At 43.7% G+C, this 288,358-nt stretch overlaps 1 protein-coding gene across 2 annotated transcripts; it reads right to left on the bottom strand.

Annotated features, from left to right (window-relative positions):
- Nucleotides 1–48,111: 48,111 nt before the first annotated feature.
- ADCY8 (adenylate cyclase 8) lies at nucleotides 48,112–274,584 on the bottom strand. Of its 2 annotated transcripts, XM_005899997.2 has the most exons (18): nucleotides 273,622–274,584; nucleotides 230,483–230,632; nucleotides 205,582–205,712; nucleotides 192,060–192,171; nucleotides 179,807–179,934; nucleotides 160,138–160,296; nucleotides 155,580–155,850; nucleotides 135,494–135,691; nucleotides 118,663–118,763; nucleotides 101,441–101,642; nucleotides 99,309–99,398; nucleotides 86,047–86,219; nucleotides 75,728–75,806; nucleotides 67,677–67,835; nucleotides 55,873–56,019; nucleotides 52,330–52,422; nucleotides 50,632–50,746; nucleotides 48,112–48,657 (listed from the first exon to the last, which is right to left on the bottom strand). In XM_005899997.2, exons 1-18 carry the CDS (start codon nucleotides 274,582–274,584, stop codon nucleotides 48,170–48,172), a joined length of 3,759 nt encoding a protein of 1,252 aa, XP_005900059.2. In that variant the 3' UTR covers nucleotides 48,112–48,169. The 2 variants fall into 2 exon arrangements, with proteins under 2 accessions (XP_005900059.2, XP_070238876.1); XM_070382775.1 differs by lacking the exon at nucleotides 99,309–99,398 and having other exon boundaries at nucleotides 48,114–48,657; nucleotides 273,622–274,173.
- Between the last annotated feature and the right edge of the window lie 13,774 nt (nucleotides 274,585–288,358).

The following is a 288,358-nucleotide window of genomic DNA, read 5'->3' as shown; positions in this document are numbered from 1 at the left end:
CTGGAGAAGGAAATGGCAACCCACTCCAGTGTTATTGCCTGGAGAATCCCAGGGATGGGGAAGCCTGGTGGGCTGCTGTCTATGGGGTCGCACAGAGTCAGACACGACTGAAGTGACTTAGCAGCAGCAGCAGCAGCAGGGAAAATATAAGGTGTTGTTAAATATGTAAGTCCCTATTAATAAGGGTGTTAAATATTTAAGCATTATTAGAGGTAAAGAGGGTCATTGCATGTGATATCAATTTAAATAGTGTGCTCTATTCTTTACCCTCCCCATTGTCTTCCCATCAAAGGAGTCCTTACCCCTTGAATCAGTTAGTTTGTGATATTCTTTGACCATGAGAATGTTCTGGAAGTGACACTATGCCACCTTTGAGCACTGTCTTAAGCGGCCTTATGTGATTCTGGAAACCTGACAGCGCTCCATGATCAGAGAGGATTAACCTACGATGGTGAGAGGCCTGTGCCAGTTACTCCTGTTGTCACTGCTGGCAGCCACACAGCAGCTGGGTGTGTGCCTGAGTCTATCTCAGAGCAACCATCTCCAGTCAACCCACCATTCAGCCGAGATGCATGAGCTCACCCATTTGAGATTAGCAGAGCCTGACCCAGACCAACAAAACTGCCCAGTTGACCCATATCTTGTGAGCAATGATAAATAGTTATTCTTTTAAGCTATTGAGTTTCTCACTAGTTTGTTAAATAGCAAATGGATATATTGGGCTTCCCTGGTGGCTCAGGGGTACAGGATCTGCCCCCAATGCTGGAGATGTGGGTTTAATCCCTGGGTTGGGGAGATCCCCTGGTGAAGGAAATGGCAGCCCACTTCAGTATTCTTGCTGGGAAAATCCCTTGGACACAGGAGTCTGGTGGGCTACAGTCCATGGGGTCACAAAAGAGTTGGGCATGATTGAGCGATGAAGCATACATGCAATGGATATATTATATATAATGATAGACTTAGTATGCAAAACACACATATACGCACATTCTGTGGGTCGAGAGGAAATGGGCAACACAGTAGAAACATACATATAGTTGATGCAAGGCATTCCAAAATTTATATTCACATGTAAATTAAGACAAGATGCTCAGCCTTACCAGTAAACCACAGAGATGCAAATGAAATAACAAAATAAGATATCATTTTACACCCCTAAGCTTGGCAGAATTAAAAAATTCTGAAAACACCAAGTGTTCCCAAATGTAGGAGGAAGCAAAAACTTTCATATACTGTTGAGGGGGTTATATGTGGCCACCTTGGAAAAGAGGTTGGCAGCATCTAGAAAAATGGAACATGTGCAGACCCTAAAGAATGTGTTTTGCACATCCAGTTATAAGTATATCTCCTAATGAAATGTTCACAGGTGTTTCCAAGGGAAGGCTATATAAGGGTAGTCATCAAAGTAAAGTTTTTAAGAGCATAAATTTAGAACAATCTAGTAATACTTGCCCATCAATGGAAAAATGAATATAATCACTCACAGCAGTTAGAAAAAATAAAATAGATCTGTTTGTTCCAATATGAATAAAAAATAAAATTTTCAATGTTGAGTACAATAAGAAAGTTGCAGAGGAATTAGTATAATGCATCATTTACGCAAATTAGAAAAACAAGTTATTTTATATTGTTAATTCATCTTATAACAAATATGTCTATACAGACTGGGAAGTTCCATGTAAAATTCATAACTCAGGGTGCATTTGGGGAAGGAAGATAAATTAGAATAGGGAGGATGACATAGGGGTTTCAAATTTGTTTGTACATTTTTATGTATTTTTTTCCTACAAAAGTAACTAAAACTGGAAGGAAGTGTGATATCATTGGTTAATTTTGGATGCTTATTATAGTATTTATTATATTTTTATGTATTTTCAACATATTAACTTACAAAAAGAAATCCTTGCCTCACCCCCACCTGCCATATGCCTCACCACTAGTATTATTTGGTCTTAACCACTGAAATCATTGCATTTCTTGGAGAAAAACATAAACTGGGTGTGTTCATGAACCATGAATAAGCCACTGTATATTCATGTCTTTAAAATTATCCTGTGGGCTAATATTGTCCAACGGTCTTATCCTGACCAAAGAAGCCGCAAGTAGGCAATTAAAGGATGTTTTAACAAGTAAATAGGTGCTATCTGGGCAAAAGAAAAAACTTCAAATTAGAGTGATAATGATATACATTAGATCTGAAGAAGGGTGAAGCCATAGCTGCAGTTTTCTTGATCTGCTGAGGAGAAATGTCTCCCCTGGCAGTGGGATCAAGCAAGTCAGACTAGAAGCTCTCCACTCTGCCTCTCCAAGTGCCAGGCAGAGGGAGGACTTTCAGAACAAGGAAGCCCTATGGTAGCAGTCAGGGTTCAAGTGCACCCTACGTAGTCACTCCTGCTGCTGCTGCTGCTAAGTCACTTCAGTCGTGTCCGACTCTGTGCGACCCCATAGATGGCAGCCCACCAGGCTCCCCTGTCTCTGGGATTCTCCAGGCAAGAACACTGGAGTGGGTTGCCATTGCCTTCTCCAATGTATGAAAGTGAAAAGTGAAAGTGAAGTTGCTCAATCGTGTCCAACTCTTAGCAACCCCATGGACTGCAGCCTACTAGGCTCCTCCGCCCATGGGATTTGTAGTCACTCCAGTGATTTTGATTAAAAGGGGTTGGATGCAGGGAATTATTGGTTACAGAATTGTCATTGGTGCTGGAGAAGCCAGCTCTTGGCTGGGTATCCAGAGCCACTCCCAGAAAAGTTCTGCAGAAGTGGCCAAATGAGAGAGCCATTATATCCAACTCCATCTGTAACCTGGGTGTCTTATTGGCTCCCCCAAAAGCAGAGCTGAAAAGAGTTCACTTGGAAGGTTATCCCAGAAAGCCAGGATGAGGGATAGAGGATAGGGAAATAGGGAAGGAAAGAGAATCAGTAGCATGTGAAATGATGGGCAGATTGTCACCATGGGCAACTGGGTATTCCTCTGGGGATTCTGGAAGGAACTGGTAGAATGCACCTCAGTAGGATCCCTCCAGAGACAAGAAACCGGAGCATTCATACATGGCACCTGTTCCCTATTGCTTGAGGGTAGGACCCAGGACTGTTAACCTCTTAGAAATTGTGGGTTGCATTTCTAAAGGCTGAACAACCTTCCCATGACTTTGGAGAAAGCCCTGATGCAGAGAAACAGAGAGATGCCCTTGGGGTGCTTGAGATGGGCTGTGGGCAGCTTGCACAGAACCATCTATCACAGCTGGTCTAAGGGACAAGCATGGGGCCCAAACAGTGTCTGCTACTTCGGGAAATATGCTACTTTGGCAGTTCTTCCCAACAGTTGGTTTGATACTCACAGTACTGTGGTCTTGATCTGGCAATCAGTAAGATGCTGCGGCTACTGTTGACTCAGAGCTCTGCCATCCCCTCTAGATCAACTTCAGCAAAATGACAGCTTGTCCCCCACTCCTTTCTGGTTAACTCAGTTATAAACTCATGTCCTGTGTGAGCAAAACCAGTAGGGGAGCTCTGAATTGCATCCAGAGTTCTAGCTGCAAGGGAGTCTGGGAAACATGATTGTCAGCTCTTCAGCCTCTGTTATCAACAGGATATAACTTGGAAAGTGAGATGTTGAGCCAGCTAGAGTTACTGTATCTGATCAAATGAAACTTCCCTTCTAGTCACCTTGCTTGGTGATTTTGTTCAGGCAGTTTCTTCCCTTGAAGCTGTCCTTGCCCACTCTCAGATGCTTCTCCTCTGCATTCAGCTCAGTGGAAGAGGGAGAAAGTACCAACTTTCAGGGACGACATCAGTGACCTATTCATCACTCTCAGAGCCCCTCAATTTACCCTCTCAGCTCTTACCCCAGTTGCAATTGTACAATTATTTAAAAATACTGATTTAATATCTTGTCTCTGCTATACCAGAGGTATATGAGGGCAGGAACCACATCCCTGCTTGTTTACTGTTGCTCCCAGCACCAAGTATATTCATGCTAGATATATAGGGATTGGATATATATTATTTGAATTTGTTGTTATTGTTGCTCAATTGTGTCTGACTCTTTGCATATATGAATGGAAAAAATGAGTATTAGGGGTTATGCTTCCTTTATCTGTACATGGATGCTTCATTCGTGTATAAGGAATAAAACAACCTACATTCAACACTGCTTTTGAAAATAAGGACAGGAAGGGAAGGGTCTGGTTTAAAGTGACTAAATTATTCCACTGAGGGAATGTGATATTTTTGGCTCCTGCTGTTAACTGAGGGCTGCTATTTCCAGTCCTGGACTGGAACAGACATTAGTGAGCCAGGCAGGCGGTCACAGGCAGCATTTGAAAAGAAAAGGCAGCATGATAATTTCCCATTCTGATCAGTCTGGGGACTCTAAAAGCAATACATTTTGTGATACAAAAAAATTTTCAGGAAAGAAGGAATCTTCTTGCCTGTGAGATCTTACTGAAGGAAAATTTCAGAATAACTGGATTTAAAGGAAAAAAATGTGACCTTTGAAATTGGGATGTTTGTATGTTAGACTGTGGGATCCACTCTCGTTTTGACTTAGCTGACTTTCCAAATAGCTGCAAGCCTTCTTAAATATTGAAGTGGGGCCACTGTTATGTAATACTAGCCAACATTAATTGAGCTATTTCATGTTTCAGGAAATATTTTAGATATAGTCTCTCTTCTAATCCTTGAAATAAAGCTATGTGATAGGAATTATTATTGTCCTCATTTTATAGAGAAGAATACTGAATCTTGGAAAGGTTAATATGCTGCACAAGTTCACATAGTTAACAAGTGAGGATGTCTAACTCCAGGCCTGACTGACTCCAGAGCACATGCTCTTAACTACTGCTTGTGGGGAATAGAGCCTCAGGATGCAGAGACATCCGAGCTGGGTACACACTTAGGGCCTTCCCAGTCTGTATAGTCAAAGCTATGGTTCCAGTAGTCATGTATGGATGTGAAAATTGGACCATAAAAAAGACTGAGCACTGAAGAATTGATGCTTTCAAATTTTGGTGCCGGAGAAGACTCTGGAGAGTCCCTTGAACTGCAATGAGATCAAACCATTCAGTCCTAAAGGAAATCAACCCTGAGTATTTATTGGAAGAGCTGTTGCTGAACCTTCAATACTTTAGTCACCTGATGAGAAGAGCCAACTCATTGGACAAGACCCTGATGTTGGGAAAGATTGATGGCAAAAGGAGAAGGAGGCTGCAGAGGTTGAGGTGGTTAGATAGCATCATCAACTCAATGGACATGAATTTGAGCAAACTCCAGGAGATAGTGAAGGACAGGGGAATCTGGCATGTTGCAGTCCATGGGATCACAAAGAGTTGGACAAGACTTAGCAACTGAACAACAACAACTTTCCTTACTGGCTGTGTGGCTAAAAATGACTGAGCCTCAGTTCCCTTAGCAGTAGAAAGTAGATAATGCCTTCTTTGCAAGGTGGTCTTGAGAACTGGAGACCATGAATGAAGGGGTTTAATACATAGCTTTGCCTCTTTGTGACGCCACTAGTTTAGACAGCGGAAGTGCCTGGAATCTGTGGGGGCAGGGGGAGGGGAGTTGTTGAAGAGGTTTTAGGCAGACAACCTCCACCTGTCTGCTGCTTCTCAATAGGAAGGCTGTGAGCATCTTACCTTTGTCATAAACTTTCTTCTCCAAAATGTGCAAAGAGGAGGTCGTGACCTTGGAGCATGGTGCTGATTTCAACGTGCTGCCTGAGCCTTCATGAAAGGTGCTACACTCAAAAGTATTTTTATCTCATACCCATGAAACCCTCACCATGGTTAAGATAATGAGCATATTTATCACCCCCAAAACTTTCCATGCAGCTCTCTGTAATCCCTCCTTCCAGCGCCTCCCTCTTGTCCCCAGGTAGCCACTAATATCCTTTTGGTCACTACAGATTAGTTTCTATGTTCTAGAATTTTATATGGATGGAATAATATTTCCCCCTTTTTTTTTTTGATTTAACGTAAATGATTTTGAGATTCATCTATGTCACGGCTTGTATTAGTAGTTTATTCCCTGAAGTGCTGATTACTATTTCTTTGTATGGATGTACCAAAGAGTTTTAATCCATTAACCTATTAATGGATTAATGAACCTTTGGGTTGTCTCCAATTTTTTTGTTTTCTATTACAAGTAAATCTGCCTAGAACACTGTGCACATCTTTTTATGGACATGCCTTCATTTCTTTTGGGTAAATAACTAGATGATCATATGGTAGGTACAGATTTAACTTTTTAAGAAACTGTCAAGATGTTTTCATCAGGAGTGTTTTAATGCTGTTCTCAATAAGTTTTGTACATTCCTTTTTAAGTTGATTCTCAAGTATATATTCTTCTTTGTTGCTTTTACAAAAAAATATGGGATTTTCTCTACCATTTTACATTGTAACTGGTTATTGACTATTCACATGAAGACTATTAATTTCTGTACATTTCTTTTATAACCTCCTACATTATTGTATTCTTGTTTGAGTTTATTTTTTATTTATTTTTAATTGGATGATAATTGCTTGACAATATTGTGTTGGTTTCTGCCATACATCAACATGAATCAGTCAGAGGCATACATTTATCCCCTCTCTCTTGAACCTCTCTCCCACCTCCCATCCCATCTTTAGGTAGTCACAGCACACCGGGTTTGATCTCCCTCCATCACACAGCAGAACCTTACAGTTTTATTTTTTATTTTAATTATTTTTTTATTGAATGATAATTGCTTTACAGAATATTATTGTTTTCTGTCACACCTCGACATGAATCAGCCATAGGTATACGTATATCCCCTCCCTTTGAACCTCCCTCCCATCTCCTACCCCATCCCACTCCTCTAGATTGGTACAGAGGCCCTGTTTGAGTTTCCTGAGCCATACAGCCAATTCCCATTGGCTATCTATTTTACATATGGTAATGTAAGTTTCCATGTGACTCTTTCCATACATCTCACCCTCGCCTCCCCTCTCCCCATGTCTGTAAGTCTACTCTCTATGTTTGTTTCTCCATTGCTACCCTGTAAATAAGTTCTTCAGCACCATTTTTCTAGATTCCATATATATGCATTAGAATATAATATTTATCTTTCTCTTTCTGACTCACTTCACTCTGTATAATAGGTTCTAGGTTCATCCACCACATCAGAACTCACTCAAAAGCATTCCTTTTTATGGCTGAGTAATATTCCATTGTGAATATGTACCACAACTTCTTTATCCATTCATCTGTCAGTGAACATCTAGGTTGCTTCCATGTTCTAGATATTATAAATAGTGCTGTATTGAACAATGGAATACATGCGTCTTTTTCAATTTTGACTTCCTCAGGGTATATGCCTAGGAGTGGGATTGCTGGGTCATATGGTGGTTTTATTCCTAGTTTTTAAAGGAATCTCCATACTGTTCTCCATAGTGGCTGTATCAATTTACATTCCCACCAACAGTGCAAGAGTGTTCCCTTTTCTCCACATCCTCTCCAGCATTTATTGTTTAGAATTTTTGATGATGGCCATTCTGACCGTTGTGAGGTGATATCTCATTGTAGTTTTGATTTGCATTTCTCTAATAACTATGAGTGATGTTGAGCATCTTTTCATGTGTTTGTTAGCCATTTGTATGTCTTCTTCGGAGAAATGTCTGTTTAGGTCTTTTTCCCACTTTTTGACTGAGTTGTTTGTTTTTTGACATTGAATTGTATGACCCGCTTGATTATTTTGGAAATTAATCAGTTGTCAGTTGTTTCATTTGCTATTATTTTCTCCCATCTGAGGGTTGTCTTTTCACCTTGCTTATAGACTCCTTTGCTGTGCAAAAACTTTTATGTTTAATCAGGTCCCACTTGTTTACTTTTGTTTTTATTTCCATTACTTTAGAAGGTGGATCATAGAGAATCTTGCTTTGATTCATGTCATTCAGTGTTCTGCCTATGTTTTCCACGGAGAGTTTTATGGTTTCTGGTCTTACATTTAGAACTTTAATCCATTTAGAGTTTGTCTTTGTGTATAGTGTTAGAAAGTGTTCTAATTTTATTCTTTTACATGTAGCTGTCCAGTTTTCCTAGCACCACTTATTGAAGAGGCCGTCTTTGCCCTTTTGTATATTCTTGCCTTCTTTGTTGAAAATAAGGTACTCATAGGTGCATGGATTTCTTTCTGGGCTTTCTATCTTGTTCCATTGGTCTATAGTTCTGGTTTTGTGCCAGTACCATACTGTCTTGATGACTGTAGCTTTGTAGTATAATCTGAAGTCAGGAAGGTTGATTCCTCCAGCTCCATTCTTTTTTCTCAAGATTGCTTTGGCTATTTGGGGTCTTTTTTGTTTCCATATGAATTGTGAAATTTTCTTTTCTAGTTTTGTGAAAAATGTCATTGGTAATTTGATAGGGATCACTTTGAATCTGTAGATTGCATTTGGTCGTATAGTCATTTTCACAATATTGATTCTTCCTACCTAGGAACATGGAATATCTCTCCATCTGTTTATGTTGTCTTTGATTTCTTTCATTAGTGTCTTATAATTTTCTGTGTACAGTTCTTTTGTCTCCTTAGGTAAATTTATTCCTAGATATTTAATTCTTTTTGTTGCAGTGGTGAGTGGGATTTATTCTTTAATGCAAATGATTTCTGTGTATTGATTTTGTATCCTGCAACTTTGATAAATTCACTGATTAGCTCTAGCAATTTTCTGATACTATCTTTAGGGTTTTCTACGTACAGTATCATGTCATCTGCAAACAGTGAAAGCTTTACTTATTTTCCAATCTGGATTCCTTTTATTTCTTTTTCTTCTCTGATTGCTGTAACTAAGACTTCCAGAACTCTGTTGAATAATAGTGGTGAAAGTGGACACCCTTGTCTTGTTCCTGATTTTAGGTGGAATGCGTTCAGGTTTTCACCAGTGGTAGTGTTTGCTGTGGAGAAGGCAAAGGCACCCCACTCTGGTACTCTTGCCTAGGAAATCTCATGGACAGAGGAGCCTGGTGGGCTGCAGTCCATGGGTCGTGAAGAGTCGGACATGACTGAGCAACTTCACTTTCACTCTTCACCCTCGTGCACTGGAGAAGGCAAACTACTCCAGCATTCTTGCCTGGAGAATCCCAGGGACGGGGGAGCCTGATGGGCTGCCGTCTATGGGGTCACACAGAGTCGGACACGACTGATGTGGTGTAGCAGCAGCAGCAGTGTTTGCTGTAGGCTTATCATATATGGCCTTTACTATGTTGAGGTATGTTCCTTCGATGCCCATTTTTTTTTAAAAGAGTTTTAATCATAAATGGATGCTAAATTTTGTCAAAGGCTTTTTCTGCATCTAATGAGATGATCATATGGTTTTTATCTTTCAATTTATTAATATGGTATATCACACTGGTAGATTTGTGTATATTGAATCCTTGCATTCCTGGAATAAACCCAGCTTGATCATGGTGTATGAGCTTTTTAATGTGTTGCTGAATTCTGTTTACTAAAATTTTGTTGAGTATTTTTACATCTATGTTCATTAGTGATATTGGCCTTTAGTTTTCTTTTTTTGTGTTGTCTTTGTCTGGTTTTGGTATGGGGGTGATGGTGGCCTCATAGAATGAGTTTGGAAGTGTTCCTTCCTCTGCAATTTTTTGAAAGAGTTTTAGAAGGATATGCATTAACTCTTCTCTAAATGTTTGATAGAATTCTCCTGTGAAGCCATCTGGTCCTGGGCTTTTGTTTTTGGGTAGATTTTTGATCACAGCTTCAATTTCATTGCTTGTAACTGGATTGTTCATAATTTCTATTTCTTCTTGGCTCAGTCTTGGAAAATTGAACTTTTCTAAGAATCTGTCCATTTCTTCCAGGTTATCCGTTTTATTGTCATATAGTTGTTCATAATAGTCTCTTATAATCCTTTCTATTTCCGCATTGTCTGTTGTAACCTCTCGTTTTTTATTTCTAATTTTGTTGATTTGATTCTTCTCTCTTTTTTTCTTGATGAGTCTGGCTGAAGGCTTGTCAATTTTGTTTATCTTCTCAAAGAACCAGCTTTTAGTTTTATTATTTTTTACTGTGGTTTCTTTCATTTATTTCTGCTTGGTATTTTATAATTTTTTTCCTTCCACTAATTTTGTTTGTTTGTTTGATTTTCTTTTTCCAGTTGTTTTAGGTGTAAAGTGAGGTTACCTATGTGATGTTTTTCCTTGTTTCCTGAGGCAGGATTGTATTGCTATAAATTTCCCTCTTAGAACTGCTTTTGCTGCATCCCATAGGTTTTGGGTTGTTGTGTGTGTTTCTAGAAATTTTTTGATTTCCTTTTTGATTTCTTCCATAACCTGTTGGTTATTTAGAAATGTGTTGTTTAATCTCCATGTGTTTGTGTTTCTTACAGTTTTTTTTTCTTGTAATTCATATCTAGTTTCAAAGCATTGTTGTCAGAGAAGATGCTTGATATTATTGCAATTTTCTTAAATTTACTGAGGTTTGATTTGAAGTGACCCAAGATGTGGTCTATCCTGGAGAATGTTCCATGTGCACTTGAGAAGAAGGTGTATTCTTCTGCATTTGGATGGGATGTCCTGAAGATATCAATGAGATCCATCTCATCTAATGTATCATTTAAGACTTGTGTTTCCTTTTTAATTTTCTGTTTTGGTAATCTGTCCATTGGTGTGAGTGGAGTGTTAAAGTTTCCTACTATTATTGTGTTACTGTCGATTTCTCCTTTTATGTCTGTTTGTGTTTGTCTTACCTATTGAGGTGCTCCTATGTGGGTTGCATAGATATTTGCAATTGCTATGTCTTCCTCTTGGATTGATCCCTTGATCATTATGTAGTATCTTTCCTTATCTCTTGTAATCTTCTTTATTTTAAAGTCTATTTTGTTCGATATGAGGATTGCTACTCCACCTTTCTTTTGCTTCCCATTTCTATGGAATATATTTTTACATTCTCTCACTTCCAGTCTATATGTGTCTCTAGGTTTGAAGTGGGTTTCTTGTAGACAGCATATATATGGGTCTTGTTTTTGATCCATTCAGCCAGTCTGTGTCTTTTTGTTGGAGCATTTAATCCATTTACATTTAAAGTAATTATTGATATATATGTTCCTATTGCCATTTTTTAAGTTGTTTGGTGTTGATTTTGTAGATCTTTTTTCTTCTTTTGTATTTCTTGACTATATAAGTCCCTTTAACATTTGTTGTAAAGTTGGTTTGGTGGTACTGAATTCTCTTAACTTTTGCTTGTCTGAAAGCTTTTTATTTCTCCATCAGTTTTGAAAGAGATCCTTGCCGGGTACTGTAATCTTGGTTGTAGATTTTTCCTTTTTAGTACTTTAAATATATCCTGCCATTCCCTTCTGGTCTGCAGAGTTTCTGCTGAAAGATGAGCTGTTGAGCATGTGGGGTTTCCCTTGTATGTTACTTGTTTCTTCTCCCTTGCTGCTTTCAATATTTTTTATTTGTGTTTAGTCTTTATTAGTTTGATTAGTATGTTTCTTGGTGTGTTTCTCTTTGGGTTTATCCTGTATGGGACTGTTTGTGCCTCTTGGACTTGATTGACTATTTCCTTTTCCATGTTGGGGAAATTTTCAACTATAATCTCTTCAAAAAATTTCTCATACCCTTTCTTTTTCTCTTCTGGGACCCCTATAATTTGAATGTTGGTGTGTTTGATATTGTCCCAGTGGTCTCTGAGTTTATCACCAGTTCTTTTCATTCTTTTTACTTTATTCTGCTCTTCAGAAGTTATTTCCATCATTTTATCTTCCAGCTCACTGATTCATCCTTCTGCTTCAGATATTCTGCTATTAATTCCTTCTAGAGTATTTTTAATTTCAGTAATTGTGTTGTTTGTCTCTGTATGTTTATTCTTTAATTCTTCTAGGTCTTTGTTGATTGATTCTTGCAGTTTCTCCATTTTATTTTCAAGGTTGTTGATCATCTTTACTATCATTATTCTGAATTCTTTTTCAGGTAGTTTGCCTACTTCCTATTCATTTATTTGGACTTCCGTGTTTCTAGTTTGTTCCTTCATTTGTGTAGTATTTCTCTGCCTTTTTATTATTATTTTTTTAACTTATTGTGTTTGAGGTCTCCTTTTCCCAGGCTTCAAGGTTGAATTCTTTGTTCCTTTTGGTTTCTGCCCTCCTAAGTGTGGTCCAATGGTTTGTGTAAGCTATGTACAGGGTGAGATTGGTGCTGAGTTTTTGTTTGTTTGTTTTTCCTCTGATGGGCAAGGCTGAGTGAGGTGGTAATCCTGTCTGCTGATGATTGGGTTTGTACTTTTGTTTTGTTTGTTGTTTAGATGAGGTGTCCTGCACAGGGTGCTGCTGGTGGTTGGGTGATGTGGGGTCTTGTATTCAAGTGGTTTCCTTTGTGTGAGTTCCCACTATTTGATCCTCCCTAGGGTTAGTTCTCTGGTAGTGTAGGGTCTTGGAGTCAGTGCTCCCCCTCCAAAGGCTCCAGGCTTGATCTCTGGTCAGGAATGAAGATTCCCCAAGTGGTTTGTTATGGCATTACCTGAGATTAAAACAAATATCCAAAAATGAGAAACCAAAGATGACCCCAGACAAATGGCAGTTACAACATCAGGCAAATAATAATTAAAATAATGGAATATACACACATACATATATACCCATGAGCAAAAACAGTACAACAAAAATAAAGTACAGTAGATTGACCCAGTGAACAAAGGAAATCAAAAAGTATATTTACCAGTTAAGAACAAAATTAACTAAAGCACAAACTGGAAAACAAAACTAAAGCAAGGTGCCAAGTGGGGAATAAAGCAATGAAAGTAAAACTTACAAAATGTTGAGAGAAAAGGAAAGAAAGAAAGAATAGATATGCAAAGTTAAATAGAGGTAGATGAAGAAGATCTACATACATTAAAATTTAACTGCAAGGGGAAAAGAACAGTTCATTTCAGTCACTCAGTCATGTCCAACTCTTTGCAACCCCATGGACTGCAGCACGCCAGGCTTCCCTGTCCATCACCAACTCCCGGAGTTTACTCAAACTCATGTCCATTGAGTCAGTGATGCCATCCAACAATCTCACCCACTGTCATCCCCCTCTCCTCCTGCCTTCAATCTTTCCCAGCATCAGGGTCTTTTCCAATGAGTCAGTTCTTTGTATCAGGTGGCCAAAGTATTGGAGTTTCAGCTTCAGCATCAGTCCTTCCAATGAATATTCAGGACTGATTTCCTTTAGGATGGACTGGTTTAATCTCCTTGCAGTCCAAGGGACTCTCAAGAGTCTTCTCCAACAGCACAGTTCAAAACATCAATTCTTCAGTGTTCAGCTTTATAGTCCAAGTCTCACATCCATACATCACTACTGGAAAAACCATAGCTTTGACTAGATGGACTTTTGTTGGCAAAGTAATGTCTCTGCTTTTTAGTATGCTGTCTAGGCTGGTCATAGCTTTTCTTCCAAGGAGCAAGTGTCTTTTAAGTTCATGGCTGCAGTCACCATCTGCAGTAATTTTGGAGCATCCCCCAAATAAAGTCTGTCAGTTTTCATTATTTCCCCATCTATTTGCTATGAAGTGATGGAACCAGATGCCATGATCTTTGTTTTCCAAATGTTGGGTTTGAAGCCAACTTTTTCATTCTCTTTCACTTTCAAGAGGCTCTTTAGTTCTTCACTTTCTGGCGTAAGAGTGGTGTCATCTGCATTTATGAAGTTATTGATATTTCTCCCGGGAATTTTTATTCCAGCTTGTGCGTCATCCAGCCCAGCATTTCACATTATGGACTCTGCATATAAGTTAAATATGCTGGGTGACAATATACAACCTTGACATGCTCCTTTCCTGATTTAGAACAGTCTGTTGTTCCATGTCCATTTCTAACTGTTGCTTCTTGATCTGTATAGAGATTTCTCAGGAGGCATGTCAGGTGGTCTGGTATTCCCATCTCTTGAAGAATTTTCCAGAATTTGTTGTGATCCACACAGTCAAAGGCTTTGACATAATCAATAAAGCAGAAGTAGATGTTTTTCTGGAACTCTTGCTTTTTTCATGATCCAGTGGATGTTGGCAACTTCATTTCTGGTTCCTCTGCATTTTCTAAAACCAGCTTGAACATCTGGAAGTTCACGGTTCATGTATTGCTGAAGCCTGGCTTGCAGAATTTTGAGCATTACTTTACTAGCATGTGAGATGAGTGCAATCTGAGTGCAATGACAGTAGGGATGAGTGCAAGAACAGTAGGAAAGGCAAATAGAGGAATAAATGTAGAGAAATATGATAGGTTTTTAAAAATTAAAACTATAAAAAGGAGAAAAGAAAAAAAAAAACAGAAAAAGAAAAAAGGAAAACTCTACAGAACTGCAAAGGCCCAACATAGAGGCAGAAGTTTATAACAACAATAAAAAGTGTGACTGAATATACACATATACACCCATAAGCAAAATCAAAACAGTCAAACAAAAATAGCATACGATAGACTGACCCAGCAAACAAAGGTAACCCAAAATTATATATACCAGAAGAAAACTAACTAAAACACAAACTGTGTTTTAGTTTGTGTTTTAGTTAGGCAATCAAAACAGTTAGGAAATCAAAATTAAAGCAAGGTGCCAATTGGGGAATAAAGCAATGAAAATAAAACTAACAAATATGTTCAGAGGAAAGGAAAGAAAGAGAAAAAGAAAGAATCAATATGCAAATTTAAATAGAGGTAGATAAAGAAGATTTATATACATTAAAAATTAACTGCAAGGGGAGAAGAACAGTAGGAGAAGCAAACAAAGGAATAAATGTAGAAAAAATAATAATAGGTTTAAAAAATTAAATTAAAAAGAAAACCAAAAACAAAAAGGAAAACACAGAACAGCAAAAGCTCAACGTAGAGGCGGAGGTTTATAACAACAATAAAAAAATGTGACTGAGGAAAAAAAAGGCTCAAAAGCTTAATTAGATTTCATAGTGCCAATAAAATCAACAATTACAACAGAGGGGAGGAAAAAGGAAAAAAAAAATCCTAAAGAATCTACAGAACAGGTCAAAACATAAGAATAGTAAATGTTTTTCTTGAGTCACTGCTGTCAGAGTCCTTGCCCTCACTGGGAGTCACTGTCCACCTCCCTAGGATGCCCTCCCACACTGTGCTGATCTCTGGACCTGCTGTGGGGGCAGCTCAGATTCTAACCTGGTCCTCCTCCTGTGTGTTCCTGCCTCCAATGTCCACAGCTATCAGAACTAGTGAGTCTTCTTTTGTGGGAGCTCTCAATGACCTTGTATATATTCCATAGACACAAAGTCTGCCTAGTTGATTGTGTGGCTTTAATCTGTGGTTTGTACAGCTGGTGGGAAGGTTTTGGGTTTTCTTCCTTAGCCACACTGCCCCTGGGTTTCAACTGTGGCTCTATTTCCACCTCTGCATGTGGGTCGTCCACTGGGGTTTGCTCCTGAGGCTGCCCTGGAGGACTTGGGTTTGCCCCTGTGAGGACCAGGTGTGGAGGTGGTGCAGCTGCTTGGGTCGCAGGGTTTCTGGCAGCACCAGGTACTCAGGGGAGTTGGCAGCTAGGGCAGCAGGAAATATAGTGCTCTAGAAGGGTATGGCAACCCATATTGGCCAATATGCTCCAGTATTCTTGGCTGGAGAAACCCCTCCCTGACAGAGATGCCTGGCAGGCCACAGTCCACAGGGTCGCAAATAGTCGGACACTACTGAAGTGACCCTGTGTGCAAAGATGCAAGCCTTTTTTGCCTGTGGCAGCTCTGCCCCAGTGAGAGTTGAGCAAGAAGGTGGTGCAGCTGCTTGGCTTGCAGGGAACCTGGCGGTGCCAAGTGTGCAGGGACTCGGACTGCCCCTGCCACAGGAGTTATGGCCCTATCAGGTCTTTTTTCCAGCCTCTTGTAGCTGGCGATCAGAAGGCCTCTTTGGCCAGTTTTTCAATAGTTCTGCCCATTCAGGCACTTAGAGGGCTCGATTGCCTGGGAGCCTTCTCTTTGTTCAGTGAGTCAGGCACTTAAAGGGGCACCCTGGGTGGGGTCCTGCTCTGTAGTTCAGTGTGTCAGGCATTTGATGGGCCAGCCTCTCAATTGTTCAGCTGCAGATGCTGGCAGTGTGGGGAGAGAGAGAGCCCCTATGCGTGACTCAGCAGTATCGCCTTGCTTCCATGGCTGCCCAGCTTTCCTCCACAGGCATTTCCAACCACAGTCTCCTCCCTCACATCCCCTCAATCCATCTCACCACAGTTAACAGCAGCCCTTGCTCTGGGATTGCTCCACAATCCCCAAACTCCAGCTCCCAGCCGTTGCACCTTCCAGGGGACTTGTGTCCCTGTCCAGGGTATGTATGGCTGTGGCAAGGACTGTCTGATTTTCATTCCATTTAGACTGCCACAGATCAGCGGTTTCATTCTCAGCCTTAAATGTTTCTCCTCTGACTCAGACAGTTGCCCCGATGTGGGGATCAGACCCCTGCTTCAGTTCCCCGACCGGCCGAGGGCAGGTCTAGTCCTACTAACACTCCTGTTTTTCCCCCTGGTTCCTTCCTCCTACTGAGTTTTGCGTGATTCTGTATCTTCTCTCCCTCTGGTCAGGTACTCCTGTCTGCTCTTGGCTGGTGTTCTGCATACACTTCTGTGCCTGAAGGTGTGTTCCTGATGTGTCCCATGGAGAGAGATGTACTCCACGTCCACCACTCCTCCACCATCTTGTTCTCGAGTTTATTTTTTAATTGGTTTATATTACTTGAAAATAGAGGCAATTTATTCTTTATAACTTTGCATAGCTTTAGTTGATTTTTCTTATCAAATTGCATTGGCTATTACTTCCAGCACAATGTTGAAAGTAGAGGAGACAGTGAACCTGTTTTCCTTGTTCTTGATCTTAGTGGAAAAGTCCCTAGTGTCTTCCTACTAAGGAAGATGTTGTTAAGAAAGTATTCAGCAGTTCTTATTTTCTTAAATGGTCAAGTTGGAAATGCATATTGAATTTTGATACTTTTCAGCATCTCTGGAGATAATCACATTTTTCCTTTGATCTATTAATTTTTTGGACTATATTAATATAATTCCTATGATGAAATCAGCTGCATTCCTGGCATAAATGCCATTTGGTCATTTGCCTTCATTTATGAAGAATTTTTTTTTTTTTTGGAGAGGAAATGGGACTGGATATGAGCTTTTTGATTGGTTGTTATTTTATTTCAGCACTTTAGAAATATTATTCCATTGACTGCATCTATAATTTCTGTTGAAAAGTCAGTTAGCAAACATTGCTATTCCTTTGAGTGTAAGGCATCTTCTTTATCTTGATGCTTTTAAGATTTTTCTCTTTTCCTTTGATCTTGAGCAGTTTTACTACAATATGCCTAGATGTTGCTTTATTCTGCAACTTGGTATCTTCCAATAGTTTTAGGAATTGAAAGTACCTCTTCAAATATTTGTTTTGCTTTTTCTCTCCCTCCTCTCATTTTTGGGATTTGGTTACACAATATATGAGATGTTTCAATATGTCCCAAATGTCTCATGATTTTTTCTGTATTTTCCACCATCATTTTTTCATGTGTGTTTAGTTTAAATACTTTTAGTGACTCTAAGTCACAAATCTGTACTTTAGCTGTTTCTAATCTGCTATTAAAGCCACTTACTGTATTCTTACTTTTATTTAACTCTTTGAAAAATTTCTAGAATTGCTGTTTGATGGTTTTAAAAAGGGATTTCAATTTTCTGATGATCTCTTCTACCTTTCCATCTACTCCCTAGAATCAGTTCAGTTCCGTTTAGTCATTCAGTTGTGTCCGACTCTTGGCAGCCCCATGGACTGCAGCATGCCAGGCTTCCCTGTCCATCACCAACTTCTGGAGCCTGCTTAAACTCCCTAGAAAAGATAACTTTAATCTTGATGATAGTCAAGTGTATACCTGACAACCTAAATATGTGGGTAATCTGGAGATTCACTTATGTCATTTTTTTCGGGCTCTTGGCATTTGTTCATTTTTTTCTCTTTTCTGGCATACCAATACATTTATGATTGAATATCAGATATTGCATATGAAAATGTAGAGGCTCTTGGTGAAGTGGTCCTTCTCCAGATAGGACTGAATTTTCTTTTGGTAGATGAGAATGACCACATTATCCTATTCTGTGTGAGACTGAGTTTTGGGCTGTTAGGGATGATCTATTTTGGATTTGTTCTTTAATTTTAATTGAAATAGAATTGACACACAATATTATGTTAGTTTCAGGTGTATGACATAATGATTTTACATTTACATAATTATGAAATGATCATGGGAGTTCAGTAAACCATACAAAGTTATTACAATATTATTGACCATATGTCTTATGCTGTATGTTATATACCTGTGACTTTATTATATAATTAGATGTTCATAGCTCTTAATTTGCAGCATGTATTTCACCAAACCCAACCCCCTCCCTCTGGCAACCACCCATTTATTCTCTGTACCTATGAGTCTGTTTTTGGTTTATTTTTTAGATCCCCACATATAAGTGAGATTATGCATTGTTTTCTCTGACTTATTTCACTTAGCATAATACCCTCTAGATCCATCCATGTTGTTAGCAATAGGAAGATTTTTAAATGGCTGAGTAATATTCCATTTGAATGTATATACTAGAGTCTTCCCTGGTGGTCCAGTGGTTAAGAATCTGCCTTCTAACGCAGAGGATGCCAATTCCATCCCTTGTCTGGGAACTAAGCTACCACATGCCATGGGGCAACTAAGCCCACAAGCTGCAACTAAGACCCAATGCCTTTAAGAAGGATAAAGTTGGATAAAGAAGGATGAAGTTGGATAAAGAAGATATATGCTACATCTTCTTATCCATCTGTCTATTGATGGACACTTAAGTTGCTTCTGATTCTTGGCTCTTGTAAATAATGCTGCAGTGAACATTGGAGTACATATATCTTTTTGAATTTGTGTTTTTGTTTTCTTTGGGTAAATACCCAGCAGGGAAATTGCTGGATCATATGGCAGTTCTATTTCTAAAATTTTTAGGAATCTCCGTACCATTTACTGTAATGTCTGCACCAAGTTACTATCATTGTAAACTTTACTATGCATTGTAAACTCTAAAGTTCTCTCTATTAATTATTGCTACTGTTAGGCAGTGAATACAAAAGATGTGGCACAGGAGGACTTCCTTTTCTCCATCAACAACTTATCTCTTGTCTTCTTGAAGTCAGCCATTCTGACAGGTGCGAGGTGATATCTCCTTGTGTTTTGATTTGCATTTCTCTGACAATGAGTGATGTTGAGCATCTTGTTATGTGAATTGCTTTGTTTTCATGGGAGTCACTTTGACTTTTGGATCTATTGCCTTGTAAACTCTAAAGTTCTCTTACTAATTACTGCTACTGTTAGGCAGTGAATACAAAAGATGCCACACAGTCAAAACTACTGGCTCTTGGTGCCTTTGAACTCCCCGCATCATTGCTCTACGAAGCCCTGTTCATAGCACCTGTCATAACACTTCACACACAGCAGATGCTCAGAAACGCTTGGTTAACCAATCCAAGAGGCTGCCGTTAGACACCTTTATTCTGCAGATGGAAGGGAGGTTCAGAAGTTCTTTTTCAGTCATCTTGGGGTGTCACTTTTTTTTCTTTTTCTGAAATTCTCTCACATCTGGAAACATCTATCAGAGCACTGGGACAGGCCTTTTGATTTTTAATTGCATGTGTCTAAGCAGAGAGGTAAGGAGGGGGAAGAAATGGAAGAAGCTATTGTATGGTCAAAGCAGTGTATTTGTAGGCCTGAAAACTGGATTCTCTCAGTTCATCCAGGTGGAACTGGTCACAGGGCTGCCCCATGCCTGAACTGCCAGGAGTTTGACAAATGGACCAACGTGCCAAATTAATAATTTCCTCCATGACATTTATATGACTTGAGCTCTGGAACAAAGAGCATGCACAGAGCACTTCCTCCTGGGAGAAATGTCACCTCAAGAGACTAAACCACAGATAAGAAGGGTGTGTAGGGAGCACGGAACTGCACATAGAGAGGTTCTTTATCAAGGCTGTGTGTACTGGGGCACTGGAAAATGTGTGTCCCTTCCTGATTTAGGGATATTAAATTTGTTTTTATTGAGTATAACTGCTTTACAATGTTGTATTAGTTTCTGGTGTACAACAAACTGAATCAGCTTTATGTATCCATGTATCTCCTCCCTCTTGGGCCCTGCTTCCCACCCTCCCTCCCTCCCACCCCTCTAGGTCATCACAGAGCACTGAGCTGAACTCCCTGTGCTGTGCAGCAGCTCCCCACTGGCTGTCTATGTCACACCCTCTAGAGTATATGTGTCAGTGCTGCTCTCCCAGTTTCTCCCACCCTCCCTCCCCCAACACGGTGTCCACAAGTCCGTTCTCTGCATCTGCACCACTGCTCTTCCCCTGCAAACACCAATCTCAATGGCCGTCATCAGAAAATCTACAAACAATGAATGCCGGAGAGAGTGTGGAGAAATGGGAATCCTCTTGCACTGTTAGTGGGAATGCAAACGGATACAGACACTATGGAGAACAGTATGGAGGCTCCTTAAAAAGCTAAAAATAGAGCTACCATATCACCCAGCAATCCCACTGCTGGGCATATACTCTGAGAAAACCATAATGCAAAAAGATATGTGTACCCCAACGTTCACCGCAGCACTGTTTATGATAACCAGGCCATGGAAGCAGCCTGAATGTCCACTGATAGATGGATAAAGAAGACGTGGTACACATATACAGTGCAATACTACTCAGCCATAAAAGGAACAAAACCGGTCATTTGTAGTTATGCGGATGGACCTAAGATCTGTCATATAGAGTGTAGTAAGTCAGAGAAAAACAAATATCGTATATTAACACTTCCCTGGTGGCTCAGATGGTAAAGCATCTGTCTACAATGCGGGAGACCCGGGTTTGATCCCTGGGTTGGGAAGATCCCCTGGAGAAGGAACTGGCAACCCACTCCAGTACTATTGCCTGGAAAATCCCATGGACAGAGGAGCCTGGTAGGCTACAGTCCATGGGGTCGCAAAGAGTTGGACACGACTGAGCAACTCCACTTTCCACTTTCCATGGCATCTAGGGATACTTTTTTTCATTTGTTCATTTATTTATTCATTTTATGTCTCTTGAGCCTGCCCTGTGTTAGGCACTGGGATGGTCTCCCATCCTCCGGCAGGCTGGCCTGGGCTTGCTCACATAGCAGGGAGAGCAATGCTGTGCAAGGGCTCTTGGGGGTCTGGACTTGGGACTGATGGCCCATTGCTCCCACCACATTCCATTGGCCCAAGCGTCACGAGGCTGGTCCAGGTAAAAAGTGCAATGAAACAGACCCCCTTTCCTTTGATGGAAAGAGCCTTAAAGTGGTGCCGGAAAGTGCCCAGATCCAGGGAGGAGTGAAGAATGGTGGTGGCTATTTTTGCCATCAGCTGCAATGACTCACGCAGACGTGTGTGGTTGAATTGGCTGGCTATGTAGGGAACCTGGGGCAGGAAGAAAAGTTAGATAATTGAAAAAAAAATTCAGGTTATACAACACCTCATTAAATGAGGGTTAATTTGCTGAAAGTGGTATCACGTTTCTCCTGCAGTGAACATTTCTCTCTAAATCCCTGGGACTGAGCTCAGCTCGATGCTCTGTGATGACCTAGAGGGGTGGGATGGGGGAGGTGGGAAGGAGGTCCAAGAGGGAGGGGATGTATGTACAAAGACTGCTGATTCATGTTGTCGTACAGCAGAAACCAACACAACATTGTAAAACAATTATCCTCGAATTTAAAAAAATCTCTGGGACCAGAGAAGGGTGGTGGGAGACGTGCAGCCAGGTTTCACCCACGCAAGCTGGCGTGATGGTCTTTACAGGACGCCTGTGATGAGGGTGTGAGCCTCCAGGACACAGGTGCTCATCGAAGCCTGGGGACTAGCGCAGGCTGTCAGGAGATGAGAATTTTTTTTTTTAAGTAGTCAGAAAGTTAGGACAGCAGAGCAAGAGAGGACCCAGAGATTCAAACTCAGGGTTGGAAGATAGATTACAAGGTAAGATGACATTTGAATAGATGGAAGCTTGGATTCTTGTAAATACCAAGCAACTACCATACTATTTATGCTGTATGTGGTTTGTGCCATTTTGCTGTGCTGGGGACACCTGCTAAGGTTCCAATGGGATCCTAGATAATAGCTTGGTATCTCACGACTTTTAAAAAGCATGCGTGCTTAGTCGTGTCTGACTCTTTGCCACCCAAGGACTGTAGCCCACCAGGCTCCTCTAGGCAAGAATACTAGAGTGGATAGCCATTTCTTTCTCCAAGGGATCTTCCTGACCCAGGGGCTGAACCTGGGTTTCGTGCAGGCAGATTCTTTACCATTTGAGCTTCCAGGGGAATCCCATTTTAAAAGGCACATTAAGTTCTCAATAGAATGTCTGCCCCATAGAAGGGTCTCAACAAATGATTGCCATTATACTGTTATTACTGTTTTTAGTGTAGCTACAGTTTTGCAGATTGGAGGTCTGGGGGTCTCATCCCTCTCTGTACCGAGATGCTCCATCCCTATGAGTTCTATTGTCAGTCAGGTGAGTGGGAACCCAGCTTGAGGAAACAGCTGGGAGGGGGTGGAACAGAGGGGGCGCGGTGAGAGCACAATCTGTATCCTTTCTAAAAACGGCTCTCATGGGAGAAAATTACTAATCACTGCCATTCTTCTGCATCTGGTGTTAATTCTTCCAGGTAAAGGACACTATAAATGGAGTGTTAAGTTCTTAATTTAGAGTGTTTCGGTGGGGAGTAGGGGGGTTTGCAGTTATTCATTTTATTAGTCACTGTTCAAGGCTTTGAAAAGAGCAGAAGTTTTGATGTTGAAGGAAATATCTCACTTGCATCATGGGACTTTTCTTTTGAATACCCTGGCGCTGGATTTGGAAACAGGTGGGTCGTCGCGGGTGTCATAGGTGTTTGGTGTGCTCTTGTAGGGGAGAGGATTGAAAGTCAGTAACAAAGAAGAACTTCATATCGCACAGACTATCGCAGTAGCCTTCTGATCGGCCTCCTGTTTCCACTTTATTCTCCTCCAACCCTTTTTCTATATGGTAGCCAAAGTGGTTTTCTTAAAATCAGATGTTGAAGGACCTACTGTATAGCACAGGGAACTCTGCTTAATGTTAGGTGGCAGCATGGATGGGAGTGGGGTTTGGGGAGAATGGTTACGTGTATATGTGTGGCTGAGTCCCTTTTGCTGTTCACCTGAGACTATCACAACATTGTTAATCAGCTATATGCCAATATGGGCTTCCCAGGTGGCACAGTGATGAAGAATCCACCTGCCGACGGAGGAGACTTGGGTTCGATCACTGGGTCAGGAAGACCCCATGGAGAAGGGAATGGTAACCCACTCCAATATTCTTGCCTGGAGAGCTCTATGGACAGAGGAGCCTGGTGGGCTACAGTCCATGGGGATGCAAAGAGTCGGACACGACTGAGCCACTAACAACCTGACCCTGATGTGCACGTATGGCTGGCTCACTTTGCTGTGCAATAGACACTAACACAACATTGTAAAGCAACTCTAATCCAACAAAAAGGTTTTTAGGAAGAAGTTACTGCTTTTAAAATGGTGACTAGGGAAAACCTCTGTAAGATGATTGAAGCTGAGACCAAAGGATAAGAAATAGCCAGTTATGAGAGGGGGCATTGCTGGTGCAGAAGCAAGCTAGAAGGAGACCAATATGACTGGAGCTTAGTCAACAAAAAGGAGACAAGAGATGATTTGAAGATGTGAGTTCAAGACTATGGTCTGAAATCCTAAGCAAGGAAGGGGATTTTACCCAGGGTAATGGAAATCTGCTTTTGATGATCTCCTCTTTTTTGATTGCCTTCCCATTTAGATCACCACAGAGCATTGAGTAGAGTTCTCTGTGCTATACAGTAGGATATCTACTAGTTATCTATTTTATACATAGCATCAATAGTGTATGTACGTCAATTCAAATCTCCCAATTCATCCCACCCCACTTTCCCCTTTGGTACCCATAAAAAGCAGAATCTTCTTAAGACAACAAAACATTTGATGTATGGCAGAAACCAACACCATCAGATCAGATCAGATCAGTCTCTCAGTCGTGTCCAACTCTTTGCGACCCCATGAATCGCAGCATGCCAGGCCTCCCTGTCCATCACCAACTCCCGGAGTTCACTCAGACTCACATCCATCGAGTCCGTGATGCCATCCAGCCATCTCATTCTCTGTTGTCCCCTTCTCCTCCTGCCCCCAATCCCTCCCCAACATCAGAGTCTTTTCCAATGAGTCAACTCTTCGCATGAGGTGGCCAAAGTACAGGAGTTTCAGCTTTATCATCATTCCTTCCAAAGAAATCCCAGGGCTGATCTCCTTCAGAATGGACTGGTTGGATCTCCTTGCAGTCCAAGGGACTCTCAAGAGTCTTCTCCAACACCACAGTTCAAAAGCATCAATTCTTCGCTCAGCCTTCTTCACAGTCCAACTCTCACATCCATACATGAGCACAGGAGAAACCATAGCCTTGATTAGATGAACCTTTGTTGGCAAAGTAATGTCTCTGCTTTTGAATATGCTACCTAGGTTGGTCATAACTTTCCTTCCAAGGAGTAAGTGTCTTTTAATTTCATGGCTACAGTCACCATCTGTAGTGATTTTGGAGCCCAAAAAATAAAGTCTGCCACTGTTTCCACTGTTTCCCCATCTATTTCCCATGAAGTGATGGGACTGGATGCCATGATCTTCGTTTTCTGAATGTTGAGCTTTAAGCCAACTTTTTCACTCTCCACTTTCACTTTCATCAAGAGGCTTTTGAGTTCCTCTTCACTTTCTGCCATAAGGGTGGTGTCATCTGCATATCTGAGGTGATTGATACTTCTCCCGGCAATCTTGATTCCAGCTTGTGTTTCTTCCAGTCCAGCGTTTCTCATGATGTACTCTGCATATAAGTTAAATAAACAGGGTGACAATATACAGCCTTGACGAACTCCTTTTCCTATTTGGAACCAGTCTGTTGTTCCATGTCCAGTTCTAACTGTTGCTTCCTGACCTGCATACAAATTTCTCAAGAGGCAGATCAGGTGGTCTGGTGTTCCCATCTCTTGAAGAATTTTCCACAGTTTATTGTGATCCACACAGTCGAAGGCTTTGGCATAGTCAATAAAGCAGAAATAAATGTTTTTCTGGAACTCTCTTGCTTTTTCTATGATCCAGCGGATGTTGGCAATTTGATCTCTGGTTCCTCTGCCCTTTCTAAAACCAGCTTGAACATCAGGAAGTTCACGGTTCACATATTGCTGAAGACTGGCTTGGAGAATTTTGAGCATTACTTTACTAGCATGTGAGATGAGTGCAATTGTGCGGTAGTTTGAGCATTCTTTGACATTGCCTTTCTTTGGGATTGGAATGAAAACTGACCTTTTCCAGTCCTGTGGCCACTGCTGAGTTTTCTGAATTTGCTGACATATTGAGTGCAGCACTTTCACAGAGTCATCTTTCAGGATTTGGAATAGCTCAACTGAAATTCCATCACCTCCACTAGCTTTGTTCGTAGTGATGCTTTCTAAGGCCTACTTGACTTCACATTCCAGGATGTCTGGCTCTAGGTGAGTGATCACACCATTGTGATTATCTGGGTCGTGAAGATCTTTTTTGTATAGTTCTTCTGTGTATTCTTGCCACCTCTTCCTAATATCTTCTGCTTCTGTTAGGTCCATACCGTTTCACCAGCCAGTAGTTTCTTTCTCATAAATAGACAGTAGTGATGTTAGTCAATAATGTTTTCTTTGTTAAATTGCATAGTGCCTCTCTATACCACTGTCTTGCGGCCAGAACTTCCTGTCATGAGCATGAACTTCCTACCAGACCCACTAGTCACACGGCTGAGTAAGACCAGGAAAAATCATCACAAAGTGAGAGAGTCCGGGGGGGCAGAAGTATGTTACATAAAGTATGTGTGATCCACCCCTGATGCTGTAAAGTAGGACCCTGGTCCATGTGGATGCTATGCAGGATATTATGTTAGTGAATCAATTACTTTGTAAGCTCTCAGATGCTGTCCTACATCTTATGGGTGAGAAAGACACAGATCCAGAGAGATGGGATTCTAAGCATCAGCATTGTACTCGGCAAAAAGTAAGCACTTAGTAAATCTTAGCTACACGAATACTTTCTCCATCACAGGTAAGTATCACAGGTAATGCCTCTGCCCTGGAATTGGTAGAATGGATTGAATCTTTCTGTCCTCCCTGTCAGATGCCTGTTAAATTTTTCTGCTGAGATTTTCAAGCAGATAACGTAATGGTGGAGTTGATGGTTTAAATTGCCCACTGTATTTCCGGCATAAGAAGCAGAGTGTTCCTGCATAGAAGAAGCCTGCGATATGAATCTGTTTTCTTTTGTCTGGTCCAGAGTGCTATTGGTGGACTGCAGCCTGGATGTGGTTGATCAAACATGGAATGATATAAAGATAAAATCTTGTAAAGGAGATTTATGGTTGTTAAATTAATTGAAATACTTCAGGATCCACAAATTCTTATTCAGAGTCCCAACTATTTGGAAAATATATGAAGATTAATGAAAAAAATTCTGGAATATTTTCTTTGTTTGACTTTGAACGTGGTTGAGAAGAGTCCATGACTTGAGGGGCTGACCCAGAGTCTCTATTTGTGTACCTGTTGGACAGACTTGTAGCTTTGTTTTTGGTTCCATGGAGTGAAGACTGTTGATCATGTCTAAGAATATACAAAGCTAGACCAATGCTTTGTTAGTTCTGCATTTGAGAATTGTGAGAAATAAAGAAATAATTTGTCTGCTGTTATTTTAACAGCACCCTGTTCTCCATTCTCTTCCTTTTCTTGACCTTAGGCTATTTTTTTTTTTTAATTGTCAGAATCAGCACTCAGGTTAGACTGTTGTTATTTTAACCCAACCCATAGAATCAGGGGATGTGCAGACTGGAGGAGAGGATCCAGGCCAACACTTCTAATTTTTCAGCTAGGGAAATTGAGGCTCAGAGCAGTTACATGGGGACCCAAACCTTACGAGAGAAGTTAGCAAAGGAATTGGGATTCAAAATAGGACTCTGGTCTCATCTTGTCATGTACCTCTTGCTGCATCAATGAAATGGACCTACTAGCTACTGTTCCTGCTATCCTGGAAAAAGAGAAGTGAAGGCTAGCAGAGACTAGAGGAGAAGAAGAGGTGATGAGGAACTTCTCCCCAACGTGTCCTTGCACACGACTTTGTGGTTGATGTGCTGAAGCTTCATTTTTGATGCACAAGCCATTGGGCCATCTCAGAGTGATGGTCTGCTATTGTTGTTTAGCCGCTAAGTTGACTCTCTGCGGCCCCATGGACTGTAGCTCATCAGGCTCCTCTGTCCATGGGATTCTCCAGGTGAGAATACTGGAGTGGGTTGCCATTTCTGTCTCCAGGGGATCTTCTCCAGGATATCCCTGACTCACGTCTCCTGCACTGCAGGCAGATTCTTTACCACTGAGCCAGTGGGGAAGCCCGATGATCTCTTGGCATGTCCTAATAAAGATCTTTTGATGAGAACCAAGATAACAGTCTTAATAACTGTAGCTAATATTTATGGAATACTGATGATGAGCTGGCTATCTGTAAACTGTACCTCTGAGTTCTTTGTGACAGCCATAGGAGATGAGCACTGTGATAATTCCATGGACAGGTAAGAAACCAGGGAGAGGTGGATAAATCGAGATCACTCAGAGGGTGAATAAGGAAGCTGCAATGTGAGTTCTGCTCTGTTCTCACTGGGGTTTTACCAAGGGTTCAACATCATTACTTGCACCCAATCAGGAGCTAAAAAAACCTGTAAGGGACGATGGGCACATGTTGGGTCCCCAGTGCCCTGTGTAACAGTAGCCACCCCAGACTCAAATGTGAACAGAGCATACACCCCAGTATGCAGTATGGAGGTGAGGGGTACTTTATCTGCTCTGCCCTCTCCTGCTTTCTATTTTTGAAAATGAAAAAATATGCACTTTTAAAGCAATCTTGAGAAATAAGAATGGAACTGGAGGAATCAACCTGCCTGACTTCAGGCTTTACTACAAAGCCACAGTCATCAAGACAGTATGGTACTGGCACAAAGACAGAAATATAGATCAATGGAACAAAATAGAAAGCCCAGAGATAAATCCACACACCTTATCTTTGACAAAGGAGGCAAGAATATACAATGGAGAGAAGACAATCTCTTTAACAAGTGGTGCTGGGAAAACTGGTCAACCACTTGTAAAAGAATGAAACTAGAACATTTTCTAACACCATACACAAAAATAAACTCAAAATGGATTAAAGATCTAAATGTAAGACCAGAAACTATAAAACTCCTAGAGGAGAACATAGGCAAAACACTCTCTGACATACATCACAGCAGGATCCTCTATGACCACCTCCCAGAATATTGGAAATAAAAGCAAAAATAAACAAATGGGACCTAATTAAACTTAAAAGCTTCTGCACAACAAAGGAAACTATAATCAAGGTGAAAAGACAGCCTTCAGAATGGGAGAAAATAATAGCAGTTGAAGCAACTGACAAACAACTAATCTCAAAAATATGCAAGCAACTCCTACAGCTCAATTCCAGAAAAATAAATGACCCAATCAAAAAATGGGCCAAAGAACTAAATAGACATTTCTCCAAAGAAGACATACAGATGGCTAACAAACACATGAAAAGATGCTCAACATCACTCATTATCAGAGAAATGCAAATCAAAACCACTATGAGGTACCATTTCACGCCAGTCAGAATGGCTGCGATCCAAAAGTCTACAAGCAATAAATGCTGGAGAGGGTGTGGAGAAAAGGGAACCCTCTCACACTGTTGGTGGGAATGCAAACTAGTACAGCCACTATGAAGAACAGTGTGGAGATTCCTTAAAAAACTGGAAATAGAACTGCCTTATGACCCAGCAATCTCACTGCTGGGCATATACACTGAGGAAACCAGAAGGGAAAGAGACACGTGTACCCCAGTGTTCATTGCAGCACTGTTTATAATAGCCAGGACATGGAAGCAACCTAGATGTCCATCAGCAGATGAATGGATAAGAAAGCTGTGGTACATATACACAATGGAGTATTACTCAGCCATTAAAAAGAATACATTTGAATCAGTTCTAATGAAGTGGATGAAACTGGAGCCTATTATACAGAGTGAAGTAAGTCAGAAAGAAAAACACCAATACAGTATACTAGCGCATATATATGGAATTTAGAAAGATGGTAATGATAACCCTGTAAGCGAGACAGCAAAAGAGACACTGATGTATAGAACAGTCTTTTGGACTCTGTGGGAGAGGGAGAGGGTGGGATGATTTGGGAGAATGGCATTGAAACATGTATAATATCATGTATGAAACGAGATGCCAGTCCAGGTTCGATGCACGATACTGGTTGCTTGGGGCTGGTACACTGGGACGACCCAGAGGGATGGTACGGGGAGGGAGGAGGGAGGAGGGTTCAGGATGGGGAACATGTGTATACCTGTGGCGGATTCATGTTGATATATAGCAAAACCAATACAATATGGTAAAGTTAAAAAATAAAAAAAAAGAATAACTAAATGCAATGTGCAATAATTGATTCACTGAATGATTCAACAACAACAGAAGCAAAAAGAAAACTATGGTTTTAAGACATTATTAAGATAATCAGGGAGAGCTAAATATGGAATGTATATTAGCTAACACTGTATCTTTGGTAAAATCCTCAACAGGTTAATTGCTTTGTGATCATGTCCCCAACCTTGGGAGTTAGAAAAACTTAGGGGTAAAGGGCCATAATATCAAATTTGATCAAGTGCTATATTAATTGGTAAACCTAGAGGAAGGATATACAGGGGTTCATTGTATTATTATTTCAATTTTTCTGTATAATTGAATTTGCTATAATGAAAAGTTGAAAAGATCCCACTCTTCAGTTATCACAGAAGTAAAACATTTTTATTGTGTAAAATTAAAAATTTAATGAAGAAAAAATGAGGAATATAAATATATAATCCTATCAGCCAAAGTGCTGGTTTTCAAAAATGTAAACTTCTGTCCTTAGGTAGAAATGGATATTACATTGTCATCCTGTAATACTCACTTTCTGTATATATGCATATGTGACTCAAATAAAAGTTTCATAAAATTACAATTGTCTTTGCTATATTCACTGCCTTTTATACTTCCATTTAGTTTCTAAAAAAAAAAAAAATGCTTATCTGGGACTTAGTGGTCTGATGGTTAGAAATCCAGCTGCCAGTGTAGAGGTCATGGGTTCGATCCCTGGTCTGGAAAGATTCCACTTGCCACGGAACAACTAAGCCCGTGCTCCATGGCTGCCGAGTCTGAGCTCTAGAGCCCGGGCGCCACGACTGCTGAGTCTGAGCTCTAGAGCCCGGGTGCCACAACTGCAAGTCTGAGCTCTAGAGCCCGGGTGCCACAACTGCCGAGTCTGAGCTCTAGAGCCCGGGCGCCATGGCTGCCAAGTCTGAGCTCTAGAGCCCGGGCGCCACGGCTGCTGAGTCTGAGCTCTAGAGCCCGGGCGCCACGGCTGCTGAGCCCACACGTGGCAACTACTGGAGCCTGTGCTCCGCAGAAAGAGAAGCCACCGCGACGAGGAGCCGGCACACTGCAACTAGAGAGGAGCTGGCCCTCGCTCACGGCAACTAGAGAAAGCCCACGCTCAGCAACAAAGACCCACCACAGCCAAATAAAACAATAAATAAATTTTTAAAAATTCTTATTTGGTTTACAAACTCAGCAGTCACCAGTTGTTTAAAACACATGACCTAGAATAGGTTGTCTAGAGTAAAATTAGTTTATAGGAGTGCTGGACCCAGGGTTCTATTATCCGAGGGCTTCCTGGGCATCCCAGGACAGCACAGGACAGGAAAGCAGTCTGCTTTTCAGAATCTTGGGGTTATTTTCTTGACCTCATGATGCCCTGAGGCAGTGCATCTCCAGGGGGGCTTGCTGCCCTCCAGTGTGCCAACCTTCAGAAAATCTCACAGAAACAAGGTCTCCTCCAGATGGCAACCTGTTCCCTTCCCTTCCTGCCAACATCGCCTGAACAGTCCATATCTCCTCTGTAGGGGACAACCAGGAGACAAGCCAGCACAATCCACTCTTCAGTTCAGGGCTATTTGACGCCAAGGATCTCATTTGGTGATGTGCACAGGACTTGGACTGTCAGAACTTGAAAGCTGGACTGGGCTATTTCTCATTTTATAGTACCCTGGTGCGCTCATAGCTATTAAACATCTTTAAAATATCCAGCATCAAAAGAAGTTGTAGAACATCAAGATTATGTAAATGTGTGTGTGTGCTAAGTCGCTTCAGTCATGTCCAGCTCTGTGTGACCCTATGGACTAAAGCCTGCCAGGATCCTCTGTCCACTGGATTCTCCAGGTGAGAATACTGGAGCGGGTTGCCATTTCCTCCTTCAGGGGATCTTCCCAACCAAAGGATCGATCGAACCTGTGTCTCTTACATCTCCTGCATTGTCAGGTGGCTTCTTTACCACTAGCGTCACCTGGGAAGCCAAAATTATATAAATGCTATATGGCAAATGGCAACCCACGCCAGTACTCTTGCCTGGAAAAATCCCATGGACGGAGAAGCCTGGTAGGCTACAGTCCATGGGATGGCAAAGAGTCCGACAGGACTGAGGGACTTCACTTTCTTTCACATGGCAAATACCAGGAAGATGACTAATCCCAGTGCTGAATATCTAACAGTAGCCCAAGCATGGAGGAAGCTTCCTTCCTTCCTTTCCCTCTTTTTCTCTCTCCCTCCCTTCCTTCCTTCCTTCCTTTTTCTCTTTCTTTCTTTCCCTTCCCCCTCCCCCTTTCTTTCTTTCCTCCTTAAAATAGCTTTGCGTCTTCTACTTCTTTCACTGTGAGAGCTGACCCACTGTATTATGATTACTTGCCTTCTCTTCTAATGTGTTCTTGCCTGGAGAATCCCAGGGATGGGGGAGCTTGGTGGGCTGCCGTCTCTGGGGTCGCACAGAGTCAGACACAACTGATGCGACTTAGCAGTAGCAGCAGCAGCAGCTTCTAATGTGTAGGTTTGGAGAGAGTAAAGACTGTATGAATTTTTCCCCTTGCTGTGTTCTTTTTAAAAAAATAAATGCTAGTATTTTATAATTATTTATTTCTCACTGTGCTGGGTCTTTGTTGCTGCGTGAGGGCTTTTGTCTAATCACAGAGAGCAGGGGCTACACTCGGGTTGCAGTGCGTGGGCTTCTCAGGGCTGGGGCTTCTCTTGAGCACAGGCTCTAGGGCTCATGGGCTTCAGTGGCTCTGAGTACTGGCCCATGGGCTCAGTACTTGTGGCTCCCGGGCTCTAGAGCACAGGCTCAATAGCTGTGGTGGACGGGCTTTCTGACTCCATGGCATGCGGGATCTTCCCTGGCCAGAGACTAAACTCGTGTCCCTGGCATTGGCCCATCTGGGTGGGAAAACCATTAAAGCATGATCACCCAAGTAAATGTATTATGAACAGCTGTAATGACAGCTATGAAGGAAAACCCTGTCACTCTTCTGCTTCACAAACACCTGCATTTAGGTGACATCATGACTTCTCAGATATGACTTGTTGGGAAACCAAAGCTCTCGGGGTGCCTCCGTGGGTGAATGTCAGAGGATGCCTGTCAGGGATAAGATGGAAGCTGTGGAGAGAGTTAGGCTCGTTCTACTTATTAGGCTGAGCTCCTCCTTCATATCTGGAGTAAGCCTGAACTGGAATAATACCATCCGTCTAATACAGCTTCTTTTTAAAAATTTTGACTCTGTGTTCACCATGGATTTCTTTTTGCATCAACTTTTATTTCTATTTATTTATTTCTGGTCACACCCTGCGGCGTGTGGGATCTTGGTTCCCAGCCAGGGATTGACCTCTTGCCCCCTGCACCAGAAGCGCAGAGTCTTAACCATTGACCTGCCAGGGGACTCCTTAACAATTGTTGAGAGGAATAAATTAGACCATTCAAGGACGTGTAGGCAGGGGACAACTTAGACAACAGCGTGTGTGCTAGGCTCCTCTGTCCATGGGATTTTTCAGGCAAGAATACTGGAGTGGGTTGCCATTTCCTCTTCCAGGGGATCTTCCCCACCCAGGGATTGAACCTATGTCCCTCATGTTTCGTGCATTGGCAGGTGGGTGCTTTACCACTAGCGCCACCTGGGAAGCCCTAGAGGACAGCAGTGGCATGGAATTTCTCAGCAGCGCCCCAGTGATCAGACTCCTCCTACAGTCAATAAACCAGGTGGACTAATCAGAGGTGTGATGGGCCCGGAGCCAAGGGAGGAAAAGCCATGGAGACGCTTCAGGCCGTGATAGGGTGGGCTACGTGCAGCAAGAGCCTCCATAGGACTTTGCACCCAGTAGGAGGTGAGGACGGAGTCAGCCTACAGAGAGCCGGTGAATGTCGCGCCCCGTTCTTACGGCTGTTATTCCCACGTGTGACCACAAGATGGCAGCAAAGACGAGCGGGTCCCTGTAACGAGGCGGTCGGGGTTCTCAAGGCTCCTACCCACTTAATTCCAGACACCTGGTGTCCCTGCATTAGGACACGGAGGACGCTCACTGCTTCCTGAGTTTCCCGGACCTGTGGGCCGTGCAGATTCTAACTGTTTATCCTCTTTGAAGTGGCCTGCTGCTGCTCAGATGTTAAGGGACAGCACATTCTGTAGGATGCTTTCTGACTGTGGTCTGGCAGAGCTGTGAAAACACCCACAAAGAAGGGCATTGGATTGGATTTCGAGTCTTAAATGGTCCCCACTGGGGCATTGGGGGTGGGGTTGAGGAGTCAGGTGGGGTGTGACCAGATCAGATTCCTGATGTCTTAAGGTATCATCATCACCTACTGATACAACAGTGGGTTAGGAATCTTGACACTGTCATCTCACTTTGAGACCAGTGTTATGATTATGGCTGCTCATGTTTCAGGTCAAATATTTCCTTCTCTGAGATGTTCCCCCCCTTTGAAAGTAGCCCCCCCCCTTTCTTTTTCTTTTTTTAGGTTTATTAATGACTGCAATCAGAGAAGGCAATGGCACCCCACTCCCGTACTCTTGCCTGGAGAATCCCATGGACAGAGGAGCCCGGTAGGCTGCAGTCCATGGGGTCGCTAAGAGTCAGACGCAACTGAGCGACTTCACTTTCACTTTTCACTTTCGTGCATTGGAGAAGGAAATGGCAGCCCACTCCAGTATTCTTGCCTGGAGAATCCCATGGACAGGGAAGCCTGGTAGGCTGCCGTCTATGGGGTCGCACAGAGTCGGACACAACTGAAGCGACTTAGCAGCAGCAGCAGCAATGACTGCAATGCAGGAGACCCAGGATTCGATTCCTGGGTCGGGAAAATCCCCTGGAAAAGGAAATGGCAACCCACTCCAGTATTCTTGCCTGAAGAATTCCATGGACAGGGGAGCCTTGTGGGCTACAGTCCACGGGGTTGCAGAGAGTTGGACACTACTGAAAGACTAACACACACGCACAATGTTCTTTTTTAAAATTAACTTTTAGTACAGTATAGTTGCTTTACAATGTTGTGTTAGTTTTTCCTGAACAACGAAGTGAATCAGCTATACATATACATATGTGTGTGTGAGCTCGGACACAACTGAGTGACTCTTTGCGACCCCTTGGACTGTAGCCCACCAGGCTCCTCTGTCCATGGAATTTTCCAGGCAAGAATACTGGAGTGGGTCGCCATTTCCCCCTCCAGGGGATCTTTTGACCCAGGGATGGAACTAGTTTCCTGCATCTCCTGCATTGCAGGCAGACTCTTTACCTCTGCACCACCTGGGCGCCCATATGTAGACATATATCCCCTCTTTTTTTGGATTCCCTTCCTACTTAGGTTACCATACGGCACTGAGTTCCCTGAGCTTTACAGTAGGTTCTCATTAGGTGTCCATTTTAAACATCATGTCAATAGTGGGTACACGTTAATCCCAATCTCCCAATTCGTCCCAGCCCCTGCTTTCTATCACACTTCTTCAAAGCACTTCCTGCCATCAGAATTAATTTCATGTCTCTATTTGTAAGTTGTTTTTGTGTGTCTGTGGTTCTCCGCTCACCAGGGCATTTTAGGACAGTGTTGGTGGTGATGTCAGAAGTGGAGCCCTGCCTGGCATACAGGTGAACGCTCAGACAAGAACTGATGAACTTGAAACAAATCGTGTCTCTCCCCCCCTCCACACCCTGCCCATGTAGCTGTCCCTCTCCCTTGTGACATTCTGAACTTTTCCTGTGATGCATGGATCACACATTTATTTGGGGGCTTGTCTCCTGTTCTGCTCCTCAGGGGTCTTCCAGGTTGGGGACAGAAGGCCCGTATTCATGATGATCCCGTGTTCATTACCCTGTCCCAGGCACTTGAAGCGATCGAAAACATCTGGGCGCTGAACCGCAAGGAGATGCTAAGACATGTAATAAAGTTTGGGTCTGGGATGAGCCCAGCTTTCTTTTTCTGTTCGGGGCTGTTTCCACCTCCAGCAAAGATCTGGGAACCAGAAGAGCACCTGCCCACCCATCTTCATGGGAAACTTTGAACAAGCCTGTCCTCATGCCAGCGCTAAGGGGGTTGGGCATAGTTAGTGATGGTTTTCTCCCCAGGATCTCCTTGAATTGATGTGCCAGCCTTGTGAGGGAGAGATGGGGAGTCCCTTTCTCTGTGTGTGTGGGAAACGAGGGCCTGGAGAGATGAGGTGACTCTCCCAGGCATTGTAGCTTAGAAGAGGTGGAAGCAGCCTTTGAACTTGGAACTTGACTGCCTCTGAATGCAGATGTGACCTGACAGGAGATAAACAGAAGAATTTTGATTTTGGCTGCTCATTCTCCCTACTGAATCCCTTAACCTTGCCTCAATCCTCTGCAATCGGCTCCCAGAGAAGAGTCAAATCTTCTTGTCTTGCAGGTATTTGCATAGAGATCCCTGTGGTCCCTGTAATTGGTGGTTGGACACGTACATGAAAGAGCCCTCCTGGGCTGCCTGCTCCCTCTCCACCCACCTGCTTGTTCTGGGCTCTGCAGAAGAGCTGGCCAGCCTTCTGCAGGACTGGATGCTGCTGTAAATGCTGTCAAAAGGCGAGGGTTCTGCCCCAGGCTTTCCTGTTCCCTGCTGATTCCCAGCCTCCACCCCTCCAGGAGTGTCGCCTTGGGTGGCAAAGCCCGGCCTCCCTTCCTGTCCTGGATTTGAGGCTGATGGCATTTCCTCTGCCGGCTTTGGAGGTGTGCCCACAGCCCCCATGCTGCTCTCTGCAGTCTGCCTGCCTGCCCTGCCCTCCCTGCAACCAACAGAGAAAATAAATGAAAATGAGGTGAGTGGAGAGTAAATCTAATGAGCAGGAGAAAAGACTGGAATCCGAGACTGAGGCTTGAGCTAAATGAGGCCTCAATGTGGGATCTTTAAGCCACAGAGGAATTCAACAGACTGAGTAAAGCAAAGGGTAACAGACCAGGGGTCATCTTGGAAATCCGAGATTTTCTCTGAAGTGGGTGTTGGTTCTCGGTTCTAAAGGAGTGAACCTGTGGGCCTCCTGGGCATAGAAGCTTTTCTGTGCCCCACCTCCTTCCTTGATTACAGGAAACAGGCTTCATTCGGGGTCCACGACCTTCCTTGAATTCCAAGGAGCAGGTTCAAACAGTTGCCAATTAGGGAAGGGAAGGGATGCGGAGGGGCTTTCTTGGTAGCTCAGCTGGCAAAGAATCTGCCTGCAATGCGGGAGACCCCGGTTCGATTCCTGAGTCGGGAAGTTCTCCTGGAGAAGGGATAGGCTAACCACACCAGTATTCATGTGCTTTCCTGGTGGCTCAGATGGTAAAGAACTCACCTGCAATGCAGAAGACCTGGATTCGATCCCTGGATTGGGAAGATCCCCTGGAGGACCACTCCAGCATTCTTGCCTAGAGAATTCCATGCTGAGAGGAACCTGGTGGGCCCCAGTCCATGGGGTCCCAAAGAGTCAGACACGACTGAGCGACTAAGCATTAAGCACAGGGGATGCAGAGACCAGGGAGGAGCAGTTAAGGAACAGTAGTGCAGCCCTGGGCAGGGTCCTGGCTCCCCCTCAGGGGATACACACAACAATATCTTTGAGCTGTTTGCCCACACTGAAGCCCTCTCCAGGTGGGAGAAGTTCACAGTATGCTGCCCACAAATATGTAGATCCCAGATGGGTTGGAACCAGAGGGTTGATGATGCTGGCTCCTACTTACCTCCCCACCAGCCGATCAGAAATATGTCCATCAGCTGATCATGCTACCTTTGAACCATTGCTATAAAACTCCTGACTACCCGCTGCAGGTTGGGACACATTGTTTTGAGGGCATTAACCCACTGTGGTTCCCTTTGCTGGGCAAACAATAAAGCTATTCTTTTTGATTTTACCAAAAACTCAGTCTCTAAGATTTAATTCTGTGTCAAGTTGCAGAGGTGGGATTAGGCTTTGGAAGGACACTCACTGAGGACTCTAAGCCTAGGGTGGAGTGGTTATCTATACTCTTTCACAGCCCTCCCACCTTGTTGACCAGGATGTCCTCTTGGAAGACTTTTTGGGTTCATCTGTCGTCTGTACCCTTGGAAGACTGTGGTGGATGGCGTGGAGCACTCTGCCCCTCCTCCCTGTCCTCCTGCAGAGGATGAGGAGGAAATAGGTAAAGAGATGGGAAAAGAGGGGTTAGGGACCGAGTCTGGGAGGGCTTTCTGGAGAGTCTGGGCTATATCTTCTGAGCAGGCAGACCTGCTCATGAGATCTTGCTCATGTACAGCTTCCTTCTTGTGTTCCTTTATGGGTTCATTCATTTATTCATTCAACAAATGAACTGTACAAAAAAGATCTTCATGACCTAGATAATCACAATGGTGTGATCACTCACCTAGAGCCAGACATCCTGGAATGGAAAGTCAAGTAGGCCTTAGGAAGCATCACTATGAACAAAGCTGGTGGAGGCGATGGAATTCCAGTGGAGCTATTTCAAATCCTAAAAGATGATGCTGTGAAAGTGCTGCACTCAACATGCCAGCAAATTTGGAAAACTCAACAGTGGCCACAGGACTGGAAAAGGTCAGTTTTCATTCCAATTCCTAAGAAAGACAATGCCAAAGAACATTCAGACTACCACACAATTGCACTCATCTCACACATAGCAAAGTAATGCTCAAAGTTCTCCAAGACAGCCTTCAACAATACGTGAAACGTGAACTTCCAGATGTTCAAACTAGATTTAGAAAAGGTAGAGGAACCAGAGAACAAATTGCCAACATCCGTTGGACCATAGAAAAAGCAAGAGTTCCATAAAAACATCTATTTCTGCTTTATTGACTATGCCAAAGCCTTTGACTGTGTGGATCACAATAAACTGTGGAAAATTCTGAAAGAGATGGGAATACGAGACCGCCTGACCTGCCTCTTGAGAAACCTGTATGCAGCTCAAGAAGCAACAGTTAGAACTGGACATGGAACAACAGTCTGGTTCCAAATAGGAAAAGGAGTACGTCAAGGCTGTATATTGTCACCCTGCTTATTTAGCTTATATGCAGAGTACATCATGAGAAACGCTGGGCTGGAGGAAGCACAAGCTGGAATCAAGACTGCGGGAGAAATATCAATCACCTCAGATATGCAGATGACACCATCTTTATGGCAGAAAATGAAGAGGAACTAAAGAGCCTCTTGATGAAAGTGAAAGAGGAGAGTGAAAAAGTTGGCTTAAAGCTCAACATTCAGAAAACGAAGATCATGGCATCCGATCCAATCACTTCATGGGAAATAGATGGGGAAACAGTGGAAACAGTGGCAGACTTTATTTTTTGGGCTCCAAAATCACTACAGATGGTGACTGCAGCCATGAAATTAAAAGACGTTTACTCCTTGGAAGGAAAGTTATGACCAACCTAGATAGCATATTCAAAAGCAGACACATTACTTTGCCAACAAAGGTTCGTCTAGTCAAGGCTATGGTTTTTCCTGTGGTCATGTATGGATGTGAGAGTTGGACTGTGAAGAAGGCTGAGCGCTGAAGAATTGATGCTTTTGAACTGTGGTGTTGGATAAGACTCTTGAGAGTCTCTTGGACTGCAAGGAGATCCAACCAGTCCATTCTGAAGGAGATCAGCCCTGGGATTTCTTTGGAGGGAATGATGCTGAAGCTGAAACTCCAGTACTTTGGCCACCTCATGTGAAGAGTTGACTCATTGGAAAAGACTCTGATGCTGGGAGGGATTGGGGGCAGGAGGAGAAGGGGACGACAGAGGATGAGATGGCTGGATCGCACCACTGACTTGATGGACGTGAGTCTGAGTGAACTCTGGGAGTTTGTGATGGACAGGGAGGCCTGGCATGCTGCGATTCATGGGGTCGCAAAGAGTCGGACACGACTGAGAGACTGAACTGAAAATCACTGCAGATGGTGACTGTGGCCATGAAATTAAAAGACGCTTACTCCTTGGGAGAAAAGTTACGACCAACCTAGACAGCATATTAAAAAGCAGAGACATTACTTTGCCAACAAAGGTCCATCTCCATCTAGTCAAGGCTATGATTTTTCCAGTTGTCATGTATGGGTGTGAGAGTTGGACTATAAAGAAAGCTGAGTGCTGAAGAATTGATGCTTTTGAACTGTGGTGTTGGAGAAGACTCTTGAGAGTCCCTTGGTCTGCAAGGTGGTCCAACCAATTCATCCTAAAGGAAATCAGTTCTGAATGTTCATTGGAAGGACTGATGTTGAAGCTGAAACTCCAATACTTTGGCTACCTGGTGTGAAGAGCTGACTCATTTGAAAAGACCCTGATGCTGGGAAAGATTGAGGGCAGGAGGAGAAGGCGACGACAGAGGATGAGATGGTCGGATGGCATCATCGACTCGATGGACATGGGTTTGGGTGGACTCTGGGAGTTGGTGATGGACAGGGAGGCCTGGCGTGCTGCAGTCCATGGGGTCACAAAGAGTCCGATATGACTGAGTGACTGAACTGACTGACTGATGCTAGTCATGACATCACCTACAGTGTTAGAAGCTAGAATGAAACATGGTCCTGATCACTTTCTTTCACTGAAGCCTTTCCTCTATGAGGCCTGGATGCCACTGTCCTTGAAGCTGGCCAATAGCAATCTTTTTGGAGGTTGGATTCTCTGGAAGAGACACAAAATCCTTCTCCTGAAACAAGAGGGGCTCAGAGCATTGCATTTTAAAACTGTTAATGTGAACTATGATCTCATCTGTAATTAGCAGATGGGGAAGTCACAGATAATTAGTAGTTTATTATAAAGTATGGTAAAGTGTGAGAGCACACTCCTGGGGGTGCAAGGGAAGCAGGGTGCCAAGACACAGTGCGCAGTGGGGGAGCTGGGGGGACACGCTGACCTGCTGGCTGTCGACTGTCAACGTGGCCTCACTGTCACCCTGTCCTAACTTAGCTCCCCTCTGGATCACAGAGGAGGGAAGAACTGCACCCTAGGATTCCCTCCCCTGTGGGGTTCTGGGCTATCATTTTCCAAGGTACAGGGGGTTGGAGGGATTTTATTTCTATTCAAGGAAAAATCTAGGACCTGAGGTGGAGGTAGCTAGAGCGCAGTTTCGTTTGGGCAGCATAATGATAAATTTGCAATCCAGTTCTCCTGGCTCCAAAGTCTACACAGTTAATCTTGATGACAGGGCCTCATTGGATCCCAAGCAAGTGGGCTTCAAGTCAGAGAGCTATCATGGGAGGAGAAACCAGTCTATTCTCTGCAGGGTCTTAAGCAAGGTTCACGGTGTGGTTCATGTATGCCTGGGTGATATGTGTGGGCTTGTGATAAGAGCTGGAGCTCAGGAGGAAGAGGGAGAAGGGGAAGGGTGGATGGAGAAACAGCTTGATGTACTTCCAGCCAAACCGGATATAAGGAGTTGCCCTCAGCCTGGCTGGGACCACAGCAAGGCAGAGGAAGAGAAGATGGGCTTCTTTACAGAGGGTTAGACTTGAAGCTCGTGGGACAGCCAGGGTTTTGCCGTGGAACCTGTTAGATATTTGATTTCCCAGTTCAGAAGAGAGATCTGGGCTTACCCTTAGAATCATCTGCAGAGATGGTGGCTGGTGTCATGGGAAGAAGTCTGAAGGATTGTGCTGAGGAGGAAGGCAGCTTAGGAGGGAGGAGTCGGAAAGCTGCAGCAAGACGGGTCTTGCTCAGTCGGGAAGTAGCTACGAAGAGCAGTGGAAGGGAGCATCCTATGAAGGAGGCAGTGGAGGGCTGGATCTACTCCAGGAAGAATCCGCGTCATGATTGCATCTTTGTTTGGATCTTTCCTCTGCCTTCCAACTTGTACGTCTGGCAGGATCAGTGGCAGGATCTGCTTGGCAAAGAACTCAGAAAATGTTAATTCTCATGACCATTATGGTCATGATAATATCAAGATGGGGGTTAGTGTATTCTGAAAAGACTATGTGTGAAATTATTATTTCCAAACTGAAATTGATTGCATTTGAGTCACACTGTTTTATAAAAGTTGAAGACATTTGTATAATATTGCTTATACGGAATCTACAAAAATGGTACAGATGAACTTATTTTCAAAGCAGAAATAGAGACACAGACACAGAGAACAGATGTACGGATACTGAGGGGAGGGGGCGGGGCGGTGGGATGAACTGGGAGACCGGGTTGACGTCCACGCACTACGTGCTGCGCTTGTCGCTCAGTCGTGTCCGAGTCTTCGTGGCCCCATGGACTGTGCCCGCCAGGCTCCTCTGTCCACGGGAATTCTCCAGGCGAGAAGACTGGAGTGGGTTGCCATGCCCTCCTCCAGGCATATATACACTACTCTGTATGAAATAGATAATTAATGGGAACTTACTGTGTAGTACAGGGAACTCTACTCAGTGCTCTGTGTTGACCTAAGTGGGAAGCCAATCCAAAAAAAAGAGGGGATATCTGTGTATGTGTGGCTGATTCACTTTGCTCTACAGCAGAAATTAACACAACTTTGTAAAGCAACTATACTCCATTAAAAATTAATTAAAGAAAAACAGTAAAGACAAATGCACAGAGGCAACTCAGAAGGTTAGGGTGCTCACTCCAAGAGTGGGGATATTACTTTCCCAGGGTGGTAGGGCAGGAGGGTGGCTGACGTACAATTAATAATTCAAGGAGGCACAAGGTGTCATCCTGCAGGGCACCCTGCCCCTTGTAACTCATCAATAAAACATTGGGCTCAGTGCTGTGGAGCCCACAGCTAGTCTGAGAGCAACATTCTCACTTGGAAAGGCTGGTTGGCATGGGAGCCAGAGAGTCAGAGAAGCTCATGGGTCTGGAATAAAAATGTCACAAAAGGAAGTGAATTTCCAACACTCCTTCCTTTACTACATCCAAAAGAACAGCCCTGAAATCAGGTCAGCAGTGGTTATTATGGCCCTGGGAACATTCTACGCATGAGGTGGGGGACTCCTGCATGCTGTCTGGCTGGCCCCCCTCTTCAAGACAGCTGCTTCCATCCCGGGAGTGGTCCAGCCCCTCTGACTCAGGGTTGAATCTCCAAGGAGCCAGTGAGACCTTTTGAAGCCCTTTAGATAAGCCCACGTGCTTTACTTTTTCTTAATTATCATTTTTCACTATTAAAGGAATACCTACTCGTTAAAGAAAAATTTGTAAATATAGATGATGGTGTCAAGACAAGAAAAAATGGCAAACATCCACTATTTCAATAAAATCATGTGTGTTTAATAATAATGTCAAAAATGGTGCAGCAGAGGGCCGAGGCAATGAGTGTCTAGGGACGTTTTCATCTATTATCTTCATGGCAGCCTCACCTGCTGGCCTGGGTGACAATGCTGTAACTCCACTCCAAAACCCAATAAGATCGAGACTGAAGTTTGTTTTATAAGGAATTTGGGGGCTTCACATGAACTGAGTCCTATTTATAGTCTTTAGTTAAGCTGCTTGGTGTGAATACTCATGTATTAATACAACATTATGGTTTTAATTACCGAGCACTGTCTCAGACCCCTCTGGGGATATTTTTTAGTATGTGGTGTTGTTTACCATATTTCTCAAATCTGCAAATTTCAAAATTCCAAATCATAATGGCATCCTTTATGATCCCCCTGTGACAGCTGAAGAACTTTAGGTGCAGAGTTTATGCCACTTGATAGTCACTCAGTCGTGTCTGACTCTTTTGTGACCCCATGGACTGTAGCCCACCAGGCTCCTCTGTCCATGGGATTTCCTAGGCAAGAATACTGGAGTGGGTTGCCATTTCCTTCTCCAGGGAATCTTCCTGACCCAGGGATCAAGGCAGGTCTCCTGCATTGCAGCTGGATTCTTTACTGTCTAAGTCACAGGGAAACCCTATGCCACAGGCCTGACATCAAACAGCTGAGAAGAGGTAGAGAAAGGATTTGAACCCAGGTCTGCACACCTCAAGAAACTATGTACCTCCCAACCCTTCCCACATCAGAACACGCACGAAGAAGGATAATGGTTGTTCCACCCAGGGCAACAGAGGATGAGGGTGCTCGGAACCAGGACAAGTGGTCCAGGCTGTCCTGACGTCAGCCGCTTCAGAGTCCTGCCCTCCTAACCCCTTTACTCAGCCTGCCACCCCCTGGTGGGGAGTCCACCTGGACTTTAACTTTCATTTATAGAGTATGATTGATCCATCACAGGGCTGGGCAGTGGTGCTTCAGTGCAGAACTCTAGAATCTGACTGCCTGGGTTTGAATCCCAGCACCTCCATTTTCTGGTTGTAAGACCTTTTCTGGAGAAGGAAATGGCAACCCACTCCAGTGTTCTTGCCTGGGAAATCACATGGACAGAGGAGCCTGGTGGGCTACAGTCCCTGGGATTGGACCCGACTTAGTGGCTAAATGACAGCGACAACAGAGATCTTTCCAGGGTGAGTTGCTCAAGTTCTCTGTGCCTTAGTCCCTTCATCTGTAGAATGGGGACGACAACATTGTACTTACTTCCAGCCGAGAGTGACAACACTCACGTGGTCCCCAAGGCAGGAGGAAAGCAGTGGAGCTGCTGGGGGCGACCCTGAACTCAGGATGATCCTCTTAACTTTGGGGGATGGGGGGTTGGGAGGTAGCAGGTCCTCAGATCCAGCCCTTGGTAGGTAGGTAGATGCCTTGCCTGTTCTCTAAGAGAGGCTGTACTTGTCTTGCGGGAAAATGTGCGTTACCTACACAGCCTGATCAACAGAAGGTGGGGGTCAGCACCCAGAAGATGTCATCCTCAGGTCAAGAATACAGAGCTGTTGAGAAAGCTTCTCTTAGGCCTGAACACACGTAAGCTAAGCCAGTATCCTGTTCTGTGTTTCTTATTGCATTTCACTGTTTGGGGCACTATACTCTCTGCCAGAGTTGATACTTGACATTTCTTAAGATCAAACCTAAAATGTCACAAGTAGAGTTCAGAAAAGAAAAGGTGAGTCTGGAGTCCCTGGATGGAATACGATGCCAGGATTATTTCTGGGTTATGCCAGGTTTCTGGAAATCACTTGACATTTGAAGTTCTTTGAACGAATGAGCTGAGTGGACTAAAAAGTAGGTAAACAGAAAATATATCTGACTTCAGGAAGACCGTCACTTCACTTATCCAAGGCCCAAGACGAGGTGCGCTTATCGGCTATCCAACCACGGGCCGGTAGCCTGGTTATGTCTCTTGCCCTTTGCCCTTCATATGCAAACTCTTTATGCCCCGTGGGGTCATGAAACAGACTGGCCTCGGGGGCAAGCACTGAGTGATTTGGGGCTGGGCATTTTGGAGCAGAGATGGGACCTTCTCTTTGTGGGGTTCTTGATGATCTGATGGTGATTCTCAGCACTGCCTTACCCCCTTGCTCCTCTGCTTGATGGAACCCAGAATGAAGCCACACCTCCCAGACTCAGGATGGGATCTCCATCGCCTCTATCTCCCCGCCCCGAATCTCAATATCCCTGAGTCAGGGATGGATTCTAGGTGAAGCCTCACAGTGGCAGCCTCACTCTTATGCCCAGATGGGCGGCATCCATTGACCTGTGTTTGGCCCCATGCTTTCTCCTTTAGGGTCTGCCCAGCTATAACACCTGGGACCACATCATGCTTCTAGTCCAGGCACCTTGTCGAGTCCTAGCTCTGAGTTTAGGGACAACCTCTGTTCCTGGGGCAGGATCCAGCTCACCAGGGCTTGTCTGCTCACTGAAGCCTCTGCTGAACTGTCCCCAGGTTCCGGAAGGGCCCTATGTTGTGGATTAGCCCAAAGCCGGATGCCGCACGTCAGGTTTCTCTGCTGGATGCTGTGCTTTCTCAGCCAGACTCTCCACCGAGGCTGGCCTCTTGCTGTGATGTTTGCTGGGTCCCCAACCTACCTGAACTCAGCTCCCCACCTCTATCCTGCGGCTCTAGGCCTTGGTATGCCCTGAGCTTTCCCTTGTTTAAATCTCCCCAGCAGGTTGGACTGAATAAACCTCAAGGCTTTCTCTGGCTTTCTCTGAGTCTGCAAAGAAAATAATAAGCCCTGATGTTGGTCAAGGGCTTTGCTCGCAAAGGCTTTCTCACCAGACACCCTCTGCATGTCCCACTGGGGCCTCCTATACTTCTTTGATATGTGCAAAATTTCTGAGAATGAAAAACTTTCTGAACTTGGCTCCAAGGTCAAAGTCCACCTGAACCTCAACTCCTTCTCTGTACTTTGTGCTTCTCACGAGTTTGAGCAAACTCTGGGAGATAGTGATGGGCCGGGAAGCCTGACGTGCTGCAGTCCATGGGGTCGCAAAGAGTCGGACATGACTTAGCGGGTGAACAACAGCAGAGAGTGTAGTTTCTCTTCTGTCATGGGGGTCTCAGCCGAGGTAACGGGCAGGTGGGTATTTCTTTGAGAGTGTATCTACGGTAGATTCGTTTCCGATGGTAACTTTTTTTTTCAACGAGCTATAGTTAAGAGTAAAGAGTTAGATAATGATTTGAATTTACTGCTTTTCCTTTCATTACTTAAACCTTGTCCTCCCCTCCAGCATGAAAGTTACCAGAAGAGCTTCATGTTTGCACACATGGGCTTAGACAGGTATGGAATCTTTTTTTTTTTTTAAGATTTTTTTTGGAAGTGTACTATTTTTAGATCCTTTGTTGAATTTATTACAATATTGCTTCTGTTTTATATTTTGGTTTTCTGGCCGTGAGGCATATGGGATCCTAGCTTCCTCCCAGACCAGGGATCGAACACCCACCCCCTGTACTGGAAGGCAAAGTCTTAACCACTGGACCACCAGGGAAGTCCCCAGGTATAGATTCTTATGGAAGAGACAGTATTTCTCGTTACATTTCAGCTTTCTCTTAAAAGTGGTGAACACAGGAAGAATCCATCTCCTCACCTCCCTTGCCCTGAGGTGGGGCCAGTGACTGCATTCTGGTTGACAATAGAAAAATATAATAATATGGGTGACTCCCAGGCCTGGTACCCAAGGCCTTTTGAGTGACCTCCCTTTCTTTCCCTCTCTTCCCTATAGCTGGCTGGATAGAGAGGATCAGGCAAAGGACTCCAAGTGGAAGGAGACTAAGGTCCTGAGACCATTACCAGGAAGGCCCCTGCCACACATCGAATAGGACATAAATGAAATCTAAATCTCTCATTTCATTTTAGCTGCCAAGAGTGGGAGTTATTTGTTAATAGCACTTAGCTATTATTGACCAATACGGTTCCGAGCCTAGTTCTACACCTAACTATAAGATCCTGGGCAATTCCTTTACTTTTTCTGAGCTTTCTCATCTGTATGAAGCTTTGCTGGCAGCCTCTGCAGTCAGCAGAGCAGAGCTTAGCATGCCGTCTTCCCAGGAAGCAGTGCACCTGCCTGAACCTGCTCACCCACCTGCTGCCTGCTCATTATGCTTCCATCCGATCCAGCGGTCTTGATCCCACCTCAGGGCATTTGCACTCGCTGTTCCTTCTGCTTGGGTCACTTTTCTCCCAGGTTCTATGGCTTTCCTCCTTCTCATCATTTAGGGCTAATCCTCAGCAGCATATCCTCAGAGATGCCTTCCCTGGTGCCTTCAGTTCAAAGAACATGCTTGACCTCCAATTTTTTTTTTTTTTGGCCACAGCATGTGGGATCTTAGTTCCCTGACCAGGGATCAGACCTGTGTCCCCTGCATTGGAAAAGCAGTGTCTTAACCACTGGACTGCCAGGGAAGTCCATGATCTTCAATTCTTTATCACAATTGTCCTACATAATTTTTTTCTCATTGCCTCTACCCCTCTCTGAAAGCAGTGTTTCATGCTTAGTCATATCTGATTCTTCTCAACCCCAGGGACTGTAGCCCACTAGGCTCCTCTGTCCATGGGTTTCTCCAGGCAAGAATACTGGAGTGGGCTGCCATTTCCTACTCCAGAGGATCTTCCCAACCCAGAGATCAAACTTGGCATCTCTTGCGTTTCCTGCATTGGCAGGTGGGTTCTTTACCACTAGTGCCACCAGGAGGGCTTCCCTGATAGTTCAGTTGGTAAAGAATCTGCCTGCAATGCAGGAGGTCCTGGTTCGATTCCTTTGTTGGGAAGATCCACTGGAGAAGAGATAGGCTGCCCACTCCAGTATTCTTGGGCTTCCCTGGTAGCTCAGCTGGTAAAGAATCTGCCTACAATGCAGGAGACTTGGGTTTGATCCCTGGATTGGGAAGATCCCCTGGGGAAGGGAAAGGCTACCCACTCCAGTATTCTGGCCTGGAGAATTCCATGGACTGTACAGTCCATGGCATCACGAGAGTCCGACATGACTGAGCAGCTTTCACTTTCACCTCACTTTCACTTTTCAGTGCCACCAGGGAAGCCCCTAAATACTCTGAAAGCAGAGTATTATGTATTGGTTTATAGGAATATTATCCATTAAAATTATCATGTACCAGGCACTATGACAGGCGCTGTATAAGCAGCAGCTCTTTATGCGGATCCCACTGTACTGAGTCTCTGTTTACAGGTCTCTCTTTTCACAGTCCATTGTGAGCCTCTGAAGGTCAAGGACAAGGTCTTACTTATATTCACTTTCCAATAAACCATGTACGTAAGAGACGATGAAGAAATGTCTGTGACGGCAGAGAAACTCAGATCGTGTCCTCGATCTAGAGCATCCAGAGACCAACAAAACCATCCTTGTTCTAAAAAAAATTAAACCTTTTTATTAGTATATTTATTTTATATATAAAAGAAATACAAAAAAAGAAACACAAAGAAAATGCGTTTATGGCAACTCGGACTTGTCGGCGCCTTCGGCTGGGGCTCCCGGCTCGGGCCCGCTGGGTGTCAGCAAAGTCCGCCGGTTGTAGTGGCCCTTGATAATGCCCGTGTTGTTGTTCTCGTTCAGCAGCTGCTTCTGCCTCTGCCTGTTGAGAGACTGGACGAGGCCCAGGACGACCGCGGCCAAGGAGTACTGCCCGGGCAGTCTCCTGGGGGGCAGGATGAAGGGGTTGGGCTGGACTCTTCCCAGGAGAAAGTACGTTTTGATTTTCCCTTCCTGTTCGCTGATGCCCTTCACATAGATCTCCCCTCGGTAGTCAAAGGCAAAGCCCTGGTCCTTCAGGATGAGGTAGGTCTCCTCCGGGACCTGGATCCTGCCGCTGACCCCTGTGCTGTCCATCCGACTCGCCAGGTTCACGGTTTTGCCCCAAATGTCGTACTGTGGTTTCTTAGCGCCGATGACACCGGCTACCACTGAGCCGTGGCTGATGCCTGTGAGGGAAGCAAAGGAGCAAGAGATGAGAGAAGAGGGAAGTCTCGGAGGGAGCTGCCTCCGCCCGGGAGCGTGTGTGTGCATGTGTGTGCTCAGCCATGTCCGACCCTGCGACCCCATGGACTGTAGCCCACCAGGCTCCTCTGTCCATGGGATACTCCAGGCAAGAATACTGGAGTGGGTTGCCATGCCCTCCTCAAGGGGATCTTCCTGACCCAGGATCAAACCCACATCTTCTGTGGCTCCTTCATTGGGAGGCAGAGAGTCTACCACTGGGCCACCTATTTTTATCTCATCTTACTACTATGAGGTAACAATATAAAACCCAGTTTATACAGGATAAAGCTGACTCTCAGAGAGTTTTGTTTTTGTTTTCTAATTTTGGGACACACCTCGAGGCATTTGGAATCTTAGTTCCCTGACAGGGGATTGAACCTGTGCCCCCTGCAGTGGAAGTATGGAGTCTTATCCACTGGACCGCCAGAGCAGGGCAGTCTCAGAGGATTAAAAAGACTTGCCCAAGTCATAGAGCTGGTTACAGCAGACCCGAAACACAAACTGAGGTGCCCAATCCCATTGGGAACATAATTTTCCAAATTCCAAACTATGCCTCCAGGGTAAAGTACAGGTTGGCCTTAATCTCAGCAACATCTGAAATTACAGAGCCTTTGCTCAGGGTTATAGTTCTTTTTATTTCTGGTTCGATCATGTATTCAGTGATTTCAGAAAGGACATGTAGGGCCCTTGAAAGATGTGGAAACAAGCCCTGAACATCCCATCCATCGATCAAAACATAAAATATCACTGCTTTATTCCAGTGAACAAAGGGAGTCCTTGGATCTGACAAGTCAGGCATGGCTATTACTCGACCTTTTATACTTGAAAGCTACTAAAGCAGAACCAAGAAAGTAAAATGGCACACCAGCCAGAGGGTATCTCAGACACGAGGACTACAAGAACATTTGTTTTTAGATTGCACACTGGCCCCCAGAAGGTCACTGATCTCAGTAAGGAAATCCTGGAGCGGCTGCTGGAGGACCATTTGGCTGTGCGATTTGAGGCTAGCTGATCCCCTTCTCTGGGCCTGAGTTTACCCATCTATACAGTGTGAATGGGACTAAGCAGGGGCTTTCAGATTGGGCTTCCCAGGTGGCTCAGATAGTAAATCTGCCTGCAATGCAGGAGACCCAGGTTCGATCCCTGGGTTGGGAAGATCATCTGGAGAAGGGCATGGCAACCCACTCCAGTATTCTTGCCTGGAGAATCCCATGGACAGAGGAGCCTGGTGGGCTACAGTCCATGGGGCGCAAAGAGTCGGACACGACTGAGAGACTAACATGTTCACTTTTAGGCTGTGCTTTAGGAGCACCTGCCCACTCCCTGCTGCCCCCCAGGCTTAGTAGAGATGCTGAAAAAATTAACAAGTTATACAAATTGTAAATGACTATTATCACATCACTGTGAGTATTGTGTTGTTGTTTTGCACAAGGGTGTCCCAAAGCCCAAAAGATGCTGGGCTGTGTGGCTGAGTGAAGAACTCTAATGCTATCTGCCTGTCCCTGGCTCAGTTCAGCATCTGACATCCTCAGGAACAGAATCCTGGCTTTTGGCTCAAGGCAAATACCCAGAAGAACCACAGGGCAACACGTTGACCCCTAGCATCAGGTGAGACAGAGGGAAATGATTGACAGTCAGCTTTCTCTCTACCCAAGGCCTTGCATGGGTGGGATTCCAGATAAGCTGGAGGAAGGAGGAGCTGTGGTCTATCAAATTCTTGGTATTTCTGCACACAGGCCAGAATCCTTCCCCTGCTTCCAGCATCTTGAGCAAGAAGAAGCCCAGATGGGCCTGTCCTTGGCCAGGTCACACTGGTTCTGCTGTATTCTTGCGGGAAAAATTGCCTCTGGCTTGGTGCCCAGGGCATAGGAGGGCTCAATGGAGTGAGGCCAGCCAGCCTTCCAGCTGCTACTCACCAATCCGGAGCTCGAAATTGTTGAAGGAATGCTTGTTGATCTCCTGGATGCTTTCAGTCAGGGCGAGGGAGAAGTCGGCCAGGGCGCACAAATGCCCCCACTTATCCTCGCATTGCTGCAGCAAACGCGAGAGAAGACGTCACTGAAGGGGCAAACAGGATCATTTCTGCTGCAGGGGTCTGGTCTGTGTCCTAACCTAACTCCACCCACACCCCCCTTCAAGGGAAGTACAGGTTGTGAGCTGCGCAGCCATCAGTGTCCAGAATCACAGGGTGCCAGGAGATTTGCTCCAGAGAGTGTCGTATGTGTGACTCTCAGATTCCATTCCCTACCCTTACCCTTGTCTGTTCAGGCTGATGCTGCTCACAGGTGTGTGTGTGTGTGTGTGTGTGTGTACCCGCCTATGTTCATATGTATGATATTTCCAATCTAGGAGCCGTGTTTCTCTCCTTTAAGCACTCACATAGACATTTGCTTTCTGAGCCTCAGTTTCCTCTTCTATAGAGTGGGGATAAACAAGTTGGCCTGCTCACCTCCTGGGGACCGAATGACAGTGTATATGTGAAAGAAATTCTGTGTCTCTCTACAGCAGAGGTTTGCAATCAGTAAAGAGCCAGATAGAAAGTATTTTAGGTTTTGTGGGCCATGTGGTCTTTGTCATGACTACCCAACACTGCCATTTTGGCCAGAAAGGAGCCACAGACAAAATAGAAATGAATGCGTGTGGCTGTGTTCCAATAAAACTTTATCTATGAACACAGGTGGTGGGCTGGATTTGGCCTGGAGGATGTCTCTGGGGATCCCTGCAGTAGACTGAGGCACACACGTACCCAGTGACCATCAAGGGTTTCTTCTCAGGTAGTCTTGCAACACTTCTAGGTTTTTAGTTGGAAAGTGAGCAAATAAGGATGATAAGGGATGAGGATTCCTGTCCCTGGTAGTTCACGTCCATATCCAGAAAGCATTTACTGAGGACCTACCAGGGGCAGGGCTTTGTGCGGGGAGCATGACTCTATCCCAGGTAAATTCATCCACTGACCTTGGGGGGTAGATGTTGGTTTTCCCACTTGACACTAGTGCCTGGCACACAATCACCTCTCAAAAGAGTGAAACTATTAATACTGGAGCCTGGGAGCCACGACTACTGAGCCCACGTGCCCTCGAGCCCGAGCTCCACAAGAAGAAAAGCCACCGTAATGAGAAGCCCCCACCCACACAAGGAGAGAAAGCCCGCGTGCTGCAGCGAAGACCCAGTGCAGCCAAAAAACAAATTCCTAAAAAATGTTTTAAAGTCTGACTTGCAATTTTTAAACACTGGAGCTATTATTATCATTACTTTTGGAGGAGAAAACAAAAATTAGAGCAAGAAAACAGGCTAGGATCAGGGGTTTAGCAACACCTGCAACTGAGTCATAATCGGTATTTCTTGGTCCTGATTTTGCACATCAAGTGAACAGTGAGTCTCAGAGTGAAGCCTAAAGGCTTCTCAACCATAAAGAAGCATTGTTTCACCCGGTGGATCCTGCTTACATGGGGAACAAATACATCACACACCTGGAAGGTCCACTTATCAGAGTTTCTCCCTACCAGTCACCAAGTCTCCTGGCGCTGACAGCCCACCACTCTCCCACCTTCAGTGACATGACCACAGTGAGGTCCCTGCCGGAGGGTGTGGTCGAGTCCAGAGCATTCCTTTACCTGCTTTTCAGGTGACAGGCCTGACACGGCCATGTAGGTACTACCAATGGTCTTAATCTTTTCAATGTCTTGAAACCGGTCTTCACCGAGCAGCTGAAACAGACCCAGACAACAGTGTCAGTCCTGGTCCCCGTGCTTCCAGCAGCCTGGGGCTCCTGGAAACAGACCCCTGGCGCACCGTGGGGACCACCTCGGGCTGGGTTAGCATCCTTGGGGTAACCACTTTCCTCTCTCGGAGTCAAACATCCAGGCCATCAACATATGTTTATTGATCACATGCTAAGTGTTAGGTGCCCAGACGGGTGTGACCAGATACTCTAAGGACTAGATCAGTTCCAATGAGTCTCTGAAAGAAACAAATCTATCTTATTAGATTTAAGAATAAAGGGCAAATATTCCAAAATTGATCAACACCTCCTTTTGGCTTTACTGTCAGCATGTATTTAAAATCTTAGCACTTCCTGTCGGCACCTGGTCTAAGGCACCATTAGTCTGTACCTGGTTTGTTACTGCTGTTTAGTTGCCAAGTCATATGCGACCCCAGGGACTGTAGCCCATCAGGCTCCTCTGTCCATGGGATTCTCCAGGCAAGGATACTGGAGTGGGTTGCCATGCCCTCCTCCAGGGGATCTTCCTGACCCAGGGATCAAACCCGTGTCTCCTGCACTGCAGGTGGATTCTTTACCACTGAGCCACCAGGGAAACCCTTATACTTGGTTACTGTATTGCAGTAACTTCACTTCTTGAGCTAAAGTTAAGTCACTATTCTGAGATCCTGCAAACTGTGCCCAGGGCAGAAAGTAGCTGGAGCGGTGTCTGTTCTCAGCCCCGTTTAATGTCTGACGTTTATCCTCAGATGCCACTGAGCAGGCTTGGTCTCTTAGCAGCCTTTTGACTATTAATATTTTAGCTCGGAGATTTTGGCATGTTTTTGGTTGCCCACCTCCCTCCCTCTGCCTCCTTACAATTGCATTTCCCCAGATTCCTGCAGGAGCGGGAGCTTCCTTCCTCTCTTCTCTTAGGAACTACTTGCATGCATGCCTGCTAAGTTGCTTCAGTCGTGTCCAACTCTTTGTGACCCAATGTACTGTAACCCGCCAGGTTCCTCTCTCCCTGGGATTCTCCAGGCAAGAATACTGGAGTGGGTTGCCATACCCTCCTCCAGGGGATCTTCCTGATCCAGGGATTGAACCCGTGTCTCTTATGTCTCCTGCATTGGTAGGCGGGTTCTTTACCACTAGAGCCACCTGAGAAACCCTCGGAACCATTTGGCTTAAGGCCAATTTCTGGTCCAGGCGTCCCCTCTTCAGAAGTTGATTAGGAGGCTTCGCTGCTTCATTTTCATTTCATATCCACTATGCAGCTAAGAGTATCGGGAGCCACAATGGGGTTCCTTATCAGTGCCTTTATCAGTTCTCTGTGAGGAGCACCGAGCTGTGAGGAACTCTTCGCCTTTGATGAGGCAGAGGCTGGGGATGAGAAGTCCTGCCATTGGGTTATCACAAACCCAGTCCTGGAGCGTGTGCTCCAGGTAACATTCCGCATTCCTCTGAGCCAGGTTCCTGTGGCAATTACATCAGCAAGAAGAGCAACCCAGTTACTGAAGGGTTATCTGGCTGGAGCTCAATCAAGGCAGAATCTAGAGGGTCTCTTTGGACCCAAGAAAGAAGGCAATCTGACTTGCACTGTTGGTAATAATGGTAAAATATTATCTTTAGTTTTAGGATCCTCAAGGTTCACATTTCTCTCTAGGAGATGAGGCTGGTCTCTCCAATGTGTATCTTCACTGCTTTCTATATCCTTTAGATAACAATATATTATCTTCTTCATCCAAGCAGAGTCTATATGCAATCTGACAAATCTCCAAACTTTCCAATTACTGTTATAAACACCATGTACTTTGTCCACCTATCTACTGCACTTCATTTTTGTTGCCTTGCAGAAGTTCATTATATATTTGTCACATTAATAATTTCTTGTTATAGCATATAGGCTATAACACAAATAAATAAGTTATTCCGTGAAAAAAAAATTCCAGATGATCCAAGGACCCATGCAAGGAAGGCTGATGGTGCCTGATGGTTGGCAAGCCAGGGAGTCTTATTTTTCCTTCCTGTTGACTACATTCTCTTCTTTCTTCCTTCTCCTCTGTGGCTTCTCTTCTTCCTCACCTTTCCCCCTCTTCTTTTTCTTCCACTCTCTCATCTCAGCTTCTCCTCTTTCTTCTCTTTCACCTTCTCTTCAAATCTCCTTCTTCCTCCTGCTGCTCCTGAGCTAAAACCCCTTAGAAGGACCAATTCCTTCTCTTAGTCTTTCCAGCTTTCCTCCTCAATCCTCCATCTCTACCAACAGAGATGCTGTCTTCCACCTCTGTTTATTGGGAAGACCGGCAAAGAGGAGCCACCAAGGGATTTTAGACTTCAAAGGAACGTGATGAAATACTCTTGCTTTTGGTGGTTGCTGATAGTCAGATGCATCTGTGTGAATGATAAGGTGACTGTAGTCATTCAGATGAGAAACAATATGGCCTAAAGCAGGACAAGGGCCACTTTGCTGGTGAGATGGTGCAGGGCGTATCCAAGCTATTAAGAAGCAGGACTGCACAGGACATTCTAGATGGATGGTGGGGATTAAGGGAGAGAGCTTTGTTTAGGGGTATGGGGTAGATGCTGTTGATACCAGCTCAGCTCTCTTATGGGCTCATTCTCCTGAGTACTCTCAGGGCTGGCTGCTAACAGTGCACTATTACACCAATTTTGGGGAATAGCCCTGAGAGCCCTCTTCTTGGCAATGCCTGGAAGATCACACACCCCCACTGGGGTGGCCCATGGCCAATGGCTGACCTAGACAGGTGGACAAAACCCTTGCCTCAAGGTGGACCTTAATTTAAAGCCCTGAGCTCCCTGGGGGATCAGGCTGAGGAGGCTGGACTTCAGCTAAACCCACAATTTTGCTTGGCTTCTTCCCTGACATCTTTTCAATTACTCAGAAAATTCCCATCTCGGGTTTAGGCATGTGGATGGACATGGATGTCCTATATCAAGCTGGGGGGTGGCAAGGAGGAAAAGACCCCCTCCTGCAAAGCCCATTAATGTAAATAAAGTGCAGCATGAGTGTTTCCTCCATTCCTGGAAACTGGAAGAAGAAAGTACCATCTGGGGTGTGTTTATATTTTGTGGAGGTCTGTGATCAAATGCTAATTGATGGTTTTATCTTTGGCAGTTTGAGCAGATGGGGAAACGGCCCCGTCTCTGTGATGTCAGGGCCTTGTAGTGCTGGCCTCCAGTCAAGTCCTGGTTTTGCCATTTGCTGGTCGCGTGACACTGGATTAAATTCCTAGCCTCACTGAAGCTCACATTCCTGGTCCTCCAGGAGAAACAACCGCCTTTATCTCATGTGATAATGAAATTAGCTGACACATGTCTGTGCCTATAACGCAGTCTGGAATCCTGTAAGTGCAGACATTGGTTACGAGGAACAGCACAATGCTACGACAGCAAGGATGCTTATTTGCGACTGTAAGTTTCTGAGGCTCCCATTTACCTCATCGAAGTCAGCAATGATCTCATTCAGTAGGCGGAGGCACTCCACTCCTTGGTTGTTCATTTCGGTCTGAGAGTAAAAGTCTGCAAACCCCGGGATGGAGGCAAACATCACCCCGACGGCGTCATAGGATTGAGAATACAGCTCCTGGACAGAGAGACACACAGAAGGAAGCAGAAACAGTCCTCAGAGGTGAAGTTCTGTGGTGATGCTCCCTATGTATGCGCACCTGCAGCCATGCACAGGTGTCCAGAGAGGACAGAGAGCGGGACCCTGACACCATCTCACCTCAGCATTGTCACCAAGAGGGCTGGGACCATTGAAAACTCATGGTCAATTTTGCTGACTTGAGCTTAACTGAAGCCTAAAAATTGACATAAAATGAGTATGATGATATAATATGCCATGTAAATGGGCATGAATGACAAATGCTTACTAAAAAACTGATTTTAATGATTAAACATTCACAATCTTCTTTTTTTTTTTTTTTTTTGCTTTTTGTGTTGAATTTGTTTCCAAAACATTTTAATGTTATTCTAAGACCAATTGATAATTTTAAATGGCAAAGCTATGGCTGATTCATGTTGACGTATGGCAAAGAGCTAGCACAATATTGTAATTACCTTCCAATTAAAATAAATTTTAAAAAATAAATAATTTTTGCATGCTATGGTAAAAATACATTGTACTAATAGCCTGTATGAGGATTAAAAAAAAAAAACTATGATGAGAAAAAGAAAATTTGTAAATCCATGGTCTCCAGCCTCAGCTGGGCCCAGATTTCTGCCTGCACCTCACTTTGCCCTTGGTCAGCTTCCTTTACTGCTATTCTCAGTGGCCCTTCTCAGCTCTAATCGCTCTCCTTACCTTTACTCTCCACTTGATTCTTCTCAGTAGATGGTCTTATCTGATATGCTATTGAAAACACTGAGGCTCTCACTTTCCTTACTCATACAATCATCTCTTTCATTGTATTTTCATCTCTTCGGCTTCAGCTCCAGACAATGCATCTTCCCTCCTCCTGCTGAATATCACTGCTTCTTCCTCATCTCTGGATCCCCCTCTCACTTCTTCAACTTCGTCCTCCTATAGTGATCCCTTCTTTTTTCTTCTTTCTTTCTCCTCTCCCCCTCCAGTTTCTCTAAGTGCCTCCGATAAGAAAAACTGCAAGGTGCTCTGGATGCTGAAGACACTTGTAACTAACCATCTCCACCCTAACTTCTCAAACTAGCTGCCTCTAGTGCCTATGTCCATTCGCATGAAATGAATCTAGGGAAGGTCAGATTGCCAGCCAAAATGAGGACATCACTATACCAATCTCTGTCCAAGGCTTCCTGGGCATCCCTGGGAACTGGTGTGATGATCACACCCAAGTTCATAGGTCTCTCGACTTCTCTGTGCTAGTTATATCACATCTATTTTCCTTGTGTCTGGCCCCTTCAAGGATTTTTTTTCAGGGGGGTGGGGGGAGCTTATCTACTATCTTCAATGTTGGTGATTGTTGTTACGGTTCTGTCCTTGACCCCCTACAGGGTTCACAGTTTCCATACTCACCTGGGCCATCTTGTTCACTCTCAACCTTTCACCAACATTCGCGTGTGAGTCTCTAGAATCCCATATCCAAGTCAGTTCTCCTTGGGCTTCAGGCTTCTCTGTTTCATGCTGGGTCGCCTTCACACTCCTCAAATTATAAGTGCTGCACCTGACTGCATGTCCTCCCTACCTACACCTGCTCCTGTTTCTTCATCCTCTGACTTGGTTGGTGGCACCAGCATGGACAAGTCGTCAAAGTTAGAGACCCTCAGAGTCATCCTTGACCTTTTCTTCCCATCATATTCAGATCCAATAAATTGCCAAGTCCAGGTGGGTTTCTTTTTGCCTCCAACATATTTTTTCTAATCCTCTCACTATTCCTTTCTATAGAAAGGAAAACAGGTCCTTCCTGTTTTCCTCCTTGACTATTTTTTAACACTTTTTTTTAAAGATTTTTTTTTAATACGGTCCGAGCTATAAGGTGTTGTTTGTTTGTTTTGCCTGCACTGTGCGGCATGTGGGACCTTAGTTCCCTGACCAGGGATTGAACCCACAACTTCTGCAATGGAAGGCAAAGTCTTAACCATTGGACCACTGTGGAAGTCCCTTCCTTGACTGTTAATTAAAATGAGAACCTCCTCCTGGGTCCAGAACTGGTCTTATCTCATTCAAAGGCATCTTCCATATGGCAACCAGAGTGATATTTCAAAGATACAATACTGACCATGCCCTTCCCATTCTTAAAACCCTCCAACTGCCCTCAGGACAAAGTTGAAACACAGGAGCATGACCTATATTCACATATTCCTGCCCTCGCCTCCGCCTATCTCTTCCGCTTCATGGGCTGCAGTTCCCTGTGTTGGACCTTGTGTTCCAGAAACAGCGAAGCATCTGTACTCCTGTATGCCCACGACAGCGGATGCAGTAGGCGCCTGGCCCGCATTCTCTCTTCCCAGGTTCTGCAGTCAGCCAGCCCTTGAGTTTCTTTGCATGGAGTTTTTCTCTGGCCACTAGAGGGCACTCTGCCCATGTGAGCTGTAGGCTAAAATCTCCAGGAAACTAATGCCCGCCCCCTCCACTCCCTGCCCCCAGCAAGAAGCTGCTCTTAACAGATTCCGGATGGAGTCCTCCTCGCCCTCACCATTTGGGCCGCAGAACGTTGAGGCGCGCTTTCTGCGCCACTTCCCAGGTTCTCCGGTGAGATTCAGCTCCAGCCACCCACAGAGCTAACCAGGCTGACAACGCCTCAAGATTGGATTCCGGTCCTTTCCCTACCTTCCTTCTTCCTCTCCCGTCTACCTGGGTGGGTTTCCTGGGACAACCTCCAAACAAGATACTTACTTGCACGCGAACCCTTGTCTTAAGGAATGCTTCTGGAAGAAGCCAAAGACACATCCTCTTCAATGCTTTCATTTTTACTGTCTGTCCTTTGATAGAATATGTCCTTCCTTCCCTGCAATGAGCCTCCCTAACCAGGCTAACTCTAGTTTTCTGCCTTCACTACCCACCTAGGTATCATATCTTCCTGCAAAACTTCCCGGATTCACCGATAGGGGTGGGAGGCTGACTCGGGCCGCGCGGGCACCCGGGTCACTATACACCAGAGTCCTTGCCTTGTGCATCGTCTTAATGTCCCTCTCTTCCTTTACCTGTGGACTCCGCAAGGGCAGGGACTCCACGCCATTCATCTCAACGTGTTCAAATCATCCAGTTAGTAGTTTTTGGATGCCTGCAATGTCATACATGCCCTATACAGGGTCTAAAGTGAAAGTGAAGTCGCTCAGTTGTGTCTGACTCTTCGCGGCCCCATGGACTGTACCAGGCTCCTCCGTCCATGGGATTTTTCCAAGCAAGAATACTGGAGTGGATTGCCATTTCCTTCTCCAGGAGATCTTCCCAATCTCCAGGAGTCACTTCAGTCGTGTCCGACTCTGTGCGACCCCATAGACAGCAGCCCACCAGGCTCCCCCGTCCCTGGGATTCTCCAGGCAAGAACACTGGAGTGGGTTGCCTGTGTAGGAAATGTTAAAGCTTTACAAAGCACTTCCGGATAGAATCCGATGCTTTAATTCTTGCACTAGTCCTGTGAGAAGTAGGTACAGTTTTTATACCCATTATACAGATAAGGAAAATGAGACATGGATGACTTAAGACATTGGGATCATGCAGCTGGCAGCAGAAGAGCCAGAGTTAAAGACGTCCAGGGTCTTTCCCACTCAGCACACCTGAACTTGCCTTCTCTACCTTTTACGCCCTTGGTCTGAGAAAGAGGTTGTCCCTGATTCATGATCAGTTGACTTGAGCTTTCAGAGTGGGTACATCTGAATGGATGGTTTTGCTAACCTTCATTCAAAAGTGCAGAGGTGGTTGGTGACCAGCTGGATTGGGTTGGATTGGGGGGCAGTGCAGATGGTAGCCAAGTTGCATAGCCATGGTACACAGCTTTCTGAGGCTGGGTCATTCACCTTGGCCTTGAACAATGGAGCGATACCGGCGGAGAAGCCTGACTGCTTTATGGGTCGGAGAACCTGCATAAGCAAACCTACGGAACCGCATCCTCTGAATGGCTGCGATTCGGAGAGAAAGAAAATCTCTGTTTGCTCAATTACCTGTTGCATTAGTTTGCTCAAGCTGCTGTAACAAAGTGCTACAGCCCCAGTGGCTTAAACTACAGAAGTTTACCTTCTCACAGTGCTGGAGGCTAGAAGCTTAAGGTCAAGGTGTTGGCTGGGTTGGTTCATTCTGAGGCTGCTCTCTATTGGCTTACAGATGGCTTCTTCTCCCGGGGTCTTCACAAGAGGTCTGTTACATGTGTGTCTGTGCCCTAATTTCCTCCTCTTATAAAGACACCAGGCACAGTAGATGAGAACCCTACCCTCTCCCTTTAAAGACCCCATCTCCAAACACAGTCACATTCTGTGATCCTAGCGGGTAGCAAGGGGTTCTGCACTACTGGGCTGGCCAAGGGGAAGGACAGAACTTCTTTGTCTTGGGCACAAACAGGTCCCAGAGGAAATAAGACAGACTGAGGGACTCATGAACCGTTAGCACAGCAGTCCAATGACTCTGGTCTCCCCAGTCACGTCCACTAGGGAGGGTAAGATGGGCTAGGTGATGATGAGACCCCCTCCGTAGCACTGCCCCAGAGGGTGGAAGGTGTCACAGGAAGCTCTTTCCTCAGTGGGCCAAGTTGGGAACACGTGAAGAGAGGAGACGATGAGCCTACAGATGTAGTCCTGTGGCCTCGGCCAGGGAGACCAGTTCCCCGCTTCAGGTCCCTCGGGGGTAGAGGAGACGCTCATGTCTGCTCTGCTGCTGCCCTGGCTTCCCCGAGATGCTCTGTGTGACATCCTTGATCCTCTGCTCCACGGTCGGCAGTGGCTGCCTTCTCCCGGTGGCCCGGCTCCTGTCAAGATGCCCTCTCCTAGCACTGCAACTCTCGATGGTCCCAGGAACTGCTTTATCCATTAACCCTTCGGGCCTGGGATGGTACCAGTTCCCAAGACTATTGACCCTATGAGGCTTTACCCACTTCTTTGTCCCTGTGGCTTCAACTAGGGATGCAACAGAAAAGAAAGGGCGCATTCAAATTAAGATAATTCAAGGAGGGTAATTTACAAAGGGCTTCCCAGGTGAATAGTAAACAACCCTCCTACCAATGCAGGAGATGTGGGTTCAACCCCTGGGTTGGGAAAATCCCCTGGAGGTGGGCATGGCAACCCACTCCAGTAATCTTGCCTGGAGAATCCCATGGACAGAGGAGCCTGGTGGGCTATAGTCCAGGGGGTCGCAAAGAGTCGAACATGACTTAGCAATTAAAGGACAACAATTTACAAAGGGCTTAACTAGGAAGATGAGGGTCAAGTACAAGGTTCCCCTAAGAAATCCCTCACGAAAACAGGGCTCATGGCAGTCAAGCTGTGGCAGTTGAGCTGCCATCCTCCTGGGCTCAAAGGGATGAGAAGAGCCAGAGACAAGGATGTTGATTTGACATCAGAGGCAGCCCAGCAGTGGCCTTGGGAGGAGCTGTGGGGGACGTAGGCAGCCTCAGATGGATCCCAAGGGAGGGAACCAAAGGAATAATAATATACTGACCTCATTCTCCTTCCCCGGCTCCTGGATCTCCGGCCCAGCGTCCCCAGTTGATTACCCTCAGCTGGGTGTCAGAGGGCTTGCGAGGTCACTGCCATGACCCATGCAGGTTGCCCCCTCCCTTTCCAAGCGAACAGGGAGAAGGGGATGGGGTGCTTGGAGGGGCTCATGGGAGAGCTCCAGACCCCTGCCCACACCTGTCCACACCTTTAGAGACATCCTGTCACTTGACTCGCTCCAATCGACTGCGCTGAGTGTGCCATCTGTTTCTTTCTATTTTGAGTTCTGAAAAGATAAAAACACTGTACACTGCAGAGGGATTGATGAGTACAGAAAGCCCATTATTGTTTCACTGTCACCCTCCTCTGGCTGGATGTACAGGTTTGGGCTTTGCAGAGGATTCGAGCGCCTGCATGCTCCACCCTCTGCCCCTTACCCGGAAGCCAAAATGAAGATTTTGCCCAGGGAACCAGGTCTGGTTTTTCACTGGCCCAGGCCTGTCTGATTCAAAGCCCTGCGTGTCTTATACTAAGTGAAGTCACCTCTCTGCAGGGGAGAAACAGTGTCTGATACCTCCTGGCCTTGTATGTACCCTCAGGTCTCAGCTTAAATGCTGTGTGCTCAGAGAGGACTTCCAGGACCCTCCAGTGTAAACGCCCCCTTTTCACACGTGCTTTTCTCTTACTGGGGGATACTGAGGTGGCTCAGTGGTAAAGAATCTCCCTGCCAATTTAGGAGACGTGGGTTTGATTTCTGGGGTGGGAGATCCCCTGGAGGAAGAAACGGCAGCCTACTCCAGTATTCTTGCCTGGACAATCCCATGGACAGAGGGGCTTGGCAGGCTATAGTCCAGGGGATTGCAAAGGGTCAGACATTACTTAGTGACTAAACAAAACAACAACAATTCTCTAACTCAGATTCGTCCACCCTCATAGAACATTAACACTAATATATAACTATGTTACATATTCATTCGTTTTAATGTCTGTTTTCCCAGAAAAACTCGTGCCTCATATCAGGCAGGACTTTGTCTTCTTTGTTTGAACCCCAGGATCTAGAATAACATGTGGTACATGGATGACCCTCAAGAAATCCTTGGGGAATGAATGACAGAGTGAATAGGTGGGAGGTGGGGCTGGGAGTGGAAGAAAGTAATCATGACTCATATTTTCAGAATTAACAACAGCAAGAATCAGAGGGCTTGTAAAATGTGCCAGGCACCACTTAAGCCCTTTATGCGTAATAACTCATGCAAATGTTGTAACGTAAAGTTGGGGGATACTGTTACTGTGGAGATGCGGAAAATGAGCTCTAGAGAGGTTGGGCATTATTCATGGTCACAGAGTCGTGAGAGGAGGAGCCAGGACTGAAGTTCAGGCATCAGATTTTCAAATATACCAAACGGCTCTTCTATGCTGAGCCCCACTTACAGCCGGCCACACTGGGCACTTCATGCGTTCTTCTTACCCAATTTAATTCTCACACTAGTTCAGCAAGGTTGGTATTATTTCCTCCTCAGCTGGATGACAGAATGGATTCAGAGAGGTTGCATAAGCTGCCCTGGGTCACACAGCTAGCTCGGGGCAGAGGCAGCATTTGTGCGGCACGGGCTGTCTGGCACCTGAGACAACTGCCCTTGTCACTGTCCTTTCAGAAGTTCTAACAGAGCCGGGATGAGCGAGCAGGTTTCCTGGGACTCAGTGAGCGCCTGCCTGACACTGCTGACCCAGCCCAGCTGGCCTGATCGGCAAGAGAGTCCCTGCCTGCGTGCTCAGTGCTATTCTAAGCCGAAAGTCAAGCAGAATAGCAGAAGCTGCCAGGACCTCTGCGTGGGTGACACAGCTGGAACAGACTCGGACAGGATGTTCCCAAGGGCAAGGCTCTGTCAACTGCCCTAGGCTTGGGTGCCTTGCGTCATTCCTTGTCACTGCTCCCCCGTCTCTGCCACTCACAGCCTAACAGCAAAGTGCAGGAGAAAAAGCACAGCATTTGGCTTGGAGGTTGTGCACACCTGGGCTTGAATTCCAGCTCACTACACACTAGCTGTGACCTTGGCGAATTCCTTTACTTCTCTGAGCCTCAGTTTCTTCATCGATGAAATGGGGAGAATCATTCTTATTGCCTTGTTGCCCATATCTGTGAGCACTGCCCTTGCCTCTGAAAGCTGGGACCCAAAGTCACAAATGTCCCCAAGCAGATATTCACAGGTTTGTATCACAGTCAGATTTGTAGCAAGAGAAGGAGCTAAAAATGCCTCTTATGGAAACAGAGCATGAAATCGGGAATTCTTGCAGGCTATAGCTGTCCTGTCTCTGTCACCCCTTCGCATGTTACACCACTCTGCCTGTGTCTCCTGCACACACACACATGCCCACGCCACACACACACACACACACACCAAGTTCTTCCACACATACGTTCATATTTCCAGACATGCATCCCAATCTTTCCAGATACCTACACAATATAAATCATGCCACATAGACATCTTCTATAACCATCACACACACGTACACACTCCCTCATCTTGACAAACTCCTGGGGCACCACGGCAGCAGCACAGTAAGGGGTAACATGGCACAGATGAAAGAAATCCGAGAGGCTGGAGCAGAGTCGTGGCTTTGCTGAAGTCAACAGAGGCACACCATGGACCTCTCTGAGCCCCAGTTTCTTCATCACTACTGTGGGGGTCACAGAACCCTCCTCTTCAGGTTGTGAATAGAATGAAAGATCATTTTCATCAATTGCCTGTCTCAGTACCTGGCACACAGAAGGAGTTCAGTAAATGATACGGCATCATAATGTGAAGTCCTCCAGGCAAAGCGAAAACTTTCTCTGTTTAAGCCTAGCCAAGTGCAAACTGTTTAAATATTTATAAAACCACAAATGAACTTGACAAGACTTTCTATTGAGAATGTCTTATCCATGTGATGACGGCTGAGCCTGACCTTTATTTTGCTCAGTGGGGGTTTGGCTCGAATAATCGCTGATGACCTGGTGTCTGGGCATCTCTGGTTGGTTTCCTTTCTTTCAGGATGAAGTCAGCCAGTGCATTCTTGTTCTTCCCCACTGGTTCCAAATACTTCCTTGTTTTGGTGTCTTGATTGACAGGTGGCTTTCCTTTCATTTCTTTGTGGGTCTTCCCTCCGAGGGCTCCAGCGTTCCATCTGTTCCTTCCGGTGGTCTCGGTTGATGCTCAGCAACATTTCCCTTTCTTGGCTTCCTCAAGAAGCTCTTGCAACAAAGTCCCTGACCTTAGGGAGCTCTAAGGAAACCAGGCTTGAACCCAATTCCAGAGAACTCCATCTGTTGAGGGTGTTTGGTGCCTTAATCTGCATCCAACAGACTCTCAAGGGCGTGAGTTCATCAAGAGCTGATTATTCAAGCAGCAGATGACTCATGCTCTTGGTTTCTCTCCCACTGGCCTTTTGCAGAGGCTCGGATGGGAAATGGACCTTGTAGGTCTCTCCTAACTCTATCCTAAGGCAGGGGTCACAACCCCAAATGTTTTCAGAGGTCCAGCAGGTAACATAAGTGTCAGGGTAGAGATGGATAAATTGGAGAGTCCATTCCATGTCTAAAGGCATCGAATCTACCAATTAAAACAAAAAAGCAAAACAACCAACTGACCACTGTCCCAGCCCACTGGCTCGCTGGTCAGATTTGTCTCAGAATCAGCCAGTCTGTGATCTTTGTTCTATGAGTTTTTCATCCCCTGTTTGACTCAGTTTGAAACTCTCTAGTGGAAGGGTTGTCTTGGTCCAGTCTCCCAGACAACTGCCCTTGCCTTTGTAGTGTCCTTGGCAAGGACTTTCTCCTCGCCACTTAAAAAGTTTCAGCAAAGGAACTCACCATTCTAGTTCATCCACAAACCTTTAATGAGCAAGACCATAGGGTAAGGGCACCAGGGCCCAAGGATCGGTGGTGCCCAAGGCTGATGTTGTCCCTGCTCCTGTGGGTCTCTCAGCCTGATGGCTGCATCACCATAGGGCTCTACATAGTGCTGAATACAGAGATATCTCCTGAGGGTGTCCAGGGCCCTGGGTCTGCCCTCTGGAGTCTCACAGAGCAAGGTCAGTCCCTCTCATGTGATAATCCTTCAGGTCTTTAAAGGCATCTTTTATTTCCCTCTTGAGTTACTTTTTTCTAGGTGGTTAGAGGGTGAACCAAATGGCTTGATTTTTGGTTTTTTTTTTTTTTTTTTTCCATTTCTTACCTTTCACATCCACTCCATTATCAAGTCCTGTTGATTCTAATCTGTAAAGGTACCTGGGATTCATCCACTTCTATCTCACTGTGACATCTTAGGCCTCCCCATCAGACCCTTTCCTGGGCTATTTTAGGCTCTCCTAACTAGTTTCTGGTTTTGTGACTCTCTTATCCACCTTCTATTAGCATTTGGTCAGATTAGGTAACACACTTTCCAAAGGCTCATACAGCACTCAAAAGGGTGCCCTGAACCCTACCATACTCCATAAGACCCAACTACCAGGCCCTGGTCCCGGATCTTCTCACGTCACTCATCACTCTTAATCCTTGGAATGGGTAGTGTTCCAAATTCATGTCCCCTGCACAACCTGGGCTTCCCATGTGGCTTATCTGGTAAAGAACCTGCCTGCAGTGTGGGAGACCTAGGTTCGATCCCTGGGTTGGGAAGATCCCCTGGAGAAGGGAAAGGCTACCCACTCCAGTATTCTGGCCTGGAGAATTCCAGGGACTGTATAGTCCATGGGGTTGCAAAGAGTCAGACATGACTGAGAGACTTTCCCTTTCCCTTTCTTTCTTTCCACAACCTCAGAATGAGCCCTTATTTGGAAACGAGGTCTTTGCAAATGTGACCAAGCTAAGATGAGGTCATACTGGAGAGGGAGAGTCCTAAATCTAACGACTGGTATCCTCATATGAAAAGAGGACACATGCCCTTACAAGGAGGGGGAAGGTCATGTGACTAAGGCAGAGATTAGACTGATGCGGCCACAAGCCAAGGAGTGCTTGAGGCCACCAGAAGCTGGAAGAGGAGGAAGAATTCTTCCTAGAGACTTCAGAGAGGGCATGGTCATGTTACTGCACTGATTTCAGATTTCTGGCTGCCAGAACTGTGAGAGAATACATTTCTGTTGCTTTAAGTCATGCAGTATTTATTATAACAGCCTTGGGGAACCAAGACAATCCCTTAGCCCAGCCTTCCTGTTCCGTGGGCACCCCAAGCTCATCCTTACCTTGTCCCTGCTTGTGCTGTTCTCTCTTTCCTGAACCGTCCTGCCTCCTCCCCAGTCTCTCAGGATGACTTGGGCCTTCCAATCACTCAGCCGCAGGTCAGGTGTGGGCATCTGCCCTGATCACACCTGCCCTTGCCAGCTGCTACTAGCAGGTAACATTGTCCACCCATCAGCGCAGTGCCGTCACAGTGTGCTTCTGTACTGGGCTGCTGCCTCTCTGCCCCCACTTGAATATAAGCTACATGATGGCAAGCCCTTGTCTAGACAATCCCCCAGAAGCAGCCCAGGGCCTTTTAGATGTTTATTGCACAGTCTGTGCCTGAGAAATGTTTTTTGAGTGTTTGTTGTGACTCAGACAACAGGAAGGTTTAGTTTGCTTTGCTCAAACAAGGCTGCCCTTTTGTAGTCAATGGCTAAGGCTTACTTCACTTGCTGTAGTATCTTCAGGCTTCATCCATGTTGCAGCATGTGTCAGAATCTACTTCCTTCCAAAGACTGAACAACATTCCACTATATGTATTCACACAACATTCCACTCTACGTACAGACCCCATTTCCCTTGTCCATTTACCTTTTGATGGAGTCTTGGATGATCCCCAAATTCCGCTATTATAAATAATGTTGCTATGAATGTGAATTTGCAGCTGTCTTCCTGTGACCCTACTTTCAATCCTGTTGGTTACATAACCCCAAAGTGGAATTGTTGGATTTCTATATATATATATACACACACCTATGTAAAACTTTAAAATCCCAACTCAGTCTTGCGCTAGTGAACTTATTACATGCATCTTACAGATGAGGTACCAGAAGCTGGGGAGGCCACACGCATGTCTCAGAGTGCTGGGGAGTGGGCCTGGTCTCCATGCTCAGTGGCCCTCTGAGCACTTTGGATCAGTGTGTCCACCGCAGCCCTCCCACGGCTGCCTGTCCTCGGGGGCCGGACGAGCCTGGGCTCACCTCATTGTCCCGATCCTTCTCCAGGAAGTGGCGGGCCACGTGGCTGGGCAGGATGTTCCGCAGCATGTTCTCATTGTGCTCCCTCAGCTCCTTCATCTCGTTGATCTCCTCTTTGGCCTGGACTCGCCACAGGAAGTCCAGGCGGGCTGTGTACTCCAGCTGCGGTTCAGGGGACAGAAGGGAAGGAACGGGTTCAGACACACGTTTGTGGGAGGTGGACAGGGTTTCTCTGGAACCCTCCGCAGATGAAATAGAGCCCAAGCTGAACGTTTTGGGAGGCCTTTTGCCTGACACCAGGAGATCAGAAGATGAGCAGATTTTACAGGGCTGTGTACCTCCCCTTCCTGGCACTGGGGCACCTAGGATTTTGTCACTGTTTCTTTCCCCCACTGTGCGCTGCAGGTGCTTTGAGGTCAGGGTTCTTTCCCAGTTCAATATCACATCCTTACCATAGAGCAACGTTCCTGGCACAGGGCTGGTGTTCCATTAATATTTCTTGACCCAAGAAATAAATTACAGTAGTAAAACCAGCTAACACGTAGGCTGTGCTCATTAGATGGTGCCAGGAACTTTCCTAAGGAATATACATGTATTAATACCTTTAATGGAGAAGGCAATGGCACCCACTCCAGTACTCTTGCCTGGAGAATCCCAGGGACGGGGGAGCCTGGTGGGCTGCCGTCTCTGGGGTCGCACAGAGTCGGACATGACTAAAGCGACTTAGCAGCAGCAGCAGCAGCAGGTATTTAATACCTATTAGTTCCCTCTTCTCCTAAAATCCTGTTTGGTTTTTAATTTTTAAAAATTGTTACTCTTTCTTAAAAACTTTATCTTTTGTGTTGGGGTACAGCTGATTAACACTGTTTTGATAGTTTCAGGTGAACAGCAAAGGGACTCTGCCATACATTTACATGTATCCACGCTTCCCCAACTTCTCTCCCATCGTAGCATTTCTTTTCATTGGAAAGAGGACAGTGTCCTTTCTAAAAAATCTAACAAACCATATTTATGAGGGCTTTTGGTAATGTCATTATTTCAAGTCTTTAACTGTTGAAATGAACAATATGTTGCACCATTAAACACATGGTTAGATGCCCTGAATTCAAGGGCTTAAAAAAATTCAGCTAGTTCTTTTCTTTGTCTTATGTGCAAGTCTCAGTGGATGTCAAAAATATGAAAAGGCAGAGGTGCAAGGTTATTCTTTCAGCAGAATTTCTAATAGCAAAAGCTGGAAACAATCCAAGTGCTCATTTTGGTTGAATAAACTTATATACAGCTATAAAAAGAAACGAAGACTATTTCTCTATATGTACTTTGATGGGTTGGTATCTAAGGAGGAGAAATACACGCATAGTTTGCCATTACCGATCTAAGGAAAGGGGTATCCATATATCTCTCTCTTTCCACATATATATATATTTCTTTATTTATTAAAAGTTGAAGTGCAAAAAAAAAATCATTACAATGAGATGAGGAAGATGGGGTGAAGGAATAGGGATACATTTAAACTTTAAAAATTGTATCTTGTTTTATAAACCTGACTTTTGAATCATGGAAATATTTTACTTAATTATGAAACTGGATGGAATTTTTAAAAGCTCAAACTATATAAAATTTTTTAAAATGACAAAAAAAAAAAAAGCTCAAACAAACAAACAAACCTACAGGTATAACCACACAGAGAGGAATTATTCCAAATGTCTTTTAACACAATAATTTGCAGGCACGTTCGTAGAGAGAAATATTCTAAGGCTAAAAAGAGCTCAACAAGAATCTTCAAAGTGTTTACAACAATCACCTGGTAGGTGGTGGTATCTGTGGTATTATTGTGGTTTTGGAAAAGACTCTTGAGAGTCCCTTGGACTGCAAAGAGATCAAACCAGTCAAGTACTAAAGGAAATTCCTGAATATTCATTGAGAAGACTGATGCTGAAGCTGAAGCTCCAATACTTTGGCCACCTGATGCAAAGAACTGACTCATCAGAAAAGATCCTGATGCTGGGAAAGATTGAAGGCAGGAGGAGAAGGGAACAAAAGAGGATAAGATGGCTGGATGGCATCACCAACTCGACGGATATGAGTTTGAGCAAGCTCTGGGGGTTGGTGATGGACAGGGAAGCCTAGTGTGCTGCAGTCCATGGGGTCACAAAGAGTTGGACACGACAGCAACCGAACTGAACTGATTGTATCTGAGGGGCTTCCTTGGTGGCTCAGACAGTAAGGAACCTGCCTGCAATGTGGGAGACCTGGGTTCAGTCTCTGGGTTGGGAAGATTCCCTGGAGAAGGGAATGGCTACCCACTCCAGTATTCTTGCCTGGAGAATTCCATGGACAGAGGAGTCTGGTGGGCCACAGTCCATGAGGTCACAAAGAGTTGGACATGACTGAGCACCTAATACTTTCATTTGCATTGTATCTGAGTTGCAAGATAAAGCAAATGAATAATCCTTTTCAACTTTTTGTATTCTGATTTCCCTTCCCAAACCATTTAGGAACTGGCTACATGAAAACAGTACCAAGAGTTTATGTGCCCTCAAAATTCATATTTTGAAATCTTAACCCTCAAAGTGATAGTATTCGGAGGTGGGGCCTTTGGGAGGTGTTTAGGTCATGAGGTTGGAACCTTCATGAATGAGATTAAGGTCTATAAAAGAGATCCCAGAGATGTCCCTGTGCCTTCTGCCATGTGAGGATGTAGTGAGAAGCCTATGAACCAGGACGTGGGTCCTCCTCACAGACACTGAATCTGCCAGCATCTCGGTCTTGGACTTCCTGTCCTCCACTGGGAGAAATAAATTTCTGAGTTTATAAAAGGAAAAAGAAAAGAGTACCAAAGGAACTAACAAACATTGTTTATATGTTTTGTGCCAGGCTCTTAACACAGAATGATAATTAACACAGGCTGAGTCCTTGTCTTGAACTGGGCACTGTACTTAGCATTTCAAACATACTGAAAGTCTTTTAATCACACCATGGCTCAACAAAGCAGGTACTTTTTTATGCCCGCTTTATAGCTAAGGAAACGGAGGCACAGGAAGGTAAAGTCAGGTGCCCAAGGTTTCACAAATAGAGGTTGGGCTTTGAACTCAGGGCATTTGGACTCCAAGCTGTGGCTCTTAACCCCTGCACTCTATGAACATGACTTCATTCAGCTGTTCCCCAATTCTTGATAGATAACTATTAGACTTTTCCTTTTGCAGGTAAAGAAATGGCAGGTCTGGGAGGTTGAACATCTCAAGGTCATCTATTCTTCCAGGAGCCTCGCTGGGATGCAAATTTAATAATTTGGTCCCAAGGCTTGAGTCTTTCTAAGCTGCACAATCCCAGTGCCTATCTTTATCAGACCCAGAAGTAAGCAACTAGAGACTTGACCTCGTTAATCTTTATCTTTGTGCTCAGGTGTGAGGTCCTTTGCTCTGAAAGGAGAGTTGAGGCCAAGCCCAAACCTCAGGGCTGCAGTGAATCAGGCATGAGGTGGGAGGCGCCTGGCTGTCTGCTCTCTTCTGTCCAACATTCGGGATGTTCACCTGCCTCGGAGGAAGAGGAAGTGTTTGGCGTATTGCTTTCACATATGTGCAGGATGAGAGTCCCAATTATTCGGTTACATAACTGCCTCCGTCACTCTGGAGATGTACTGTTACACATGCTCCCACTGGGATGATGCTGTGTACCAGGCATCGGTGGGGATTATTCAGGCTTTAATAAAAATAGGGGACCTCTGAGTCACCAGGGAACACAGTGGGAGCCGGTAGCAGAGCCTGGAGTGCACGGACTTGATCCGGATGAACAGGACTCTGATGGGCGTCATGAAATGATGCTTGAGGTGATGCAGTTCTGCAGAAAGGTATCCTCTAACAGATAGGCAGCACCACATGGTGGAGAGGGCATGGACCGAGAAGTTGGAGCATTTGCATCCCTGTTTCTGTCTGGTTCTCCTTTGTGACTTTGTGACCTCAAGTGACTTGAGTCTCTGCTGCTGCCTTGCGACCAGATGGATAATAACACTTTCTCTGTTTGTCTTAGACTCTTGCTTCCAAAGTAAAATATTAATAGCTCACGATGTTTGAGCAGTTACTCCAAGTGCAAATCACTGGGAGAGGTGTATTATAATTATATTCTCATATAATACTACAAAAAAACCTACAAAAAACCAATACTACAAATACTACAATACTACAGTTTTTTTTTAACTCTACAAAAAAACAGAAACTGTTACTATCATACCCACTTTATAAGTGAGAAAATGGAGATACAGAATGTTGGATAAATGACTGAATGTCACTTATCTATTGAATGGCAGAGTTGGAGTTTGAATAATATCTACCCACTCCAAAGGTTACATCTGTAACTGCTACAGTTATGGGATGGAGCTATGTCATTTTAAAACCTTTTGAGGGACTTCCTTGGAGGTCCATGGGTTAAGACTGCTTTCCAATGCAAGGGGTGCGGGTTTAATCCATGCTCGGGGAACTAAGATCCCACATGACTTGCAGCCAAAAAAACCAAAGCATGAAACAGAAACAGTATTGTAGCAAATTCAATAAAGACTTTAAAAATGGTCCACATCAAAAAAAAATCTCTTAAAAAACCTTTTGAAGGTTAAAAATAAAAAAGAAAATAATCAGATATCACTTAAGTACTCAGGCCCTCATTATTCACTTACTTGCTCTTACTTTATTCATATTCTTCATGAGATGTGGTTATCTGCTTTTGCAGGACAAGTGGAGAATAGAATAAACTGAATCAGAATTTCAGAAGAGCTTTGAGGAGGCACTAAGAGGCACAGAGTAATCCTTAAGGTAACAGGGAAGATAGAAACAGCTTTCCTATTCTAGAATGAGCCCGACCCGCTTCTGAACTTTCTCTTAGCCATCTCTGAGAATTTCTCACGTGTCAGTTTAAAACCCATGTGATGGAGTATACGCACACTTTTCTATAGGATTGCCTTGTCTGATTGTCATTTGTATGTCAGATGAAGAATTTCTCCCCTGTAACTAGAAGTCATCAGGACGTGGAGGACATGATCCCAGCTCTCACAGAAAACCAGAAAGACCTAAGTCGGGGGATACTGCCATTGGCCAGACTTTGACCTTTGGCTTAGTGTTACAGCTGAAACTGAAAAGCAAGGTGAGGTCATATTGTGGGACGGAATGCCCTTGGTGCTGTGAAGATACACAGACAGTGCTTTTTGTTTTTCCCCTGATCGAGAAAGTGGAAAGGTGGGCTCTGGAGACTGATCTGGGGTTGAATTCTAGTTCTCTCACTTTCTAGCTCAGCAGCCTGACTTCCTTCATCTGTAAAACAAGATCCATCATAACGACCATTCAGGTTGTTGAGATGGTTCGATAATTCAGGTGAAGTGCCAGACACATAATAGGCGGCTGATACATGTTAACTCTTGCCTTCTTTCCTTCGATTGCCAGGTTTAGTTTTATTGACTTTGTTCCCTGAGCACATTTTACCATCAGCTTCCCAGGTGGCTCAGTGGTGAAGAATACACCTGCCAAGCAGGGGACGCCATTTTGATTGCTGGGTTGGGGAGATCCCCTGGCAATCTACTTCAGTTTTCTTGCCTGGGAAATCCATGAACAGAGGAGCCTGGTGGGCTATAGTCCACAGGGTCACAAAAGAGTCAGACACGACTTACTGACTAAACAACATGTTACCATCCCGCTTTATTACAAATAACTTTATGTATGTATCTCTAGCTTCCTGGGGCTTTTGGCTGTTTCATCGCTGGTTTCTCAGGATTCATTACCTCCCTGTCTCCATGGTGATTTCTCAGTGGTATGTTTCTATTTCTGCTCTGGCTGATAGTCTTCTTGTTTTTTTCCTTTCCTGGTTACTTTTATTTTTTTGAAGTACACGCACAGAGAGACGGACTGGGATCCAGAGCACGGCAGTGAAGCAGACGTCCTGGCTCTAGCAGAAAGTGATGAGTGTTGCTGCATTCATGGTCTGAGTCTGCATGGAGAAATCCTACCAGTTGTGGAGAACAGGTGACATCTCTTGGGTGAGGCCTGGTATGATGCTCCATGCAGAATAATTTCCTGCATCTCTGACTCTTGAGGTCCTTGGACAAGGCTGGTCCACGCATAGCACATCCCACATTGCATTATTTAGTGTTCACTCTCCTCCAGGAGACAGGAAGCCTTGGGGCTGGGGGTGGGGTTTTGTACGAGGCTATCCATGGTGCCCGCCCCAGATCCTGGCAGACAGGGAAGTGGCATCAATACTATAGGCTCTTTATCTACTCAGGACAAATCAATGATGAAGTGCCTCCTCTATCTCTGGAAAGGCAGTGCTCAAAATGCTACATACAATCATCTCAAATGATTCTTCAAAACAGCCCTAGTCAGGAATTACTGTCTTACTTTAAAGAGGAGGAAACAGAGAGTCAGGAGAAGGCCACAAACTTCTTGGAGGCAGGGTGGGATTGGAACCTTGGTTAGGATGGTCCTCAAGCCGGATTGGGAGTTTGGAATAGGCATGTGCCTGTGAGTGTGCATGCTACGTTGTTTCAGCCGTATCCTACTCTGTGGGACCCTGTGGACTGTAGTTTTCCAGGCTCCTCTGTCCATAGGATTCTCCAGGCAAGAATACTGGAGTCCGTTCTATGCCTTCCTCCAGAGGATCTTCCCGACCCAGGAATCGAACCCACGTCTCTTATGTCTCCTGCATTGGCAGGCGGGTTCTTTGCCACTAGCACCACCCAGTTGGCATGTACACGTACCTATATTTAAAACAGATAGCTAACAAGGAAGAAGGAAACAGCAGCCCGCTCCAGTGTCCTTGCGTGGAAAAGTCCGTGGACAGAGGAGCCTGGCGGGCTGTACAGTCCATGGAACTACAAAAGGGTCAGACACGATTTAGCAAACAAACAATGATTGTATAGCACAGGGAACCTTGCTCCATACTCTGTGTGTGTGTGTGTGTGTGAGTTGCTCAGCCATGTCTGACTCTTTGAGATCCTATGGACTGTAGCCTACCAGGCTCCTCTGTCTACCACTCCTCTGGAGTGGGTTGCCATTTCCTTCTCCAGAGGATCTTTCCAACCCAGGGATTGAACCTATGTCTCCTGAGTTGCAGGCAGATTCTTTACTATCTGAACTCAATACTCTGTAATAACCTAAATGGGAAAAGATTTTAAAAAAGAATAGATACATATATAACTGAATCACTTTGCTGTACATTTGAAACTAATATAACATTTTAACTCAACCATACTCCAATAGAAAATAAAAATTAAAAAAAAGCCCAAACACAAAAATCCCCAAATCTGATTTACACAACTTCCATTGTTATTGTTTAGTTGCTAGGTTGTGTCAGACCCCTTGTGACCCCATGGACTATAGCCTGCCAGGCTCCTCTGTCCATGGGATCTCCCAGGCAAGAATATTTGAGTGGGTTGCCATTTCCTTCTCCAGGGGAATCTTCCCGACCCAGGGATCAAACCTGGGTCTTCTACATTGACAGGAAGATTCTTTACCACTGTCCCATCAGGTCAACTTCCATAGTAATAGTTTTATCCAGGCAACAGAACTGGGAGAGATCCCAGCTGGCCTCAGCCAGAAATTGAAAGCTCTGTTTTTTTTCCCCTTATAATCATTTCATTGAAGGAGATACACCAAAAGGGAATGAAAACCATATTGCTCTCCAAATCATCTCCAACTTAGTTTTTTATTAAGTGTTCCATACTAGGAATTGTTTTGTTAAGAATCACAACTTGCTGGGAATTCCCTGGCAGTCCAATCATTAGGACTCAGTGCTTTTAACTACTGGGGCCTAGGTTCAAACCCTGGTCAGGAAACTAAGATCCCACAAGCCATGCATGGCTCAGCCAAGGGGCAAAAAAAAAAAAAAAAAAAAAAAAAAAAAAGGGAGGGGGAGAAACAAAAGAAAATAAAAGAAGAAGAAAAAGAAGAATTGCCACTTGCTGCAAGCTACTAAAAGTCATTTATGCAGAGGTGAGTGGTGGCCCCCCAGGCCAGTTTTATGGCAGCAGGAAATGCCAGGTAACCACAGGCAGTCAGAGGAAGACGTCAGATTACCTGCTGTCCATGGTAGAAAACGGCAAGAAGAAACATGGCCATTAGCAGCAGTGACGCTTCCTTGGTCCCCAGGAAATCTCTGTCAGGAGGAGAAATGCAAATAGTGGCGTGGTTATTGACAACTATGAAGGGACTTCAAGGAGACCCATTATGAAACTGAGATTCAGACTGGAGTGGGATAAAAAGAAAGGAGCAGCTGTTTTCTGAGCTCCCACTGTATGATAGGGGCTCTCTGAAGGCCTCCACGTAGGCTAATTGGAAACCAGTTGACCCCCAAGGTCACAAGGTCACGTAGGTCATACCTGGTGGAAGACTCCAGAGTCTAGCATCTAGACAATGCATTCACATTAATAATGATGTCTTCTATTGCAAAAAGATTTTTTCTAAATTTCAAGGAGGTCTTACACTTTCTTGTCACAAAGGTCCATGTGAAGACAGACACTCTTTCTTCAGTGTCATCCCACTTAAGAGACAGGCACATGGTACTTGCTATGCAGCAGTGCCTGTTCTCAGTACTCTAAGAATCACACTTAGGTTTTTATTACAAAGTCTTATTGCAATTTTGGGCACTGTTGTTCTCCTTTACAATCTCTTTTCTGCATGGCTGCTAGAGTTTTGTTTTTTTAATACCAAGAAGAAAAGAGGGCAACAGAGGACAAGGTGGTTTGATGGCATCACTGACTCAGTGAACATGAGTTTGAGCAGACTCCAGGAGATGGTGAAGGACAGAGGAACCTGGCATGCTGCAGTCCTTGGGGTCGCAGACTCAGACATGACTTAGTGACTGAACAACAACAAAACCAGATCACATTACTCGTTTGCTTTATAGCTTCCCAACCAAAAGCATACACATACTCAGAACTCATTCAAAGGTAACTTGACTCTGATGTGTTAAGGGACACAACAGGGCCATCAGAGATGAGATTCAGTGCTCAGAGAGTAGAATGGGCATAAATATGGTGGCACCCAGGCCATCTCCAGCCTTCCCTTTTCTATTCTCCCTGGAGACTAGCAGGAGGAGCATGGGGCTCAGGGCAATACAGCATGAACTCAGCTGCCAAGGCTGGCTTTTCACCTCGCCTTACACTAAAAGACCCTCCCAGCTTACACAGGGCCAGACCCAGTCCAGCTCTCCAGGCAGAACAGAGATTCAGGAATGGAAATGTGCTTTCTCTTGGGGAGATACTGTGCACATGGGGACCCAGGGCTCCGAGGAACTCTGTAGGCTGCAACAAGATGCAGATTCATGAATTCCCAGTTCCATCTGCTTTTCCTTGGAGATAAGATGCTAATAATAGATGAAACTCATTATTACATCTCTTTTCTGTAGCCCCAGTGAAACACATAATTATTGACCATCTACTGTGCACCAGGCACATGATAGGGTACAGAACTGAAGAAGATACCTTGCCTTTGCCCTCAGTACAGTTCAGTAAAGGAAAGAACTAGACAGATGGTTTCATAACATGGTATAACCCATAGTAAGGATACACTCTGGCTGCCATGGGCATATAAGGGAAGAGAAAGTAAACTAGGCTGGATATTCAGGCAAGACTCAAGAGCTGAATATCAAAGGTTGATAAGAGTCAATCCTAAAGGAAATCAGTCCTGAATATTCATTGGAAGGACTGATGTTGAAGCTGAAACTCCAATACCTTGGTCACCTGATGCAAAGAGCTGACTCATTTGAAAAGATCCTGATGCTAGGAAAGATTGAAGGTGGGAGAAGGGGATGACAGAGGATGGGATGGCTGAATGGTATCACCAACTCGATGAACATGAGTTTGAGTAAGCTCTGGGAGTTGGTGATGGACAAGGAAGCCTGGTGTGCTGCAGTCCATGGGGTTGCAAAGAGTTGGACACAACTGAGCGACTGAACCAAACTGAACTGAAGAGTTTGGGAGGAAAAGGGGGGAGGGGAGTCTATAGGTATGAGACACAGATCTTGCTTAGCTAACAGCTGGTTTACAAGCCTCTAGTGCAGGGAGGATAAATAAATACCATACATCCAGTCTTAGGCCACACGCAGACTCAGCAGGAGAGAGTGCTCAGATCTGGTTGAGCTGTACAGTTACAGCTGGACTGTGAGTCATATATTGCCATCCAGAATTTTAGCGGCTAGAATTCATTCATTCACTCAGTCATAGTCACCACAGTGCTGTGCACAGGGACATACTAACAGAACCCTTTTTTCATGTCACAATTCTCTGGCCCTTCAAGCTTGTGGACACCTGACAAAATAAAATGCTGTACTCATGCAGACCCAGCTTTCAGTCTCAGCTCTGCTGCTGACCAATGGTTTGACCTTGGACAAGCTACTCAATACCTCTGAACCTCAGTTTGTTGCCTTGGGAAGGACTCTAGTTGCATTTACCCCCTTAATTGTGAGAAATAATTGACCAAATTTTGGCAACACACATGCTTGGCATGGTGTGTGGCCCATGTCTCCCTCTCTTTACCCCTTAAAGCTCCCAGTACATCAACTTGCTCCTAGTGGCGGCATTTTACAACATCATCATTCACACGGCTTAGATTGAATGGGACATGTCCTGTGTTCAGCTCCTCATGAATACAGCCTGAACGCCTGCTCTGACTGACACTTCTGATATGCTTTCCTTTGCGATGCAGAAGAATTTTTAAAGCTCAGCAACGTATCACATAAAACATACCTTCAAGAGAAAACGTAAATACATCTTAAATCATTATGAAAGTAATGGTTGACTAAAAATAGAGAGATCACATTCGGAAGAAAAGTAAAGGAAAATTATGAATGGTTGTTGAGTCTTCAGGATGTATTTCAGATGGAAAAAATATGGCCTGAGTAGAGACTACAGAAAATGCACAGTAAGTTAGCCAGGCCAAAGAACATCCAGAAAGAATTGTGAGTTGAAAGGATTTTTTTTTCTTTGTAATTTCTATGACTATTTGAAGAACTTCCAAAGAGAGCCAAATGGCTGAAATTTGTACAAAACTATAATACTTTGTCAGATATCAAGTGGCAGAGACACGAAACCAAGGACATTTGGAACTAATTTATTTGTGTTAACAAAATTACTGAATTGATAGTATCCTCACCCTATGCTCATAGAAAAGGACATAATTAAGTGAAGGCACATGTAGAAAAATGTGATCCTCAGGGCTACCACAATCTTCAGAGACCATCTTATCTGATACCTCATTAACTTAATATTTAATTTGAGCATTGATCATTGCAGAGTACTCATACTAGCTGTAGTGAATTTGGAAGCTAATACAAATTCACAAATAAAAAAAATAAAAATTGTTCTTCAGCGGATCACCCAGAGAAAACAATGATTAGTATTTTGGAATCGGCTCAATATCATTTCCTTTTCCTTCATGCAAAAATATATTTATGCTTCCAAATTTAGAATCAGAGGGTTCAGACTGCTTGGTAACATATTTTTGCACTGAGTATGTATATGAAAATACTTCTGTGTAATTAAATACTGCACGATATGAATTTAATGGACCCATCGAATTCCATATTATGTGTGCCATACATCATATAATGGTCCTTGCAAGCCTTTCAATTTACTGGTTGAAGACTAAGGCCCAGAAAGAATAAGATGCTTGCTCAAGGTCACATAGCTGATTTGTGTCCCAGGATGAGAATTCACATCTCAGGCACCAAGTCAGAGCGTTAGCCATTGCGCATCTGATGCCAAATTTTAATGCTGCAATTAGTTCCCATTTCCCCTTGTGAAACCCAAAATAAACCAGCCAGTCCGAATTTATCTCTTATTCTGTTGCCATACTAATGACTGCATTTGCTTAGCACTGATTTTATGTCATACCTCTAATAACACTTTGTGTACATTGCCTACTTTAATTGTCACAGCAGCACTTAAAATATTATTCTCCCTGTTCTAGTAAAGCAGAAACTGAGACTCAGATGTTAAATGAGACACAAATCTAGTGAATGGTGAAAGCTGACTATCAATCCACATCTTAATGATGCTTTTTCAGTAAGCTACCACGGCTTTCTAACATGCACTTACTTATAATTACTTGCCTCTAAGCTCCTTGTCCCAGATGGCTCAGTGGTATAGAACCTCCCTGCCAATGTAGGAGAAGAGGCAGTGGGTTCAATTCCTGGGTCAGGAAGATCCCCTGGAGGAGGGCATGGTAACCCACTCCAGTATTCTTGCCTAGAGAATCCCATGGAGAGAGGACCCTGGAGGGCTATAATCCATAGGGTCGCAAAGAGCCAGACACGACTGAAGTGATTTAGTAGGCAAGCTCCTTACAGTATCTTATTCATCTGTGCATCTGCAGAAGCTACCAAAGCCCATGGCAAAGGTTATGACACTTTGGTTCAGAAGCAAATTCTACCGACAGCATGGGGATCACATGGTTTGTGGGTGAATGAATGTGTGCTCAGTTGCTCAGCTGTGTGAGACTCTTTGCAGCCCTGTGCACTGTAACCTGCCAGGCTCCTCTGTTCATGAAATTTCCCAGGCAAGAATATTGGAGTGGGTTGCCATGCCCTCTCCAGGGATCTTCCCACTAACAGGATCAAACCCACATCTCTTCTGTCTCCTGCATTGGCAGATGGATTCTTTACTACTGAGACACCCAGGAGATCATAGGCTGTAGGTAGATGAAACAGCTTACTGTGAACTAGTGGTGTAATAGGATTCCAAATGAACTACTATTTCCATCAGTCACTCATTCATTTCATTCAACAAACATTTAGTTGGGCACCTGCTGCCAGATACTCCACTAAGTGCCAAAATTATGAACATGGGTAATGGCCCTTGCCCTTAAAAGCTCCTATTCTAACAGAGGAGGAGGACATGGAAATCAATGATTGAAACAGACAGAGATAAGTGCAATGATAAAAAATTATATGCACAGATTAGAAAATGAGGAATGATCAGAGACGGCTTCATGGAGGAGGCAGTCTTGAGCATGGTTGGCAAGGGGAAGAAAGTGCAGAGGCTCATGTGGGAAATAGCATATGGTTTCCCATGGCTGCAAAGCAAGATCTAAACAGTGACCTGTGGCGTTGTAGGAGATAAGGTTGGAGGAGTCAGTGGGACTCCAGGGAGGGTTTTGAAATTCTTGACAAACAAGTTGAACTTTTCTCTCTTGAGAGGTAACCAGGAACCCCTAAGGATTTTAAGAAGGATAATGAGTTGACCAGATGGCTTTGAGGAGGATGGCTTGAAAGGGTGGGTTAGGAGATCAGGTATGATACAGCAGTCCAGAGATGAAAGTAGGGATATTTCTAAGAATAGTAGTATTTGTGCTATAGAAAGGGTCATGTCTAACACAGTAAGTCCCCTACCCATGAACCTTCAAGCTGTGAACTTTCAAGGATGCAAAGATGCATTCACATGTCCAATCACGCAAGTTAGTTCACAAGTCTGGCTACATTGTACATGCATGCGTCCTCTATTGTCTAGTGACATACAGCATACAGAAGTACAGCGTCTTTATTTGAAGACCAGGATGTCTGGAAGCAAGAGTAAAAGCAGTGGTGATGTACCTGGTACTGTACTGTAAGATTAAACATGTTTTCTTTATTTTTTGTGTTTGTTTTCTATGTATTATTTGCTTGAAAAACATTACAAACCTATTACAGTATAGAATTATTTGCCAACAAAGGCCCGTCTAGTCAAGGCTACAGTTTTTCCAGTAGTCATGTATGGATGTGAGAGTTGGACTATAAAGAAATCTGAGCACCAAAGAATTGATGCTTTTGAACTGTGGTGTTGGAGAAGACTCTTGAGAGTCCCTTGGACTGCAAGGAGATCCAACCAGTCCACCCTAAAGGAGATAAGTCCTGAGTGTTCATTGGAAGGACTGATGTTGAAGCTGAAACTCCAATACTTTGGCTACCTGGTGTGAAGAGCTGACTCATTTGAAAAGACCATGATTCTGGGAAAGATTGAAGGCAGGAGGAGAAAGGGACAACAGAGGATGAGATGGTTGGATGGCAACACCAACTCAATGGACATGAGTTTGGGTAAACTCTGGGAGTTGGTGATGGACAGGGAGGCCTGGTGTGCTGCAGTCCATGGGTCACAAAGAGTCAGATACGACTGAGCAACTGAACTGAACTGATTATTTAGCCTATTGTGTTAGCTGGGTATCTATTTGTTGGACCTATCAACAAATTGGACTTATGAATGTTCTCAGAAGGGAACTTGTTCATATGTAGGGGACTTACTGTAATAATCATTTGTATTCATCAAGTGCTTATTCTATGCCAGACCTTGAGCTAAGTTTCCAATATCACAATTTATCTCTTGTATATTCCTACAACATAGGAACTATTATCACCCCCACTTCATGGATGAGAAGATCAAGGCTTACAGAGGTTAAGTTGCTTTTAATTCATTTTCTCAAGATCACACAGCTGGTTGATGAAGGTGCTGGGATTTGAAGACAGGTGGTTGGACTCCTAAACTTGTGCTCACAGGTGTCACGATGTAGTCGTCCTTACTAGGGTGCTGAGGCGGATGCGTTTCTAGGGACTGATGAGATACTGGCAGTGAGGGTGCCTCCCCTGTTTTGGGCTCAGTGTCACCCATGGAGACGGGGGTCGTCATGGAGGCGGCCTCATGAGCAGATAGAGAGTCTGAGTATTGGGGTCATCTCAGTGTGGATGTAGCCAGGATGCCCTGTGCTAGGTTCTCTGTACTTTCCCCAGGACCCACTCCCCAGGAACAATCAGCAGAAATGCCCTGAACCAATGCGAGCTCCTACAGGATTGGTTAAATTCCAACAGCAGGAGCAGACAGTGACTGCCAAATGGATCCACAGTGACTACTGACCCGTTGATTTATAAACATGGCCGAGAGGGAAGGCTGAATGGACTCTTCCATTTCTTATCAATTTAATTCTGTTGATAGCAGAGTGTGAATCAATACAAGACTAACTGACAATCAACCTTGAGTCAGGAAGCTGAGAAAAGCAGCAACGAACTTGGGATTATGCGCACTCTTAGAATCCTACTTAACAATTTAACAAAAAGTTTTTCCTTAAGACCTCAAAACAGAATTCAGAACTAAACCTTTCTCCTAATAAGGAACGACGGGATAGGAGTGAACAGATCCTGAACACCTACAATGTGCCAGGCATGTCAGAGTCTCATGCAGCCCTACACTAGAGTACAGTTACTTTACTTTGCTGATGAGTGAACTGAGGTTCAGAGGTGGGAAGGGACCTTCTAATGCAGCAGAGTCTGGATCTGACGCCAGAGCCCTGGTTTGCTCCATTAATACTTTTAAAATTTCCTTTGAATGAATAATTTTAGATGATTTAATTTTTATTTTTACTACAAAAATGGCCTATCTGTTCATGTATATTTTTGCCCTCTTTTGTGCTGGTTTCTACTTGGTCATGGGACATCAGTTCTGGGTGTTCATTGGAAGGACTGATGTTGAAGCTGAAACTCCAATACTTTGGGCACCTGATGCAAAGAACTGACTCATTTGAAAAGACCCTGATGCTGGGAAAGATTGAAGGCAGGAGGAGAAAGGGACAACAGAGGATGAGATGGTTGGATGGCATCACTGACTCAATGGACATGAGTTTGGGTAAACTCTGGGAGTTGGTGATGGACAGGGAGGCCTGGCATGCTGCAGTCCATGGGGCCACAAAGAGGGGGACACAACTGAGCAACTGAACTGATGGGACATCTGTTGCCACTAACCATTTAATCTAATTGGAAACTATTTTGACTTTCTTTGAACCCTGGGCATTTGGTGAGAGATTCTTCATCTTGATGTGAAAGACATGTTTGCAATATTTACAAAGATGGGCTTTTGAGCCAGAAAGACCTGAGTTTGAATCTGGATCTACCACCTACTGACTGTGTGCATCCAGGTAATTATTGAACCTCTCTAAGCCTGTGTTAAAAGACACTTACTCCTTGGAAGGAAAGTTATGACCAACCTAGATAGCATATTCAAAAGCAGAGACATTACTTTGCCAACAAAGGTCCGTCTAGTCAAGGCTATGGTTTTTCCTGTGGTCATGTATGGATGTGAGAGTTGGACTATGAAGAAGGCTGAGCGCTGAAGAATTGATGCTTTTGAACTGTGGTGTTGGAGAAGACTCTTGAGAGTCCCTTGGACTGCAAGGAGATCCAACCAGTCCATTCTGAAGGAGATCAGCCCTGGGATTTCTTTGGAAGGAATGATGCTAAAGCTGAAACCCCAGTACTTTGGCCACCTCATGTGAAGAGTTGACTCATTGGAAAAGACTCTGATGCTGGGAGGGATTGGGGGCAGGAGGAGAAGGGGACGACAGAGGATGAGATGGCTGGATGGCATCACTGACTCGATGGACATGAGTCTGGGTGAAGTCTGGGAGTTGGTGATGGACAGGGAGGCCTGGCGTCCTGCGATTCATGGGGTCGCAAAGAGTCGGACACGACTGAGCGACTGATCTAATCTGATCTGAAGCCTGTGTTCCTCAGACTGTTGCCATGAGGGTTAAATAAGGTAATGGATATAAAGCGGATGTTGCATTCGCATAACAGGCACAAATTAGTACCTAGAATTTATAAAGAACCTTTACAAATCTAGTGAGAAAAAGGCAAAAACACCTAATAGAAAACCAGGCAAAAGACATGACCTGGAAGTTTACCGAAAATGGCCAATAAACAACAACAAACTGCACAAACTTATTCATGATGAAGGAACTACTAATGAAAACAATGAGATAAAATTCTCACTAAGGAACTGAATAAGAATTACAGAGACCACTGCTTGTAAGAGAGAAACTGTTCCAAACTTGTTGGAGAGCCATTTGGCAAGATCTTAAAAAGTTGAAAATGCAGATACCATCTATTCCAGTAAGTGTGCTTTGAGATATGAACCCAAAGAGATATTTTCAATGGTGATCACTGAAGTATCAATAATGTTTTTATAGGTTAAAGGATAAATATATCTTGGTATGTTCTATCTAAAATGAGTTGAATCTGTAGATATGAACCTAGATGTGTCTAAAAACCACAATATTACATGATAGCATAAGAATTTTATAAACAATTTAAAATACAGACACAACTAAATATATACTGGGTTAAAAAAAAAAAATATATATATGTATACACACACACACACACTGGGTTAGCCAAAAAGTTCGTTCTGATATTTTCAGTTCATGGAAAAATCAGAACTAACTTTTTGGCCTACCCAATATAAAACACATGGATGGGAAGGATATACATTAAATGCATTAGAAGTTGACTCTTGGGAGGAGGATAAAAGAACAATGCTGGGGAAGGGAACTTCAACAATATCTGAAATACTTTATCCTTTTAAAAATGCAGAAGGAAACATGACTAATTGTGTACATTGTTTATTTCCAGCTGTTGAATCATAAATGTTCCCATTATTAGTCTCAGGCACATTTTCTGAGACTTCTTGGACTGTCTTTTCCTCCTCTATTTCTCAGACTGTTGGCCACGTGTTCTGGTCTCAGAGAGACCTCTGTTCTTCCCACCTCTCGAGGCCAATCAGCCTTCTGCTCGGTGTCTGGCTCCTTCCATCACTTCCAGCTCCCGTGGAGCTCCCTAAGGCAGGTGTGGGGTCTGGTTTCCCCAAAGGCTGTAGAAATGGCTGAGGTACATCACCAGGCAGTACATCCAGAGTATAGACTGAGACTAATGGGAGAAATGAGAGGGAAGGAACCAACAGATTCCATCCCTCCTGAGAGACTTTCCCTACCTTGTCGCCTACCCAGAGATACTTCGAGACATCCTCCAAAGCCCCAGCTTCACGATTCATCTGAGCAGCATAATATGGCTTGTATTTGCCTTCCATCCTTTCCTTTTTCACTTCCTTTCCCCTCACTTTTGCCGTCCTGGGTTTGGATTAGCACTTCATGCTTGCCTCAGGCTCTGTTCTCTAAGAAATCTAGGCTAAGATTTTTGTTGTTGTTGTATTTTTCCATATTTCAAAATTACACAATGTAAGGAGTTTAGCAACTTCTCAATGCACAGGGTCTGCTATTACTGATAGTGCTACAGCGAAATGACAACCAGACCTTACAAATCTCGGAGCTATTATAGTTGAAGGAATTGTAAATTATTACATGTGGGGAGACCTGAGCTATGGTCTAGTCCAAACTTTAATCCATGAATTAATCTGTAGTGAATACACATGATAAAATGGATAACTAGGAACTTTGCCTAAACTTGTCATCCAGAAAGTGCATGAGAAATATGTCAATTTTCAATCAGTCTCTAAGTTTCAATAACTCTACCTTAATCGTTTTCCCAATGGTTTCATTTCCCACCAGAAGTGGAGCTCTTTTTGAGCACAGTGGTGGGCACTTACTCTCCGCTGTGGTTCAGGTTGTCGTAGCGCAGGAAGAGGCCTGCATAGATGGTCTCGGTCAGCAGGGCGTAGATGGCAATCATGATCAGGAGCACAGCCAGCTTAAGGACAGAGTTGAGTCGGAGGAAAACCGCACAGGTCACCATGGCCAGCACCCCCGTGAAGACAAAGTACTGGAAAGAGAGAAGGTAGCTGGTCAGATTCAACAGGAATGTGGCCCGGTCATTCTCCTAGTCATGGATTCCAGTAGGTCTCTTTATACGAATGTTTGCTGAGCATCTCCATTTGGAGGTCTCAGGCCATCCTCAAGTTCAACAGGTCCCAAGTTGAACTCATCATTTCCTTACCACTGAGAAAGTCAATTTCTAGGTAGGTTGATAAGAAGTCCAGGGTTCCCGAGGAGGAGAGAGGGGTCTGAAGCTCTCAAGGAGGAGATAGGGGTCTGGGGTTCTCAAGGAGGAGAAAAGGACAAATTTTTTTTTCTTTAAACCCAGAGCTGATGATTGCACAACAAAACAGCTCATCTTGTTCAAGGATATGTTTTCCCTTACACTCTGTACCAATGATGTATGACAACAATGTATCCTGCTTGAGGACATGTTTCTCCTTAACAAGAACCTTCTGACTAATCTTGTTATTTTAAGATGTATATTGTGGGAGTGGGTCTGGTAGTGGTGGTTTAGCCACTAAGTTGTGTCCAACTCTTGTGACCCCATGGACTGTAGCCTGCCAGGCTCCTCTGTCCATGGGATTCTCTAGGCAAGAATACTGGAATGGGTTGCCATTTCCTTCTCCAGGGGATCTTCCTGACCCAGGCATCAAACCCAGGTCTCCCGAATTGCAGGCAGATTCTTTACCAACTGAGCTACAAGGGAAGCTCTAAAGTGAAATTCACTCAGCTGTGTCCGACTCTTTTCAACCCCATGGACTATACAGTCCATGGAATTCTCCAGGCCAGAACACTGGAAAGGGTAGCCTTTCCCTTCTCCAGGGGATCTTCCCAACCCAGGGGTTGAACCCAGGTCTCCTGCATTGCAGGCGGATTCTTTACCAGCTGGGCCACATGGGCAGCCCCCGTGGGTCTGGTAAGACCTTTCTATTGTTAGTTGTAATCTTGTTAATTTAAGATGTATGTTGTGGGAGTGTGTCTGGTGAAAGTATATAAGGCCTTGCTAAGACTAGTGAGTGGGCACTCTCCGTGCCCCTTCTGATGTCTATGTCAGAAGCTTTCTCTGTTCCCTTTTCACTTCAATAAAACTCTGCTACACAAAAGCTCTTGAGTGATCAAGCCTGGTCCCTGGTCCTGAAGCTAAATCTTCTTTGGAGATCACGAATCCAACATCATTCACCATAAGCTATTACCACCTCCCCAAAACTCTCTTTCCAATTCTTGGGGGAACCATTGGCACCATTTCTCAAGCCAAAAATCTTGGTCTCATCTTTACTGCTTTTCTTTCCCCATATTCCACAGTCTGCTCATCCTAAGCTTGTAGATTCTATTTCCTCAATAAATCTCATATCTATCCACCTTTCTCCTTCTATCCTATTTCTGTTTTAGTTCTCACTTACAGTTTTGGAACAGTTTTCTAGCAGCTGTTTGCTTCTAGTTCCCAATCCCTACTGAATATACACTACTGTTTTTTTTTGGCCACACCACATGGCACATGGGATCTTAGTTCACCAACAGGGATTGAACCTGTGGCCCCCACAGTGGAATCTCGGAGTCTTAATCCCTAGACCACAAGGGAAGTCTCTGAATACATACTGTTATTTTCCAGCCAGTATTTCTGAAACTCAGATCTGACTATGTCACTCCTTAACTTGAAGTCTTTCCATGGCTCTGTAGTCTCTCAAATTATATTCTCCTTCCTGCATGGCAAAATTCTCAAGACTGTCATATATCAGATTCCTTTTCACTTTCCAAATCCCGACATATGTTCCAGCCTCACTATAAACTGTGGAGAAGGCAATGGCAACCCACTGCAGTGTTCTTGCCTGGAGAATCCCATGGACGGAGGAGCCTGGTAGGCTGCAGTTCCTGGGGTCGCACAGAGTCGGACATGACTGAAGCGACTTAGCAGCAGCAGCAGCACTATAAACTGGCTATCTCCCACAGCTGTTTCCCTGCTCTCTTGTTCCTCTAGTACTTTGCTTTTCCAGTGTCCTGTTTCTCTCAACTCTCATGCATGCGACCAAGCCTTGCTCTTCTCACAGGTGTCCTCTCCTCTGAGAAACTTTCATGCAAATCCTCCAGGTGCTTCTGAATACGGCCTCATTCCTCCACGGCAACCTTCACAGCCCAGCCTGATACTTGCCATCTTGTATTAGAAGTAGCTGTGCAATAGGCCAGTTGGGAATCACTCAAGGGCTGCAATATTAGAGTGACCCCCAGGTGTCAGTCTGCCCAGGTAGATTTCAGCCTTCTATAGGAAGATCCTCAGCCCATTTCCCTTACAGAAGGATCCACTATATCATTCTGGTCGAAAGGTTAGGATTCTGAGTATCCAGTAGGAAAAAAGAATAAAAATTGCATTATCAAAGACCCACTTGGTGGTGGTACTTTAATTTTTATACACATGGTCTTCCCTTGTGATTTTTCAAAGCAGCTGGTCCAGATTGGACTCCTAATTTCCATTTTACAGGTGAAGAAACTGAGGCTCATAAAGCTTAAGTAAAATTTTCAAGTTCTCATGATTAGAAAATGATACCGAGGACACCTGGATACAACCTGTGCATGTAAATATTAACTCTAGTGGGCATATCGGGCTTAATTTCTAAAAGCCATTCCAGCCTTGTTATGCATGGCTCTTTCCAACAACTGGTTGTCTTCTCTCTCCTATGACAGGAAGAGACAATTTCTGTATGGGCAGAGCAGACAGGTAAGAAATTCTGGAAATCTCTGAGTGACGACTGAAAGATTCCCATGTCTTGACAAAGTGTTAAGGGGGAGCAATATTCTGCTTGCTTGGAACAAGCATTTGATAAATTAAACAATGAATTTTTTCCCTACAATTGTTGTCTGGGGACCTGCTGGACACCAAGAATTGTGCCAGGCTGGAAGGCGCCATCCTAATGTTAGGACATTGTCACAATGCATCATTTTCCTCTTAGAGAAGAGGGAGGAAGAAGAATTTTACACAATGATAACTTACAGGGACTTGCATCTGCTGACAGGGGTAGTATATACTGGAGTGTCTGTACCCATTTGATTGCTCTCAAAATCCCATGGCATTATAAAGTCACAGAACAAGAAGGAAAGAGAGCAGAGAGTTTTCAGAGAAAAGATCCAAACTTCCCGAATCACACAAAATCGAACATTTAGCAATTACAAGTCTTGGTATAAGCAGCGCAGTGAAGGGTACACAGGCCAACGACAGTGGCTTCCCTGTCTCTTCCTGAACTCTGACTCTTCTCATGGTCCAGGAATGAGGCTGTCATGAACACAGGGTCAGCGCGGGTGCTGAGTGGGGATAACTGATCTGACTTTCCCAGCTGTTTCCTGGTAGGGGAAAGGGACATTTCGTACATGTATGATGCTCTGGGACAGCCCGACTGTGTTTGGCTTGTTTGAGCTCCGTGGTTTCCATTTGATGTCCCCCTTCCTCCCAACACTAGAGGAAGAATGATGAGTGTTTTTTAGTTCATCATAAGTTGTTAACTTAGATCTGTCGAAACTGCATTTAAATTCCACATGCAGATGTGCTGTTTGTGTCTGACTGGGGTTGAAGATGGACTTTTCTGGTTATTTCCTAGAAGGGACTGCAGCCCCAGTCAATATTTTAATCTCATAATAATTCACAGGAAGACATATCTGTGTTAATGATGTTCACAAATGATGACTCACGGTATAAGTATGAAGTAAAACCTAACCAATGAGCAGGCAAATAGCTAGTTCTTAGGGAAAGAATTTGATTTTTTCTACATTTTTTTAAATATAAGAATGATGTTTCTCTTGATGATGCTTATTGGTCAATTCAATGTAGTCACCTTGAGGGACTATGTGTTTATCTTGATCCTGCTTCTTTGATGACTGAGCTCAGATCCCTGTAAATAATCTTCAGAGTCTGGTTTTGAAAAATGCCCCCCAACCCCCGCCCCTCGCCCGCAAATGCAGTTTTTCTATATTTGATTCCTAAACAATGATATCTAGCCAGATTATGTCTCCCACATTGCAGGTGGATTCTTTACCTTCTCAGGCACCAGGGAAGCCCAAGAATACTGGAGTGGGTAGCCTATCCCTTCTCCAGGGGATTTTTCCAACCCAGGAATCAACCGGGTTCACCCGCATTGCAAGGGGATTCTTTACTAGCTGAGCTACCAGGGAAGCCCTTTCACTTTCACTTTTCAAACAATGATGTCCAGCCAGATTACGCATCTTGGTGACTTTCAAAAGTTAAATTTGTTCCCAGAGGATAACGATTTGACATTGCTGGACATACCTAGGAAGTATATGCTGTCAGCAGTTAGCAAAGACGAAGGTGGGGGTGCTGGTGGAGTAAGTGTATGCTCTCCAGGCTCACTCTCTTGGCTTGGGCAACAAGTGAAGGTCTAGGAGGATCTGGCTTCCTGAAAACGATCCGAGTCAAGGTGGCCGCCGTTTTACAAATAATTGATAGGAGACTGATATTGCTATGAACGTATGGCCTGCTCAAAGTTATAGTCACATGTTGCAGCAGCATACACATGATTATGTAGATAATCTCATGTTTAGAGAATGAAGCCTTGTACCTTTTTTTTTTTTTTTTTTTAGTAATTTTATTTATTTATGACTGCTGGTTCTTCACAGCTGTGCAGGCTTTTTTTTTTCTAGTTGAGGTGAATGGCGGCTACTCTCTATTTGCGGAGCATGGGCTTCTCATTGTGGTGGCTTCCCTTGTTGGGGAGCATGGGCTTTAGGGCGTGTGGGCTTCAGCAGTTGTGACTCTGGAGCTCTAGAGCACAGCTCCTTAGTTATGGCACACAGGCTTAGCTGTTCTGCAGTATGTGGGGTCTTCCCAGACCAGGGATCGAACCCACGTCTCCTGCATTTGCAGACAGACTGTTTACCAATGAGCCACCAGGGAAGCCCTGGCTTTAAAACAAAAAAAATTGTTATATTCCTATTTCCTTCCTTAAATACAAATCTCTACTTTGGCAGATACTATTTACTCAATTATCAAAGCTTTAGGGAAAGAGAAGGAGAAAAGAAACTAATATTTAATGAGTGTTTATGTATATTATCTCTATTTGTCACCCAAACAATCTTATAAGATAGGTGTTGTTAATAAGTCCATTAAACAGATAAGGAAACTGAGGCTCAGAGAGGCTAAGTGATTTCCCCAAGGCTAAATGGCTAGTCAATGAGAAGAAGAGTACTTGCTCATTCTATGTCACCTCACAGCTTCTATCATTCAAATCTACTCTGTTTTCCATGCACAATTAATAGTCCTCAAAGGTTTGGAATCCAAGCTTCAGTGAGATGGGACTTGGTTTTTGGATCACATTGTGTTATTACGGTTTTTGGATCACATTGTGTTATTATAGCTTTTGGCTCTTTGTGGGGCAAGACGATTCCAAAAATTAATTATCATTTGGGAAAAAACAAAATGATCTCCTCTATGTATTTAGCCATATCATAAAATTGGCTCAGAGTAGAAGAAAAAGGAGCTTATATAATATCCCTCTGTTCAACTAGAAAAAGTTCTGAAATTACAATGGTGCTATTTGATACTTATTTTTTGTTCGAAGTTTTTGGTGGACCTGCCACTGTGAAAGTGTGGAGAATCTAATTTTATCCTGAATGCCAGTTGGAGATTTTAGACTGCAGTGAATACATTTTCCTCCAAAATTACTCAAGGGTCTGACTCCTACCTGAGAAGTTAACCAGAGAAATGAAGGCAAGAGGTTAGGGAAATACCAATTTTTACAGTCACTTTTGGAATTTAAAATATCTGCTTATTTGCTTGAAGAATCCCATGGACAGAGGAGCCTGGCAGGCTATAGTCCACGGGATCGCGAAGAACTGGACATGACTGAGCAACTACCATCAATTATTTGCTTTATTATCACTCCTTTGTTTCTGTTCCTCTCTTTTTGCTCCTTCTTGGTTTTTCTCCCTTTTGTCTTCCTCTTTTAACTCCCACCCCCTTTCATCCCTCATCTTCGTCATCATGATCAACTGATGTTTAATGAGCATTTATTATGGGCCAGAAACTGTAGTAAGCTTAAGGATGCATTCTCCCAGTCTAAGTCTCATGATAACACTGTGAGGTGGGCACAGCTGTTACCCCAGTGTGGAAACGAGGCTCAAAGAGCTTAAGTTGCTCAAGACCACAGCTGCCAGTTCAGCCAAAATGTTCTGACTACAGGTTTTCAAGACTCTAATTCTCTTCCCCTTTCTCTCTCTCTGTTTCCTCTTTTGCACTTAAATTTTAAAATAGTTTTCTTCAGGTATGATTCACCTACAGTGAACTGCATATATCTGTTGCACACAATTTTCTAGGCTTTAGTATTTGTACATCCACAAAATCATTACAATTATGAAAATGAGCGCCAGCATGGGTTTCAGTGTATCCCTTTACGATTCTCCCCTCCCACGTTCCTCCCTCTCCTCCCCAGGCAACCACCTCTTTCTTTCTGCTATTATGTATCAATTTATCAATGCATTTTCTAGAGTTTTAGATAGGCAGGACCATACAAATGCATACTTTTGCTTTGTTTTGCTTATTTCTGTCAGCATGCTGATCTTGGGATTCATCCATGTTATTGCACATATATCCAGAGATCATCTCTCTCTACTGATGTGTAGTAGTCCCCTGGATGGCTATTCTACAGTTTCTTAGTTTCTTTATCCTCTCAACTATCTAGGGACGATTGGGTTATTTTTAGTTTTTATCTATTACAAAGAAGGCTGACATGAACATTCTTTTCCAATACAGAAATATAACTTTTATTTTCTAATATAAAATATTTCTCATTTTACAAGAAGTTTATTAAGCAACAGAGTGGTTGACTTGAAGGGAAAACATTCTAGGATTCATTTCTTTTAGAATAATTTATCCTTTCTTAAAGATTTATTGCCCTATATGTTTACTTCATTATCTGATTGGATTTCTTTTCATTTTTGTAACACAAAATAATAAACATTTTGATCTTTATAAAAAGGAGAAATGTCTTCTTAGACGTTTGGTGTTACTTTTCTTTTTTTTTTTTTTTTGCCACACTGCATGACATGTGGAATCTTAGTTCCCTGACCAGGGATCGAAACCCTGCACGGAAGGGCAGGGTCTCAACCATGACCACCAGGAAGCCCCATCTTCCTTTTAAGATTATTTTGAGGGAAGAACTAGAGCAGCAGCATATAATCTAGGGGTAATTATTGAACACTACTGAAGCAAGTCTTGTCTGATTGCTCTACTTAATGTCCCATGAATTATGGTATTTTTCAGACTGGCTGGTGGGAGAAGACACAATTCCCAGCCTAATGTGAGAGCCAGGCACTAATCCTTTCAGATGTGTGTTTTTGTTTTTGTTTTCTGGAGCATCGCTGTTTCCTCATATGCATGCACTGATCAGCCCCTCTGCAGATCTCTGAGTCTTCTCTATCAGAAACTCTCTTCTCTCTGGCAGTATGTCCTACAAACTCTAGCCACCTTGGTTCCCCCAGATTCTCAGTTCTATCTCCTCAAATTAGGGGGTTGCACTGAGTTCCATGTGCGTTCTTCTGACCTGAGCCAGTCTGAAACACTCTTAATGCAAGGTACAGCCCAGGCAACCATAGGGCTCACTTAATTTGCTCTTGTCTTTCAGGGATTGTGTTCTTCAGTACTTGATGCCCAGTGTCTTGAAAACTATTGTTTCATATATTTTGTTAGTTTTTAGCTATTTCAGGTGGGAAGGCAATTTTATCTCTACTGTTCCACTTGAAATTTATCTTTTTAAAGAAAAATTATTAATTTGACTGTGGATTCTGTCCTGTGCTGTGCCCTCACGGTAATGTTAAATAGCTATACAATATTGGCTTTTCTCCTTAAAGCAATTTAGAAGTTTGAAGAGTTGGGAAAACCGTTCTAGCTAGATGAATTATAGAAATGATGGAGTGGGAGTATGAAAATGATGCCTTAAGGACATGTGAGATTGGCAGGAAGCACACACTAGTAAATTAATGCTCAAAATTCTCCAAGCCAGGCTTCAACAGTATGTGAACCGTGAACTTCCAGATGTTCAAGCTGGATTTAGAAAAGGCAGAGGAACCAGAGATCAAATTGTCAATATTTGTTGGCTCATCGAAAAAGGAACAGAATTCCAGAAAAGCATCTACTTCTGCTTCATTGACTATGCTAAAGCCTTGAACTATGTGGATCACAACAAACTGTGGAAAATTCTTAAAGACATGGAATACCAGGCCACCTTTCCTGCCTTCTGAGAAACCTGTATGCAGGTCAAGAAGCAACAGTTAAAAGCATACATGGAACAACAGACTGGTTTCAAATAGGGAAAGGAGTACGTCAAGGCTGTATATTGTCACCCTGCTTATTTAACTTATATGCAGAATACATCATGAGAAATGCCAGCCTGGAATCAAGATTGTCAGGAGAAATATCAAGAACCTCAGATATGCAGATGACACCACCTTTATGGCAGGAACGTGAAGAAGAACTAAAGAGCCTCTTGAAGAAAGTGAAAGAGGAGAGTGAAAAAACTGGTTTTAAAACTCAATATTCAGAAAACTAAGATCATGGCATCTGGTCCCATCACTTCTTAGCAAATAGATGGGGAAACAATTGAAATAGGGAAAGACTTTATTTTGGGGGGCTCCAAAATCACTGCAGATGGTGACTGCAGCCATGAAATTAAAAGATGCTTGCTCCTTGGAAGAAAAGCTATGACCAACATAGACAGCATATTAAAAAGCAGAGACATTACTTTGCCGACAAAAGTCCGTCTAGTCAAAGCTATGGTTTTTCCAGTAGTCATGTATGGATGTGAGAGGTGGACTGTGAAGAAAGCTGATGCTTTTGAACTGTGGTTTTGGGAGAAGACTCTTGAGAGTCCCTTGGACTCCAAGGAGATCCAACCAGTCCATCCTAAAGGAACTCAGTCCTGAATATTCATTGGAAGGGCTGATGTTGAAGCTGAAACTCCAATACTTTGGCCACCTGGTGCAAAGAACTGACTCATTTGAAAAGACCCTGATGCTGGGAAAGATTGAGGGTGGGAGGAGAAGGGGATGGCAGAGGATGAGATGGATGGATGGATGGCATCACCAACTCCGGACAGGGAAGCCTGGTGTGCTGCAATCCATGGGGTTGCAAAGAGTCGGACATGACTGAGTGACTGAACTGAATCTGAAGGATTGAGTATGCTTGAAGAAAGCTTGAAGGCTGGGTAGAACCTGGGATTCTACCCATGGGAGAGAAGTGGGAGAAAGTCCCAGGATGCAAATGATGACTGATGCCTGTAGGGAAAATTGGTTGTCAGGGACCCTTTAAAACCATAGCATACTCTGCTCTCACAACTACAGCTGACTAGTCAAAGACTGTTCCAATCTGCTAGAGCATATAATAAAGGAGCTTGATTATAAAATGAAGATCTTCCTATCGAGCCTCCTGAAAACCACATTCTGAAGTTTGAGATGATGAGAATGGTTTCTGCATATGACTGTCATTCACTTTACAAACCTATGTCTCTTTGCTCTCCTAGACTACTTCTCAAATCATAGCTGGAACATGACTTTCTTCATGATCATTTCCTATATCCTCACTCTTTTTTTTTCTTTAGTAATTGGCAAGCTCCAGTTCAGAAATAAACTTTACTTTATACCATATATGATGACAGTCTCTTATGTTTATGCCACATCATCCAGCTTAATTACCTGTTTCCAGATTGAGAACTGTTGCCCATGGGGGAGATGGAGAGGTCCAGTATACAGATGAGGAAACCAGGGCTCAGAGACAGGAAGTGATTTGCTTGGGGATACACACTTGTGAGTGATGGCAGGTGGTTGTGCAAATTAAGCCTTTTAGAAGGTTTGGATGTCTGATTCCTTCTACTTTGGTAGACAAATCCTTAGGTAGAGAAACATGGCCAGATATATGCCAACATGGCAAATGGTGGGTTAACAAGATTGCTGTAGTAGCTGATGATGGAAAGAGTCCAGGTGCTCACATTTTAGGCCAGTGGGATTCCTGCACCTGAGGAGATGTCAGACTTCGGCAAACTTTGCTTGGCAAGGGCCAGATAGCAGATATTTTTGACTTAGTTACCGCGACTGAACTCTACCATTACATTATTATAAAAGCAGCCATAAAGACATTGCTAACAAATGGGTGTGTCTGTGCCCCAGTAAAACTATTTGCAAAACAGGTGGCAAGTGGAATTTGGCCTGTGGTCATTGTTCGCTGGCCCCTGGGCAAGATGATCCCTTGTCTTGGGAGGAAAATTTTATTTTTTTATTTTTTTCAAGGTGAATAATGCTTTAACTTTATTTGGATGTAATTTACATACCGAAAGTTCATCTCTTTGAAGTGTAAGGTTCAGTGGTTTGATATGTTTACAAAATTGTGCAACCATTACCATATTCTAATTTTTAACAGGTTTTAATTTTTATTGCAGGAGAGTTGATTTATAACTAATTTTATAACAGTTTGATCACCCCAAAAATAACCTTGTTAACAGTCACTCTCCAGCACTCTTGCTACTCCCTCTGCTGCTTCTGCTGCTGCTGCTAAGTCGCTTCAGTTGTGTCCAACTCTGTGCTACCCCAAAGACAGCAGCCTACCAGGCTCCCCCGTCCCTGGGATTCTCCAGGCAAGAACACTGGAGTGGGTTGCCATTTCCTTCTCTGGAAAATTTTAATATTAAAACTGATTCATTTATCACAATGTACATGATACTTTAGTACAATGGCACACGTGTGCATGCTAAGTCGCTTCAGTCATGTCTGACTTTGTGACCCATGGATTATAACCTACCAGTCTCCTCTGTCCATAGGATTCTCCAGGCAAGAATACTGGAGCGGGTTGTCAAGCCCTCCTTCAAGAGATCTTCCTGACTCAGGGGCTGAACCTACATCTTTTACTTCTCCTGCTTTGGCAGGTAGGTTCTTTATCACTAGCACCATCTGGGAAGCCCAGAACATTGGTATACATCACAGATAAATATATTTTTATGGTGCAGGTTCAAAACCTTTTAATTTAGTAAATGAATCACAGCTGACATTTAATCAGCAGCTATTTTGTGGCAGGTGTTGCTCTATACATTTTCCATGGATTAATTCACTTAATCCTCACAATCACCCATGAGGAAGGTATTGTTTTCATCTTCATTTTGCAGAGAAGGAAACAGAGGCACAGAGATGAACATATGTGATCCAAAATCTTACCCACCACTTTGTTAGGCCTGGGAAATCCATGAGTGCTGTGGTCCTGAGTTTGGGAGTTCAAGTTTGAGGCAAGGGGTATATACACAGCATTGAGTCAGAGGCCCAGATTAATACTTAAACACCAACTTCAAGTCAGATCACATGTTAGAAGCTCAACGTTTGCCAACTAATTAAGGTAAGCACCATGAGAATCTGATATTATATAACTCCACAATCACTGTGCAAAGAAGATATTATTTTTCCCACTTTACAGATGAGGAAGCTGAGGTTCAGAAAGAGTTTGAACTGATTCAAGATTCTACTGCTAGCAAGTAAAGGGGCTCAGTTGGGAGTGAAATCCAGCTTTTGTCTAACTCTAAATATCTGATTCTTGGCTGACTTACTGCCTCTTGGACACTCTTCATGCCCTCCAAATAAAAGTGTTCTCAGGGGAGTGGTATCCCACAGACTCTACAAAATTGGAGATCACTCCTTACTTGGTGGGAAGAAGTCCCAGAGCACATGATCTGCCCCACACAGCTGTGAAATCAGAGCTAGCCCCATCCTGCCCAGAACTTCCTTAGGAAGAGCCTTGTTCTTCCCTAGGGATGGAGCCTGAATTCAGAAGTGTGAGCTCATGAATAAGCCAGATGTGGTTTGAACTGCAGCAGCAAGTCTTGATAACTGAATGAAGAAGGGAAAGAGAAAGAAGTAAGAATGAAAAGAAGTGAGAAAAAAGGTAGATTAGCAGGAGTAGCAGTGAGAAAGCTGCTTTCTGAACCTCCGTTTCATTATCTACAACATGGAGATGGCGGTAGCATCCTCCATGTATCTTGAAGATGTAATGATTTTGTGCATATCCAGTATGCACAAAATACCTGAGGTCAGAGGTGAGGCTTTCTGTCCTTTTCAGAACACCTGGACCAATTCTGGGGCTGAGGTCAGATAACAGAGCGCCTTTCCCCCACCACATACTGGAAGGGGTCTCAGAGAACAAAAGTCTACCCAAGGTCCTCAAGGTTGGCTGGTGTCTACTGGGACATCCCAACCGTCTTCCCTCCAGACCCAGAGTTTATATCCCAATATGTAAAGGTCTGGGTCATGGCTTAACAGAGCCAAAGATTGTCCTTTGCTTGACCCTTATGTTGACCCCAAGGCCCAGGGCCAGCCTAGTGGCTATGGGGCCAGGAGATGGTCAGGCTTACACTACGATGCTAAGTGGCCTGCTGGGACACCTCCTGAGTCTGCGATGCTCTGGGCACTTTCTATACCACTTTAATATGTTTATTTACTTATCTTTTTTTAGGTTTTTTTTTTTTTTTGGTTGCACTGCTCAGCATTTGGGATCTTAGTTCCCCAACCAGGGATTGAACCCGTGTCCCCTGCAGTGAAGTATGGAGTCTTAACCACTGGACTCTCAGGGAAGTCCCACTTTGATTTATGTTTAGCTGTTTTCTGCATTTGTGATTTACTAGCTTCCTTTCTTCCTCTATCTCCCCTTCTTCCATCCTTTCCTTTTCCAATGCAGCAAACTCTGAGCTGCAGCTCTGTGCTCTGCCCTGTACTGAAGACAACAGCACATTCCATTCTAGGGTTTTAAGAGGAGCTGGGGGGAAATGAGAGGGAAGAGGAGGCAAAGGAAAGAAGAGAGTGGACAGAGGGAAAAGTGAAGAAGAAGAGAGAAATGGGAAAGAGAGGCAGAAGACAGCAGGAAAGAGACAAAAGGGAAGCAGCGGATACCAGGAGAGAAGGGAGGGCAGAAAAGGGGGAGAAGAAGAAAAGAAGGAGAGAGAGGCAGAGGAGGGCAGACAGGCCCCTGGAGAGCCAGCACGTCTAGGGCCCCTCAGCCAGTCCTGCTGATTCAGAGCTGGTGAAGATGCCTAAGCCCCAGTCTCACCAAGGGGAGCTCGTGAATAAATACCTCTGGGTAGGAGCAGATATCTGTAAACACAGCTGAGGAATTGAAAGTCAGGTTCTTCAAGGGTATCGACTTGTCAAAATCACACCACAGCTGCGGATTAAGAAAAAAAAAGAACAACAAAAAACAAAACAAAACAAAACAAAAAAACACAGGAACAACAAAGTCAGTGTGAGCTGGAGACGGAGTCCTGTGCTATCGCTGTGGGGCTTCGGCAAATGCCTAGGGCAGAAAGGGCCCTCGAGGGGCTGGATTTCAGAATGCAAGCCCAGCTGGGACCTTCTGTTTGGTTCTAAAGAAAGGACTGGCTCAGAAAAAAAAAATTACAAGCCAGTCATGAAACTAGGGTAAGGCTGCTCCACCAGCCCCATCATGGAGGGTCGCTGGAGTGCGCTTGTGGGGCTTGGAAGAGAGAACCAGGTGGGGAATGCTCACAACCTGTCTCCACATGAACAGCTGGGGGGACTCGAGGGACCCACAGGGCACGCTTTCCAGAAAGACTCTTAGCACTGGGGTGGGGGGCACTTCCTAGGCTAGCAGTTGCGGCAGGAGATCTTGCGGCACTCAGAAGAGAATAGCTACCACTGGCTGAGTGCCTAGGCTGCAGCAGACACTTTGCATGAAAAGGGCATCACAACCCCCTTGTGATGTAGCTACTTCTTGTATCCCCATTTTACAACTGGAAAATATGAAACTCTGAGAAGTAAAGTAACTTGTCCAGGGTCACCGAGCTGGTAAGTGGTGGAGGTGAGATTTGAACACAGGTCTATCTGACTCCAAAGCCTCTGAACTTCCTCCCACAACACTGTGGGATGGTTGGCCCCAGTGGCAACCCTGACCTACAGTCACTAGGACACCCCAGAAACATCTGATTCATCTAGAGTTGAGATCCTGGCTGCAGCTCTGCAGTCCGTGATCAATGACTAAGGACTTCTGTTTTCAATTGCCATCATCTATAAAATGTTCATTAGATGATGAGTTTTATTAGACTATGATTCCCCTTTTCTTTGTCCCATAGTCTCTTTACAACAAGGCCAACCACAGAGCTTGAGCAACATGGACACTAGGTAATTATTGGTCCAGTGTGAACAATGGATTTCAGGCAGTGTAAATCTCTGACTTACAGGCTGACAGTTGTGGGGGTCCAACAGTTGGGCTCCCTGAACACTTGGAGACCCTCCCTCAGGCCCAAAGGACACAATGATGGTTTCAGCCACAAGATGATGCCTTAACTAGTCTCCCTCAATGTTCAAAGCCCGGAATCAGATAAATCCCCTAAACATCTAGGTTCCTAAACCATGGACAACACAAGACTATTGGGATAGACACAAAAAATGCCTATAGCTACCACATTACCATTTTAGAGAGAATATGCACTCACTAAAGCATGGGTCACCAAATTAAAGACAATGATAAATATGGCAGTTGGAGATTCATCCGAGTTCGATGTGTCACATCTGGTATGAACTCTTAGAACGTCATAGGCAAGATGCTCAACATTCCTGAAAGGCAGCTTCCTCATCTGTTACGTGGGAACGGTAATACCTACCTGCGGCACACAGTAGGTGCTCAATAAATGACAGCTACTTATTTCCATTCTCCCCTCTCCCCCTCCCAGAGATACAGTTGGGCTAACGAGAATGAGCGTTTGAGTCATGGAGTCAGACAGACCTTATTAGCAAGTTATTTCATGTCTCTGAGCCTCAGTTTCCTCAGCCGTAAAGCGGGGATAAAGAGACTTACCTCACGGGGTTTATGTGAGGATTAAATACGGGAAGCACAGACTGCTCCTCCTTCAGAGCATGGCACACAGCAGGTGGGAACTTAACAAGGAGTAACTCTTATTTACGACTTTAATTGACTGGCCATTGAAAGTACAGAAACTTAAGGGCATTTGCAGTGCCTTTAGAGCAAATAACCTCCACCACTGAGAAAAAGACCATTTTCCACCAGTAAAATGCATGGTTCTGACCGTATAGCCACATCTTCCTTCTCTAACCCTGACCTTGGGGCTTGACGAGGTACACGAAGGCGTTAATAATTAGTACCAAGGAGGGCAATGCCAGAGGCTGCAGGTTCTACCAACTCTTCATTCCTGACTACACGCTAGACAAGTGTCTATGTGCAATGCTTACGATATTTAGGATGGCGCCCAGGAAATTAATCAAGATGGATGCAAAGATGATGACGTTCCTGGCCAAATAGGTCTCGTTAATCCAACAGCAGGTTTTCCGGAGGACCAGGGGCAAACACTTGTAATCCTCTGCCGTAGTGATGAGGACCAGAGCTGAGTGCAGCATGATCAGGATGGAAAACTGGACGGCCATGGGCATCACCCTGCAAGAAACACAGAATGTTGGGTCACGTGGCATTAATCAGGGATCCCCCTCTCTGTGCAACCTTGTCAATCATGTTCAGGATTGCCCTTCCCCACTCCTTGCACCCAATAATTCCTCTAAAGCTCTCTTAGCCCAGGAAAGGGGCTTTTAACAAGAGACTTTTATTAACAAGAGACTTTTCAAAAATTACACCCATCCCTATAAAATATTCTCTTGAGAAACTTTGCAATGAACATCAAATATTGGGCTTGATCTGTTGCTTCTGCCCATTTTTTCCCACTTATTTCATCATTCCTCTTTCTCACTTGGCAACTGCTGCCAAGGCAACACACCACTGGAATTTTATCTGAGGACTCTGGCTGTGGGAGAGATCCATATGCCCTTTCCCCCTCAAGGTGGGTGTTAGGAAACACTTTCCCCCATGACTGCTCTGATGCCAAGAACTGAACATGGCACCTCTCCACGTGGCTCAGTTTGGTTAGTGATTATCACAGTTTGCAGAGGCTACACTATGTGCTGTGTGGGAGGTGGGTATATAGGACTTGTATTTGCCTACAGTTTCAACATCACTCCCAATTACACATCTGGAGCTTCAGCGCTACGTCCCATGGCAGCTCCTGCCTACTGGGCACCTCTGTTGGGTGTCAGGTGGTGATCTGAAACTCCATCTCTGGAAGCATCTGCTTCCTCTCCTTCTCAGCCAACTAATCACCTGGATTCTCCTTGGGAATTTATCCTTTGTTCTCTCTACTCTACCCAGCCATTTGGGTCCTCTGCTGGCACCTCAAGTTTCTCTACCTCTGTTTTAGCCAGTGAACTGCTGCATGTTAAATGGTGTCCTGAGGGACGTGGTAGGAGGTTTCGTATCTGTTCCTTCCTCCATAAAATGAAGTTTGTCCCTTTGGCTTTAATATTTTGACTGGATCTCAACAAATGTACATTTAGTGAATGAAGCTGAACCCACCTTCTGTTTGTTTTGGCCACACCATGCGGCATGTAGAACTCCCCCAGCCTGGGATCAAACTTGTGCCCCTGGTGGTGGAAGCACAGTGTCTTAACCACTGGACCACCAGCAAAATTCCTGAGCCCACCTTCTGCTAGCGCTACCACTTCTTACTGTCTTGTCTAAACTTTCTTATTTCTTATGACTAACACTAGTGTAAGTACCGTATTGAGCTCTTGATTATGTCCTTAGGCATGTGCTAAGCACTTTATATCAATACATAATATCTCATTTCCATTCCTCGGAACAAACCTAAGAGGTCTTTTGATCTCTTTTTTCACATGAAAAGTTAAGGCTCAGAGAGCAGCAACTTCCCAGGAGTTACTGAGTTGGTAAGTATTCGAATTAGGATTGAAAGTCCACTCTACTTTGTCACTTTGCTAAGTTTAGCCATGTTGGTGAGTAATGTAGGTCCTATGATTGCAGTAATTTTTTTTGCTTCTGTGGTTTTATTAGGGAGGCATCAGGGGTACCAAGACAAGAGACACATTTTGCCCATCTTCTAGGAGATCATAATCTACAGGGAATATGGATATGCAAATGATGAACTGATACATACTGCGTTGTGATAGAGAAAAGGTAATCAACAAACATGATTTTAAGAAATAAGAAAGGAAATCAAGGAAAGGAAGACTTCCTAGAAGAGGTGACATTTAGGTTAGGCCTTGGAGGTTGAAGAGTAGGATTTTAGGGAGGAAAGATTGGAGAATGTGGGCAAAGTAGCAGAAGAATGGGAGTGACCAGTGTGTAGAATGTCAATTTCCTCTGCGTGGTCAACCATCATGAAGGCTGGAAAGTGATTTCTACAGCCCAGGTATCATTGTTGGGAGGGTTTTTTTTTTTTTTAATGCCTGCGCAATTTTGATTTTATGGATCACCTTGATAGGAAGTCTCTGCAGGAGTTTAAGATAAGAACAGAAGGTCTGTGCAGCAGTGGGTTCCCAGAAGGCTCCACACAGATGGGAAACTTCCCCCCAAACAGGCTGGAAAAACACTCCCTGACAACACACCATTATTCCTGGGCACCCAGGGGAGGCAAACGACGGAGAAGGCAGGCGGATCGCTTTGTCAGGTGCTCCCAGGAGAGAAGGGGCCAATTTCAAGGCTGATGCTGATGCAGCTTAATAATGTGAGGCAGCCACTGAGAATACGAATATCTTGTTCCAAAGCGAAGGCAGAGGCAAATCAAGCAAGGGTGAGTCTGAAAGCTGCTCAGCGGGAGACTTGGACTCTTTGATGGTCAAGGCTGCCATCTGGGTCGTCTACAGACCTCCGCACGGTGTACCTGCCTGGCAAGTTCTCACCGCTGCCTTTTCTCTTTCTCCATCTCTCTGCACCCTCCGGGCAATCCTCAAGCACTTGCCCTAATCGTTCTGTTCCTCCTACCTCTGTATTTTCTCACTCTCTGGGGGCGGTAGGGGTGAGGGGTGCAGGGCAGGGACATCCTGGTCATCCTTCAAGGATCAGTTTTCTTTGAATTCTTCCAAGACACCTGGCATCAGGCTTGTGCTTATGCTAAGCCACTTCGGTTGTGTCCGACTCTTTGCAACCGCTTGGACTGTAGCCTGCAAGGCTCCTCTGTCCATGGGATTTCTCAGGCAAGAATACCAGAGTGGGTTGCCATTTCCTTCTCCAGGGGATCTTTCCAACCCGGAGATGGAACTCATGTCTCTTATATCTCCTGCATTGGCAGGTGGGCTTTTTACCCTAGCACCACCTGGGAAGCCCTGGCATAAGGCTAAGTACACAGAAAGTGCTCGATAAATACTCACTGACTTGTTTTTTGTGGGAGAGAAGACTTTCTCTTCTCATCAGCCTCCATAGGCTGTATTCCTATCCACACTTCAGCACCTCTGCCTGCCCTCCCTGATGTATCCTTTACGAGAGGAGGAAGGACCAGCCCTACTGGTCAGCATTCATCTGGAGTGTTCAGTGGACCTGGTTCTTCCTGGAGGGCAGAATCGCTGCTCAAGGTCAGTGTTTATGCAAAGTTCAGATGCTTGTCCTCTCCTCCTTCTAGATCCAGAAGGAGGATGGGATACTCAGGAAGCTAGAGCCTTGACTTTCCCGGTGGGAAGAGACTTGGTCATCTCCTCCCTTTGGCCAGACCATCTCTTCCTTTAGACAAGGAAGCTCAGGTTGCCCCAGGAAGTCCTGATGGGCAGGAGGTAAAAGGTAGCTAAGAGCAAAGCCCTGTGTGTTTGAACCTGTAGCTCTGAAACATAGCTAATAACACACCTGGGGCAAGGTAGCGAATTCTTCTGAGCATCTTAATTTTTTTTTCCCCCAGTAACTTATTTTTATCTGCAAAGCCAGGATTTTTAAGTCCACCTCTTAAAGGAGGCTCTGAGGATAAAATAATAAAGTAATGTAATGCTTAGCACATAAGAAGAGCTCAAAAAAAAAAAACATTCATTTTCTTTCTCTATTCATGGTGAAAATCAGAAAAAGCATTTTAAAGATCTCTGGGAGGAATATTAATGGCAAGATAGGCTTTCTAAGCAAGCTACTGGCGCTACATAAACATTCCTCTGGAAATCTCTGCAGCAGCTCTTCAGCGTTCATTTATTTCTGCACATGTAAACATTATAACATCAATTGCATTTTTTATCTAATTATAGAGCTACTCAGGCATCCAGGGAGTCTGAATTTGCTTTTGCATTGTTGATGCACCTAAGAGGCAAGGAAACCTTTCATTTCTGAAATCGAGTCTGAAAATGAATGACAAAGAATTTGCAAACAGCTCCATCCAGAACATTTCTAGACCTTAAGTTCTAATTTGCTCTCTGCAGTATGTCATTAAAACAGGGTGCTGGCTGGTATCATGACTGGGCATTTGCTGGGGAGACAGGGATCTGGGAAATGAGTGAAAAGCCTATGGTGGCTGGTGGTGCAACAGGAAAACAGAAGTGCACACTGAAAGACGACATTCGTACCACACGTTAGAACTGACAAAGAGCCCATGGGTCCAGAGGTACACCTGATCCTCGTAGCAACCCTGAGAGGTCAGTATTTGTAGCCTCTTGATTGGGGGGAAATACGGTGACTCAGGAAGGGAAAGGGAGTCAGAATTTATCAAAATGGGCATGGCTCATCTGATGCTTATAGCAGCCCTGGGAAGCTGGCATAGTTATTTTATAGATGAGAAAACTGAAGCTTCAGAGAGGTCAAGTATAATACATACATACAGCCAGTAAGATGCACAGAAAGAATTAAGATCCTGTGCCTCTCCCTTTCCTCTCATTGGCCTTCTCTTGCTTGCTCCCTCTCTCTTTTCCCTCCTACCTTTTCCCTCTCCCTTTCTCCCCTCCTTCCCTCCCTCTCTCTCATTACCATGTGCGCAGACTTAGATACAGGTTCTCTTATTACAGAAGGTATCTTCTGGTCTTTCCTCAGTTTCCCCTTCTTGGAGAGGAACAGCTGCAGGCATGCGGAGATTAAAGGAAAGAACCAGGCAAAGCACTGTCTTTCTTTGCCAGGGTCCATTAATTTTTGCTTTGGGCCTGGGAATTGGCTGTGGTCATATGAGCAAAGATTGGCTCATCTGCTAAAGAGTCCATGATGGAAGAAAGGCAACTGCAAGGCACCTACCATCTGTTCAGTCTCAGAGAATCAATCAGAAACAAAGTGAGTTGGAGAGGAAAGCGCTCACAGGGAAGAAAGGCTGGGCTGTCTGGGCCCACGGGCCACTCAGTTCCCAACATATGTGGGCTGTCTGGTCAGAGCTCAAGCTTGGAAGCTGTCTTCACTGTCAGTGTTTTCTCTGCACTGAGCACGTGAGGTTGGGGTGCTGGCTGGTACTTCTTTTTTTTCTTTATTAAAAAGGATTTTTTTTTTTTGCCATACCCTGCACGGCATATGGGATCTTAGTTCCTGACTAGGGATCGAACTCACACCCTCTGCATTGGAAGCATGGAGTCTCAACCACTGGACTACCAGGGAAGACCCTGGCTGGTGTTTTAGTTCCTGGCTTCTGCTTGCACCCCAGAGTCAGAGACATCATCCAGTCAGCTGCTAGGTGAGGTTCTAGATCTCTTGCCCCTGGAACCCAGGAATTGGGCATCAAGGTGGCTCAGCTTCCTTGGTCACCTTTCCTGGGAAGGCCAGCTGGGAAAGAGGGGGCGTGGCGACCCCTTCTCCTGTCCCAGGAGCAGGTCCTCAGGTCCGGCCTGGGCTCCTCCTTCACTCTCATCCCCTACACACAGTCAGTCCTGGAAACCGTCAACTCTCTGTCCTAAATATGGAGCAAGTTCATCCTCTCAGGCTTGCTTCTGTGTCACTGTCTGGTCCCTCTTATTTCTCACCTGGAGTTTTGCCATTGCCTCCCAAATGGTCTTCCCAACCGCAGACCTTGTCTTCTCCCCTCATCATCCATCCCTTCTAAACAGAAATCCAGTCACGTCCCTTGTTGGATTAAAATGCTTCTGTGGGGCTTCCTTGGTGGTTCAGCAGTTAAGAATCTGCCTTCCAATGCAAGGACACCGGTTTGACCCCTGGTCTGGAAAGATCTCATATGCCAAAGGGCAACTAAACCCAGGTGCCACCACTGGAGCCCACACATCTAGAGCCCCGTGCGGTAGCAAGAGAAGCTGCAGCAGTAAGTCTGTGCGCCACGACCGAGAGCAGCGCCTCTCGCCACGACTAGAGAAAGGCCGAGTGCAGCAACGAAGACCCAGCACAGCCATTAATAAATAAATAAAAATTTTAAAAAACTAAAATTAAAAGGAAAGCTTAAATGAAGTCTTCTCTGCCAACCAGTCACAATTCCTCCGCAAGGCTTACACATCCCTCACCTCCAGAACACCCAATTTCCAGCTCTCCCCCTGCTGCTCTCAGCCTTCGTCTCAGTCCTCTGTCGTGGCCGGGGAAAGACCCTCAGGAGGTGGCTCAGGTGTCAGCGTCCCTTCTGGGACAGCTGCCCTGATCCCCCCGCCTCACCGCACTTTCGCGCTATCATGAGTCATTGCACTCCGCTGCAGTTGTTCACCTCATGGGCTTTCCCCCGGGTAGACTGCCAGCTGTATGATGCCAGGGACCGCATCTCCAGCGTCCAGCACGGGCAGGCACACAGTAAGTGCTTGCAGGATGTTTGTGGGAACGTCAACGCCCTGTGCTCCAGGGCAGGAGGGAGCACTCATCAGCTGTGACCACACCCACATCCTCACTGGTGAGAGTGAGGAGGCGAGTCCAGGGAATTTGGGTACACCTGACCGGACCCCACAAACACACACAGCTCACCACCCTGAGACCAGCCCTTTCCCCATGACCCTAGACCTTGCATGCTCTTGGGTAGTCAGGAGACCCATTCTCCTATGGCATTCCCTGGTACCCCATCCTGATGTATTCATTGCCGTTTTTGTTGCTGTTCAGTCGCTCAGTCATGTTCGACTCTGCGACCTCATGGACTGCAGCATGCCAGGCCTTCTTATCCATCACCAACTCCTAGAACTTCCTCAAACTCATGTCCATCGAGTCGGTGATGTCATCCAACCATCTCATCCTCTGTCGTCCCCTTCTCCTCCTGCCCTCAATCTTTCCCAGCATCAGGGTCTTTTCCAGTGAGTCAGTTCTTCACATCAAGTGGTCAAAGTATTGCAGCTTTGGTTTCAGCATCAGCCCTTCCACTGAATATTCAGGACTGATTTCCTTTAGGATGGACTGGTTGGATCTCCTTGCAATTCAAGGGACTCTCAAGACTCTTCTCCAACATCACAGTTCAAAAGCATCAATTCTTCAGTGCTCAGTTTTCTTTATAGTCCAACTCTCACATCTATACATGACCACTGGAAAACCATAGCTTTGACTAGATGGACTTTTGTTGGCAAAGTAATGTCTTTGCTTTTTAGTATGCTGTCTAGGTTGGTCATAGCTTTTCTGCAAAGGAGCAAGCATCTTTAAATTTCATGGCTGCAGTCACCATCTGCAGTGATTTTGGAGCCTAAGAAAATAAACTCTGTCACTGTTACCATTGTTTCCCCATCTATTTGCCATGAAGCAATGGGATCGGATGCCATAATCTTCATTTTTTGAATGTTGAGTTTTAAGCCAGCTTTTTCAACTCTCCTCTTTCAGTTTCATCAAGAGGCTCTTTAGTTCTTCTTTACTTTCTGCCATAAGGGTGGTGTCATCTGCAGAGCTGAGGTTACTGATACTATTATCACTATAATATCATTGCTATAGCACATACAGATTTACATATATAGGCTGTCAGATCAGATCAGATCAAATCAGTCGCTCAGTCGTGTCCGACTCTTTACGACCCCATGAATCGCAGCACGCCAGGCCTCCCTGTCCATCACCAGCTCCCGGAGTTCACTCAGACTCAGGTCCATCGAGTCAGTGATGCCATCCAGCCATCTCATCCTCTGCCGTCCCCTTCTCCTCTTGCTCCCAATCCCTCCCAGCATCAGAATCTTTTCCAGTGAGTCAACTCTTCACATGAGGTGGCCAAAGTACTGGAGTTTCAGCTTTAGCATCATTCCTTCCAAAGAAATCCCAGGGCTGATCTCCTTCAGAATGGACTGGTTGGATCTCCTTGCAGTCCAAGGGACTCTCAAGAGTCTTCTCCAACACCACAGTTCAAAAGCGTCAATTCTTCGGCACTCAGCCTTCTTCACAGTCCAACTCTCACATCCATACATGACCACAGGAAAAACCATAGCCTTGACTAGACGAACCTTTGTTGGCAAAGTAATGTCTCTGCTTTTGAATATGCTATCTAGGTTGGTTATAACTTTCCTTCCAAGGAGTAAGCGTCTTTTAATTTCATGGCTGCAGTCACCATCTGTAGTATCTACATATATATCTACATACACAGCATATAAATAGCTACATTTATAGCATATACATCTAGACATATGCATATACTTTATATTTCTTTATGTCCTTCCACTAGATGATAAGGCTCAGAAGGGAAGGGTGTTTTGGATTACTGTTGTTTTGTCTCTCTCTCTCTCTTTTTTTTTTTAATTTTCTGTTCAGTGATGTAACCTCAGCACCTAGAACATACCTAGCTCACAATAGGCAAGGGTACCCCACCCCCACATGGAAGAGGTACATGGGCCTTCCTTCTCTCTCTCTCCCTCATTTAAAACATTTTTTTTTAATTGCAAAATGAATCATAAATACAGAAAACCACATAGATAGATAGTGATAGTGAAGTCGCTCAGTCGTGTCCAACTCTTTGCGACCCCATGGACTGTAGCCAACCAGGCTTCTCTGTCCATGGGATTTTCCAGACAAGAATACTGGAGTGGGGTGCCATTTCCTTCTCCAGGGGATCTTCCCAACCCAAGGATCCAACCCAGGTCTCCCACATTGTAGGCAGACACTTTACTGTCTGAGCCACCAGGGAAGCCAAAGTATTACAAATCAATTCCCCACCATCCACCAAAGGTTATCAACCCTTAAAAATGTCATTATAAACTCATAAAGTTTAAAATATTTGCTGGTATTTGATTGACTGTTTTTACAGTTATCCACACCACAGCTCTAATTATTCCATCTTGGGACAGTAGAAGCTTCTTCAGTGTGGCTTCTGAGTTCTTTGCAGGTGACCATCAAGCACTATGACTTTGTTGCATTCTAGCAGGACAAGATGGAGAAGGCAATGGCACCCCACTCCAGTACTTTTGCCTAGAAAATCCCCTGGACAAAGGAGCCTGGTGGGCTGCAGTCCATGGGGTCACTAGAGTCGGACACGACTGAGCGACTTCACTTTCACTTTTCACTTTCATGCATTGGAGAAGGAAATGGCAACCCACTCCAGTATTTTTGCCTGGAGAATCCCAGGGACGGGGGAGCCTGGTGGGCTGCCGTCTCTGGGGTGGCACAGAGTCGAACACGACTGAAGCGACTTAGCAGCAGCAGCAGCAGCAGTAGGACAAGAGGTTTCAGCCTTATCATGGATATTTCCTATCCCAGCTGTAGCATCATACATATCTCCGAAATTAAAAAACAACTGTGATGTGTTACTTCAAATTCACAATCTGGCCCCTAATTATGCTTATACCTACTGGGTTGGATATTCTTTCTAGGACTTCGCACACTTATAGCTCCAGTCCAGGATACCATCTTCTATTTGGTTGTCATGTCTCCTTAAGCTCTTCTTGCTGTGCAAGTTTTTCATACTTCCTTTGCTTTAAATGGCCTCGACTGTTGGGAGAAGTATGGGTCAGGTATTTTATAGAATGTCTTTCAACTGCAGTATGTCTGATGTTCCCTCATGATTAGACGATGGGTTTTGGGAAGGAAGACCACAGAGTTTATGCGTATTCTCATTTGGCCACCTGATGCGAAGAGCCAATTCATTGGAAAAGACCCTGATGCTGGGAAAGATTGAAGGCAAAGGAGAAGGGGGCAACAGAGGATGAGATGGTTAGAAAGCACCACTGACTCACTGGACATGAATTTGAGTAGACTCCAAGAGTCAGTAAAGGACAGGCGAGCCTAGTGTGCTGTAGTCCTTGGGGTTGCAAAGAGTTGGACACAACTTAGCATCTGAACAACTCATCACAGCTCATCAACATGGCTTATCCCTGTTGAGTTTAACCATTATCGGCTGGCTGAGGTATACTCCCCTATTTTTCCTCCATCCACACTGTCCTTCTTGGCAGAAAGTCACTTTCAACGTAGCCACAATCTGAGGAGTAGAGGGTAAAATTGTACCTCATCAAGGACACAGTATCTACATAAATTATTTGGACTTTTCCCCATGGGAAATTTATTTGTTCTTCATCTTTTCTTTATTCATGCAACCATTTATTTATATCAGTGTGAAATCCATGGATATTTATTTTACATTTTGGGTTATTGTTGTTGTTCAGCCAACCCAGTTGTGTCCAACTCTTTGCAACCCCATGGATGGCGGCACACCAGGTCTCTCTGTCCCTCACCATCTCCTGAAGTTTGCCCAAGTTCATGTCTATGGCATCGGTGATGCCATCATCATCTCATCCTCTGATGCCCTCTTCTCCTTCTGTCCTCAATCTTTGGGTAATAACCCAATATTACTTTATTTTCTGGCTCAAGTTGTTCCAACTCTGGTTCTTGGGAGCTTTTCCTATGTCCCTTTGATATATTTCCATCACTGTGTGTTTTAATACTTCCTAATTTTCTGGCCCTAAATGATGTTCCAGGCTCATCTTGTATATTTGCTATTCCAGACTTAGAATCAGCAGCTCTCCAAGGAGCTCTGGTTCCTTGCATTGGATATCGATATTAGAAATCAGGATCAGGGTTGTGCCTATGGCTTGACGTGCTATCATTGCTGAGGCATCATTGCTGCCGGACATTCTCTGCTGACAGAGCAAGGACATTGGGAATGGCAATCCAGTCCTGAAGAATTCCACAGACAGAGTCTGGTGGGCTACAGTCCACGGGGTGTCAAAGAGCTGGACACGACTGAAGTGACTTAGCACACATTCTAATCTGTGTCTGTAAACATATCTGTGTTTATGTAGACATCCTATATCTAAGTTTATATATATATATGTGTATGCTCAGTCGCTCAGTAGGGTCCAACTCTCTGCAGCCCCGTGGACTGTAGCCCACCAGGCTCCTCTGTCCATTGAATTTTCCAGGCAAGAATACTGGAGTGGGTTGCCATTTCCTGCTCCAGGGCATCTTCCCAACCCAGGCATTGATTGAATGTGTCTCTTGAGTCTCCTGCATTGGCAGGTGAATTTTTTACCACTAATGCCATGTGGGATGCCCCAAAGGCACATACTCTAGTGAGCTTAACAAACACATGCTAATGTCTCCTACTCTAAGCCTTTACCATACGGATCATTCTAGCCTTTTCTCCTTGTCTGTAACCTCTTCTGGACCAACAATGAGAAACCTGACTCCCTCAATCCATTAACTTATAGTGCCCATAAACTGCGGCTCAAGTTGTTCACACACACGTCCATGAGAAACACCTTTATCAGCTAAAGTACAGTGTCATGGCACAGTTCTTTTTATGCTTAGTTCTAGAGCCCATGAATCCCCAAAACTGCTTAGGAAACCCCCTAACGCTACTTAAGAAAACCCCATCTTTTCTCCCCAACCCCTTCAGTAAGGTTGTTTCACACTTTTCATACAGGTATAATCTTTTATCATAGTCTTATTTCATCATGGGGTCCCCTGAATTCCTAAATAATTTTTTTAAAAAGTTTTATACATTAAGGTCATTCTTTGGGCTGTAAAGTTTATGGGATTTGACAGTTCATAGTGTCATATAGACACCATTACAGTATCATAGTGAATAGTGTCACCACCCTAAAAGCATCTCCTGGGCTTCATCTATGCAATAATGCTCTTCCTCCTTACTCTCCAAATAATATCCTCTCTTCTTTTGCATGCTGTCTTATTTTAAATGAGCATTTTATATGATTTCACTTTGTTTCCTTTCTTAGTATATCAATTTTATTTGTTAAATCTTTTTTTTTTTTTTTTTTTAGTATTTGCTCTAGAGTTTATGATGGACAGGGAGGCCTGGTGTGCTGCGATTCATGGGGTCACAAAGAGTCGGACACGACTGAGTGACTGAAATGGACTGAAATGAACTGAACTGAACTGAACCTTCAAATTGGACTTCCCGGGTGGCTCAGTGGTAAAGAATCTGCCTGCTAATTCAGGAGACACAGGTTTGACCCCTGGGTTGGGAAGATTCCTTGGAGAAGGAAATGACAACCCACTCCAGTATTCTTGCCTGGGAAATCCCATGGACAGAGAAGCCTCGTGGGCTACAGTCCAGGGGGTCACAAAGAGTCGGACACAACTTGGTGACTAAACACCACCAGCAGCAACAACCTTCAAATTACGCTGTAGCACTTTGTGTGTAACACTGGTGCCTTAAAGCATCCCCAGTTCCTCCCTCACATGCCTTATCGTGTTGCTGTCATTCATTTCACTCATCTATATTTATTACCATTAAATACATCGTTAATGTTGTCACTTTAAACAGTTATCTTTTAGATCAATTAAGAATAAGAAAAAAATTTCAACTTCATTTATTTCTCTTCTGATGCTCTTCCTTTCTCTGTGTAGATCAAATTTCTGACCTACATCATTTTCCTTATGTTTGAAAACCTTTTCTTTTTTCTTGTTTTTAAAAAAAGCTTTAAAAAATATTTCTTGCAGGGAAGGTCATATAGAAATGCACATTTTGTTTGTCCGATAAAATCTTCAGTTCTCTTTCGCTTTGAAGCATATAGAATTCTAGATGGGTGACTTTTTCTTTCAACACTTCAAGTATTTCATTTTTCATTCTCTTCATGCTTGCGTGGTTTCAGACAAGAAGTATGGTGTATTTCTTCCTGTTCCTCTGTAGGTAAGTAGTAACTCCCCTATCCTCACCACTCCAGCCTTCTATTAAGATTTTTTCTTTGTCTTCAGTTTTTTGCAATTTGAATATGACCTACTTAAATGTGCTACTTATTTATTTGGTTATTTATTTACTCTGTTTATCCTGACTAGTGTTCTCTAAGGTTCCTGGTTCTGTGATGTGATGTCTGTCGTTAAGAAAATCTTCAGCCATTATTACTTCAAAGATTTTTCCTGCTCAGATCTTCTTTCATCTCTTTCTGGTATTCCGATTATGCACAAGTTATACTTTTTGGAATTGTCCCAAAGTTCTTAGATGCTTTGATCTTTATTATTTTTTTCATTTCATTTTTCTGTTTGCTTTGCAATTTGGGAAGTTTCTACTGACCTATATTCAAGCTCACTGATTCTTTCCTTGGCCTTGTTGAATCTATTGATGAGCCCATCAAAGACATTCATTATTTCTGTTATGGTGGTTTTGAGCTCTAGTGTGTTTCTTTTTGACTTTTACTTAGAACTTCTATCGTTTCTTGAACCATGTCTACTTTTCCCAATTGAACCCTTGGTATGTAGCAATACTTATTTCAAGTTCTCTTTCTGATTATTTCAACAGACTGTCCTACCTGAGTCTGGTTCTGATGATTGCTTTGTCTCTTCTTCCCTTTTGGTATGCCTTGTAATTTTCTGTTGAAAACTGGTCATATTGTTTCAGGTTATAGAAACTGAGGTGAACAGACCTTCACTGTGGGGATTCATTAATGTATTAATCAGGCTAAGGGGTGGGCCATGTTGAGTGCGGTATCTGTAGGTACCAGTGGCTCCAGATTCTTCTTGTTTCCTTGGGTTTGTCTCTTCTCTTGAACTGAGCTCCCCTAAGTATTCACTGGGCTTCCCTGGTGGCTCAGACGGTAAAGAATTCGTCTGCAGCGCAGGAGACCAGGCTTAATCCCTGGGTTGGGAAGATCTCATGAGGAAGGGAATGGCAGCCCGGTCCAGTATTTTTGCCTGGAGAAGCCCACTTATCAGAAAGAGCCTGGATCTCGCAGTTCTTTCAGTCACAGTCCTCAAATAATATACTGGATTCTTGATGTGGTGATAAAGTGTGGGGGATAGGGCTCTGCCAATCCTTTAAATCTCCTTCTTGATTTTAAAAGCATTCTTCCTTTCCACCTTCTATTTATCTTAAGGCATTATGTGCTGCATTTATGTGGCTTATGTTTCCTCATATTAAAATCTGCATTTCTGAAATGTACCTTTCTTTTATATTCTTTTTGAGCACTCATCCCAAATTTCTAAGTTTTTTCTAATTCGATTTAGGTTGTTATAGGCTGCTTTGAATCACATTAAGGGTTTCAGCTGGTAGGTTAAAATTTTGGTATCTATTGTAAGCATGTCTTTTGGAGTGTCATTGCCAATAAGGAAATCAATCTATTTTACTTTATTATTGAAATATAGCTGACTTACAACATTGTGTTAATTACTGCTATAGAGCAAAGTGCTAATCTACTTTTAATTCTTTTTCTTATAATAGCTTTGTAGGAGATTGCCACCAGTACATTTTGTTGCTAATTTTTGTTCTACACAAATTTTGCTAATTACACAAAAATTAACAACAAAATGTATTGGTGGCAATCCCATACGAAGCTATTACAAGAAAAAAAGAGAATTTATAAAGAAGTGTGGGTTGGGGTAGTTGTTTTTTTTTTAAACTCCGTAGAGTTTTCTTGTCTTTAAAAAAAGATTTATTTTATTTTGGCCGTGCTGGGTCTTTGTTGCTGCACGCAGTCTTCCTCTGGTTGCAGGGAGCGGGGGCTATTGTTCGTCATGGTGCATGGGCTTCTCACTGCAGTGGCTTCTCTCGTAGAGGATCACAGGCTTCAGGTGCATGAGCTTCGGGAGTTGCAACATGCGGGCTCAGTGGTTGTGGCTCGTGGGTTCTAGAGTAAAGGCTCAGCAGTTGTGGCACACAGGTTCAGTTGCTCCATTGCATGTGGAATCTTCCTGGACTGGGGATCAAACCCGTGTCCCTTGCATTGCAAGGTGGATTCTTAACCACTGAGCCACTGGGGACGCCCCCACAGAGCTTCCTTTAGCTGTTTTCATATAGCATTCAAAACTTGATGGCTAGATTCCTTTTCCATTTTTAATTGGACCATCCCTTTTCTTCTTCACTATCGCCCTCACTGTGAGTAATTTTGATCCTATTCACACAGGGCCCTGTCCTGGGAGGGAGATTTGGTTGGTCAGTTTTAGGAGCTCACAGTGTCTGATGATTGTAGCTCTTTGAACCTTAACTGTAAGTCTTCATGCTCACCTGATGTTGGATTGGGCAAACCCCTTCCCACTTTCAATTGCTTTTGCAATTTGGTCCATGGCACTTTCTTACTGGGACTCTTCTCTTCCTGGATCTGACAGATATCTGCCTGTTTATTTCCAATTCCTTCCACACAGATACTGATATCACACCAGTCTTGGGGCTCTTGGGAGACTGTCATTCCCATTTTGAAATTTTTGGGTTTATCACATTAATTCTGTTTGTTGCAAATATGGTCCTTGAGGTTTTTGGTTTTGCTATCTAGTTGCTCAGATATGTGGGAATTCTGAGAAATTCAGAAACATATAATTTCAGAGATGTACCACCATTTTCCCACAATCCCCTTTTTCTTTTGTCGTTGTTCAATTGCTAAGTCATCTCCGACTTTTTGTGACCCCAAGGACTGCAGCACACCAGGCTCCTCTGCCCTCTACTCTCTCCTGGAATTTGCTCAAATTCATATCCATTGAGTCAGTGATGCCATCTAACCATCTCATCCTCCACTGCCCCCTTTTCCTTCTGCCTTCAATCTTTCCCAGCATCAGGTCTTTTCCAATGAGTTGACTCTTCACATCAAGTGGTCAAAGATGATTCAGCTTCAGCATCAGTCATTCCAATGAATATTCAGGGTTTATTTCCTTGAGGACTGACTGGTTTGATTCCTTCTCCTTCAGTTCAGTTCAGTCACTCAGTCGTGTCCGACTCTGTGACCCCATGAATCGCAGCACACCAGGCCTCCCTGTCCATCACAAACTCCCGGAGTTCACCCAAACTCGTGTGCGTCGAGTTGGTGATGCCATCCAGCCATCTCATCTCCTATAGTCCCCTTCTCCTCCTGCACCCAAGCCCTCTTTTTCCTTATATCCCCGCTAATCAGGAAAAGGTCAAGCATTGCCATGCCCTTGAGTCGAACATCTTTCTGTCACAGAGTCATGCTACACCCTTCCTCAAAAACTTTCACAGGGTCTCTTTCTTGCTCCCAGATTCAATTATAAAATTCCTTAACATAGCATGTTGACATTGAACTCCTGCTGGTTACCTCCTCATTTAGCCATGGCGCCCACCAAATCCTTGTACAAATGCTTTACTCTAGAGTCTTCCACTTACTGTGCTACAGACACGAGGTCGTTCACATCCCTGGGCTTTTTCCTGCACTGTTTTCTAAACTGGGAACACCCTTCCACTCTTTTTCCTTCATCCTGCTCAGCTCAAAACATCAACCCTTCTGCCAACTTTCTTTAAACCACCTAGGCAGGATGAATCACTGATTTTGCGCAAAGCAGTTAAGTATTAAAAGCACAGACTGTCTCTGTTCAAATCCAGCTCTGTCACTATATGGATGGGGATTAGAATGCTGCCTCACTAATTGGTTATTTTTGAGCCTTTATTGAGATAATCTGTGTAAAGGATTTAGCACATAATAGATGCTCAGTAACTGGAAGCCATTATTAATGTCTCTCTTTCTCACTAAATTACATCTTAGAAGGTGCAGAGTTCCTCCTGCAAAATGATACCGTCTTGAGGGGCCAGCGAGTTGCATTGCCTGTATTAGACGTTTAACTAATATTTGTTGATGTTATTTTTAACCATGCGACATGGGGAAATTCCTGGCAAGTTTAGGGGGAAGGGAATTTATCTGAAAAAAGAGGCAAGTGTTACCTTCCAGTACAGGAGATAGCAAAAAACATGGCCATTGGATGACTCTAGAACTAGCTTCTAATGCTGGCTCTTGCACCTATAACCTGTATGATGCAAGTCTGTGTCTAATAGTGTTAAGACTCCAGGCTGTGGAATCTGGTTTGAATCTAGGATGTAACATTTTTTACCTGTGAGACGTTAGGCAACTCTATTCACTACTCTGAACCTCAGTTTTCTCCTTTTTAAGTGGGGATAATAACAGTACCTACCCCATAGAGTTGTCATGAGAATTAAATGTGTTGGTATATGTAAAGAATTTGGATCAGGGAATGGCCACATATATTTGATTGTAGTATTATGAAAGTGCCAATTTCGCTGACCCTGAAAGTTAGGATATTCTATCTATAAACAATAAAGATGCAATTAACAAAGGGACCCGTTAATGGTGATGGAGGGATTTATACTTACTTTCTGCATTCATGGGTGCCATGTCAAATAAGAGGGTACCCTATGTTGATTTTTGTTGTTGTTTTTATTGAGATTGGGAAAAAGCTCTTGCCTTGGGAGAGTAATGAGGTTATTATGCAGAGTGAGACAACCAAAACAGACCCTGCTGTCATCAAATGTTTGGCTATGAATCCGAGATCCTGTTATCTCAAATTCCGATCCCTTGAAAAGGTCAGTGGCTGGCTCCAGGTGAGGGCCCGTCAGCTCTCAGAGACATTGCATCTGATAACTTAGTCCTTTCATATTTACCTTGAAGAAGGAAGCAAGCTTTGTATTGCCGTGATAAATAGAAGAACGATAAACGCACAGACCAAGTTTGATTTGAATACTTCATCCCTCATTTGAGAATACTGTAATTAAAAAAGAAAGGGGAGAATGAATTACATTGCAGCAGAGTTGGGCTCTTGGAAGAGTTAAGCTTTTACCAGTGTTTGGAGTCAGGGGGAAACATCAAGAAAAGATAAGGCATTTCAATATATATATATATATATATATGTATATTTATTTGACATTAAGAGGCATCCATATGTTAATAAATCTTTGCGGGCATTACCTCCATCCCTCCCACCAGCCTTCCAGCGAGAGCCCAGGGGTGAATATGATCTCCTTTATAGCAAAAGGGAGCGATTTCCTTTATAGCAAAAGGGAATGGGAGAGGGACTTTGCATGAGCTTATAAATCAGTTCTCCTCCTTCCTCTGAACTCACATCATCTGAACAAAACAGCAGAGCACACATCCATATACGTAGCAAATCAAATTCACATGGACTTTCTTCATGAGTAAACGTTAAGTCATTCAAGGATCTTGCTCTTGGGGACACAAGGAAATTTTTGACCATAGAGTCCTTCTGCCTCCCTTTTTCATGAAAACTATTGAAAAATAAATTCATGGAGTCTTAGAATAGAAAAGACCAAGAAAATCTCCAGCAAGGGCAGTCCTTTCATTTTGTACAAGAGAAACCAAGACTGATGGACCAATATGCTTGATTGCCCTTCTGTTGTCTGCTCGAGGTGGCCCTGGGGAATGGTGCTAACTTTATTTTGATTATCCAGAGTAGTCAGTAATTTCATTGTCCACCCTTAAAAGCTTCCGGAAGGTCAGCACTGAACGTATATATACTTGTCTTAGTCTTGCCTAGTTTCCTGAACTTTGAGTCACTAAACTGAGGAATAATCCAATTCCTTCAGAAGGAAGAAAGGATTTTTAAAACTGAAAAAGGTCTTAAAGTTAGCCTACAACCAAGTCCCTCTTTTTGTCTTAATGCCAGAGAGGTCTAGTAACTCACCATAGATCACATAGCGCATAACATTTTGAGGGGTGGGAACAGAATGCTAAGTCTGACTTTGCAATGTCTTTGATCCTCAATTTGAATTTCACCATGATTTTATGAAGGAAGCATGAGAACTTCCTTCATAAAACTTCCTTCTTTTCTGGAAGAGTTCTCATGCTCTATGTCCCTAATACTAAGAGAAGACTTACTTGGGTCAATGAAATCATAAAATTAGTCAAACTTACTGTTGGTATGGGAGTCCAGTCCCTGGTAACATGATTTTTATTCTCTTGCCTACTCCTTGGTGTGGTCTAGGTTTTAGACTGAACTCGCTGCTCGCTGTCATGGCTGTGATTTGGAGAGTGGGAATGACCTGCAGTTAGTGAACTGCATGGTGCAGGCACCAATGCAGCTCAGAAACTGCACATTCATCGCTGTCAGAGGGCAATGTTTTTTCTACTCACTGGTGCTGAGTCCTCTGCCTGTTTGCTGACAACCTGCTCCATACCTCGAGGTGAACATGTCCCTGAAAAATCATGTGGAATCTCCACTCTTGATAAAATGATAGAAAACTCGTGTTACTGACAGTTTTCTAGAGCAGTGCCTAAGAACAGGGCACCATCAGAGAGACCCACACATACCAACTTGAAAATAAGAGTTAGCCACAAAGCAGTTAATTCAAAGAACGATAAATGTCTGAATTCTTTCTAACGACCAGTTGCACAAGATCTAATTATTCTTTGTTGACTGATTTCAAACCAACTTGGTTATATAGACTTGATAATGAGATTTTAAAAACAACAATAATAATTTTTCTTGTATATAATCCCCCATAATGGCAGAAAGCAAAGAGGAACTAAAGAGCCTCTTGGTGAAGGTGAAAGAGATGAGCAAAAAAGCTGGCTTAAAACTCAACATTCAAAAAACTAAGATCATGGCATCCAGTCCCATCACTTCATGGCAAATAGATGGGAAAAAATGGAAACAGTGACAAAATTTATTTTCTTGGGCTCCAAAATCACTGTGGAGAATGACTGCAGCCATTAAATTAAAAGACTCTTGCTCCGTGGAAGAAAAGCTATGGCAAACCTAGACAGCATATTAAAAAGCAGAGACATCACTTTGCTGACAAAGGTCCATATAGTCAAAACTATGGTTTTTCTGATAGTCATGTACAGTTGAGAGAGCTGGGCCATAAAGAAGGTTGAGTGCCGAAGAATTGATGCTTTGAATCTGGTGCTAAAGAAGACTCCTGAGAGCTCCCTGGACCTCAAGGAAATCAAACCAGTCAATCCTAAAGGAAACAAACCCTTGAATATTCATTGGAAGGACTGATGCAGGAAGCTGGAGCTCCAATACTTTGGCCACCTGATGTGAAGAGCCGACTCACTGAAAAAGACCCTGATTCTGGGAAGATCGGGGGCAGGAGGAGAAGGGGTCAGCAGAGGATGAGATAGTTGGATGGCATCACTGACTCAGTGAACATGAGTTTGAGCAAGCTTATTTTCTTCTGATGGCAAGTTGGTTGGTGATGAAGTAGGAGGACTTACTTGGCCCCCAGATCCTCCACTCTGTCAGTGTTTCACAGTGAACAAAGCCAATTCCCTTTAACCTCAGTTTTCTTATCTGTCAAATGGGAGAATGAATATAATTCATAGGTTTTGCAAAGCTGTTCCATTTTACTGTATTTTGTTATGCTAGAATTTAATAATAACTTCTATCTTTTCATGTTTGAACTCCAGTGCTTAGGACAGGTCACAGAAAGGAAGAAACTTATAAGATCTGTGAAGATGATACCAATTAAATATAAAATATTGGTTTCATAATGGAGTGCATTGTTACTTTGGAAATGCAAAGGAGACAGAACTGTGGAAAGAACATCCTTAATTGGCTTAGAATGAGAGGGTGCTGAGACTGGTGATTCATTTCACTTCCTCTTGACTTGTGAAGATCTGAACGCTCTGGTTCACAGCTATATTAAGTTACACGTATTCTCCTTCCTGCCATAGTTAGACTCTTTATCTTGCCTCCTCTCTGTCCTCACTTGGCCCCACTTACTCTTTTATGTCTTAGTGGCGAGCATGGCGTAATTTAGAGCTAGACCACCAGGATTTGAATCCCAGCTTCACCACTTATAAGCAACGTAACCTTGGACAAATTTACCAAGTTTTGCACATCACAGTTTCCTCACCCAGAAAAAGGGGACAATAATAAAAGCTATCTTGTGTGGGTTGCCGGGAGGATGAAATGAGTTGATATATGTAAAGTGCTTAGAGTCATGCATGTAGCACATGGTAACCTTATATAATTATTTACTATAATCAATGAATTATACATATTTTATTGCTATACAGTAAGTCCCCTATATACAAATGAGTTCCTTTCCAAGAGCGCCTAAGTCCAGTTTGTTCATAAGTCCAACAAAGTTAACCTAGGTAACTAACATGATTGGCTATATAGTGTTATACTGTAATAAGCTTAGTACTTTTCACAAAAATAGCATGTAAAAAACACACACACAGAAAATAAAGAATTTTCAATCTTCAGTACCTTGAAAAGTACAACAGCTGGCATACAGGGGCTGGCATCGAGTGAACAGACAAGAAGAGTTACTGACTGGAGGACAGAGAGGAGGTGTGACATGGTGGAGCTGAAAGGTCATCAGGAGTAGGAGACAGAGGGCAAGCTGCAAGTTCACTCCCACCTGACACTGAAGAACACACATTTGCATCTTTGAAAGTTCTCAACATAAATGCTCCTATATAAGGGACTTAATGCATTTGTTACATTTTCCAAGTGTTGCTTTCTAGAATGCTGTCGTCCATTTTTCTGTACAAAATTGTACCTTGTACTCAGTAGAGTGCCCCAAAATGTTGCTGACTGATGGGTCCATCATGTTAGAAAGGATTCTTCTAAGGGGAATTACAATCTCCTATGTGATCTTTTGTCTTAGAAAAAGACTTTTGTCTTTATGCCTTCCTTTGCCTCCTATAAGATCTTTCGCCAAAGGGATAGAATTCTCCCTTCTCTGGGGACCTTTGGAAAAGGTGTCCTATAATTCACTGAGTCCTTAATCTATAAGAGGACTTGGCCATTGCATATGTTAAAAATGAAGAACTTGAGAATCAGACGTGGGAAAGAACTAGTCAAAGTCAATCAGGTGGTTGGTGGCAAAGTTCTGACAACAAGCCACATCCTGGCTCCTACTGGAGTTTTTGCTCCACTACACCACTGTCTTTGGACGGGAAATGTCCTGAAGACAGTAACTGAGCTAACTGTGGATGGGATTAATACCCATTAAAAAGGCCATAATACTTGGAACAAATTACAAATGCTTCCTTTGAGAGCTTAAAATTTTGATTATAGGTACCCCTTTATATCCAGGTGTTCCACACTAGCAGATTCAACCAACCACAAATCAAAAATACTTGTGGAAAAAAAAAAAAAAAAAACCTCCAGAAAGTTCCCCAAAGCAAAACTTGAATTTGCTACTCACTGGTGATTATTTACATAGTATTTACAACTGTATCTGCAACTATTAACATAGCATTTGAATTTTAAGTAAATTAGAGATGATTTGAAGTCTATGAGAGGATGTGTGTAGATTATGTGCAAATACTACATCGTTGTATGATCTTGGTATCTATGGTCCTGAAACCAATGCCCTGCAGTAGAAAGGGACAACTGTACTATTATTTTTCAATGTGCAGGGATTTGGTTGATTCAGGAAAGGGTCAGTTCAGAAAAGGGCCAAAATCTAGGATAACAAATTGAATAATAATAAGTAGGCAATATGCTAAGTGCTTATTGTGGATGATCTCATTTAATTATCATGACAACACTTTTAAGAAGATTGTATTTATCATATCCCCATTTTGCAGATAATGAAACTGAAAATTATTGAGTAACACAAGCAGGACCTCACAGATTGTAAAGAGGGAATCCAGACTGTTTAACCCCAAAGTTCAAGGTCTAAATAAAGAAAGTGAAGTCACTTGGTTGTGTCAGATTCTTTGCAACCCCATGGACTGTAGCCCACAAGGCTCCTCCTTCCGTGCAATTTTCTAGGTAAGAGTACTGAAGTGGGTTGTCATTTCCTTCTCTAGGGATCTCCCCGACCCAGGGACCGAATCCAGGTCTCCCACATTGTGGGCAGACACTTTACCATCTGAGCCACCAGGGAATCCCATATTATGTCAAGGGAGTGTGCAATTTCCTCGGTTCTGTTTCGTCACAACAAAAATTTGAGGCGATGGACCAGCATTACAGCCCTCGGACAGACTATGTCACAGCTCTCGGACAGATCAGTGTTACAGCTCCGTGTTACAGCTCAGTTTTATTTAGAAAATAAAGAAAAATACATCCTTGAGGTGTGAGGGCATGATGACCCAAAAGACATGAAGAGAAGAGAGAGAGAGTGAGAGAGGCAGAGAGAGAGAGAAAGACTGAGAGAGACCAAGAGAGGGAGAGAGAGCGAGAGAGAGACCCTCGGTCCTTTGGCTTCTCTTATTATATGTTTTTTCTCTCCCCAGGCCTGCCGTATGTGAATTGGGCTAGCCAGGAATGCTGTTTGTTCTACATGAGGTCCTCACTCCAGTCCTCAGACCATCCTTTGTTTTATTTTCGGGGGCTTTTCCCTTCCTTGTCTTTTAGTCACCTTTCCTGGGTTCCCTTTTCCTATTCTAACTACCTAACATTTATCTGCTGAGACTTTGCTGTTTTTAAGATAAAATCATCTTCACAAGGTGAACGATCATATTTCAGTGATGTGGTTTACAATACAAAGAAAGAAAATGTATTAAAAATTTGAGTCTATGTAAAGGAGATCCAATCAGTCCATTCTAGAGGAGATCAGCCCTGGGTGTTCTTTGGAAGGAATGATGCTGAAGTTGAAACTCCAGTACTTTGGCCACCTCATGCGAAGAGTTGACTCATTGGAAAAGACTCTGATGCTGGGAGGGATTGGGGGCAGGAGGAGAAGGGGACAACAGAGGATGAGATGGCATCACCAACTTGATGGACGTAAGTTTGAGTGAACTCTGGGAGATGGTGATGGACAGGGAGGCCTGGCATGCTGCGATTCACGGGGTCGCAAAGAGTTGGACACGACTGAGCAACTGAACTGAACTGAACTGAAATCTTTATTAGAATGAAAGTTAAGCATAATCTGGGCAAAAAATGGACCTTAAAACACTTCATGAATCAGTCTAATACACTGGCACTGCTGCATTTTCATGATTGATTTATGGATTCTCATCACAAAGCAAAATAAAGAACCCTTTTCCTAAGGCCTAAATGGGTGAATGAATAACAGGGAAGAAAATAAAAGATACAGTGGATTTTATTAAATGCAACAGAATAAGAGGGACCACCACCTTCAAATAATTTTAAAAATTGTTTTAAAAATGAAAATTTCCTACTTGATTTGATTAGATTGGAACTTGGGTTCCCTTCCAAGGAAGTAGAGCAGGAAAAATTTGTGTTCCATTTTGTTCATTGTCTGTGGATGCTGGCCCTGCATTCTCTTGAAAGACATATTCATAAATGAACTCAGAGCCATCAGGACCTATGACTTCCTAGATCTTTCATAAGAAAGCTTGGAACTGAAGTGTGATCACACAAGGAAAAGCCCTTTCTGTATTCTTCATCTACAGAGATGTGATTAGGGAAGTTAGCTTGCTGAGGTGATGGACAGAGTTTCTAGTTTTTTATGTTTCTTTGCCTGAGACAGGCCTGGAAAATCATCCTAGGTGGGTTAGAGGGAAATCACCCCACTCTGCTAGATTCTCTAATTTGTTGCTGTTCAGTTACTAAGTTTTGTTTGACTCTTTGCGACCCCATGGACTGCAGGACACCAGGCTTCCCTGTCCTCTACTATCTCCTGGAATTTGCTCAAACTCATATCCACTGAGTTGGTGATACCATCCAACCATCTCATTCTCTGTTGTCCCCTTCTCCTTTTCCTCCTGCCCCAAATCTTGCCCAGAATTAGAGTCTTTTCCAATGAATTGACTCTCTGTATCAGGTGACCAAAGTATTGGAGCTTCAGATTCAGCATCAATCCTTCCAGTGAATACTCAGAGTTGATTTTCTTTAGGATTGACTGGTTTGATCTCTTTGCTGTTGAAGGGACTCTCAAGAGTCTTCTCCAGCACCACAGTTCAGAAGCATCAATTCTTTGGCATTCAGCCTTCTTTATGGCCCAACTCTCTCATCTGTACATGACTATTGGAAAAACCATAGCTTTGAATATACAAACCACTTTCACATCTGAAAAGTGATGTCTCTGCTTTTAATGTGCCATTGAGGTTTGTCATAGCTTTTATTCCAAGGAGCAATTTTGACTATGAGCCAAAAGGTACTTACTAAATTCTTACCTCTCTACAAGATGTAGAGGACACTTCAAACCAAAGCAATAATCTAGTTAACTGTCCAAAATACAGTGAGTTTTGTCTTTTTTTTCTTTTTCATGTATTTATTTGGATTAAAAAATTTTATAGGTGGAGTGGGGATTTTATTTGTCACCTTGATCTAACTTTGATGAATGCTGATTTCACTTGGCAAAACCTCAGAAATGAGCCATTAACTCCTACTGGAACATTTCCAGTGATGAAGAAATCAGCCTCTCAGTTGACAGCCCATTCCATCTTTGGATAAATCTAATTTGAAGAAAGATAGTTTTCTAGCACATCTCTCACTAATATAAATTAATATGTTAAGAATCTCAACTGAGACAATCTACTCATTTTGTACGACCGAACTAAAGAATGTAACCTCCGTTCTGTTGTTGAGTCCATGCGTTGTGAAACCTGGCACTGACTAGAGCACTCTTAAATTAGATCATTTGGGTGGAAGACATATGTATAGTAAAAACCAGGAAACTAATTTTCAGTCCTTTCATATTTTGAAATAGACTCTATTTCGTATCTTGGTGTCTAACCAAATCATTACCAGGAACATTTCTATGAGGGACAGGTGTATCTGAGGAATGTCTCACTGGTATACTTCTTCTGAAGAGACTTGACCTTCAAACACAGGTGGTCTCCTCATCTTTAACAAAGTCACAAGGAATCTTGCTAATGCGTATTTAAGATGGACAGCTTCAAAAGTGTGAGACAGAGAGGATCCCACCCCAGGAATGACAAAAGATCCTTAATGATAACATAGTATTGTGAATCTATCTTGACAATGACCATGTATTATGGTCTTCCTTGGTGGCTCATCTGGTAAAGAATCCACCTGCAATGCAGAGACCTGGGTTTGATCCCTGGGTTGGGAATATCTGGGTTTGATCCCTGGGTTGGGAAGATCTCCTGGAGAAGGGAATGGCTACCCCCTCCAGTATTCTAGACTGGAGAATTCCATGAACTGTATAGTCCATGGCATCACAAAGAGTCAGACATGACTGAGCGGCTAAGCACACAATGTATTATGGTCTTCCTGGGGAGGGAGATGGATTGCCATATGAGAATTCCAAGTCAAACTTTTACAAAGTTTACAACCCACCATTCTCCCAGCTCACCCTTCTCCAAATCCCCCATTTTGGGGAGGAAAGACTCTTCCTTTCTTGAGGACCCAGTCGCCCAAGACATGGTGAGGGGATGAGAATGATAACTGCTTCTTGACTTTTTGCCCAGAAGCCCGTAGTTTTAGATGATGCTTATACCCACACATAAAACAACAGATTACTTTTAAAGACTGAGATGGTGACCTTTAGGCTGAAATCATCATAATTGTATCATTCTACACTAGATTATTACAGATGAAATTGGTACTCCTGACTCTGAAAATGTGGCACGGGAGCTAGCTAATTGATCTGATGAAAAAGACAAGTGACACAGCCCTCGATCTCATTTGACCTCCTAGAGGGCGTAGAAATAGCAGTAATTTTACAAGATAATGTCAAGAAGGTAAAGGATTCTCCCTTAGCAATTGTTTGAATAGGAATGATTTCCCTCCCAAGACTCTTCAAAACCTGTCCCTCTTACCTGAAAAAGGTGGTCTAAATATTTTTATTATTCTGAATCTTATTAGAGCAATAAAACTCAAGAATAACCTGAGGCTACAAAGGAATAATTCCTTCAAAAACCAGAGACCACTTGGTTCAGTGTTAAATGTATCTCCCCTCTGCATCTACATAAGAAATAGTGCGCTTCAGCACATTCTGAACATTTCCCAAAATAGACAAAAGCATTTTTTTTCTCATTACTTAATCCCAGAATCCAACATCTTAATAGATTTTTCATTCATTTACCTAGACTCCTCCGCTTTGCTGAAACTCCTCCTTATTTTAGTTCACTCATTATAACTCCAATAGTTTATAGAAAGAAGAAATATTTCAAAGTTTGTGACACACTTTTCCTGAAATCTCTTAAGCCTTCAGTTAGCTTTGATTTTCTTTATAAAGGATAGAGAAAACTGAGTGAAATTCTGAACAGATATAAGAACCAATTGTACTCAGGCAAAGGATTATATAAAGGTTTCTTTGTGTGACAAATCCTTGTTTTTATGTGGTTACTGAACATAATAAAAGTAACATTAAATGAATGGTTTGAAATATTCAGCACAGAACTTAGTTCATAGCAAGCACTATCTATGGGCTTCGGGTGTGTACTCGATTAGTATATATACCTTACAAGGTTATGAATTTATGAAAGTCGTGACCCTAGTACCCTAAGATATAAGACACATTAAGATTGCTCCTTACACCACTGTTTTTAATGAAGTAGTTTCTCTAAAGAAGCTGTAGAAGTGTAAGATTTATTTAAAGTGAGGATGCAGCCTCACCCAGAATTGGATTGGCATAGAATTCATCAGAAGGAAAGAGAAAAAATAACTATTGCATTTACTCAGACATCTATTATATGTGTATTACATCATCTGATTTTTACAACATTCCAGTGAAGGGGAGGTGGTATGATCACCATCATCTCACTGAGATCAAACACCTTTTCCTCCATCACCTAGCCAGTATCTAGCAGGAATTGGGTTCAAGTCATGTCTACTCAGTAAACAAGCTTATGTTCTTTCCTCTGTCTTTTAACAAAGACTTGTGAGCTTCCCTGGTAGCTCAGATGGTAAAAAGTCTGCATGCAATGTGGGAGACCTGGGTTTGATCCTGGATTGGGAAGATTCCCTGGAGAAGGAAACAGCAACCCACTCCAGTATTCTTGCCTAGAGAATCCCCATGGACAAAGGAGCCTGGTGGGCTACAGCCCATGGGGTTGCAAAGAGTCGGACGTGACTGAGCAACTTTTACTCACTCAAAAACTTGTGAAATAAATGAAACTTTTGCATGTGCACAGGGGTGTCTATCTATCAACTTGTTATTATCCAATAATGATCTGTAAGTTAATCAAGTTTCCACTGCACCTACATCTATTTTCAAAGTGGGATTTGAACCAATGTCTGTTTGACCCCCCTAGCCTGAGGCCTTGGAAGACATTCCTTTTGGAGACATTCCTTCTAGGCTTATCTGAGACCATGTGGACCTTGTTTATGGACCCAAGACCTTCTGACGTGATCTGATCTCTGAAGGCATGAAGGAAGTGACTAAGCAAGCCCAAGTTTCAAAGTACAGCCAAGAATGGAGAAATGTGACTGGCAACTCAGGACAACAGAATCCCAGAAGGATTTTCTCAAAATGTAGGTCCCTGATGGGCAGGCGCTTACATTTTAAACAAAACCTTCAAGTTTGAAAACTATTAGCCTAGGACAAAGGCTTTTTATTGCTTAAATTTGTAAGGGTGATAAAGGAGGCCTTGATTTCTCAAAAAAAAATTTCAGAATTTAACAGGAATACACTGGCATTGAAAGAAGGAAGGAAATCTAAATTGCCATCAATATGGTTTGATTTTTAACAGCACACTAAACATCAAAACATAAATTTTCAATCAATTTTGAAGTGTGCACTAAACATATTTTAATCTTTATTCAAAATAAGGAAGTTGCCTCATTCTGAGGTGGTCCTGATGTTTTGTAACATCAAGTTGAGTGAAGTCATTCCAGTTAACTATTTCCATGTGATTTAAGCAGTCTTTCTTTGGCCTGGAAACCAAAGTAATTGTAGTTAATTGCCTTCCTCATCTAAGTTTCACTCAGAGCCTTGTCCCAGAAGAGAAATAAGGGGTAGAGGCTAAGAAATATCGCCTTTCTATAAGTGTTCTGGGATTAAGATCCTCAAATATAAAGAACACTCACAAATCAATAAGACAGAAATGAGCATCACAATAAAAGAAGACAATTAAGACGAACATTCAAGTCACATAATTAAGACAAATGTAAAGATCAGAAAAGAATATAAAGACCAAAACATAAAACACATATACAGAAAGACATTCAAACTCAAAAATAATTTTTTTAAATACGGCAGGAAGATGCTCCTTGTATCTTATCAAGTCGGCAATTTTTAGAAAGTATAGGCACAATTTTTGAGGGTTATTTCAGAATGCACATTGAGTATTTTAAAATGTGCATTATCTTATACCCATTTTTATGATTTTATCCCAAGAAAATAATTAAACATGGATGTATGATTTAACTCTGACCCTGGTAATGGCTATGCAATTTATGATTTGTAATAGTTAAAAACTGAGGGAACAAAAGCAAACGTAGCTAAAATATGCACTGGAATAGTACAGTTACAAAAAATATTTTGTAACTAAACATTTATTACTGTGGGGAGAAGTTCAAGTGAAGAATGCTTAACACTGTCTTACAAGGCATGATGTATAAATGGCCCTGTTTTAATAGAAGCATTGCACGGGTAAGTGTAAAGAACCACACTCATAGAGACTAGCATGACACATGACAAAATATTAACACTGGGCATTGCGGATAGAGATCACAAGAGATGTCATTTTCTTCGTTTCGCCTTATATGCTTGATATAAGCTTTTGCTAGGGCAAACGCATTACCTTTTTTAGGAAAAAAATTCATATATAATAGAAGACAAAACCCAATATGATTGACAGTATGTGACAAACGCCATGATTCCTACTTCTCTTTATCACAGTTCTAATTTTTTTTCGCCCCTGAGATCTGTAAGCTCCCGTTAGGAAATTTTAGCCGGAAATTAAAGATGGGCAGAGAATTCTTCAGTTGAGGGGACCTTAGATGACTGGATAAGGGCTCTACCCCCATTCTGGAGTCTTCCCGGAAATCTCACGTGGTTGCCGCGGAGTGAAGATGTTGAAAATCACTACTTCTAACCCGGCCGCGATCTAAGCCTGGGGTCACATGACTTGTCACCCCTGTGATTTCTGAGTGACTGGAGCTGCTATTTATAATTACAGGGAGAAAACGGATGTAAACTGGGCAAACCAGGACACGTGTTCATCAAGACCTTCGGGAATTCACAGCCTCAAAGCACTGACTGCTGAAAGCTACCAGGAGCTGCCCAACTATCTCATTTCACAGATGAGAAAACCTGAGGACAGAGAAGGAAAGTGTGCTGTTCAAACTTAGTTAAGACACAGGAGTCATGAGCATACTTTCTGAAGCTTAACTCGGAAGATTTCTCTGTGTGGACATCCCATGAACCACCATGAGATGACATGGCAGGGAGTAAGCAGAACATTACAATCTTCTCTCCTGAAACTCCACTGTCAAGAGTCAGACCAAAAGCAACCCATGTCTTTTGGCTCTTAGGATTCACAACATATAGCCTGAGGCCAGTTGCAGGGGTGAGGCAATTTCCTCAAAGATTCTCCTTATTAACCTGAGTCTTCAGTACTCTTGCCTGGAAAATCCCATGGACGGAGGAGCCTGGTAGGCTGCAGTCCATGGGGTCATGAAGAGTTGGACACGACTGAGCGACTTCACTGTCACTTTTCACTTTCATGCGTTGGAGAAGGAAATGGCAACCCACTCCAGTGTTCTTGCCAGGAGAATCCCAGGGACGGGGGAGCCTGGTGGGCTGCCGTCTATGGGGTCGCACAGAGTCGGACACGACTGAAGCAACTTAGCAGCAGCAGTAGCAGTCAGTCACTCAACAAGTATTTATGCAACACTGGGAGGTGGGTAAAAGTCCCACTTCACACACAGCTTGGTACATATGCTAATTTTTACAAGCTAATGTAACCAAGAAGTGTCTGCATGATATTTCAAAGCGTTTTTTCACGTTCTCCAATTCACAAATAAAGGTGGAAAGGAGAACAGTTTCCCTTATTCAAATAACCATATATTGTTCAAACAGAATGAAGCCTTTTCTTCCTACAGAATTTCCAAGATAAAAATCATTGTTTCCATTTCCAGTTTTTCTCTCAGAAAATATACTTTTATGGTCCAAACTTGCTCCCAAACAGCAGGGTAGGGCAGTGGGAAGAGAAAACACTTTGGAGTCACAAATACAGTAAATATTTCAACAAATCTAAGATGCACAATTTTTACCCTACCTTTTAACACTGAAATCAGAAAGTTACCTTAACTGTCAGTGGAGACTTAAAATCTTGAATTCTTCCAGGGAGGTTTGTGATTGCTGCTACTGGTCACTAGGGGGCGATACGAACCCAGTGACGTGAAAGTCTCTCGGTCGTGTCCGACTCTTCGCGACCCCTTGGACTATACAGTCCATGAATTCTCCAGGCCAGAATACTGGAGTGGGTAGTCTTTCCCTTCTCCAGGGGATCGTCCCAACCCAGGGACTGAACCCAGGTCTCCCGCATGGCAGGCAGATTCTTTATCAGCTGAGCCACTAAGGAAGCCCCAAAATACTGGAGTGGGTAGCCTATCCCTTCTCCAGCAGATCTTCCTGACCCAGGAATCGAACCCAGGAATCCTGCATTGCAGGCAGAGACCACTTTAAATTCTCTGCCTGACTTTTTTTAAAGATGATATTCAGAGTGTGAACTCAGGTGGCAAAACCATGTGCATTCCATTTTGGAGTTCAATTTCTTGGAGAGGATTTTTATTTGTTTGTTTTTTCATCTAACCAATACCCAGGGAGAGGCATGTGAATTTCCTTGTTTACTCTGTCTATTGGGTGGTTTTTCTTAGTGCTGCACAGAAACCAAACACCTCACAGTCGATGGTACCTTAGAGTGGATAAAATATGGCAACCAAATTCTGAGGTCTATAACTTCTACTTAACCTCTAAGAGGTTCAGTTTTCTCTTACAAAAGTAAGTGAGATAGTAATGTTTCCCTGGGGATGCAATAGGCCAGTATACCGAAACGCTGGCCACAGAGTAGACGGATACTGATGCTATGCTCTAACTCTGGAGTCCTGTGAATTTGAAGCCTCTGCTTTTATTTTGGTAAGGCTTCTGGGACCCTTTCTTACCTGACCTCTCTCCCAAATCCCTGCCCTGAGCTTTCCACTTCATCCAAAGTTCAAAGAGAAGAGAATGAAGATGGCACAGGATTGCCTTCTCCAGACAAGGGCCTGGGGGAGCAGATCCTCAGGGCTCCTGGGAGGGGCAGTGTCCTGACCAGACCAGGGCACTGGCTTTGGGGTCACAGTGAGCTCAGATTGCAGTCCCTATACTGACAGCTTGAGTTTGGGTGGGCTACTGAATCATTTCTCCATGCCCCCATTTCATCAAGTATAAAAGGAGGCTCTTTATAACATCCATTGGGTTGGCCAAAAAGTTCGTTTGGGTTTTTCTGTAACATCTTATGAAAAACCTGAATGAACTCTGGCCAACCCAATATTTCTTACTGTCATTGTTAGTCAGTCTGTGCTCATAGCTTAGAAATTGTTGTTGTGTAGTCGCTAAGTCCTGTTTGACTCTTGGTGACTGTAGCCTGCCAGGCCCCTCTGTCCATGGGATTTCCCAGCACGACTACTGAAGTGGGCTGCCATTTCCTTCTCTAGGGGATCTTCCTGACCCTGGAATCGAACCTTCGTCTCCTGCTTGGCAGGCAGATTCTTAACCACTGAGCCACCAGGAAAGCACATAATTTAGAATGGTACCTGTTGTTGTTCAGTTGCTAGTCATGTTTGACCCCATGAACTGCACTTCTTGTTTTTGTGACCCCATGAACTGTAACCTGCCAGGCTCTTTTGTCCATGGGACTTCCCAGGCAGGAATACTGGAGCAGGTTGCCATTTTCTTCTCCAGGGTGAAATAACCACTGGTTACTACTTTTGATATATCCTCTGCTCAGCAGTAGTGTTGCCCCCGGAGAGGGTCTCTGAGCAGGAGTCAACGAGGACTGTCTCTGTGACACGAGGGGAGTGAGCACTATCCTGTGTGCCTCGATTGCCAGCCCCTGGGAGCCCATGTGATGCAGAGCACGTGCTAGATGGTGTAAGACTGGACTATCAGTGACCTAATCCCCACGTGTCTGTTCAGGAGCAGATGCTGTCCCTTGCTTCTCCTAGAAGAACCTCCCTGGTCACAGAAAGCAACCTCTGATACATAGTGCCTCCTCTACATCCAATACCCCTCCAACTCCAGTGCCTGCAGGTGAGCACCAGACACTATTGAATACAATACATTAGAAATGATCTCTAGTCTGTAGGGGTCAGGTCATCAGTGAAGCAAGTACATCTTTAGCAAGAATGAATAAAAGAGTTTTTACACAGCTCTGGACACAGCCTAATTGAGAAGATTCTTTGTAAGACCACCCTGCCTTTCCTAGCTCCTTCAATGGAGAAGCCAGGATAGAAAATGCCTTTAATTATATTACTAACAAGAAAAATCCACCTGCAATGGTGGGGGCGGGGGGAGGGTTGTTGAATAGGCAAAGTGTTTCTTTTCCTTTTGTTTTGTTAGTACATAGACACAATACATTCAAACTGTGAATCGCAGGTGAAGATCTTAATTCTGGAGTTTGCAACTTTCAGATAGTTATCAAAGAGACTCACTGGGAATAATGCATGTGCTTGGAAGTGTGAATTCTCCAAACCCAGCAAAGTAGACTCTCCCAGGCAGCTGAGCAAACTTGCAAAAAATTGCTCATTGGAGCTTTGCAGAGTATCGAATCAAACTCCTGAAATTTGCTTGCAAATCCCCTGCTGTTCTTGCCGGAGGCTCCTGCAGATGCTAAGCACCTCCTGTGCTCAGCCAAGGAAGGTCTGTCAGCTTCCATCAGTGCAAACGAGCAGCCTAGTTACCCAGGGACAGCACCCACTCATGGTTTGGTGCTGGGGGGAGGGGAGAAGGGGCGTGAAACTAAGTCATCATCAATACGGTAATGGTGGTCACTTTTGAGCAGTTGATCTCATCGAGGCATTGCCTGGAGCATTTCATCCTAAATTATCAGGGAGGCGTGTCCATCAGCCTCATTGTACAGAGAGGATCTCCTGCTCAGAGACTCCTTCACTTACTGAGGGTCACACAGCAAGGAAGTGGCAGAGGTGGAACTGGAACCCAATTCTGAATCCAGTACCACGTACTATGCGTACACCGGGGGGACTCTGAGCAGCCGACAACTGGGAGAATGGGAGAACAGGTGTCCACATCTAACAAAGACAGTGTCTATCACTAACACTTGCGTTAGGTTATTGGGTGTCCCCATATCGTAGGTTACAAGGGTAGCAGATTCACCTAAAATCAAAGGCAAGTGGGTGCTAACGTCACTTGGGTTAATAATCTCAAAGTGGAAGGAACTCCTTTGTTCTTTCCATCATCTTTTCCATAAAGAGCAAACTTGACGCTCTCTTTATCTAACCAGCATCTCCTTTCATGGCCTTCGGTCTACTCATGATTTTCAAAGAGAAAAAAGAAAAGACAGTACCAAACCAAACAAACACACAACAGACACACCAACCAAAACCGCAGCCCCTGGGCTCTCTCTCTAGTCCCGTGAACATTTACGACAATTTATTTCAGAAAAAGAGCCACTGTGGAGACCCAGCTCTACCTTGTGCTCCAGGCTGGAGTCTTTAAACATCAGTGAGAATGGCTTGATATGCTCTCTTCTCAATTTATCACCACTCCGCAAGTCGATGGTATGTTCTATTCTCTTGTTAATTTCCTCAGGCCCAGACTGGACATGCAAAGCTTGTGCAAGATGGTTTGGAAGTAGATTTATTGAATTTCTTGTTAGGGCAGCCAGAGTCTAGGGGGAAAGCACATGCAAACACAATAAACCTGCTAGTCCCCTTTGGATTAAAAAGAAAGGCAATGTGTTCAGATTAGGTTGCATCGCAAACAGTAATAGCATTCCATGCAGTTGTATTCAGTGAAACCTACAGAAGTCGATAAGTTAGCATTTGGTTCCCAGAAACACAACCTGGAAAAACAATATATCAAGGGGGACATTTCCCTCTCCTCTGTGTAGGTGCACTGAATTCCTTCAGTTCAGGTGTAGGGAGAGCAAATGTTAACCAAGAGCCTTCTCTAACCAGGCACATCCCTGGTTTGAGAGAAAGAAAACCAATACAAATAACAGAAGGGAAAACAGAGCTGAAAAGCCCACAGAAATGATCCTCTCCAACCAAGTAGCTTCCACATTTTCATGTGGTCTTTCCTTGAATGGTGGTGGAGAGACTTGGGGACGAATGGCTTGCAAATTTTTTTTTTTAGCATTTCTCATGGACAGTCAAATAAGCCAGAATCTGCTACTTAAGCTTGATGATTGTTAGACCTTGTACACTTGATGAATGTTTTTCCCCATAGACTGTTATATATCTATATTTTTGTATAGATATATGTGTTTGATTTCCTTTAGGCAAAAATGCAAGCAGTTGCAGCCTCTCACCGTTTCACAGGATTAAACAGCAGGAGGTGGGGAAAGGCACAACCACCATGGTTGATCACTGGGTGTGGCCACATGGACACAGAAATAGCACTGGCTTAGGAAGACCCAGCAGATTTGGCAGAGGGGACTCTGTCTCCTGGCATCTTAACTGCAGGTGACAAGATCAACCAGTAGGATCCAGTCAAATGCAACACCGACTCACAGCTCCAATTTCAACTTCTTTGACCCAAAACATTAGAGTTGGAGCTCGAGGACAACAAGGCTCATCTCCTCCCCCAAAAGATCTCTTGAGAAGACGTGGAGGATGCAGTACCTCTGTAGAGGGGAAGAGAAAGCTCTGCCTCCGAACACACTCACTGCATCTTCTTTTCTCTGCCAGCCTCTCATCTTGGCCAGTGTTAGACCATAGGCTAGACTGAGATAAGATGATGCAGTCATGAAATAACAGCCTGTGAGAGCTGATAGAACACCTTGGAGGCCCTCCTGCCTGAATCCTTCATATACCCATGTTGTGGTTGTTGTTCAGTCGCTTAGTCATGTCTGACTCTTTGTGACCTCATGAACTACAGCACGCCAGGCTCCCCTGTCCTTCACTATGTTCTGGAGTTGGCTCAAACTCATGTCCATTGAGTTGGTGATGCCATTCAACCAATCTCATCCTCTATCACCTCCTTCTCTTGCCCTCAATCTTTCTCAGCGTCAGGGTTTTTTCCAAGGAATTGGCTCTTTGCATCAGGTGACCAAAGTACTGGAGCTTCATGAGCCTCAAAGAATTATACTCATGAGCCATCAGCTTCTCTGCAGCCAGGTCAGACTCTCTGACTGTGGAGCCAGAGTTGGGGGCTTTGATCTCGTGGAGCCCAGTAGCCCATTCCATGAGTATTCCTCTCTATGACACTGTTGGACTCTTCCTTTTAATCTTCATGGAGATACTCAACATAACCTAAATTCATAGTCTCTAAAGAATTCTAGAGCAGGGCTTTATCACTGGTAGAATTTACTGAAAACCTTTTCTCCAGCCTCACGACAAAAGATGGAGTCACAGGTGCCAACACGAGCAAGTACAGTATATCCTCTGAGGATTCTGAAGCTAATTTGAGCACTGAGTGCCAAGGAGGCAACCACAGAGAAAGAAACAAATGTCAGGTGGAGGTACGGCAGGATGAGCAGTGAGGAGGAGTGCCGGATCCAAGAGAAGGAAGCAGGTACCAGTGTTTTAGAAAACCGAACAGCAGGGTTCATACTGGGGCAGGGGGTTTGAGCTCTGGGGTTAAATGTTTTTAGAACAGCATCTCAGAAGGTGAATGAGACTGGAGCCTACCCTCTGTGGATCTCCTATCCGCTTCTCGGGCAGAAATTCTCTCCACTGTTTGGAAATGTCAGAATTCAGTCTTCTATCCCAGAGAGGAGGTGGGAAACTATGCTCCTCACGGCAGACCCAAAACACAAACTGAGGTGTGCCCAGTACCACTGGGAACATAATTTTCCAAACTCCATTCCAGGTCTATGAATTTGGGCAAATTGTTTAAACCCTGTGGGACTTCCCTAGCAGTTCAGCAGCATTTAAGATGGTTAAGGCTCCATGCTCAGCTACAGAGGACATGGGTTCAATCTCTGGTTGGGGAGCTAAGATCCTGTATGCTTTGATGTGTGGGAAAAAAAAATGATCGAAGCCCAGATGAAAATCAGAGTTCCTTCTGAACTCAAGTTTCTGAACATAGGCTCTTGCTGAGAGTCTCGGGATTTTGTAAACTTCATTTGGATGGGGTAGGAGAATATAAACCCTCTCAAACTCATCATTTGGTTTATGACCAGAAGACTGTTCTTTCGGAATCATGTTTATCTGTGTACATACTAACAATGTGCATTTTTCTTTTTAAAATAGGTCCTATGGCTTCAAGCGAAGAGTTGACTCATTGGAAAAGACTCTGATGCTGGGAGGGATTGGGGGCAGGAGGAGAAGGGGACGACAGAGGATGAGATGGCTGGATGGCATCACTGACTCGATGGACGTGAGTCTCAGTGAACTCCGGGAGTTGGTGATGGACAGGGAGCCCTGGCGTGCTGCGATTCATGGGGTCGCAAAGAGTTGGACACGACTGAGTGACTGATCTGATCTGATGGCTTCATGGATAGTCATACATTTGGTATTTCTTAATCAGTTTGTGCCAGCAAATAACAAATTACTCCCAATGAGATCTTAGACTGAAAGTTTACTCTTGAAACATCCAGTTTTGTTGAGTCAAAAACACTTTAGCTCTTATGGATCACATATCCCAGTCTTCACGCACCCTCTGCAGCACGCGTGTAGATGCTGTAAGTCAGCCCGCACATTCTCCGTTCTGGAATTTGAGGAAATCATCCCTCTCTTTCATCACAAGATTCTCTTAATTAACTCTTTCCCCAAAATCTTGTTCTAAGGAACACAGGAATGAAGGAATGCTTCTTTACAAAATGGTTTGTGGACCAATCAATTTAGGAAATGTGGATCCACTGTTTGTTTACTGCCATCCATTCTTACTACTCTCCTCCAGAGAAAGGGTTTTGTCTCTTTTGAATCTCTTTGTCTGGAGTGTGTATGCCAGAAGCTGGCACTAAAGTAATCACTCAGTACTGGTGTGTTGAATGAAAAAATTCTTACATCCTCCTATTGGAGTCTCACAGTACACATTACTGAAATAAAGGTACTGATAAGTTCTGCAGAAATCAGGCTTTTAAATTCTGCATTTTCCGAACTTTTATAACCATGAAACAGGTTTTGCTCGGATCTCCTCTACATGGTTCGTGGAGGACCACTTTGGAAATAAGACTCTAAAGTTCTTCCCTGGTTTTGTTTGCAACTCTTACTTAGTGGATCTGTTTCTGATTCTGAATAGAATCTATTTGCTCGCCTCCACTTCTCTTCCACAGGCCAATGGCGTCAGCTTTCCCAATCACTTCACAGGTGACGCGGTTTCCACGCAGGGCACGACAGTGCTCTCCACTTTGTCCATACCTTGAGTATACTACTGCACAGAATCAGACTGAATGCAAACATCAGACTCTGTGTTGGAGCCTAGGCAACTAACACAGTATGACCCGGTAAACAATTACTCTGTCTACTACATTTTACGCACTTGAATGTGTGGCAGCTAGGTAGAATGTCCTACTGCTTCTTTAAAACCCAATTCAGACATCATTTTCTGCAAGAAGCCTATTATGAGTCTGCATGTATTCTTAGCACAGCAGTTACTGTGATGTATTGTTACCGCTTCATTGTGGGTTTGCCTGTTCCTCTAGGCTCTGATCTGGAGGGCCAGGCACTGTGTTTCACCCGTAACTAAACCTTCAGCATCTGGCATATTTGATAAATTCTTAATAAGCACTTTTGGAATGAATGAATGCATGCATGAATGAAAAGTTGAATGGCTGTGTCAGACTATTCTTAGGGCACTGTTTTCAATCTCTTGCTACCAAAAGTCTGGTGATGCTTTTCCTGTCTTCCCCCAAACGGACTCCAAATTTAGACTTTGTTTACCAAATTGCATTTATTAAATAAGAAGTAGTTTGTTTTCCTACTATTCAATTAAATGCCTAGTTTTTGATCAGCCTAGGATAACAGGCATTGCCACAACAGCTTAAGAGAATTCCAGCCAAGAGCAAGAACCTTGAAAGGCAGCTTTATGATGCTTCTCAGCATGGGGTTTTAATCAGGTGTTTGGAATCTAGAACATGAGGTCACAGATGGGAAAGCACTAACCTACAGTCCTTCCTGGGACCAATGCCTGGATAAACATCAGCTTGAGTGTTTCCCATGAACCAGAATAAAGCAAAGGTTAAAGTCATCAGTGAAAGGGTGTCATCTTTTAGCCCCGCTGGAGATGGAGTCTTGAGATTAAGTGATAGGTAGCTGTGACTGAAATCCTGCACTGTAGGCCAGCTTGCTATTGATTGGGAAAGACCCAGAGAAGATGCCCAGCCCAGCAGGCTCAGAGTCTCACAGGGATCTCTGTCTCTTATGCGGAGATGGCTTATCCTCTCCCCAGACTCTGGCTGTTTCCAGCCTCAGGCTGGAGGCTGCACTCTGAAGCTTCCTCAGCTGCTCCAGAGCTTCCTCCCATCACCCCTATGGCAGCACCTCCCTGAGCCTCACCTGGAGGCCTCTGTGGCTCCACTTCAGACTTGTCGCCTGCAGGGTTTGGATTGTGGAAACGGCAGAAATTGTACGTTTTAGTCCCTAACCCATTTTCTGTGTCCTGCAACTCTAGGCCAATGCGAGAAGAAATTGCCAGGAACAAACACTAAGCCTGAATAAGGGCTCCCCGGTGTACACATTAGAGCTCTTTTTTATTCTGTGCTATGCTCAGTCGTGCCCTACTCTTTGTGACCGCATGGATTGTAGCCTTCCAGGTTCCCCTGTCCATGGGAGTTCCCAGGCAAGAATGTTGGAGCAGGTTGCCATTTCCAAATCAGAAGATCTTCCTGACCCAGGGATTGAAACAAGTCTCCTGTATCTCCTGCATTGGCAGGCAGATTCTTTTCCACTGAGCCACCAGGAAAGCTCATTTTTTCCTTCTACTTTTATTAACCACCCCCAACCAGCCCCCAGAAGAGAAGACTTCTCCTTTTTTAAAAGTTATTTTTGTGTTCTTTTTGTGAAAGCTCACTAGGGAAAGCTTTGAGGTGATCTAGTCCAAAATTCAGAGAAGGCAATGGCACCCCACTCCAGTACTCTTGCCTGGAAAATCCCATGGACGGAAGAGCCTGGTAGGCTGCAGTCCATGGGGTCGCTAAGAGTCAGACACGACTGAGCGACTTCACTTTCACTTTCATGCCTTGGAGAAGGAAATGGCAACCCACTCCAGTGTTCTTGCCTGGAGAATCCCAGGGATGACGGAGCCTGGTGGGCTGCCGTCTATGGGATCGCACAGAGTTGGACACGACTGAAGCGACTTAGCAGTAGTCCAAAATTATTTGCTCCAGGAAGAATGCTTGTTGCATTTGAAAGTGGAACAATTATTGTTTTTCCCCCTCAAATCCAGGGATGGGGAGCAGAGATTTCTTTGGGTATGCAGGTCATGTTTTTCTGGTAAGAAGGTTCTAGTGAAGTGAGTGAAGTTGCTCAGTCGTGTCCAACTCTTTGCGACCCCGTGGACTGTGGCCTACCAGGCTCCTCTGTCCATGGGATTCTCCAGGCAGGAGTCCTGGAGTGGGTTGCCATTCTAGGCGGTATTTATTTGGGAAAACACTGAGCTGGGGGTCCCAGGGAAAATATCCACATGGGGCTTTCCAGAACCTGCCATGTAACAATTTTTCCTTTTGAAAAAAATAGAGGTGCTAGTGAATTAGACCATTCTTTATAAGCAAGGGGTGTTAGCCAAGATTGCCACAATTTTCCCTGTCTGTACTGAGAAGAAAACGAAATGTCACATTCAAATGATGTACCTGATGCTTTTTCTAAAATTAGGGATATTGCTTACTTTCTCTCTCTTTAAGATATTTATACCGTCATCACCTATCTCCCAAACAAATCAAAAGAATGTTTAATGAGATCTTACTGTGGGAGGAGGTTTACAGAATACAACTACAGGAAGAGTTCAAGGGATTTTCATAATAGGCTCATAGCTTCTGCACCAGGAAACGAAATAACAAGCATCAGAATGTCCACTCTGTTGGCTGAAATAATAGTCCGGACATTTCTAGCCAGCCTGCTCCAGGATTCCAGCACCCCTCTGTAGCCTGGTTCCCCATTCTCAATTGTCAGCAAACAATGTCAGTCTGGGGCCTGAGCTATTTGAGCCTTCACTGCTTCCCATTTGGAGCAGAATTGGAAGTGTGCAAATATTGGCTGCATGCTGCACTGGATAGGGAATAAAAAATGTATAAGCTCCTTTGTCACTTTGTGGTCTGAAATTTCAAACTGTTTATGATTAAGAGAACAAAACAATAACCAGGAAGGTATCCCAAATTCTGGCAGATTCCACAATAAACATTTACTAATTTGCTGCTGATTTGAACCCCACAAACTCACTCTTGAACTTTTGACTAACATCGATAAGGCAGATCATCAAAACAGTTTACTTATTTGGGGGTTTAGGTCCCAGGTGTGCTAGGTTCCTTTCCCAGCGTCCTCTGTCTGACATTTAATGCCTCATTCTTTGTTTCAGTTCATCCAACTAGTGGCTCCTGGCTTTGGACACAGACGGTTGCCTGTGTCTGTGTTGGTTGCCTTTGGACTGGGTGCGTGCTACATTGCTTCAGTCCTGTCCTACTCTGTGCGACTTCGTGGACTGTAGCCTGCTAGGCTCCTCTGTCCATGGGATTCTCCAGGAAAGAATACCGGAGTGGGTGGCCATGCCCTCCTCCAAGAGATCTTCCCGACACAGGGATCGAAACCGTGTCTCTTGCGTCTCCTGCATTGGCAGGAGGGTTCTTTACCACTAGTGCCACCTAGGAAGCCCCTCCGTTTAGCTGCTGCTGCTGCTAAGTCGCTTCATATGTGTCCGACTCTGTGCAATCCCAGAGACAGCAGCCCACCAGGCTCCCCCGTCCCTGGGATTCTCCAGGCAAGAACACTGGAGTGTGTTGCCATCTCCTTCTCCAATGCATGGAAGTGAAAAGTGAAAGTGAAGTCGCTCAGTCGTGTCTGACTCCTAACGACCCCATGGACTACAGCCTACCAGGCTCCTCCATCCATGGGATTTGCCCTTTAGCTGAGGGGTAGGCAAATGGTCATTTGTGGCTGAATTTTTGGGCTGACCACAATTACAGGTAACTGGGCAGAGCTCTCGAAACAAGGTTACCCAGAGCCCACAGAGGGAAGCTCCAGCATTCAAGATTTTGTCCCGGAGCTCTGATCCAAGGACCTCAGAGCCAGATTAACCCAGGACAAGTGGTGCCTGACACTGATTCTGTCCGGCCAGGAGCTTGTCTGGCTCTGTTTGACTCATCTGCTAACTAATGCGGGATCCCTTAAGTCTGATTTCATCCTCTGAATTTCTCAGAAAGATGCTCATCTCACTTTGGGAATAGGATTGTACTCTTGTCATTACACACTTGAGCCATTTTTAATCAAAAATAGTTGCTAAACTGCTGCAGAATTGGCTGAAGCAGAACTTGGCATGCCCATTTAGATGTGGCCACTTTAAAGTTAGATGATTTGGGGGCAAGCTGCCAGTTGAATTATTAGCTTTTAAAATATCACATCCACAGTAACGGGTGGAAGAGATGTGCAAACCCCAGCTTGGACCTCATCTCAGGACTGGGTGGAGTGGGTGAGCGGGATGGTGTGGACTTAGGGAGGGAGGCAGGATTTCCGTCTGGATATGGCTCATGAGCTGGGGCGAGAGAAACCGATACACTGATGGCTTGTTTATCAAGCCACAGGATAGGTGTGAATCAAAGTAGTCACAGCACTGAAATGACTGGCCCAAAATGTAATTGACTGTGGCTGGAGAGGTGGCCACCAGCCCACTGACCAAGTGACCCTTTGTTCTGGCAATGGATTGGGTTGGCGATCAGATAATTTCAGCTCAGGTAATGAATAAATGAACATCTATCAGGACCGAAGTTATTCAGATTTCTTGTGAACATCAGTGATGTAGGTTTTTCAGAAATGTTAATGCCATGGGAAAAATTAGTGTGTGTGTGTTATATCTATGTCTTTGTTTACTTAACAGAAATTTGCAGAAAATTTAAATATAAGAATTACCTAACTTTTTATCTTTTTAAAAAGGTTCTGAAGTAACTCTTTTCAATGAGGAATATGACCTAACTAGTACATCAAGTTGTTCAGTCTGTCTGATTCTTTGAGACCCCGTGGACTGCAGCACGCCAGGCTCCCCTGTCCTTCAGTATTTCCTGGAATTTGTTCAGATTCATGTCCACTGAGTTGGTGATGCTATCTAACCATTACATTCTATCAAGAGTTGCTGATAAATTGCTCATATTTGGTGCTATAAGTCTATGGGTCTTATTATACAATTTGCTGATTAAGTTTAATGACTGATACTTTCCTGGATTCAGCTTCCAAGGAGCTCACATTACTGACCTGCAAGAATCCAGCCTCTAAACTTTTCAACAGAGATGGGGTGACAGGCTGGGACCTGGGACCCTCGGCTGCAGTGCTGCAATGCTTGCACCTGAACGCACCTCTCCATGAACCGCAAAACAGGAAGAAACTGGAAGGGACTAAAAGTAACTGTGTGCATGTGCAGTTGGGGCAAATTCTGAACAAAAGATACAAAAAAAACAAAAAAGCCCAACTGCCACTTCTGAAGAGCCAGGAGCAAAAACAGGGAGTTGGTAGCAAAAGCAGGGTACTGTGCATGCCCCCTGCACACAACACCACCTAAAGGGTGGACAAACGACCCAAGCCACCCTTCTGGCCAGACCCCTGGATACATCCCTACCCTCATCCCGTATAAGGAACGAGCTCACCCCCACTTTGGGGAATGAGCAAGCAAGGGAACCTGCTACTTGTTCTCACTCCCTCCTGCTATAGCCGGGGCCCCAGTAAAGCCTTGCCTGAATTTCGTGTCTGGCCTTTGATCAATCTCTATATAGAGGAGGCCAAGAACCCTGGGGGGGTAACAATAGCAGGACAAAACTGGGAAAAGAAGAGGCTGCTCCCTGGCTTCTACATCCTCTTATCCTAACTTTTCTGCCACACACTTTATTAGATTGATCCAATTAATTTAGCTCTTCTTGGCTATCATTATTCCTAATGTTTGTTTCTGAGTTTATCACTTAAGAACAGTCCTGTGTCTAAGTACTCTCAAGATATGGACACCTGAGTGGGTACTACCATGTATGATGAATATGGAGCTCTTAACTGTGGAAAATTCTGAAAGAGATGGGCATACCAGAACACCTGATCTGCCTCTTGAGAAATCTGTATGCAAGTCAGGAAGCAACAGTTAGAACTGGACATGGAACAACAGACTGGTTCCAAATAGGAAAAGGAGTTCGTCAAGGCTGTATATTGTCACCCTGTTTATTAACTTATATGCAGAGTACATCATGAGAAACGCTGGACTGGAAGAAACACCAACTGGAATCAAGATTGCCGGGAGAAATATCAATAACCTCAGATATGCAGATGACACCCACCCTTATGGCAGACAGTGAAGAGGAACTCAAAAGCCTCTTGATGAAAGTGAAAGTGGAGAGTGAGAAAGTTGGCTTAAAGCTCAACATTCAGAAAACGAAGATCATGGCATCCGGTCCCACCACTTCATGGGAAATAGATGGGGAAACAGTGGAAACAGTGTCAGACTTTATTTTTCTGGGCTCCAAAATCACTACAGATGGTGACTGCAGCCATGAAATTAAAAGACGCTTACTCCTTGGAAGGAAAGTTGTGACCAACCTAGATAGCATATTCAAAAGCAGAGACATTACTTTGCCAACAAAGGTTCGTCTAGTCGGGGCTATGGTTTTTCCTGTTGTCATGTATGGATGTGAGAGTTGGACTGTGAAGAAGGCTGAGCACCGAAGAATTGATGGTTTTGAACTGTGGTGTTGGAGAAGACTCTTGAGAGTCCCTTGGACTGCAAGGAGATCCAACCAGTCCATTCTGAAGGAGATCAGCCCTGGGATTTCTTTGGAAGGAATGATGCTAAAGCTGAAACTCCAGTACTTTGGCCACCTCATGTGAAGAGTTGACTCATTGGAAAAGACTCTGATGCTGGGAGGGATTGGGGGCAGGAGGAGAAGGGGACGACAGAGGATGAGATGGCTGGATGGCATCACTGACTCGATGGACGTGAGTCTGAGTGAACTCCGGGAGTTGGTGATGGACAGGGAGGCCTGGCCTGCTGCGATTCACGGGGTTGCAAAGAGTCGGACATGACTGAGCAACTGATATGATCTGATCTGATCATCTCAAGCTGTGAAAAGATCCTTTAAGGGGCTAAAAATGATACAAAAGTCATGGAGTGGGAAGACACAATGAAGTCTAGTGGTTCATAACCTGGAATTCACAGTAGTAGTTTGAAGATCCTTGAAACATGACGGTCATTCAAAAAATTCCATCAATACCCAAGGAATTAGGACTATAACTCCTTGTAGACTCCGGGTGAAGTGAAAATAAGTACATACACAAATAGTCGAGATGAAGCTGGCCAGGCCAACAGAAATATCCAGGGTCTGTGCTCTGGGCTGGAACTGAATCATCTTATGGTGATTTGTTTCCTTGTGAAGAGCAGTAGCAATGGTGGGTCATGACACATGTGCCAACTCACTTTAAAAAGAGGGAGTGCAAATTCACTCACATCAAATGCAATTTTCTGTGGAAAGAAAAACTCTGATATATATAAATCACACTGGGTCAGAACCATGAAAGGTATTCATGGAGAAAAGATGGGAAAATCTTGACATAACTCAATGAAGAACTTTTACAATGACACATCTCAGCCCAGCAAAACTGGCATCAAGATGAATAAAACTTAAATCCACTGCTATTTTTTCAAATTGAGGAAATAAGTAAAAAAACAAACAGATTTTTGCTTTTTCTTCCTACCTACCTTCACACATTTAACATATCATACAATTATCTTCACATATTTAAAATACTATTGGGACTTCCCTGGCAGTCCCTTGGTGAAGATCCCTGGTCAGGGAAATTAAATTCCACATGCCTCTCCGCATGATCAAAAATAAAAATAAACTACCACTGCGTTCATTGGGTCCAGTTCCTCAGATGTTTAGGGTTCCTGAAACAACTAGTCAATCCCTGGTGAAAGAAGACTCCAATGAGTTTAGCAAAGTTTCAGCCAGCTACTGGCCATGGGGGAGCCACAGGCTGTGTCTTGTGCCAACTTATACACTCCTTTCCAGAGCTGTAATTCCATACGAGCCACAAACTCATCTCTCCCTTTATCTTTTCCACCTTAGTCTATCTCTGGAACTTCAGAGAAAGTGGGGATGTTGCGTCAAAGTTAATGGATCAAAATGCCTACTTAATCCACTCAACGCTCTCTGGATGGCTTCAAATCCATTTGCCTTTCTGAAGAGAGTGAAAAACCAGATCCCTCTAATTCCTGGCTGAACTCAGCTGCTATCTTCAGAGTCAGGACTAAGAGCAGCCTGGGGAGTTTTGTTGTCGGTACAAACCACGTTACCGGAAGAGTACAGATGGACTTCAGGGAAATGTCCAGAACCTATCATCGTGTCTATCCCCAAAGCCTGCAGATGTCCCATCCAATGAACATCAAAGCTTAATCTGATGTAAAAAGTGGTTCAAAAGAAATTACCTATGGAGGAAAATTTGCCTGTGGCTTCCTCTATACCAAGCCTGAACACAGACAATTAGATACTCAGCAGCTTGTCAAAGAAGCTGCTGACTCGGAAAACACAGCTTCCTCTTCAAGGCCACTGCCGCATATTTTGGGCATTTTTAGGGGTAGAAACTTCAGGTCAGGGTTCTCAGAGGGGAAGGAGAAGCATGTGCTTTAGTCCTCAGGAGCCGAAACCCAGGCTGAGATGATGGCCCTGTCTTTTCTCTCCTCCTGGGGTCTTGTTCCCTCATCCTTTGCTTCACTCCTGCTTGTCTGTAGATTTCAACTTAACCTCCCCTCCTTGGGAAGGTCTTCACTGACTACCTGGGATCACTATTCAGTTCTGCTAGAATGAGAACAATGTCCACTGAGCCTGATGACCTGCTAGTAATACCACTGGACTGTAAGCTCCCAGACAGCTTGGACCTCTTTCAGCATCTTCCTGTCCTCAGCACCAGTACAAAGCTTGGCAAATAATAGTTCATTAAGTAGTTGAATAATCAATGGCTGCATGAATGAGGAAACAAATGGACTTCTGGGGGGATTGACTTGCCCAAGTCAAATGCTAAAGTAAAATGAGCTTGAATTAAGAGTGTTCTTTGTCTTCTGGCCTTTCATATGCAAAAAGAAGGGCTCGGCCACTTAGTTTGCATACCACCTTTAGAGAGAAAAAGAAGGAAAGAAATCAAACCCTAGTGATCAGTATGTCTTGACAGGAGAATACAATGGTCATGTTGATTATTTTGCTTGAATGGTTATTTTGCCTGAAAAATAGCAAAGTGTGATGATGTTTATAATGATGTTTGGTTTCCCCCCCTCTGTTTAATCAAAATGCAATTATCCAGAACACTGAGAGAAAGGGCAGACTTCATCCCCTAGTTAGATGAAATTTCATCTCAATAATTTTTTTTTTTTGCTTTAACTCTTGGTTCTGATTTGGTATTAACATTTTAAGACAGTTTATTAGATGACAGTTACGCTAAACTGTTATACCAGGAAAACTGTAAACAAGGGGTATTCCCATTACTTCCCATCATTGCAAATAATTCCTAGTGAATTATTTGTTCTCTGGGCTTTGAGTGTTCTGAAGTGTCGGTAACTCACCAGTATAGCCACAGACTTCCAACGTGTGTCTGAGGCTGACAAACTGAAGGGGCAGTGTTGGAGCTGAGAGAAAAGTCATGGGACCATCTGGTCCAGTTCTGCCTTTGCACAGATGAGAACCCTGAGGCCTGGAAGGGAGACGTGGTGGCCCAGGCCTTGCAATAGTATGCGGAGAATCAGGGCCAGGACTCCATTCTCTTGAGTTTCTGTTCCAGCCGTTCCCACTATGAAGGGGCAAATTTGAGGTCCTGCAGAAATTTGCCCCAAGACTAGGAGACACACAGGGCTAACCGGCTTACTATGAGAAAACGGGCCCTCAACATCAAGTCCACATGGCTTTGATCAGCAAGGCAATCAGATGAGAGTTTTTTTTTTCTTCAATGGCTACAGAAAACAGGATCTAAGAGAAGTCCCAGCTGGGACTGATAAAAACATAATAACATAAATATGCTCTTATATCCTGCTTTCAACCATGGCTAGCCTCACTCCCTACACATTTCTGGAGTCAAGGTTCTCTAGGCTAAGTGTAACTAAATCAAATGGTTCCTTTCTTGTTTTATTACTGCATAGACATGAGAGGCTTTCCTGCTTAACCCTTTCCATGCCAACAATGATCACATCAGGACTTTCAGGGAGTGAGATGTTAGGGGTATTGCTAACACTACCTGGAGGAAAAGCTGGTCCTTTTCTGGAGTTTTCACAGAAAATTTCTAAATATGCCTGCCGAGAAAGTGAGTCATCTTCAGAGGGTGAAGACACATACACGTGCACACACACACACACACACACGACCTTTTAAGATTGACTGACCAGGAAACAAGGTAGACGGTAGAAACCTGGTATCCATCTTCAGGACACAGAGAGGAGGCAATGCAGCCTGATTCAAAGCATGAAGGTTTCAGAATCAGACATGACCGGGTTCTGGTTTTACTTCTGTTGTTCACTCACTATATGCCCTTCAGGGAATGAACTTATCTCTCACATCACAATTTTGTCACTTGTAAAGCAGGCACATCAAACTGACCCAGTAAGACTGATGTGGGAATGAAACGCAAAGACTTTGAGCAACACTCCCCACGTGGTACCCGGCCCCAGACTCTCCACTTCTATGAGTGTCAGTGACGCCATGGGTGTTTATCTATGTTCCTGGTAAGGAAATGCATTTAATGTCTGTCTTGTTGTGTGGAGCACAAGCATACCTCATTTTAGTGCACTTCATTTTATTGCACTTTGTAGATATTGTGGTTTTTACAAATTGAAGGTTTGTGGAACCCTGCCTCAGGCAAGTCTATGGGTGCCATGTTTTTAAAACCGCATTTGCTCACTTGGTGTCTTTCTGTCACATTTTGGTGATTCTCACAATATTTCACACTACTGCATTATATCTGCTGTGATCCGTGATCAGTGATCTGTGCTGTGACTACCATGATTCACTGAAAGCTCAAGTGATGGTTATCTTTTTTGGCAAAAACATGTTTTTTAATTAAGGTATGTACATTTTTTAAGACATAATGTTATCACACGTTTAATAGATGACTGTATACTGTTACTATAACCTGTATGCACTGGGAAACCAAAACATTGGTGTGACCTGTTTTATTGTGACATTTGCTTTATGATGGTGGTTTGGAAGCAGATCTAAAATAATTTCATTTGTGTTTTCGATCTTCACAGTACACATATGAACTTCATGAATAATGACCAAAGTCAGTCTCCTGTACAGAAACAACTAATATATATAACAGAAGTACCAAATCTGTACTCTCCCCACCAGTGATTCTTTTAAAAGGTCTAGAGGAGTAATGGAAAAATGCCTAGGTTCTGATGTCATGATCAATGTGAAAAGGAGGGATGGGACAATGGTGATGATTTCTCAATAAACGGGGGAGAGAACCCAGGCTTTAAAAGGGGGTTTGCTTCTAAAAGAATAGCTCCACCTCTCTTGGCATATCACCTGTCATAAAAATCAAGTTGTATGGCTGGTGCACTTTGCTGTACAGCAGAAGCTCACACTGACATAGTAGTGTAAAGCCACTATACTCCAATAAAACACACACACACAAAATCAAGTTAAAATGATTCATATCCTCACACAATGCACTTTATAGAGACATAAAAGCTTCAACCTTTGATATCCTCTTATAAATCACAAGTAAAAATGCTGTTTGTCTAATGAGTCCATTCTTGCTCCCTACAATCCATTCTCCACAGGCAGTTGGAATGATCTTTTAAACATATAAATCAAATCATGTCACTGGCCAGCTTAAAATAGTTCTATCACTTCCCTAGAATAAGATCCAAAGTCAACCAGGTTTTCAAGCTCAGCCTCTGTCTCCTTTAACTTCATCTTGTGTTCCTTCCTTCCCCACTCACTATGCTCTAGTCACTTGGGCCTTTTGCTCTTCTAACACACCAAACTTTTTTCCCCACCCAGGGTCTTTGCACAAGCTGTTCCTACTATACATAATGTCCTTTTCCAGGTCATTCAAATGCAGGGTTCTTTCAACACTCATGTAAAATTTTCAGAGATCTCTTGACGTAGTAAGTCTGCAGTAAATTCTATTTGATCCTTAGTCATGTATCCATCTATATTTACTTCTCAGTACTTTTGTGTTTTGACTAATTGTCTGCATTCTCTACTCCCTTAAAATAAGCTCATGAAAGATAGGGGCCAAGTCTGTCTTCTCCTTACAGGATCCTCACCGTCTCAAAGACAAAGACTGTTCAGCAATTGAATGAACCAGAGCTCAAGCTTACAAACAGATTTTAGTTATAGCATGGGGAAAATATGATCTTCAGAATAAGGACCCTTTTCTTACGTCTTCATTTTCATCTCAAATTTTGTCTCTGTTCTGAGAAATTCAATGACCATGTTGATGACTCACTCAACAGCCTAGCCTTGAAATTTCTTGGATATCCTCCTTGAGGTCAAAATGTTCACACTTGTGGTGTACTTCAGCTATCTACTTCTACTTTTGTAATCTTACATTTCAATAGTCCATGTATAATCATAAGCTTCTTGCCTTCTAAGTTTTCTTAATTTCATTTCACTCAGAGGCTCAGAGCATAGGAAACCTCACAGGTATCTGAGCCAGGGTTCAGGGAGCCAGGACACCAAATCAGTGGGCAAAACATCTGCCCATGTCAAGAGTAAAGGATAAAAAGCATAAGTGTTTAGGGTGTCCAAGAGTGGGCTGAAACAATTTTAGCCCAATGGGGCACAGATATAGGGGCTGGGAAGATGCACAACATCTAAACCAAGAGATTATCTTCAGGCATAGATTGGGACTGAAGACTCACATAGAGGCCAGAAATAATTCTAAGTGACTTCCCTTGCTCCTGCAAACTACTAACGGACTCCTGAAATGGGTAGTGGAGAGGGGACTGGGGTGGAGTTGGGGTTATTGGAAATCCAGAGCTCTCTCATATCAACTTGGACAATCTGGCTTCTGACTTCACCACTGCATCAAGTCTGCCTCTTGCCAATGTTGTTTTCCAATCCAATTCAAATTGGCAATTTTCAGTCGTCCTTTAACTGGGCCTTTTGGCTACACTGGACACTGTTGATCACCTCGTCCTTCTCACAATGCTCTGCTCTGTCGGCTTCCATGATACCTCATCGCCTAATCTCCTCTGGTCACTTTGCTTCCTATCTGTCTCTGTCATGGGATCCTGACTCTCCTTTACCTCCTGCATGTCTGTCTTACACTTTCTTACTGTTTTATTGTGCATATTCCTTAGCATGATCTCTTTCACTCTCATGGTTTCATCTATCTCAAATGTTACCAGACTCACATCCCTTGTGTAATCCTTTTATGCTTAAGCTCCAGAAGTGTGTGTTCAACAGCCTTTGGATATCTCCCCTTGGACCTCTCCCAGGCTTTTAGTGTTTCCTTCCATTCCAGTATTGCTTATTTTGGTGGGCAGGTCTACCATCCATCCTGTCAGATCTAAGCAAAAAACCAGGAAGTTAAACTTGATTGGGTCTTCTCCTTTTCTACCCACATTTATTCATTTAATCAGTTTAATTCATTCAATTAGCAAACTGTAAACAAGCCTTGTTATTCGCCAGGTATTGTTCTGATTGTGGACTCAACAGTGATAAGGGAAACAGACACAATCCCTGTCTTCCCAAACCATATAAACTACTGGCTGACTTCATCTGTAAAGTGTTTCTTTCCTCTGTCCCTCCTTCTCTATTATTCTAGCAGTAGTTGGCATGAAACAGATGCTCAATTAATCTTTATTGAATGAATGAATACATGAGAATGTAACTATCCAAACATCTGCTATCCATATAGCACCGATTACAGCATGGCATACCACTGTCATTAAAAATACGTCAAAGAATACTTTATGAATCAATAGAAGCTAAAACATCTGGCCAACTTAGCTAGAAAACCCCGAACAAAGCATTAGTATGTTTTGTCTGTGTTAAGCTAACACTTAGATGGTCTGGGCTTTCTGTAGTACTAACCGGGTGATTTGGCAGAGCACAGGCTCAGCCAGACCAGTCTTGATCTCTTCCAGGCACACTCTATGTCCCTGCACTGCACATATGGCTCACTGACTTCCAGAGCTAAGCACAAGTGCATCTGTGACCATTTTAATTGACTTAATCATTTCCAAAATGTTATTAGTACCACTTGGTTATCAGCATATCAGCTCTTAAGTCTTAAGACATCAAAACAAACTGAGATTACTCATCCTGAAGATGGTAAATACAGGCAAAACTCAGGCATCTTAAGAAATATATGGTATGGTTAAACACCAAAAATAATAATCTTTGACTAATAATGACATCTTTATGATATCAGTTAAGATCATTAGGAAATTAGCAGAGAAATATTTCTAGTATTCCTATATAATTCTACCAGGTCAGTCAATCATGAATTAAAACCAAGTATCTCTGCCTCTCTTCTGGGTTCTCAATTCTTAGTAGTAAGGATAGGCACACTGAGACTAAAACAATTATTAACAGAAATTATCCCCATTTCCACAATCAGCTTAAATGGATGGAGTTTTTCAAAAGGAAAGACCAAAAATAAAAGGAAAAACATAAAAGCAAGAGAGACAACTTTATGCACAGTTACTGAGGTGCTCAGGGTGAGGTGTGCATCTTTTTAAAAATAACCAGCATTCAGGCTCAAGTTAACAATAGACAGAGGAAACAGATGGTACTTTCAGCGGGGCATGCACCAACTCCAGGAAGTATTTAAGACTGTAATTTTCTATAATAGCAAATTGTACCATGCGCACCAATTCAGGGATGGAAAGAGGTAGGTATTGAAATCAGTGATGACTTGTGTGGGCATAATAATTTGCGAGGAAAGTAAACACTCACAAAAGAACACTGAAGACCTAAGGGTCGACTCTTGCCATGCATGCAGACACGGTTGAACCTGCATCTTTGCCCAGTGGAATGAGTTCCATGCATTGATCTACAGCTCCTTTACACAGAGCTGGAAGGAAACAGAGGTCACCCTGGCCTCAGAGCACCCTGTCGATCTTTCAAATGCAGAAGAAAGAGGCAAGACTTTCAGCATTTTAACCTTTTCTATTTCACATGCCTTTAAGTAGACAGATTTTTCTTAGTGACAAGTCAGTGAGAAATGTTCAGTTCTGGGGATTAAAACAATTAACTTCTATATGTCTTCACAAAGCTCCAGATACTATCAATTTGGTCTGTTTACTTCATAGCAGTTTCAGCTTTTCCTTGGCTCAGGAGCATGTCAGAAGCTGTTTACAAGTATTATATATGGACATTTTTGGGTAAGTTTCTTTAAAAAAGTGCAATGAATTCACATAACTTACATAAGGTCAACTATGTGTGCCTGCCCTAAATAATGAAAGGGAAAACCCACGTCAGAGCAGGTGATTTTGCCCATGCTCTGACCAAGCACTCGGGCCATGGAGCGTCCCTGAAGCCACTTCGGTTCTCCTTTGGTCAACTTCAGTTCTCTGGTGCTTCTCAGAGTAAGAGCACCTCACTGGGTTTAGTGTGAGTCTAGTATTGACGATATAGTTAAAAAATAATTAGATTCTTTGATCATTTACACTTTATGTACTGAGCCCTATGTCTTATGCGTGCACTGCTCAGTCGCTTCAGTCATGTCTGACTCTTTGTGACCCTATGGACTATAGCCCTCCAGGTTCCTCTGTCCGTGGGATTCTCCAGACAAGAATACTGGAGCAGATTGCCATGCCCTCCTCCAGGGGATCTTCCTGAACCAGGGATCAAACCTGTGTCTCCTGCGTTGCAGGTGGATTCCTGCGTTGCAGGTGGATTCTTTACCATCTGAGCCACCAGGGGTGCCCATCCTATGTTTCATAGAAGATGCAAATCCACGCTACATAAAAATAGCATCATATTGATGGCTTTGAAATCACTTGCTACTCTTGAATGACCTCACCTTTACCTCACTTGCAGCTATTATATTTCCCAATCAACAGTGACCTTCTGACTCTAAATTTCAGAGGGTACCTCAGTTCTCTGAGCCAGCCAACTAACTGAAAAAAAAAAAAAAAGACATTCTTATGGATTTGACCTTCCTCTTCCATTGCTAGTTTCATAACATGACGTTTATCTTCTCCAACATGAGGAATTAATTTTGGTAAACTGATAATTCAGCTTCACATGATATTTATTTTTAACTAGGTCAAAAAAAAAAAAAAAAGTGGGTGTTGAGAACCCTCTGGTATTCCTGACATTTCCTGAAATTGACTGCATAAGTTAATTCCATCCTGAGGATACATGTTTGATCGTTTACGATTAAGATGCTCAATGAAGAAAAGGTTAAAGATGAATCGGTTTTCCCTGAGGCATCTGGGTTGGAGGTGCACATGCATTCACAGCAAACCAGAAGAAGAAAGCCAGGACTTACGTTCTGTTTCCCCACTATGTTATCGAAGGGCAGTTCAGGGCTCCAAGATCCCTCTGTGAACGTCGCCCCGCTGTTTCTCCTGTCTGAGGAGCTCACAGACTCCTTGACGATGTCTTCAGGCAAAGACAGCAGACTCTCCTCAGGCTGCTTAATTAAATAGGTCTCTATATTATGCTTCCTCAAGAATTCATTCCTCTCTTTACCGTGACCCTCTTCCACATTATAGTCACCGTTGAGGCAGTCCAGCGTGGCTTTGGAAATGTGAATCCGCCTGTGTGGACAAAGCATAGGTTGTTATACACCTGACGTGGCTTGCAAAGGCCATCTTTGTTTTTGGTTCTTGTGCAAACCCGACACCAGGGCTGTGCGTGGGTGCTGGGAGGACATGTCCTCAAGGACTGTATCTTTTCCTCTGAAAAAAAAGCAAAAAGAATAAAAGAAAACAGAAATATAAGCATAAATCATGAGCAGAGTATCTACCACCAACTTCACCCCAAGGGACCCTGTAGCCTCTGATAAATTGCAGCCCCATTGAGACACATTTAAGCAACCTCCTTTTTTCCCTCATGACTGTCAGCCTGATCCCAGCAACTTTTAAACACACGTGATTTTTTTTTCAGTCGTGTTGATTATTTTGGAAAAACAAGTTCTATAAATGTTGCTGAATCCAATGGCAATTATTGTCAGATTACCATGCAAATGTATACTTTTCCTATCATTTCAATTTTCACACATTTATGCCTTATTTCTACAATTTATCTATAATCTTCTTAAGAAAAAAGGCAGGTCTTACAAGTCCACAGGGCTACATGGAGGAATACTTTAGGAAAACCACAGTAAGATGCGATTTCCCCTGTAATGTGCATGTGAAAAGCAGAAGAGAACAAAGCTGCGGATATGTGCGGGCTAGGCTCACTCACAAGGTAACGGACTTGTATCAGCCAGCACAGTCCAAGATTCTAGTTTCTTTTTTTAGCCAAACAACAGAAGACATCAAGTGCTTTAAAGATCAGATGTGAATCTTGGGAATGTCACATGGTAAATCCTTCTGGACAAAAGTATTTCTGTTCTCGTCACTAACTGAATCTGACTGCTTATTGTGCTGCATTGTGGTCTGGGTAGACTCGCTTGTTGCTTACAAGCATGGACACTTTGGCCAGGTTGCTTGCATTGAAGCCCTAGCTCTACCACTTGCTAGCTGAAAGATCTTGGACAAGTTATTTAACATTTCTAGGTGTCTATTTTCTCACCCACAAAAATGGGGAAAATAATAGTACTCATTTCTTAGGGTCATCACAGGTATTGTAAGAGTTGATTCATGTAAAGCAGTCAAAACAGTTCGTGGCACACTACACATGCTACAAAAAACACCACTTGAAGTACTCTTTAGAATGGCACTATTTTATTTCTGTTGTTTATTCCATGCCCTCAATGCTTATGGGATACAGTATACGTTCTGAACAAGATCTATAAGGCTTCTATTCTGTGGATCCTGCTTCTTCAAGGCTCATTCGCTGACACTCTCTCCAGCTAATCAAGTAATTGGCATATCCTCAAATTCAAGGTGCTATTTCACATCTGCTAAATTCAGAGCAAGCCATTCTCCTTGCCTAGAATGCTCACCCCACGTTTCTGATTCAGCACAAATTCATTTCTCTTGGCTGACTTCAATGCTCTTGAATATATGAATTAATGAATAATGTAGATACTTAAGACTTTGCTTGGCTTCTGGATTCTAGAAACAATATATCCAAGGAAACAATTTTTTTAAGTGACTTTTCCAAATGCATTTTACTTAGTACTATCTCTGCTTCCCTCTGTCACCCTCCTTGTTTACAGAGAAAATAATTCACTGCAAAGACATGTAAAGAAACTGCCAACAATGCATTTCTGATCATTTAAAGTAGATTCTGCACATTTTCCAGATAAGTATTCTTGTATACAGTCGTTGATGTCAAAGGTAAGGTAAAATACAACCAGGCTTCACTTTATTGTACTTCCCTTTATTTTGCTTCACAGCTATTTCATTTCTTTTTAAATACAAATTGAAGGTCTGTGGCAACCTTGCACTGAGCAAGTCTATCAGAGCCATTTTTCCAATGACCTTTACTCACTTTATGTCTGTGTCATGTTTTGGTAATTTTCGAAACATTTCAAACTTGTCCACTATTGTATTTGTTATGATGATCTGTGACCTTTGATGTTATTGTTGCAAAAAGATTACAACTTGCTGAAGGCTCTGGTGGTGGTTGGCATCTTTTTAGCAAGAAACTATTTTTTAATTGAGGTATGTGCATTTTTTTAGACAGACTGCTATTGCATCCTTAATAAACTATGGTATAGTGTTAGCCTAACTTTTATGTGCTGAGAAACCAAAAGCTTCGTGTGATTTGTTTTATTGGGATATTTGCTTTATTGTAGTGGTGCAGAATCCAGTTTGCAGTATCTTCAAGGTATACCCATATTAAAATAAAAGCATGTGAAAGCTGTTTTGAGCTCTCTAGAGAAAGTGCTAATTACAAAATATTTTCATGATACATTTTGTTAATATATAGGAATTCAGCTCAGTAGTGTTGAACTAGGAGAATAAAAGAAGTTGTTCCACCTTCCATGAAATAAAAAGGTGTCCTGGTCTTTCTCAGATCAGTCTCAGAGCTGGGTGCTTGAAAGCTGTCTTTTTCTCGCAGGCAAAATGAAACTCTTGGAAGTGTTTTATAAAGTCCGACGGCTGATTTTCTTTAAAAGTAATCAAGTTTCACACCAACCCCATTTGGTATTGTCTCTGGATTCTAAATTTTATCATTCTGTGGCCAGTGCTAAGGGGGACTAATATTTGCATATCCTAAATCAACAGTATGTTTCCCCTAGTGAAAGACACCCTTCTCATCATTTACTATGATCCTTCTGCTGAAATTCCAATCAATATTTAAATGCTTTGATAGAAATGGAATTTCAGGGGCTCATTTTCATCCTTGCTACTATCTGGAGCTTTGGAGTAAGACATTTGCAGCTGAGGTCTGGTGATTACATTTCCCTGTAAGGAAATAAGTCAGCTCTCAGACAATATTCTCATATATTGGTTAAGTAAATCTGACAGTTTCTGATAATTTTAAATGGCACAACATAATAATAATAGTCATGATGGTAAATAAGCTCTAACAGGTGGGCAACACTTATTTTGCATAAATGTTATTTTGTACCCAAATGTAGTCTATACGCTTTGTTCCAGGAATCATCTAATTTCCATTCCTTCCAACAACTGTAGGTGATAAAGCGTTTCCCCCCCTCATTTTGCTGACAGTGAAACTGGCTCAGAGGCAATGAGTAAGTAACTAGACCAAAGTCCTATGAATGGGAGAGGACAGTGCTGGATGGGGATTACAGCTTTCACCTTCAGAGTCCTTCCAAGACCCACAGCTACATCACATAGTCATTACTACAACCATAACCACAATTACTTCCCGAGCAAAGAACTTCATATACATTGCTTCACTTAACTAAAAGTTGAGAGCAGCAGCAGCAGCATCACCTGGGAGTTTGTTAGAGAGGCACATTCTTTGTTCCCATCCCAGACATGTTGATCAGAAACTCTGAGGATGGGCCCAGCTACTGGTGGTTTAACAAATTATGTATGGATTTTGCATGATTCCAGGGAACAGACCGTCAACCATTATGCCGTGGTGTGGCATTGCCTCCTTCCCTTCTTCCTACGCTCTATGCATCATACTCGGCACTGCACACACAATGAGGGCCTGGAGAGTCATAATAGAGGACAATCTTGAGCAAACGGGACTGATAAACTAACAATGGGAGACAGTGATGGGTAGGGAGACCCTTCATAGCTGTATTTATGTGACATATTTCATTTCTTTGAGCCTCAGTGTCCCCATTAAAACAAGGAAGCTACTATTTACTATATGGAGAGATCAAACGACATGATGTATTCATGGTATTTAGCAGATTGTCTAGTGCATAAAAGATACTTGACCGGGGTTTAGAATGGGGGGCTATCTCTCTCACTGAAAGGAAAAGTAAGCTGAGTTGTATCCTACAAAAGAGGGGAGGGGAATAACAGACATTAAAATAGCAGAAAAAGCCAAACAATGTCAAATCATGGAAAGTTCAGAGACATGTCTGCGTTTTCAAAGGAAGGTTAAGGTCATACAGAAGGTCAGTAAGTCTTAACCCTGGCTGCCCATGAGGATTGCTTTAAGAACTTAGATGAGATTTTGCACAGATTCTGCCTGACATGGACTGGTATGAGGTCAATACACCAGGATTTTTAAAGTGCTCCTGTGCCGTTTCCAATGAGAAGTCAAATCCGAAAGCCAGTGCTTTACAGGACTGAGTCCAGAACACCTGAGTGTCCTCACTGCCTCTGACAAATGTCACTAAACTTTTGGAGCTAATATGTGCATGATGTTTTAAAGTTCTGTATCCCCCAAAATAATTGTTTCTTGAATATATATACTTCTGAATTCTGCATATGAGAAACCCACTGTCACAAAGCGAGCCAATGCTACATGTTAAGCGAGGAGAGGGCTTTGCTTTGGCTTACCCGGGGATTCCTCCAGATTCAAGTTTGTTCGCGATGTCCACATCCCAAGACCAGACATCAAACTGCCACTTCCGAAGACCCAACACACCGCACAGCACCGAGCCTGAGTGGATTCCAATCCGCATGTCAACATCGTGCTTTGTCCTTGATCGCACATACCTGACGACATAAGGGAATGAAGAGACAGATGTCAAAGGCCAGAGTGGGCATCTTGGCCCTGGTGGCAGTTTGGGTCTTGCTTACTCCATAAGTTTTACTCTGGCTCATTCATGTGCCACCTCTTCCATGAAGACTTCTTGGATTTCCTGATAACTGGAAAGATACCCTTTCTTCTCCAAACTCTGCTAAATTTTAATCTGAACTTCTAAGGGTCTTTATCACCTTTCTCCCCAAACCTGGTCATCCTATATAAATTCTTTCTCAGGGAATGACAACCCACTACTGCACAAACCTGCGATAGATTACAGATTCTGCACTTCATTGAACGCTCCATTTCCAACCTAAATATTTTAACTTTTATTCCATTTCCTTCTCTCCATTCCTTATACCAACATTCTAGTTCAGGTCACCATTAAGCTTCAGTCTGGAGTCCCCTTACAGCTCAAGTTCCACATAGCTATCTACAAGACAAAAGTGAGTGTCACTCCATCAGTCCTTGTCTAAAACTCTTTCCTGACCTCCCAACCCCTTAGAGCAGTGGTTTCCAGAGTAGCTTGCTCACATCCCAGGGCTGAGCTGGGTCAGCTGTTGGGATGTATAAAGACAATCACACAACTTCCGTCTATAGCTTTTGTTTTTATCTTTACCAGAATTCAATATATGGATTGACCTTAGGGACCTTACAGGGTCTGTGTCAGACTGTCCTCTGCTTGTAAGCATGGGGGAGGCATCTTGAAGATAGAAGATTTCTTCCATCAAGGGCTGCCTCTGGGTATAGTCATCCCTTCCTCATTTTCAGAGTATTTCCAACCACTTCAGTTTAAGAGTTAAAAGATGTCATTTAGGTAGAAAGAAATTCCAACAGTAGAATATAATACTTTAAAATAGAAGAGCTAGAAAAATCTTCACTGCCATATAGAAATCCAGTGGTTACTTTACTTCAAAATGCTGAAAGGAGTTGTCAAATTTAAATTTGGACTTCCCTGATGGGTATGGTGGATAAGAATCCACCTGCCAATGCAGGGGACATGGGTTTGATCTCTGGTCTGGGAAGATTCCACACGCGGTGGAGCAGCTAAGCCACAACTATTGAGCCCAAGTTCTAGAGCCCACAGGGCACAATAACTGAAGCCCGAATGCCTAGAGCCAGTGCTCCACAACAAGAGAAGCCCCCGGGGCTTCTCTTTATCACAATGAGAAGCCTGCCCACTGCGACTAAAGAGTAGTCCCCACTTGCATCAACTAGAGAAAGCCTGTGCCCAGCAACGAAGATCTAGTGCAGCCGAAAATAAGTAAATAAATAAATAAAGATGACTTATCTTTACGGCAGCTTATACGATCAACATTGATCATATAGATAAGCAACAAGGATATATTATATAGTGCATGGAATTATAGCCATTATCCTATAATAACTATAAATGGAGTATAATCTGTAAAAATACTGAATCACTATGCTGTATACCTGAAACTATTATTGAAGGAGGAAATAGACAGAACAGGCTCCATCCTGAAAGCAGGACTCCTTCTTGGGCCAGACTCTGGACTTTGAGCTATATGCCCAGTGTCTATGGAAACGACATACCAACAAAAAATCAGACCCCCAGGATGGAGGAGCCCCAGGGCTCGTAGCTAGACTCTCCATCGCCTAAAAGAATACCCTAATTATTTGTGTAACCAAATAGAATCATACATTTTATTATGCTTATTGGGGTATGACCACAGGCCTATTGATATTTGTCCACTCTTGTCCACCTAGGCTTAAGGCATACGAATCACGGGTTAACTTTGATTGTATCTTTCTTTTCCTTTGTTCAGACTAGTTTCAGAGAATTTGGGGAGGTGGGTTTGAGCACGTACACTTAGGGTATATAAGGTTTTCACAAAAACTGGTCGGGGTCCTTGGCTAAGAGGAGACTCTGCCTTGGGCCCGCCGGTGTAATAAACTGCACTCCACTATCTGCATTGTCCTTCTGAGTGAGTTTGTTTCCTGGAACGTGTGGCTACAACATTATGATATTGTAAATCAACTATACCTCAATAAAAAATAAATTAATTAAAAATTAAAGATGATTTATCCTTTTTTATTTGACATGAAAGTGAATATTTGGGGAAAAACCCAAACTTTCTTAGTTTATCCAAACCGAAGAGGATGATTTAAGAAGGAATGAGAAAGTAACTGCTTTTCCTGAGAAATTCACGCTCTGAAGAGAGAATTTTGAAAATAGAAGTTTGGAAATGTCGCCTTCTCTTTGGGAACTTGACTGTCAAACATGTTTTTTCAACTATCACAATTCTCAGAAAGGGAGTTAGTTCCTTGGTGGTCCAGTGGTTAGCAGGCCTTCACTGCCGGGGCCCAAGTTTGATCCCTGGTCAGGGAACTAAGATCTTGTAAGCTGGGTAGTGGGGCCACAAAAACTCTCAAAGATGCATATTTACGTCAGGGAGAAAAACGTTTTCCTTTCCCCTTCTAGTTTCTTCAGACTGCTCTAAAAATTAAATTGACGTGAGACAGAGTAACAGTAAAAAATCAAATTTAATTACATACACCCAGGACCTCCCAAGATAAATGACATCCCAAGACAAATTAGAGACTGAAGGCTTCTATGGGGAGAGAAGGGATGAAGAGGAAAAGTTAAAATTTTACATAATCTCCTTCTTCTGCCTCTGTAACTCAGCTTGCCCTTTGCAAAGTCTAGATCACGTAGGTCACGAAGTCTCAGAAAGTGGGGACTTGCAATACTAGGAACTGGAGCTTATCTCACTCTCCCTTGTCCTGCTCTTTGCAATCACCCAGCCCCTGCAAACCTGCTTAATCATGCCTCTCCAGGTCAGGCATCCCCCTCCCCAACTTGACCTCTTGACCCAGGCCTAAATCCCTTAGTTTAAACCAGCCTATTAACAGCTGGTGTTGCCCACTATAGTCTGTCTATAAAAACTCTGTAATCCCCTTGTCCGGGGCTCAGAGTTTGGAGTGTTGACTCCTCTGGGCCCGCTGGCGTAATAACCCGGAGTTCTCCGACTGTCTGAGTGCAGTGCTTGGTTTCTCCAGTACTGGTTTCTGCGACAGGAGAAGGGGAGAGGAGTTTGGGACTTCGAAGGGGAGGAGAGCAATTTACAGGAAGGTGGGAAAGAAGTGTTTGGCAAACAAACATTTGCCAGGCTTTGCAAAGACAACGGGACACAGAGAGAAGTTTGATCAAACAGGACTTGCTAAGTTTTCCCCAGTTTAACACGTTTAGCTCCTATTCCTTGTAGTATCTCTGAGGCCAATTCTCTTCCTGGAATGGGGCCAATTTAAATTCTTGTAGGCAGTCAAAAGGAGGAGGTAAAAGCTCTTCCTGAGCCTTTTGTTTTCTTAAAAACCACCTGCCAGGGCTTCCTTGGTGGTACAGTGGATAAGAATCCCCCAGCCAACGTAGGGGACATGGGTTCGATCCCTGGTTCGGGAAGATTCCACGTGCCACAGAGCAACCAAGCCCATGTACTACAGCTACTGAGCTTGCACTCTGGAGTCTGTGCTTTGCAACAAGAGAAGTCACGGCAGTGAGAAGCCTGTGCACCACAGTGAAGTTTAGACCCTGCTCACCACAACCGGAGAAAATCTGTGCTTAGCAATGAAGACCTAGCACAGTAAGAAAAAAAAACCCCAAAACAAAAACAACAAAAATAACAGCCTAAAATAATCTCCATGCCAAACAGACACATTTTGGGGTGGCAAATTTTGCTCCCCTATGGTAATCTATTTAAAAATTTTCCAAGTACAGAATTATGGTAGACTTTGAACCCATTTGTTAAAAAATATAAAAAACCTATTGCCTTATAATGAGGAAAAAAAGTAAGGTTGGGGACTTCCCTGGTGGTCTGGTGGCTAAACTCCATGCTCCCAGTGCAGGGGAACTGGGTTGGTCCCTGGTCAGGAAACTATACCCTACATGCCACAGCTAAGACCTGCATGCTCAACCAAGACCCAGAGCAGCCAAATAAGTAAATATTTTTTAAAAAGGAAAATGTATGGCAAGGCTTGTTGTCACAAATGACTTAGAAAATACAACCAAGGGTGCAAATACACCTCCAGGATCTGCCTGTTTTTATAAGATGTATAATTTTCTCTGATGGCCATCAGAGCCAAACACAGAAATAAACTGAATTTGAAACCTGACCTTTGCATTTCTGTATCATAAACTATTAAGATGAAAAAAAATTGGTTACGTTCGAACCCACTGCTCTCACCAAAAAATGGTGAGAGCTGAAAGATTTTTGCACTATCAGTGAATTTTAAATATTTGAAAGTATTTAAAATATTTATCACCAGTATCATTTACAATCCACCTCTCATGTGTGTTTTATAGTATGTGCTTTTAAATGTATGAATATAATGATACAATGAACAATAATACAATTTCTAAATTATTACGATCACTTTTGATAGAGATGGGGAATCAAAATATTCAGAAATCACTGGCCTGAGATAAAATGGAAAATTCCTGGCCTGGCACATGAAACCCTTCATGAGCTTCCTGCATCTCAATGATCAGCCTCATTTCTAGAGCACACATCGGACTCCAGCTGTCCAGACTGCACAGTCACTGCCTGAGTCCTGGGCCCTCCTGCCCCGTCTGGAATGTCCATCCCCTCCCTTCAGGTGACGTCTGGATCACATGCTTTCCCCAGTGTTTGCACTGCATCCCACGTGAACAATAACTGGGATGCTGTATTGGAATCATCTCTTCCCTCTGCTGGATTCTAAACCTTGGCGGTATAGACTTTGCACGGTTCAGTGCCACCCACCCCTCTTAACATGGCACTGGGTGTGGGACGTGGCCCACGCTTAATGGACGTTTACTGGATGGGAAAATGGATGGGTATCCATACTCACTATTCATGTTCTCACATTTCTTTCTCTTTTTTTAAATTTCCTGACGAGGGATCAAACCCATGCCCCCTGCAGTGGAAGCAACGAGTCTTAACCATTGGACTGCCAGGGCAGCCCCCGTATTTCACATTTCTACATATAAACTTCTTGAAGGCAGTATTCCTGTCTGAATAATTCTTGCATCTCTCACAGCCTGGAGCATCATGCCTCACATATAGTTGTTTTTTGTTTTTTTTTAAAGAATAAATGAATGATTCCAAATACAAGCTGTATTCTCTGTTCTTAACAAGTTTGGCTAAGACAGTAAAGAATCCGCTTGCAATGTGGGTGACTTGGGTTCAGTCCTTGGGTTGAGAAGATCCCTTGGAGAATGGAAGAGCTACCCACTCTAGTATTCTGGCCTGGAGAATTCCATGGACAGAGGAGCCTGGCAGGCTACAGTCCAGGGGGCTGCAAAGAGTCGGACACGGCTGAGTGACTTTCACTTCACTTCACTTCAACAAGTTATAAGATAATACGCTTATTTAAACAAGAAAGTAAAGTGGAAGTGGGTTGAGAATACAGATATAAACTAGATGTTAAGAAGGCAGCCACAGACATTAGAAAGAATGCTTGTAGCTAAAGGATGAGACACGTTTTATTCCTGGCGAGGACTCTAGTTTCTGGGCCATTGTTTTAACTTTAAGTTAAAAACTCCATGTGTATACATATATACACACAGCCTTCATCCACTGATAATGAAAACATTTGAGGCCATTTGAAAAACTCAGTAAAGCAAGAGGACAAGTAGCATCTAGCACTTAGGAAGAGCGTTTCAGTTTCTGATGCGTTCTCAATGAGTTTCTGTGAGACGTGTCAGTGGGGGAGGTCGTTGGTGTGGTCTACCATGTCTTACACCACAATATTCGAACACATATTAGGATCGTGTTTCCCTGCATATTACATGTTATTTTTAGCCAATAAAATGTGAGCAGAGGGACTTCTCTGGTGGTCCAGTGGTTAAGACTCAGAGCTGCAGTGCAGGGAGCATGGGTTGGATCCCTGGCTGAAGAATCAAGATCCCACAGGCCTTGCCACGAGGCCAAGAAAACACATATTTTGGGGGCAGAAGCTTTAAAAGACTGATCAACCACATTTTCTCTCTGTTCCCGCCATCAATCAAGGACACTTGGTGATGAAGCCTTCTTAACTAGGGTTCTTGAATGACAGGGTTCCTTGTCATTTCCTCAGCCAGTTCACAATGGACAGAAAATGTGAATGAAAAGTGAATCTTTGTTGACTTAAGCCATTGAGCTTTGGGGGGATGTCTGTCATGTCAACCTACTTGGGACTATCCTGAAGGGTACAGTCATCACCTCCAATCTACATCCTTCTCATGATACGAGCATCACTATAGTGGAGGGAGTAATACAGACTCTGTAGTAATACAGACTACCTGAGTTTATGTCTTCCTCTGCCCCTTACTAGCTGCACTATCTTAGGCAAGTTACTTAACGTCTACCTAAAGTGGGAATGATAGGAGCATTGTCAGAATTAATTGAATAAACATACATAGAGAGCTGAGAAGAGTGTCTGGAACATACTACAGACGACTTGGACGCTTGTCACATTTGAAGGAACTGTTGTTGTTGTTAAGTCACTGAGTCGTGTCTGATTCTTTGCGACCCCATAAACTGTAGCCCACCAGGCTCCTCTGTCCATGGGATTTCTCAGGTAAGAATACTGGAGTGGGTTGCCATTTCCTTCTCCAGGGGATCTTCCCGAGCCAGGGATCGAACCCGTGTCCCCTGCATTGACAGGTGGATTCTTTACCGCTGAGCCACCTGGGAAGCCCATGAGGAACTACGGGAAAGTGGAAGGATGTTCTTGTGGCCACACAGCTGAAGAGCAGGATTCTAAGACTAAACTGGGGCTGTTGTTTTTTAAGCCTCATGCACTTCACGACGTAGATACTGTATGTGTTATGTGAGGCTGGGCAAATAGCTAGAGCCAACCCAGAGTTTCAACGGTCGTGAAATAAAACTCTAGCTGATCGTTTCACTTACAGAGCCTCTGTGAGCCCCAGAGGAGATAATGGATGTTAAAGCACTTTGCCAACTAATTGTGAGGGTCTATTAAACAGCACTCTGTGCTAATGCCATTGGGCAATTAACATTATCCAGGGAATGCACTGGAACATCTTAATGAAAAGACATTTAGATTTTTAATTTTCTTCTACAAAACAAAAATCATAAGAAGACAAACATGGTTGCTACACTGCGTTTTCTTTCTTTTTGTTGTGTCTGGGATTTGACTTAATAAAAGATAAGAATGAAATTATGGCAAAGTAATGAATAATTTATAGACAGTGATCCTCTTTGGAAGGGCTACCCAGCGGTTGCATAGAACTACAAACACATACCATGTGTTTCAACCCCAGTTCTTAAAGGGGTGCTCTGTGTATCCTTGAAATTAAAATGGATGGAATTCTGCTCCGAGTTACAAGTCCTGTTTAATTTTTCCAAAGTAAAGCCACACTGATGCTTTGCTGTGCTTCATCACCGCAAACAAAGAAAAAAATGCCTATAGATCGCTGACCTTATAAACATCTGTTACTTTCCCTTTCTTCTCCATAAACTCTGAGCTTCTGGAGGGCAGGGATACCATCTTTCATTTCCACATGCCCAGCACTTAGCACACAGGTGTGCTGTGTGCTCAGACGCTCAGTCGTGTCCGACTCTTTGAGACCCCATGGACTGTAGCCCACCAGGCTCCTCTGTCCACGGGCTTCTCCAGACAAGAATACTGGAGTGGGCTGCCATTTCCTCCTGCAGGGATCTTCCCGACCAAGGGACTGAAACCGTGTCTCATGTCTCCTACATCGGCAGGCAGATTCTTAACCACTAGCATATAGGGCTCAGATGCACTTACTGAATTCATGGACAAAACCTTTCTTTCTCTATAGCCTTTGGCTGCTTCTTAGAGCCCCAGGGGAACCATGCAGATGCCTTTAGCCCTGCCAGTTGGAGAGTGGGGAGAATCTCCACATCTTGCCCCTTTAATTTAAGCAGCTTTGCTCTCATGTGTTTTCATGGAGGGCTTCTATCTAAGATTTCTTTGAAATAAAGACTCCACTTAATAGTTATCACAAATTTTTTTGTAGCTCTAGATCAAGCGGGGGGTACCCACTGTGCAAGAGTTAACCTGCAAAAAGTGATGATGTTATTTCCTGTAACTGAACGGTTAAAGAAGAGTGCTTGGTATATGGTGAGAGATGAAGAACCTTAGAAATGTTCTTCCAGTTGAAACGCTGGGAAAAAAGGAAGCGCATAGGAGTCAGCTGTGGAAGTCAGTTACAGTCACTGGGCAGGGTGTTCTGCTCAAGTGTCACGTTTTATCTTTACAATAACTCTGTGCACCATTACCAGCGCCATTTTACAACTGAGGAAACTGAGTCCCAAGAAGTTCCTTTCTTTTGGTCACACATGCAGCAGTGGAGTAGCTGGGATCTCACCCCGGGGGCGCGAGTCTACATCCAGGGCTCCACCTCTACTACCTGGAATGGTTTACTGTGAGAAAGAAGCCATCCTCAGCGGTACGTGAGCCACTGAGGCTTAATCTGGCTCTGCCCAATAGAGGGATGACACAGTCTCTGCTGATTGACTCCCAAAGTCAGCAGACCTATGACAAGCTCCCTTCTCTCGAATTCTGAGTTCACCAAAGGCAGCACAGGAGTCACTCACTGTCAGGGTGGGGGCTGTCAGCATGCTGGTCATGGAGCCTGACTTTGCCTTCAACCATGATCTATTCCACAGCCTTTACTGGATGCTGGAGTCAGCTTGCCTTACAAAACTTGCAGCTCATCTGCGTCTAAAAAGCTGACAAACTACCATGTCTTATCCTAGCATGGAAGTTGCAGTCTCATAAAATACTTCATATGATGCCCACAACAGTTCTGATAGGTAGATACCACCTATCAGGATTATAAACTTCCATTTTACAGATGAGGAAACTGAGGCTCCAAGAGAGTTAAAACATATTCAGTATCTCTTCTGTGTTGCCCTCATGTTCTGTGTTGACTTCATGATCTCCTTTCATTCTCACAACCACCTATCTATTCTCACAACATATCCTATCTATTTATCTCATTGATTCATCCAACAAGCATTTCTTGAAGACATTGGCAGGGAACCAGACAGACAAACCAGAAAATCTGTTCCTTTCTTTACGGAACTTGAATTAGGATGTTTTTTCCCCCATTTTGCAGTTAAGAAGCCTGGCATGGACAGAGATTAAGTCTCTCACTCAAGGTTAGGAAGTGATAGGTCCTGATTGGCCCTCAGAATGCCAAACTGCAGGCTGAGAGCGCCATGAACATCTTACCGCTGCTTGTACTCTGTTCAGCATCACCCTCCTGCTTTTGGGAGTGGGAAGGTAAGGGGAGAATCTAGAGCAGGATTCCTGGTCAAAAACAGTGTGAACCCCGTGAGAGAAAAGCAAGAGAAAGGATCCAGCCACTCATTTCCCACACTGAGCTCTATGTCTTTCTCTCTCTGTAAAAATAGATATTAAAAACTAAGGTTGCCCTAAATGATGTGTGTGTGTGCATGTGTGTGTGTGTGTGTGTGTGTGTGTGTACTCTACAATGCATATTTCTTTAAACTCACAAGCACTTTTCTATGCCATTAAATACTAATGCAAACCATGGAAACTAATGGCTCCTCATTTCCCTGTTTTGTAATATGCAAAAATTTATCTAACCATTTCCCTGCCTTTGGACATTTAGGGATTCAGATGAATATGCCTCAGGGTCTTTGCCCTGCCACTAAGAGGCTGTGCGTCATTGACAGGAAGTTATTTATCCAATCAGAGTTTTATTTTCCTCCTCTGACAGTTGGGGAAACAGACATTAGCTTCCTCACCTCACAGGGCTGTAGTCACTATTAGGTGAGGTGAGTCAGGAAAGTTATTTAGTATAGCGTCTGGCACGTGGTAAGCATTCAATCAATATTAGCTTAATGAACTATTGCTACTAGATAGATTTGATCTTCACCACTGTAAATAATTTTGCGAAAAGAACCCCTGCTCATGCATTACAGACAACTCTGTTGCATTTTAAAGAGAACTACAGCTTTGTGGATGCTGTAGTCAATGACTTTTCAGATCAAGGTTAAGAAAGCGGTTTGGAGAGGAAAGAAAGATACATATATAGAGAGAGACACACAAGGGAGAAAGGGAGAGATAGAAAGAGCAAAAAAGAAGTTCAAAAGAGAGAAAGGAGAAGGAAGAGATGCCCAGAGGCATGCAGTAGGCTTGGGCACTCCTGCCTCTTAAGGGAAGAAAAATAAATCCTGATTTTCATTCCTCATCCTGCCATGCTGCTTGGCAGGACAACCCCACCACAAGGATTAAGACCTTTGCTCCAATTAACCGTTGGGGACAAGCCAGTTTCTGCTTGACATTCTGGTGTCATTCCATGTCTTTTTAGCAACTGCACTGAAAAGATCAGGCTCTGCAGTTTTCATTAAGTTTCATCAAGGGAGCCTTTGCAGATGGTTAATAAAGATATTGCATATTACAGAGCCCACCTTCAGCTCTAGTGTCTTATAAGCTATCAAGCCTTCCTGGAAATAGAGCCAGGGTGTGTGAAGAAGTGCCACCTGGAGTCACTTTTCAATCTACTTAATGGAACTATTATCTAAGCCTATTTTAATTAATTTAATTTTATGAAAAGACATCCATGAGATGCTATTAAATGCTTCATTAGAAATAAAGCTACATTCAATCACCATTTTTTTTTTTTGCCATTCACCCAGCTAATATCATGTTTCTAAAATCAACTATTTTTTCTAATGGAATACATTTACTAAGAGCTTTGATGAAGGCTTACAATCTTCTCTTCCCTCTCAGTGTCAGTTCTGATAATTTATTAAGGATGTATGTGAGACTTCCTAGGCTACCCTTTGACCCTTTGGGTGTCAGTAGCAGATTACAGTCATCAGAAAGAACTCCAGAAATCTAGAGATGAGATTAATCATGTTGTCATGGTTAAGACCAATGGTTTTGAGGGCAGATGGTTCTAGATTGGTGCCCTGGTTCAGCTACTGACCAGCTCCGTGGTTGTGGGCAATTACATGAACTCTGTAAGCTCCAGTTTCCTCATGGGTGAAGCAGGAGCCTAATTCCAGAGGTGAGTCAGGATGCACCCACACAGTTGTACTGGTTGTTTATGGTTAACATCCACTCCAATGGACTTCCTGGCCAATTCTGATTAGTCCATGTTGTAGCCATACTAGTGAGAGAGTCAATTCCTAGGTCGGTTGATAGGAAGTCCGGGTCTCCAAGGAGGAGAGTGGGGCTGGGGGGGGGGTAGTGCGGGGAGGGGTCTGGGGCTCTCAAAGAGGAGATAGGGGTCTGGAATTCTCAAGGAGGTGGAAAGGACAAACGCCCTTTCCCCCCTACATTCCTTAGTCACCTAGGGCTTCCCTTATAGCTCAGTCACTAAAGAATCTGCCTGCAATGCAGGAGACCCAGGTTCGATTCCTGGGTTGGGGAGATCCCCTGGAGAAGGAAATGGCAACCTATTCTAGTATTCATGCCTGGAGAATCCCATGGACAGAGCAGCCTGACAGGTTATAGTCCATGGGGTCACAAGAATCGGACACGACTTAGCAACTAAACTACTACTACTAGTCACCTAAAACTTTTTTTTTCTTTAAGCCTGGAACTGATGATTACACAACAAACAACTCAGTTTCAACTTCTTACTAAGGATTATATGGGGACTCCCCTGGTGGCTCAGATGGTAAAGCGACTGCCTATAATGCGGGAGACCCAGGTTCAATCCCTGGGTCGGGAAGATCTCCTGGAGAAGGAAATGGCAACCCACTCCAGTATTCTTGCCTGGAAAATCCCATGGACGGTGGAACCTGGTAGGCTACAGTCCATGAGGTCGCAAAGAGTCGGACATGACTGAGCAACTTCACTTCACTTTCAAGGATTATATAACAACACTGTATCCTGCTTAAGGACAGTTTCTCCTTCCTGAAAACCTGACTAATCCTGATATCTTAGAATGTATATTATGGGAGTGGGTCTGGTAAAATGTTTCTATTGGTAAGTTCTAAAAGACCCTTACTCCTTGGAAGGAAAGTTATGTCCAACCTAGATAGCATATTCAAAAGCAGAGATATAAGTTTGCCAACAAAGGTCCATCTAGTCAAGGCTATGGTTTTTCCAGTGGTCATGTATGGATGTGAGAGTTGGACTGTGAAGAGAGCTAAGTGCCGAAGAATTGATGCTTTTGAATGGTGGTGTTGGAGAAGACTCTTGAGAGTCCCTTGGACTGCAAGGAGATCCAACCAGTCCATCCTAAAGGAGATTAGTCCTGGGTGTTCATTGGAAGGACTGATGCTGAGGCTGAAACTCCAATACTTTGGCCACCTCATGCGAAGAGTTGACTCACTGGAAAAGACCCTGATGCTGGGAGGGATTGGGGGCATGAGGAGAAGAGAATGACAGAGGATGAGATGGCTGGATGGCATCACCGACTCGATGCACATGAGTTTGGGTGAACTCCAGGAATTGGTGATGGACAGAGAGGCCTGGCGAGCTGCGATTCATGGGGTCACAAAGAGTCGGACACGACTGAGCAACTGAACTGAATCCTGTTATCTTAAAATGTAAATTGTGGGAGTGGGTCTGGTAAAAGTTTCACAACCTAGAGATATTCTTTTGATTTATTGTAATAACTAATTAAAAAAGTATATAATTCCCTTGCTTAGATTAGTGAGGGGGGCACTCTCCATTCCCTCTTCTGATGTCTGTGTCAGAAGCTTTCTCTGTCCCTTTTTATACTTTAATAAAACTCTGCGACACAAAAGCTCTTGAGTGATCAAGCCTGATCCTTGGTCCTGAAGCTAAATCTTTTCCGGAGATCACAGTATCACTAGTTGTTCAATATTTTGCTCTCAGCCCTGCCTAACTCCTAGAATTGCTATATGGACTAAATGAGTGAAGACATGTAAAACACTTAGTTCATGGCATAGAGTAGGTGTTCATTAAACCTTATTGTTATTTTTATTATTATTTTATTAGACTGGAACCCCTAAAAAATGAATAGATTTCTGTAACTTAACTGAGTCCAATTTCCCACTGTCCAAACTCAGCTCTGATTGTCAAGATTCTATTAAAAAAAAAAAAAACACTTTCTGGTGATACATGCATGCTATGCATTTAAATTTTCAAAAGAACACTCTGAGTTAGGCCTCTTATGATTCCCATTTCACAGAAGAGGTCATGTAGGCTTTGAGAAGTGAAGAAGCAGGAACCATATTATATCTTCTGACTGAAGTTCAGGATCAAGTGTGTTTCCTACAAGTCATCTCATGGTGCCATAGTCACTCTTCCAGGGAACCATTGCTGTGAGCACATCCAGCAACAAACTCTAATAAGGTGGTGTGTGCGTGCTTAGTCACTTAAATGTGCCCGACTCTTTGTGACCCCTTGGACTGTAGCCCGCCAGGCTCCTCTGCCCATGGGGATTCTCCAGGCAAGAATACTGGAGTGGGTTGTCATGCCCTTCTCCAGGGGATCTTCCCAATCCAGGGATGGAACCCAGGTCTCCTGCATTGCTGGCAGATTCTTTACCGTCTGAGCCACCAGGGAAGCCTAGAACCCTGTCCAAATGCTTAGAGTATTATCAATCGACAAGGGAAGTTTACTGTAATGATAAAAATTTGATTTAAACTTCTAGGTCACATATGGTGTCTTGAGGGACTCTTGGGGTCTTAGCTTTGGAGGATCATAACCCTTTCCTATTTCACTACTGCTTTATTTAAGGTCTTTACTCCTCTTTCCTGTACTGTTATAAAAATATCTCCCAACCAGTTTCCTTCCCCTTGGCCTCTGTTTTCTCTCATCCAGAGTCAACTGGAGACAGTTACCCATCTCCATGGTTACCCTCCTCAAGCGCCGATCGGAACATGACACTTCCCCTCTTCAAGTGTCAGAGACTTCCCATCGCCTGAGGGATAAAACCTGGTGTATCTCAAAAGGTCACCAACTATCTGTGCACTAACTCCACAGACTGAATTTAGAATTATAGTGACCGTGAAGCCTGCTTCAAATCCTTCACACACACACACACACACACACACACACATATGCACAAACATACCCATGAACATACTTGTATAGACACAGAAGTGCACACATACTCATGCATATTCACATATCTCACAAAGACACATGCACACATACACACCATACATATACACATACATACACACATATACACACCACATATACATACACAGCACACATGTACATATATACAATACATATGAAAGAAAGTGAAGTTGCTCAGTTGTGTCCAACTCTTTGCAACTCCATGGACTGTAGTCTACCAGGCTCCTCCATCCATGGAATTTTCCAGTCAAGAGTACTGGAGTGGGTTGGATACATAAGCATATATGCACATGCACACACATACGCACACATGTGGTTTCTGCCATTCTTAACTACCAGGGTAACCTTCTTCATAGCCTTGTGTTTTCTTAAAGGTACTTAAAGTTTACTTGGCTGCACTGGGTCTTAGTGGTGCTACCCAGGCTTAGTTGCCCCAAGACATGTGGTATCTTCCTGGACCAGGGATCAAACCCACGTCCCACGAGTTGCAAGGTGGATTCTTTACCACTGGGCCACCAGGGAAGACTCATGATTTTGTTTTTAGGAAAAAAACTTTGGATCTCAGTGAAAAAGACCACTGTGGAGATATGTAGATGGGGAAAGAAACCGTTCCCTTATGCTTTTACTTCTGACAGTCTTGACTGTTTCCTTGGGAAGCCTTACGGTGTTCTGAGTAGCAGCTCATCCCAGCTTTCCAGATTCCAGCTCTCTGTTCCCACTAGTGTGTGATGGAAGGAGAATCCCTATAACATATTTGGAGTGATCAGTGAATAAAGGCTCAGGGCCATTTTGAGTGTTGGTTTGCCATTTGTGCAGGAGTTATAAATCTCACCCGAACATGGACACGACTGAAGCTGCTGGGGTCCGGATGCCATCTCACCATCAGAGCACCAGCCCCTCATTGTCAGTCTGTACTCTGGGGACTGGTGTTGGGATTCCGACTCCTTGAGGAAATGCCAAAAAGGGGGACAAAGAGAAACCCTGACAAGGCGGGGGCAGTACCTCAATAGGGATCCATCTCTGATGACAAATATACAGGGTGGCCATCAAGCCTGGGGACACCAGTCAATAAATGGCTTATCAACATTACAACATATGCAAATAATGTTAAGTATGGTTCCGGACTTGATGGCTTCTTTGGAGTTTTCCAGTTGGAACAAGTGCCTTTGGGGCTGAATACAAAGTTGCATTATGTCTAAGTGGTGGTTGGTTAAGATTTTTGACTTTTTGGTAAAGCTATAGAACTGAGCGACTTCACTTTGACTTTTCACTTTCATGCATGGGAGAAGGAAATGGCAACCCACTCCAGTGTTCTTGCCTGGAGAATCCCAGGGATGGGGGAGCCTGGTGAGCTGCCGTCTATGGGGTCACACAGAGTCGGATACGACTGAAGCGACTTAGCAGCAGCAGCAGCAGCATAGAACTGGAATTTTCTTCTCCACATGTGGAGGTGCAAATATTGTCTGCTGGTCATTCCTCAGAGTGCAATACTTGACAGGAGTGGAAACTCTACAAGTCTGAGCCAATTGCAACTCAAGTTTGCCTAATTCTAGAGCTTGTGTTTGTTTCTCTGCACCATGCTTTGTTGGTAACTGGAAGAATTCATGCTGGACCTCAAGTCACCTACATTATAATCAAGGAGTTGTTTGAGTATTAATAGACTCTGACTCATGCAGTTAAAAAACATCTTCCTGAATTGTCTTGTTCTAAAGGAAGTAAAAGCTGTACTTAATAAACTAACAGGAGAAAGTCCTTGAATCGCTTCAACCCCTCCAAATCTCAGTGTCCCACTCCAAAGCTTCAGAAAGGACACTTTAAATTGGTTAAAATGGTCAGGAGGGATAAGATCCTCTCCAGAAAGATAAATGGTAATGATCTGAGAATCTTAAGCATTTTGACAATCAGTGTTCATTTCTTCTGCAATGTCATCTCTGCAGCATATCTTCTGCTGAAGTTCAAGTTAGAAACTCCAAAAAAAGCCTGTGAATGAATGGATAAAGAGAATATTCTTTCTTTCTTTTTTTCCTTCCCCCTTCTTTCTTTCCTTTCATCCCTCCTTTCTTTCTCCCTTTCTCTCTCTCTACACAGACACACAGAAACACTGGAATATTATTCAGGTTTAAAAATGAAGAAAATCTTGCCATTTGCAATAACATGGATGAATGTGGAGGGTATCACACTCAGTGAAATAAGCCAGAAAGAGAAAGACAAGTCCATTTATATGTGGACTGTTTTTTTTAAAAAAAAAGCTGTACCAATAGACACAGAGTAGAAAGGTCGTTGTCAGAAGTTAGGGATGAGGTAGAGAATAGGGTAAATGTTGGCCAAAGGGTAAAAATACTCATTATAAGATGAATAGGTTCTGAGGTTCTAATGTAAACGTGATGACTACAGTTAACAATACTTATTGTATATTTGAAATTTGCTGAGAGTAGGTCTTAAGCATTCTTGTAAAAAAAGACTACTATGTGAAGTGATGGACGTGTTCATTAACTTCATTGTGATCACCATTTAAAAATGTTGAAGTAGGTCTTCCCTGGCGCTCCAGCAGTTGAGAGTCTGCCTGCTAGTGCAGGGTGCACCGGTTAGACCCTTGGTTTGGGAACCAAGATCCCACATGCTGTGGAGCACGTACCACAACTACTGTAGCTTGCGTGCCCTGCAGCCCAGCCTCCTCAGTGAGAGAAGCCGCCACAGTGAGAAGCCAGCGCACAAAAACCAGAGAAAGCCCATGCGCAGCAGTGAAGAGCCCACGAGCCTCAACACAGACTCAGTGGCTCTTAATTTTATTGATCAATTTAATCTTAACACAAATTTAAAGAAAGAGAGAAAGACAGAAAGTCAGTGGAAGGTTTTGCTACTTAAACTTGATTTTGATAAGTCATGGTTGATAATTCATAAACTTGCAGAGGCCTCAGAGCTGGTCTAGTCCAACTTCCTCATTTCATAGACAACCAATCCAAGGAACATCTCTATTGGGCAACCATAGACAAGAGAAGGACTCCAGAGAGACCTGTTCAATACTGTATTTCCGGGGACTTAGCACCGTATCTGACACATGGTAGAAATGAACAAATTATTTGTTGACTGACCTACCAACTGACTGACAGAGTAGAGTTCACAGACCTCATCAGCTGCAGAGCTGGTATGAGACACTGGGTCTTCTGGGTTTCAGGCCCACTACCTCCCTTGAAACCAGTCAACACATTATCACAATTCAACCTAGTTTTCAGGGTAAGACTCTCAAGCATCTGGATTAACAGCTGAGAAGCGTCTGTAGCCTTTCCCATCTATGAAAGGCTGATCAAAGAGGACTCTGGTGGGAAGTGGTGGACTCCTTTCTCTATGGTCCCTCTTGGAAGAAACATCTGTATCTCTGTAGAAGAGGAGGTAATAGCAGAGTGGACATCTCCAGTCTCTCTCCATCAGCCTACCTGGTCTTAGGGTTCGTGAGGGTGGGGTTTTTCATTATATATGCATGTGTGCTAAATTGCTTCAGTTGTGTTCAACTCTTTGTGACCCTTTGGATTGTAGACCACCAGGCTCCTCTGTCCATGGGATTATTCAGGTAAGAATACTGGCATGGGCTGCCATTTCCTCCTCTAGGAGATCTTCTCCACCCAGGATCAAACCCACATCTCCTACATTGGCTGGCGGATTCCTTACTACTGAGCCCAGGGAAGCCCTCTCACCATACACCTCATGGCAAAGCACCTCACTACTTTGACCAGGCCCTGGTCACGGGTTGGTTCCAGAGGTGGGACCCTGAAGGCCTACCCTGGGGGCACACCTGCCCACCCAGACTGTGATGTCGGTCTCAGTCTTGAAATGACCAGGGTTGCTTCAGTGGGACAGGATCGTATTTAGGAAAAGTGCTTCTATGCCCTCTTCTTAATTATGGGACTTTCCAGCCTTTCCCAATGTCAGTAGTCTCTGCCTGAAACCTGAATAAAGTCAGGGATCTATCAGCAAGTAGAAAGGTCAAGCACAAGGTGTTGGTCATGGCCAGGTTCTATTTTAATACAGAGGGAGCCTCCAACTCCTGAGGTTCCTCCTGCCTGCACCTGGTCTTGGGAACCAGCAGGCAAGCTGAGCCTACAGTGGAGGGTGTGCATGGGGGTGCAGATTGCTGTCTTTGCTGACTTTAATCCAGACTAACACTCCCAAGCATACCAGGTAGACCATATGACCAAGGTGCGAGTTCACAGGGAGAGCCTTCCAGTTTGTTTTCAACAACTCTCTTCTTCTCTTAAAAGACGAGGCACAAGCCATGGAGATTTCTGCCCATGGGTCCTCTCTTTACTGCCTTTGCTGTGGTTGTGGGAGGATGTGATGCTTGGAGGATCTGCAAACATTTTGGAACCTTGAAGGGAGCTTTGACAACACTGAGCTTTTATCACACAACCACAGACAGTCTAGTTCTAAAGTCCTTGACCTCAATAACTCATCCCCCTTTGATTAAACCTCTATTTGTCAGATATACTGACCAAAGCCAAGAACCCTTGTCACACACCCATGAAGACACCCTTGGCTGCCCTTCCTGTTGACCTTAGGATAAAATGAAAGTGAAAGTTACTCAGTCGTGTCCGACTCTTTGTTAATTCTCCAGGCCACAATACTGGTGTGGGTAGCCAGTCCCTTCTACAAGGGATCTTCCCAACCCAGGGATTGAACCTAGGTCTTTAGGATTGTAGGTGAGTTCCTCACCAGCTGAACCACCAGAGAAGCCCAACAATACTGGAGTGGTTATATATCCCTTCTCCAGTGGATCTTCCCGACCCAGGAATGGAACCGGGTTCTCCTGCATTGCAGGCAGATTCTTTACCAGCTAAGCTACTGCGGCCCCTTAACATGACTGAGAAGGCCCTGCAGGTTCTGGCTGATCCCAGGGTGCAGCCTGCCTGTCACCACATTCCAGCCGAGACCTCACCAACTGCCATGGCAGCACATCCCAAACTCTGCACATGGCCATCTATCCTCCAAGCTCTCCATTCCACCTCCAGGATCTAACGTCTTACTTTTCAGGAAACAGCTTAGACATCAGTACACTGTAAAGTCTTCTCCAGCACCCCAGATTGCACAAACTGTTGGTTTTCTATCGCCCCCAACCACCCTGGTTTGATTCATCTCAGAGCATATTGTACTGTGTTGAAATTGTCTATGCATTATCTCTCCCTGAAGGTAAGCATTACATTCATCATGTTCCTTGCTGTATCCCCAGAAGAACATTAGTTATACCAATTTGTTGAACAAACAATGAAAGGGAAGTATAACTAGAACACAATGAAACTAGCAGGTTTATTGGTTTTATGGGAGAACTAACAGGCATAAATCTTCTTGAAATAAGTCAAAGAGCTCCACCTTGCAACATAGACATGACTGAGCACAAAGGATAGATAGGGTGCTTTTGGTCTTTTCCATCAAGCTCACCAAAGGCCTGGGATTAGGGAGAAGATCCCAAGTTACCTGATAGTTTTGATCATGCTGAGGCCCATTTCAACACAGCAGTGGGCGTGGTCCTGGCGGGGCTCAGGAAGTCCTGAAACGCAGTAGTAGCAGTCCCCCAGGATTTTAATACGAAGGCAGTGATGCTCCTGAAAGGCATAATGTGGGAGAGGGCTGAGTCAGCAGACAGGTAAGTGCTTCCGAAAGGCTTGGGAAAGAGGGGAGCTGGGTCAAAAGGTCTGCACCTTGGGATGAGGGGTCCTACTTTTGTAGGGGATGTTTGAAGGAATCAGGGGCAGAATGGAGTCATGGAAAAATGGTGGATTTTGAGCCTGACAGATACACAGTCATATCCTGGCTCTAATCTTAATACCTACTGTGTGGAAGGACCTGGCGGAGTGGGCATTCAACATGGGTATTCAATGTTCCCCTACGAGTCCTGCTCCCACATGATTTGGTAGTTTTTTTTTCTTTTTTTTTTTTTTGTTAGCTCAAAACAAGCACTTAAATATATAAATTACTTAGAGATACCAGCTATTTCAACTCTATATAAAGTTCTTTCCCAGCTAAGGTACTGGCACCTTAGTAAGAGGGGCTGACTATGTCTAATACATACTTCCATTCATTTATTAATTCATATGCTTGTTTATTGATAAAAACATCAGTTGAGCATCTATCTATCACAAAGTAACCATTGTCCCTGACACAAAGGTGATTAATAATAGCCCCTAGTGTGCACCATGAACTTCCCTGGTGGCTCAGTGGTAAAGAATCTGTCTACCAAAGCAGGAAACTTGGGTTTGATCCCTGGGTTGGGAAAGATCCCCGGAGGAGGGCATGGCAACCCACTCCAGTATTCTTGCCTGGAGAATCCCATGGACAGAGGAGCCTGGTGGGCTATAGTCCATGGGGTCACAAAGAGTCAGACATGACTTAGCAACTAAAGAACAACAACAATATGCATCATATACTAAATGGAATGAATCTCACAAGAACCTTGAGGTAGGTACAATTTTTATCCTCATCACTTCACCAGTGAGAAGCAGGACACAGCTGTTTGGTGGATTCACATTCTTGAAGATATGATTCTTACAAAGTTTCAGAGAGCAACAAGCATCTAGGAAACGGTGCATCCTTTCATACTGAATCAGAATAGGCTGGATTTTGCAGATTTTGCAGGAAAGAGAACTTGGGACAATATAGCACTGGGGCAAAGAGTGCTGGCAGAGGAACTCCACTGCTAGAGATCAAATCCTAGACACCCCCTCCCCCACCTCATTTTTGCTGTCTATCTTTAGGTAAATTACTTAACCTCAGCCTCTGTTGCCTCATCTATAAAAAGACGATAAGGAAGACTAGGACCTCAGGGATGTCCCTGGTCATTGCGTGGTTGAGACTCTGCACTTCCAATGCAAGGGGCATGGGTTCAATCCCTCCTTGGAGAACTAAGATTCCACAGGCCATGTGGTCAACAAGTTTAAAAACAAATAAAATAAAAATGGGTCTTTAGGAAAAAAAAAGTAGGACCTCGCTGTGTGACTGTAAAGATGAAGGAAGATGATGTGCGTGAAGGCTTAGTATAAGGTCGAGCAGATACAGCACTAAAAATACTGCCCGTCTCTGTGCTGGGGGCTAGGACTCCTGTCCTAGTTCTTCCACATTCTATCTGCCACCACGGCAGAGTCCCTCTAGATCTCCTTGGGCTAGATGGCTGGGACTCATGACCTGTGAGGTGTTCTCTAGATCTGAAGCCCTAGGAGCCTATGAGTCTGTGGCTTTGTGGGTGAGCAGCTCTCCTTGGGAAACCAGAGTCCAAGGGCAGGAGGAGGGGAACTGCAGACACAGAGGGGCCTGCTGAGACGCCAGAAGCACACCGATGCCCTGGTACTGCAGGCTACAAAGCACCATGCTGGCTTCCTAAGCTGAAGAGGGGTTGGGACATCGTGTTTGAGTAACGAGTGAAATCACTCTCCCAATAAAAAAACAAATACCAGACAGGGAAAAGAGAATCAGAACTGGCTCTGGCGTTTCCCTCTCTGCATCAGATCTCCAGGGTCTTGCCAACCTTCCCAAACAGACACAGATGTGATCTTCAGAATGCTGATAGCATGCGTAGCATCCCACAGTTATTTTTAGGAGCATGTAGCTTCTATCTATTGGCAGCTTCAGTGCCACTAGTTTTGCAAGACAGCACAAAGAGAAGCTCAAGACCTTCACTTGTTTCTTCTAACACACTCTAGACTGTAATGGCCAGAATAGAACTAGATACTGGTCACTGGTTTTGGCAGTTTCTAGATTTGTGGAGTCCATGGGACAGTTACATTATATATATATATACATATATATATATGTGTGTGTATATATATATTAAAAGAAACAACCAGAGGGCCCAAGGGACTGCACCAAGGTTCAATTTTGTGTTTTGCCAAGGAAGTATGAGAAATGTCCATCAACATACAAAAATAACAACCCAACTATCCCACTATTCCCATCACTTTATAAAATAAAAGGCATTTTTAACTCACTTCACTCTGTATAATAGGTTCTAGGTTCATCCACCTCTTCAGAACTCACTCAAATGCATTCCTTTTTATGGCTGAGTAATACTCCATTGTGTATATGTACCACAACTCCTTTATCCATCATCTGTCAGTGGACATCTAGGTTGCTTCCATGTTCCAGCTATTGTAAATAGTGCTGCATTGAACAATGGGATACGTGTATCTTTTTCAACCCTGGTTTCCTCAGGTATATGCTTAGGGGTGGGATTGCTGGGTCATATGGTGGTTCTATCCCTAGTCTTTTAAGGAGTCCCCATACTGTCTTCCATAGTGACTGTATCAATTTACATTCCCACCAACAGTGCAAGAGGGTTCCCTTTTCTCCACACCCTCTCCAGCATTTATTGTTTGTAGACTTTTTGATGATGGTCATTCTGAGTGGTATCAGGTGATATCTCATTGTGGTTTTGATTTGCATTTCTCTAATAATGAGTGATGCTTAGCATCTTTTCATGTGTTTGCTAGTCATCTGTATGTCTTTTTTGGAGAAATATCTGTTTAGGTCTTTCCCCCATTTTGTGATTGGGCTGTTTGTTTTTCTAGCATTGAGTTGTATGAGCTGCTTGTATATTTTGGAAATTAATCCTTTGTCAGTTGTTTCATTTGCTATTATTTTCTCCCATTCTGAGGGTTCTTTTCACCTTGCTTATAGTTTCCTTTGCTGCGCAAAAGCTTTTAAGTTTAATCAGGTCCCACTTGTTTACTTTTGTTTTCATTTCCATTACTCTAGGAGGTGGGTCGTAGAGGATCTTGCTAGGAAGTGAGTCAGAAAGAGAAAGATAAATATCGTATTCTAATGCACAAATATGGAATATAGAAAAGTGGTACTGAAGAATTTATTTACAGGGCAGCAATGGAGAAACAGACAGAGAGAATAGACTTATGGACATGGGGAGAGGGGAGAAGAGGGTGAGATGTAAGAAAAGAGTAACATGGAAACTTACTTTACCGTATGTAAAATGGATAGCCAACAAGAATTTGCTGTATGACTCAGGAAACTCAAACAGGGGCTCTGTATTAACCTAGAGGGGTGGGATGGGGAGGGAGGTTCAAAAGGGAAGGGATATATGTTTACCTATGGCTGATTCATGTTGAGGTTTGATAGAAAACAACAATATTCTGTAAGGTAATTATCCTTCAATAAATAATAAAAATAAATAAGTAAAATTGTGAAGGTCATCAAAAAGAAGGAATGAGAAGCTGTCATATCCTCAAGGAGTCTAAAGGAGACATGAGAATTAATATAGTATCCTGGTTAAAAACTGAGGCAATCTGAATGAAGAATGGACTGTCATTAATAGTAATCTATCAAATTTGTTCATTAATCTCAACGAGTGTATCATACTAGTGTAAGATTTTCATAATAGGGGAAACTTGCATGTAGGACATATTGGAACTCTGTATTATTTCACAATTTTTTTCTATAAAGATAAAACTGTTTTAAAATAAAAACTACATTCAACTTTTTTAAGAAAAAAAAAAGGAAAAGGCATTTTTAATGCTGAAAAAGTAAAAGACACATGCTTAGAATAAAGAAAAGCTTTTGGCACTAAATGAAATTAACGATAAAAACTCACATATACATGCAATTGCTGTACATATATATACTGTATATATTGCTATATATGTGTGTGTGTGTGTGTGTTGTATACATATAGATATGCACACTACAGAAATGTGAGTTTTCATGTACATATATATATCTTGTAGTGGCCACAAGTTAAAATTTGTTTGCAAAGGAGCAAATCCCTTGCTCTTATTTTGAGTGAGAACACTGAGGCTGGGAGGCTGTGTGCAAATGGTCTTTGGGCAGAGCTTGCAGTGACTCAGGCCATTGGTGACCTGGTGCAGTGGAGACATCTTCCTCCCTGTTGACCATGGGAGGAGGGAGGGGAAGTGTGGAGCAGGGAAAACTTTGGTCTAAGAATCAGACCTCCATTCTAGTCAAATTTACCAGCTGTCTGACCTTCGATATGTCATTGAAGCCACTGATATGCGGGTTTCAATTCGCCATATATGACTCCAGTCAAAATGATCCTTTTGTCCTCAACAAATAACAAAGCAAGCATGGCCGTTGACTAGCAATGACAATGACAGCTAGCATCTGAAGATAGTCTTCTCCACATTCAACACCACACCTTATCTTTTCTCCTCTGAGTATCACAACAGCCTTGAACACAGCAGAGCGTGTTTTTAGATATGAAAATTTCAGCATACAACAGATGGAAAACTTCCTGTGCCACAGGGCAGCTGGCTAAAAATAATGATATGGACTATAAATGATATTCAACAGCCCCAAATCAGTGATTTTTCCATAAAGACAGAGGTGAAAGCATTTTGGAAAAACTTAGGGAAAGGGAGTTGTATTTATTAAGCACATACTACATGCCAGGCTACGTGCTGAAGGCATCACATTGACTTTGTTTAGTCTTTAGGACCACATTCTGAGCCACGTGTCACTTCACAGGTGGCTTATGGAAAGGAAGGTCATCCAGCAAGTCAGAGGCGGAGTGGAATTCACAGCATCTCTGTTTGACTTTGGGGCTCCATGCTCTCTTCAGAAAAATACAGAAATTGTGGCAGAGTCTAGAATGATGGATTTCCTGACAAAATGTGTTTTGGAAGGAGACACGTAAAACAGTTTATCACCTTTTGGATCAGACAGAGAACAATGTGGTGATGATGTTTGAAGGGTCCATTTTCCTTCTAAACAAAAGGTGAAGCTGACAGCTTCTTGAAAAATTGTGGTCCCCAAATAAATACCATTTGTATATATATATATGGCTCAGACAGTAAAGAATCTGCCTACAATGCAGGAGATCCGGGTTCAATCCCTGGGGAGGGAAGATCCCCTGGAGAAGGAAATGGCAACCCACTCCAGTACTCTTGCCTGGAAAACCCCATGGACAGAGGAGCTGGAGGACTACAGTCCCTGAGGTCACAGAGTCAGACACGACTGAGTGACTAACCTTTTCACATAAATACAGTAATAATTTGTGTGTATATATATACAAAAATAAATAAGGAGATAGTTAGGGACAGGAAGGCCTGGAGTGCAGCAGTCCATGGGGTTGCATAAAGTCAGACACAACTTAGCAACTGAACAACAGCATATAAATATAAACACAAATATGAAAGGACCTGTCTTCTCATCTGTCAAGTTCTGTCAATTTTGCAGACACATTCTTCTGATCAATTCCTGTGAGCTGTCAGACGATCTGACAGTAATATCCAAGCAACTTCTTTTTTATTTACCAGAAACTGCTTTGAAAAATTCACATTAAAAAAGTCAGGTTGCTTTGAAAAAAAGATATAGAAAAAAGAAAAATAAAGTAGGGTGAGAGTCTTGTAAATTTTATTCAGTTAGTCCTAATATAATACTTTTCTTCTCATCTTGATGGCTTTGATATGATAAAAATCTTGGGGGGAAAATCCAGAGAATTTATGAAACTATATATGTATATAACATTGAGGAGACACAGGTACCAAATTATCAAAGACGGTTATATCACTGGGAAGGGGTAAGATTATAGGGATGCATACTTTCCATATGGTCTCTTTTTTAAAAAATTAAAAAAATTTTTGGCCACATTGCACAGCATATGGGATCTTAGTTCCCTAACCAGGGATCGAACCTCTGCCCCCTGCCTTGGAAGCAGGGAGTCCTAACCACTGGACCTCGAGGGGGTTTCATGTGTTGTCTCTATCTTTGATGTTTGAATTTACATAATTGACAAGTAGGGCTTTAGTAATCAGAAAAAAAAAAAAAAAACATGAAAAGGAAAAAGACTCTCAGAACAAGAACATTAGTGCCATGAATGCACTTTAAAAAGTTATATTAGAAAAATCATGGCAATTTTTATGGTACTTTATCTAACTGCAACTATACAAATTAACACATGAATATATTGCCCTAGTAAAAATAAAGCTGTAGATAAGTCTCCTTGAGTAGTCTCTCCCCCTCAGACATACCACATGCTAGAAACCTGGTCCCCTTTCCTCTCTTGAGAGACTGCTGTGCATTCATACATATATTTCTATATTTCTATGTATGCACTATTTTTCATGCTCTTTAGCTACAAATTGATCAATTTTGTTGTTCAGTTGCTAAGTCACGTCCAGCTCTTTTAGACCCATGGAGTGTAGCATGCCAGGACTCCCTGTCCTTCTCTATCTCCTGGACTTTTCTCAGATTTGTGTGCATTGAGTTAGTGATGCTGTCTAACCATCTCATCCTCTGCCACCTCCTTCTCCTCCTACCTTCAATCTTTCCCAACATCAGGGTCTTTTCCAATGAGTCAGCTCTTCACATCATGTTCATGGGGTTCTTTGCATCACTGTTCATGGGTTCTCACAGCAAGAATACTGGAGTGGTTTGCCATTCCCCCTCCAGTGGACCATGTTTTGTCAGAACTCTTAACTACGACTCATCCATCTTGGGTGGTCCTGTATGGCATGGCTCATAGCTTCATTGAGTTACGCAAGGTCCTTGGCCATGACATAGCTGTGATCCGTGGAGAGGAAACTGATCATACCATGTTTATAGATCTAAGATGTGTTTTTTCACGCAAAAACTTGTCTTGAAATTTCATGTTTGGTACAGAAATGGCTATCTCATTCTTTAAAATCTATTGATAAGCTTTCCATAGTGTTGGAATAGTTTCTTTTTTAAGATATTATTTTTGATGTGGACAATTTACAATACTGCTTTTGTTGTTTATGTCCTGGTTTTTTGGCCCTGAGGTATATGGGATCTTAGTTCCCCTCACTAGGGGTCGAATCCATGCCCCCTGCATTGGAGGGTGAAGTCTTAACCCCTGGATCACCAGGGAAACCCCAGAATTGTTTCTTGCAACAATAATTTAGGTTGCTTCCCATTTTGTCACGAATCTGAAACAAGGTTTAAGATGTAATGATGTTGCTTTAAATTTACAATTTTAAAGCCTTGATAATAGCATACATATCATTCCTAGTTTGGAAGTGAGAGGGGTAGTTATGGATTATTTTTTTTTTTAAAGATCGAAGATCAAAAGTTACTAGAGTTTGCCAAGGACACTAGAAAGAGTCAAAAACATTCTGCTTTGAGCAGCCTGAACCACAAGGGCGCTGAGGAACTCAATCACATTAAGAGGATCTTCAATAGAAAGCTTTGAAGTTTTTGCCTGTATCTTAATGATGCAGTGGATAAATGGGCAGCTGCAGTAGATGGTATTTACACGGGAAGTGGGTTCTGTCAGATGTATGACATAAAACTAAGCAAAGAATTATGGCACAGCAGGGAGAGGTCATTATAAAGCCACAGAATTTTGATACTAAAAGATACGAGAAAAGGCAAGTCTAATCCTCTTTTACACAGAAGCAAAATCTGTGACCCACTTGGTTAAGTGATTTGCCCGAGGTTGGGAGGCAAAAGCATTTCAAGTAGGTTTTCTCATTCCAAGGTGAGCTGAATTGTTTCCACTGGCAGGATTTCTCAAGCTTTTTCACAAAAGTCTCCTAGAATACTGATGCCCCTGGGGTAGGTGGGTGGGTGAAAATGGGGTTGGGGTAGAATGGGAATTATTGAGTACTTCTGGGTGTGCTGAGAACTTATTTTGAGCCTGACTTTGTGTTGTTTCATTTATCCTTCATTACTATTCTGATAGGAAACTGAGATTCAGAGAGGTGATTTGTAATTAATTGAAGTCCAGCCCATAGCTGTCCATGGTTTTTCGGCCCTGAGGCCCATCCAGTAGTCACAAACGGATGTGAGAGTTGAACCATAAAGAAAGCTGAGTGCTGAAGAATTGATGCTTTTGAATTTTGGTGCTGGAGAAGACTCTTGAGAGTACTTTGGACTGCAAGGAGATCAAACCAGTCAATCCTAAAGGAAATCAACCCTGAATATTCATTGGAAGGACTGATTCTGAAGTTGAAGCTCCAATACTTTGGGTACCTGATGCAAAGAGCCAACTCACTGGAAAAACCCTGATACTGGGAAAGATTGGAGGCAGGAGGAGAAGGGGATGACAGAGGATGAGATGGTTAAATTGAATCACTAACTCAATGGACATGAATTCGAGCAAACCCTGGGAGATAGTGGAGGATAGAGGAGCCTGGCGGGCTACAGCCCATGGTGTTGCAGAGGGTCGGACACAACTGAGCAACTGAGCATGTATGCACTATTCTGATAGGAAGCTGAGATTCAGATAGGGGATGTGCAACTGAAGTTAACTGATGTCCAGCCCACACTTGAAGTCTTAGAGACCTAACTTTCGGAGTCATCCAGCATGAGTAACAATACATCTCTTACATCTTGCTCCATCCCTAAAATGCCTGGGGCATTGCTCAGTTGTCAGAAGCCAGCACCTGGCCTCAGGTGGCCTGAATCACAGATGCACCACCTACCAGGGGTCCCGGGCAGATTCTTTTACTTCTTTGAGTCTCGGTCATTTGTTCTACAAAATGGGAACAATAAAAAAACTTCCCTTATAGATTTTTGTAAGAGCTGCCTAACTGTAAGTTAGGTAATCCAGGCAAATACATCGAGTAACACAGAATGTACGCAGGGCAGTCGATGAATGTTTAATATGCTCAAAATTAATCATTTTACTCCATCATCTATCTGGATTTATTTTTATATTCATTAAAAAAAAAATATTTCAATAAGATTCAAGCTCCAGAAGGACTATAGCTTCCTGCAGCCTAGGGACTCGCTGGGCTGTGCACGCCCATCTCACCTCTCCCCAACCATGTACAGTGTGAAAGTGAAAGTCTGTAATGTCTGACTCTCTGCAACCACATGGACTGTAACCCACCAAGCTCCTCTATCCATGGGATTCTCCAGGCAAGAATACTGGAGTGGGTTAGCCATTCCCTTCTCCAGGGGATCTTCCTGACCCAGGGATCGAACCCAGGTCTCCTGCACTGCAGGAAGATTCTTTACTGTCTGAGCCATGAGAGAAGCCCCAGTGAACAGTGTAGCTAGGGCAAAAAGCCGGGGCTACAAGGCCAAGTCCACATTCCTTAAATGTCGCGCTGTGCCCTCCAGACTTGTGTCTGCTTTCCTCTTTAAGCTCACTCCTCACTGCAGTCTCCCATGCCCTTTATGCTCCAGCAATCTTGAGCTCCTTATAGCTCTCCAAACAAGCAGCACACTTCCGCATTTTCACACTTGCCTGCCTTTGCCCTGGCTCAGCCTGGAAGGTGCTTTGTCATCTAATCTGATGCTGGCAAAGCTCCTGCTCTTTCTCAGACCCCGTCTGCATATGGCCTCTTCTCCTGATGCTGCCCAACCACCCCTCTCCTCAGCCCAAGCACTGACTGTCCCTTTCTTCATCCACCAGGACTTCTGTGCCCACTGCCTGTACCGCACTGCCCTGCAAAGTTGGTGGACTTGTTTCTTCCTTAGCAGAGTCTGAGGGCAGGGGCTGATTCTGTCTTACCACAGCCTCACACAGTCCCTGGCACATAGTAGGCACATAAGGAGTGTTGACTGAACAACTTGCATTGCATCTTTCATAGCAATCCTTTATCTGGGTCAATGGGGATTACTGTGACACCAGAAACTGACCTTGATCACATCTTTCAGTTCTCTTTGCAGGGCCATTTTTGTTCTTCTCAGCACCTCTGGGCAGAAATATTTAGAACCAGAGTATAAAGTAGAAGAACTATGTGTAACTGGCACCAACCACACTTGAAGCAGCGATAAAGAGAAATGGTATACATTCTTCCCTATCTTCAAATTTCCAGCCCTTCAGGTTAACCTGATCCTTCTCCTGGGAGGAGACCTCAGTTTCCACCTCTTCTTCTGCTCCTGTCAGCCTCCTACTTAGTAGCTGTCCAATAGCTGCAGGTTACAATGCAGGGTCCTTGGCTAATCCTTGCTTATTCTTCTAGCCTCCCCGCTACCCCTTTCAGCAATGCTAAATATCTTCTGGTTCTTCACAAATACAGCATCTTTATTTTTGTTCTCTCCTCTGCATACACTGACCTTTCCTGTTTTCTTTACCTCCTAATTGGTGTACAATTTTTATATAATAAAATTTACCATTTTGATAAATGTGTACAATCACACTCACATACAGAACAACCAGATCACCCCACAAATCACCTCACCCTATGCTTCTCTGCATAGAATGACCCTATGCTTCTGTGCATGGGACAACAGAAGATGAGATGGTTGGATGGCATCACCGACTTGATGGACATGAGTTTGAACAAGCTCCGGGAGTTGGTGATGGACAGGGAAGCCTGGCATGCTGCAGTCCATGGGGTCGCAAAGAGTTATACATAACTGAGCGACTGAACTAAACTGATGCTTCTGTGCAATCCATCCACTCCCTCCATCCCTTATCCTAACTGGCAATGACTCATCCCTTTTCTTTCCCTGTAATTTTTGCCTTCTCTAGACTGTCTTACAAATGGAATCATTAAGTGTCTAATCTTCTGTGGCCTGGCTTCTTTCACTTGTCATATTGCACTGGAGATTCACAGATGCTATTACATGTACTGGTGGTTTATTCCTTGTTACTGCTGAATAGTATTCTGCTGTATTTGTCTTCTCCTTTGAAAGATCCAGCCTAAAAATCAGTTTCTCCCAGAAGTCTTCTCTGATCCAAGGGTTATACATTGTTTCTATGTTCCCATGGGATTCTAGACTTTCTTTCATCAGAGCACATAGTACACTGTACACTGATGACCTCTTTAGGCATCCCCGACAAGACTCAGCTCTAAGAAGGGAGAAAATGTGTCTCAGTCATGCCCATATTCTTAACACAACACCTAATCGATGCTCAGATGCAAGGATGAATGGATCTCTGTTGGAGTGAAGTGAGCTTAAAATAGGACATTTTTGATACTCTAATAATGATATGGGCTTCCCTGGTGGCTCAGACAGCAGAGAATCTTCCTGCACTGCAGGAGACCCGGGTTTGATCCATGGGTCAGGCCTGGAGAAGGGAATGGCAACCCACTCCAGTATTCTTGCCTGGAGAATTTCATGGACAGAGGAGCCTGGTGGGCTACAGTCCATGGGGTCACAAAACAATGATATGGTCTCATTCCACTCTCACAACAGCCTGTGAAACTGGCACCACTATACATCCTTTACAAAGCAATTGACTTGCTTTGTCATGCTAATCTGAATCCAAAACTTGGGCTAAAATACAGTGTGCCAATGACATTCCTCTGTGATTTGAATGGCTTGAGGACTTGAAATCTGTGTTTTGGTGGCAAATGTTCATATTCTTTAACCTGTTCTCTATTTTAGCTCTGGTCAAGCCCGCAGCAAAAGAAAGGTAGTGTCCTGTTGGCTAAAACCCAAGCTCTTAGGTCAAACAAAATGGTGGTGGGACGGGCCAGTAGCTCACTGGTCTTTGAGAAGAGACTAATTCATTCCAGATGGCTGGGGTTGGCGGGGAAACTGCAGGCAGTCGGCTCTGCGTGAAGCAGCACTGACGCTGCATCTGACGGGAACCCGCCACAGGCAGAGGAAGATGGAGAGCAAATTTAAAAGGACTTTGGTTTAATTGTCACTCAACCAGCTGTCTCTCAGCTGGGAAAATTCATCTGACAAACCGTAAATAACTAACGTCAGTGCCCAGAATGCACAACGGTCAGGGGTCCAGGTCTGGGGTCAGGATGCAGAACGGTGACTGAGTCCCCTTTTCCCCTAATTCTGCATGCAGTCCGTCACTCCTGCAAAGATGAGGAGGGAATTAAATTCAACTCACATGGGCCAGTCGATCAAATCTGGCAAAGAGCTCGTTGAGCATCCTGACCAGCTCCTGAGCAGACAAGGTCGTGGAGAGGTTGGTAAATCCTTTAACATCTGCAAAAAGAATACTAGACAACAGAGAAGGGATGGGGAGGGGGAAGAGAGTACATTAATACTCGAATCCATCTTGGGAGAAACATCCCCATTCAAACAAACCAACTGTGGCCTGAGATGGTAGCTCTCCTTGCCAGGGGAGTCTCGAGGTATACCTCAGTGTTTACCAAACATTTCAGCGGACAGTCCACCCAGGGGTTCAGGAAGGACAAGATGGCAAGGGAAAGCCCTTCTTCCTGTGCAGGACTGTGGAGCGCTGGTAACATGAACAACCCAAAAGGGGAAGTTTTCAGTAGTGAAGTGAAAGTCACTCACTTGTGTCCGACTCTTTGCAACCCCCTGGAATTCTCCAGGCCAGAATACTGGAGTGGGTAGCCTTTCCCTTCTCCAGGGGATCTTCCCAACCCAGAGATCGAACCCCGGTCTCCTGCATTGCAGGTGGATTCTTTATCAACTGAGCTATGAGAGAAGCCCCGGAATAGATCAATGTATTGTGGAAAACAAAATGAAGCCTTATGAATTATCCTTGCAAATGCAGATGTCATGAACACAGAGCGTAATGGACACAGGGACAAAAGTATGCAAAACCATATTATCTCTAGTCCAATGACATATGCTCTATCCCAAATTGCAGGCATATAGAGTTACAATGTTTTTTAAAAATTGTGGAAATAAGTAGCAAGCCTGGGAGACCTTGGGCAGAATAATAATGACTTCTCTGAAATGCATATTTACTAAGAATTTCAGTTAGCTGAGGTCTTATCCTATGCATATTGCTTGGTGGAAGGGAAGGGGTAGTCCTTGAAAGCCTTATCAAAGCAAGGCACTGTATGAGTGCTGTCTTAGTCAAGCCACCTGGTTAGCTCGTGGGGAAGGCAGTGTTCATCCCAATGTGAAGATCAGGAACTTTTGCCCAACATTCACTGGTAGCCCATGGCAGAGTTGGGATTGCCCTTGAGGCTGAACTGCACGGTGAGGCACTACTCCGTCCACCTAACACAGGATCTCAGGGATCAATTCAGCCTCAGGGGTACCTCTGAGAGGAAGAATGAACATCAGAGAGGGCACCATATTTTCTTGATTCTCGTGTTTTTACCAAATCTGAAACTGACTGCATCTTTGCAGTGTGTCACACTTTTTGGTTAGTTTTCTTAGTGTTGCATAAAATAATGGTGAGTTTCACCACCAGTGTGACTTAGTTTTAATGAAATAGCTGAATCGCCCGAAGGCCCCGTGGAATGTGCATGGACTTACGTTGGTCATCCCTGGCATTCAGTGGCTCTTAAAGTTGTCTCCATTACAGACTCCTTTAAGAATCTGATAGAAATTATGGATTTTAGCTCCTAAAAAATGTGCAAGTATTCAAAATTTTGCACTTGATTTCAAGGGATTTTTACTTTCCCAGAAGCCCACTCAGGGACTCATTAGGAATCCTTAGATCTCAATGTTTAAAAAGATTTATTTCATTTTATTTATTTATTCAGCTGTACTGGATCTTAGTTGTGCAGATGGCATCTTCGATCTTTGTTGCAGTATGCAGGGTCTTTAGTTGTGGCATGTGGGGTCTTGTTCCCTGACCAGGGATCAAACCCCGGCCCCCTTCATTGGGAGCTCAGAGTTTCCCTGACCAGGGATCAAACCTCGGCCCCCCACATTGGGAGCTCAGAGTCTTAACCACTGAACCAGCAAGGAAGTCGTCTTTAGATGTCAATTTAAAAGCTATTGCTTTAATTAATTAATTAATGCCTTATTTAAGCAAATATTTATGTGACCCGCTACACACTGTGCTAGAAAATTGTATTAAATGATAAAGAATGCCCAGTACCTGTCCTCAAGATCCTCAGAGGATGGGGAATGGAGTTGGGCAGTCAAAGAGAAAAACAAAAACATCACAGGCAATGACTGCTGTAATGGAAAGACTCATGGAGGGGCTTGACCAGCCACTGGAGGATCAGGAGTTTCCTAGCGAAGCAAAGTCCAGGTGGAGTCTTGAATGATCGAGGGCAGGGGTCCCCAACCTCTGGGATCTGAGGCCTGGTGATGTGCGGTGGAGCCGATGTAATAATAATAGAAATAAAGTGCACAATAAATGGAATGCACTTGAATCATTCAAAACCATCCCCCGTGCGCGCCTGGTCTGTGGAAAAACTGTCTTCCAGGAAACTGGTCCTTGGTGCCAAAAAGGTTGGGGACTGCTGCTCTAGAGAACTTGATGGTAAAGTGAATAAAAGAATGGGTGCAAGAGATCAGCACATACTAGGGTCTGGTTGGAGAACGAGCAAACGTACCAGGGTTCTGCAAGAATTCAAAGACAGCTTGTCAAAGGGTAGTATTGAGCAAGGAAGGTGGGAAGAGGAGAGGGAGAGGGGAGAGAAAGAGAGAGAGAAAGAGGGAGGAAGGGAGAGAGAGAGACAAGCTCAGAGGAGAGAACAGAGGAATAATAAGGAAGGGCTGGATGAGCCAGGTTGATGAATACAGACTTTTTCCTGACCATGACAGAAAGCGAGTGAAGGGTTTTAAGCATGGGAATGATACCTTTAGGTTGTTCCTGTGTGAGGCTTCCTCTGCAAGAGTCACCACACTGCTATAGTCCTCTACAGTTTTCTGGTGGTATAGCATCTGGTTACACGCATAGGATTTGTGTCTAGACAGACGGGGGTTCAAATCCCAGCTCAACCACTTATGAATACTATGGACTTCTCCAAGCCTTTGTCTACTGGAGACCATTTCAGCACCTACTTCATTGGTAGGTAGTGAGTGTTTAGCGCAGTGTCTGGCATAGTTAGTGCCCCATAAATGTGTCAGCTCTTGGCATCACTGTTGTACAAAAGTGCACTATAATTGAATGGTTGAATGGAGGAGAGAGAGACAAGCAACGAGATAGAAGAAAATCTGACTATTAACTGGATTATTTATCACCCGAAGTTAAAAGAATTCCTAACTGTGGGCAAAAGCCTGAAACAACAGTAGCAGCAATACTCAGAGAGTATAGACTGTGGACTTGACACTGTTCTAGGAGTTCTACATGTAGGAACTCATTCATTCCTCATAACAACCTATGAGGGAGGATCTAGGATGATCATCTCCCTTTTACAGATAAGGAAGCTGAAGCCTGAGTAACTTGGCAACACACATGAAAAGCTGGGGTTTGAACCAGACAGCCTAGCTCTGGAAACTTTACTCTTTTTAAAATATCTTTTGGCCGTGCCACGTATCATGTGGGTCCCCAATCAGGGATCAAACCCACATCCCCTGCATTAGAAGCACAGACTCTTAACCACTAGACAGCCATGGAGTCTATACTCTTTACAACTATAATATGCTACCTTTGAAATAAGTCATCATCCTCACACACATGGGAAGTGGAAGGGTCCAGAGACCGTCTAGTAGAACTGCTCACTTTACGGACCTATTTGCCCCAAACTACTAATATCTGTTTATGGAAGGAATGGTTCATTCATTCATTTAACAGCTAATAAATTAAATGCCTACTATGTGTCAGATCCTGGAGATACAATGGAGAACAGAAAGTACAATCACAGCCCTTATGGAACAAGGAGCCTACTGAAAGAAGAAACAGAATCTTTAAGAACAAAGGGCATAAAGGTTTCAGACATGCTGTGTTTCAACAGCATCATTTTTGTGTGTGGTCTTCTGAACACACGTTGCTTTATGCACCTGTGTCTGTACAGGGTGTGTCTGCTCCCTGGCATAGCTTTCTTTCCTTTTACTAACTACTAAAATCCTACTTGTCTGCACCCCAGTGTTCACTGTAGCACTGTCTACAACAGCCAAGACCTGGAAACAACCTAACTGTCCATCAACAGAGGAGTGGATAAAGAGGATGTGGCACATATAACAAGGGAGTATAACTCAGCCATAAAGAGGGATGAAGCTGTGCCATTTGCAGAGACATGGACGGACCTAGAGACTGTCATACAGAGTGGAGTAAGGCAGAAGGAGAAAAACAAATATCCTGTATTGATGCATGTATATGAGATCTAGAAAAGGGTACCAACGAACCTATCTGCAAAGCAGAAATAGAGACATAGTCATAGAGAACAAACGTATGGACACCAAGGGGGGAAATGGGAGTGGGATGAAATGGGAGATTGGAATTGACATATATAAACTATTGATGAAAGTGAAAGTCGCTCAATCGTGTCTGACTCTTTGAGACCCCATGGACTGTAGTTCATGGAATTCTCCAGGCCAGAATACTGGAGTCGGTAGCCTTTCTCTTTTCCGAGGGATCTTCCCAACCCAGGGATCGAACCCAGGTCTCCTGCATTGCAGGCAGATTCTTTACCAACTGAGCCACCAGGGAAGCCCAAGGATACTGGAGTGGGTAGCCTACCCCTCCTCCAGAGGATCCTTCTGACCCAAGAATTGAACCAGGGTCTCCTGCATTGCAGGTGGATTCTTTATCAACTCAGCTGTGAGGGAAGCTCATATGATACAAAATAGATAACTCATGAGAACCTATGTATAGTACAGGGAACTTTATTCAACACTCTGTGGTGACCTAGAAGGAAATCCAAAAAAGAGGGGCTAAACATATATATGGACTTCCCTGGTGTCTCAGACGGTAAAGCGTCTGTCTACAATCTGAGAGACCTGGGTTCAATCCCTGGGTTGGGAAGATTCCCTGGAGAAGGAAATGGCAACCCACTCCAGTACTTCTTGCCTTGAAAATCCCATGGACGGAGGAGCTTGGTGCAGGCTACTATCCCTGGGGTCGCAAAGAGTTGGGCACGACTGAGCGACTTCACTTCACTTCAAATGTATATGTACAGATGATTTGCTCTGCTGTACAGCAGAAACTAACATGACATTGTAAAGCAACCAAACTCCAATAAAAAACTAATAAAATAGAATCCTGGACTTCCCTGGTGGCTCAGTGGTAAAGAATCCACCTGCCAGTGGAGGACGATGGGTCTGATCCCTGATCCAGGAAGATCCCACGTGCTGCAGAGCAACTAAGCCCAGGCACTGCAACTGCTGAGCCTGTGCTCTAGAGCCTGCGAGCAACAACTATTGAGCTCATGCGCCGCAACTACTGAAACCCAAGAGCCCTAGAGCTGAGCTCTGCAACAAGAGAAGCCACCACAATGAGAAGCCCAGGCACCCCAACTAAGAGTAACCCCTGTTCGCTGCAACTAGAGAAAAGCCTGAGCAGCAGTGAAGACCCAGTGCAGCCATAAACCAATAAATAAAACCCTTTTCAAAATGGTCCACCTTAAAAAACAATCTTTGGAAAAATAAAATAAAATCCTAGTTGTCCTTCAAGACCCCATTCATATGCTAAGATTCACCTTTGATGGAGATTTCCCCCAGCATAGCTGGTCACCACACTCTCGCTCTTTGCCTAGCCTGTGGTCTCCTCTGTCAGAGCACTAATCTCCTAATCATGTGTGCTGGGTGTGCTCCATCCATAGGTAAAGAACAGGAAGAGCGTCACCTTTGAATCCCAAACCTTAGCACGTGGTGGGCCTTATGAAATATTCCCTGAATTGAAACAACAGAAATCTTCAGAATTAAATCTTCCTTCCTCAGAGTGGTCATAGCCACCACTGGCATCCCCTGGAACCTGCTTAGAAATGCAGAATCTCAGACCCCACCCCAGACCCTCTGAGTCAGAATCAAACAAAAATTTAACAAGAGCCCCAGGTGATTTTTGTGCATGCTTAGTTATGCAATAAGTTTGTCGAATAAAAGATAAGAAGAAACCAATGCCCTGGTTCTCACTTTATTGTTCATTCTGCTACCCCCAGGTGCTGGGCTCAAGATCAGATCTTTTGACTTTAAATACAGGCTTGTAACCTTCCAAGGTGAATATACTGAAGAGGCCATATTAATTGTCAGATCTAATTTGCTTACATAAGTTGTTCATTTGGCTGAAAAAAATTAGTCACCCTGCAAATACTGTCCTCAAGGATGCTTAGCAGAATTCGCTAGACTCATTAGGAACATGAGCCGTGTGTAGACTTTTCTTCCTAACCTGTGTTTTTGGGAAGGTTATTTAACCTCTTTGAGCTTCCATTTTCTTGATAATAAAGCAGAGATCATGCAAGCTTCTCTTCAAGGTTACTCCAGTTATAAATATCATTTATATCACTTATAAATAACAGTGTTCAGTTCAGTTCAGTCGCTCAGTCGTGTCCGACTCTGCGACCCCATGAATCGCAGCATGCCAGGCCTCCCTGTCCATCACCAACTCCCGGAGTTCACTCAGACTCACGTCCATTGAGTCAGTGATGCCATCCAGCCATCTCATCCTCTGTTGTCCCCTTCTCCTCCTGCCCCCAATCCCTCCCAGCATCAGAGTCTTTTCCAGTGAGTCAAGTCTTCGCATGAGGTGGCCAAAGTACTGGAGTTTCAGCTTTAGCATCATTCCTTCCAAAGAAATCCCAGGGCTGATCTCCTTCAGAATGGACTGGTTGGATCTCCTTGCAGGGTATGTAACTCCTTGTGAAAATTTTTGGGAATTGGAGAGAGGGCCACTCAAACACACCTTCAAAGCCAAGTTTTCTAGCTCCACTCAATTGCATTTTGTTTATGCTGAAACCAAGCAGGTCCCTGTGGGGCTCCTGGGCACAAAAGCCTTTCTGTGCCCCCCATTTCTTGATTACACAAAATAGGGTCCATTCAGCCTCAGTGACTTTCCCTGAGTTCTAAAGGGCAGGCTCAAACAATTACTAATTGGGGAAGGGATGGGATGCAAAGACCAGGGAGGAGCAGTTAAGAAACAGTAGTGCAGCCTTGGGGCAGGGTCCTGGTTCCCCCTCAGGGGATACACACAACAATATCTTTGAGCTGTTTCCCTATACTGAAGCCCCCACCATGTAGAAGTTAACAGTATGCTGCCCACAAGCACGGAGACCCCAGACTGGTTGAAACCAGAAGGTTGATGATGCTCACGTCCACTTACCTCCCTACCAGTGGATCAGAAGAGTATCCATAAGCTGATCACACCCTCTTTGAGCTATAAGACTCCTCACTGCCCGCTCCAGGTCAGCACACACTGTTTTGAGGGCAGTAGCCCACTGTGGCCCACGGCTTGACAAAGCAATAAAGCAATTATTTTCTACTTCACCCAAAATTCTGTCTCCAAGAATTAATTCAGTGTCTGAGTACAGAGGCTGGATTCAGCTTCAAAGCGATGATTGCCCACTTTGACAAGCCTGGCTGGGAAGAAGCAGCCAATCAAGAAATTGAGTGGACTGAGTTATGTGAGCATATGTGCAAATGTACATGCTATGGGGTCGGGTTGCAAGAGGAAGGGAGCTAGGGAGCTCGGGCAAAAAGCTAACTGTCCACCAAATCCACACCTCCCGGTCACTAGCAAAGGCCACTAGCAGGGCTCTGGCCCTCTTGTATCAGGGTGGGGTCATGTAATCAGGTCCCATCAATGGAATCTGAGCAGACTGATAAGTGCCATTTCTGGGCCGAGTGTTATAAAAGCAGGTATGCCTTTTCTTTCCAAGAACAGAGTGGTGAGAACATTGACACCCATATGAAATGTAGGGGCCTTTATCCCTGAATCACCCACTGACCAGGGTATATAAGCCAGGAGGAAACTGTGTGGACAAATTATACTGAATTTATATCACTGAAAATGAGAGGTTATTTGTTAGAGCATTACCCTAACTAGCACAAGAAGAGTCTTAAATATATGGGGAGTAAGGGAAGAGAAATAGAACTGGACAGATGGGACTGGAAGCCCAAATGGTTTGCCATAAAAAGCCGAGTAGCCAGGTGGAGCTCCAGAACAAAGCTGGTGAAGTCTCAGATGTTTATAGCTGAAATCGACTTGACAGTCCAAATGTTTTGTCCATTTCAAGCAGCTAGGCTTTTGAATTAGGGAAACGGAGGTACAGAAAGACAAAATGATACCAGAGATGTGCCTCATAGGAAGTGCTCTGGGATGCATGCAAACCCGGAGCTGCTCGATGCAGTCCACCCTGGGACACTCATGTCCCCAAGCATGGCTCCTCTTACCACTCCTTATCAGGACAGGATGCAATGAGCTGTATGAAATATAACTGAGCTGGACATTTAGAGCAGACTATTTTTAGGGAAAGGTCACAACATAAAAACGACATAAAAGCAACTGAGAAGAAAGAATGATCCAGGTGGGTTGCCTGGAAGAGAGGGACAGAATGAGAACTACCTTTCAAAAATGCCACCTGCCTGCACTGGGTGTGGTCTGGGAGCCGGGGTAAGGCTGTCCTCCTCTGCTTTTTTATTTTTGAATCTCCGGTCCTATTTTAGTTTTCAGTAGCCTTGTTGTGCGGGCAGGAGAGGCTTCACTGTCCCACATTGAGAGCATCTTCCCAGGACCTGCGGGGCTGTGGGCATCTGACCATCAATGCCTCTATGAACAGCAGGGAGGGGCGCCTCCAGCTGCCAGGATCTTTGCACATTTTTCTCCCATTAGAAACGGCTCCTTCACCACGAGCTCAGGCTGCTGGAGAATGCAGGGCAGCAAACTCAATCTTAATTTAGTGTGGCTCCAAGTTCTGGAAAGGAATCTGGAGCACAAAAGCTCAGTTCAATGGCTGAAAATAAATGGGCGAGGTGCAGAGAGCAGAAGTAACTTTAGTTGTCCTCCACTAAGGGAAGTCCTGGAAATTGATTAATGCAGAAGGAACCCCAAACGTGTTACTTATTGAACTTAAAGCTCCCAAGTATGTTCATATGGGCATGTAGGCTTCTTTATATTTTAACTTATAAATATTTACTTCTATATATTTTTAGGGTAATTTCTTTCTCTCCTCTTTCTCCATGGTGACAGGAACTTTTGTAATTTGTCATATACCTATTTTATAATACACCATATTTCATTACAGTTATACTTCATTAAATTACATATCATTATACTTATACATAATGAGAAATGCTGGACTGGAAGAAACACAAGCTGGAATCAAGATTGCTGGGAGAAATATCAATAACCTCAGATATGCAGATGACACCACCCTTATGGCAGAAAGTGAAGAGGAACTAAAAAGCCTCTTGATGAAAGTGAAAGAGGAGAGTGAAAAAGTGGGCTTAAAGCTCAACATTCAGAAAACGAAGATCATGGCATCTGGTCCCACCACTTCATGGGAAATAGATGGGGAAACAGTGGAAACAGTGTCAGACTTTATTTTTTTGGGCTCCAAAATCACTGCAGATGGTGACCGCAGCCATGAAATTAAAAGATGCTTACTCCTTGGAAGGAAAGTTATGACCAACCTAGATAGCATATTCAAAAGCAGAGACATTACTTTGCCAACTAAGGTTCGTCTAGTCAAGGCTATGGTTTTTCCTGTGGTCATGTGTGGATGTGAGAGTTGGACTGTGAAGAAGGCTGAGCACTGAAGAATTGATGCTTTTGAACTGTGGTGTTGGAGAAGACTCTTGAGAATCTCTTGGACTGCAAGGAGTTCCAACCAGTCCATTCTGAAGGAGATCAGCCCTGGGATTTCTTTGGAAGGAATGATGCTAAAGCTGAAACCCCAGTACTTTGGCCACGTCATGTGAAGAGTTGACTCATTGGCAAAGACTCTGATGCTGGGAGGGATTGGGGGCAGGAGGAGAAGGGGACGATAGAGGATGAGATGGCTGGATGGCATCACTGACTCGATGGACGTGAATCTGGGTGAACTCCGGGAGTTGGTGATGGACAGGGAGGCCTGGCGTGCTGCGATTCATGGGGTCGCAAAGAGTCGGACATGACTGAGCGACTGATCTGATCTGATCTGATACTTATACTTGGGCTTCCCAGATGGCGCTAATGCTAAAGAACTTGCCTGCCAATGCAGGAGATACAAGAGACATGGGTTTGATCCCTGGGTTGGGATGTTCCCTTGAAGGAGGTCATGGCAACCCACTTCGGTATTCTTGCCTGAAGAATCCCATGGACAGAGAAGCCTGGCAAGTTACACTCCATGGGGTCACAGAGAGTCAGACACAACTAAAGTGACTGAGCACGTACGCATGCATGCTTATACATAAATCATTATGCTATGTCAATACATACTTAATGTCATATATATCAAATATTTATTATATGTTTTGTATTTTTCATATTTATATCTCATTGTTCTGCCTTTACTTGTGCTGATTCCTCTGTCCAGGATTCCTTTCCTTGTTTTTTTTCATTTGGCTGACTCAACTTCAAAGAAGCAAATAAGAATCATCTTATCTAGGAATGTTTCTCTACCCACCTCCATCCCCACTCCAGGCCTTCTTTTTATGGTCTCTTAGCTCTTGCCTGGAAAATCCCATGGATGGAGGAGCCTGGAAGGCTGCAGTCCATGGGGTTGCTGGGAGTTGGACACGACTGAGCGACTTCACTTTCACTTTTCACTTTCATGCATTGGAGAAGGAAATGGCAACCCACTCCAGTGTTCTTGCCTGGAGAATCCCAGGGACGGGGCAGCCTGGTGAGCTGCCGTCTATGGGGTTGCAGAGTCGGACACGACTGAAGCGACTTAGCAGCAGCAGCAACAGAATCCTTTGCTTATTTTAATAATAGAACCTCATACTGGATTATAGTTATTGGTACTGCCCTGAGCCTGTTCTGCAACTGGTATTGATGGGTTCCCATTGACTGTGGGACCAGTTCCTTGATCTGGATTGTATCTTTTTTTAGAGATGCTGTTTAACAAGGGACTCTTTGCAAACTCAAGCATCTAAACCAGTGTATCTCAATTCTTGGTTGAGAATCTCAATGACCCATATTTAAACACCCTCTAAAGGGTGGTGGTAGAACCAAGCTTTCTGCCAGACTTACTTTCACACGAGCCCTGGCACACCAGAAAAACACCCAGGGATGCTGGTAAGAAGGAAAAGTTGTTCTTTGGTTCTACCAAAGTTAGGAGGAAAGGAACTAAGAGGGTACACCAGTGATTTTTAGAGCTGGTCAACCTATAGATTTCCCTCAGTGCTTGGGAAATTCCCACCCTATGATATTTGCTGGGAGGGAGACACAATTTTACTGGACAAGCTGAAAAGTTAGATTGTTTGCTTCTTCATTGCTTGTGGGGAATGACTGGGGCTCAGCCAATTGGACACATACGCGTGCCTCAGGCTTGCTTAACTTGAGATGCAAAGAGGCAGGGTCAGGGGGCGGTCAGAGGCAGCCAAATCCAGACTCTGGGGCTGCAGGAGGAATGCTGTGTGCAGGGGTGGAGTCTGGGACAGGGCTAGTAGCACAGGGAATGGCTTCTTCAGGAACAGAGGAAGCAGCCAGTGTCCTTACTGGCCCGGTGCCCTGCTGTGACGTTGGCTGTGCTTTCAACTTCATTCTGGCCCATTTCCTGAGCCTGCCTCTCCATCCTTCCGCAGTGACTCTGGGAGCCACCACGTAGCCTTTCACTACATTTCTTTTACAACAGCCAGGGTTGGATTCTTTATTTTTTTTTAAAAAAGCATCAGTTTTCATTTATTTCAATTCAGAGAATAAAAATTGACTTGATTTATCTTTTATTCATTTGCTATAATGACTTAGAAAACCAATTACTAATAAATGTTTAAGAATTTTAAATTGTAAAATATTACTAAGATATTAAATATCCTATACAAAATTTTCATAAATATGTCCATAAGTAAACTTTGTATGAACCAAGGAAAAGAGAAACTATTTTTTGCTTATTTTGAGTTATAAAAAATAAGACCTTAAAACCAACAAATACTGCTCCACATTTATAAGTGATGCTGTTTTACAAATTTTTCAGCTCGTGGACTTTAACGGGGTTGGATTTTTTTTTGCTTGCAACCATTAAAATGTCTGAAACAATCTACAATATGCTTAATGCTCTATGATACGCTTATACCCATCCTTCGCTTTGTATATATCTTCACGGACATAATCTGTATAAACCACTATAAGGTGGCTGTTAAAATGCCCAGTTTATAGAGGAAGATCCTGAGATACAGGTATGTAAATTGCCCACAGTCATACACAAGGAAGAGTGAGAACTGGAATTCTAAACTGGTCTGCCTCATTAAAGGGCTTCCCTGGTGGCTCAGACAGTAAAAAATCCACCTGTGATACAATAGATACTGCTTCCATCTATGGGTTGGGAAGATCCTTGGAGAAGGGAATGGCTACCATTCCTTTGGGAGGGCACTCCAGTATTCTTGCCTGGAGAATTTCATGGGCAGAGAAGCCTGGTGGGCTACAGTCCGGGGTTCATGTAGTTCATGGGCTACAGTCCGACTCATGCAAAGAGTCGGACATGACTGAGTTACAATCACTTTCACTTTTTCACTGCCTCATTAAGGAGCCCCCAACCCCGCCCCTCTGATTTTCACTACATACTATATCGTCTGGCAGAGAGGAGGCACTGATGGATGGATGGATGGGTGAAGCAATAATAGATGGTTGGGTGGATGGATGGATGAGTGGGTGGCCAAAAATATATTTGCAAAACAAAAATAAGCTGTAATCCTTTTTTGTATTGTTTTAAAGACATTATGGGACTTCCCTGGTGGCATAGATGGTAAAGAATCCACCTGCAATGTGGGAGACCCAAGTTCAATCCCTTGGTGGGGAAGATCCCCTGGAGAAGAGAAAGGCTACCCACTCCAGTATTCTTGCCTAGAGAATCCTATGAACAGAGGAGCCTGGTGGGCTACAGTCCATGGAGTTGCAAAGAGTCAGACACAACTTAATGACTAAACAACCAAATCTCTGTAGGTCGCTCAGCAAGAGCTGTGTGTATTAAGGAAGTCCCTTGACCTGATGAAGCCTCAGTGTGCTGATCTGAATGGGGAATCAAAAGACCCATTTTTTGTTGTTATAAAACAGCCTATGGGAACATGCTCAAGCCTTGCTTGGTGTATGTGAGGTTCTAATACTTTAGTGTATCTCATAAATTCGCCACAGTTCGAAAAAGTGGTGATGAGCATTGATGAGGAGGAACCAGGACTACAGCTCAGCTCAGGAGGGAGCCCTGAATGGGACGTTCACAGCCCCTCATGACTTGACCCTTGTCTGCCAAGGTAGATGGGCTTGTTCCAGACAAGTCAGGGCATAGATAGGAATCTACACAATGGACGTGACTTAGCATGCATAAGAAATATAAAGAAGGGACATGTGTAATCGCCCCTGAAGCCTCCAGATCATATTCTGGAATCATTTTTTCCTATAAAAGTATAAAAAGCTCTTGTCTTTCCTACTCAAAATGTAAAGGCAGGCAAGCCTGCTGCAGGGGAGCCAGGCAAGAGGTTGATTAGCAAATATAACTGCATTTCTCTGACATTCTTCTGGAGGCTCAATTTGGAAGTGTTAAACTCTCTGATGAATAATCACTAGTTAATGAGTTAATCAATCACATGAAGAAAGGCGCTGACATTTAGGCAGACAGAAATCATGGCGGTGAGGTGAGAGCAGCCAGGGCAGAGACGGAGGTGGGGGTCTTGTTGCTCACCTGACATTCTCGTAGCGATGGATGTAGATCCGGTGGAACTGATGCTGTAGGTGCTCGTCTTCCACGTTGGTCATGTCATTGATCATCTCCAGGACAACAAAACGAGGAAGCACGGACAGCACAAGTCGCTCCTGGGACAAACCAACACAAGGGTGAGAACTAAAGTATTGCTGCTCTATCAGTAAGCAAAGGACATTAGAGCCATCAAGCCATGAGATTACAGCTGCCCTGACGGTGAGCCCTGAGGGAACTCAGGATGGAGACAAAGGAGCCGCCCACTGCCAAGCCCATCTAGCAGTCCAGTGGCTGCAGCTACCCTGGACCACGCACCCTGAGGAAACTCCGATGAGGAAACACATGATACTTGTCCCAGAGAGCGGAGCTGCATATCAAAAGCATGATTTCAATGAGCCCAGATGCTCATATCTTCCCTTACATAGAAAAGCGCCAAATTCCTTAAGGAGAGATGTTTGATTTTCTTTTGTTAACAGTACTCCTTTGATGTTCCAACTACCTGGTCTTTTGTTGCAAAAACTCTTATATATCCTGGCTCCCCCTTCCGCCCTTGCCTCTTAGACAGTTTTCTCAGCATGTCTGAGATGCTGTGTTCCAGGCTTGAAATCCTCAGAAAGTCTGCTGAATAAAACACAACTGTTAGGGGAGTGGGTAAATTTCCTCGGTTCTGTCTCGTCACAACAAAAATTTGAAGCGACGGACGTTAAAGCCCTCGGCACGTCACAGCTCTCGGACAGTGTTACAGCTCCGTGTTATAGCTCAGTTTTATTTAGAAAATAAAAGGAAAATACATCCTCGAGACATGAGTGTATGCTGACCCAAAAGACGAAAGAGAAAACAGAGAAAGAGAGAGAAAGAGAGACAGAGAGAGGTGTGTACATGCGCACACACAGAGAGACCCCGGGCCCTTTGGCTCCTCCTTTATATGTTCTTTTCCTCCCCCTGGGCCTGCCCTATGTAAACTGGGCTAACCAGGACTGCTGTTTGTTCTACCTGAGGTCCCACTCAGGTCCTCGGACATTCCTTTGTTCTATTTTCGCAGTCTTTTCCCTTCCTTGTCTTTTAGCCATCGCCATTCTGGTGGTGGAAAAAGCCATCCTTTTCCTATTCTAACTACCTAACAGTAACTATCAGCTTTTAGTTTGTGCAATTTTTTTCCAGTCAACAAGGGACAGTCTTGTTAAACTGATCACTGGGTCTCAGAAGGGTGGATGAAGCATGTAGAAGTCATGGGGCTCTTGGCTGAACTTCTTGAGGAACTATTGATTTTCTACCATTCTAGGAACATGACAAATGTCTACTGAGTCCTTGTTATTTTCTGGGCGCCATGCTGAGTGTTGGTAGATGGTGGTGAACCAAATGGATGAGAGCCCTACTGTTGTGAAGCTTACATTCTAAAAGGAGATACAGACATTGAATACAACACACCCAAACATGCCCACACACGTTAATGTGTAACAAATGCCAAGAAGAGCAGGTCATGATCAGAGATTATGATGGTTGACGACATGATCCAAACTGGGGGTCAGGAATGACCTTCCTGAGGAACTGACATGTAAATGACTTTCTGAAAGTTTGGAATGAGCCAGCCTTGTGTAGTGTAAGAAGAGAGCCCCAGGAAGAGGACACAGTGAGTGCAAATGTCCTGAGGCCAATGGAGAGAAATGGTGTGGCCGGAGGGTGGTAAGAGAGGAGTGTGGTGATATGCAGTGAAGTTGGAGGTGTAGACAAATGTGTCAGGCCTGCCTAAGATGTTAGCATTTAATTCCAACTAAAACCGGAAGCCACTGCATGCTACTAAGCAGAGCAATGACATAAGCTGATTGATATTTTTTGTTTGTTTGTTTTTAACATCATAGCTTTTAATGATTTCATGTAAATATTTTATTTTATTTTATTTTATTTATTTATTTTCATCCTCAAACCTTTATTTATTTTTTTTTTTAATTAAAAAAAAATTATACATGTGTTCCCCATCCTGAACCCTCCTCCCTCCTCCCTCCCCATACCATCCCTCTGGGTCGTCCCAGTGCACCAGCCCCAAGTATCCAGCATCGTGCATTGAACCTGGACTGGCATCTCATTTCATACATGACATTTCACATGTTTCAATGCCATTCTCCCAAATCTTGCCACCCTCTCCCTCTCCCACAGAGTCCATAAGCCTGTTCTATACATCAGTGTCTCTTTTGCTGTCTCGTATACAGGGTTATCGTTACCATCTTTCTAAATTCCATATATATGCGTTAGTATACTGTATTGGTGTTTGTCCTTCTGGCTTACTTCACTCTGTATAATAGGCTCCAGTTTCATCCACCTCATTAGAACTGATTCAAATGTATTCTTTTTAATGGCTGAGTAATACTCCATTGTGTATATGTACCACTGCTTTCTTATCCATTCATCTGCTGATGGACATCTAGGTTGCTTCCATGTCCTGGCTATTATAAACAGTGCTGCAATGAACATTGGGGTACACGTGTCTCTTTCCTTCTGGTTTCCTCAGTGTGTATGCCCAGCAGTGGGATTGCTGGATCATAAGGCAGTTCTATTTCCAGTTTTTAAAGGAATCTCCACACTCTTCTCCATAGTGGCTGTACTAGTTTGCATTCCCACCAACAGTGTAAGAGGGTTCCCTTTTCTCCACACCCTCTCCAGCATTTATTATTTGTAGACTTTTGGATTGCAGCCATTCTGACTGGTGTGAAATGGTATCTCATAGTGGTTTTGATTTGCATTTCTCTGATAATGAGTGATGTTGAGCATCTTTTCATGTGTTTGTTAGCCATCTGTATGTCTTCTTTGGAGAAATGTCTATTTAGATCTTTGGCCCATTTTTTGATTGGGTCATTTATTTTTCTGGAGTTTAGCTGGAGGAGTTGCTTGTATATTTTTGAGATTAGTTGTTTGTCGGTTGCTTCATTTGCTATTATTTTCTCCCATTCTGAAGGCTGTCTTTTCACCTTGCTAATAGTTTCCTTTGATGTGCAGAAGCTTTTAAGTTTAATTAGGTCCCATTTATTTATTTTTGCTTTTATTTCCAATATTCTGGGAGGTGGGTCATAGAGGATCCTGCTGTGATGTATGTCAGAGAGTGTTTTGCCTATGTTCTCCTCTAGGAGTTTTATAGTTTCTGGTCTTACGTTGAGATCTTTAATCCATTTTGAGTTTATTTTTGTATATGGTGTTAGAAAGTGTTCTAGTTTCATTCTTTTACAAGTGGTTGACCGCTGGGAAATCTGATTGATATTTTAAAAGAACATCCTTGGCTGTGGTTTGGAGAATGAATTGTCAGAAGGGGCCAAGGGTGTGGGCACGGAGACCAGGTGAGAGGTGGTGGGGAGATACAGTCTACAGGACTGGCAACCAGAGGGATGGCAGGAGAGAAAGAGGCTGTAACCATGGTGATACCTAGGTTTTTGAGTTTGGTTAATGGGAAGCATGTGCTACATTCCCTGAAATGGGGAACATGGGAGAGGAATCAGGCTCAGAAGACATCAACTCTTCCTCAAGAGGAAAGGAAACCAGACACATATAGCCTGAAAATAGGAACCCAACACTTGTCAGAAAAATGTTTTACCATGTGACCAACACGGTAGATAAAAACAAAACAACCCATTGACTAGCAACATGAACTAAATCCTAAAAAGATCTTGTGCTGTGGGAACTAGGCAAGGATCTGCTTCTTTCTTTTTCTATAATTTGCTCTAGTATGGAAAGGAGTTTAAGACAGATACATTTTATTATTATTATTAATTTTCAAAATTTAAGTATAGTTGATTGACAATGCTAATTGTGCATTAATTTCTGCTGTACACCAAAGTGATTCAGTTACACAAACATATATATATACATTCTTTTTAAATACTCTTTTCCATTATGGTTTATCATAGGATATTGAATATAGTTCTCTGTTCAAACAGTAGGACCTGGCTGTTTATCTGTTCAACCTATAACAGCTTATATCTGCTGACACCAACCACCCACTCCATGCCTCCCCCAACCCCTCCCCCTAAGACAGGTGCATTTTAATCATCATAGTTTCTCATATCTTCATAGATATTTATGGATCCTAAGTATTTTCACCATTCATTCTTTCATTTGTTCCTCACAAAACCTTGAAAAGAAGCAGGCACAAATAATTAGCTTCACTTAGCCGACAGACTGAATCAAGTCAAATCACTTGCATGACCTGAACAGTTACCACATGGCAAAGCCAGGACGCAATCCTTTGCCACGCTTTTCCTGGATGGGATTCTTGGTGAGATGGGGAAAGCCTCAGGTTCTAAGTCTGACTGGAGTTCAGATCCTGCCTTCATCCTCAATAATAAGGTAGCACTAGGTGAACTACATCCTCTCTCTGAGACTTAGTTCCCTGATTTGGGAAATAGTGATAATATCACCTACTTCACAAGGCTGCAATGAAAATTCAATGAAATAAAATACGGCAAGTGCTGGAGTTAATTCCCACCTGCTTCCTCTTTGCTCTATTTAGCCCTCCTCTCATATGAAGGGCTTTATCAATGAAGTGTCCACAGAGCTTCACATGATGAGGTTTTTCCTCTTGGGAAAGCTGTCCCATTGTGGGGCTGAGAAGCCTGCTTCCTGCAAACGCCCCTGCCTGATGTCCATTTCATGCTTATTATGCTATCTGTCAGTTTCCAGGTACTTGTGATCCAGTTCAGGTAATTGCTGCTGGATGGGAGTCGGTCCTCATCATGGCTTTGAGGGGCACTCAGAGCCTCAAAACTGTAGGTACTAAAGAAATATTTCCTAAACAAATGAGTGAATAGAGAGATGGCAGAGACTGTGTTCAGCTCATGACTGCATCTATTTCCATGGCCATCACAGTCCCTGGCATGGACTATTTAATTAATTTAATTAAATCTATTTAACTAATTATTAAATAGATTCTTTAAGTGGCAGTGCACATTCAGTCTTCAAGTATGGGATAGACACTTTATGGGAGACTTTTATTTTTTTATTTTTAGAAAACATTTTAATTTCAGTGTGTTCCCAGATGACTAAAAAATTTAAACTTATTACAAATTATCATACAGAAGAGCTTTTTATGACCAAACCATTTCATGTTTTATTTTCTGACTATTAGTTCTGGGACACTGGTGAACAGAACAACAGATATTATTTAGGAGGTAGATGCACCTTGTTTGCAAACAGAAATAGATTTTTCGTTTGTTTCCTTTGTTTTACAATTCCAGAAACACAAGAATTTAACATTAAATACCTTTTAATAATCAACAGGGAATAATCATAATATTGTCCCCATTAATTCTGAAGATATATTTCATAAAGTTCAACATCTTTATGGGAGATTTTCAAAATAAAATTTTAATAGCAAAATTCTCCAGCACCCAGGTTTGCCAGCCTCTAGCTAGTCTGGCTGGAGAAGGCAATGGCAACCCACTCCAGTACTCTTGCCTGGGAAATCCCATGGACAGAGGAACCTGGTAGGCTGCAGTCCATGGGGTCACTAAGAGTCAGACACGACTGAGAGACTTCACTTTCACTTTTCACTTTCATGCGTTGGAGAAGGAAATGGCAACCCACTCCAGTGTTCTTGCCTGGAGAATCCCAGGGACGGGGGAGCCTGGTGGGCTGCCGTCTATGGGGTCGCACAGAGTCGGACACGACTGAAGTGACTTAGCAGCAGCAGCAGCGGCTAGTCTGGCTACTGCCAACTGCCCCAGCTCCCCACCCTGTAAGGCATTTTCTTCCAGACGATGGGAAATTGCCTGGAGTCTGCTTATAAAAGCCCATTTTCAACACTTCTGCTTCCCTCAGATTTGCTAGCTGCTTGAGAAACATCATTCAAATCCCCTGAAAACACAGTCTGAAAAAAAAAATGGGAAAGTTTGCCCCTTAATACAATTCCCAAGTCTTACTGAGGTAGAATATCAGATTTTCTGGCTTTGGAGATCAGAGGTACAAGACTCTCTCCTGTAGCCAGACTGTACCCTATACCCAGGGCGGCCTTTGTACTCACATTCTGCACGACTTTCTCTCCCTGGTTTTTGTCATTTGCATGAAAAGGGGCCCCCGGGTGGATTTCAAGGGCCTCAGTGGCTCCTGCCTGGACTTGCCTCTCATCTAACTGGCTCTATTCCAGTCAGCAAAATGGCTTCAGGGGCATCTATTGCTACAGCACACCCGGAGGGGGAAGTCAAGGTGAAAACAATGAGGGAGTCAGCACCCTCATTTTATGCAAATGCTTGTCCTGGAGGAGAGAAAGAAAGCAGGGCAGTCCTCTAGGCAGGCAGTACTTCCGAGCTTGCTTGCACCTATGCTTCTGAATGGCTTTGGGAAGAACTCACCATTCTAACCTCGCAAACCGGAGACCTCCCAATACTCTCTGTACCGTAGGCCAAGCAAGGTCAACTGCAGTATAGGTCCAGGCTCTGGCGAGAGGCTTATCCTGGGGTTATAGATAATATCTTAAAAAAAAATGTTTATTTATTTGTTTGCGCTGTGTCTTAGCTGCAGCATGTGGGGTCTTTAGTGGCAGCAGGCAAATTCCTAGTCAAGGTGTGTGAACTCCTACTTGCGGCGTGAGGGATCCAACTTCCTGACTAGGGACTGAACCCAGGGACCCTGGATTGGGAGCTTGGAGTCCCAGACACTGGCCCACCAGGGAAGTCCCCCATAATATTTTATTTTAAAGTGATCGCTCATTGTGTAGCAAGCCAAGTGCTTTGCATTCAGTATCTAATCAAAACTTCACATTAACCATGCATGCATGCTAAGCCACTTCAGTTGTGTCCAACTTTTTGCGACCCCATGTACCATAGCCCATCAGGCTCCTCTGTCCAAGGGTTTCTCCAGGCAAGAATGGTGGAGTGGGTTGCCATGCCCTCCTTCAGGGGATTCTTCCTGACCCAGGAATTGAACTCCTGTCTCTTAAAATCTCTTGCATTGACAGGTGTGTCCTTTACCAGGAGAGCCACCTGTTAGCCCATAGTCATGTGAAATGGAGTATTTGCTCTTATCAATAAACAAGGATGTGACAGCCATCAGGGATTTCCGGCCTCCAAATGTGAATCTCTGAGCCCAGAGAGCACCCAAAAGGGAAGACAATGCCTGTGATCCATTTTCTGCGTCCTCCCTACAGTGAATGAGGAACTAGGGATATAAATAAACCAAGAAGCAGGATGCTGGCCCAGACATCTGAGATGCATATGAAAGGAATGATTTCAGTGAGCCCAGACACTGGCATTTTCCCATACATACTGCTGCTACTGCTGCTGCTAAGTCGCTTCAGTCGTGTCCAACTCTGTGCGACCCCATAGACAGCAGCCCATTAGGCTCCTCTGTCCCTGGGATTCTCCAGGCAAGAATACTGGAGTGGGTTGCCATTTTCTTCTCCAATGAATGAAAGTGAAAAGTGAAAGTGAAGAGCACCAAAGTCCTCAATTTGAGATACCTGATTTTCCTTAATTAACAATAACCTTTTGATGTTAAGACTACCTGCCTTTTGCTGCAAACTTCTATCTAACCTGATTCCTCCCCACCCGCCTCCTCGCAACAGTTCTCTCGGGGTCACTTGAGATGCTGTCTCCTGGGCTTGAAGTCCTGAGAATTCCAAATACAAAATACAAATACCAAATACAAATACCAAATACAAAATAACTCTCAATTTCCAGGTTGTGACTATTTTTTAATTGACAGTGTGTTACTATCTTCATTGCATTTTATTGATATATATAAGATGTTGAGATTTAAAGAATTTAAGCCAAATGAAGCAGTTCAGAGTCACACAGTTGGTAAGTGCATAGTAAGATTCAAGCCCATTTCTTTTTCCTTTGACACTTAGATTATAATTCATCCGTTTATTCACTTGTTTCTCATGTCAAGGTGTAGGTGCTATGTGACAGGTGCAGGGCTGGGCTTGGAGACTAGGCAGTAGGCAAAACCAGACACGGTAGTCACCTTTGCCGAGATAATATTCTAGAGGTAATGAATGGTAAATAAAAATATGGAGTAAGAATACAGGGTGCTGTTTATATAAACATGGAATTGAACACTTTGGAAAGACTGGGCAATATTGCGTAGCTAGAACACTGCACCCAAACTAGATGTCAGCAAGCCAGCCATTCACATTTATGGGAAAAAGAATAAAAATCCAGAAATCACTCTGATAATTTTGAGAGTACTTTTAAACATGTGGCTCCATTTTAAAGAGCTAGAAAATTTGACTGATGCATTAGTAGCTGTGGTCTCTGTAAGAAAAAACAGACTTCTGCTTGAAAAATACCTTGGCTTTATTTTAAGAGACCAGATAATGAACTTATTCTATGTTTAAATTACAAATAAAATATTTAAATTGAGTTCCCATAAGCTCCCATTTCAACTTACTTTTTCAATTTACCGAGCAGCCTCCCATCCAGATGACTTCAGCTAAAGGGATTTTACAATTCTTAATTGGGTGTCTGTCACCCTCCCTAAGGGCTCCCTGGGCGTCACTAGTGGTGAAGAACCCTCCTGCGAATGCAGGAAATGTAAGAGACGAGGGTTCGATCCCTGGTTCGGGAAGATCCCCTGGAGGAGGACACAGCAACCCACTCCAGTATTCTTGTCTGGAGACTTCCATGGACAGAGGAGCCTGGAAGGCTACAGTCCATACACAGGTTTGCAAAGAGTTGGACATGACTGAAACGACTTAGCGTAGCACAGCACCCTCCCTAAACTGGGAAGCATTTGGGAGCAAAAAGGATGTTTTTTTCCACCTCCAGAAACCAACACAGGCTTAGTGAGGAAGTGGCTATATTATCTGATTCCTTTGGTGATAAAGAGACAGATATCCTAGTTGACACAGCTGAAGCAAAATCAGGCTTTATCATAACTATCCTGATGTCTTAAGGAATCTAGGGGCAAAACCTGGACTTTGGAAACAAAAAGACCCAGAGACCCATGACTCTTTCCCTAAAACTTGGGTTTCTTCTTCTCCTGAAGGTCAGCTTCATCCTCCTCTCCGACTTCTCAGCCACTGGGAGCTCTTGGTCCTTATCCTTTGGTCATTTTTGAGAAAATTCTTGCAGAGTTCAAGATGTAAAATGTTTGCTCAGGGGCTCTGCTTGGGTCAAACATCTAGTTCATGCTCACGGTGCAGGATCAGGACAAAGATTATGGCGTTAATGGGGTGATCATTATAACAGGGGATCTTCCTGGTGGGTTCAGTGGTTAGGACTCTGCACTTTCACTGCTGAGGGCCAAGGTTCAATCCCCGGTCAGGGAACTATGATCCCACAGGCTGTGCAGAGCAACCAAATAAGTAAATAAAAGGATTAAGGTTGTTCCGCTTTTTATTATCACCATTCATTGGCAGTTTTAAACAATGTCAGCCATAAAATACCCCTGTTCACTCCCAAGACGATTGCTTAGCAGAGAACTTGGCATATAGGACACCTGTAGATCCATCCATGATGTGGCAATGCACACCTCTGTCATCCATCTCACCCTGGCCGAGGCTCAGCACATCCGTGGCAACCGTTAGCTGAGGGTCTAGTCTGATGTATCAACCGCTATAACTTGATGAAATAAAAAGGAAGGCACTTTCTTTTGCCCTTTGGGAATGCAATGATAAACCAAAGGCAATATGACACTCGGGGAGATGCTATGTTCTCCTAAAGGCATTTAGTCAGATGTGAGGAATAAAGAACACATTTGTTAGCCCAGAAGACATTAGGTACTAAACCTGCTGCTAAGTAGCCTCTCTTGAAAATCTTTTAAGCACTTCTTAAGGCTTGAGGATTTCGGTCTTTTCAGAGAATGCTAAAAGGCTCTTTTCCACAAAGTTCACTATTTTTCTCAGACGCAGATAACACGATTAAGCATTGTGCTATTTTCAATAAAAAGATGTTGGTATGTAGGTCAGAAATCACAATCAGAAGAACTAAATTTTTTTTGGCGTGCGCTCACTAATTTTCTGATCTTGGACAAATTACTTAAATGTCTCTGAATCTGAGTTTTCAGGTATAAAGTGGAAGGAAGTGTTAGTCACTAAGTTATGTCCAACTCTTTGTGATCCTATGGCCTGTAGCCCACTAGGCTGCTCTGTCTATGGAAGGCTCCAGGCCAGAATACTGGAGTGGGTTGCCATTCTCTTCTCCAAAGGGTCTTCTTGACTCAGGGGTTGAACCCGGGACTTCTGCATTACAGATCCTTCACCATCTGAGCCATCAGATGGAAGTAAGTACTAAAGCAGGTATAGAAGTAAGTACTAAAGCAGGTATAAAAGCAGGTACTAAATCTCATTCTGCCTACTTCACAAAGAAGCTTTATTGAGGATGAAACATTCCAGCTGGATATTATAGTGTCTTTAAAAAAAAAATGAGCTTGCTGGACAGAATCAGAGGAAAACATTCAGGCAATGGGCAAAGATGTGGAGGAGAGATGGAAGATGGCAAGCTTATGGAAAAGTTCACCAGTATGCTAGGTTCTTGGTGAAGAGGCACTGGTCAGAACTGAGACTTGAGAATTCCACTGGAAACAGTTTGGGATGGCCCTTAAATGCTAGAACAATTGGGAGAGTAGCAATGACATATATAAGCATCACTGATTCAATGGACATGAATTTTAGTAAAGTCCCAGAGACAGTGGAAGACAGAGAAGAGTCTATGGGGTTGCCAAGGGGCAGATATGACTTAGCGACTGCACAACAACAATGTGTGAAACAGAGAGCTGGTGGAAATCTGCTGTATAATCCAGACACCTCCGCTTGGTGCTCTGTGATGACTTAGAAGGGAAGGATGAGGAGGGTGGGAGAGAGGTTCAAGAGGGAGGGGATATATGTACACATATAGCTGATTCACTTTGCTGTACAGCAGAAAGTAACACAACGTTGAAAAACAACTATACTCCAATTTAAAAAAAAAAAAAGAAAGAAACCTGATCTTTAGCCCGTAGGGGACAAGAGAGCAGTAAGTGATTTTTAAAACTGGGAGTTACCAAAAACAAACAAACAAACAAACTAAGAGTTACAGTCAAAAAAATAAAAAGGCCACAAACATCCTTTTCTGAATTAGAGACTGAAAAGTTTGTGTCTACATTTCCCCAAATCCTGCAATTCTGGATCTGATTTGGGTTTTGACAATTAGATGCTTTTCTACAAGACTTAGAATTTGGAGGTTAGACAGAAGCTATTTTTCATCTACTTCTGTTTTTTTGTTGTTGTTGTTGCTGGCAATTATGATTATGGAGATACTGGGATTTGAAATAGCAGCCTTCCGCTATCTACTCACAAGATTTACGGCTGTTTGAAAGGTGGCCATTGTCCATATTTTTGCCAGTGGGGGACTGAAAAGGTGGCACTGGTCTGGAACTAAGAGCTGTGGCAACAGGGGTTCCCTAATTCTCACTCTTCACAGCATGTGGGAAGCTAGTCCCCAAGGTTTAGAAAAGAAACATAGATGTCCCAAGAGAGGATTTAACCCACCTTCAAGGCCAAGGGATAAGAAAGCCCTCTTGTGGCAGGAAGGCATTTTATAATTTCATCAACACTCAAAAACCCTTTCTAAAATTCATCAGGGGACTTTTCTGGTGGTTCAGCGGTTAGGAATTCACCTTCCAATGCAGGAGATGTGGGTTCGATCCCTAGTTGGGGAGCTAAGATGCCACATGCCAAAAAACTAAAATGTAAAACAGAAGCAATATTGTAACAGATTCAATAAAGACTTTAAAAAAAAAAGATCCACATTTTAACAAAAATAAAATTCATCAGGACTTTAGAAATTAGATACGCCTTGCCCTAGAAGTCCTCTTGACTATATATTTGCAAATGACACACACCACATGTCACTCTGATATTCTATTACACACCAAAAGAGCATGCCTATTTGCCTCTATTTGACTATTCAATTCAGTTTCCTTCAATAAACAGGGTCATGCCTGAAGTCTTCCTGGAGCTGAATAGACTCCAGCCCCAGAGAACGCACAGCCGGTGGGGAATGCAGGTGCAGGAACACTTCATGGCTCATTTCAGTAAGCGCCGTCAGAGAAGCAGGAACCTGGCCCTCTGGGGAACACCAGGAGTGACCTGAGGAGGGGTGGGATAGTGGGGTCTGTGGTCCCTGTCCCTCAGTCACACCAGGACATTTATTTCAAATAAGTCTCTCAATAATTTCACGAACGGAGTTGGATTATGGCCGATTTAACAGATAGGAAAACCAAGGGAGCTACAGCCTTTGCCCAAGCTTATGCAGTCAATAAGGTGCAAAACTGGAACTTAAACCAAGTCTTTCTGAGTCTCAGCATCGATTAAGTCACCTGTGAACACAGTAGGAGCCGTCCAAGAAATAAATTTTCCAGTGAAATTCTAACACTGAAAAAGTCAGAAATCACAGAGGCTCATCTTTGGAGAGCTCTAGGCGACATTTGGCACCCCACTCCAGTACTCTTGTCTAGAAAATCCCATGGATGGAGGAGCCTGGTAGGCTGCAGTCCATGGGGTCGCTGGGAGTTGGACATGACTGAGCGACTTCACTTTCACTTTTCACTTTCATGCATTGCAGAAGGAAATGGCAACCCACTCCCGTATTCTTGCCTGGAGAATCCCAGGGACGGGGGAGCCTGGTGGGCTGCCGTCTATGGGGTCGCACAGAGTCGGACACGACTGAAGCGACTTAGCAGCAGCAGCAGCAGCAGGCAACATTTCCCTCGATTCTGATAAACTCCTTTCAGACCATAGTCACTTCACAGTCTGTTGTAATAACATGCTATCATAGATGAGGAGAAGCAATGGTATAAAAGCTACCAAATGTTGCTTCAATTAAATGGCTACAGAAACATATACCTTTTGGACAACTGCAGATAGATCCTCGTGTGGAAAAAACTTTTAGTGGTATGGGTGTTTTTGGTTTTTGTTTTCCAAGAATATTTGGATGGACGTGGCAGAGCACACACATTTCCAAACTAGCATCCATGTCCTTGGATGGGAACCACTTGGGTATTTGCAAAGTGAAGACTTCAGCCTTGTAGGTGTGGTGGGCAGAGAATTTTCCATCGATTCCAAGTGGGCTGATCCAGACTTGTGGGTCCTGAGACTCCAATAAGTTGAAGGGATCCTATTTAAGAAAAACATGACAAGGCCTTCCCTGGTGGCTCAACAGTCAAGAATCCATTTGCCAATGCAGGAGACACGGGTTCTACCCCCGATCCAGGAAGATCCCACATACCTCGGAGCAACTAAGCCCATGCACCACAAATACTGAGCCTGTGCTTTAAAGCCCGGGAGCCACAACTACTAAAACCCTTGCACCCTAGAGCCCAAAATTCACGACAAGAGAAGTTACCACAGTGAGAAGCCGCCACACCACAAATAGAATAGCCCCCCTCACTGCAACTAGAGAAAAGTTTGTGCAGCAACAAAGATCCGGCACAGCCAAAAGTAAAATGAATACAATTATTTTTTAGAAAAATGGCTGACATTTACCCAATACATTAAGAAAAAGAAAAACATCACAAAATGTAACTGCAAACTTCAGAGGACCCCTTGGAGGGCCTTAGAATGGCCTTATAAGTGAGGAGCCCTAAAGCTTCAACTTTATCATTGTCACCAAAAGTCTGCTTCTGAGCAGGCAAACCATCTTTCTTTATTATAAGTATTGGAAGATGCCAACACTTTGGAGCCTGCGGCTGTGTGTGAACAAATAAAACACAGTATCCCCAGCTCAAGTATTAATATGCAGCTGTTTCCATAGATAACTGATTAAAACTATGCCACACATGTATCTTAGAAGCTTATTTGAATAGTGTCTCTGATGTAGTTAATTCTTAGTTTCTAATTCAATTGTTATGATTATGGTACCTTTTTAGATTATTACAGATGTTTTATAACACTCATCCACTGAAATTTTAAAAACATTGAATTTGTGTTTTATCTTGATAGAGAGAGGAGCTTTTCATGTTTATTCAAGAACGTGAGTGCATTCTCAGTTGTGACCAACTCTTTGTGACCCTATGGACTGTTGCCCACCAGAATCCTCTGTCCATGGGATTCTCCAGGCAAGAATAACTGGAGTAGGTTGCCAAGCTCTCCACCAGGGGCTCTTCCCAACCCAGGGATCAAACCCGTGTCTCCTAAGTCTCCTGCATTGGCAGGTGGATTTTTTTACCCCGAGCCACCAGGGAAGCCTTTTACTCAAGAACATCATACTTTAACAGCAACTGGGACAGAAAGCTTGGAGGTTGAAAGATGGATTAAAATTCAAATAAGGAGCCCCTGCCCCTTGCTGGCATCATTATCAGGAGCTTGTATATCTTCTTCAATGACATTTTAAAAAATAATAAAAAAGAATAACTCACGTCCCTAGTGTGTGTATAGTTAAAAATTACTTTCACATGTACTTGCCCACTAAACAGTCAGAAGAATCCCGAAGGCAGAAGTTAGTAAAATGATTTTCCCAGTGAGGAAACTGAGGCTAAGAGAATTTGTTCAAGACTAGCTGATCTATTAATGCAGGGCATCAAGTCACATATCCTCTTTCTGCTGTATCTCAAAAAACCATGACTGTCAAGGCCAGGGCTCCAAAAAAGGAACCAAATCAAAGGTTGGAGGGTGTGACATGACAAAGGCCATAGGGCTGGTGGTCCTTGCACACCCCCACAAACATGAAACTGCCTAGGTCAGATGTGGGCACACGGTCTCTACACCAGTCTTTGGACCCCATAAAACCAACTGGCTAAAGACTTCAATCATTGCTTTTCACTTTGATATTTAATTCTGAGCTCAGGTCAATTTTCTGCTCCCGAGAAGAGCAATTATCAAACACTTCTCATTTACATTTGAAAAGCATGAAATATCATAACCATCAGAGCTCGCCTGAAAAATACATGCAATACTCATTCATTCATTAGTTCTCCCTTTTATTATTTCAATAGAAAAATATAGGCAGGCACTCCCTACAACATAAGGTGTAATTCAATTGTCTTTAGTTTTCTTAACTTCTCACACTCCAAACATCTCAATCAGTTTCTCCCTATACTTATTTAAAATCAATTCAGTCTCTAGTAGACTGGGGACTTTATTTTCTGTGGAATGGATTAGTTCAATGAATAAAGCACATGCCTAAGAAAGAGTAGCAATTATATCAATAACCTTACTATGAACAATAGATCTTACTGGGCACTTATGAAGTGTCAAGCTCTGTACATGAATCATTTCATTTGATCCTCACAACTCATGAAGTAGAAACATTTCTTCCTGCCATTACACAGATGTGAAAATTGAGGCACAGAAATGTTATGTAGTTGTCCCAAGGGCACAGAGCTAGTAAGTGGCAATGCCTGGATGTGAACCTGGGCGTGTGGATGTAACTGGGTTTATCCTTTTCATGAGTGCAGTGGATCACCTGGGCTGACTCTCATGTCACAAGCTTTTTCACACTTTGTATGATCTATTGTGGAGTATCATCCACTACCCATTCACACATCTGACAAGCTGTTATTTAGCAAACATGCACTAAGGAATGCGTTAGAGGCAGGCAGTGCGCTCTGCACTGGGCAGAGCGGTGGATAAGCTTCACTTCTGCCTCCCCATGCATGCAGTCTAGTTGACAGAGAGACTGAAAATGACTGCAATAAAATATTAATGACATTATGATAAAAGTCAGCACAGGGCACCACCTGTCACCTGCCTGTTCCAAAGCAGTATCAGGAGAGCAGATGTGAAAAATGAAATGCTCTGAGCTGTTGGAGAGGTGTAAAGATGAAGTATTTACATCCTGGTGATTAACAGACAAACGATGAGGCTCCAGTTTGTGAGCTAAAGCACAAACTCTTCTGGACAATGGGGATGAAGAAAGAAGAGTTGATGGAGTGTAGGCTTCAAGAGGAACACCCTCTGTGGGATCTGAAAACCTCTGCAGAATCTAGCTCCCAACTGACTAGAGGGGAAGGGAAATTATTCTTTGATATTTGTCAACAATATGCTCCTATTTGGGGAGGGGCCTCATGGGAAATGCTCCTTAATTTAATCATGATTTTATTCATTTGATACAATGTTACTTACTGAATGTCTAATATCAAGTAAGACATTACGGGAGGAAGGGAATGAAATATGAGTTTTCCTGGATCAAGAAGTGTGTAATCCAGTATCAAGATGTAAGATATGTCATAAAAGACAAGATGTAAAGTGCCAAACTTACCAAATTCCAGTGTATTCTGAAAAATTGTATCTAAAGATTTTACTTTTCTTTCCAGCACCTAATGGAGATTGGTCTACATTTCATAATGTACTAACTTGATTACTATTGTTAATACATTTGTTACCATTATGAAAATTCTGAAGAGGGTTCTGAAAAAAAAAGTGATCAAAATTAAAGTGGAATTTTGATTGGATTTTGATAATCGAAGTCCTAAACAGTGAAAGGAAATCAGCCAAGTGTACCAAATAGCCCCTGGATCAAGCTGTGCCTGAAGCCTAATGCTGGTTTGGGAGGAGTGCACACCTTGTAAAATAATCTTTTGCAGTTGTTATTGGTTTCTTGCAGTCAGTGGGCAGATTGGTACGAAGTTGGGGCTTTTGGAATAGTTAAGAGGAGAAAGGAGAGCATAAAAACCCCATGGGAGAAAAGCAAAGGGAACTGCCCCCAAACCCTACACTACTCTTGGTCTTCCTGGAGTCCATCATGGGCACCAGGAGCTCTCACTGAGGTTTCATTGGAAACTTCCGCTGGACACTTCTTTGAGTAGAATCACTATGTTTTTTCCCTACTTAATTCATTTGATTTCCCCAAGTCTCTGTCTTTATTCCCATTGATTACACCGTAGTCTCGGTGAGACATTGGTGCACCTACCCCTAGATATTCAGTAACACGAGGCAATGCATTCTCCTTACTGCCAAGGCCAAAATTAGTCGGAGAATCTCTAGTGAGGAAGAGAGGGCAAGAGAGCAAGGGCGGGACCTGGGCTGATGCTGGGCTGAGATGGGGAGGATTGAATGTGTTAGCTCTTAGCATCACTATTGCACAAAAGTGCATTATGGTTGAATGGATGGGTGGAGGAGAGAGACAGGGAACAAGGAAGCGCTGGATGAGCCAGGTTGATGAATACAGACTTTTTCCTGACCATGATGGAAAGCGAGTGAAGGGTTTTAAGCATGGGAATGATACCTTTAGGTTGTTCCTGTGTGAGGCTTCCTCTGGAAGAGTCACCACACTGCTACGGTCCTCTACAGTTTTCTGGTGGTATAGCATCTGGTCATGTGCATAGGATTTGTGTCTAGACAGACGGGGGTTCAAATCCCAGCTCAACCACTTATGAATACTATGAACTTCTCCAAGCCTTTGTCTACTGGAGATCATTTTAGTACCTACTTCATTGGCAGGTAGCGAGTGTTTAGCACAGTATCTGGATGATACACTGATTATGAATAGAGGTAGCATGTCCAGGAGACTTTGCTAAATGCATGGTATAATAGTTGGTATATGTGCTCTGGAGTCAGACTGTCTAGGTTGTAATAACAGCTCTGCAACTTATTAGGTATTGTATGTGTGTGTGTGTGTGTGTGTGTGTGTTTGCAGTCACTCAGTCGTGCTCAACTCTTTGGAACCCCATGGGGGACAAACCCCTGGGGGACTGTAGCCCCCCAGGCTCCTCTGTCCATAGATTCTCTAGGCAAGAATACTGGAGTGAGTTGTCATTCCCTTCTCCAGGGGATCTTCCCAACCTGGGGACTGAACCCAGGTCTCCCGCACTGCAGGCAGATTCTTTACCATCAAAGCTACCAGGGAAGCCCAAGAATACTGGAGTGGGTAGCCTATCCCTTCTCCAGGGGAACTTCCCAACCAGGGTCTCCCGCATTGCAGGCAGATTCGTTACCACCTGAGCTACCCGGAAAGGCCTATCCTGCTGCTGCAGCTGCTGCATTGCTTCAGTCGTGTCCTACCCTGTGCGACCCTATGGACAGCAGCCCACCAGGCTCCTCTGTCCACGGGATTCTCTAGGCAAGAATCCTGGACTGAGTTGCCATTTCCTTCTCCAAGGCCCATCCTAATGCAGTGTAAATTCATCTTTGATCACATTTGCAAAGACCCTCCTCCCAAATAAAGAGGTCTTGTCTAGTCCACCTCCCATGTCTGCCTCATCAGTTATGATGTATCTTTACCTAGAGGGAGTAGCATGCTTTTCCAAATTTGTTTATGTCAGATGTATTTGCAATTGCTAAAAGTGTAATTAAATATAGCACAAACAACAGAATATGAATATAAAAAGAAAGCCAGCTTTTGTTTCTGTGAAAAGTTGAATGCTTCAGAATTCCTCAGTGCTCTTCTTAAAAATGCTTTTGAATTAGGTGTGGGCATGAAATTTGCAAAAGACTGGAAATAAAGAAAATTTGAGAATGGTTCTGTCCTCAAGATTGCTCTAAAAGTATTTTTTAGCTATTTACCCTCTTTTATTGTCAATACATTTTGAGTGCAGTTTGTATAAAATAGAGGGTATAGAATTCCTGTCAGTGGACATATACTCACATCCAGATGAAATAAACTATTTTAGGCATGGATCTTTTTTTCTAAAAAAAATATATATAAAAAATATATATATATATATTTTTTTTTTTTTCCCCTCATCTAGTCTACTACTATTTTTGAAAAGTGCCTTTAACTATAACCAGGCTACAAAATCCTACCTTCCTTCTAGCATTGTACAATTAGGTTGTGTGAAGTTTCCAATTCCAATTTTCTGTAGCCAAAATTCCCCCAACAGTTTTATGAGCTAAAAGGGCCCCACAGGGCTGTTGGAGTCTGCTCTTCAGCCTCTCCCAGCTAGATCAGAGGTGTTGAGGTCAAGGATGGTGAGGGATTTCTTCTTCGTGAACTGTCTCTGGAAATGTTAATTGTATGCAAATGAGTGCAGGATTATGGCCTCTCTTTGAATCAGGGGAAGTATTTAAAATCTGTACCCACACAGGGATGACAGATAGAAGAACACAAACAACAAGAAGAAAAACTGTAGGTACTACAATCGCAGTGCGCTCTGCTCAAAATAGGTCCAGGTGGTCCTATAGGTTCAAGGACCAACTATGATGCCCAGCTGCCATCTCTATCACTTGATTTCTTCTCAGCAACCTTGAGATAACAGGGATTATCATTTTTGACAGATAAAGCATCCAACATTCAGAGAGTTTAAGTGGCGTCCCCAAGGTCACCCAGGCACAGAGTTGGAAAATGTGAAAGTGAAGTCACTCAGTGGTGTCTGATTCTTTGCGACCCCATAGACTGTAGCCTACCAGGCTCTCCCATCCATGAGATTTTCCAGGCAGTTTCCTCTTTTTGCTGTGCCAGAAGATGCAAACCATGTGCTAGAAAGATGGCAAAGAACTAGGCAGCCAGGCGGTTGCCAGAGGGGCAAGGGGGTAAACACAAGACCCTTGAGTGAAGTCAGCTGTTACAGGAGGGTCAAGGGTCATGAAAGCGCTTCTGCTCACTGCGCCAGACCTTACTGACAGAGGCAATCACAGTGCTGGCCCCAATACTGGGCAGAGTGGCAAGAACTCATGTTAAATAAAAATACCTAAGTGCCAAGGAGAAAGTAGTTCATGACTGCAAGCAGTAAAGGAGGCTTTCTAAAGGGAAGACATCTCAGCCTCGGTTTGAGGCGTTGGTGAGACTTTCACAAAAATAGCCCTAACATTTGTAGAGTTCTTTACAGTTGAAATAACGCTTTTTCAGGCATTATGTTATTTGTCTCTGGGAAAACACCCTGTGGGTTAGAGTAGGCATTATCATTTCCGATTGAGAGATGAGGAAATTCATGCACATGGTATTCTGCAGGCAAGAATACTGGAGTGGGTTGCCACGACCTCCTCTGGGAGATCTTCCTGACTCAGGGATCGAACCTGCATCTCTTATGTCTCCTGCAGGAGGGTTGTTTAACTCTAGCACCACCTGCAAAGCCCAGGATAGCACACGGGTGGTCTTAATGTAAGAGCTGGGGAAGGGCATACAGGGTGTTTCTGGAGCATAATGAGAGTCATCTAACTGGAGAAAAAAACAAACACACACACATTCTGAGAGTCCAGGTCCATTTTGATTCTTCTTTGAATGAATGAAAGAATGTCAAGGCTATGCCTTACTAGTTAGCAGTTCTCTACAGCTTCAAAAATACTCTCCTAGATCCCACTGGGCACCAACATGCACCCAAACAACCAACTCAAAACTCAATAAGAAACCCAAATTTCTCACCCAATCTATCATCCAAACCATTCGCTTATACCAATATTATCTAACAAAGATGTTTCAGTTAAACAGAATTGTTTTAATACAGCTAAAACATCTGCATTTTATAATAACCTCCCTGCTGTTGCAACACATGGCAGCATCAGACTACTTTATTCCAGGGCCCTCAGAGCTTCTGAGACACTTCAAAATGCCGTATCATCATAAGTGGGTTTTGGCAACTCTCAAAGCTGAAAGAAAAACAATTAATTCATTTTAATATTTAAAATAAACATGGGCCATTTGGATCATTTGGGAAGAGAGGGGGATTACAAAAATTACAGTAATTAGAATCTGACTCCCTAAAGAGAGATTTCCTAAAATGTAGCTTCCAGATGGAAAATTCTACAGCAGGTCCAAACAAGACACGTTCTCAGCCTGTCCCAGTCTCTTCTGAATTGGAAAAGAGTCCTCCTCCTACCTGACCACCTGATGCAAAGAGCCCACTCATTGGAAAAGACCCCTGATGCTGGGAAAGATTGATGGCAGGAGGAGAAGGGAGTGGCCCAGGATGAGATGGTTGGATAGAATCACAGACTCAATAGGCATGAATTTGAGCAAACTCCAGGAGATAGTGGAGGACAGGAGGCTGATGTCCTGTGGTCCTTGGAGTCTCAAAGAGTCGGACAGGACTTAGTGATTGAATAACAACAACAACCTCTTCCTACCAAGTTTTTAATGGGGGTCACAATGAGCATCGTCCCTTTACTTATATACAGCAGAATTATGACAACATGATTCTCGTGTAGGTAGAAGTGAAGCCAGGAGCTGAAGTGAGAGTTTAGTATAACTCAGTGAAATAAACTTGAATCAGAAGATCTTATATTCCAGTCATTGTGCTGGATAAATACCAGAGAATCAGATGAATGAGGACAGCTATCTTTAATCAGTCCTTACTGGCCACAGAAAGAATGAAATGGAGACTTGTAAATGTTACAGAGTGTGACAGATTCTATGAGAGAGTTGACTTTAAGACATGTTAGAAGCATAAGGAGAGCATTTCACCTAACCTGGGGGGGTGAAAGCAAGCTTCATGGAAGGAGGGATGCTGGAATAGAATATTCAGGGTAGAGACATTACGCTGAAATTAACGAGAGGAAGGTGAGCTTCCTGGGCTGAAAGAAACAAATGGTGTAGAGGAGGGAAACAGCCCTTCAGGGAGCTGATGGCCATTTGGTTTCAGGTGTGAGGCGAGGCGGTGGAGAAGAATCCAAGGAGAGAGGAAAAGGGTTAGATCCTGGAGGAACTGTCGGGCCATGCATGGCGGTCTGGGTTTCATTTTGGAGGGAATGCTACCACTGAAGGGTTTTCCTGCAGAGAAGGGGGACGTCAATGTCATTATCATTACAGCATTCTCTGTAATAGGCCTTGAGTGCATTCTCTGCCTTGGACTGAGAACTGTTCCTCCTTCATCTCACCACAACCCTGGAGAAAGGTAGAATCATTATGACCATCTTGAACCAGTGAAATTGCTCAGTCATGCCTGACTCTTTGTGATCCCTTGGACTGTAGCCTACCAGGCTCGTCCATCCATGGAATTTTCATCTTACATGGAATGACCATCTTACACCCACAAAAATCAAGGTCTTTAGAGGAGGGGGGTTTGTCTGATTTCTCACAGTCAGGAAACACAGGAAGTAGGATTGGAATCCAGATCTTGCAGACATTGACGACCGTGCTTTTGATCCCTACAGTGTACTGGTCCTGAACTAGACTGGGCTTTGGGGATGGAGAACAGTTTAGAGAAAGAGAAGCTAGAGCCCGAGAAACCAGACAGGTAAGGGATGCTTAGTATGCTCTGTGCTTGTTACAGTTGATGACAAAAATTGTTAAAAAAAAAAAAAAAGACAAAGTCCCGTCACCCAGAAAACAGAGCCAATATGAGCTCAACTTCTTGAAGCCAATCATCTAAAATAAAAATGTCAACATTTGGGCCCATTCAGTAGTTCCTTCCTGGAATTCTGCCAGCTACTATGGAAAGGAACAGGGGTGCTGTAAAGCTGAGAACCAACATCAAGGAACTTTGTTAAAAACCTAGTTTAGGAAAAAAAAAAATTAAAAAAAAAAAAAAAACCTAGTTTAGAAGAGACCTTGAGCAAAGAGCTTTAGCATTTGCTGGTTTCTCCTGCCTGCTTGCTCTTGACCTTAAGAACAGTGCCTGCAACCTCAGGTTATCCAAGGAAAAGGCCTGATTTTCAGGACTCTGAGTCTCAAGGCTCAGAGCTCTTTCAAGTTCACCAAGATAGGAAGAAAGTAAGGAAACATTTCAAATTCTGGGCCATCTCATTTGAAAGCCTTGCCTTCTCTGCCCATCTACCATTGAGGAAGTTCTCAGGGATAAAGGAAACCTGAGTGAGAGATCAATATCAGTGGAAAGAAACTTTAGCATTGAATGATTCAGAGCCAGTTAGCTTAGACACTACCATGCTGAGGGCAGGGGTGGGGTGGGGTGAGGGGTGGAAGGGGGTGGAGTGGAGGGTTGGTGGGGGAAGGGGATGGTCAATATACCAGAAATACTTTATCAGAATTGTACACACAGGACTATAACAAACTCAGAGCATATTTTATTCAATCCTCAGAACAAAGAACCTTCCACCAAAAGAGCCTCTTCTCAAGCCTCATCATAAAATAATGAAGCTGACTTACAGTTTTCTATTGTTTCATATGCGTCCTCTTAGTGGAAGCAAACACAATGCTGAAGAAAAGATACTGCACCAAATAAGGATGAGGAACCTAAGACCGAGAGTTCAGCGGTTAAGGTGGCCAACTAGGAGGTGATACGACAGAGGTATGAATTCTACGGGGCTCTTATGGTCCCTTAGACGGTAAAGAATCTGCCTGCAATGTTCCATCCCTGGATCAGGAAGATCCCTAGAGAAGGGAATGGCTACCCAGCCCAGTATTCTAGTGAACTTTTCACTGCATTTGATTTGTCACTTGTTCTCACCTTTGGGTATTATTTTCTTCCTCCTATTATCAACTTAAGAAAAAATAAAGATTAGAGAGGATGGAGGAAGGTCTGTGCATCATGTCAAATTGTTACGTCACAGAGACTCCAAGACAATGAACTTGAAGAATGGGAAAAGAAGAAAAGTCTTATGAGTACGATAAAGCAATCATTTTCAGTGTCTCCAATATTTCATAAACATTAAATAAAAGACTGAGTTTCCTAGACAACTTCTCCACAATTGCAGTTCTGGCTGTGATAGTGCATCAAGAACAGTTGATACATTATTAATCTGCAGCACTGTCTGAACTGGCATAGATCCCATGGAAAGAGTGATGTGCCAGTCTAGCAACTGCTCTGTTTTACAGAGCAACATAATGTATATGTGTATATAACCTGGGAGATATCGTGTTTATTGCACAAAGTGATTTCTTTCTTAAAGCTATTTTTCAAAATTATTTTACAGTGATGCTCAGGGCAACTACAATAAATCTGTTATGAGGTTCCATAGGTGTTTTAGACATCAACTTAGAATTGTCCTAATTCTAAATCCTATGAAATCCATGTAGGAGCTGGAAATTCAATAATTTTTTCTGTGCCCCTGGCAATAACATACAGCACTGGGAGTTGCATTTTGTCAAGTTGCACCTTATCTGTCCGCCTCATCCATTATCAAACAGACCTGGCTTTGCTCACTTCAAAGATCCATGTTTTACTGATGATTCGATGAGATTAAGATAAAAAAATGTTCCATTTTTGAAGCTATTTTCTTTATAATTTCCCAAACCATTATTGCACAAAGTTTAAAATAACAAGCATGTATCCACAGATGTACCTTTTTGAAAAAAAGCCTTGTATGGTAGAACTAATATATCTATTGAGCCTAGGATTCCCAAGAGTATATAAACAGTTTGAGTATAAAATATGTTCATTCTATAACCAACTTTAATATATTCCTGTTATTTCTTTTTGAACATTACTTTCAGAGGCAGAGATATGCATTAATTTTTATATATGAATAATTTAAATAGGAGAAAATCTTTATTTTTTGAAAGCTAATTTTATCTTTGAGAAACATATCATTTGAGGTCATTTTTTAAATCCTTATAACACCCACCTAAATAGGATGTCCAAGAAATTCCTTTATTTTAACCTCTTCCAGCTAAAACTCATGGTCTCCACTTTGGACCAAGCTGCTTTTCCTATCGCATCCCCTATCTTGGGACTGGTATCATGTTCCATAAAATTTATTGTGTTCAGTGATCTCTTCTGAAAATCAGGATGAGGTATTAGGAACTACACATGTAAAAGATTTTTCTCTGAGCTTCCTATAATTTGAATTGCTATGTAGTAAAAATTTTATTTGAAATAACAATTTACACTTTGAGAAAATAAGAATTAAAGATGAGAAACGGATGGTTTTCAGAAACCATGGCCTTTTCCACAAACGCAGATGTCAGTGAAAAGCGTCAGGAAATCACTTTATATTTAGACTTATTTTATTTCTTATGGGGAACAATTGAGTGTGGAAACTAAGATCAATTCATTTTGGCCTGAGAGTCTAACATAACTATTTCAGCGTCTGTAATCCCATGACACAGACTTTGAGACAACGCTTGCTAGGCAGGATGTGTTTGGGGAGACAAAATCTCTATGGAATTCAGAGACTGGCTAAGTGATCACCAAGACACAAGGTCTTTTCAGTCGGTACCTGTCTTTGGTTTTCCGTCTCCAGGCGCAGCCTGGCCTCCACACACCTCCGTGTCTCCAGGAAGGCTTGGCGCTGGGCCCGGTCTGACAGGTAACTGATGAAGATTCCAGCTGTGTTCATACACATGAATAACACTGCCTGGGCCACAACCTAGAACAGAATTACAAACATAGCTTGGTCAAGTGGTTAAAAGAAGAGCTTTGCAGGCAAAGAGAATGACTAAATAAACAAAAACTTCCAAGGTAGGGCTTCCCTGGTGGCTCAGTGATAAAGAAACCACCTGCCAACACAGGAGACATGGGTTCGATCCCTGGGTCAGGAATATCCCACATGCCCCAGGGCAACTAAGCCTGTGGGCCACAACTATTGAGCCTGTGCTCTAGAGCTGGGGAGCCGCAGCTACTGAAGCCCGCATGCCTAGAGGCTGTGCTCTGCACTCTGCACTCATTGCTACCGCAATGCGAAACCGGCAGACTGCAATGACGAGTAGCCCCAGCTCGCAGCAACTATAAAAAAACCCAGGCAGCAACAAAGACCCACGACAGCCCAAAATAAATAAATGTATATTTTAAAAAATTTCCAATGTAGATCTTAAGGTAATAATCCAAATGTTTAGTAGCAGTTGAATAGAACCTTGCCCTTCATTCACTTCTCAGGTCAACTTATTCCTACAGTCCTTCTTCAACCACACCATCCAGTTTAAAGCTTTTCCCTCCCTAAATCCCGGAGAAGGCAATGGCACCCCACTCCAGTACTCTTGCCTGGAAAATCCCATGGACAGAGGAGACTGGTAGGCTGCAGTCCATGGGGTCGCTAAGAGTCGGACACGACTGAGTGACTTCACTTTCACTTTCATGCATTGGAGAAGGAAATGGCAACCCACTCCAGTATTCTTGCCTGGAGAATCCCAGGGACAGAGGAGCCTGGGGGGCTGCTGTCTATGGGGTCGCACAGAGTCGGACACGACTGAAGCGACTTAGCAGCAGCAGCAGCAACAGCTCCCTAAATCCAGATTTGAACTCAAATTTGAAACCTCAAGGAAAGCTTCCTTCCTCACACTATCTCACTTATCCCTTCACTAGCTGAAAGTTTTAATTTTTTAAAGGGTTGGGGAAGCAGGTGAAAAGACGAGAAAGATTAGTAAGAAACAGGAAACATGTTAGTTGAAAGGTACTATTGTATTTAACTTTGGTACCCAGGTTTTCCTAGGGGAGCATCCAAGGCCTGATGTTCCTAACTCAAGAGAAAATATCACATTTGTCTACTGCTTTAAGGTTCCATTGCCATTACCCATCTCCCAGGTGCCAAAGTCTCTTTAACTCTTAAGTTAAACTTTGTATTTTCACATTTGAAATTGAAAGTGTTAGTTGCTCAGTTGTGCCTGACTCTTTGTGATCCCATGGACTATAGTCCGCATGCTCTGTCCATGGAATTCTCCAGGCTGGAATCCTGGAGTGGGTTGCCATTTCCTTCTCCAGGGAAATTTGCAGACCCAAGGATTGAACCCGGGTTTCCTGGATTACAGGCAGACTCTACCATCTGAGCCACCTAGGAAGCACATCTGCCCCGTTCCAAACTTCTCTCTGGTGAAGAAAAGCAGGAGATTCTGGAAAGGAGTCAATAGATGGAAGAAAAAAAAACAGCATAGTAAGGCTTTCTTGATTTTTATGGCTTTAGCTTGAGAGCAGATAACATAAGGTATAGTTTGAAGGTGAAAAATTGCAATGGGAAACCCAGTTGGTCTGAAGAAGCAAAGAATAAGGTTCAGTACTTATGGCTGATTCACGCTGATGGGTGGCAGAAACCAACACAATATTATAAAGCCATTATCCTACAATTAAAAATCAATGAATAAAAAATAGTAAGGTTCAGAACAACTGTAGTTGCTGAAAAGTGATGGGAAAAGCCCCCAAAGAAGAGAACCAGTGAGCAAGAACATTAAATTCCTATATAAACTCTTCTCTGACCCACATATGCACAGGGCAAAGAGCAAATGATCGAGTTAATAGTAAAAGAATTGAACTGAGATTTGAACTGCCATAAATAAATAAAATTTTAAAAAAGAATACATAAAATATTCCTAAAGGAAACAGCATAGGAGACTTGCAGTACCAGGTAACAGAATTGTTATAAAGCCATAATAATTAAGACATCTTGGTATTTACAGGGGGATACAGAAATTGACCAGTAGATGTGAATGGAGAGCCCAGAAACATAAACACACAAACGTGATAATAATGCACTGTATTTCTAAGGAGCAAATAAGGCCTTTTCAACAAAGGGTGTTAGAAAAATTTGTAATTCACTTGGAAAATAAAGTAAAAGTAAATTCCTGCCTAATCCAATATATAGGAATACATTGCAAGTGGATTAACATCTTAAATATGAAAGGCACAAATATTTTACTATTTTGATAAATTTTTAAAATTAAATGCAAAGAATACAAACCATAAAAATAGACTGATACATTTGACAAAATTAAAATTAAGCATTTCTATTCATTGAAAGACAGCTTTAATTAAATGGAAAACACTATAAGTAGAGATATTTGCAACACTTACAACTGGTAAAAATTAATTTAAGCTCACATGAAGAACTTGTATAAATCTATAAAAATAAAAGCAATCTTATAGGATATAAAGGCAAAAGAGAAGTGGGGTATTTCAAAAACAAGAGAATATCAACATGAAAATAAGTGTAACAATCTAGGAACTATAAGTTAAAAATCCACACCCATTCTACATCTACCAGGTTGGCACCAAAAAGGAAAAAAAAAAAAATAGTGGGGCATCATCAAATCGGTAAGGATTCTGTTGGCAATGTGAACTGACATTGCTACTTGGACTTGCACACTAATCTTGAATTTGCACATCATTAGAACTGAACCTTTCCCCTTCATACCCAGAGCCGTCTTTGCACAAACAGCCCAGGAAACATGCCCAAGAATGTTAAGAGCAGCGTTTTCTACGAGGGCTTGAAAGTGGAAATAATCTGAATGTTCACCAACAGTAGAATGGATATTTTAGGATGTATTAAAATACTTAAATATCGCTCAGTGCTGTTGATAAATCTAACTATTATTGTATGAATCAAAAATGAATGAGGCCTGGGAATCTTCATTTTTTTAGGAATCTCCCAAAATCACTTTCTGCAGTGGGTCCACGGGTTGCCATAGGGAATCACTGCTTCATGAAAACGATCTGAAGATCAGAAATAACACTGCCTTTCGACCTCCTATATATAGGTCCATCAGTCATGCTGTATTGGGAAGAACAAAGTTGACTCCATATAGACCTATGTATTTTACTTTAACCTTTATATTCTATTGCTTTTGCTTCAGAGTTAGGAATGTTGCCTATAGTTTAAAGTACACAGGATAGCCTGTTCTCAAGGCTCTGACTTTTAAGGGTATGATGCTTTTCCACTCAAACAAGGGATAAAAAGTAAACAGAGAGGAACATTTGTTTAGCTGGAGAATTACAGGAACATTGTGACCTGACCTATGTGGACAAAGTGTTTCTGCATCAAGAAGTTTGCCACAATCAACCTCACCCTTCCCTCACTTTGCCTTTAAAAATGCTTTGCTGAGACCATTTCGGGGAGTTTGTGTTGGTCGGGGGCGCAAGTCATCCATCTCCTTGCATAGCCCAGCAATAAGCCTTTCTCTGCTCCGAACTCTGGTGTTCTGGTGTTATTTGGCTTCATTGTGCGTCGGGCACATGAATTTGCGTTCACTAACATCACTAAATTCTGGACTCCCACAGGGCAGAGACCATTTCATTGTATCTCATCTCTTAACACAGGGTCTGGCATTGTAATACTCAACAAACACTTGTCGAGTCTAATTAGCTTGACAGAGTCACATGAGTGAATTTCAATGACCCACCTCTTGGGTGCTGTTTTGTGATGCCTGGGAAGAGGGATGTTATCACTGTGAGTGGGAAGCCCTCGACAAATTCATCCAGATAGGATGAGTCCCTCCTCACCTTCCCCATCGTCTCTTCCTCCAAGCCCTGGAGATGGAAGCTTCTCTGTGTGGGCCAGGCTGGCCCCTTCCTCCCTGGGGCGGTGTCCACAGTGTGGGCACTGCTATTTGAGGCCAGGCAGTGGAGAGCTGGAAAGGCTCGCAGAGTCAGCTGCCCCATTTGACACAGGATTTGCGCTTTTATCCTGGCAGCAAGATCTGTGCCATTCATTGCCAACCGCCAGACCGGAGGACTGACTCGCTGGGGATCCCCCCACCCTTCTGCATTCAAAGTTATGCCACAGGGAGGTGCATCTCATTTTCTCTGCAGTTCGCTTTGTACAGGGAGCATTGCCACAGTCTGCAGTCCAAGCTGCAGGCTAGAAGAGACGCACTTTATTATAAAAACAGGAGAAAGACTGCCCTTCCATTCATTTCTGCATTTCCAAAAGCATCCTTTCAAGTGCTACTGTGTGTACGGAAAGATTAACTCTGGGAAAGTGACTCTGGGACCTGTCCCTGTGGACAGTTGTACTTTTTTAATTTAGTAAGGAGGAATTCCCTGGAGGTACAGTGGATGAGAATCCGTCTGCCAATGCAGGGGACATGGGTTCGATCTCTGGTCAGGGAAGATTCCACACACCGCTAGGGGGCAACTAAGCCCGTGTGCCACAACTGCTGAGCCTGCGTGCTGCAGCTGCTGAAGCCCTTGGACCTAGAGCCCATGTTGTGCAACAAAGGAGCCACTGCACCAACACTAGAGAATAATCCCTGCTCAACTAGAGAAAGCCTGAATACAAGCAAAGAAGACCTAGTTCTGGGGGTCCTGACAAAGTGAGTGGGGCAGCCACACACCAAGGGCCTTCACATCTGCCCGGTGCTGTAGCTTCTGCAACCAGAGACCTGGGTTTGCACTTCCTGTCGCCCCCATTTACTAGGCATACGACCATAGGCGTACGACCACTTTTTGCCTTTTGAACTTTCTCATCTGAACAATGGGAATAAAGCTTCACCACATACAAGTACATACATGTATAGCTATATATTTATGTCTAAGAGATGGTGAAGGATAGGGAAGCCTGGCATGCTACAGTCCATGAAGTTGTAAAGAGTCAGACATGACTCAGCCACTTAACAATGAACAATAAATATTTGTATTATATGTATATATATGAATATGCATAGCGCGTAACAGATATCCAATAAATGTTGTATATATAAACATGAGGTTATTTTCCCCCCAAATTCTAGTGTACAGTGCAATATATATTTTTTATCTCTGAATAAATGATGCATTGCAAATTACTATTCTAGCTGGTTTCTTTTCCTGTTTTCTTGAGAAAGAAGCTATCTCCTAAACCAAGCACTGAAAATCATTCTGTGAGGATGCAGTATGCTATGATGCCAAAAATGAAAAGGTCATAGGTGTAATCCCGAATGTTCCTAGCTCTTTTTAGTTTGACTTGGAGGATGTTGTCTCTTTGAGTTTATATGAATGGGTTTGAGCACAACATTTCTTGAGTTAACCAGTCCTACATCATATTTCTTATTCAAGCTTCAGGGGTGTTCTGAACACAGGAGAAAAAGATTTTCTCCCTTCAGGTTCAGAAATAACCCAGAGGACCATGAAGTATTAACATCTCTTGTATTTACACTAATTTACAAAGAATGTTTCTGCTCATTGTTTACTATGTAGAGAAGGTAGTAGGGGGGATTATGGAGTCATTCAATCCCATCTTTCACCCCCTGGGTGACTCAGGCATGTCATTCCCCTCACTAAGGGCGTGGATATTAAAGGGTTTGGTTTGCTTTGCTCTGTAGCACTCAGCAGTTTAGCCCAGTGGTTGAGGATCTGGGTTCCCAATGAGTGAGTGAAAGTGAAAGTTGCTCAGTCATGTCTGACTCCTTGTGAACCCACAGACTGTAGCCCACCAGGCTCCTCTGTCCATGGAATTCTTCAGGCAAGAATACTGGAGTGGGTTGCCATTCCCTTCTCCAGGGGATCTTCCTGACTCAGGGATTGAACTCAGATCTCCTGTGTTACAAGCAGATTCTTTACCATCTGAGCCATCCGAGTTTCCAATAATGCCACTTATTTGTTATGTAATCTTGGCCCAGTTAGTTAATACAGCCCTCACTTGTAACAGAAGAATGCCCTCCTAAAGATGCCGTTATATAAGTAATGATAGCAATCAGCAAAAGGCTTATAAGACAATCATTGCTTACTATGTGTTCACTGAGGTCATGGTTATTATTATTATTATTATTGCTTTTGTTGTATGTTATATCACAAGAATGACTCATGGAAGGTCTGAGCAGGTAAGCAACCTGGGAAGCTTTGTGTTTGAGAAAGATGTCCAGCAGTACAGCAGCAGGAAGAGTTATCACCCTCTCTGAGTTAAGGACTCAGAGAAGACTGGGATGGGGGTGATTAGGAGGCTCCATGGGCTCAGCTGAGCCACCTGGAGGCACAAAGGTAGCACTGACAGCGTCCTCTGCCAGAGTCGTGGGTTCTTCTTACAGCTGTCAGCCTGAGACCAAGCTTCCTGCTTGTCCTTTATAATAATACATACTGAATTAGGAGAAGAAATTATAGGTAGTACTTGCTGCTGCTGCTGCTGCTGCTAAGTCGCCTCAGTCGTGTCCGACTCTGTGCGACCCCATAGATGGCAGCCCACCAGGCTTCCCGTCCTGGGATTCTCCAGGCAAGAACACTTGAGTGGGTTGCCATTTCCTTCTCCAATGCATGAAAGTGAAGTCGCTCAGTCGTGTCTGACTCTTAGCGACCCCATGAACTGCAGCCTACCAGGCTCCTCCGTCCATGGGATTTTCCAGGCTGGAGTTGGGTGTCATTGCCTTCTCCGAGATAGTACATAATGAAGTTTAAAAAAATAACAGAGCATTAAAGTAGTAAACTTAAGAGCATATCTAAGGGAAAAAATGATGCTGGCATGCTGAATTCAGAGGGCATATGATAGCATGATGAAAAAAGTACATTAAAAACTCTGAGTTCAGTGAGAAATGACAAAGTAATGAGGGGAAAAGGCAGTCTTTTCAGATGAGAACAAGAAGAGAGAATTATTCTGGAAAACAGAATTTTAAAAAAATAGGAGTATAAGATTAAAAAAAATGGATTAAACAAAACTCTGACATTAAGGAGGAAGTAAAAATGTTAAAGGCTAAAAATAGGAAGGACTGGAGGTGAGGAAAAATAAATGATTAAACCCTTCAAAAATAGATAAGGTAAGATGATGAAGTTAAATTTTTAAAAAATATCAGAAGTATAACAAGCAGTAGCTCAAAATTTAAAATAAACTATGCTCAGGCAAAGCGGCTTAAGATACTAGCCCATTTACAATGTTTATTCCACAGTATTCAGAGAAAGGGACAAACCAAGTGGCCAGTAACTGTTTCAATAGTATTTTCCAGGCTCAGGTAACTCCACCCTTAGCATCTCCTGCTTCTTTGCAAGGGAGGGAACGTGAGGAGAGCTTCCCTTTACACACTCCAATTGTGTACCAGATACTGAGCTTTGGCCTTTATGTATGTTACTTTATAGCAACCCAAAGGAGCTTCCATGGTGGCTCAGATGGCAAAGAATCTGCCTGCAATGCAGAAGACCCAGTTCCAATCCCTGTGTTGGGAAGAGTCCTTGGAGAAGGGAACGGCAACTCACTCCAGTATTCTTTCCTGGAGGATTCCATTGATAGAGGAGTCTGGTGGGCTACACTCCATGGGGTCACAAAGAGTTGGACTGAGCAACTAACAGATTTGGTCTTATTAGCTCCATTTCATGGAAATGAAAAATAAGACTCAGAGAGGTTAAGCAATTACCCAGGGCCACAGAGCAAGTGGGTGGTACTAGCATGACCAATTGGTCTTGGTTTTCCTGGAACACAGAACTTTGCTTTAAAACCTGGGAAAACCAGGTTTTCCTTTGCTTGGTCCTGGGAAAACCAGCAGGAGTTTTCCTAGCATGCTTTCTGCACAGCTTCCTTGCCATCTACTCCAGTGGTCCCCAACCTTTTGGCACCAGGGACCAGTTTCATGGAAGACAATTTTTTCACGGTTGGTGGGGAGTTGGTTTGGGGATGATTCAAGCACATCACATTTATTGTGCACTTTATTTCTATTATTACCACATCAGCTCCATCTAGGATTATCAAGCATTACATCCCAAAGGTGGGGGATCCATGACCTATTCAATTCACAGAGCTCAAGACTCAGCCTGGTCCTCACCCCGTGTAGAAGCGACTCTCCTCTTTGTTTTCTGCTCTGTGGGACTGTATCTCATATAGTCATCTATCATCGCTCTTATATGGTGGTGATCAGTCTCATCCGCTGTCAACTCTACATCCCCAGGGCCTTGCGTAGTGCTTACACTTAACCTGTGTGTATGTGTGTGTGTGTGTTAGCCTCTCAGTTGTGTCTGACTCTTTGTGATTCCCTGGACTGTATCCCACCAGGCTCTCCCGTCCATGGGATTCTATAGGCAAGAATACTGGAGTGGGTAGCCATTCCCTTCTCCAGGGGATCTTCCCCACCCAGGGACCAAACCCGGGTCTCCAGCATTGCAGGCAGATTCTTTACTGTTTGAGCCACCAGGGAAATCTGCTCCTCATTCATTCTTAGAAGCAACAAATATTTACTGAGTGCCCCCAATAGGTGAGGCAGCATGCTAGGACTACATAAAGATGGACCAAAGAAACATTGGTCCTGCCCCCATGAAATATACAGACTGTTAACACTTCAGGCCTTTGGGATATGTTTGTTGAATGAATCAATGAGCTTGGTGGTGGACAGACTAAAGGGATGTGAGCTGTTCAGCTTCCTGCCCTCCCTTAGGGGATGCCTCAGTTAAAGATTCTCAAGACCTTTTTTTTTTTTTTTTTTTTTTCTGTCCATGCACGGTGTGGTTTGCAGGCTCTTAGTTCCCTAACCAGGGATGGAAAAAATGCCCCCTACAGTGGAAGTGTGCAGTCCTAACACTGAACTGCCAGGGAAGTTCATGAAGCAAATTTTCATGGATACCCAAGGGAAGAAAGAAAGTGTCTGTTCTCAGTTGCCCCCCTTCAATTATCCAGGAAGCTTCTATGGTTTAGAATTTTAGAGTTTGGGAGTCAGAATTTAACCCCAACACTCTACCTCTGAGAGCCTCTGAGTCTATTTTGGTTTTTAATAGAAATGACTATTGATGACCTATTATAGATGTTCTAGGCACTATCCTGGGCTCTGGGCATACAGAACAAGTCTCTTCTGCCTGAAGCTTATATTCCAGTGAACTTACTATTTCTTCACATGCAAAAGAAAAAAGAAATCCCTATGATCTAGGGTTATTGCAAAGGTACAATAAAATAACACACAAAACTTACTCTCAACATTATTATAGCTTAGCAGTCATAGAAGAATCATCATAGGTAATGATTCTTTGTGAGTAGTTATAAAGATTGAAGGAGGCAACTGTCTGACTTCCCAGGTGGTCCACTGGTTAAGACTCCATGCTTCCACTGCAGAGGGTGTGGCCAAAAAGTTTTTTTTTTAAGTGGGGGTGGGGAGGCAGTTGCTATCCATAAAGAACTACTTAGCATTTACAAAGTCAGTTCAGTTCATTTCAGTAGCTCAGTCGTGTCTGACTGTTTGCAACCCCATGGACTGCAGCACATCAGGCTTCCCTGTCCATCACCAACTCCTGGAGCTTACTCAAACTCATGTCCATCAAGTTGGTGATGCCATCCAACCATCTCATCCTCTGTCATCCCCTTATCCTCCTGCCTTCAATATTTCCCAGCATCAAGGTCTTTTCTAGAGGGTAAGTTCTGCAAATCAGGTGGCCAAAGTATTGGAATTTCAGCTTCAGCATCAGTCCTTTCAATGAATATTCAGGACTGATTTCCTTTAGGATGGACTGGTTGGATCTCCTTGCAATCCATGAGACTCTAAAGAGTCTTCTCCAACACCACAGTTTGAAAGCATCAATTCTTCAGCGCTCAGCTTTCTTTATAGTCCAACTCTCAAATCCATAGATGACTACTGGAAAAACCATAGCATTAACTAGATGGACCTTTGTTGGCAAAGTAATGTCTCTGATTTTTAATATGCTGTCTAGGTTGACCATAGTTTTTCTTCCAAGGAGCAAGCATCTTTTAATTTCATGGCTACAGTCACCATCTGCAGTGATTTTGGAGCCCCCCAAAATAAAGTCTTTCAGTGTTTCCATTGTTTCCCGATCTATTTGCCATGAAGTGGTGGGGGACTGGATGCCATGATCTTAGTTTTCTTAATGTTGAGTTTTAAGCCAACTTTGTTTTACACAATAAACACCCCAAAATTGCAGCCACTAGTATAGAAGTTTTCACATAGACTGCCTCCAGAAAAAGGCAGTGGGCAGAGACTAAGGAGGAGCCATTGGGATTTGGTTCTCTTCTCTCTTCTTTCTCCCGTATGTGCTCCCTGGCTCGTAGTCATAGAGGATACCTTGGGGTTCTCTAGATCAGCTTTTTGCCCCTAAAGAGCTGCCCTTTTGTGCCCCTCTCTATGCTGATATCTCTGGGTGGTATCAGGTCTCTTTGTCTTCAGTTTCCATTTAGGTTCTTCCATGGCTAGTTCAGGAAGGAGCCAGGAAGATAGGAAGAGAGAGAGACTGGGGCAAGCCCTCATTCTGCAGCCACCTGTGCAAAGACTGTGTTCCTGTGTAACTAACATGACAGCTCTCACTAGGTTTTGATAATACCACCCCTCTCCTTGCTCCATCAGATCTCTGGGGGTGGGAACAGCATTCTCCGTGTCTCATCGCACTTTGTGGCTCCCTCAATCCGATCCTGGGGCTTCCCAAGTGGCACAGTGGTAAAGAGTCTGCCTGCCAATGCAGGAGACCCAAGAGATGTGAGTTCGATCCCTGGTTTGGGAAGATCTCTGGAGGGGGACATGGCACCCCACTCCAGTATTCTCGCCTGGGAAATCCCATGGACAGAGGAGCCTGGTGGGCTACAGTTCATAGAGTTGCAAAGAGTCAGAAATGACTGACTGACTGAGCTGGCATGCATGAAATCCTATCCCAAACATTTGCTTGATTGACAGTGGAACCGAGAATATGTCTGATGCCAAAATCCATTCCATATCACTATGCTCAATCCTCCCCTGCAGAATACTCAGCCCTCCTAACTTTAGGACTCACGAACACTTCCTTGAATATTCCAGTTAAAGACAGCATCATCAAGGAATTCTTATTAATATTAATATCAATTAATATCAATATTAATGGATTTTGTTTTAGGAGGAGACGCTTTTTCTGGAGGCTTGACCACATCAACCAACTCAGCTGTTACTTTGCAAGGAAAACCAGGAGCCAAGTCCAGGGGCAGAGTTTCGTCATATGTGCCCAGAGTATTGGAGGAAGCTTCTCCACTGGACTCTGAGTTTTATATGGTGACAATTATAACCTAGCAGAGTTTTCTCATCTGTACATTTAGCTTCTCTGTATTGATTGCAATTACAAGTTGGAGTAAGAAAGAAGACCAAAGAGAGAGAGAGGGAGAGAGGTGGAGAAAGAGAAGGGAAGGGAAAGGAAGGGAGGGGTAAAGAAGAGAGGGAAGAAAAAACCTAGAGACCATATTAAAAAGCAGAGACATCACTTTCTCAACAAAGGCCTGGATAGTCAAAGCTATGGTTTTCCCAGTAGTCACCTACATATATGAGAGCTGGACCATAAAGAGGGCTGAGTGCTAAAGAACTGATGCTTTTGAGCTGTGGTGCTGGAGAAGACTCTTGAGAGTCCCTTGGACTGCAAGGAGATTAAACCAGTCAATCCTAGAGAAAATCAACCCTGGATATTCATTGGAAGGACTGATGCTGAAGCTGAAGCTCTAATACTTTGGCCACCTGATGTGAACAGCTGACTCATTGGAAAAGACCCTGATGCTGGGCAAGATTGAGGGCAAGAGGAGAAGGGGGTGGCAGAGGATGAGATGGCTGGATGGCATCACTGACTCAATAGGCATGAATCTGAACAAACTCTGGGAGACAGTGAAGGACAGGGACACCTGGCGTGCTGAAGCTCATGGGGTCTCAAAGAGTTGGGCACGACCGAGCAGCTGGTCTGAGCATGGTGTCTGTTCATGAGCACATGGCGTGAGAGGACAAGGATTTACAGTCTGTATCGGTCTGTGGCCTCCAGCAAGGCGCCCACCCCATCCGACTGGATGTGCCACTAGGTTTAAAGTTACATCTCCGTCACACATCATGGCTCTAAACACAAGCCAACTGCTTCCTCTGGCCTCGACCATTCCAGAGTAAAACTTGCCTATGTTGGCTTATGGAGGTAGGATACATCCATTTGCTGACTTCTTTTGGCATTTAACAGATTTTTTTTTTTTTACAGCCTGACTTGTGACTACGTTGTTTGCTTTAAAACCAAACCTCAGTGTAAGCTGTGATTCCAAAGTAGAGTAGGTTTCATCCAAGTAGTATATGTTGCATTGTGACACGTGTAGCAGAAAATACGGAAGTTAGCAAAACAAGTAGAGATGGGAAAAGCCACAGTCTGGATGCCCACAACTCCTGGAGCAGGCAGGTGAATAATAAACGTTTCTTTGAATGAAAAAAAGAATGAATGACTCATCTGCTGCTGACAGTCAGGAAAGACTCAGGTGTCCTTTCTGAAAAGACTGTTGATGCAAAAGGCACAGGGCATTTTTGCAGCACTGTGTTGGAAATGAAGCCTATAAATATTCACAGGCAGGCAAATCAGATATGTTTTGAAGACCCAAGTGGACACTGATTCAATTCTCTTCTCTCTCCATCTAGGGCCTGTCAGGCATCGCATCTCAAGTGCTTTATGGATGTGGCTAGGAGGAGGCAAAGGGTCAGCTGGGGAATGCGAGACTCAAATGAATTGCTCCCTTGCTGGGTGGACCCTCCTGGTCGGGTCACTGGCAGGTCACTGATGAAATGTCCCCCTTTGTCACATTCTCCGTTCCTGACACACAGGACACGGAAGAGCTGGGAATCGCTTTAGCTACCTTTAGTAGTGCTTTCTCTCAGGACTTCCCTGGTGGTCCAACGGTTAAGAATCTGCCTTGCAATTCAGGAGGTGAAGGTTCAATCCCTGGTCAGGGAACTAAGATACCACACCCTGAACAACTAGAGTCTGTGCTCCCACATAATGCAACTAAGACCTGAGGCAGGCCAGATGAAAAAAAAGGGGTTCTTCTTCCAGAATTAGCTTCAAAAATTTAAAAAATGGAGGTGATGGTATGAGCCTGGGGGGTTTTGCTTAGCTTGGAGATAGATGCATGTGCGGGAGTCTGGCCTGGGGACAATATTAAACATGTCTCTAGTAGTGTCGTGTCAGACCCTGGGATGTCCTTTGTGACAGAAGGGGTGTGAGAATGGGCACAAGATTGCAGGATCCAGTGGTTGCATCACTCCCAGGAGCTGAGGAAGCCCTGGATTGAATAAGGGAGCACCTTGGCGTCATTTTGTAGTCAACCTCTCCAAAGTTGGGACGCCACTCTTCAGGATGCAGTGGACACTTCAAAGGTGTGATGCTAAGCCCTGGTAGGTGGGATGCTAAGCCCTGGTAGAAATAAAGAGGGGAAGCAGGAGTGACCCCACTTACCATCTCTCCCAGTGACCCACCTGGGGAGCCTGAAACCCTGAGTGCTCTAGCTTTAGAGTTCCAGCTCTCCACAGGTTGAAAACTTCCACCAGGTGAGAGTAACAGTCCTACGAACTATAAAAGATGGCATGTTGGGTTCATTATGCCAAGTAACCAGCAGACAAGCAGAGTCATCATTCAGGCAGGAATTATATCCTGGCCTAGGAAAGCCATGGTGACCAGAGGCTCAGAGGCCTGAGGGGTTAGAAACTGGAACATGCTGTCAGGTAAACCACCAAGAGACGCTACACCACCAAGAGATGTAAACCACCGCCAGAGATGCCAGCTGGCGGAGAGGGGAACCTAGAACAGAGACAAGAGGAGGGGCACCATGTGTATCAGTTGGGCCCCCAAGACCAGCTGCAACAGTGGAAACTGATTTATCTCAGGCACTGCCCTCTTCTAAGCTTGCCCAGGAAAGACAGGCTCACCAGGGCCATAGAGAAACTGCTCTCAGAACTTGTGCAAAGACGTAGACCCCAGTGGCACAAGGAGTGAACTGTGGTGGGTCTTGGGATGAGCCATTAGGTCTCCCTCTAGGAACCAGGGACATAGTCTCCTAGGATTCCTGCCAAGGGCTGGCATCGTTCTTTGAGCATCAACTCAGCTGAGAGGGCCTCCACACCCAAGGTCACTCTCTAAGACCAATGAACTTGGAGGTATAAATGCTCATAATTTCAGCTCAAAAACATCATCCCGGCTTCAGAATTCCCCATGGACTTCTCAGGTGGTCCGGTGGTTAAGACTCTGAGTTTCCATCGCAGGGTGCACAGGTTCAATGTCTGGTTGGGGAACTAAGATCCTGAATGCCACACTGACCAGCCAAAAACAAACAAACTCCCCATGAAATTACTGAGGTTGCTGTTGAAATTGATTCAGAGCTCAATTTGTCCCTTTGTCTAGTTTTATTTTCTTCTCTTTCCTTCCATGGGAGCTGATTCCCAAAACATTCCCTGATAAACTCCCAATACTCACCCACCTCTCAGTCTGCTTCTCAGAGGACCCAACTGGTAATAACCAGAAAGCATTCAGAGCCCTCACGGATGCTGTCAGCCTCCAATATTGGCTGAACGAATAAATGTGTTCAATGAGTGATTTGAATAATGAGTGTATTTTGCCATCCAGACTACTAGATGGATGACGATTTGACTGTGTCATAGAGAGTTCTCTTCTTTCTTCATCCATTTTATATTTACTGAGCCCCAACAATGACCTGTGAAGTGAAGCAAAAGTTGCTCAGTTCTGTCTGACTCTTTGTGACCCCTGGGCTATACAGTCCATGGAATTCTCCAGGCCAGAACACTGGGGTGGGTAGCCTTTCCTTTCTCCAGGAGATGTTCCCAGCCCAGGGATTAAACCCAAGACTCTCGCTTTGCAGGCTAATTCTTTACCAGCTGAGACTTAAGGGAATCCCAAGAATACTGGAGTGGGTAGCCTATCCCTTCTCCAGGGGATCTTCCTGATTCAGGAATCGAACTGGGGTCTCCTGCACTGCAGGCGGATTCTTTACCAACTGAGATATCAGACAATGTCCTAGACACTGTTTTATTTTATTAAAAAAATTCTTATTGGAGTATGGTTGATTCACAACACTGTGTTAGCCTCAGGTATACAGCAAAGTGAACCAGCCCCTCTCCACCACAAATATATACATATCCATGCAATCTTTCTCAGATTCTTTTCCCATATGGGCCACCTCAGAATACTGAGTAGAGTTCCCTGTGTTATACAATAGGTCCTTATTAGTTATCCACTTTCTACACGGTAGTGCGCACATGCCAAGCCAATCCCCATTTCCCAATCCACCATGTCCCCCCGTTTTCCTTCTGGTAACCAAAAGCTTGATTTCAAAGCTGTGAGTCTGTTTCTGTCTTGAAAGCAAGTTCATTTGTACCCTTTTTTTTTAATCCACATACAAGTGACGTCACATGGTATCTGTCCCCGTCTGGCCGCTTCACCTAGGATGGTAATACTTAGGTACATCCGTGCTGCTGCAAATGGCATCATTTCACCCTTTTCCATGGCCGAGTAACATTCCATCATATAGACGTACCACACCTTTTCCCTCCATTCCTCTGTTGATGAGCATCTAGGTTGCCTCCACATCTGTTTTAGATTCTCACGGCAAATAAGACCTTCTCTCAGGGCCCTTCCTTACGGGACTCTCCATAGGAACTTTAATTTAGATCAAACAGTTCAGGGAAAACCTCTCTGGGGGTGGAAAGTTTAAAGGAAACCTGAAGAATGAGGAGTTGGCCAATAAAAGAGGCAGGCCACACCTACCCCAGGCAGAGGGCAAGCAGAGAGGGTGACCGTGGAGTAAGTGAGTAGGGGGAGGGTAAGGGCAGAGGGCTTCTTGCTGATGCTCCACAGCTTGTTTCAGCCTGGCGCGCTGGGGTTGAGCCACTTCTAGGTCACGCTGAAAACCACAGAAGATGGTTCTTCTACCCAATATATCTCTGCCCTGAGACGCTCTTCCTGCGATTTGAGATCAGAACTCCCCTTTCCTCTCCAGCCTCCCCCATCGTCTCCTCCTTCCCCTCCCTCCGGAGCAGATGGCGCTGTCAAGGAGCTGGTGGTAGCAGTTCCCAAGAAGTTTTTGGTGTGAGCATGAAGGAGGTGTTGTGTAATGTGACGGTTACTATGGCAAGTTTTATTGGGTAATTGGGTTTGAAGAAACATTTTGATTCATCATTAGCTACTGAGCTAAAAATAGTGCCTCACCAGGAGCCTGTTTTCTCTTAAAATGTGTCTGATGTTCTGATAAAGTGCAGTATGCACCAAAAATTGGAGCATTTTCTCAAGTCACCTAAATCTTGATCTTGACTCCTCCAAAGAAGGCCCAATTACCATCTGCATTACTTCACCAAAAGGCATGTTTGTTGCTACGGATGAATATAGTATTGACGTAGATGAAAAAAGAGTCCATTATGTCCAAGTTGAAGAGCCCAATTCGTAGAGAATATGACTTTATAGGGTATAACTTTATAAAGTTCCTCAACTACACAATTTTACGGGCAGGGGATAAAGCCCGTCTCCCAGCATTTCTTTTATCAGATGAGTATACAGAATAGAGTGGTTGAAATATGGCAATCTACCAAAGGACAAACACTGGCCAACCTCTGTAGTAGAGAATACTACTATGTCACGTCAGTCGTGTCCGACTCTGTGCGACCCCATAGATGGCAGCCCACCAGGCTCCCCCGTCCCTGGGATTCTCCAGGCAAGAACAGTAGTAGAGAATAGACATTGGCGAATGTGGCACTAGTGGTAAAGAACATGCCTGCCAATGCAGGAGACATAAGAGGCGTCGGTTTGATCCCTGGATCAGGAAGATCCCCAGGAAGAGGGCATGACAACCCACTCCAGTATGCTTGCCTAGAGAATCCCATGGACAGGAGCCTGGTGGGCTATACTCCAAAGGGTCGCAAAATGGTCAAACTCGACTACACTGACTTAACACAAGCAGAATCTGTTGCCAAGAGTTTAGTTCACTCTTACTTTTCCAAGTTTACCCATTTAATGTTTGAATCAAATAAAATATTCTTCAAATATTTAAGCCCATGGTGGTTATGAGTAGGTGTCGTGTGTTTGGGTCTATAGGGCTGAGTTATATACCTTGTGACACATTAGGTAATAAAAATATAACGGAAGCCAAGAACATGAAGTGTCTCCAGCCCATGGTGACTCATACCTAATGCCATCCTGTTTGCAATTTTTTTTCATATTATTCTATGTTTGTCTCTTAATTCTGCTACTGAACACAGCTAAGCCTATTTTGCCAGCTTTAAGAAGTGGGACAACTAACTTTCCAGGATCGCCACAAGATAAAAAGAGCTCACGTAAGGACAAACCCCCACCATGCTGTCGGCTACACTAACCTAGGAGTACAAAGATCTGCCTCTGGGATTTGAATTCTCAACTCTGCCCCTTACCTAAATGTGGGGAGACGGAGCTTTAAATCTCTCTAAGCTTCAGGCTCCTCACATGCTGCTGCTGCTAAGTCGCTTCAGTCGTGTCCGACTCTTTGCGACCCCATAGACAGCAGCCCACCAGGCTCCGCCATCCCTGGGATTCTCCATGTTAAGTGGGGATAATAACTGTACCTACTTCATAGGTTTTTGTGATGGAGAGAAGTGATTACATGGATCCCTTGGCATACAATGATCAGTTAGTACGCGTCAGCTGTTACTATCAAGTCATTTCTTTTTCTCAGCGAGACTGTATGTTCCTTTGCGTGCGTGCTGCATTGCTTCAGTCGTGTCTGACTCTTTGCAACCCTATAGACTGTAGCCCTCTAGACACCTCTGTCCATGGGATTCTCCAGACAAGAACACTGGAGTGGGTCGCCCTGCCCTCCTCCAGGGGACTCTTCCCAACCCAGGAACTGAACCGACGCCTCTTATGTCTCCTGCATTGGCGTGCCTTCTATAACACCAGTGCTGCCTGGGAAGCCCGCATGTTCCTTTAATGAGCGACAATAGTCATGCCTGAGTCTTCTGGATGCTATAACTATTACGACAATGTATCTATCTTGAAAACTTGGATACTTTCGAGAGTGAGAGGAGGCAGGCACCAATCTGGGGTGTCCTGGGCACTCTGTAATATATAGTGATCCTACCTGCGGCACATGCTACTGGCTTAGGCACAGGCCAATTATATAAACCTTCAAGCTACACTCTTGGGAAATAGCTTAATAAAGGGCAATGTCTTCAATTCTGTAGGTGCAGGCACCGCTCTAGGGTCTGGGGATATGTCAATCAACAAAAGAGACCAAACCCCTTCTTCTACTTATGAGGATGCAGACAATAAACAAAGGAATACAAAAAGACAGACACATCCCCAGTGTTCATCGCAGCACTACTTAAAATGGTAAGAAGTACTTAAAACTACATAAAGCAACCTAAATGTCCATCGACAGATGAATAGATAAAGAAGATGTCGTACATGATTACAATGAAATGTTACTCAGTTATAAAAAGGAACGAAATTGGGTCATCTTTAGTGACATGGACGAACCCAGAGTTTGTCATACAGAGTGAAGTAAGTCAGAAAGAGAAAAACAAATATTGTATATTAACACTGGAGAAGGCAATGGCACCCCACTCCAATACTCTTGCCTGGAAAATCCCATGGACGGAGGAGCCTGGTGGGCTGCAGTCCACGGGGTCGCTAAGAGTCGGACACGACTAAGCAACTTCACTTGCACTTTTCACTTTCATGCATTGGAGAAGGAAATGGCAACCCACTCCCGTGTTCTTGCCTAAGAATCCCAGGGATGGGGGAGCCTGGTGGGCTGCCGTCTACGGGGTCGCACAGAGTCGGACACGACTGAAGCGACTTAGCAGCAGCAGCAGTAGCAGCAGAGTATTAACACATATATGTGGGAAGTAGAAGAATGGTGCTGATGAACCTGGTTGCAGAGATGCAGATGGAGAGAACAAACTGTGGACACAGTGGGGATAACGGAGAGAGCAGGACAAACTGAGAGAGCAGCACGGACACATACACACCACCACGTGTGAAAGAGACAGCTAGCAGGAAGCTGCCACATGGCACAGGGAGCTCGGCGTGGTGCTCTGTGATGACCTGGAGGGCTGCAATGGGAGAGGGGGTCCAAGAGGGAGGGCATATATGTGCACGTACGGCTAAGCCGTTGTGCTGAGGCACACACGCTGCCATACGGCAGAAACTAACACAACAGTGTAGAGCAATTACGCTCCAATAAAAACATAAAACACCAAAGCTGCTGCCCATAAGAAAAATGCTAAACAAATACAAAATTATGGTATTTCCTGTGCATTGGTGAAGAGTGCTATGGAGAAAAATACAGCTATCTCTGATCAAGTTATATTTGAGCAGAGAGCTCCCCAAAAGGTGAGCAAACCACGCAGATATCCAAAGGAATAATGTGGAGTATATACTCCATTATCGACAAACATTCATAACAATAAATGGAAATCAGAAGACAAAATATAATCTAATCAATTTTACGGAGACTTTAAAAACTCATTTCAGATATGCCTGTTGTTTTCCTTATAATTTTGGTAATTTGATCTTTAAATAATTTATAACATAACAGCTTTACCCAGCTGTCACCATTATAAAAATAGTAGTTAAATTTATTATGTATCTCCTATGTGTGTGGTACTTTACCACAGTAGGTCAGCATGGGGGTTATGGCACCTGCATTTCCAATGAGAGACAAGAGGCTTAGAGAGGTGAAAATCCTTGTGTGTATCCATGGCCAGGTAGAAGAAACAGGCCTGAAATATCAGTTTGCAGATTTCAAATGTCTTGCCTTTTGTCTGATGACTTTGCTTGTAATCCTAACACTTAGATAAGAAGCCTGTGTCCATCTGAGAACAAGAGCAAACATCAAGACATAGTTAATGATGGAAATTCCTTTCTTCCTTCATCATTCAACAAATGCTTTCCAAGGGCCTACTACATGCCAGCTACTGTTCTAGACTTTGAGGATACATTAGTGAGAAGTGGACATCATTTTCTATCTGTGGGCCTGCTCTGCTGGCAGAAGGAAATAATACAATTACATAAATTATTTGGAGTGGTAGAAGGTGAAAAAGCTGGCTTAAAACTCAACATTCAAAAAATTAAGATCATGGCATCTAATCCCACCACTTCATGGCAAACAGAAGGGAAAAAAGTGGAAGAAGTGACAGATTTTATCTTCTTGGGCTCCAAAATCACTGCAGACAGTGACTGTAGCCATGAGATTGAAAGACAATTTCTCTTTGGAAGGAAAGCTATGACAAACCTAGACAGCGTGTTAAAAAGCAGAGACATCGCTTTGCTGACAAAGGTCCGTATAGTCAAAGCTACGGTTTTCTTAGCAGTCATGTATGGATGTGAGAGTTGGACCATAAGGAAGGATGAGCACTGAAGAACTGATGCTTTTGAATTGTGATGCTGGAGGAGACTCTAGAGAGTCCCTTGGACAGCAAGGAGATCAAACCAGTCAATCATAAAGGAAATCAACCCTGAATATTCATTGGAAAGACAGATGCTGAAACTGAAGCTCCAATACTTAGGCCACAGGATGCGAAGAACTGACTCACTAGAAAAGACCCTGATGCTGGGAAAGACGGAAGGCAAAAGGAGGAGGGGTTACAGAGGACAAGATGGTGAAACAGCATAACCAACTCAATGGAGATGAATTTGAGCAAACTCCAGGAGATAGTGAAGGAGAAAGAGCCTAATGTGTCCATGGGGTCACAGAGAGTTGGACATGACTTAGTGACTGAACAACAACAAAAAGAAGGTAAAAAGCATGCTTTTAAAATAGAGCAATGGGGACTTCCCTGGCAGTCCAGAGGCTAAGACTCCATGCTCCCACTGTGGGGGCCCAGGTTCAGTCCCTTGTTGGGGAACTAGATCCTGCATGCCACAACTAAAGGTCTTGCATGTTTGGATCAAAGTAGTCAAAGATTCCATGTGCTACAATTAAGACTTGGCACAGCCAAATAAATGAATAAAAACAAAATACTGCAATGTAAAATACAGTGGAATGTGGGGTGAGGTAGGGATGCTGTGTGAGAGAGAGGTTACAAATTTAAATGAGAACATCAGGGTAGATGCTGTCACCGAAAGGGTGGCTTTCCTGCCAAAATGTGAAAGAGGAAGTTGACATGGGGATCTCTTGGTTAAGGACATCCCCAGCAGATGGTAAGGCCAGGAGGGTGTACTCAGGAATTTCTAGGAGGGTTGAGACTGGAGCAGAGTGAACAAGGGAGAGAGTAGCAGAAACCCGGGCAGCAGGTGGAGGGCCAGAGTGGACCACTTGAGGGACAGCTTGACCAGCATGAAACGGGGAGTCATGCTCGGTTTGCAGCAGAGGAGGGGCTGTGTTGATAACACATTCGTTTGAGGAGTCATCCTCTGAAAAGCCATTGGTCTGTCTGCTAGAACCTGCAGAATACACAACGGTTTCCTGAGCTCTCCTAAAATTTCTTCAGCTCAAAGTTCTTCTCCTAACCCATCCAAGAAGCTGGAAGAAGGACTCCTGCTTTGATCAGAAGGGACCTTTGGTCGCATGGGCATCCCCTCAAACTTGGAATGCCTGAGATTCTGAAGTGCAGTAGAAAGCCAAGCTAATGATCAGAAGCACTCAGATTGGTGTTCCTTGCTCCCTCCCTTCTGTAGACAATGGCTGTGGCTTTGAATTCAAGTACAGGACATATGTTTGCAAAGTCGTTCTTTAGGGTATGGGATGAGATGCTCCGGGAAACCAGATGCTGGAAGCGCTGCCCCATCTCCTGGAGTCTCTGTGGGCAGCTGCCAGAGGGCGCTGCTCTCACTTGTGACCACTAGCAAATCTGACCCCATCGTCCACTGGAGGCAGGCACTGGAACCAGTTAGCAATAACAGCCTTGTAATGTAAAGTAATGCATGTGGGTTCAGTCGTGTCTGACTCTTCATCACTCCATGGACTGTAGCCCACCAGGCTCCTCTGTCCGTGGAATTTTCCAGGCAAGAATACTGGAGTGGGTTGCCATTTCCTATTCCAGGGGATCTTCCCAACCCAGGGATCAAACTCAGGTCTCCTGCGTCTCCTGCATTGGCAGGTGGACTCTTTACCACTGTGCCACCTGGCAAGTTATAATCACAATCTATTAACAGTTAATTTCCTTTGCCCATCAGAATTTTAGAAATAGTGACAGAGAAGTAGGCCAAGTTAGAGAAAAAGAAATCCCACCAGTAAATGAACAGTCCAGGATAGTACCCTGCCCAGTGTCAGGATTCTAAGAAGCATTTCAGGTGCAAGCTCCCAGGTCTGATAAGCAACAGGGCTAGTAACTTGCCCTCCATAACCAAGTTATTATACCATCTGATACACTGAATATCAGAAAGCTTTAAAATATAAATTGTATTAACAACTGCCAAGTGTACTTTTTGGTAGGAGTGCTTTGAGTGAGTGGATCATTTAGAGAAAGCGTTGGTTCAATGGAAAGAAGTGGGCTTTGAAATACATGTCCTCCTTCAATATTTAACCAAAATAGTGACTCAATAGAGTTCCAATACTGTCTCTTTTAGCTATTATTTTTTAAAGGTCAAAGAGAATACTCAGAGAAAGAGACGCAACTCTTTTTTCTTTTTAGTGAAACACACCATGTTGGAGAAATGATGTTTGATTACATTCTTTCAGCCTTCCATCAAATGATTTGGAAGTAGCAGTTTAAAAATATCAAAGGCATACTTTTTATTAATCAGGCTATTCGCTAGTGCTTTGACCTGAGCCTTTTGCCAATTGTTTCATTTTGGCCATGTCACTCTCCGCCACAGCTCTGTTCATTCATTCAACAGTTACTTACAGATTATCAGTTATGTGCTAGGCAATGTTGTAGGGGCTGGAAAGATGACAGTGAATTAAAAAATCAAGGTCTTGGGACTTCCCTTGTGGTCAACTGGCTGAGATTCTGAGCTCCCAATGCAGGGGGCTCAGGTTCAATCCCTAGTTGGGGAACTAGATCCCACATGCCGAAACTAAGAGCTGGCATGCCACAGTTAAATATCCGCAAGCCACAGCTAAGACCAGGTGCAGCCAAATAGATAAAATAAATTAAAAAGTAATAAATATTAAAAAAAGAACCAAGGTCTTTGCCCTTAGGAAGCTTCCACTGCAAACTGTATAATAACAGGTAACACAAGACTTCCCTGGGGGCTCAGTGGTAAAGAACCCACCTGCCAATGCAGGATACGCAGGTTCAATCCCTGAGTTGGGAAGAGTCCCTGTAGAAGGAAATGGCAATCCACTCCAGTAAGCTTCCCTGAGAAATCCCATGGACAGAGGAGCCTGGCAAGCTTCAGTCCATGGGGTCACGACTCAGGGACTGAGCGCCGCACACACACACACACACACACACACACACACACGACACCCATGGCCTGAGCAGTTTACAGTCCCAAGACTTTACCCACATTACCTCTGTTAATGCTCACACTGGCCTTATAAGATACATACTATAACTATCCCCATTTTATAGATGAGGGAACTGAGGCTTAAAGAAGTTAAATAACTTGCCAGATCACAAGTTAGGGAGTGGTGGTGTCAGGATTCAAAGCCAAGCACTCTAGTTCCAAAGCATGTCTTATCACTCATTTTGCCAAAACACCTTCTTTAATTTGAGAAGAAATATACAAGTGACATTTGCTGAAAACAAAAATATAGTGGAGGGTATGGATACGGGCATCTCATTTTTCAGCAGTGGAGGGCTCACTATTTAGCCATGCCATTTTGTTGGTACCTCTAAATCTTACCTTTGAATTCCCAGCTCACCTGCTACAGTGAAATTTTCCTGTCCCCAGTCAGAATTAATGACACCACCTTCTTTCTGGCTCAAAATACCACACAAATGTCAAGGACTCTCGTGCAGATGACAAAAAGGGAGGAGAAAAGGAATGATCATGGTGATGATGGAAATAAGGGTTATGTTGGAATTAATGAAAATGATGATCTGAGATACTGTAGGCAGTACTGGCTTTTTGCAGCACAAAAGTATGGCAGCTGCTTATGTCATGTCAATGACAAACAGCATTTCTACAAGTAGGTGTGTCATAAAAGGCCAAGAGCTTCTTGGGGTGGAGTGAGTTTCCTGTCATTGGAGTATTCAAGCAGAATTGGTATAAAAATTTAATAGAAAATATATAGATTAAGTCGCTTCCCTGATAGCTCAGTTGGTAAAGAACCCACTTGAAATGCAGTAGACCCTGGTTCAATTCCTGGGTCTGGAAGATCCCCTGGAGAAGGGAACAGCTACCCACTCCAGTATTCTGGCCTGGAGAATTCCATGGATTGTATAATCCATGGGGTCACAAAGAGTCCAACATGACTGAGCAACTTTCACATTCACATATAGATGAAGCATATTAATCTATTTTCTACTTTTTTATGATGTTCATTACTCTTCCCAGACTCAGTCCCAAAACTGAGAGGACAAATGAATGTCAGTATGACTCAAAGGTTTTCCCTAGTATTACACAAGTTTTCCTTTCATCTACCTATTTATCTAGCTAGTTAGCTATTTAGCCACCCAATCCAGTATTTGTGTCAACTTTCTCATCGTAAAGTCAACAGATCTTATAAATTTATTTGACAACTCAAGCTTACTGAGATCCACAAGAAATAAGCAGTAAGATAAGAGTAATTATGTTTAATAAAATTGGTGGTTATCTTTTTAATGACGCCATCTATTTAAAGACTATGGAGGTCATGAGTATTTTTACCAGAATGTGGACTATTAAAAGAAAAGCATCACATTGGCATAATGATTTTGTGGTAGGATCACTGGAATTACTACTTAAAGGCAAATTCATCTTCCCTTGGTATGATTCCTATTCATCTACTGGTACCAAAAATATTTTGTCTGCAATTTTTAGCCTTATCCAGGATTTGAGCCAGAAAGAAAGAGGCCAGAAGCTTGGTAGAAGCACTAATCTGAACTCTGGTCCAACCCACAATGATCTCACCTTCTTGGACATTAAAATCTATTGTAATATATCCTCTAGAGAAGCCAGAATTACCACCTGACCCTGAATATCAGCCTTGGGTATTCCCATTCATTTTTTCATTCTTATATAAATATTTATCAAACATGGAGTGCTGAGAGTATTCAGGCGTGCAAGCAAATTTGACCCAGTCCTTATTTCATCATACCTACTCTCTGGTGGAAAAAGAGACATGGAACAAATACTCTCACACACACACACACACACACACACACGTGTTATGTGTTATCTAAGAAAAGTACAAGAAGAAGAAGACATGTGCTCAGTCGTCTCCGACTCTTTCCAATGCTATGGACTCTAGCCCTCCAGGTTTCTCTGTCTATGGGATTCTCCAGGCAAGAAGACTGGAGTGGGTTGCCATTTCCTTCTCCAGGGATCTTCCCGATCCAGGGATTGAACTTGGCATCTCTTGCATCTCCTGCATTGGCGGGTGGATTTATTATTACTAATCCACAAGTTGGGATCTAAGAGAGGGCAGAGGAAGCCTCCCTGAGAAAGTTCCTTGGGTTGAGAATGAGGAAAGAGCTTCTTGGGAAAAGGAGGAACAGAAACTCGGGCAGCTCAGAGGCAGAAAGAGACATGGGTCTTTGGAGGAACTGAACAGAAGTCAGTTTCTCAAACTGAGTGAGAGGGAGATGAAGAATGGAATTATTGGAGGAAGACAGAAGCCCGATCTTAAACGTGGATCCCAGGGGGAAATTCTGCCTTTGCCTCAAGAGCAATGGGAAGCTACTCACCTTTGCTGAAGGACTCTAAACAATAATTCCCAAGAGAAGAACTCCACCCTGTGACGCTGTGGACAGAGGACTGGAAAGAGTCGAAAGTGGGTGCAGGGCAGCCGCTGTGATTCAGGAGAGAAACAGGATCTACTGCACCGAAGTGAAAGGATGGAGATGAGAGGAGGAAATGAGCCTATTCGGATGGCAAACTGGGCAGGAACTTGCAGTAGCCCGGCTGTGGGGACGGAGAGACGGAGAAGTGACGGAGATGGGCTTTCTGGTTTGGGCACCTGCAAGGATGGACCAGAGAACCCTGGATCCATTCAGATCAAGATCTGGGCGGAAGGCCAGCTTAGGGGAACTGCAGGAGGTAAATAGCCCCATTCCTTTATGATACGAGAAGGTATTTTTTGGATTTCCTTTTAGAATCCAACTATTTTACATGTAGCCAATTATTTATAACATCAAGAGTCACAGAGTCATAAGCTTCAAATTAGAAGGGATCTTGAAAATCATTTAGTTCAACCCTTTGCCTTTTGCCCCAAATTCCTGATGATGAGCATCTGGCTTCTCCTGAACACCTCCAGGGATGCCTTTTAATCTCACAAAGCCCAGTGTGATTTCAAAGAGTTATAAATAGGAAAGCATCCATTTCTTCCCTTGGGACATAGTCCTACAAGTCTTCTCCAGCCATAATTATTGCCTGGTATTTATTCTAGTGCTATAAATTATGTATCAGATGATACAACATCTGATCTGAATCTTTCTTTATGTTCCCGAAACCTAAAGTATGAAGCAAAAAAAAAAAAAATCACAAAATGAAACTGTCTCTGTTTGTCTTAAATGAACAGATAATCAACAAAAGAGTTGCAATCAAGGAGTGGTCAATGGTTACGTATTGGTCAATGTACCATGGATATATTTTGCAGTCAGCATTGACTAGTAATCGCATTTGAGATGTTGGTAATGGGGACGTGTGTTCATGGGGCTCCTTGGAAGAAAAGCTATGACAATCTAGACAGTGTATTAAAAAGCAGAGACATTACTTTGCTGACAAAAGTTCATATAGTCAAGTGAGTGAAAAGTGAAAGTCACTCAGTTGTGTCTGACTCTTTGTGACCCCATAGAATATAGAGTCCATGGAACTCTCTAGGCCAGAATACTGGAGTGGGTAGCCTTTCTCTTCTCCAGGGGATCTTCCCGACCCAGGAATCGAACCGGGCTCTCCTGCATTGAAGGAGGATTCTTTACCAACTGAGCTATCAGAGCTATGGCTTTTCCAGTAGTCATACATGGATGTGAGAGTTGGACCATAAGGAAGGCTGAACGCAGAAGAATTCATGCTTTTGAGGCTGGTGCTAGAGAAGACTCTTGAGAGTCCCTTCAACAGCAAGGAGATCAAACCAGTCAATCCTAAAGGAAATCAGTTCTGAATATTCATCGGAAGGACTGATAAAACTTTGGCCACCTGATGAGAAGAACTGACTCTTTGGAAAAGACCCTGATGCTGGGAAAGATTGAAGGTGGGAGGTTAAGGGGAAGATAGAGGATGAGATGGTTGATGGCATCACTGATTTGATGGACATGAGTCTGAGTAGGCTCTGGGAGTTGGTGGTGGACAGGGAGGGCTGGCATGCTGCAGTCAATGGGGTTGCAAAGAGTCGGACATGACTGAGCAACTGAACTGAACTGAGAATGCTTATTTCTTTTTTAAAGCTTTTTTTTAAAAACTTTTTGGCAGCACCCTGTGGTGTGTGGGATCTTAGTTCTCTGACCAGCAATCGAACCCTTCGCCCCTCCAGTGAAAACACTGGCATCTTAACCACTGAACCACCAGGGAAGTCCCTGTGGCATTTTTAAAAAAGATTCCACACACTGTACAAGGGATCAGGTTCTCAGCCTATGGGCTTCTGCCTGTGTTTGACCAGTTCCAGCCCCATCTCAAAGCAAGACAGCCTGACAGTGTGTAACCAAGCGTGTCAGGTCCACGTGTGTCACAGAAATACTACAATCACCATGCAGTCCAAGCTTGGTGCCGCCTGTTGATCAGCTCAACACTTGTTCTTATTCATCAGCTCCTTTCATATCTATAAACTACGAGGTTCTGACAGCAGGTATCCTACATCCTCATCTTGTTACAGATCATGGGACTAACGTATGACAGAATAAAGTGAGTTCCTCAGGGCCCTGCTGTTGGTGTCCTGGAGTCTGCAGATGATGAAGAAACCACAGAAGCCAAACTCCAAGCTATAGGATATTCAGGCTGCATAAATGCCCAGCTCAATCACTTCTAGGTAACATTGACATAAAATGGCCTTTTTGAAGCTTTTTTTTTTTTTTTTTTTACTTTTTGGCAGCACCCGTGGTGTGTGGGATCTTAGTTATCTGATAACGGCTGACACGCACATTTTAGAAAAGCTAGGTAGGCAATTGTGACAAGTGCCACGAATCACTAATCAAATATTCAAAGTAAACATTTGTCTGTCAATTAAATATCTCAGTTACTATCCCCTTTGAAACAAATTGAATGACTAAAATCACATACAGTTTTACAAGTCACGGAGTCAATGTAATTAAACTACTAGGAGAAACTAAATATTGAATACTACCTAATAAGTAATTCTCTTAGCATTTGCTATAATCTTACTTTTATTTCTCTTCCTTCTCAGAGATCACAGACCTCAGCCAGCTCTATTTTCTGTAATGACTGTCATAATCTGATCTTGGAAGCCAAATAAACCAAGAAAACACACAAATCCTCACCTCCACACTCATTATAACTTGTTGTTGTGGTTCAGTTGCTCAATCGTGTCTAATTCTTTGCAACCCCATGGACTGCAGCACGTCAGGCTTCCCTGTCTTTCACTATCTCCTGAAGGTTCTTCAAACCCCGTGGTAGCCATCTCCTCCTGCCCTCAATCTTTCCCAGCATCAGGGTCTTTTCTGGTGAGTCAGCTCTTCACATCAGGTGTCCGAACTACTGGAGCTTTAGTTTCAGCATCTGTCCTTCCAATGAATATTCAGGATTGATTTCCTTTAGGATTGACTGGTTCGATCTCCTTGCAGTCCAAGGGACTCTCAAGAGTCTCCTCCAGCACCACAGTTTGAAATTGTAGAGCATGAGCCATCTCAGAAACCATTTCATAGTGATAGACTTTTAGAGCTGTGAGGAATTCATTTCAAGGCCAAGACAGGTGGAGTGGTCTGTACAAAGTTGCACGGTCTTGGATATAAAATCCAAGGTCCATATTTTGCTGACTGTTAGCTGCTATTTTCAATGCAATGTGCTATTCCCCTGGCTCCATAAAGCAATAATATCATTATGTGCATTGCTACCATTTGGAATACAAATTTCATTTTTCTTCCCCTTTATGACTTTTAACGAATCGCCTCTGAAACTAGCAGAGTTAATTGAGAGAAAATGGTCTTAAAAGACCATCAAATCGAGGGGCAGCTTTGAAATGAGACAGATGTGGTTAAAATCCTTTACTAGCTGTCTGACCAAAGGGATATGATGTAATACGCTGAGCTTAGAATCCTCAGCTATAAAAAGGAAGCAGCGGCACTGATGCTAAGATGATTCCTCAGGCATTGACTCAATAAGCCTCTGCTACGAGCTTTTCCCATGATGTGCCAACGTCCATTCCAGAGATATGTAAAAGGTCCGTATCTGTCCTCAAAGAGTGTATGGTTTAGCAGTAGAAACAAATAAGGAAACAATAGCTTCAATCTCATCTACCAACCCCAATTCCTTCTTCAGGTCTTAATTAAGAATACTTTTCTCATCTCAGTTCGAGTCAAGTGTTTTCCTTTAAATAGAAACCAGGACCAGAAGTAGGGTGAGACTAGCTGAGTTCCTAGGGTGTACAGTTTAGAAATTTATTTATTTGGTTGTATATTGCCTTTAAAATGGAGGGATGTAAAGGGCATGAGGAGACCCAAGAGGACAGGGACCTACATCCATCCACCTGGCCGAGTGTCAGAAAGCCCATTGCAGGGAAGGTGGGGTCTTTGCTGAATTTCAGGCAGATGGGCTGGTAAAAGGTAATGAGGTCAGAGATGAAGGAATATCTAATTCATTCTGTGTGTGTGTTAGTCGTGTAGCTGTGTCCAACTCTTTGCGACTCCATGAACTGTAACCCACCAAGCTTCTCTGTGGAATTCTCCCGTCCATGGAATTCTCTGGGCAAGAATACTACAGTGGGTAGCCATTCCTTTCTCCAGGGGATCTTCCTGACTCAGGGGTCGAATCTGGGTCTCTGGCATTGCAAGCAGATTCTTTACCATCTGAGGTACCAGGGAAGCCCCTAACTCTGTTGAGAAAACTTCAGAATTCTGGCATTTTTTCACTACTCACAAAACCCTTATAGGCATCAAGAAAACAAAGTCACCTGGCCAATGTCACTGAGAAAATTCAGGGTAAAAATAGGACAACAATTTGTGGTTCCTATGTTTTTAAGGAAATGTATATACATAGCTTCAGAAATATCTCTCACTGTCCATTGGCACAGTTCACAGATCCTCTCTGGCTGAAATGTCTCGGGCAGGACCCCAACAGCACGTGATGTCATTGTTCACTTGATAAGAGACAAAGGTTGTGTCTCTCTCATAAACAGAGAAGAAAGCCCTCTATTCACCGGGCGCTGACTGTCTGGTCCCATGAACCCACCCTCAAATGAGCTGTCCATCACCAGTAGGCTACGAAGACTCACGTAAGTAATGGGAGAAGTTTGATGTTGAATTAGAAGAAAATAAGTTGGTTCTTACTGATTTTGATTTTGTTTCTTGAACTAATTGACAGCAGAAAAGGGAATTGATGGGGATGGTGCCTCACAGAACTGAAAATAGGAGACTGACTCTTAGCCTTTTGGGACCTTTTTCATGAAGACTGTTTTGTAGTTATTTGCATTGGGTTCCAATATCTAAAATCAGGCTCTATATTGCCTTTACTATTGTCTTCATTTTAGTTCAGTTCAGTCGCTCAGTCGTGTCCGACTCTCTGCGACCCCATGAATCGCAGCACGCCAGGCCTCCCCATCCATCACCAACTCCCGGAGTTCACTCAGACTCACGTCCATCGAGTCAGTGATCACTATTGTCTTACTAAATAATTAATTTATTTTTGGCTGCGCTGGGTCTTCACTGCTGCATGGCTTTCTCTAGTTGCTGTGACCAGGGGCTATTCTCTCATTGTGGGGAGCAGGCTTCTGATTGCAGTGGCTTCTCGAGTTGTGGAGCACCGGCTTTCTTTAGGGCATAGGCTTTACTTTGCTCAGTAGTTGAGGCTCTCCGGTCCTAGAGCGTGCAGGCTCCAGGACTGGCAGCATGCAAGCTCAGCCTGGTTCATGGGCTTAGTTGCCCCACAGCATGTGAAAACTTCCCGGACCAGGTTCGAACCCATGTCCCCCTCCACTGGCTGGTGGATTCTTAATTGCCGGACCACCAGGGAAGTCCATATGTTGGCTTTAGGTAGTCTTCAGATAAAATTGGTCCAGTTGGGGTACAAATTGGTCTTTATATGATAGGTTTTACACTGTAAAGGTGGGGGACTAAGTATTATTCAGTTATTACACTCGGCAAGGTCAACTGGTTCTGTTCAATGGCCCTCTCTTAGGAGTGAGGCAGACCAGCCTGGCTGGTGAGGGGCGCCAGGAAGCAGGTAGGAAAGTAGGGACACTGCTTGCCCACAGCTACACCCGGATGAAACTACAGACTGAACATCCATAGGTGACCAAAAGTGGGGACCACTGAGGGGTCTGGCCAAAGAATTGATTTGGGGTAGAATACCACGAAGCAGTATACCACAAAGCACCTGATGTGAAGAGCCAACTCATTAGGAAAGACCCTGATGCTGGGAAAGATTGAAGGCAGGAGGAGAAGGGGACGACAGAGGGTGAGATGGTTGGATGGCATCACCGACTCGATGGACGTGAGTTTGAGCAACCTCTGGGAGATAGTGAAGAACAGGGAAGCCTGGAGTGCTGCAGTCCATGGGGTTGCAAAGAGTCGGACACGACTGAGCAACTGAACAACGACACCACAAAGCAAGGGGCTTCTTCCCAGGTGGCAAAGTGGTAAAGGATCTGCTTCCAATGCAGGAGACACAGACGATGTGGATTTGATCCCTGGGTCAAGAAGACCCCCTGGAGAAGGAAATGGCATCCTGCTCCAGTATTCTTGCCTGGAAAATTCCATTGACTGAGGAGCCTGGAGGGCTGCAGTCCATGGGGTCCCAGTCAGACATGGCTGAGCACACACACAATGCATGCATGTACAAAGACAAAAGATGATGGACCACAAAGCAAAGGGAGCCTGAGCGAGGTGTCAGCATTGGGATTCAGAGCCAAAGTGCCAAAGAACCAAGAAGGAAGCCAAGTGATGGGTGAGACTCTCATTAACACTGGACTCTATTTTGTGTGGATGGACTGGATCTGTTTAAAATTCTCAGGAATGGACAAACAGGTATGGATAATTTAGGTCCATCATTTTTAATCTCCTTTTCCTATTTTGACTGAAGTGATCTGGATAATGAGTTAAATTTTTCTTCATGTTATCTAATATAACTTCCTTAACACAGGTCTAGCAAGCACTCAGCTTGAAACTTTCTGCCCAAAGGACTTCTTGGGATAACATTTGGTGTTCTTTTGCCTGTATTGACCAGAGAAATGGGTTTTTTTTTTCCCCTCTCACTGGTTTCTCACTGATTGTATGTGTTGAGGGGTAGCCAGGGAGCGGACAGGGGAAGGAGTTGATCATATAATATTCATTCATTCACTTTACTTATAACTGCATTGTTTAGTACTGTTAATGTGCCAGATACGATGCTAGGAGCTAGGGACACAAAGATGAGCAGACACAATCCTTGACCTCAAGGGGCTCACAGCCTGGTAGGCACATGAAATGTTGTAAGTTGCTCTGATAGTTGACAATGCAGAGTGTGGCAATATATCAAGGAGAGGGAACTGAACCTTGCTTAAGCTCCTCGTCTGCCCACCCTTGTGTGAAATGGGCTGCCTGGAGCTCCAAGGCATCTGCTCAATTTCTAGCTGGAGTTATTGTGTACGTGTGCTTCCCAGCTGGCCCTAGTGGTGAAGAACACGCCTGCCAATGCTGGAGACACAAGAGACACGGGTTTGATCCCTGGGTCGGGAAGAACCCCTAGAGAAGGAAATGTCAACTCACTCCAGCATTCTTGATTGAAAAATCCCATGGACAGAGGAGCTTGGCGGGCTACAGTCCACGGGGTCACAAAGAGTCAAACGTGACTGAGAACACAGAACAGCTAGGAGAACCTGGAGCTGCTGCCAAGCCTGACCTTCTCAACACGAGGCAGATGCTCTCATGCGTCTGCTGGTCACCAGGCTTGGGATGTGTTCAGTCTGTGATAAGGTGATGCTTTATAACTGACCTCCTAGCCCTTCCCAGGGTCTCTTTACCCTCTTCGTCAGGAAGATCCACACCCTTTTACAATTTCTTCTAAAGTCTGACCTTTCCTTTCACACAACTCCTAAAAGAAATCCACTGTAGCTTTGATTCTTTTCATGCTTTACAGACTGTAGTAAAAAGAGCCCAAGACCTGCATAAAACACTTACGCAGCGCTGTGTGTTTCAGACAGGTTCTCAGAGTCAGTTACAAACCTCCCTACTCCTGTACCAGATTCACAAACTTCCCCCGTCCTCCCAGATCCATTCAGGTATCACCCTCCTTAAGGTGACAACCTTGACAGTGTAGCACACAGCTGTGTCTCAGAATCTAGAACCCAGCAGTCAGTCAACAAGTATTTACTGAACAGTTTTCCTACTCAATCCTTATTCTCCTCTTCTTCCTAATTCACTCTTGATTTTTTGAGAAGCAGTAAACTTGAATCTATTTTTGCCATCTTTTCATGATGATGGAGGAGGGGCCATGTATCAGAATTCAGAATTCTGGTCCCCAAAATAAAGGCAGATGGCATTGGGTATGGGTCCCAGAGGACCATGCAGGGGTCCCTTCCTGAAAGGGCTACAGACTCATGGGCAAATGTGCTTTGGTTAAGGGAGGAAAGGAACAGGCTGAGCTGACTCCATCTTGAAAAAGAAGGAAACTCCATCTCTCACGTTCAGTGAGCTTTGGACTATATGCCTGGTAGCCATGGGGATAACATACACACGGCCGAACTGGCCTCCTGGACTGATAAACACCAGATTCCATACCAAGATTTCCCGTCACCAAAAAGAATATAATAATCCCTTATGTAGTCAATCACCTTGGTAATCTTTATGCCACCCATTGGTGTAGGCTACAATGTATAACCAGCTGACCCTTCTGATTATAAATCATGGCTGTAACCTGATTGTATCTCCCTTTAACACTTTCCAGGCTAGATTTAAGGAATTTGGGGATGTGGGCTTGAGGAACACACTTAAGGTTTTCACAAAAGCTGGTTGGGGTCCTTGGCTGAGAGGAGACTCTGCCTCGGGCTCGCAGGTGTAATAAACTGCACTCCACTGTCTGCATTGTCCTGAGTGTTTCCTGGAACGCAAGGCTACAACATGACCATCTTGACCTCTTACCCTTTGCCCTTTGTCCTCTCCTTTTCTCTTGCCTGCAAAGTGGCTGTGATGACTTAGAGATGCAACCAATTGTTTTCAAATGACCTTGAGGAAAAGATCTTCCCTGTGGAATTTTCTGTTAGAGCATCTGGATAGATTTCTGTACAGCTTTCTCTTGATGAATCCCCTGACAGGGAGCTCATTACTTAAAAAAACATGCCCCTGGGCAGGTCTAGTTGTTACAAAGCCTTATGAGATTTAAATGAACCAAAATCTCTCATGGTATAAAGACCACCCATTGGTCATTATTCTGTCTTAAAGAATACCCCTAAAATAAACAGTCTCTGTCATGAAGTACCCTGGATATTTGAAAACACTGACCATGTATCTTCTATCTTTAGGCCTTGCAGGAGTGTTTCTTTTTGTTTGTTTGTTTTTCTAGTTCTGTTCTATTTTGCTGCAATTTTTTCCATGTTCTGAGTGAAAGGAATACATTATATTTTGACTATACATGTCCTAATCCTTAGTCATCTTGTTTTTATAAGCAATCATGTATATTCAACACATAATCACACATAAAAAAGGAGAAAAGATTCTGAAATGGTTTACTCCAGTCAACTGGAAAACCAGCTGACACAGGATAAAGACATAGTTTGTAAGATAGTTCAACAAAATAATTCTTGTTTCACGTGAAAATTTTATGCTGGTATGCTTTTTACATAGAGATGGCAGTTTTAAAATTTTACTTGTAAAAAAAAAACCCAAAGATTAATATGATTTAATTTCACACTTAGCTCTTGTCTTCACCACGTGTTTTTACCATATTCTGATTTAGGAGAATTTTGTGTTTCAAAGATATTTTGCAATTCCTAACACCTGAACCTGGAGGCATGTAAGTCAGGAAGTTGGGTGGAAGAGATAGAAAACCTCACTTGACTAATGAATATGCAAGGCATTATACATATTAAACCACATGACGTAGCTAAAAATAAAATTCAGATACAAAATCACAGACATGCCTAATCAGAGTCCAAAGCAGAGATATCAAGGAAACACGGAACTGTAGGTTTATCTGACAACACAGAGTTATAATCCCAGTTCACTGATTGAGAGGGCGGGCATGCATTTGTATTCACAGGTAGAATGGCTTTTATTCCTCCTGGAAGGTGGCCTGGCCTCCCTGGGAATGTCTGGGGCCTCAACGGTTAATTCATCTACCCAGCATTCTTTTGTACCCTGCAGAGAGCTAACTGTGAAAAATCTTGCAGTGAGAAAAGCTGGCTTCCAAAGTGCTGCTTAAGTGACCTGACTTCTTAAAATAGTCCTTCATAAACAAAACTCACATGATCTAATTTGAGTGTGTAAATCCAATTATGTTCCCTGGGGAAGCACAGGGAAGATGATACTGGCTCTCACTGCTCTGTGATGGGTGATTGGGCAGAGTAGCAGTCTTCTACTTCAGCCCCAAGAAAATGCTTGAGGAGAAATTATTTATGGAATCCATTTTCTTGCTAACTGAGGGTCAGACCTATACATCCCAGAAATTTGCCTATTTTTTGTTCTTGGTACCTTGTGTTATAGAGAAAGTAAAGAACACGCCATATGTCTAGTGAACTGATACGACATCAGCTGTATATTCTAGACTTCCTGGTTGATCACAGCATCAGTATTGAGCTCATTCGTTGGTGAGAGGAAGGGTATGGGATGAGTATTGTAAGTGTCTCCCATGTTCTGAAACAAACACATGTAGGATCAACTCAAATAGACACACTTGGGAAATGAATAAGTTATCATCCTAAGAAATATTTAGACACCAGTGAAATGTCACATCAGCATGATTGTAGTAGTGTCCTTTGATTACATGTTGCCGGCAGAACTGAAGTTGGAATCAACTTTTTAAAAAAAAAATCTTTCCTTTTAATGCTTGGTTTCACTTATTTTTGATGCGCTCTTAAAATGCCATCAATCATCAAGGTGTAAATATGACTAATGCACTTGTCCTACTTAGCATGATACTGCAGCAGCTGCTCCAGAAATAAAGTCCTCCCAGTCTTCCCAGTTCCCATCTAATTATGCTCCGACAGACTGAAACCAGTCAGGTGACATTACTGGCTAGGCAGAAAAACAAACTCATAATTCAATCTTGCAAAGACCACACCACACATCATTTTACAACTCAGTCTAAATACACAGATGTCAAGCTTATTGGCAACTCCAGGGCAAATGCGTCTACAGATAGGAGGCTGAAGGGGCTTAGTTGGTCATTTCAGATGTCATTAAAAATATCCTTTGCAAAGCCTACTCTGCATTAAAAAAAAAAAAAGAGGAAAGGAAGGAAGGAATAGATAGAGTCAAAAAGGACAGTCTCTGGGTATTTTTTGGAAGTATGAGAGGATAATATTTCCATTTCCTGGTGTTCAGAGGACCCTCTTGGGAATGCTGACACTCAAATCTGCTTTTGAAAGTCATTTTCTCAGACAGGTTGGAACGCTGCAATTATTTTTTTTTTAAAGCCTACATGAATTTGCCAACCGAAAATGCACAGAAATGGAGGTATTTGGGCTTTTAAAAAATGCACATCATAACTAGTAAGGTGCTTGAAATAGGACTCCAGTTATACTCGTTTAATGGATATTTGTGTTTTCTGAAGTATCTGTCTTGATATCAAATACCAAATTGAGATAATTTAAATGACATGTCATTTGCCATGCATTAAGTAGTCATAAGATTCCCTTTATCTGACTTGGATTAGCAGACTTAGACAAAGAACATATAATATATGCTTATATTTAAATTTTATAAATGGGGAGAAAGATGGTAATTCCATTACGCTCACTTTGTCCTTACTGTCAAGTCAACCCTTCATTTAAATGATCAGAAACGTGCAAAGGCTACTTCTGTCCTGACCCCCACCTGCTCATACCAGACACCACTATCTCACCTAATATAAACGACAGATGCTCCCCAAAAGGATTTTTTAAAGGCCAAATGATAAGCTCTAAGTCCCTTGTTCTTAGTCAAGTGTAATGATCGTGCCTTAATTAGCATTCTTCTGGCACTGTTTCATCGGATGTATGTAAGATTGGGAAGAAAAGGCTGCTTTCCAAATTCAACTCTGACAGCATGACCTTGAGCACTAACTTACCTGGATTTGCATACTTGGCTGCATTTGCTCTAGAGTTATCTTGGAGCAATCACCTCCTCTCTGACACTTCTGCTTATCTGCCTCACCAAGAGGTTCAAAGGGCTAATTAGCCACTAGCTGCAGCATTTTAGAATCTCCCAGAGGGAGGCATAAAGCAGCAATCTTTCTGGCTAAATACTGCTGTCTCTCAGTGTTCCAATAACTAAATGATTTTCATCGTCTTATCACTAATGAACTGAAGAATGAGAATGAGACAAATTTCAAATGTTAGGTAGCCCATATTATTGTCACTGGCAATTAGAATAGAGTAAAATGCTAATTACAGCAACAGAGCTTAGGCTCTTATCTACTGGGTGGAAGAACTTAACAAATATGACCTTATCATTCATAAGTTATTTACACATATAATGCCATTCTGTAATGAATTTTTAGATGGGTAAATTGAACTGGCAGGATAAACAATTTGTTTAACATGTAGAAGAATTCTGTGTTGTAGAGGAAATCTGGACAAAAGTGCTACTGTCTTTGGCTTGAATCACATAATGAAGCTGTTTGTTTCTTCAGCCTCTGAGTTGTGTCTGACTCTTTGCAACCCTGTGGACTGGAACCCACCAGGCTACTCTGTCCATGGGGTCCCTCAGGCAAGAACACTGAAGTGGGTTGCCATTTCCTTCTCCAGGGGATCTTCTCAGATCAGGGATCGAACCCGTGTCTCCTGTGTTGACAGGTGGATACTTTAAACTGAGCCACCAGTCACTCAGTTGTGTCTGACCCTTTGCAATCCCATGGACTATACAGTTGATGGAATTCTCCAGGCCAGAATACTGGAGTGGGTAGCCTTTTCCTTCTCCAGGGGATCTTCCCAACCCAGGGCTCAAACCCAGGTCTCCCACATTGCAGGCAGATTCTTTATCAACTGAGCCACATGGGAAGTCCCTGAGCCACCAGGGAAACCCGCAATGAAACTGATTTTACTTAAAATGGATGAGACTCCCCAAGGAAGGAATAACTGCAGTCCTAGTACTACCAGTAGCTGAACTATCTCAGGGGGAGATTTCGAAATAAAGGAATCCTTTGAACTGGGCTTTGTACCTTCTAAGGGTTCCTCAATATTTCCAATGCCGCTTTAGACATACAAAGTATGCAGGGATCGTATCTGTGTATTTGAACAGAACCTCCTTGGGTGGGAAGTTCACGACTTTCCTCTAATGGTTCACCAAGTGGAGAAAACAGAAACCATTTCCTTGCTGATAGTAAGGAACCTCCTGGCTGGCCCTTTTTATTGGGCTGGCCAAAAAGTTTGTTCGGGTTTTTCTGTACAGTATTACAAAAACCCGAACAAACTTTGTGGTCAACCTGATAGGTTCCATCTTGGATCCACAGTGGAAAGCACATGAGAGCTGAATGAACACAGGACTCTCTCTCTCCATATAGGGTATCTGCAGAGATTTGCAGCTTGGTTGTTACCCTGTTAAGCCACAGATACCACATTCTTCTAGAGGAAAAGAGAAGCCGACTCTTAAGCCTGGATTAGAGAAGGCAATCACCAGCTCATTTGTTCCTTTTGAAAATGGCCTTTTCGGTGAAGGGAAATAGCTGAGAGGTATGTTCACTGTATCCTCAGCTTCCTACTTCTTGAAAATGCTAAGTTCAACATGAGCCATCCGCTTAATGGGAATCGAGACTAATGTAGGGAAAGAAGATATGCCAGTGTTTATGCCCTTCAGTTGACAAATTTATATCCGCTGAGCTAGATGATGAGATGAGCTAGCTACAAAGAGTCTGTTCCCCACAACTCAATCATTTTCCCCTCCTGGTTGCCCTTTGGCTGTTTTGTTATATGTTAATTCTTGGGCTATATGGGATATTACTCCCTTGAGTGGTGAAACACGGGTGAAATTCTCGCTCTGAAGCCACTTCAAATGCTTATGTTTTTATAAGGATGCTCTCTGAAAAGTTTCTGAAATATGATTGGCATTGAGCTAGGATGTGAACCCTGGAGAAGGCAATGGCAACCCACTCCAGTACTCTTGCCTGGAAAATCCCATGGATGGAGGGGCCTGGTAGGCTGCAGTCCATGGGGTCACTAGGAGTTGGGCACAACTGAGCGACTTCACTTTCACTTTTCACTTTCATGCATTGGAGAAGGAAATGGCAACCCACTCTAGTGTTCTTGCCTGGAGAATCCCAGGGACGGGGGAGCCTTGTGGGCTGCTGTCTGTGGGGTTGCACAGAGTCGGACATGACTGCGCGACTTAGCAGCAGCAGTAGCAGGATGTGAATCCAGGCCTCACCACTTGTTATTCTTATCATCTTCCGGATGTCCCTCTAAAGTTTCTAAGAATCTGTCATTTCTTCTCTGAAATAAAAGTGATGGATGTTACCATCTGTTTGGCATTACTAGATGAGATCATGTATGCAAAGGCTCTTGGTTATATGCAAAATATTGTACAAATGTAAAGAGTTGCTACCGTGCTTTGATTTCCCCAAAGGTGTTTATGTGTAAAAGACTGTCTTGCATACATAGCTGTATGTGTGTGTATAGAAAGCTTTCACCAACACAAACGTCAGGGAACTTGGCTATTCCATAATATTGCTTACGCAATGAGTAGTCTTGCTCATTCAGTGATTGAAGGGCCTACCAGGTGCCTGGCATTTTTCTAGGTGATGAGGATAAAATAATAAATACGATAGACAACGTCTTGCCTCTTACATGGTGTTTACATTCTTGTGAGGGTACGGGGTTGGAAGAAGAAACACAGGAAATACAAACAAATCAGATCATTTCAGATGATGCACGTGCTCTGGAGAAAACAAGGCTCGTCACGCACCAGGGAGTGGCATCTGAACTGAGTCTGGAGTCATGAAGATGTGTCAGTTGTGTGAAGACCTGGCAAAAATTGTTCTAGGCAGCAGGCATAAAGCCTAAGAAGTGGGAAAGAGTTCGGGATATTTGAAAGACAGGAAAACAGTGATTTGGAGGCTGAGGAGTAGAAGGGAAAAGAAAGGAAGAGAGAAGGAAAAGGAAAGAGGAGAGAAGAGAAATCTAATTTGCAAGAAAAGCAGCATCAGATAATAATGGATCCAGTAGCCCATAGTAAGGAGTTAGGATTTTATTCCAGTTTCTATAAAAGGTCGTTAGAAGGTATTAAGTGTGCCCTGTATATCACCAAATGGTATACCAAACATCACCAATACAAAAACCACAGGCTTTTGTGTGTGTGTGTGTGTTTTTAAGCTATTAATGCTTAACTTCATCCACCTGCAAGATCCAGGAAAGACACTTGAACCTCTAGAGGGCGCCAAAGGAAAATGTTTTGTAGCCACCAAGGTTCTTTTCAGCACCTAAAGTCAGAGGAAAGCGCTCTCTACTTGTGCCTTCAGTCTGGTAAAAGGTGACAAGTTAAGAGAGGATGGTTCATCTACAGTTCCTACCCAAACAGGAAGTTGGATGAGCTTGGTATGCAGGTACCAGGACCCTAGTTTTCACACCGAAGGATTGTTTATGATGGGGTGGGAGTAGGAAGACATTTGGGGGTTATTTTTAATCTTCTCCCATCTGGTAGTATTTGAGTGGAGTATAAAACAAATATGGATCCAAACTTTACTTTCTGGATTCGTTTGGCAAAAAAAAAGTATCTCTATACTTAGGGCTTTGAAAATATTCATCATTTGCAACTTAGGATGTGTTATTCTAAATACTATTCCAAACTGACTTGATGAAGTCTTTCAGTAATGCATACCAAGAAAGGCTACTGCATGAGAAGCGGTGGATTATGATAAATGGAATTTTCCGCAAATGGCCAGATAGTTATATTATGAAAACGACTCATAGTGGGAAAAAAGAGAGAAGGGGAAGGAAAGAGGAGAATGAGACAGAAAAACTGAGAAGGGGAAGAAGGGGAAAGGAGCAGGAGGGGTCAGGAGAGGTCAGCTGATGTCTAGGCAGGTAGTAAAGGAAATGCAAAGCAGGAGAGAACTTGGGAGAAAGGGAGAGAATCAGAGGACACTGGGGCTCACATCACCAGGTCAACGAGATTCAGAAACACAGTTAACATATACTTTCCTATAATCTCCAAACTGAGACTCTTATCATATGTGGATATTACAGGTTCATGGTGATTTTGAGAAAACATTCACTATTATCTTTAATAAGAAAAAATTCAGCTGGTCAGACCTTACTCACAGAGGCTCTCAGGTCCTCATTTCACGCCTGATGATCACAGCCAAGTACTTTATATGCTCTTTGCTCTGCCCAGGGAGACTTCAAAAAGCATCGTAAAAGCAGTCAACCAGATAAGTAACCTGAGCAAATGGATACAGAGCCAGCAGAGGAGAGAGAGAATCCCAAATCAGCTAGAAGCCCAGAAGGTCAGTGATGGGGAAAGCGCTCTGACAGTGCCAGCACTCTAAAAATCGTGAGCAGTTTTCATAGGTATTGTACCTGTTTATTCTAAGAAGCATTATTCAATGCTCAGACCTCAAGAGGAGCCTCTGAACTTCCAATAGAGCAAAAGTACCCCAGAGGCTGAAGCTAAAGCAGGAACGTACAAAGCATGCCCCTCTTCAAGCACCTCTCATCAGCTTTTTATTTGAAAACACTTCCGCTGATACACTTCCTTCATTTTTATGGAGATGACCCTCCTTCCATTTACTCTTGTTACCTACCAGAGATTTGGCCAAGGAAGTGCCAGGACATTAATTATCTATTGATTTCAATGAATTTAAACAATAGTCATCGTCTACCTCCTCCTTCACGGATGAAGAGAACTCTGTTCACAAAACCACATCCATATTTAATGGGGAAAGATAGGAAGAAAGTGGGAGAAAGGGACATAAAGAGTCAGGTTCCACCTAAATATTTCAAACCATCTACATCAAAATGCCCCTTTCCAATGAAGCAAAACTTGCCTTCTTTACTAATGGCATGCCCCCCCCCCTCCCCGCCAACTTCAAGTTCCGAATTTAATTTATTCAAAGCATTGGGGTTGGATCCTGTGATAAGAGAAGATAACCTTGTAGACTCAAAAGACAAAAAAGAATTCCCACGTAAAACATGTATCACAGGCTTGACTGAAGGATTGCGTGAGAAAACTTAGGTAGGGTACCCAGCACCAAAAATTAGTACAGGGTTAACTAATGTTGATTCCTTTGCAGCACAGAGATTCAGAGAAACCCAACACTGAATCCCACAGTCCCTTACAACTCCCTGCTGTAACGCTTATGAGTAAAGCTGCCAAGGAATGGGGCACCTTCTAAATTGGGGTGCTTCTCCTCCCCTTCCGTCTCCTGCTCCAGAGCCTCACTGCAGCCCCTGGGGGATGTGTGAAGAGCAGAAAGAAGACTGTACATCAGCTAAGAAGCTAAGAAGAGAGGAATTACTCACAGAATCAGAGTGGAATGGTGGAGTTGGTAGAAACTTTAGAGGTCATTTAGTTCCAGTTCCCTCTAAGAAGAAAGAAATACCATCCCAGGGGGACCCAGGACCTCCTAGGTGCAAGGCACTGTGCCAGGCTGGGGGAGGAGACTCGAAGGGAGAAGCGATTTCTAAAGAACCCCCAGGGGAGTCAGGGGAAGAGCAAGGCAGGCAGGAGTTACCTGATTGATGGAAATGACCGCCAGCCTGGGGATGACCGCTTGGAGGACCACCTGCATCAAAGAGGTGCCTAGGCCGGCCAGGATGGCCCAGGTGAGCGGCAGCGGCAGCATGCTGTAGGTGGCAAAAAGGGTGAAGAGCACGTAGCCGATGCCGTCTCCCAGGAGCCCATAGCCGAGCCCTGCTGCTAAGATCTGGGTGGTCATGGCCACCCAAGTGACCACACCGCTGTACTGCAGGTATGTGTGCGAGGTGGTGTCCTTTCTGACCACCACCAGGGCGCAGATCACCACCTCTATGCCGGTGAAGAAGCCCAGCAGGATGCCCTTGAGCGGGTCCATGGGGGCCGAGGCCAGGCTCAAGTGGAGAACCAGGAGGGTGAGTTTGGTCAGCACGTCCAGCACGTTCATCACCACCTCCGATTTGCGCCTCTGGCCCAGGAAATAGCGCTGGTAGAGGCGCTCCAGATCCCGGGACTTGAAGGAGTTGCGCAGGGTGGGGAAAATGACCCCTCGGTAGCTGTAGCCCCCATTGAGGAAGAAATCCGAGTTGCTCGGGGCGCAGTCGAGGTGCAGGAAGCCCAGGTCTCCCCCGCCGCCGCTGCCGCTGGCGCTGCCGCTCCCGCTGCGTTCCGGGAAGACTTTGGGGCCGCCGGTGCCGTGCGCTCGCTCCCCAGGGCCCAGCGCGTAGAGGGGCAGCGCCGAGTCGCCGGACAGCTGCGACGCGTGGTGGTGGTTGGGTCCGCCGCCTCCGGGGTCCGAGGCTTTGCTGGAGCTTCCGTTCCCGCCACCGCCGCCGCCGCGGTGCCCATGGATGAAGCGCTGCTCGGTGATGTGCCGCACCGCCGTCTGCCACAGCAGCCGCTGCGGCCGGGAGCCGCTCCCGCTGTCGCCGGCCGGGGGCGTCGGGTGGATGGTGTAGAGTTCCTCGCTGCCGCTCAGGCAGCGCACATCGGAGAGCTCCATGGCGCCGGGCCGCGGGGAGGGAGGCGCAGGACCGGCGGGAGGCCGCCGGGAGAGGAGGTCCCTAAAGACCCAGAGGCTGGCCTGGTCGGAGCTGGGCGGCGAGCCCTTCTCTCCCCAGCCGCCCCGGGCAGGAGAGCCCCCGCGCGTCAGGTCATAGTGTGCCCCGGGGCAAAGGGCGTCTGGTAGGTGGCCGCAGACCCCTGCGTCCTTGCGCGGCGCCCTCCCGCCAGCCCCGCGCAGCCTGGGTGCGTGGCAGCCGGGGCTCGGTGTCCGCAGCAGCCGCGGCGCTCGGAGCCACGCAGCCCCCTTCCCGGGCTCGGGCTTCCCGGCTGGTTCTCGGCTCAGCGTCTCGGCGTAGCCTTTGCTCTCCAAGAGGCGCCCAGGCGCCTGGGGCTCCGGGCTTGAGCTGCGCGCCGGGCGGGTCCTGGCTGCGGCACTGGGCTCTGGACGCCCACGGCGCGGCGGCTGCAGGGGGGCTGGTCGGGGAGTGACCGGCGGCGCAGATGGGTACGAAGTTAGCAGCTGGGGCTGGAACAGAGCCCTTCGGAGAACTCCACTGCGCCCGGATGGGGAGCCGGGGCGGAGCTGGGGGCGGGGGGTTTGAAGGGGGAGGAGTGGGGAACCGTGAGGTGGCGGGTGGCCCGCGGGAGGCGTGGAGGGGCGCTAGCCTCAGCGCTTACGAGTCACCAGTTAATTTGGAAGTGGGGTTGTGCTGAGCCTCCCCCCGTGGGTTCGTTTCTGGCTGTCTCCACTTGCTGAGTGAAGACTGGCCGCGCTGAGCTGGCTCTGGCCCGACGCATCCCTCGGGGAGGGGGGAGGATCTCAGGGTCCCAGTTGCGGCTGTAAGACGAAGCTCCCCTTTCCAGCTGTGCTTCCGAGGGGTAGCCGCCCAAGCTTCTCAGCCCCCTTCACTTCGCTCGTTGGAATCCATTTGGCCCGGAGCTGGGAGGAGCGGGAGGCGGGGGCAGGAAAAAGTGGGGAGGGCTCCCAAGCCAACAATTTGGAGAACTGAGAGAAGCCGCCGGTGCAGACTCCTGAGGCTAAGATCCGAAGCGGGGTGGCTGCTGCGGGTGTAAGGTTGGAGCGAGAAGGGAGGCCCGAGGCCGCGGGGAAGTCGCCTGGAGTCGCCGCCGGATCCAGGGAAGCGCCGCGTGCTGCTCGGGCGCTCTGATGCGCGCTGCGGACACCTGGCGACGGGGAAGAATTTGGAGACCTGTCAGAGCGGCCGGACACCCGCGGCCACTTAAGCCCGCCCCCACGCCAGGCCACACCCCCCGGAGCGGGCGGGGAGCGGGGGGCGGTGGCGGCGGGGACCTGGCACCCAGATCTGGCCAGGGCGCCCCGGGTCTTGGAAGCGGCAGCGCGCGCAGTTCCGCGCTGGAGAGGACGGTGGGGCTGCGGCTGACGCCCCCGGCCGGCTCCGGACGCCCGGCTGCAGCGCTCCAGCTGGCGGCGCGGGCCGGTTCCTCCGCGGTTCTTTTTTAGGTACTGGCTCGGGTCCTGGGCAGGTGCGCAGCCGGGACTCGTAGGCCGCTGTGCCTACGGAATCCGAGGGCCCAACGCCAAGGAATAGAGGGTCTCCTTTACGCGCTCTCCAATAGTGTGTCTTTTGACAAAGCCAACTTTCGGGCTAAAAGCAAAATGTCCCCAAGAAGCCGCAGTTGTAGAGACAGGCAGCTTCCCCAAAGAGTCTCTTAACCACGCCAGTCCAGGGGGTGGAGGGCGCGAGGCATTAGAATACAAGGGCCCCCGGAGTGCCTCGCACGCCGAGTTTCTCCCGGCTTACAGGCGGGGTGGAGTACGAGGCCGCGGGGAAGGCATCTCCAGCCGCCCGCTGAAACCCGGTTTCCCGCCCGCCGAGCTCCGGTTGCAAGCAGTTGACACAGCGCTTGGCGGCGCTCCGGGCAGAGCCAGGCGCCACCCGGGGGCGCGTGCTGTCTGCGCCCGCGCCGGCCCAAGCACGGGCCCCGGGCGCCGCAGTCCCGAGCCCGGCTGCAGGTGGCGGAGCCACCGTGGCCTCCACCTCCGCCACCGGGACTGCGGCTGCCGCGGGTGGAACCGGGGCCCTGAGCACGGTCAGCTGATGGCCAATGACGTCAGGCCCCGGGCGCTTTCGCGGCTCTCCGTGGCGCCCCCCCGAAAGTCCCAGGGACCGCCTCGCCACCCCCTTCAGGCCCTCCCCAGCGGACGGTCCCCCACTGTTTTCCCTGGGAGAAACTCCCCTCCCTTCGCCTGCCCTGGGCAAGAATAGCTTTGCCTACCTCCCTTCTCAACCGCTTACACCATCTCCAGGGTTATTTGTGTCCACCGTGTCCCAGAAACACAAGATTTCATTATATCAAGCCTTTCTTTTCCACACACATGGGTTTCAGTTGAAGCCCAGAACTGGTCAACTGTCTTGCACATAGAATCGCCCCCACCCCCGCCCCAAAGCAGGAAGACTCAACATTTTCCCCTAAGAGTAGATTTCTGAGATGTTACGCACATCCTGGAAAAGACTCCTTTAATTCGAGTCCTTTCGAGTTGTCTTCTACCACTCTACCCCTTAAGAAAGAAAACTAAATTAAAGGCTCAATTTTAAATGGAAAGAAGGTCGGTTCTATTTATAACCCAGTTGTAGATGTATTAATTCCTTAGCTGTAAAGAGGTCCCAGAATAGCTGGTCTCTTCGGTGAGGCTGGAACTTAAGGGCAAAGCCCTTCCCCCTGCTCCCAACCCACTTTTGCAGTTATCTAGACCTTAATGAAATCGTCCTGGGCATTACATTCCTGAGAGAGAAATGCTACTTGCTTTCTCCCTTCTTAAATTCCTTGGACTCTGCCTGGCCAGCTCTCCTGAAACTCTGGGTTGGGCAGTAAATATCTTGACTTGAGGCGGGGGAGCCCAAATAGGGCAGAGGGCTGTGTGGGGGAGGGAGGGGGTTTCTGTGGACCCCATGCCAGGATGTGTGGGGAGCTGTGTCCTCAGGCTGCAGGCACAGCCCCAAGTCATCTGTGCTAATGACCATATTAGTAAACTTGGCAGTGGAGGACACCTCTTTATTTTCTCAATTCTTTCTCCTTGGGAGCCTGAGAACTCAGCCTGAATAAATGAGGGGTTGAATGCAGATGGAACTTTCCTATGAAAATCTTCCTCCTGGACATATCCCAGGATGATTTATTCAGCAGCAAAAGGAGGCGTGCCAAGGAGGGGGAGATTGGACCCAATCAGATAAAATGACTCAGGCTGATGAATGAGCATAGCATGCTAACAGAAAGCAGCTCAAACAATTTCATGAACTTAGAGGTCGAAACTAACATGTCAGGGAGAAAACACTGCATCTGGTCAACGGACTCTTCTGAAAGCTCCTTTGCTGTAGGGGGTGTTGGGACATATTTGAAAATAAGAGAGTGGATGACAGAATAAGATTAAAACGTTATTCTTCTTGTTGGAATGACACAGTGCCATTCAGCACCCCCCAAATTCTGTTTTTGGATGACAGCACTGGCTCAGCACACATATTGGGAGGCTTTAGGGAACATGCAAACCACCATATGATTATCACTTAAAACAAGAAAAGTCAACACATTGCTTTGAGGCTATAATGGACCTCTCACAGTGCTTTCATTTAATTCCCTGCATATTTATTATGGCTGGGTCTCCACTGTAGAGGGAAAGGATTTTGCAGACTCAATGTCTTTTTGTACATAGCTTCCTCTTCTTGGAATTTCCCTTTATTCCTTTCATAACCCTCCTTCAAAGCCCTCCTCATCTCATTCCTTCAAAGCCCAAGCAATGTCGTCTCTGCTTTCCTGGTATTTCCAATGAGAATTAGTGGTTTCCTTTTCCGTTTTTCTGGTTTTCTTTTCTGTCATTCTGTTGTACTCAGCCACTCAGTTGTGTCTGACTCTTTGCGACCTCATGGACTGTAGCCCGCCAGTCTCCTCTCTCCCTGGAATTTTCCAGGCAAGAATACTGGAGTAGGTTGCCATTTTCTCCTCCAGGGGAGCTTCCCAACCCAGAGATCGAACCCTTTATCTCTTGTGTCTCCTGCATTAGCAAGCGGATTCTTTACCACTGAGCCACCTGGAAAATTGTTCTGTTCGGCCCTTCAATATGGTTCTTACTTACTCATTTATCCCTCCATGAACTGGTGAGGTCATTGAAGGGCAAAACTGATTTTCCTTGAGTCCATGTCCCCCTGTTTCTAGCAACTCTAGTGTACATAGAGATGATAAAATTAGCAATAGGAGGTGGCACATTTCACCCTTTACAATGATCTTTATAACCGTCAATTCTCTGAGTTAGAGCCTTCTCTATTTTTTGTTATTCCCATTTTACTGACTTGGATATTGAGGCTCCATTCAACTAAGAAACTTGCCGAAGATCTCATCTATAGCAAAATTCCAGCAGTTAAATTTAAATTGTATAAATCTAGCCTCCCTGTGCTCAACAAAAATATTGTGACAAGCAAGTCACACATTTTTGACCTAATTTAAATAGGATTGATAGGCCAGAAAATGTCAAATATATTTTGACTTTCCAAATGCAAATGAAATAAGAGACTTCTGAGATGTTTGGGCTTAGAGAAGTCTAGTGGGATGACTCCAAATGGATGAGGTAGCAGAACGGATTCTCGTTTCTATAGAGGATCTGCTAGGTTTTGCTCAGTGTGAGCTATGGACACTATTCCTAATTTGTGAAAAAGCAGATTTTTCACATATTGGATTTACCAAAATAATTAATTATCGCACCGTACTCATTGGCTAAGAGTAGTAGTGGCAAAACAGCCTCTTGCCCCATTGGAAAAAAGTATTTGCTTTATGATGTTGCTGCCTACTGCTGGCCACATGTATAGTAGATATGGGAAATTTGTTCCTCTCAAATGCTTCTTTGACTTCTAGGCTAACTAGATTAATATATGATTTAAATTTTATAAGAGCTGTGCTCTTTGCAAAATACCCTTAGAAATGCTAACACTCACTGAAGACATAAAATATTCACATGTAAAAGAAAAGATGAACTCAGTTCAGGAAGGAGACCTGAAACCAGAGAGATCCTGTTTCCTAAGGGAAGGAGGGTTTTGATGACAAGGCAGCTTCCAAAGCTGGAAGTCCTTAAAGGAAAAGTGCAGGAAATTTTCTGAGGATGGATCTTAAATGGTCACACACACACACACACACACACGAAGGAAAAAAAAAAGAAATTGTTAACTGTACGAGGTAATGCATATGTTAATTACTTGATTGTGATGAACTCATATTGTATATCAAAATATCAAATTGTAACCTTAAACATATACAGTTTTGGGGCTTCTTGGTGGTTTGGTGGTAAAGAATCCACCTACCAATGCAGGAGATGCTGGTTTGATCCCTGGTTGGGAAAGACCTCATACATCAAGGAGCAACTGAGCTTGTGTGCCACAACTACTGAGCTTGTGCTCTAGAGCCTGGGAGCTGCAGCTGCTGAAGCCCCCACACCCTAGAGCCTGTCCTCAACAAGAGAAACCGCTGCAATGAGAAGCCCGTGGACCGCAACTAGAGGGCAGCCCCCACTCGCCGCAACTAGAGAAAAGCCCTCACAGCAACAAAGAGCCAGCTCAGCCAAATCTAAGTAAATAAACAAATACTAAAAGAAGAAATGACATAGATGCAGTTTTTATTTTCAATTACACCACAATAAAGCTGGGGGCAGGGTGATGAAAAGGATATGACTGTCTTGCCTGGAACCACTGCTCTTAGGAAATATCAGAGCATGGACTACTTTGACAGAACTCCAGGAAAAGTCAAAGTCTAAATTAAATAAGGCTCATCCATGGAAAGGGTCTCTGAATGACCAAATTTAAACTCACGTTTCATCTGAAATGCAGCACAAATATACAATAGAAAGATTGAAATGCCCATTTTACTCCTTTCGAGTGTTTTCTTTGCATTGTAAAATGTAAGAGAGGGAAAATTTTGTGTACATTTTGGATCTTCATGGGAACTAGGTTCAATTAGATTCCGGTGCCTGAGAGAAGAAATCTCATCAGCGGGAAAGTGATTGTGAGACAGCGTATTTATACACAGAATTCATCAGTTAGGCAAGTCAGAGAAAGATCTGTCCGAGGGAGACAGATGTAAGCACCATTTTCTTCTTAAAAGATGATTCCTTTGTCTCTGGTTTCACTAGGATGTGAGCTTGCTGTGGCAGCACTTATGAAGCCTTCACATACTGAAATGATAATAAGAACACACACATATACTCATACAGCCCATTGGACAAGCTGTTAAGATGCTCCCTAAAAGAAGGAGTTATAAAAGAAAAAGTAAAAGAGTTTGCAGGTAGTTCACTCACATCACCAAAACTTCTTTTGAAAGTGAAAGTGTTAGTCACTCGGTACTGTCCGACTCTTTGTGACCCCATGGACTGTAGCCCACTAGACTCCTATGTCCATGGAGTTCTCCAGGCAAGAATACGGGAGTGGGCTGCCATTTCCTTCTCTAGGGGATCTTCCTGACCTAGGGATCAAACCTGGGTTTCCTGCATTGCAGGTAGATTCTTTATTGTCTGAGTCACCAGGGAAGCCCCAACCTTCCTTTGGCAATGGTTTAATATCTGCTTTTTAATCTGGCCCACTGAAGAAGTCTTAGGGCAAAGTGATCAGACTCAGTAGGAAACAAAGTAGATCATTTTCCCCTACTCTATCTTTTAAAAATCTACCTGATTCCTAATTTAATAGCACAGACATTTTCTTTTTCTTTTGGCTGCACTGTGAACCATGTGGAATCTTATTCCTGGACCAGGGATTCAATCCAGCACCCCCTGCATTGGAAGAGCAGAGCCTTAAGAGTGGGGAAGACCCCATTCTTCTTATTTCTGAAAATGTTTCACCTTATTACTGTTTCCCTCTTGGAGATCTTTGGGATCTATGTAGGATATTTATGGTAAAGGCTCATAGATGGTAGTATAACACATTTAATGTAGTTAAATTTATTGATGTAGTTGTGTATATGGATCTCAGTCCACTGATTAAGTGTGAAAGAAACATTTCTCTTCATCTTTTAAAAATCGATGTGTTTCTGTTTTCACCCAGTTTGTGAGACATTTAACTCGCATCCTTCTTGAGGCTTTCATCTGTACCCTCCTAATCCCAAGAGGATGCCATAGTTCCAGGCTTTGATGTAGTGCCCAGGTGTGTGTGGGAGGGGGTGAGGAAGAGGGTGAACATGCATGCCCTCTGGTCTTTGGCTCTCTTATTTGTAAAAGTCACGACTGAGGCAATCAGTCTTTGGTCCTAATCACATGGTTCCTGTGGGGCCAGCAGCATCTGCATTGCTTCTTCTGGAAACAAACAGGAGCACCTTCAAGGTCTGCTTAAGGGCCCATATCCCTGACGCAGGACGTCACCCCTCCTCTTCAGGGTGCTGGGCCCTCTCTAGGGCACCCCCAGGGAGTCATCGGGTAGTATGCAATAGCTCCCCACCTCTCTGTTTCTGTCTCTGTCTGTCTCTCTGTCTCTTCCTTTCTCCTCTTCTGCCCCATTGTGGGAATATCTCCTTTAGTCTGGTCAGAATCCTCGCTTGATGTTTCTTACAAGCCCATCTGATTTTTCCTGTTCTCTTTGGAAATTTTTTTTTTTATAAAACAAAAGGTGGAAAGACTACTTGTGCTTTCTATTCATTCTTTCTGGAAGCGATTTGGAGAAGGCTTGCATGAAGAAAAGGGGAAAAGGGACTACGCAAAAGCAAATCTCATAAATTAATATCTCAAAATAATTCACATATACAAAATTGATGAGACTCATTTCTCCTGATCAGTTGTTTTTTTTTTTTTGCACTGTGGGTTCCAACCAAATCATGAGGTGTGAAATCCACTTGGTGGGTCACAATTAGCACTTAAAGAACAAATTGGTAAAACAGTAGAACACAATCATAAGGATAATTATATCTTGCTACTCTTTATAAAGGCTTTCTTTTTTATCCAAATTCTTCCTCTCTGATGTTTAAAACAGAAGAAAGATTGATAAAATCTCAGAAAAATACCTTATAAAACTCATGGCATGACATTATCTGAAATTCAGATAATGATTCAGATAAATTGATGTGGTTGTGTATATGGATCTCAGTCCAGTGATTAAGTGTGAAAGAAACATTTATCTTCATCTTTTAAAAATCGATGTATTTCTGTTTTCACCCAGTTTGTGAGATATTTAACTCGCATCCTTCTTGAGGTTTTCATCTGTACCCTCCTAATCCCAAGAGGATGCCATAGTTCCAGGCTCTGATGTAGTGCCCAGAGACAGACAGACACACACAAAACAAAATTTGGTACAGTACAGCATTTCTCACTATCCAGCGTGATATTTAAACTCATGTGATACAGTTAGGAATCAAGTAGATTTGGCTATCGTAAGCTACATACACACATATTCACATACTGTATATGTACTGGGTACCTTTTAACATAGATTTTGTAATGTGAATTAAAGTAAAACAAATTTGGAAGAGATTGGTCTAGCCCTCAGATCGTTATTGGAATTATTAAATACTATGTTTCATAGCTCAGTTGGTATAGAATCCGCCTGCAATTCAGGAGACCCCGGTTCAATTCCTATGTCGGGAAGATCCCCTGGAGAAGGGAAAGGCTACCCTCTCCGGCCTTCTGGCCTGAAGAATCCCAGGGACTGTATAGTCCATGGGGTTGCAAAGAGTCGGACACGCCTGGGAGACTTTCACTTTCATGTTTACTGAAATGAGGTGCTGTGGCAGTTAGGAAGACTCATTCTTGAGCTGTGACTTTACAAGATGACAGGTCTGTGATCTTGCTCAATTACTTGGTATTTTTGAACTTTCATAACATGGGGGGAGGGAAGTGACAACTTCACCAGGTTTTGTGAGGACTGAAGGTAACTTGTATAAAGCGCCTGGTAGGAGAAGGAAATGGCAACACACTCCAGTGTTCTTGCCTGGAGAATCCCAGGGACGGGGGAGCCTGGTGGGCGGCCGTCTATGGGGTCACACAGAGTTAGACACGACTGAAGCGACTTAGCAGCAGCAGCAGCAGCAGCAGCAGCAGCAGCAGGTATAATGTATCATACACTGCAAATGCTCAATACAGAAGACTACCCCCTACCCCTCAAATGAATCAGCTTCCCCAAGGAATCTAGCTCTCTCTTTGAATCCATTCTCCGCATCCTTCTGCTCTTAGTATGGATGTCCTCTTCTTCAAGAAGAGGCTTTCCCTGGCTTTCTAGGTCTAGGTTAGATGCCTCTACAAATGAGAAATGCTTTTGGCTACAAATAATCGCAAAACCCAAATAAAGAAACTTAAGCAAATAGGAGTTAGTTTTTCTTTCATGGCAAGAATCGGGAATGTAGAGATTTGCTGCTTTGGTTCAGGAAGTGAATTATATTAGGGACTTCATGCTGACTCTCTAGAATTCCTTTGGCTTTTTCCTTGTGGTCACAAGAGGATTGTAGCATCACTAAGCAATCAGTTTCCCATTCCACATAGAAAGGTAGAAGCAAAAGGAGGAGTGATGCTCTGAGTTTCTCCTCAGTACCTTCTTCTTCTTTTTTTTAAAGAAAAATATTTATTTATTTGACTGCACCAGCTCTGGTTTGCGGCATGTGGGATCGAGTTTCCTAACCATGGGTCGAACGCCTGCACTGGGAGGGTGGCGTCATAGCCACTGGACAACCAGGGAAGTCCCTCCTCATCACCTTGTTTTTATCAGAGATGAAAAAGTCTTTCTCCCCTCCAGACTCCACCATTGTGATAAGAGAAAACCGCTTAGGATTACGATTCAGGCAGATAATAGATTGCTCCCCAGGTAGCTATGGTAGGTTTTCAAAATAAATGAATAAATAACCCAAACAAGCAAACAACAACCATTTAGATTTGCTGCTGTTCGGTCAAGCTCATATATGTCACTGAGAACTATTCTCATGTGCTCGAATATTTGAAACTTCCCAAGTCTACAGTTAGTCGTATCTGTTTCTCTGCAGTGACCTTGAATAAATACAAGGTACAAAACAGGAGGCATCAGCTGGGAGAAACTGCCCCTTTCTCTGGTTCTGACCTCCCCAGTCTCTTGTTTCTTTGTGTATCCCTCATTAACCAAGACAGTGAGAGAAAGATAGACTTGTCGTAATAACACAACAGTCACCTTTATCTGCTTTTCCACTTCGAGTGCTATTCCTGTGTTTCAGTCTTTTACAAATTCGCCGGCCTTGCCAGACATCCAGAGAAGTCTCAGACCTCCTGTGCCTGTGATGACTTCAGGTGGGAGAAAGAGAGGATGAGCAAAAAGAGGAAGTCTAGGAAAGGAGAGGAAAGGAGGGAGCAAGGGAACAATGGAAGGAAGAAAGAAAGGAGGAAGGAAGGAAGGGAAGGAGGGAGGAGCATGGGACGAAGATGGAAAAGGTTTTGAAAAGAGCAAGATGTAAAAGGGAAGAGGACAGAAGAAGAGAAGGAAGGAGAGTAAACTGCGCCTGTTCACTGTGAACCCAGCACTTTCACATACTTCACTGTATCAAATCCACACAAGGACCCAGGGAGGCAGACCCCGTTCCCCCCATAGTACAGATGGGCAAACTGAGGCCTCATCAATCCTACACAGGGATTCCTCTAGATGGTTTAGGAATGGGACTCAGTATCAGTGGAATCTTTCAAGTTCTTGTGCTTACTACTACCTCATAGGAGAAAAGACCTAGGGAGGTAGGAGAGAATATGAGTGGGGACCAGCAGCAGCCAGGAGAGGCGAGAAGAGAGCGACAGGCAAGACGACATGGCCCTGGTTACGATCGAAAGGTACATCTGGTGCCCTTCTGTCTTCATTAAAGCTGTGCTTACTCTTTAACGACTGTGCACACTATTAGATTAATTAATTAGACTTGAGTGTGCTCCTTACAAACCCCAGGGAGTTCACCAATAAATAGTGTCTAGACCTGGTGGCTATGGAATCCAGAAGGAGGTCATCACAGAGTTTCACTCTTTGGCTTCAACTCTGGGGTGAGGCTGATGGTTGGAAGGCAAGGATTTGGTTATGAGTTCTCCACATGCCTAGAGCCTAAGATCCCACTGCACCCAAATTTATCTGAAAGTTCCACATGTTAGGATGACTTGGAGTGGAGAGATGGCCCTCAGTGGGGCTCCCAACACAGGAGGCTTCACTGTCACTCAAATTGACAAAGGACCACAAATCTACCCTTTGAAGCTATATCTCCATGAAGTAGTCTACAAAATCTTCTGTTGACATCATCTGATAAAATCCAGAGAGTGCCTGAATTAAAGCTGGAGAAATGAAGATAAGCAGCTTGGAAGAAAACCCAGGAGACAATAGAAGATCCTTTTAAGAAATGAAATGATGCAATACCAGTGCTCTTGATGGCATAGAACACTGATGACTCTGAGACGAAAAACCATTCAGAATGGTACCACTTTGAAAGTTTTAGGAATATAGTTCCCAATTTATATCAGTTATATTTTCATATATCTATATATACATATATTATATCTACAAGTGTGGTATCTGTTAAAATCTATATTTATCTGTTTAAATGCTCTTTCAGTAAGTATGCACTTAAACTTCTAAGTGGTACAAAGCATTGCTTTATAGTTTAATTAGCAGCATTTGTTTTTCTTTAGTGCTGCATGAAATAATGAAGTGTATAAGAGTTAATGGAGTCTTATATTCCAAGAAATACAGTATGTTGTGGTAATAATAAAGCCATTGACTTACTGGAAGGGATAGAAGAGACTCACATCTTTTTATTTCATAGGTGAGGTCTGCTGCAAAGAGGTTAAAGGACTGGGACCACCCTCTACTCATTACAGGACCAGTAATTCATCTGAGGGACTTACCAGGTGTCTCGGCAGTAAAGAATCTGCCTGCCAATGCAGGAGACATGGGTTCGATCCCTGGGTTGGGAAGATCCCTTAGAGGAGGAAATGACAACCCACTCCCAGTATTCTTACTTGAGAAATCCCATGCACAGAGGAGCCTGGGAGGGGTACAGTCCATGGGGTTGCAAAAGAGTCGAACACGACTGAGCAGCTAAACAACAACAAGAGTTCATCTGAGGGAAACGCACAATCTGGAAGTCAAATCTGGCTTCAAATTCTGACTTCCCCTAGGCAGCCCTGTGCCCTTGATCAAGTAATTTAGCTTCTCTCCTCTTTACTGTTTTTCATCTGCATATTAGGGATGATAATGTCATAACAGGTATCAAAAAACATGTCTTAAAATTACAAAGGGGACGTTGTAGAGTTCTGGGTACAGGTGAGCCTCCAGTCTGAGACAGGTCAGAGTGCTATTATGAGGTTACCAGAAGTTTCTTTCCAGACTTCATCTTTTGGAGAAAGGCTCATCTCTTCCCTGCTCCTGCTCAGTCTTCCCTCCTTCTCTTTCTTTTTTCTCTCCTTTCTCCTTGCTCTCTTTTTTCTTTTTCTTCCCTCCCCACTTCTTCTTTATTGCTTTTGAAACCTATTTATTTTTCCTCCTGTCTCCTACTTTTCCCCCTCTCTCCTTTTCCTCCTTTCTCTCTTTCTTTTCTTTCCTTCCCTTACTTCATCTGCCTCTCTCTCTGTCTCCTCCTCTCTGTCTTATCAACCAAAAGTACTTTAAAAGCACTCATCTCTTTTTACAAGGGCACTAATCCCGTTCGTGAAGACTCTATCTTTATAGCCTAATTGGCTCTCAAAGGTACTATCTACAAATACCAGTGTATCGGAGGTTAGGGACTCAGCATATAAATCTTGGAGGAACACAAACATTTGGTCCATAACACCTTTCCATACAAATATTAATGAATTTCATTAGTTGCGGTTCTTTTTGCTGCAAACTATAGAAAAAGTCTGCAGCTAGTTTAAGCCAATGAAAGTAGAAAGGATGGGATTTCATGGTGGGAAACCGAAATGTTCACAGTGCAAAAGGAAGAGATGAACAGTGGAACTTGGGAAGGATAAAACCTGGGCCATCTTTGAGGACTTCAGCAAGATGTTTTATTGCTCTTTTTTCTCTGTTTCAGTCATTGATGTAACTCAGTTCCAATTGTCCCTCGGTCCCTGGAAACTTCCTTTCAGCTTTCTCATTCCCAGAAAAGATAAATGATTGACTGACAGCCTACTCAAGTGTTTCTACCTCAACAGTACCGCCTTTGATCAGGTAGACATAGTCCCATAGTACCCCATGTAGCTAGTGGGATATGGCAAGTGAGTCACCTGAATTGATGTTTACTGAATACATCAAACATTTATTAAATATCTACTGTATGCCAAGAAACACTCAGATGAATGCAACACAGTTCCTGTCTTCAGGGGTTTATAATAATCTGGGAGAACTCCTTGTTACATCTCACTACTAACTTTCCGTAAGCATATTCCCATTTAACGCGCTCAAGCTTTTTGATTTTTGGCACCCTTGTCCTCTTCCATTGATGTATAACATTGGGATTAAGAGCCCTAGCTGTGGAGTTGAACTTGAGTTTGACTTGGCTTAATTGCAGCTGTAGGTACATTACTTAATTTCTCTTCTCTGCACTTTGGTTGCCTTTTCTGCAAAATAGGATAATAGCTCTAACTAATAGATGTGTGTGTGTGTGTGTGTGTGTGTGTGTGTGTGTGTGTAAGAGTGCAAATAGATGCCCAGTGGATGTCAGCTATTGCTGCTATTGTTATCATGATCTTAATGCTTTTGATTACTAGAGTTTCAAAATTGAGTTTCAGGAAAGTTAAGTGACTTGCCCAATATCACATTTACTGGTGGAATTTGACTTTATTTTAGGTGGAAGTGCAAAACCTTCTACAGGGG

The sequence above is a fragment of the Bos mutus genome, chromosome 14 (assembly GCF_027580195.1).
Source record: "Bos mutus isolate GX-2022 chromosome 14, NWIPB_WYAK_1.1, whole genome shotgun sequence".
Taxonomy (NCBI): Eukaryota; Metazoa; Chordata; class Mammalia; order Artiodactyla; family Bovidae; genus Bos; species Bos mutus.
This window is presented reverse-complemented; position numbering and strand designations above follow the sequence as displayed.

Bases quoted from the DNA above. Each gene is read 5' to 3' on its own strand.
- ADCY8 (XM_005899997.2), bottom strand. From the start codon at position 274,584: ATGGAGCTCTCCGATGTGCGCTGCCTGAGCGGCAGCGAGGAACTCTAC. The intron at 56,020-67,676 runs GTGAGCCCAGGC...CTCTCTGTCCAG, and splicing joins AGAAGGATCGGGACAATGAG to GAGCTGTATTCTCAATCCTA. The intron at 48,658-50,631 runs GTGAGTAGCAGC...CTTCCCTCACAG, and splicing joins CAATTTCGAGCTCCGGATTG to GCATCAGCCACGGCTCAGTG.